Source organism: Bidens hawaiensis, unplaced genomic scaffold (assembly GCF_021521415.1).
Source record: "Bidens hawaiensis isolate Kalapana, Puna unplaced genomic scaffold, B.hawaiensis_p1.1 tig00009659_1, whole genome shotgun sequence".
Lineage (NCBI taxonomy): Eukaryota > Viridiplantae > Streptophyta > Magnoliopsida > Asterales > Asteraceae > Bidens > Bidens hawaiensis.
In genome coordinates, this window is record NW_027491724.1 from 314242 (window position 1) to 602599 (window position 288358).

A 288358-nucleotide genomic window follows, 5' to 3' on the forward strand; every position below is an offset into this window, starting at 1 on the left:
TTGATAAGTGAAGCTCGGGCTCGTATATTAAACGGGCTTATATTTAGGCCAGGGCTTGTATACAAACCCTAGTTTCATAAACCTAAGGATTTTAGTAAAAATATTGTGACTTTCAACTAGTTAGAATGAAAGATTAAAGTAACAATAATATTAATATTAACATTAATAATATTCTAACCTTGAAAGAAAGCCGGCGGAATGGAATTGAGTTCCCGGTGGTATCTCTTCCGGCTGACAAAAAGATTGTTGGGATTGATGCATTATTTCTCAATATCAATTTCATCCACATCTACTGAAACTTGTATTTATCTATCTTTATTATATGGTCTTTTTGCGGTCAATTATTCATATTTATTTTTGGTGTAAAATATGTCGTTTCGTTAAGTTGATTGGGTATAACAAAACGTCTATTTATTAAAAGTCTAGAGATGGTGATATAAATGGGCTGGGTTGGATTTGAATGATGGGTTAGAATGGGTTTGGGTCAGAATAGATTTTTAAAATATAAGGTTAGGATGGATATTGGTCAACATGGATAAAGTTAATCCATCTTGACCCAAGTAAAGGTTAAAATACGAAGGGATTCAAATACCCATCAAAAAATATTAAAAAAATTAATAACTCAAAATATAAATCAAAAACACAAAAGTAAAATAACTAATACGTTTCCCCCGTCGTCCTCGTTCATAAAAAAACCTCGGTTTTGTCTCGGTTTAGATTCAGTTTTCTTTTTTTTTCGTTTCGGTATCTATTCGGTTTTTGTTCGTTTACGATTTCTCGGTTTTGGATGAGTATGAGTCAAGATGGGTAAAGTTAACACATTTTGAACCAAGTAAAGGTTAAAATACAAATGGTTTCAAAAATCCCTAAAAAAAATATTTAAAACATTAATAACTCAATATATAAATCAAAAACACAAAAAGTAAAATAGCAAAAATGTTTCTCCCGCCGTCCTCGTTCATTAAAAAACAAAAAAAAATCGGTTTTGCCTCGGTTCAGGTTTGATTTTTTTCGGTTCATTTTTGTTTTTTTCTTTTCGGTTTCGATGTTTTTGGTTTCGATTTCTCAGTTTCAATTTGGTTTCCTAGGTTTTGTTTGAAATAAAATTGGACGGAGGTTGTTTAATTTAGTCCATTCTAACCCATAAACAAACCCATAACCAAAAGTCACTAGCATTTCCCAGCCCATCTTGACCTTTTTAAAAAATTCTTTTAATCTATCATAGCCCATTTCAATTTTAAAAGTTATCCAAATTGACCCAAAACAACTCATTTGCGTTTGTTTTGCCCCTCCTAATTAAAACCAATGTTTATTTTTCTTCTCCAAACTAGGGGTGCAAACCCAGGTTTTTCAAGCTCGAGCTAACCCCGTTTACTATTTATTATTATAACTTTATATAATATGTATTTTTTTTCATAACTATATATATTAATCGGAGAAAGTTATCATACAAAGTAAAAAAGTGTACTAAACGTGTGAACTAAACAAAAATTGAAATTTGAGCGGTGGCATAGTCATAAATAATAAGAAATTGATTCTTCACCCTTCACAGATAAAATCGCTCGGCATCTTCATCAAATTTAATAATAACTTCCATCAAATTGTTTCCCAAATTCCATCAAAATCGCTCGGCATCTTCATCAAATTAATTTGATTTTAGAACCGGAATCATCAAATTAATTTGATTTTAGAACCTGAATCATGAGCCGTACACTTCAGTTTGAGTTTTGCGATCGTTCAATTGAACCCACGTAATGCACTAACCAGTCGATTAAAGATGGGTGTTGCAAGGGATCTCCAAGTTTTCAAATTATAATATAAGTAGTATATAACATTATATATAAATTATGATGTACACATCTTATAAAATTGGAGTGTGCCCTCTAACAAACTAGAAAATGATGGAGTGACTAAGACATTGGATTTTAACGTGGGTGCCTCGTTTTCGATCCTTGTTCTTATAGGTATTGATTATAAACGATTTTTTAGAATAATTTTAGAGAGTAAATATTAAATTAACAACTTTTAAAGCATATGTTATAGGAATGGTAAAAAGGGAGAGGTTTAATGTTCGAGTGACAGGTGAATAAAGTAAAACTAGGGTATGCATTGTTCGATTCGGTTCGGTTACTAGCCTCATACGAATTAACCAGTCAGATACCGTTTCGGTTCACATAATAATCAAAATCAAACTTGGGCTAAATTGTTGCTTGGAAATAATTATGAATGCATAAATAAATGAAATGAAGATATAAATACATGAAATTGAGGTATAAATACATGAAATTAAAATATAATGAAATCGTGGTAACACAACCTGCTAGGGTGATGAGAAGTTTAAACATTTATAGCACACACATTTTAATAAGGCAACGGTTATCACACATTTGTTGACTTATTCTAGGGATGGTAATGAGTCGGGTTTAGCCATTCCCAAACCCATACCCATTTATGAAAACTTGTCCCAAACCCGTCTCAAACCCCGTTGGGTTTTAATCGGGTAATTACCCGTCGGGTTTCGTGTTTTCCCACCGGGTTTTGGGTTTCCAATCGGGTTTTGTCAAAATACCCATTTGGTATATCCGGCCCAAAACCCATCGGGTTTCTATCGAATTTTGACAAAATATAACTAATTGATTACAAATAGGGATGGCAAAATAACCCGAACCCGACGGGTATACCCGAAACCCGATTCGGGACGGGTATACCCGAAGCCCGTCGGGTATTGGGCCGGGTATGGGATTAGTTTTGAAATTTTTTTGCGGGTACGGGCCGGGCATGGGATTTGGTGATACCCGGCCTGATTACCCGAAAAAACATACCCGTTTACCCGAACTGTATACCCGAAATAAAAACCCGAAACTTTTTTATTATTAATTCCATTTTTTCTTAACATTTTGTATTTAAGATATGCAATTAAAAATATTATTTATATTTTATATGTTATCAAGTTTATATATAAAGTTATACGAAAGTTATAGTATTATTATTTATTTATGATAACGTTTATATAGATGTAATGTGTCATATTTTAGCTTGTAACACCTATATGAGCCGTAAACATGTATAGGAACAGTATGGGTTTAAAATGGCTGGAATTTTATTATATAAGTAGAATATGGTTTGTCAGATTGGATTTTTTATTTTTAGCCTTTTCCTTTTTTAACAAAAAGTTTGGTCACTTATACGAGTAGAATATGTTTAATACGATTAAGCTAGTGATATTTTAGTTTTAAAAAAGTGGTCGGTCATACTCGCGGTGTCTCAATGTCGGCTATCCGCGTTATGATGCTGGTTATGCACGTGTTGATACTGGTTACGCATGTACCGATACTGGTTACGCATGTACCGCTCCGTTAAGAAATTTTAAAATACTAAAAAGGATATGGTAAAACTCATTTAAAAATACGGACACCAACCAACCAACCAACCAACCAACAACTTATTCTTTACTCTCGTCTGCTTTTGTTGTCCGCTGGAGTTCAAATTTCGACTTTGAAGGTTAGAATTTATATTTATATCATCGTTTGCTTCTGTTCATTAACGTTTGATACTGTTTGCTAGTAGTAGGTGAGGGTTGGTATATAAAACTAGGGTTTGTTTTTATGTTGAATTATTAGGGGAAATTATATTATGCTAATCAACTCTTCTACGGCGGTTCGGCTCGGCTCGGTTTGATTTGGCTCAGTTTAAAATAATATTAATAAGTTTTAAGCAAATACAAAATAAGTTCATAACGAGTTCGACGGATATAAACTAGTTTAACTGAATACCAAATAAGTGAAAAAATAATGTATAATTGGCTGAAAACCTATAACAAGTTCAAACAGGATCTGATAGTGTAACGTTCTGACCCTTCATACCTTTACAAAGTACTGTTAAGGACTGAAACCATTAAGGTATGGGATTTGTCCCACATCGGTTGTATGGGCAATTGATGTGGGGTTTATAAGCCAAATGGGTTCCCTCATTCATTAAACTAGTCTTTTGGGTTGAGTTCTTCTGTTTGGCTTGTGAGTTGTGACATTGGCATAAAAGTCAACCTTGGAGTGGTGGCCCACGGAGTGGTGGCCTGGAGGAAGCCAGCCGTGACCAACGAGGACTCAGAGTGGTGGCCTGGAGTGAGCCAGCTGTGACCAACGTGGCCGTGACCAACGAGGACGTTGATCCTTAAGAAGGGGGGGGGGTCTATTTTTATGGATTGAAACCATTGCAAGGTATGGGACTTGTCCCATATCGGATGTGGGCTTTATACCCCAAATGGGTTCCCTCACTCATCAGACTAGTCTCTTGGGTTGAGTTATTCTGTTTGGCTTGTAACAAGTACAAACAAGATCTGCGAGGCAATAAACCCGTTGCATTTTAACTAACAAGACGTAACTGCTCACTCGATTTGGCCCTAATATTTTATCGTACATATGTAAAAATAAAATAGTTTAAAAGCAAAATAAATGGAACCATTACGAACCGAACCAAGCTTAGCTTGCTTTCTAACCTAGTCAAGCCGGCTCGACTCAGTTTCAATCCGAGCCATATCAAGCGAGCATTTTGAACAACCCTGACTAGAGTTTGTAATTAGATCATCTCAACTTGTATGCTTATGACTTTGTAAATTGAAGTTTAAATCTCTTTGTTTTGTGTTTTATGATCCAACAATATCTGTAATTTTTTCTTGTCAAAATAATAATGGAAGTGATTCACGGGACACGCAAAGCACCACAAGATTTCATTAGCCGTATGCCCGATAATGTGGTAACTAATATTCTTGATCGGTTGCCATTACAAGATGCAGTCAGGACTGCAAACCTTGAAAAGAAATGGAGGTTTAAGTGGACTTTGCTTAGCCAACTCGTGTTTGATGAGAGGTTCTATTTTTGTTTAATGGAAAGAAATGGCGACAGTAGTAAGTTTGGGAGAGTTATAAACAAGCTTCTTCTTCATATTAAAGGCGCAATAACAAAGTTTTCCCTATGCATATTCCACCAACTGGATGATGCAGATATTGCACATTGGATTCTGTTCTTGTCGGAAAAAGGAGTTAAAGATCTCACCATTTGTAACGAGGGTCCTCACCAACTTAAGATGCCTAGCCATCTTTTCTCTTGTTTAGAGTTGAAACATTTGAAACTTTATAATTGTTGCCTCAATCATCCACCTACTTTTCAAGGTTTTCCAAACCTATTGAGCTTAGAGCTGCGTCTGGTTCGATTTAAAAGTGACATTGGGGAGTTTATTACTTGCTGTCCCTCACTTGAGATATTGATTTCAACAAGCATATTAAAAGCAGTTTGGATAGCAAAACTTGAAAATATCAGAATATTATCTATATCTTTACCGTTGTGTGATCGTGACACTATGATGAGTTTTCAAAGTTGCAGTACGGTCTTTGAGCTTCTAGATTCTCTTCCAAAACTTCAAGAGCTAGAGTTGGATTTTCAAAACTGCAAGGTAATTCTAAGTTGTGTCTTTCAAGTAGGGTGTAAACGAGACGAGCCTTGTTTTGACTTATGAGGGCTTGAGCTAGAGCTCGAGCTCGGCTGTTTCGAGCTCTTTTTCTAAAACTCGAGCTCAGCTCATGAGTTGTTTGTTCAAGCTCGGGCTCAGCTTGCTTATTATATACATTTTTTAATTATTTTTATACATTTTGAGAAAAAAAACTTAAACTAGCCTAAGTTCAGCTCGAGCTCGTTTAGTACCTTAAACAAGCCAAAGCTTGGCTCGAACTCGGCTGTGAAGTGTTAACTTAACACACAAGTGCCCTAAAAGGGTAAACTTAAAAATAAACCAGGTTCATTAAGGCTCGACGAGCCTAAACGAGCTTCCCATACAAGGCTCGAGCTTGGTAATTAAACGAGCTTAGGCCGAGCTCGAAAAAGCTCGGCTCGTTTCGAGATTTTTATCGATCACGAGCAGTTCGGCTTGTTTGCATCCCTACTTCAAGTTTAATTATGTTTCTCATATTTTTTTTATCATAATATGATAAATAATAATACTTTCATAATCTAAATTGCTTTTCTTGTAGTTGATAGAAGATGGCGTTAACAAGAGGTTTTCTCCCGCCTTTCCCAGCCTCAAGGCTCTTAAATTATCAAGAGTATGTTTAGAAGATGGTATGAAGTTATCATGTGCCTTTGAATTGATTAGGAGTTTCCCGAATCTGCAGACTCTTGAAATCACAACATCTACACGGGTATGCATAATAATGCTTGCTTTATAATATAATATAATATTATATATAGTTTTGCATTTGAATACTAGTTGGTTATTCTTGCAGCATAACGGTGGGCCTCCACGGGCTGACTACAATAAAACGGGGCTGCTGCAGCTTCGAAGTGTGATATTTGAATATTCGAAAGGCTCAGAGAATGAATTATGTTTCTTAAAGTATTTACTTGTGCGTTCCCCTTTCCTAAAAAAGATTGTTATACGTCCCCACTGTTTCAGTACAATTACTTTGGATGGAAAGTTGGAGTTTGCTAGTAAGTTGCTGAAGGTGCATCGAGCTTCCCCTGTAGTTGATATCGATCTATCCTAAGTCTAGCTGTTTTAAACTTGCCCTTTTAAGATATTTGTATGAATTTATGGCCCCGTTGTGCTTAAATTAAGGGGACATTTTGTTGAACATGAGATTAGTTATGGTTTTAACATTCCACCTAGAAATTGTTTGCCCTCCGCCAACGGTCACAAAACTTGATGGATGAAGTCTGGCCTTTATAGATGCATTTAGGTTATGGTATTGATTTAGGCGAACTTTGTCATGTGCATATTTATGATATATGCTACAGTTGTATCTTTATTTTACTATGACTACTCGTGTTTGAAGTATGTTAAATTTTAGCCTACATGTTTTTAATCATTCTCACTTTAATAAGAAAGTCAGACACGCCGGACTAGCTAGCATTGCCTTAGGCGGCTCTCTGTGACTAAAAATAATGAATGGTCACACGCATTTGGACCAACCGGGAGTTGATATGTGTCATAAGTGGGCTAAATTTAGCCTACAAAACACTTAGTTAGCGGGTCTTCTTATAGGCTAAAAGAAGAGAAGTCGGCTTAGCCGACGTATATACGACCTGGTAATGACTGGAAACTTGCTAGTACTATAACTTTGATAAAAACCACTTTGCTTCACCTGTTCTTGCTTTAGGACTTCAAAACATTCGCTTAGACTCAATTAAAAGTGTTTGGTATGGTAATAGGATGATTTGTGATGAAAATGGTCGAGCTAGAGCTTCTATTTAGACACGATAAGACCTGTTTAGCAAAAAAAGTGCATTATGCAATTTTATACATTTTAAAAAATAATTGAAATTAAGACGCTCGAGTACATTATTTCTTTTCTTGATACATAAAACCATAACTGTCATGTTGTTAAAAGAGTCATTTTCATGTTTGATACTTGTGTTAATCGCGTCGTCTCTAACATGTTAAACACTTTAAGACACGAACTGACAGCAAAAACCGAACTACCTTTTCCACCTTGGACCATTAATCTCTGACTAACCACATCAACCGGCGTCCACACCAACTGCGAAGCTACGGCTGCACTTAATCCAGCCGCAGCATTCGCGATGGCAGCGGTGGTACAACCAAGATTGCTCTTGGTCATTTCTAGAGCTCCCATGTAAAGAGCTCTAGCCGGAATGGTGCCCATCAAAGAAGTCCCATATCCTCTATATAAACCTTTGAAGCCTTCATGTCTAAGAACCGAAACCGCCATCTTAAAGCACGGTGTATGTGTTACACAGACTTGTTGTCTTGTTTTCAACACGGCCATTGGATATAACATGCTTGAAACACCAGAAAACATAGCAGCACCAAGGAAGAAAAACTTGGATTTATCAAGCATTTCCCAGTGAATGTCATCTGGAAGATGCATGTATTTGGATCTTTGAGTCATCCTCCGCCAGCCCCACACTCATCTGCGGTAGTGATGATTTGGAGTACTGAGAATTATGCAACTTATAAGTGAGGGAGGGGGGGGGGGGGGGGTGCAGAATAGAAATAGATTTCGCGGCTAAGCGTTAAGTTTTGGCCGTTTGGTCTGGAAGGGGTCAAGTTAACATTTGGAGGGCGTAGGGGTCAATTTGATTCTACTAATTTTCTTTTGATTATTTATGCTTTTTTATGATGGTAATCACATCATATTTATTATTATTTGTGGAGTTTTCTATGAAGATTTTTATAAATGCTTATTTTGTACTCACATAGGTCTTAAATCTTGTGTGTTTGGTATTAGGTAATGGAATGAACGAAGGAATGAAATTGGCAAAGAAATGAAATGGACAAAGAAATGAAATGAATTATTATCATTTCATTGTCTTGTTTGGTTATCACACAGGAATGAAATGAATCATAACTCTATATATTATTTTATTAAATAGTAAACTATACACACATAATATTTTTGTCAATAAATGAAACGGTAATAAGATAATACGATATAATAATAAAAATATAATAATTGTTATAATTTAATAATAGTTATACTATAATAAAATAATAATGATGATATAATAATAATAATAATAATAATAATTGTTGATCATTTTTCATTCCATTTCATGAAGGAATGAAATAAAAACCACCTTTTACTAAGGAATCAAAAATATTATATATATAGAAGGAATTGCATTCCTTGGAATGATTCATTCCCTAGATGAATGGCAACCAAACTTGTTTTATTTCATTCATTTGGAATGTTACATTCCATTCTGTCTATCGTTACTTCATACCAAACACTGTCTTAAAGATTAACCAGTATTTTTTAAACAAAAAGTCATTCTTATTACTTTTTTTTACTTAACTTGCATTCAAATAAACAAAAATACTCTTTTCTCTTCTAGCAAAACTCCATCTATGTTAAGGTCTAAGTCAAGAAAATGTATTTTAGGTTCTGGTCCAATACCAAAAACACCCATGGCTTTTCTTGTCACACTCCAACTTAGGGCTCAGGAGTGTGACCAATAGTTGGTACCTGTTTTGTAAATGTATAAGAGTTTATGGGTTAATTTTAGCGGAAGACTTAAAGGTTTAATAAAATATTAATTTACATTGGAAAAATTACTTGGGAATTAAATACCCAAGTTAGTGTTTTACAAAATATTGTTTTCATATTACAACGATTATAATATTCAAAAATTGAGCCATTTTGATCTGCGAGCCTCTATCTCCTGATGACTCTAATCCTTGCATCTATTTATCAGGACTTAGTTACCTGCAAAGGGGAATAAAATACGTCAGTTGTGTGCTGGTGAATCGTTATGACTCTAAAAGCGTTTAAATAACAATCAAAATACAAATATAGTTTTCTTGACAAGCTCAGCAGATATATTGTTATCCCTGGTATTTGTAACATTGCCCTACACACACACAAGTCTCTGAGCCACGTAGCCCATACCGGAGAAACTATATATGAACATTAGCCTGCGGCCACGTAGCCTTTGACTGTATAGGCTTAACGGTTATGTTTGGATCCAGACACATGTGTATTTGGTCTGAGTTGTTTTTATTCTCTACTTTGTATTACAATGTTTTAGAGATCACGTAATCTCATGCAAATGTTTGACCGACTCTATAAGACAAACAACCAGTTTATCTTACAGAGTATAATATGTTTGACTGTTTATAAAGGTTTAACGTATTCACATGTATCGTCGGTGTGATTGATGAAAAACTTGTTTGATTGTGAATGATTTTTAACCTATAAACAAATAGGTTTGAATGATCACCTTGATGGTGTTTTCTTGTTTAGACTACAGACTTAAAGTCTGGTTTTTAACCTTGATTAGGTTTGTGAATGTTTGAAATCATGATTGTTTTTGTGTGACGTTTGATATAGCATGCTTTGGTCTAATAGAGTCTATCATGTTGGTAAACTTCTCCAGGTAAGTAAACGGGTCCCGCGGTTGATTGGGATTTGTACAAATTACTTACCTTAGGCAAGAAAAGTTTACTAATGATATCCCCCTTCCAGTTACTGCATGCCCGTCAAAATATAATTTTGTATAACATTACTCTTATAGAAGTAATGTTTATCAAAAACTATTTGTGAATGCATTTGAAAATACTTTCAAGGTTAAAGGCCATAGCCTTGACTGAGTCTAAGCTATCTATAATATGATTGAAATTGCTTAACTTAGATCCTACCTTAGTGAATGCTCGGGATACTAGTACTAAGGCAGAGTGATTGTTAGATTGGCGGAACTTGGCTTCTAACTCGCTTATCCTGATCAACGGTGTGACATCCCTCGATTTCGGGTCAAATTGTATTTATTTTGTATTTGTTTTTATGTTGTAAACCGACCCGATTTATATCCCGAACATTTCAAATATATAAAATATTGGATTTTATGTTACTAAAACATTCTCGCTTTTCTAATTTGAAAAACCCCTTTTACGGATTCGAAAACGGACTTAAAACGCTCAAGATACATCAAAAACGAACTTCCGGACGCGAACCGACGTGCAGACCAGCAGCCCCATCTTTTTTTTGTTGTTTTGTGACTTGTCTTGACCCCTCTTGCATGCAAACCTTGATATCACACCCCATGCTTGACCCTTCCAACCCACCCTATATATACACCCCTATCCCTTTCATTAATCCCTGCTCATTCATCTCTTTCTCTTCAAATTCTCAAGCATTCAAAGGTGTTCTTCATATTTTTTTGGCAGTTTGACTTTCCAAAGTCAAATTGACCATAGTCTTACATTATAATCAACTTGTTAACATTTATTTATACTTGAAGATTGTTATACAACATATATATAATAGCACCCTTTGTACCTTCGGTGGGCATTTCTTCGATCTCGGTCGGTTAAGTGTCCGGCCCATAAGACAAAGCTACATGGAGGACTCGTAGTAGTCCTTGATTACATATATTTTCTGTATCTAACCGTCAAACTTGTTATACTTGTTTAACTTCTGCTCATCTTAGTTCTATTTTACATTTTGAGTTCCATGGTTATGGGTTTGTAGAGATTAGCCTCGGTTATTCCGTAAATAGCTCCAACCCGGAAGCCGAACTCTTGTTTACTAGTTTGTTTAAATAGTTGTATAAACATGTTTTATGTAAGATTTGAGTTTCTAAAATCATTTTAATTAGTTCCATGGTTATGGGTTTGTAAAATCTAACCTCGGTCTTATCCCGAAACAAGATCCGAACCGGAAACCGAACTTTCGTTTAAAGACTTTGTTGTTGACTTTTTGTATGTAAAACTTTGGTATTATTATTTATAAATTATTTTATAAGTTCTATGATGTTTGGACATGTGGTAACCATTCTTGGCCTTATTCCAAGATAAAAACTGAACAAAACCGAACTAAACCAAGTTTACTCGCTTAACACACACAAGTGTGTTTTTAACCATTAAAGCTTATATATTTCTTTAAAAATACTTTATAAACTGATTTTAATTATTTTCACAAAGTACTCGGAATGTTGAATCCAACTTGATCTTATAACAAAGTTTGGACCGATTAAACCAAACACTCGCTTGACGGGCGTTGTTAGTTCTAAAACAATAGAACTACATACTTGGTTAAGTCTCTTTAAGATTTATTGAGTTATCTCATACATTTATTATTTTGGGAAAGTTGACTTTGGGTTTGGTCAAGTCACCAAGACCCGAACCGACCACCCGAACACTCGTTAAAACCCGTTTTAGTATCTATATTATAAAGGGACTTGCTTTCTTGCATTTTTACCCACCTTATTACTTAACATAGGTTGAGTAAAATTAAGGGCTAGATATTTTAACCCGGTTTCGAGCAAACTTACATTTTTAAAGGACTATTATTATAATTTCTTAAATATTTACATTTTAAACCTTAAACTTTAAATTGTTTACATTTCTTATCATTTATTTTCGTGTAAAAACTTCCAAGACAACTTTTCTAATACAAGACTTCTTCTCCTTTAGGCTTCGTTCGTTAAACTCATCGTTCCGGTTAATCTCCAAATCATCAAATCTTTCAAGTTTATTACTTGAACGTGAGTACTTTCATCCCCCGTTTTCAGTCTTTTATGTTTTTGGGGTGACATTGCAAACTTATTCAAATCCAAATGATTTATACTTGAGTCTTAAACCACAAACTTTATTTTATACTTTACTTAAATAAATGCTCGATTTGGTATTATATGCTTATATGCTTAAGTGCTAATGTGTTTACCGCTTTTGAATGGTTGATTCACAAAATCCGAGTATATTTGGCATCCCCTTATAGAAAGGTGTCGTTAATGTATTCTTATTAATGATTTCATACAAAATCCGAGTATATTTGGAATCCCCTTATAGAAAGGTGTCGTTAATGTATTCTTATTAACGATTTCATTTATCTAAATTGTTGCTATTATTTATTGTTTGGTATACAAGTTGTGGAAATTTCATATTATATATCTATTGTTCAAAAACTATGAAATTGCTCACCAACCTTTGTGTTGACAAATTCTATTTATGCAATGTTACAGGTTTGACTTTAGGTTGACTCGAGGACTTGAAGAAAAAACGTTATCAAGACTATTAGGATATTAGCAAAACGAACAATATATTATTATGATTTGAATTCGGTTATTGTATGAACAAGTTATGTGACTCTTTGTGTTTTTATGAATTTAAATGAGTTGATTAAATATTGTCACTTAATAGTGTCGTGTGCGATGAACAATCGGTTGCGCCCCGACGTTTCCGTCTTGGTCGGGGTGTGACAAACGGAATGTTAGAGCTTCGTTTCTTGCACGTTTCACGAGAAAACTGGACCTTGGAACTTCACAGCAACCTGGCACGTTCCCCAAGGCTAAGTATGTGTTTGTGATGGTGAATGTGGGATGAATGGGCTTCAAACCCGTTGCCCCCTTTTATAGGCAAAGTTTTGGGGACCGTCACGTAGCGCGATGGGCCTTTCATTAGGCGATCGCATAGCGCGACGCTGCAATTGATGAGGTGATGCCACGTGTGAACACGTGGTTGGCCACATGGCCCTGATTACTTAACCCGATCATCGCGTAGCGCGATGCCCCCTTACTCTTGGACCATCGCGTAGCGCGGCGCCCCTTTTTCTGATTTCTTGGGAAGCTGCATCGCGTAGCGCGATGATTCTGTTTATATGCCCATCGCGTAGCGCGATGGGTCTGGAAAACCAAAATTTTCATTTTCAACCCTCTTAGTTTCAGATTTGTCACTTTTTGCCCAAAATTGAACAGAGTATTTCCGAGATGTTACATTTCTCTTTATATATTCCCAACGTATGGATATAATAAAAACCCTCTTTACTTGTGAAAATCTGAAAACTTAATCACAACCATTGATCACTCCTCATCAAGGGGCCGATATACAAAGACGCTTTAAAGGTTAACAATACAATTAAATAATAATAACTTTTAAGTACATTAGAAGGGTAGTTTAGGAATCAATTTTCACACCATCTCTCTCTCTCTCTCAAATCATATTGATAAACATTTTTTCATCTACATTTCTTCCACTCTCTCTTCTAACTCTCTCTCTCTCTCTCTCTCTTCTCAATCATATTGATCTGAAAAGGAGAAGCCCGGGCGAAATGAGAAGGGCATAACCAAATCTAGAGGTAAAAATCAAAGATCGTCAGACAAAATAATGTGCTCACCACTCTCCAACCCATCTGTTCACCGTCTCGCCACGCCACTGTAATCAATCGATTGCCGATCGCCGAAAGTGATGGCGGTAGTTCCATGGCGGAATGTTTATAGGGAAATAAAAGTGTATTGTTTGTCGAATGAACAGGCATGGATATGAAGATAAAGAGGATGGAACATGTATAAAAAGTCAAATCCTATTGTTCTAAGTTCAAATTATTAATATTTATATTCTGTACCAAAAATTGAATTAATACAACGTTTTTTCGGTATGCTTACATATTTAGACTACATAATTTCAAATTAAGTGTACACATTTTTCAATAAGTTTACATATTTAGTGGTATTTTTTAAATTAAGAGTACATAATTCTTTTTACATGTTTACATATTTAGAAATAATTTAATAATTTTTTTTTCATTATGGAAGTATATTTAAATATATAATTTAACAGTTTTTTAGTACGTAAAAATGTTTAATTAAAATATTTACAAATTTTTAAATTAAGAGTACATACATTTGTAACATGTTTACATATTTAGAAGTAATTTACATTTTTTTCAATTTAAGGTTCATCTTTACATATTTTAATAATTAAGTTTATATGTCTTTAATATGTTTTCATATTTGGATATAGTTTAACATATCTGTTTTAATTATATTATACGGTCTGGTCCGGTTTTGTACGGTTGGTTTTTGATATAAACCGTAAACCAAACCGTTCACACCGGTTTGAAATTATTGAAACCGACCTACCGAAACTTGAAGAAAAAACCAACCGTTAAACCAAACTGATGACCGGTTTGGACGGTTTCACGGTTTCAAACCAAACTGTGAACACCCCTACTTCAAATGGCAAGTTGGCAACACTAAAATGGTGGTAGTAACAAAAGTAAATTAATTATATGAATAAAAATAAAAATCAATACTCATGTGGCTATAATTCTTTGAAGTCATCAACGTAAAGTACGGGTGATAAACTTAATTGGTTAAATCAAAGTTAGCTCTTGCCTCAAAGTTTTCTTTTCTTTTTTTTTCCTTTCTTTCTTTCCATCGGTTTAGATTACTGACGGGACATTGACTCACCCGATCATCTTCATTCAACACTCAGAAGGAAATCCATCTAGAAGGGAGTCAATGTAAACATGAATGTACAACGACAAACAACCTCAACCCAAAATATATATGGGTGAGGTATGAGATTTGTTTTATAGGTTTTATGGGTGTCGGGCATGTATGACATTTGATATAACTAATATCCGGCCCTATTATCCAAAACATACATACCCGCATAATAAATCACACAATAAACATGTATGACATTAGATATACTGGTCTCGACAATTGAGTAATCCACTAATTCATTAAAGAGGGGTTGCAGTTACTTTCGATGGTATTACATATTTGCATGTGGCATAAATTGCACGTTAAACAACATATAACTAAATCTTAACAATCTCACCCTTTATGTTGATTTACAGTTACGTGTGCCTAGATTTATAAAATTTTAGAAAAATAGTGATTTAATTTTCTTTTTGTAACTTTTAATTTTTAATCTTTATGTATCGAGAAATGCGGTTTTCGTCCATGTGGTTTGTCTAAATCTGCAGTTTTAGTCCAATAGTTTCAAATTTGCGATTTTCGTCTTGTGGTATCATTTCACTTGCAATAAACCCGACCCCACTAACTCCGTTAAGTCTGATCGTTAAACCTATCAGCGTGCCTCTCACGTGAGGGCCAATTTTGTCCATTTTTGTTCCCAAATACACCTCAGCCCCTCACGTGAGGGGCTTACGAATTAAGGTTGGGTTTATTTGAAGAGAAAAAGGACAAAACTGCCCCTCATGTGAGGGGCACGCAGATGGGTTTAACAATCATACTTAACGGGGTTAGTGGGGTCGGGTTTAATTGCAATTGAAATGAAGCCACAAAGACGAAAATCGCTGATTTAAAACTATTAAATTAAAACCGCAGAATTAGACAAACCACGTAAAGAAGAACCACATTTAACTTTTATATATTTACTTCCCATCCAATGTTAGTCGGTCAAAAGCTCATTGGCGGCAGAAAATCAAATTAATAAAAATATAATTATAAACAACAAAAGAAATAAAGATAAATATGTAGCAATAGAGAAAATAATTAAACAGGCGAGTCATTCCGCCGGTTCTTTATTTCAATGTTAGAACATGATGCTGAATCGTTATGTTTATGTTTGTGAATCTATTCTAGGGCTTGCAATATTCTTACTGCAATTTTTTTTTTACATTCTAATGCGTGCCGCTGTAAATGTCAATTTCTATCACTACTTTTATTTATGCTCACTATGTATATGTTAATTTCGGTTCTGTTTCGTCTAGGTTATTGCTCACCGCTATATGTGTGGGGCTAGGGCTGTAAACGAACATGAACACGAACATGGTCACAAGCACTTACCTAACACGATTTTATGTTTTTGTTCATTTATTAAGGAACTAAATAACAAAAATAAAATCGGTAGAACCTAGAGATTGAGGCTGGTGAATTCATCAATGTGAATAATGAAATTCTGTAAACGAATTGAACAAACACAAACAAGGGCATGCTCATGTTCGTTCATTTAACTTTAAATGAACACGAACGTTTAATCGAACAAATATTTACGTTCATGCTCGTTTATTTAAAAAATGAGCATTTGTGTTCGTTTGTTTAAAATCTAAACGAACATAGCTGAACAAAGATAAACGAACATATATGAACAAATGTAAATGAACACAAGCAAACATAAACGAACATAAATGAAAACACTTAAATGAACATAAAATAACAAATATAAAGCCTTTAAGTAGATGACTCATCTAGATAATATTTAATTATTTTCTATTAATACATAAACGAACATAATGAACGAACGGAGCATTCGTTCATGTTCGCTCGTTTAATTAAACGAACCAAATTTTTTGTTCATGTTCGTTTGTCTATTAAATAAACGAACATAAACGAATTTCCCGCCGCGCGGTTCACTAACAGTTAACTGAACGTTTGGTTCGTTTAGAGGCCTATATGTGGCATTGCGTCCACAACTTGTGGTCTCACATCAAACATATTCTTTATAAATTGACTTTTAAATCTCCTGCGTAGCTATTGTTTTGTCTATTATAATAGGTTTTATTCAATCAATTTATGTTTATGACTAATATATTATTGTCGTCTTGACGTCTTCTTGGTAGAATAATGGACGGGACACATAAAACTCCCAAGCTTGCACCAAAAGATTTCATTAGCAACATGCCAGATAACATGGTAACTAATATTCTCGATCGGTTGCCGTTACAAGATGCGGTGAGGACTGGTATCTTGTCGAGAAACTGGAGGTTTAAGTGGACTATGCTTACCCAACTCGTATTTGATGAGCAGTTCTTTTATTATTTATCAAATACACAAGACAGTATAAAAAGTTATGAGAGAATTGTTACCAGGCTTCTTTTTCATACTGAAGGTGCCATTACAAAGTTTCACCTCTCCATAGACGAGGAGTTTTACCCTATAGACGAGGAGTTTTACTCTCAGTTATATGTCGACGATATTAATCACTGGATTATGTTCTTGTCAAGAAACGGAATTAAGGATCTCACAATTTCGAAGAGCTCTGGAGCACCGCTTATGTTGCCTACCCATTTATTCTCTTGTTTAGATTTGAAACATTTGAAGCTTGCTTTGTGATGTTTCGATCCTCCAGCTAGTTTTCATGGTTTCCCAAATCTTTTGAGCTTAGAATTGCGACATGCAAAATTTGAAAGCGGGAAATTGGAGGAGTTTTTCACTCAGTGTCCCGTGCTTGAGATTTTGAACATGAATTATTCCCACCTTGACAGCCAAATGAAACTTGTTGACTTTTCGAAACTTGCAAATCTCAAAATATTATCCTTGTTTATGTGTAATCTTGACAATAGGTTGTTCATAACTTCCGGTTGTATCTTTGAGCTTGTGGGCTTTCTTCCAAACCTTCAATAGTTGCATTTGGATTTTGTTTTTTGCAAGGTAAGTCTTTCAAGTTTAAAATGTTCTCATCTTTTCATGTTCTCATAAAAATATTTTATATAATCTAAAGCGTTCATTTGACGTATCACTTTTCTTATAGATAACCGATGGTGGTGCTAAAAGGAGGTTCCCAATCGCATTTCCCTCTCTCGAGACTCTTAAATTAACAAGTATAGATTTAGACTTCGGTCTGAGTTTATCATGTGCTTTTGAAACGATATGGAGTTTCCCGAATCTGCAGACCCTTGAAATCTCTGCAGATGGTTGGGTATGCATTGACAGTATCGTGCTCCTGTATTGTAATCTCATATACATAGTTTCGCCTTTGAATACTAGTTGGTTATTCTTGCAGGATGCTGACTCGGCACCTACATTTTGTTCTCTAGAGATAGACTACAATACAAAGGCGATGTTGCAGCTTCAAAGTGTTGTGTTTACATATTCTTAAACTTCAGAGAACGAAGTGTGTTTGATTAAGTATTTACTTGCGTGCTCTCCTTACCTGAAAAAGATTGTTATTCGTCCACGGATGTTACCATCGTTCGATAATCAGTTTAAGTTTGCTAGGAAGTTGGTGAAGCTGCATCGAGCTTCCCCTGTAGTTGATATCGATCTATCCTAATTTTAGTTGTTTTAAACTTGTCTTTTATTTCCTGCATATTTGTGCTTGAATACGATGACATTTTTCTTCTGACTCTGGAACTTGTATGAATTTATTGTTTGGACCTATTTTATATCACCAGAAATTGTTTGCCCTCCACACTCGGTTACAAAACATGACCGATCAAGTCTGGCCTTTACTGATGCATTTTAGTGAGATGGTAAAAACAGTGATTCTCATGTTTATTATGAGCTGTGGACTCCAGTTGTAAAAAAGAATGTTTATGATTTAAGTCTCAGATGTATAGAGATTACAAGGAGAAAATGTGTTTTCAGAAACAGGTCAGAAAAGTCAACGTTGACTTTTAGGGACCAAAATGTCAAAAGAAGTCAAAGGTGGAGGGTTAATATTCAAACCTAAAGTCTGGAGATAGATTGCTAAATTTTTGTTATCGAGATGTTTATAAAGATTTGGGTATGTTACGTGGGTGTGGTTTTGGATGATTTAAATTGCTTGTTATGCAGAAACAACACGGAAACGTCACAACATCTTATGGTCCATCGTATTGTCTTAAAGTGGATATGAACGGTTATACATGAATGGGCCAAATTACCAAGATGAGCCAACTTTAGTACGGTGGAGGAGATATTTGATTACCCAAGAAAAAATATCAAGAATAAGGAGGAATGTCTCGCGGTTCAATCTATATCACATGTTGAATGATTTGGAAATCTACAAATAACCTCATTTTTAATAGCGAGCCTTTTCAAATGTCCAAAGTGGTGAACGACATCCAAAATCCGCGCCCTTCATGTGGGTGAAACATCTTAGTAAGAGGTCGAGCCTTGAATGAGAGAAATGGTGTAATATTTGGTCGGGTTTGACCGAATATTTCCAGTTCCGGGTACGGCTCCGGGGAGAAATCTAATATCTGGTCGTACCCGCAGGTAGGATACTAATAGGAACCGGTTCCGAGTCAATTACACCGAACTCTATATCTAAGTCTAAGAATTCCTCATGTGTTTCTTGAGCCAAGAGTCTTCCCCACAAACATGTATAATTAGTAGCAGCTTCTTCACCGATGAGACTCCTAATCGCAACCTTTGCCACCAGACCCATTCAATCAAAAAATTACAAAACCCACTACATGAGTAGGGTGTATGACATTCAAACCACATGATAAAACCGTCGTCACCCAATGTGAGTTGGGTGCATGACTTCATTTTATGACAAATGTTTGTCACATAAAATTGATTCTATGGCAAAGGTTGGAAAATTAAAATGAATTAATAATTAACTTATCACACATGGGGTAGGTGCTGTTAGTGTTTTTCTAGTTTATGGGCATCTAAGGGTAAAAATTATGCGGGGGTGTAGGATTTGTTGATGCATGAGTAGTTCCCATGGGTGCTCATTCCCCCCTAATTGATTTTGAACAATTGATCATCATTCAATGTAAAACTAACAAACATTGACTCGCTAAGGATTAGGCTAAACTTACCCCCCCCCTACCCCACCCCCCCTACTTGTCATATCCTCTACTTTAAACTTTCAATTCCTTTAATAATTTTATTTAACATATTGTTACCCACTAACATTTTTTTTTTCATTTTATGGTCTCTTTAAAAAATTTAGTCATAAACAATAAATTTTTTTATTTTTATTGAACTCTCTTTTTTTTTATGTGTTTATTACCCATGAATATAATATACATATTTATTATTATACTAATAATGATACCATTCAAATTAAAAGAAATGCTAATAATATTTACACTATTTATACTAATAAAAATAAATTAATATTAACTTAATAGTTTAGTTTGATAGATATTTAATGAAGACTATTAATATTAAGTGAAAAAGCTATTAGATGAACTAATATATATGTAAATAATGTTAAGGGAAATGGTAATTGATTTCACAAGATTATTGAACCATTGCTTTCAACTTGTTGCTCATTCCAAGAATTAAAAGGAACCGCTATCTCACAAAAAAGAATGAACTTGTAGAACCCGTACATACGGGTTGTAATTTTTAGTTAATTATAATGACTTAAATTTGGTTATTATTAATAGAAATCTCATGGTTGTTGGTTTTGATAAGATAGAATCTTTTCAAAATTTGGTCATGAATCAGAATTTTGATTACATCCTTTTGTTATATCATATAACTCTTATATGATATTATGACAATTAGAGATTTTACTGCCATATTTGTAAATTTTATCTTAAATTTACATAATCGAAACCTTTAAAAGCTCTCTGGTTGTTTCCTACATTCTTTCTAACCACCGGATTGTTTTATTTGTAAATGGAGACTTCTCATGCATTTAACACGGATTCACGGTATGAGTCTCACCAAACTCAGATAGCCCTTAAACGGGTTATAATATTTCATTAAATTAAAAATTAATCTCACCAAATATTTGATATGAAAAACCTATAAAATAGGGGTATATTAAAATTAATATGTGATTTTTTAAAAAAAAGATATTATTTATAATTAAGAAACAATTTTAATTATAGTAAAAAAAAATAATCGGGTCACGAGCCTCACCAAACCAGATAGCTTTTAAATCAGGTTATAACATTTTTTTTTATGAAACCCTTTCATTATCAAATCCCAAGTATATTATTTACACGATTTTATCCCCCGTATTACGAGGGTTGTTTTACATTATTCGTTTTTAATTTTTATATATGTATATTTGGATTTTAATTTTATTTATTATAAGAAAGCTAATAATTAATATACTTGAGGTTTGATGATAAAATGGTTTCACAAAAAAATGATATGTTATAATCCGGTTTAAAAGCTATCTGGGTTTGGTGATACCCATTACCCGTTTATTTTCTTTATTATAAAATTGTTTCTTAATTATAAATAATATATATATTTTTAAATAAAATAGGATATTATTTTTTAGTATATTCCTATTTTGTAGGATTTTCATATCAAATATTTGATAAGATTATTTTTTAATATAATGAGATTTTATAACCCGTTTAAGAGCTATCTGGGTTTGGTGAGACCATTACCCGTGAATCCAGGTCAATGTGTGAGAAGCCTTCATTTACCAATAAAGTAATCTGATGGCTTGAGAGAATGGTTATTTTACATTTTTCGTTTTTTATTTATTTTTTAAATTTTAATTTTCTTTATTGTAAGAAAGTTAATAATATACTTAGGCTTTGATGATAAAAGGGTTTCATAAATAAATGATATGTTATAACTTGTTTAAAAGCTATCTGGATTTGGTGATCCATGACCCGCTTATGTTTTTTACTATAAAATTGTTTATTAATTATAAATAATATCTTTTTCTTTTTAAATTGAATATTAAATTTTAGTATATCCGTATTTTATAGGATTTTCATATCAAATAATTGGTAAGATTAATTTTTAATTTAATGAGATGTTATAACCCGTTTAAGAGGTATCCGTTTTTGGTAAGACCCATACCCATGAATTTGGGTTAAATCAATAAGAGGCCTCCATTTAAAAATCAAGAAATCTGGTGGCTTCCATAAAAGAGGGGAGCGACCACATCGCGACACATAGGATTTTAGGGGTTTCGTTTATATATATTATATAGATTTGCTTACAATAAATAAAATTTAAATTCAAAAAAAATATATTTATATAAATATTATTAACGAATAATATAAAACAACCCTGTAATACAAGGATAGAATGTAGTTGTTAATATTTTTTAATAATATGGGCCAGCTGCTAAATAAGCCCAAAACTGAAGCAATGGCCGATGGTCTCATTCAACCTAATCATTTTAATTAACCTAATCGTAGCCATCACTGTTCACTCGTCGGTTTCAACTTTCCAGGTAATTATTCGAATATGTTTCAATGCTTAGAAATTGATTCTAGAATCTATGTTTAAATATTGAACTTTAAATATGTGTTTTGGTTCATTAAATTTTTAAATATGCATGGATATGCGTTTATGATTGATATGTGTTTTCTTATAATTAGAACAATGGATCTCATTCATGGAACACATAAGTGTAGGTCCCGAAATCGAATCCGATAATGAACGGTTTTGTTCTTGATAACCTCTCGAGACGGGTTCGGTAAATCAAACGACCAAACATAAATAATATAAAGATAAAATAAATGAACGATCTCGTTGTCGGTTAAAGATTTGATATATTAAACACGAACCGACCCACCCAAGGTGAGCTCCCCTTGGGTGGATGACTTACACCATACAAACACACACATAATAAAAACATTGAAGTCCTATTTATAGCTAAACAAACATTCTAACATTCTAGAAGCTTTCTCGTTAAACTTGAACGTGTGTCGAAGTTCTCGTCTTGTGTCCGGATTTCTCGTCCACTTTAATTATTATCTTGACCGTAAATATATAACGGGTTTTATACTTTGATATCGCAAGTCATATTTTTTTGGCCTTACAATAAGGCATCCAAGTTTGAACCAGAGGATTTTATCAGCGGCATGCCCGATAATGTGATAACTAATATTCTGCATCGGTTGCCGTTACAAGATGCAGTGAAGACTGATATATTGTCAAGAACGTGGAGGTTTAAGTGGACTATGCTTAGCCAACTTGTGTTGGATGACAACTTCTTTCGATATTTAATAGCACGAGAAGGCGCAAGCAATATTCATTGGATTATAAATGGGCTTCTTCTTTTTCTTAAGAGGAGATGTTACAAAGTGCGTCCTCTCCATAGACAGCCATGTTTACTCCGTATTGGATATCGAAGATATTAATCATTTGATTTTGTTCTTGTCAAGAAACGGAATCAAGGATCTCACTATTAGGAATGTATCACCTCCAATTCCTAAGGTGCCTATCCATCTTTTCTTATGTCTAGGGTTGACACATTTGAAGCTTTTTAGTTGTTCTATTCATCCTCCAACTAGTTTTTCCGGTTTTCCAAACCTATTGAGCTTAGAGTTGTTAGCGGTACAATGTGAAAGCAGACAATTTGAGCAGATTATTACACAATGTCCGTTGCTTGAGATTTTGAAGTTGAATGTTTCCTGCAAAGTGAATCTAAATGAGATTGCCCAACTCGCAAATCTCAAAACTCTATCTTTGTTTTTGTGTAATCTTGAGAATAGCGCCAACGTAAGTTCTAGCACTATCTTTGAGCTTTTCAGGTTTCTTCCAAAACTTCAAGAGCTTCATTTGGATTTTCTATGTTGCGTGGTAAGCGTAAGTTGGTTAGTTGTGTTATTCATTATATTGTTACAAGGCCTTATGAATTTTTCATATAGGTGAGAGAAGGTGGTGCTAAAGAGAGATTGCCTACTGGCTTTCCATGCCTCAAGGCTCTTAAATTAACAAATATGGATTTTCACAATGCTGATATGCAATCTTGTGTTTTTGAAATGATTAAACACTTACCGAGTCTGCAGACCCTTGAAATCACAGCATGTTATTGTCAGGTATGTATCGTATTTGCTCATTTTACATTCTCTTATATAGGTTTTCATTTGTACACTCGCGAATCAGCTATGTAATTCTGCACTTTAAATGCTAGATATTCTTGAGGGACAACACGATGCATGCAAATTGTTCTCCAGAGGTAGACTACAATACAACCGAGCCATTGCAGCTTCGGAGTGCAAGGTTTATAGATTTGGAAGGTTCAGAGTAGATTTGGAAGGTTCAGAGGATGAAGTATGTTCAATGAAGTATTTACTTGCGTGTTCCCCTTTTCTGAAAAAGATTGCAATTCACCCCCACCAATCTATGGCATCCAATAAGCAGTTGATGCTTGCTACGAAGTTGTTGAAGCTCCAGCGAGCCTACCCCTTAGTTGACATCGGTCTGTACTGATTTAGTTGGCTTGAACTTATCTTTTATTTACTGCGTATTTTTATGAATTTATGGTCCTTAATTTTGTGTAATGTGCTTTAAGTGACCTCAGAACTTATCCTTTACATGTTGCATATTTTCTTCTTTTCATCAGTGTTATCCCTTTATAATTATGTTGATTTGTAGGTGTTCTTTGTTTTAAGTTTTGGTTTTGATGTAGTTTCTAGCTTCTTATAATTTTCATTTTTTTTAAATAGAAATCACTATAATAGCCTATTTGACTAATCATGTAAACCAAAAGAGATTATTAACTTTGTTATCTAATAGAAAATAAGTTCTCGATGTCCGCAATTTTTTTATAGAGCTTGTAATGCGCCTCTGCCAGAGAGGACCACACGTAAAATGTAAACCGTGAACTTAACTGGAGTCTTTGGTAAAAATGGTATACGCTCGGTTGGGCACACGGATTTGAATGAAACCTAAAGTTATTTGGCTGCTGTCTGAGCTATGTTGATAGTTAACAAAAGAAATGATTGGCTGCTAGATAATAAGACTTTCTTGAGCTGTAAATTTTCAACACTCTGGTTGGATGCAAAAGTAATGCTTTGGTAGGCTGCAAAATCATACTTTGGGAGTTTGATAGGTTACAATCTAGTGGGATGTGAATTAGTTCACAAAAGTGGTAGAGCATTCTGGTAGCATCTCTCTATCTTCATGTTATAATTACACTAAACATTATATTTTCTCTCTTTATTTTAATTAAATAATAATTTTATATACATTTATCAGTACTATTCCCTCTCATCCATTCACAACCATTTTAAAAAAACATTAAAAAATTATAGATGATGAATAGTGTTTCTTTAATTTTACTCATCAACCAAAGTTTCTATATCTCCTTAGCTCACAACTACTCTATATAATATAGTGAACCCACTCACAAAAATATAGAAGACCTTGTAATTGCTAGATAGTATAAAAAATGAAGGGCTACAAATTTTCATTATATAATTTTCACCCTAACCATTCACATAATAGTGAAATTTTATATAACTACTTAAAACTTAAAAGGTTATTCAAACTTAATAAGGCAAACGAGTTTTGGATTTAAATGGGTATTCTGTTTTTTTTTTTTTTTTCGAAAATAATTATCTCATTAAACTCAAAACTATTACAATAAAGTGACAGACATTATGATTGGTTTTTCGATATTAGTTGCATGATCTACCGCCTGTATATGCCTTGTTATTCACCGTCAACCATTCAAATCTGAAACAACTTAAAGTAGGATTTTAGCTAGAACCCCACCAGGGAAGTTGCCAATGGACCTTGGTAGTTGGTACCGGGTTGGCTTAGGCCTTTATCGAGCTTGTGACTGTGGATTGGCATCCATGCGCCAATATAAAGGGCGTGCGAGGTTGGGAGGGGGGCTTATCTCTCTCCTATTAAATGTACGTAACACCAATCAGGGCTCAAAATGGCAATATCCATCCTATTTCAATCATCACGTTCTTTTTTTAACTAGTTAATTAAACCACGACGCTCTTATTAAAGGGTGGTTAGTTAAAGCCTACTCACGTGACAGTGACATGGCATTGATGTGGCGTTTTAACCAGCCTTGCTAGTTAAACCATAACACATAGCCTCACTGTTTGTCGAGTGAACCATGATATATTTGCAATCAAGAACTATAGTGTTATCCGTGAGCCTTGCCTTAAACAAATTGAACCACTACAAGCCTAACTTACCAAACCATAATTTGGATTACATTCATTATGTTATATGATATTTTGATTAGTTGAGATATTTTAGGTTTTCTTTTTTTAAATTACTTCTAAATCTACTTCTAAATTTTGATTAGTTAAGATTCATTAATTATCAGACTCGAACTCATACCTGATCACTAGCCTTTTGGTAAGCCGTAGGTAAAAGATTTTATTTTGTGCTGTAGATTGTTAATACAAGTTTATGTGTTGTCGTTATATTCGTCCTCTCAATTTATCCAATAATATTGTGTCATGCAGTGCTGATTGTACACTCGCTGAAGCCACCTAAGACAGTTGTGGTTGACTTCGATGAATTTATGATTTTCTTTTATTTTTTTTAGTATAACACAATAATGTAAACTAGAAAATAATGTTAAAAAAAAAACAAAACATTAAACATCATAAAAACATAAAAAAAAGTTACAAATTTAATTAAAAAATCATTAAACCTAAAAACATTAAAAAAGACATTTATTTCCTATAGTCGTCGCCTCTTGTTGTTCGCCTTCGTTCTTGATCTGCTTTGATTTCCTCTAGAACAAGCGCATGTTCTTGTTCAAATACCTCTCAACACATAAGATCGAGGTTGCTAAAGTGCTTGGTAAGAAAGTCTAACTTCCTAAACCTTCTTTTGAAACTTTCACCTTTGGCCGGTACCTTGATACTGCTCGATATTTTGTGGACGTCTTCGACAAATTTCTGATCGACATTGGTACTTGTGGTGGTTGATCTTCTTCCCTGTTCCTTCCCATTTTCTCGGTTCCTTCCAATTGGACGACATAGGACTTGTGGTTAATCTTTTTGCTCAACCACGTTTAGGTCGGTCCCTACATGAGCATCGGAGCTACTAGATGAGACTTATGCACCAAACAAAGTAGTTTTTGTATTCTTTGGCATTGAGCCACCCTCGTTCGGTGCAACTAACTCGACCCATTTCGCGAACGACTTGAGTATTTGCCACAAGGAGTCCCCGCCCCAAGTTTTACCGTCCGGTACTTGTTGAACACTTCGGCTTTCCATTCGTCACATGTGAATTTGTAGACTTGAAGATCATTACTCCCGCTCGCTCACATTCGACGGCTGTTTTTGTTTTGTAAATTTGTAAAATGTCTGACAAATTTGCAAGTTTTGGACCATCTTCCCAATATCATATTGTTAGTATGGTCTGTACTGCTCACCATCGTGTAGAACTCTCGCACTTTGCCCCAAAAATATATGGTGCCTTTGATAGTCCCCTGCAATTGAATAAAGATTAACAAATGTTAAAAATATATTTTTAAAATTTATACGAAACAAAAAAAAAGGTTAAACGGCATGTTGACCTTGGGACATTTCAACTCAAGCACAACACAAAGCCGTTTTCTCCTCTTTTGTCAAAGGAGTTGTTTTTCTTTTTGGAACGATCTCCTCGGCCGCTCGGCTCGGCTTCCTGCTACTCCTTGGTTCTTTTTTTTGGGCTCGTTTGCCCTTGGCAGCCTCCTTACGAGCCTTTATTGCGTCTCTGAAATAACAAAGTCGGGAGACGGTGGTGGCATTTGACTCATGTTATGCTCTATCTCGGAGGTGCCAAGCACGTCGTCATCGTCTTGACTGAAAGGCATATGCGATCGGTAACACTCATCCCATTTATCCATATTTTTGAAATAACTTAGATTAGTAATATGGTAAATTTTTTTTGAAGTAGTGTAGAGAGAATTGAGAGTATTGATATAATATTTTAAAGTTAATGGGGTTTACATAGGTAAAAACTAAAAAAAAAAAATTATTCTCCCCAAGCTCAACGGTCCAAAACACCCCCCCGAGGTCCAACGTCTTTTTACCCCACCCGGCCGGCTTGCGGCACCATGTTGTGTTGTGCGTGGTCTACGTGGCTCGCGCCACTTGCTTAAGCCACTCACTCGCGAACCCGAAACCGGTTTTTTTTATACCTGGGTTTTTAATACCCGAACCAGTACCCGGACCCAATTTGTACCCGATATTACCTGAAAATAGGAACCGGTTCCATACCCGGGTTTTTCCAATACCTGAAATCGGGTTTTTCAAATACCCGATCTATACACGAAAAATACCTGAAAAATATCCGATAAATACCCCTAAAAAGTGCAACTCTCTTAAAAAATCCAATCTATACCCGGAAAAAACCTGAAAAAACCCGAAAATGAGGTTTTTTCAATGCCTGGAAATAGGGTATTCAAATACCCGGTTTTAGAATACCCGGTTCTACACTCGACCTGAACCCAACACACAGGGTATGGATTTTAGAGATAATACCTGAACCCGACCCATGTATTGCCAATACCCGATTCCATACCCGAACCTGGGTATTTGAAAAACCCGATTTGTGCACCTCTACTCGCGAGCCACAAACGGGCAGCCTAATACTGGTCTTATAAATAACACTGACCCAGTTAAAGCCCAAAAATAAACCGAAAGTCTCACTAAACCAAACCATTTTAATTTTTATTATAGTACCCTTAAAAACAAAATTAACCTAATTATCGAAACAACCATTTTTATACGGCGGGACTTCATTTTTCCAAACAATTCTTCCTGCATGTGCAAGCAGCAATCACTATTCACACGTAAGAATTCATGTTTCAGGTTTGAAATATGTTTCAATGTATTTATAAGTTTTTTATTCTTATAAATTGTTGCTTAGATTGATTTATGTGACTAAGTCTTGTTTTGTAATAAGATTACTGCATCTTTTTCATTCATTTTTAGCTATTTGTTCCATGGATTTATGTTGATAATGTTAACTAGTATTCTGGATCGGTTGCCATTACAAGATGCGGTGAGGACCGATATCTTGTCGAGAAACTGGAGGTTTAAGTGGACTATGGTTAGCCAACTCGTATTAGATGGCAACTTCTTTGCATATTTATCAAGACAAGAATATGAAGAAAAGCATATGAGAATAATTATAAGTAGACTTCTTCATCTTAAAGGAGCCATAAGAAAGTGTGTCCTCTACATAGACGACATCGTCATCGACATCGATGATTACTCCCAATCCAAATTGGATGTTGCAGATATTAATGGAGAAGTGGGTGTGTCTTCGTCGGGATCGTCTCCGGGTTGATCGTTCAAGTTCATGTTCGGCATGTTGCTTGACAAGACGTCGGTAGACGTTGGGTAGTTCCCGGAATCGGAAGTTTTTGATCTTTTTGAAGAAGATCCTTTTTTCCTTGGAGCCGTCGGTCCGTCCATGTCGACCACGGGAACCGGTTCCCACTTCGGGTGGTGTCTCGCAATCTCCCACGCATCCAAGTGGGGAAAAGATTTATATCGGAAAATCTTGGTATAATTGCTCAAGGCGTTCTTTATGATAGTCGCCTCGCTCGCTCCGCTTTGTGGATCTCGGCTCTACAAAACATTTCGAAAAATATATATATATCAAAATTGTAAAAATAAAGTAATAAATTATAAAAAAAATTTAACTAATAAATTTAAAAAATAATTACCAATTGGATGTAGCAAGCATTAAATTTTGACATTTTTCTATTCAAATCTCCCCACTTGGAAGTCATTTTATCCATGTTTCGATCGGTTGCACCGGGAAGTTTTTCGAAATGTGTAATCACACGTCTCCATAACATATCTCGTTTTTGTTAGTTTCCGTGTTTTTTTGTTTCGGAGGCGTGTAAATAAGCCTTGGTTAAGGCAACCTCCTCCGCGGACGACCAAGGTCTACAGACGATGGCATCCTCCTCCGCGGGTTCATCTTCATCGTCGTCTTCATCCACATCGTCGTCTTCATCACGAAAAGCACGTGCAAATTGATGTATAACATTGTTATCCTCTAAAGGATCGACGGACGTTTGTGAAGGTTGAGATTGAAACGTTTCAAAAGGATTATTTTGAAATATTTGGCTAGAAAAAGGTGGAATAAACGGTTGGTTTTGATACGGTGTTGATGAAAACGGTGAATTAAATGTTTGAGATTGAAATGGTTGGTTTTGGAACGGTTGTGGTTGAAAAGGTTGTGGTTGAAAAGGTTGCTGTTGGAATGATTGGGTTGTGTCTGGTTCATCTTGTATTCGGAATCTCGCCGGCTCGCCAAGATTTTGTCGAACCTTTGGTCGGGATTGGGTTTTCTTTGAACCCGAGCCACGTTTTTTTGAACCCTCAATTTGTGTGATGTTAGAATGTTGTTTGTAGTAGAGGATTTGAGTTAGATTTGAGTTGGATTTGAGTTGGATTTGAAGATGGATTTGATTATATTTATATAGGTTAATTAAGGTTTTTTTTTATATTGCAACAGTAACAAGCTTCCAACAGTTGAATTGATTTGCGTGATGGCCATCACGGCCGGCCCCCCATCACGCGTGATGGGAGGACCGGCGGCGGTGTTCCACAAGCCATCACGAGTGATGGGAGGTCCATAACGGACCACCCCGTCTCCCCTTATAAACTATATTGGTTGTTTTATTTGTTACTTTGCATTCATTGTCTAATATAAATCATATTAACACCTTCTTTACTCTTCATTCTTGGTAAAGCTATATAAAGTTGATCATGTGTAAATACCGGGTATCTCAGGCATATGTCAACTCTTGCTAGAGACTAACCTTGACTTTTGTTAATGGTCATTGTAAAATAAACTGTAACTAAAAACTGCTTTCTTTTCAGTTTAAACGGAAGTTTCTTTTCAATTTAAGACTGACCTTGACTTTTACTTCAATAAAACGCTTACCCAAATTAATTGCTTGCAATCTAGTTGGAATGCTAGTATTAATCATCCTAAAATAAGTAGCTACAAAACAAAAGTATTAGTTGAGGAAAAAATTAGAAGTAATATACTAACTTTTTAACTATATGACTCATTAATGCAATTATTAAGTATAGCTATACATAATTGTTTATCGAAAATGTGATTTTGGCAATTGTGGAATCCAAATACGATATTTTAATATCACATACATCCGTATGCCCAAAAATGTATTAAAAAATGTATAAGACTGTTATAATTCGAAATGCATTGTAACATGTTTGTTTCCTCAAAAAACAGTTTTATGTATATAATAAAGCATAAAGATTACTGTTTGAGTAAATATTGGTGTTTTTCTAACTTTTTTTATTTCGCCTTTGATCTAATACCATCCTTCTTTGTCTTTGATTATCAACTGTGATCGCTTGTTTGGTATTTATGGTCACAACTAATGAATTAAAAAAAAATTGATTTCAAAAGTAACCAGGTATATTAAAGGAAATCAATTGTGATTACATGTATTACGTCTAAAAAGTAAATGTAATCAGACAACTCACCTATGTTACTTGAAGTTGTTGAGACGGAACCTTGTATATTATTTTGCCCTTTATTTTCTTTTCCACCATGTAATCGATTAGCATTGGATAATTAACAGCATATTTATCTGTAATAAAATAAAACAATGAAAACATATCATACCATGAACTGATCTACAGATGTAACATGTACCGAACATCCGTAGCAAGTTGTTACGTAACTATTTGTAGTTAGTAATTATTTGAATATTTAGTTCATAACCAATGATATATGAATTAAACAAACATAACATGTTATTGGCAAAAGTTTTTATTATTTGAAAATTTTGTTAATACAATCCAACTACATTTTGTGCCTTACTTTTTGGTAGACAATGCTGCAAGTAACGAAACCACAATTTGCAAAACCTAACTATTTGAATATTTAGTTCAATAACAATAATATATATATATATATGAATTAAACAAACATCAAATCAATTAAAAATCAAACAATAGAATGAAATATCGGATATAAAAATACAACGAATTAGAACTTACAAACATGATTTTCTGAAACAGGAATTGAAAATGGAGAAGTGGCGACGGTAGGGTTTTTGGATTGGGAAGAAAATTACGGCTCTCTGATAATAGAAAATAGGGTTTTGTTAAATGAAAGTAATGCTTTAGTATTTTGTATAATAAAAAGGGTAATTTTGTATAATAAAACGGGTAATCGGGTTAAAACAAAAACAAAATGGGTGACTCCATGGATATAAAATTAATTTTTTTATTGAATTGTTATATTAGTAAGAAAATTTGAGAATGGTTAGTATTTTTGAAAGTTTAGCAATTGATCAATAGAATATGTGCAAAACTTATTACTTTAATAGTATAAGAAGATGAATACTTTTAAAACAAAAAAAGAAAAAGTTGAATATTGAGAATATCAAAAGGTCATTTATGGCAATTGTATTTTCTCCTTTTTAAAGGATATTTACAGCAATAAATGTTTATTAAATAATCTAACATGATATATAATTAGTTTTTTGGTTTTTCAAAGGGTAAGAGATGATTTTCTGTGATTATTTCTTTCAAAAATAAGGTTATTATTTATCAACAATAATTTTGTGAACTTTCATAAAAAAAGTGTATTGACTGTTAGTAAATTATTAATCACTAAACCAAAACAATTTTACCATAGAAATTAAATTAAGTGAAATAAGTTATGCTAGTATAATTTATATAAATATCCAATAATTTGTAAAAAAAAAAAGAAAGAAAAAAAAGAAAATATACTAAAACAAAATAATTTTAATTATATAATAATATGTGTAACATTAACTATCTTATACAAGTACAAATTAAAAAAACATGCATTTGTTATAAAACACTAGTAAAAGAGCCCGAATGTTGCGGCAGGGACGCAGCATGAATTCGGTTGGTAGTGTTTTGGTTATCACTATCCTTAACTAATTAGTTATTTTTGTAACATAACCTAAGTTTATTTCACTTATATAATTTCATGAAGAACCATCAGCACAGAGGCGGACCTACGGCATAGCTAGGGGGGTCAGCCGACCCCTGTGAAAACAAAAGATCTAGTGTTATATATACGATAAATTCCTGGCCGACCCCTGTGAAATTTCAACACAGACCCCTAGAGATTATTGGAAAATAGAAAAAGAAAAAAAGGAAAATATATTGATATGAAAAAGATCATCGGAGTTTTATTTTCCGGCAACAATGGAAGTTGCAGGTTGCAGAAACAATAAAAGGGGAGATGATGAGGAGGGGCCTACTATTTTGGCTTTTAGTTACCTAAGTTAAAATAAATAAATATAATATAAAAGTATTGTGCCATATAATTTTTCGTTATCTTATTAATTCAAAGTAAAGTATTGAAAATTGTGAAAACAGTAATATTTTTTATATTTAATAATAATAAAAAAAGAAAGTAAATGTTTCGTTTTTTTAATTTTTACTTTGCTAAAGAAAGTATTTATTCTTTTTTACTTTGTTATTGCATGGAATAATTTTAAAATTAGTAATAAGTTGATATACATTATAAAACACACACACATATATGGGATGGATAATGCGAGAAATGAATCTAGACCATTAATTGTGTTTAATCAATGGTCAACAAAAGAAATAGCATTATCGTAAATAAAGACACATATTTATGACATATTTTTAATTAAAAGGGGCATACATGTCTTTTGCGATGTTGGCCTAATTAAACCAGGCATTAATATATTCAGCGGTTATTTTTTCTAGCATAATCAATGCTCATAAAATGATTAATACTAGTTTAATACATATATATGATACATAAAAACATACACCAACTTGTCTCAAGTGACTACACGACATTAGTTTACCTACACTACATTAGAGATTTCTACACTACATTTGTTATGACAACACAGCATTTGAAAGTGTCATTACACTACATTAAATATGTCCAAAATACATTAGTTATAACTAGATAATATTTGAAAGTGTGCATACACTACACTACATTAGTTTCCCTACACAACACTAGATATATCTACATCACATTAGTTATAACTATACGACACTTGAAAGTGTGCCTACACTACATTAGTTTTGCCTACACTAGATTTGAAAGTGAGCCTACGTTACATCAGTTTTGCCTACACTACATATAATATGTCTACACCACATTAGTTATGACTATATAACACTTGAAAGTGTGCCTACCCTATATTTGTTTTGCCTACAATACATTTTATATATCTACGCAACATTAGTTATGACTACACAACATTTAAAAGTAAGCCTACATTACATTAGTTTTTTCAAGACTATATATGATATGTCTACACTACATTAGTTATGACTATACAAAATTTGAAAGTGTGCATACACTAGATTACGTAACTTTATCTACATTACATAAGATAAGGCTACACTACATTAGTTGATTAAAATTAAAAAAAAACACTTCACATTATATATCAAATAAAAAAATTAATTAGCCATGTGTTAGAATAAAACGCTTTTATATCAAATGGATTTTAATTGTTCAAATTTTAGATGAAATAAATAATAATAATAATAATAATAATAATAATAAAATAATAATAACTTATCATTTGTTAGTAACTTAACATTAATTAAACCATTAATGGGTATGAGTTACAAAACAAAACATTTATATTTTACTAACATACCCTTTTATTTAAATAATAAGAAATAAATAAAGAAATCATGTGATTAGTTATAATCTCTTCTCGCACTTCTCGCACTAAGAAACACTTCTGAAATGAACCAAATCATATATATATATATATATATATATATATATATTATTTTGCACATAACTTGTGTATATTTATTAAGTCATACACAAAGTTTATTTATATTTATCAAATATGTAAATCAGTGTATTTTTGCTACTCGGCTTTGGCCTTGTCTTCAGGAATGTCAAACTAGATGAGAAAGACTTCTTATAAATATCAAACTAGATGTTATGGTTAGATTTCATAAAAATGAAATCTCGTTACGAACAACTTTAGATATAATGTATTTTAACTATGCATTTTTAATTATGTTTCACATACATTTTTGGTCATATGATATTTTGTTTGATTGTATTTTTTTATATGACCCGACCCGATTTTACTTGAACAGAACGATCGAACTGGACTGGAAAAACTTTATATACCGATTGTCAACTACGTATCGACCAAAATTTTCCAACCCCTGTGAAATATTTTTCTAGATCCGCCACTGCATCAGCATATTCATTCGATAAACCCACATGAAAACTGAATTGAAGTCCTGCTCTACTTTAAAAATAACGTTTTAGATGCCCCATGTTCAACATGATAAAATGTTCAATGATGAGAAACTAACCATGTATACGAATACTGACTTTAAATATGCATAAAAAGTGAATACATAAAATGACCTGAAATATAATAGTCTACTTGCAGATAGAGCATAAGGGGCTAATCATGGAATGCATTTGATGTCTTTGCTGTGAGGGCTCACAATGTCATTATCAAAAGATGCCCGTTTATAATTAACAATTCAGACAAGTAATAATAATAATAATAACGAACCACTAAGGGCCATTTTACTACTTCCTGCAAAACTTCCTCTTGTTCTCATTGTAACATAGCCATTTTTCAGTTAGGGCCATCAGCGTCTTCAGACAACCATGGATGCATGATTTGTTTAACATAACTTAAATAAGAAATCAAAGTAGAAGGTCAATGACAGTCTTCTCAGAATTCTGCATACCAAAATCCAAATGTCAGCAGTCAATGATAATTACTTCATCAATGTTGACCTGGAAAAGTCAACAACATGGAAAAAGTCAAAGTTGACCAAAATCACTTTTAATCCTAAAAAGAAAGCGCAAATTTGAAAAAAAAAATCAAACTCGACAAAGAAGTCCAGAATGACCAGGCACTGAATCACCATCGTACGTTCCAACATACCCAAACTACCCTTGCCATTATTCAACTCTCCTTTAAGTAAATTGCAATTTTGGCCCTACATTCCACTAATATTAGATTACATCTTTTAAGCCTTATAACTTTGCTCAGCTCTTGTATGGTTACAATACTTTTTTTGTAAAACCACTATTCTCAGCCTGACTTATATTTGGCTAAAACCCATTTTGAGCACTATGCTTAACCAAACTAAAGTTTCAAACTTAAAAGGGTCAAATTGCAAATCTAGCAATTATTTAAGCATAATTAAGGGTTGCTCTATTACAACACCACCAACAAACTGAGCAAATGCGGGGTATAAAAAGTACTTACTTTCAGGAGAGGCGGAAGCATCCATGGCAAGGTAAAAACTTGTGTCAGCAGTTTTGGCTAATCAATGTGCAAATATGTAATCTTGTATAGGACCCTGCCAGACGTCATTTGAACCATCAAACATAGCTGTAACATTTCGGATTTTCTAAACTGTATTCGTTCACTCATAACCCGAACCGGGAATATTTTAGATCATTATAATTAATCAAGAAACAAATATTTAAGTTTCTAAAGTTCACTTTAGACCCTTCAAGTTTTATATATCCTTTATTTCTTACTTATATTATAAAAAGTTCAATAAGTAATCAAATATCAAAGTTCAGGGACCAAATCTATCATTTAGTGAAACTCCACCATAGGTGGCCGGAGCGCCGTGTGAGCAGACTCCCCAGTCCTCTCGTGTGCCGCCATGGCCTAGCTGGTCAGATCGTTTAACTTGATTTCGTGTCCTAGTTCGTTTAAGGTATAAAATCGTTTATTTTAAGTATGTTTGAGTGAATTAAGGACCAAGTAAACATAATATAACTAAAATACAAGTTCTAATTCGTTTCTTACTGCCCAAGGTCAGATCTTTATGAATCTTTTGTTGATTCTTTCCCTTAAACTATATTTACTTGCTTAAACGGGCCAAAAAAGCCATAATTAGTTCGGTTTATGTTTTCCTATATAAATCCATCATAATTCCCTGCTGTAAACTTTAATCAAACCCTAAAGAACATCCCTCACCCGTCTCTAGCCTCTGCCATCACGTATTCCCTTCGGTTTTTGGTGTTTTGTTGAAGAACCGTTCATATCCGTTTGACTTTGCAAGTTCAAGAACCTTTGACTTCCGTTTCTCATCAATCCTTTCACTTTCCGGTTTCAGGTTCTGATCAGTTATTTCGTTTGACGCGTATTGGACGACTCGCTTATCCGTTGACTCGTTTATTCTTAATTATATTCACCTGCCTTTAATCTAAGGTGGGTTTTATCATTCCCCTATTTTACTCAATTTTCACAAACGTTTTGGGGACATGTGCGTATATCACACTATACATACATATCTATATATACATACATATCAAAAATAGCAAACGTGTAATTGTGTGTGATTAATCAAATCTACTTATTATGTGCTTACTTGTTTATGTGCGCATTCGTGCTCGGAGAGGTCCCGCATATCCCCATGTATTGGGTTCTAATTCTATTGACCACCGCCCGATTCGCTTGGCAACGGTCTTATTCTTATTTGCTTATGGTTGATTTACCGGCGCCCGATTCACTTGGCAATGGTTTAGTCTCTAACTTACTTGCTTATGGTTTGATTTCTTTACCGCATTTATTACGTTTTGCTTATTTATTATATTAACATTATTTTTTGTGTCAAAACTTGGTTGTAAGCTTACTCAACATGTTTGTTGACAAAACTTCATTTGCTACGCATATGCAGGTTGCCTGAGTTGAAGGATGGACACTTAGAAAGACCTTAGGGTTATATTGAAGACAAAATTGAATTTAAATGATTGTATTTATTAATTAGATATTGTCATTTATCAATAAAAAATGAAAAAGAAAACCCAAAAAATGAAGTCGTAATACCCCAAATGGATATTGACACATTCATTTTTATCAATAAAACACCAAAAAAAATACCGATACCAATTATGATAATACCGAGTTACCGACACTAGTATCGATCTATGGTCGGAACCAGTTTCGGGCTCATCACGATACAACACTCCACTTAAAAGAAAAGAGATACTCTATTTTGAAAACAATTCAATTTTCAACAAAATTTATACTGAAATGTCGAGAAAAAGAAAATCAAAAGACATCTTTGAAAACCATAAAACATATACCATTACTGACTTTAAAAATTTTATACGCCATCATGCATTCATTGTTGTTAAAAAGTTAAACGAATGCAAGTTAGGGTGTTAGGGATGGATGAACATTTATGGAGAATGATCAACCAATAAGAGAGTGTCATATCAAAAGTATAAAATTATTAAATACTAGGTTACATCTCGTGTTACACACGGACGAAAAAAATATAAAACTTTATATATATATGTGTGTGTGTGTGTGTGTGTTTGCGCGCGCGCGTGCGCGTGTGTGTTATATACATTATAAGGAATTGTAAACGTCAGATAATCTAGCATTATTATTATTATTATAAAGCATCACATTGTTATTTTAATTAAAAGAACCCAACATACAAAGACAAATAGAGAAAAATAACAATTTAAAACACAATTCTAAGTTATGCCACATATTTCTAACTTATACCATGAAACAAAAAAGACATATTAGTTAAAACTTTATCATCTACTGAAGTTATATGTTGTAAACTACGAAGCGTAAACATGTAGATGTTGTAACATAAGTTGTGTGTTATAAAAACTATTTTTATTGAAATTACAAAACATTTAAGTACACAACATAAAAAATACTAAAAATATGAATATAACAATGAGATATAATTACAATTTTTGTTAAACTGCGCGTTTAATAAAGCAATGATATAATCCAAATATCGTGACTTAAACCACCATTTCAATCCAAACGTTCATATATAATTTCCCAAAATCCAAAAAAAATAATAATAACAAAGTCTCAAAATTTATAAAAATAAAAATGAAAACAATTAATTGTCTTTATTATTCAATAAATGATCATTATAACAATTTATTTTGAAATTTTCTTCAACTTAGAAGTTAATGTTTAAAATTACTGTTTAAATTAACATGTGGAAATTATATAAATGGAAAATTGATTAGTTGGAAGTCTATGTGGACATGCTAGTTGAATACCATGTGGAAACCTTGTATTGCTTTAATAGTATAGTAAGATGTGTCTTCCTGTTAGAATAATGAAACTCATTCATAAAGCCATCCGATGCAGCGGAAGATTTTATTTAGAGGCTTGTTTAGGCTTGTGAGCCTATTCAAGCTCAGACTCAATTATTAAACGAGTTTCAATTTAGGGTCGAGCGTGGGTTGTTTCAAGCTTTTAGTTAATCAATCCCGAACAATTCAAACAGATACCAGGAGTTTAATATCTAGTTTTTTCTGCTTACGAATCGCTTACGTGAATTGACGTTTTAAAAAGTGATGGAAGTTGAAAAAGTTATGGACGAAAAAAATGCTCAATTTTATGGTGTAATTTTTTTAATAATAATGTAGTATGAAAAAGTTATGGACATGTAAAAAAAAGTGTGAGAATTTGAGAAAAGTAAAAGAAAAAAAGTGGTTATTCCTAAAATACCTTTCATTTCTTTTTTTTATATACTCTAATATCTACCATTGATTACAAAAATGAAAGGTTAACCACCGCGATTCAACATGGCTTCTTATGGTGTTTATACTTTGTACTCTCCTAAAATCCAAGTAAATTATTGCTTTAAAGTTAACAAGTTGATACTAGGGAATCAATGTAAGCATGCATGTACGACAACCTCAATCAAATGGGGAAGTGCTGAACCCAAACTATCTGAATGGATATTCGGATAGGGTGAGGTATGAGATTTGTTTTAAAGGTTTTGTGGGTATGAGACGTGTATGATATTAGATTGATATTTGACCCTATTATCTGAAACACACATACACATTTATGTAGGAAATCGTTCATAAAACAAACTAAAACTAAAAATTTTATTAACAATAATCCATATTATAATACATGAACAGGAAATGAAAATTACAATACAGAAACTAGATTACAAAAAGATTATAAAGAAATAACAATACGAGAAACAAAGTAACTGAGGCACATGTAAAACACGCTTCCCTTAAAACAGATTTTCGGGCCACCCAAGTGAACCTGTCTGTTTCTCAGGGTACAACATCCTAAGCAGATTATACTGCATGCCAGAATTAATCTAGCACCTGACATTATACCTGAAACAAGAGTGCATAAACAAAGAAGTCTGGAAATTCCTTTGAAGTTGTGTGGGGTGTATTGTACATAAGAATTTTCCTTATATTTATCAAAAACACAAACCTCTATTTATAAGGTTTTCAAAGCTACATAAAAAGTCTAGACTAATTCAATACATAATTGAATTTATCATTCAATGTTATTGAATTGCAAACATTTAGATGATTTTGTCATGTGGAAATCTCAAGAGTCTCTTCTTGATTATTCCTACCATTGTGGCAAACACAACCATTTAAGTTTTATTACACAAACTTATTTGATCTCTCATTCATCTAAACTTTATTATTAAATAGCAACTATATTAATGACAAATATAATTATTATTTCATAATTTCCAACAGTTTATCCAAGAGTGCACCATAAACACATAAGATATTAATTAGAGTTCTCTTGGGGAAATAGAGTAAACTGTAAATAACTAATTGACTAAGACCATGTGTAGTAGGACGCTTCCCACCCCTAAGGCGCCCCCAAAGCGTCGGGAACACCTCCCCCAGGGCGCTTTGGAGAGAGATAGAGAGAGAGAGAGAGAGAGAGGAGGAGGGGGGTGCTACCCACAAAGCGTCGAAAAGGGGGAAGAGGTGGAGGGTGATCGGTGGTTTGTTTATATGTTTTTTTTGATAAAAAATTAAAAATAAAAATAATGAGAGAATGATAACGTGACGTCACATGATGTATAATTACACTAAAAAACACTACAGTTCTCTCTCATGTTCAATTAAATAATATTTAGAGAAAATTACCGTTTGAGTCCCTGTGGTCTTTAAGTAGAGTCACTTTGAGTCCCTCGAAAAAAATTTGACCTGTTTGAATCCTTGACGTTTAAAAACTGAACATATTGGGTCCCTCTGTTAAACTGCCGTTAGATATTCCATCCAAAAGCCTCCTAAATTACTACTATACCCTTGCTTCCTTAATTAGTTATAAGTTGTGAATAAAAATATTGAAACCCTAATTCAGATTTCATCTTCTTCACTTTGTTCGACTGTTCGCTATTCAATTGGAAACATGTTCCTTCTTCCTTGCTTCAATTGAGACTCAAACGGTAATTTTCTCTAATATTTTTTATACCTTTATCATTACAGTTTTCTCTCTCCATCCTATAATTTACAAAAAATCACTACATTTTCCCTAAATTTATAAAAAATCACTACATTTTATCTCTCCACCCTATAATTTACGCTCACAACCCCACCATATAATTTACAAACTATCCTCACATAATTTTAGAAGATAGGTCGGGAATGCTCTAATGCCCCTATAGAACTTCATCTACTACACATAATTTAAAGAGGGTCCACTTAGGATATTGCTTGTGGCATCCAGAACAGTGGCGGAACCAGAACTTTTACACTGGGGGGTCGTAATAGAAATTTTGTATATTCGTAAGTTGTTTTTGTAGATCAATTACATTTTTACCAGCAATTGGTACAATTACTTTCGAGTTCCCATATCTTATCATAAAATTGCTTCATTTCAAATATTTGCGAAAACATGTTTCTCGACTATCAACTGAAAAATCGTTAAAATGGTTTAAGCGAGGCTAGGTGACCAACATTATCATCTTTTTATAAGTTCAACTTCTTCTCGGATTCTTTATTATCGTTTTTATGTATTTTGTTTAGCACTTTTTTACCAACATATCTATCCACAATAAAACACTTTTACATATGAATTTTTTTAACAAACTAAAACAATATATTCTAAACTAAGAAATATATATTAACTAAGAAATTATCTAACAATGTAAAACAAACAAATAAATAATTAAATAAAAGAAGTAAACTTCACATACTATAGATATTTTTTGAAAGACCACTATTGATTTTTTAAACAAATAATTATCAATAGCAAAACAAAAGAAAAACCAATTAGTTTTGACTTCGTTGTTTAAGTTGAGATAGATAACAGAGGCATATGTTAAAAACAAATGGAAAAGTAAAGCAGTAATATTAATTGGGCTTCTAATTAATTAACTACATTAGTGGTTTTCTTTACAAAAGCATGGCCCACAATAGAGTTTAGGTTAATTTCTTCTTTCTTGCTCCTCGCTTCTTGTCTCATGTCCTCGAAAACCTGCCAAGACAGCCATGGAGCCGTCACCGGCCGTCGCCGGAAAGCCTTATAAACTTCTACTTTTCTTTTTTAGCTTTAAATGCTATGTCAGAAAAGATAATCAAGAGGGTCAAACGGTAAAATAAAGGTTTCCATAGAGTAATCCGGCATACACTGGGTTTGGCCGGCCGGAGGGTCAAGTGACCCTCCTGACCCCCCTGTAAATCCGCCGATGATCCAGAATACAATTATATGTAAAAAAAAAAAAAATAACATATAATAGAATTCAAGAAATCTCACCAAACACTCTTTTTTTTATTTTGCAATTATGTGTGTGCTAGATTTACAAAAAGAACACAAAACCACTTTTTTTTCTCTCATTTTCAATTAAATAATACATTTTATATCTGTATCTTTATATTTTCTCTATTCTCCACTCAAAATCACTTTCAACAAAATATTAAAAAGTTAGAGCATTCCCAACAGATCCTCCATATTATTATAAGCAGGTTCTCTATATTATATAGAGTAATTGTTAGTGGTTATGCGTGGAGAAGATATGAAAACTTTTTTTTATGAGTAGGAGCATTCACATCTCTTCCCCTATCTCAAAATCCATAATTACACTAAAAATCACTGATTTTTCTTTCTCATGTTCAATTAAATAATATTTTTTTAAACATTTACCATTACGTTTTCTCTATCTTTTACTTACAACCAATTTTAAAAAATATAAAAAAAAATTAGGATGCCACAGAAACTTTTCAAATATATATAGTAATCAGAACATTTTATCTATCATTCACTCACAACATCCTAAACCACTACCTATTATAAAAACTTAACTCACATAATTTAATGGATGGATTGAGAATACTCTAAATCTGGAGACACATTGTTTACCCTTTATAATATTTAGTATTTTTTGGAATTGGTTGTGAGTGAATGAGAGAGAAAATATAGTGATAAAAGTATAAAAAATATTATTTAATTAAAAAGAATAAAGAAAATATAGTGTTATTTTAATATAATTATAGAGAAGAAAATAGAGATGCTATTTTTAAATTTACTCATAAACAGTAGCATTTTGTCCTTTTTCCAACCACACTCTTGAAAATAGAGTAAACATTTATCGGACTTTGGAAAATGAATTTAATAAAAACAACAAAATAAAGATATAGATAAATATAATAAATATAGGAAAATATATAGAAAAAAATAAAGAGGTTGAGTGAGGGTAACATTTTGGTCCGCCGAAACAAACTCATCCTGTCGCCGGAAATAAAGAGGGGATTTCATCGGCCACTGTTCATTTCAAGGTTAGAACATGATTTGTAATTAATAATTAATGTGACTGCAATTATTTTTCATTTACTCATTCTAATGTGTGCTATGCTATCTTGGAGCTGAATGCCAATTTCTGTCAACAACTTTTATTTATTTATTTATTTATTTATTTATGTTTGCTTGTTTACATGGAACCATTATCTGAATGAACTAAACAGCACCTTAAGCTCACTATGTATAGTATGTAGTGTGTGATAATTAGGGTGGCAATCTTGACCCAAACCATTTTAAATGAGTCAATTTGGGTTGTTTTAAAAAGTATATGGGTTGGTTTGGGTCATTGATTTTAACTAAATGGGTCACTTGAAATTCCACCTTATTTTCGGGTCAAAGTGGGTTGACAAATTTAAAGAAATGGATCGATGTGGGTTAGTGTCTTAAGGGAAAGTGGTAGGTTCGGGTTGAATGGGTTTTGGATTGAAACGAGTTTGGTTTAGGTTGACACGAGGTTTCGCACCGGATGGGTTGGGCTTCGGTTTCTTTAGTTTCTTTTTGTTCGATTTTGGATTCGTTGAATCGTTTTGGTCAGTTTTTTCATTTTAATTTTTGTTCGGTTTTAGTTTTTTAGTTTCGTTTTGATCGATTTTTTCGGTTTCGTTTAGTTCGGTTCAGTTTTGATTTTCGGTTTCGTTTAGTTCGGTTCAGTTTTGATTTTCCGTTTCGGTTTCGGCTCATTTCTCGGGTCAACAGGTTCGGGTTGGAACGGGTCAGAACGGGCCAAACCGGGTTTCGAATCGTTTTTTTTTGTGAACGAGGGCAACGTAAGAAACATTTTTGTTTTTTTACAATTTTTTGTTTTCGATTTATATTTTGAGTTATGATTTTTTTTTTATTTTTTTTTGAGGGGTTTTGGATCTTAATAAAAACCCCTAAAAAAATTCATAAAAAAATTATAACTCAAAATATAAATCGAAAATAAAAAATCTAAAAAAACAAAAATGTTTCCTCCGTTGTTCTTGTTCAAAAAAAAAAAAAAACCCCGACCCGAAACCCGTTTTGACCCATTCCGACTTGGACCTGTTCCAAACCTGACCCGTTCCAACCCGAACCTGTTGACCCTAACCCGTTCCGACCCGAACCAAAACAACCTTTTTTTTAATTGACCCATTCTGACCCTAACCCGTTCCAACCCATGACCCGTTTCGACCCAACTTAACCCATTTGCCAGTGCCACCCCTAGTGACAGTGTATCTACAACTTATGGCCTCACACCAAATATATTCTTGGATGCTAAATCTCAATCTGTGCTTGTCCATTATAATAGGTTTTATATTTCTATCGATTTGTGTTTATTGTTAATCATGCATGCATCTCTTCTTTTCTTGGTAGAATAATGGAACTTGTTCACGGGAAACGTAAAGCATCCAAGTTTGCACCACAAGATTTCATTAGCAACATGCCAGATAATGTGGTAACTAATATCCTGGATCGGTTGCCAATACAAGATGCGGTGATGACTGGTATCTTGGCAAGAAGCTGGAGGTTTAAGTGACCTTTGCTTAGCCAACTCGTATTTGATGAAGACTTTTTATCAAGAACTGAAAATAATCAAGTGAGAATTATAATTAGTAGGCTTCTTCTTCATATAAAAGGAGCCATTACAAAGTTTTCCTTCTCAGTACAAGACGGTTCGGATGTTGAAGATGAAGATATCAGTCACTGGATTTTGTTCTTGTCTAGTAAAGGAATTAAGGACCTTACAATTCGGGATTTGGATGGAATATTATTGAAATTGCCTACCCATCTTTTCTCTTGTTTAGAGTTGAAACATTTGGAACTCGCTAATTGTTGTTTCAATCCGCCACCTACGTTTCATGGTTTTCCGAACCTAATGAGCTTTGAGTTGTCGTTGGGTGGAAAATACAGTGAACTTGAGGCGGTGATTACTCAGTGTCCCTTACTTGAGATTTTGAAACTGAACGAGGTGTTTTTCAAATGCAAGTTAAAACTAGCAGTGATTGCGAAACTTAAAAATCTCAGAATATTATCTTTATCGTTGTGTGATCTTGACACTGGAGAAACCACAAGTTCCAGTACAATCTTTGAGATTCTGTTTTCTCTTCCGAATCTTCAAGTGCTTGAGTTGTATTTTAATTTTTGCAAGGTAAGCGTAAGTTGTGTCTTTGAAGTTTACGCAGAAATTTTCATAATCTGATAGCATTCGTTTCTTGTAGCTGATAGAAGACGGTGCTAACCAGAGGTTTCCTACCACCTTTTTCGGCCTCAAGGTCTTAAATTGTCAAAAATATGTTTAGACGATAGTATGAAGTTATCGTGTGCTTTTGAATTGATTAGGAGCTGCCCGAATCTGCAGACTCTTGAAATCACAGCATCTGACTTGGTATTTATCATGTTGCTTGTCTTATAATCTAATATATATATATATATATATAGGATCAGGATCATGAGAGAACTTTTTGGGAATTGAGAACCATTTTGGAACACAAAAAACCCAAAAATAAAAAAAAATCATAAAACAAAAAAAAACACGAAAATAAAAAAAAAAGTAAAAAAACCAAAATTTTTATTTTATCATCCCGGTTTCATAAAAACAAATAAAAAAAAAATTCTTGGTTTAGCTAAATTATGCATATATGTATAATATGTACATATATGTACACACGTGTTTTTTTATACATATATCTATAATTTAAGGTAAATGATAATGTACATATGTGTACATTACATAACTAGAGATTAAATGAAATATACACATGTGTATAGGTATAATACGAATTAATTAATTTTTTTTTATGAAACCAGAATGAAATATAAGAATTTTGGTTTTTTTACTTTTTAAAAATTTTTGTTTTATAATTTTTTAAATATTTTTTTAGATGTTTTTTTTGTGGCCCAAAATGGTTCTCAAAGTTCCCAATTTACAAAGGGTTCTCTTAGGATCCTTACCCTATATTATATATTAATATATAATATGTATATCGCTTTGAATATAAATACTGGTGATTCTTGCAGCTTGCTATCCCGTCTTTACTTGCAGACTACAGTACAGCGGGGCTCTTGCAGCTTCAAAATGTGAAGTTTGAATATAGAAAAGCTACAGAGAACGAATTATGCATGCTAAAGTTTTTACTTGCATCTTCCCCTTACCTAAAAATGATTGTTATCAGTCCCCACTTGATTTCCATTACGTTGGATGAAAAGTTGTGGTTTGCTCTGGCGTTGTTGAAGCTCCATTGAGCCTCCCCAGATGTTGATATCGAGTGCTTTTGGTTTCAAACTTATCTTTTATTTTCTGGATCTTTGTATGAAACTGTTGTGTAATATGCTCTAAATGGCGTTAACAAGCAATGAAAGACGTTTTTGTTAGGTTATTATGACATTTGGTTTCTTACCTTGGAATGAATCGCAATGAATATGTTAGGATGTGCTTTTCAAATGATTAGATGCTTCCCAAATCTGCAGACCCTTGAAATCGCAGAATATGGATGCGTATGTATCAGACTGCTCGTTTTATAATTCCATATATAAGAAAATTTGCATTTGAATGCTGGTTATTCTTGCAAAATAGTGGCCTGACACCTGCAGTTTGTGTTCCGGAGGTGGACTACAACACAATGGGCCCGTTGCAGCTTCAAAGTGCGGTGTTTAAAGATTTCGAAGGTTCAGAGAATGAAGTATGTTTGATGAAGTATATGCTTGCATTTGATATTCATCACCACGTGTTTGTATCGTCTGAAGAAAAGTTGATGTTTTCTAGGAAGTTGTTGAAGCTCCATCGAGCCTCCCCCACGGCTGAAATCGATCTTTACTGATTGTACCTTCTCTTTTATGGCCCGTTTTACAATCTGGTGTTGAAAAAAGTATTGCAGCCCCTTCAATTTAACTCATATTGTTCAGGTGTCTGTTTTGTTAAGATCCACGGGTAGTGTGAAGTGGGTAAAACCTAGACTCGTTAGCCTTGTTGATTTTCGTGTTCTTTCATTGTAGAAATGGCAAAAGAACCACTTTAGCTTAAGATAGTCTAGTTCTACATGCAGTGAACGATTTGAGCCAAGCTCGACCTTTACTTGTTTAACTTAGTATTTGAGTTCTATATCTAAACCTTGAACCTCCCTTGTTAATATACAAACTTGATATTGAATTCACTTGGTTATTATTTAGTGTTATATGGTTATTATTTGCCCTAAATAAAAATCAGTTTAAGAAGAAAATTATTGTAAATAACACAATAAAGATAGTTGTATGAATATAAGGGGTTCAAATTCATCCGAAGTAAACAACTTTTAGATAAAACATTGAATTCTTTTTGGGGGAAAAAGGTGAATCAATTTGTCATAACACGAAATTAACAAACTTAATTAAATCGTAATTCGAAGGCGTAATAACTGGCCTGCTCGTACTACTACAAAACACAAGATGTGTCCTTAGTTCTCATATATAACCGTGTTTAAAAAGAAAATGGGTAAAAAGGTAGGATTTGAGTGCTTTCAAGAAACATAACACTTATCAGTATGATTTATACACACTTATTGCAAATTATTTATTTGTTAAATGAACGAATATAATTGCAAAAGGTTCTACATGTATTTATTTTCATTGTTTTGTAGGTTATTGAAAAACCAAGCATGATTTGTGCAGTTAAACCAAATAGGAGATGGAGGAAACATGGTCAACGAGTCAAAAGTTTAAGCCACTCTTATGATCAACTAGATTCAAGTTATATTAAAATGGTGATAGTAACAAAAAGTAAGTAGTGTGATCAACATCCATGAAGCATGAATGTTGGCTGGAATGTTAAAAGTGGGTGAAAAACTTAATTGGGCTTCAAATATGTTAGGTAGGCCAAAACTAAACAAGGTGACGGCCTAAATAACATTGGGCATCCAAATTGATTTTTCAAGTTAATGCTAAAATTGGGACAAAATTTCAAAAATTATGTATGCGATTAGGATTACTAATAACCGTCTCATTGTCATCCCTTCTGGATGTAAAACGCACCGTGTAAACTAACGTTGGAAATTTGACTTAAAGGGTTTTCTTATAGTAGTAGGTTTCCTTCTTGATGGTGTGTTCCTAGGTGAGTCAGGTTTTAAGCATCAAAATGAGTATGGACGGTTGGCATTCCATCTCAACAAGACTTACTCAGGCATCGCGGGTTGTTTAAAGTTAAAACGCTATTATAAAAAAATTGGAATTTAATTGGCCATGAGAATCAATTTAGAATTTAATTAGCCCAATGTGTAAAATTTTTTTGAACGACAAACAAAATTTCATTAAAACACTCTAGCAAGAAGCTAGACACACCATAACAACCACCAATAAACACACGGTTAACAACCACCAAGATACAACCAAGACGGTAATCACTAAAACAAGCCGCCCACCCAGTTATACCCGAAAAACTAAACCGAACCACTCGATGTCCAAATAAATGTGGCAAGTGGTGGACAAATGATATGGCAGACTAAACCATTATAGAGACAATTGAGAAAAAGAAAGTCTGCTACTGCAAACATGCAACAAACCAAAATATTAGGCCCCTCCAGCAACAACAAATTAAAGAAAATAATATAAAAACTTAATTAAAGCTTACACAAATAACACATACATGATTACTTACTTTATTAATAATAATAATAATAATAATAATAATAATAATAATAATAATAATAATAATAATAAATCAAAATTCTCCATTCGTCACATTGTAATAATAATAATAATAATAATAATAATAATAATAATAATAATAATAAATCAAAAGCACCCCAACGGGTACATTAAACAAAATTAATGTATAATTAAAAAGCCCTATAAATACATTTTAACTAGACTTAACTACACAATTGGTGCTTAATGTTTCATGAATATAACAACATTAGGTATTAACATTTAAAAGTCACTTGTTTAGGTATTTAACTTTTAGTTTTGTAACAAAGTTGGGTACTAAGTCTAACATCCGTTAAAAACTTATCGGAATGGGAGTCATGTGAAAAAAAACTAAGGGAAATCTTGTCATTACACTTCTAACCCATACTAACGTATCAACTGCTTCTTCTTCACTCCATGTTTATAATACAAAGAAGACACAAAGTTATGATTATGACACACAAAGAACAACGGGCGCGTGGGCAATCCGGACATAGTTTTAAAACTTTGAATTCAACATGGCTTACGGTACGTAATTTTTGTAATGATATGCTATTTGGACCCTTTGTTCTTGATAATGAGATGAAACTGAAAACTGTATTTTTTTTTGGTTCAGGCCTTCATCTAGAGTTTTTATTTATTTATTTATTTATTTTTATTTTTTTTATCAAAATCCATCATGATAGAGAATTTTCCATTAGCAACTACCACAAAGTTTATGAAAGGTGCAAGATAAATTATGTGGATTGAAGTCAGGCCTTCATCTAGAGCTTTTTAATATATCATTGAAGTAAAAAATATACAGAACCTTTCTACGTCCAACAAATCCACATAATTGGCATTGTCCCTTTCATAAACTTTGTGGTAGCTGCTGATGGAAAATTCTCTACCATGGTGAATTTCGATATAAAAACTTTGAATGAAGGCCTGAACAAAAAAAAAAAAAAAATACGGTTTTCAATTTCATCTCATTATCGAGAACTGATGGTCTAAATAGCATATCATTATCGGTACCGTAAGCCATGTCGAATTTAAAGTTTTGAAACTCTGTCTTGTTTGCCCACGTTCCCATTGTTCTTCGTTTTCCCTAATCGTGTCTTTGTGTCTTCTATGTATTACAAACATGGAGTGAAGAAGAAGCAGTTAATACGTTAGTATGAGTTAAATGTGTAATGTCAAGATTACCTTTAGTTTTTTTTTTCACATGACTCCCATTCTGTTAAGTTTTTAACAAATGTTACTTAGTACCCAACTTTGTTACAAAACTAAAAGTTGAATACCTAAACAAGTGACTTTTAAATATTAATACCCAATGTTGTTACTTTCATGAAACGTTAGGCACCAATTATGTAGTTAAGTCTTTTAACTATTTAGTGTTTAAATAATATTTATTAAAAATATACTAGATCTAACTTCTAACTTTTACTAATAAAAGAAAGTAATAAGGATTATATGTCAATCCCACATTCATTCTTGGTCTAATCTCTTCTCTCATTCCTTCTATCTATCCATGAGTTATGGGTAAAACCATTTTGGCAAATGGGTTATAATTTCCTTTCTAATATTTCATCTCATTCATCCTATCTATCAATGGGTCATTGGTCAAAATAATTTTAGAAAATGGGTTATAATTTTCTTTATAATTCTCTAATTCCTCATCTTGTTTATCCCGCATATTCATGGGTCAAAACAATTTTGACAAATGGGTTATAATTTTCCTTCTAATTTTCTAATCCCTTATCTTATTCATTATAGTTATCCATAGGTAATGGTCAAAACTGTTGGTACATGTATGTCAGTAGTTCATAGTCTAGCATTTGTAATCGAGTCTGTAATATAATTATGTTTTGTTTATGTTTGTTTTGTAATGCGCGAAGCTGTCAACAAGTTCGCTATGGCGAACTTGTTGAATCAGCGAAGTTATTGACAACTTCGCCTGTGGCGAAGTTGTCGTGTTTATATACTGTTTCAGACGAAACAGTTTAAGGTTGTTCGTTTAGGGTTTTCGTTTCAGTTTTCAGTAACCGAGTTACGTGTCATAGTCTGTAACGGTGACCTCGGGTCACGTGTTTGTTATCAATATAACGTGGTTGGTTTATTGCTTGTGTGTTCGATCTCTATATACTCTACACTCGTATCTACCTACGCAGGGATTCCGCACCTGCGTTGTTAGAGACATCCCGTGTACGATCCGTCCAGGAACCTACAATTGGTATCAGAGCCAATCGGCTCGATTGTGAGGTTCGGGATTTCACGCGGGTGTAGAAAGCGTCTCGTTTGACCTATTCGCGGGACGTGTTTTTGTTGGGATTGAGTTTTGCTAGTGCTTGACAGTCATTTTCAAGCCTTTGCATTGATCGGGAGCTGCTGGATTGACGAAAACAGATCTGAACAAACTTCCCTGTTCATCGGGCGAAGTTACCGTTCATCGGGCGAAGTTACCATTCTTCAGGCGAAGTTGCCGTCGCTGGAATTAGGGTTTTTGGCGAAGATATAAGGATTAGCGAAGTTAACTACAACTTCGCTCACTTCATAAGTTCGCCTTAGCGAAGTTATCCGCAACTTCGCTTCAAACCCAAGTTCGCTCAACTCATAAGTTCGCCAGATCTAAGCGAAGTTATTCTTAACTTCGCCCAAATCAAGCGAATTTAAGATCTCAGCGAAGTTCTCTTTCAGCGAAGTTAACCTTCAAGCGAAGTTATTCTTAACTTCGCCAACTGAGCTGTTTTAATATTTTTTTTTGTTTTTCCAGGTTTTTCAGGTTTTTGCAAGGATGTCGTCGATCAATATCTCCGACTTGGTCAAGATGGAAGTAGAAGCGGGGTCTGCCACTAAGGCCCCGAGGCTGATGAAGGGAACTGACTTCGTGGCATGGAAGGACAGATTCATCCAATACATCAAATACCAGGATGCCAAAATGTGGGTGTGCATCCAGGATGGATATATCCCTCCAACTGCGCAATACGAAGGTCGCGATGTGGTTAAGAAGTACAGCAAAATGGAGGACGAAGAGAAGAAAATGTACGAGGCCGAAAGCAAGGCCCATGCTGCGATAACAATGGCACTTCCTCAAGAGGTTCTCCATACGTTCCGAAAGTACACTTCTGCGAGAGAGCTTTGGGATGCTCTTGAAAATAGATTCGAGGGGAATGTGGGTATACGTGCATCAAAGATCAAACTCTTAAAAACCCAGTTCTCCGTCTTCAAATTTTTGAAGAACGAATCACTGGATGATATTATCACCAGATACTATCATCTAATGACAGAGCTCAGCAATTATTCAATTGCTTACCGAGAAGAAGAGATCGTTGAAAAGCTTCTCGATGCTCTCCCACCGAAGTGGGAAATGTACACCGTCCTTATGAGGGAAGACAGAGACTTTCCAAATTGTGATCTTGAAACGGCAGTAAACAAGCTCAGAACTTATGAGCTTAATATGGTTCGAAAGGAAACACCAACAGATCAGATACAAGACCCTGGTATGTATGGTGCTAAGGTTAACTCAGGCTCAAGTTCAAGGCCTGAATCTGCTGCTTTTTACTCGAAAGGGGAGTCAGGCTCTGACTCGTCTCATGAAGGAAAAGTTTCTGTAAACACGAATGGTGATGTATGTTTCGTTGCTGGAGGATCTAGTACTTCAAAGCCTCAAGCATCCACAAGTAATTTTTCTGCAAATGCATCTAGCAATAGTTATTCCAAGATGCCTATGAGTGTAAAATCTGCTGAAGAGCAGTTTGCAGTCTATGCATCATTTATTGCTTCCTATGAAAACTACATCCAGGGGAAGATTGTGGACCCTGCTGTTCTGGATGAGGATTATGACCAGATCGATGCTGATGATCTGGAGGAGATGGATTTGCAATGGCAAATGACCATGATAGTGAGGAGAGTCAAGCGTTTCATGAATAAGACGGGGAGAAAGTTTGTTGGTGGTCGGACCGGGTTCGACAAGTCCAAAGTAAGGTGCTATAATTGTCAACAGTACGGGCACTTTGCCAAGGAATGCAGAAATGAGAGGGTTGAACGAGGACAAGGTCGACCTACACAACATTCTGGAGTTAACAGAGAGATTAACGCCATGTTGACCAGAGAAGCAGGTGAGTACAACTGGAACTCGCATTCAAGTGGTTCTGGTGAGCAAGCGAACATGGCTGAGGCTGATATGAAAGAATGTGAGAAGGTTGAAGAAATTGAGAAAGCTACTGAAGAAGAAACCGCTTTCATGGCAAATGACAAAGATAATCGCTCCGAGGTAAGTCCTAAAACTATTTGTACTAGTTGTGAGAATTTGTCTGAGCAACTTAAAACAATAACTGATCAGTATGTCCATTTAGATGCTGACTTTAAAACTATTAAAGAAGATCACCATTTTACGAAAGCAAGAGAAACGAGTTATAAAATTAAAATAAAAGCATGTGAAAAAGACGTTCAAAGCTTAAAAATTAAACTTGCTGAGAAAATTGAAATAATTGATCTTAGTTATGAAGTTTTGGAGGAAAAAACTAAAGTGATTGCTGATCGAGATAAACAGATTGCTGACCACCAGGTAAAGGTGGTGGAACTGAACCGCAAACTTGAGCAGTTCAGGAATTCCTCAGCCATCCTTGATCACCTCGTGAGTGATCCAGGTACCTCTGCAAAGAGGGGAGGAATCGGATATAATGAAGTTCCACCACCCTTTAACCACAACTATACTTATAATCCGAGTGTTCAGAAATCTGTCGATTTCGAAGTTCCTCAGACAACTCCAATCAAGATTACAAAACCAAGTGTTAGCTGTGGAGAAACAAGCTCGAAAGTTTCTAATGTGAATAATTCTGTTTTGAGTCCAGTCTCATCGGATTCGGATAAGTTGTCCGAATCTGATCAGACAAAAGAGAAGGTAGGGTTACCCACCGATGGAGATAAAAATAAAGTTTCTAAAAAGAGTTCTCCACTCAATCCGTACGTCCCACCTTATGTGAGACGAACGGATGGTAACACTACCTCTACATCCAAACCAACATTTGACAAGAAATTGGAGAGTCGGTGTTGCTTTAGATGTAACAAATTAGGGCATTTAGTTGCTGATTGCCCTCTGGAGCCAAGATTAAGAGGTGTGAAGCCAAATAAAATTGAGTATAAGCGTCATTTTATTACTGCTAAAAATGAAAACTTTAAAAAATGCCAAAATGTAACGAATTCAAGTTTTCATAAAAACCAACCTCAGTTTTACAACCAAACCTCAAGATATAACACCTTCAATTCTCAAAGGTTTGGAAGGCATTACACACAATCTGCAGGGAGATTCCCTAACAGGACTTACAGAAATTATCCTGATGCTAACTTAAGAAAGCCAGGGTACGGGACGTATCGATCCAAGACCAATTGGTCTTGGGTCCCAAGATTCTAACTCTTTGTTTTATTGTGCAGGAACAGTTGAACAGGGCTGCAAACAATCTTTGGATTGTAGATAGCGGATGTTCCAGGCACATGACAGGCAACAAACACTTGTTGCAAGACTTAAAACCTGTTCAGGGAGCTAGAGTTAGTTTTGCTGGTGAAAGCGGAGGAAGGATTACCGGTAGAGGAACTGTGTCGAATGGGAGAATGACACTTGAAAACGTAAACTTTGTGGAGGAATTAAAGCACAATCTGCTGAGTGTGTCGCAGATCTGTGATAAAGAATACACTGTCCATTTCACTAAGAATGAAGCGATAGTATTGAAGCCTGGTTTTCATATACCAGAAGAATGGATAGTAATGAAAGCTCCACGTGAAACGAATACATACGTGATGGATATGAGGTCTACTGAAATGGCCACCGGAGAATCCTGTTTAATGACAAAGGCAAGCGAATCAGAATCAGAATTATGGCACAGGAGAATGGGACATATTCATCTTCGTAAGATGAACTTCATTGTCAAAAATGGGCTTGTGATGGGCGTTCCCTTAAAAAGTTTTAACTTTGAAGACAAATGTATAGCATGCAAGAAGGGAAAGCAACACAAGAAATCCCATCTCACCAAGAAGATTAACTCAATTGCCGGTACTCTAGAACTACTTCATATGGATCTCTTCGGTCCCGTGAATGTACAAAGTCTAGGAGGTACTTCTTACTGCTTGGTGATAACTGATGACTACTCGCGATACTCGTGGGTATATTTTCTGAAAACGAAAGACGAGACGACTCAGATGGTGAAGAATCTAATTACAAAAGTCGAGAACGTCATGAGTAAATCAGTTAAATTCATCAGAAGCGACAATGGGACAGAGTTCAAGAACTTTGAGATGGAAATTTTCTGTCTTCAGAAGGGAATTGAACATCAATACAGCGCTCCGTATACTCCGCAACAGAATGGAGTGGCTGAAAGGAAGAACCGAACGTTAATTGAAGGAGCCAGAACTATGCTGGCAGACTCAAAGCTTCCTGTGATGTTCTGGGCTGAAGCAGTTGCTACAGCCTGCTATGTTCTGAATCGGGTGTTAACCGTTAAGAGACTTGGAAAAACTTGTTACGAGCTTATGCACGGAAGGAAGCCCAACTTGTGTGGTCTTGAACCTTTTGGGTCTCCTTGTTCGATTTTGAAGACTAACTCGAAATTTGGTGAAGTAGCCGATGAGGGAATCCTAGTCGGTTATGTTGTTGGGACTCCCAACAGACGGGTCTTCAATACGACAACTTGCAAGGTGGAGGTGGTTTGTAACACCGACATTACTAGTTACCAACCGCCAAAACCAAGCAATGGACCTGCTGAGCTGTTTGACTATGTTAAACTTTTTAAGTCGTTTAACGTACCTAATTTGGAAATTTCTGAAGAAGACGAAAGAGCTGTGACGAAGATGATACTTGATGAGGAAGAGAATATATTGCAACATCAGATTATTGAGAAATCTCAACCTTCCACATCAAACACGATCGATACCCCTGCGGCCTCAACTGAAGATGAATTTATTAATCCTTTTCACTCTCAGCCAGAAACAACCATAGACGAGATCTCTTCGAACTTGGAAGACAATTTACATGTCAGTGCTGTTCCGACCACGAGAATTCACAAAGATCACCCATTGGAGAACGTTATAGGTGATGTGTCCTCGAGTGTACAAACCAGAAGTAGCTTGAATGAGCACACCTGTGTTTATACAAGCATAAAAGAAACGGGTATAATGAATGAATGTTTGTACTCCTGCTTTATAAGCCAAATTGAACCAAAGAATTATCAAATGGCTTTAAAGGACAGCTCGTGGGTCGAAGCCATGCAAGAAGAGTTGGCTCAGTTCGAGAAAATGGAAGTTTGGACCTTGGTTGAAAAACCAAGAAATGTGCATGCTATAGGCACGAAATGGGTGTTCAAGTGCAAGAGGGATGAAAAGGGGATTATCGTGAGAAATAAGGCGAGGCTGGTTGTTAAAGGTTTTAATCAACAAGAGGGTATTGACTACAATGAGGTTTTCGCTCCTGTTGCCCGGTTAGAAGCGATTCGATTGTTTTTGGCGTTTGCTGCATCTAAAAAGATGAAGGTGTTTCAGTTAGATGTGAAGAGCGCGTTTCTTAATGGGAAAGTTGATGAGGTTGTGTTTGTTGAGCAACCTCCGGGTTTTCCTGACCCAGACTTTCCGGATCACGTATACAGGTTGAGCAAGGCGTTATATGGGTTACATCAGGCACCTCGTGCCTGGTATTCAACGTTATCGGACTACTTGCTGGAAAATGGTTTTGAGAGGGGATTGATTGACAGTACGTTGTTTGTGAAGAGAGAAGGATGTGACTTCCTACTGGTTCAAGTCTACGTGGATGATATCATTTTTGCTGCATCGAGAGTATCCATGTGTTAGGATTTTGAGGCTGTCATGAAGAAACGATTCGAGATGAGTGCTATGGGTGAACTAACCTTCTTTCTAGGATTGCAGGTTGATCAGAAGAAGGATGGGATGTTCATTCATCAAACAAAGTATGTTCATGATGTGCTGAAGAGATTCAAGATGGAGGACAGTTCTCCATATGACACCCCAATCTGCGTCAATCACAAATTGGGCGCTGAATCAGATGGTGACGCAGATGTGGACCCTACTCTGTATCGGGCGATAATAGGTTCATTAATGTATTTAACTGCTTCTAGGCCCGATATAATGTTTTCTGTTTGTCTTTGTGCTCGTTTTCAGGCAAACCCAAAGGAATCTCACATGAAAGGTGTGAAGAGGATTTTGCGGTATCTTAAGGGCAAGCCGAAACTAGGGTTGTGGTACCCAAAAGGGGGAGACGTTGAACTGGTGGCGTATACAGATTCTGATTATGGTGGCTGTAATCAGAGTCGGAAGTCAACAACAGGAGGCTGTCAGTTTCTTGGAGGAAGATTAGTTTCCTGGCAGTGCAAGAAACAGACATCAGTTGCAATTTCAACATGCGAAGCTGAATACATGGCAGCATCCAACTGCTGCTCTCAGGTTTTGTGGATTCAGCAACAATTGCGCGACTATGGTCTGAATTTCTTACTTACTCCTATTTTAATTGATAACACTGCCGCCATCTCAGTAATTAACAATCCCGTGAAGCACAGTAAAACTAAGCATATTGACATTCGTCATCACTTCATACGGGATTGTGCTGAGAAGAAACTGATCAAGATCGAAAAAGTTGATACACTTGAAAATTTTGCTGACTTGTTTACAAAAGCGTTTGATAAATCCAGATTTCAAAACCTAATTGAGCTAAACGGGATGATCAATCCCGAGTAACCATGTCTTTGATTTAAAAAAAAAAATAAATAAATAAAAAAAAAATAAAAAAAAAAAAAAAAAAAACATGGGTCATTTTTGCTTAAAATTAGTCGGTTACCTCAGTTTGATGGACATATCCTAGGATATGTTTTGGTCCTCGTTTCAACTTAGAGAATGAGGATAGCCATTAACCGGAAGACTGAAAGTGACCGGGGCAACTATGACGTGTGTTCTTTCAGTTGCTGAAAATTAGTCGGTCATACTTAGTAAGAAGGACACATACTTGTATGTGGTCGGTCCAGTTGATCCATTGGATCTTCAGGATAGCCGTTTACCTGACGACTTTGACGTGATTGGGGCGATTGAATTTAAAGTTTTTTTTAAAGGGAAATGAAATTAATTTTCAAGTCTGTTACTTCGTATGAAGTTCTATGCTGTGTTTAACAGAAAATTGATCCAACCTTGGAAAATGATATATATACTGATCGTGTGTGCTTAACTAGTGAAGTTATTAGGCTTAAAAGGCTTTAGAACAGTCATTGTATGTCGTGGTAATTTTTATGGTGCGTAAAAGTGTATGTGATACTAACTTAAACTACTCGAATTTACGTGGAAACTCCTTAAGAGTTTTGAATGTCTTCACACATATCTTTCCGAATGATAGGCAGAAAAGCGACTACCCAGTCATACACGAGCCCCTGAGTAATCTGATTCCCGTGAAGAAAGCATTTCAAGACACTGCAGTGATCCAGATTCGGGACTTGCAGTAGTTTAATACTCCGAAGTCAATAAGAATGTTTGGTTAAAAAAAAAAAAAAAAAAAAAAAAAAAAAAAAAAAAAAAAACATGTATATTTTTAGTACTTATGAGACAATAGTAACAATCAAGACTTCTCATGTCTGGAGTAAAAAGAGAACGGGAAGCAGTCAACGAGTATATACAAGTTAATCAGACATTATGGGTCGAAGTCAATTCGGGGTGACTTGGGTATAGCCAAATACGCTTTGAGAATAGATAGAAGACATCATTATCTCTGAGATGTTGCCAACTTAAATTTTTGAGCTTAACTGAACCTTAATCCGTATCACAGAAACGATGAAAACCATTTACGTTATTTACATGCTTACAACCTGTTTCTCTATGTCATAATACAGCCAAACACGGATCTAAGTGACAGTCACATCGTTAGTATGATTCCTGTTAGGATCTTTTCTAAAACGTAGTGGTCCCTGACTAGACTGAAATTTGATCCCTTCTTTCGTTAAAATTTTTCTAAGATTTTTTTTGTTTTTGTAGTTATATTATTTTAGTGTTGGTTACTGGGTCTTGATCATATTTGTTTAACTCTTTTTGGTAATTTCTAAGGTTAAATTCAGGATTATTCAAACTTAAAGGGCTGATTTTGAAAATTACGGGCGAAGTTGTTGAATTCAGCGAAGTTGTGCTTAACTTCGCCTTGGCGAAGTTAAGCGTAACTTCGCCTGAACCAACTCTGCCCTATATAAGGGATTGTAAACAGTAAACTGTATATTTTTCTCGATTTACCGGCGAACTTGTTCTCAAAACCAATACATCCGGATCTTGTTATTCACTTTCGATTTCGATCTTGTGTTCCTTGTTTCTACTATACTAGTGGTATGTGTAGTCAATAACATCCTATCTTTCTCGTTATAGTTTTAACCGGTTCGAGACCTCGGGTCGTCGAACCTTAGAAACCAAGTTTTCCGACCTCACGTTACGTGTACATGGACGACCTTTTCGTCCTAACACCATTGAAATATGTTGGACTTCATTGTTGGATCGTTAAATCGGTCCGAAACATCGGATAAACCTTGTTTGAATCTGAACAGTCGCCGTTTCAGATTCAGGCGAAGTTAAGGTTTACGCGAAGTTATTCTCAACTTCGCCAGTGGCTTAAGTTCGCCTTCAGCGAAGTTATCCACAACTTCGCTTGAAGCTTAATTTCGCCTATGGCGAAGTTATCCATAACTTCGCCTTGAACATAACTTCGCCTATTTCAAATTTTTTATAAGTTTATAGACGAACTTACAGATGAAGCGAAGTTGTTCCCAACTTCGCCTCAACTATAAATTCGCCTGTACATCACAACTTCGCATACGGTACACAGCGAACTTGTGAGATGATTATATGGTCTCTAACTTGATTTGTTTTGTGCAGATATGGCTGCTGTTGGAGGTACTGGAGGTGATGATGGTGATGAGCAACGACAATTCTTCCCAGCCCATAACCAATACATCACTTTGGATCCAGACGCACGAGGCGTTGAAGACTATAGGGAGATTATCACATTTCTCCAACGATCACGAGTTTTTCACGCGATCACTAATACACTACCCATATCTCTGCCCAACATTCAAGATTTCTGGCAGACGGTGTATTATGATTGCAGACCTGAGCCTCCAGTGATGCGAGCAACTGTCAATGGTCAAGACATACAGTTTTCCTCGGAAGACATACGGTTGGCTCTGCAGTTCGGTAATGAAACGAGAGACGACCCAACGGAATTCGTAGCTCCTTTCCGTGACGGAGCTTACTTAAGGATGGGTTATTCGGGTCCGCTGGGGGACTCGCAGAGGAGGAAAGGCTTTCTGCTGGATCAATGGCGCTTTTTGATGCATGTGTTGATAGTATGCATGTCCGGCAGAAAGGCAGGAACAGATGGGATGGGTGCGACGATGCAATCGGCTATGATTGCGCTGACTTACAACCGCAGATATTCGTTTAGTCAGCTAATCTTTTACGAGATTGATCGTCAGAGACGGGCGACGGCGCGCGAGCGTTTTATTATGTATCCTCGCTTCCTACAAATGATTATCAATCATGTCGCTCCGTCTGTACCGCAAAGACGCCCTATCAGATACGTTGAGTGCGTAACAAAACGTATCTTTGCTCAGTGCAGAACGTCGAGCACTCGAAGCAACCCTGAGCGGCGTCCCAGGCATACTCCACTTTTCGGGTATCTCATTAACCCGGAGTATGTTCCTGCAGGAGGGGACGAGTTCAGGGATCCGCAACCACATCAGGCGGCAGCACCTCATGCTGTATCAGCTGCGCCTGTTGTATCTTCTGCTGCTGTGCCAGCTACTATATCTCAGGCTGTGTCCACTGCTGAAAACGTTGATCTAGATGCTGCTTTTAGTGGACATGGTTTGTTTGATATGGATGTCTCGGGTCCTCAGTTTATGAATGTTACCAGAGCAGCTACTTCGGTAGCTGACTCTGATCTAGACGAGACGTTTGCTGAGGCAAGAAGACTTATGGTGTCTCGTGAACGGACTACGGGAAAGAGGCCGAGAACTGTGGGGGAGGATGAGGATGAAGTGGATGAAGAGGAGGCAGTACAGATTGTGCTAAGACGCTCAAGAAGAGAACAGAGAGGGATAGGTTCGGGAGCTGGAGAATCTTCAAGACTAGTACGTTTTGCTCCACCTGCCTTATCTGGTATGTCTCTTATTCCTACTACTGCACAGGTTTCAGCGATCGAGACGTCGGCACCAACAATTGTGTCCCTACCACCTCAACCGCTTAATCCACCGGTGGTAGTTGCACGGTTTGTGGAGTCGACAATCACCTCTACTGCAGGGTTACCAAGTGTACCACCTGCGGTCACTTCTGCTGATGTTCCACCAACTCCATTGCCTACTTCAGATACCGAGAGGATTCTTTCGCTAGAGCGGATTGTTGCTGAACAGTCAAAGACTATTGACCGCCTAGTGGAATCCAATCGACTACAAGCTGCCCTCCTGGTAGAACATGGACGAATAATAGATGCCTTCAAGGATTACTTGGCATCTCAGGGGGAGAAGACGTGTAGGGGCGATGAGTTGAGAACGAAAAGACGAGAAGATCATGACGATGATCCCAATGCACCTTCAGGTGCAGGTGATGAGCTGCCAAGAACCTCTCAGGCTCTTGGAGCTTCCACAACTGAGGGGGAGTCTACAAATGCAGATGGTGATGATGTTGTAGTTGTGGATGACGACGCTGATGTTGAAGACGTTATTGATGCGTTGAAGGAGTTGGATGAGGAGGAGGACGATGAGTTGATGGATGATGATGACGTGTTGCCTATGGATGAGATTGAGAGGATTGGAGAACAGATTAATGTGGAAGATGTGTTAGAAGAAGGTGAGATGGTAGATGAGTCAGTGGAACATGAGATTCCAGCTGTTGAGAGATCAGAATTGGGGGATGAGAGTGTGATAGAAGATACAGTATGGGAGGAGCAGCCGAACTGGAAAGAAGGCTGTGCTCAGTGGTTTGTTAAAACCAAGAAGCCTGCAGTGCCAACGATGTTCAGAAAGACTTATAATATAAAGGGCTATGCAGAGTCAAAGAAAGGAATCATATGCTGGTTGTACGACAAAGAGCTGAAACTATTTGTGATCAAACGGTACGACGGCATTCAGTACTTTAAGAGATTGTTGAGATCTCTGAATTCCTTACCAGAATGTGAGGTGAGAGATTTAGCGAGATTGGGGCTGATCAATAGAAGTAATGATGATATGGCAAGAATCATTGGGAAGATCGTCTGGAAAGAAGCCATTAAAGACAAAAAGTTTGAACTCCTAAAGCCTCAAAAAGGAAAGTTGATAGAAGACAAAGATCGTGGATTGAGGGCTGACGGCAAACCTTGGATGGTAATGAAGTATAAACCAGTCCGTCATTTGAAAGAAGTACCGATGAAAGTTATGCCCAAGAACGTCCTAAAAGATTTAAAATGGTGGTACGTGGATTGTGAGACAGCTGAGGCGGTAATGGAAGATGAGGATGAACAAGAAGTACTTCGGGTGTACGACCCGATGCATCTTGTTAATCTATCGAAGGATGATTTGAAAGTGCTCAACGAGAAGAAGATCTTCTACATTCCTGCTTGGAAGGATCAAGCTAGGAAATATCAAAGGGTAGTGTCGGTATGTGTGAGAGAAGGGGCGCACGCGTAGAGGTAAAGATTACAAGACTCAAGATTTGAAGATCAAGATATGAAGCTACTGCCAAGGGGGAGTCTGTTGGTACATGTATGTCAGTAGTTCATAGTCTAGCATTTGTAATCGAGTCTGTAATGTAATTATGTTTTGTTTATGTTTGTTTTGTAATGCACGAAGTTGTCAACAAGTTCGCTATGGCGAACTTGTTGAATCAGCGAAGTTATTGACAACTTCGCCTGTGGCGAAGTTGTCGTGTTTATATACTGTTTCAGACGAAACAGTTTAAAAGTTCGTTTAGGGTTTTCGTTTCAGTTTTCAGTAACCGAGTTACGTGTCATAGTCTGTAACGGTGACCTCGGGTCACGTGTTTGTTATCAATATAACGTGGTTGGTTTATTGCTTGTGTGTTCGATTTCTATATACTCTACACTCGTATCTACCTACGCAGGGATTCCGCACCTGCGTTGTTAGAGATATCCCGTGTACGATCCGTCCAGGAACCTACAATTGGTATCAGAGCCAATCGGCTCGATTGTGAGGTTCGGGATTTCACGCGGCTCGATGAGGATGAAGTGGATGAAGAGGAGGCAGTACAGATTGTGCTAAGACGCTCAAGAAGAGAACAGAGAGGGATAGGTTCGGGAGCTGGAGAATCTTCAAGACTAGTTCGTTTTGCTCCACCTGCCTTATCTGGTATGTCTCTTATTCCTACTACTGCACAGGTTTCAGCGATCGAGACGTCGGCACCAACAATTGTGTCCCTACCACCTCAACCGCTTAATCCACCGGTGGTAGTTGCACGGTTTGTGGAGTCGACAATCACCTCTACTGCAGGGTTACCAAGTGTACCACCTGCGGTCACTTCTGCTGATGTTCCACCAACTCCATTGCCTACTTCAGATACCGAGAGGATTCTTTCGCTAGAGCGGATTGTTGCTGAACAGTCAAAGACTATTGGCCGCCTAGTGGAATCCAATCGACTACAAGCTGCCCTCCTGGTAGAACATGGACGAATAATAGATGCCTTCAAGGATTACTTGGCATCTCAGGGGGAGAAGACGTGTAGGGGCGATGAGTTGAGAACGAAAAGACGAGAAGATCATGACGATGATCCCAATGCACCTTCAGGTGCAGGTGATGAGCTGCCAAGAACCTCTCAGGCTCTTGGAGCTTCCACAACTGAGGGGGAGTCTACAAATGCAGATGGTGATGATGTTGTAGTTGTGGATGACGACGCTGATGTTGAAGACGTTATTGATGCGTTGAAGGAGTTGGATGAGGAGGAGGACGATGAGTTGATGGATGATGATGACGTGTTGCCTATGGATGAGATTGAGAGGATTGGAGAACAGATTAATGTGGAAGATGTATTAGAAGAAGGTGAGATTGTAGATGAGTCAGTGGAACATGAGATTCCAGCTGTTGAGAGATCAGAATTGGGGGATGAGAGTGTGATAGAAGATACAGTATGGGAGGAGCAGCCGAACTGGAAAGAAGGCTGTGCTCAGTGGTTTGTTAAAACCAAGAAGCCTGCAGTGCCAACGATGTTCAGAAAGACTTATAATATAAAGGGCTATGCAGAGTCAAAGAAAGGAATCATATGCTGGTTGTACGACAAAGAGCTGAAACTATTTGTGATCAAACGGTACGACGGCATTCAGTACTTTAAGAGATTGTTGAGATCTCTGAATTCCTTACCAGAATGTGAGGTGAGAGATTTAGCGAGATTGGGGCTGATCAATAGAAGTAATGATGATATGGCAAGAATCATTGGGAAGATCGTCTGGAAAGAAGCCATTAAAGACAAAAAGTTTGAACTCCTAAAGCCTCAAAAAGGAAAGTTGATAGAAGACAAAGATCGTGGAATGAGGGCTGACGGCAAACCTTGGATGGTAATGAAGTATAAACCAGTCCGTCATTTGAAAGAAGTACCGATGAAAGTTATGCCCAAGAACGTCCTAAAAGATTTAAAATGGTGGTACGTGGATTGTGAGACAGCTGAGGCGGTAATGGAAGATGAGGATGAACAAGAAGTACTTCGGGTGTACGACCCGATGCATCTTGTTAATCTATCGAAGGATGATTTGAAAGTGCTCAACGAGAAGAAGATCTTCTACATTCCTGCTTGGAAGGATCAAGCTAGGAAATATCAAAGGGTAGTGTCGGTATGTGTGAGAGAAGGGGCGCACGCGTAGAGGTAAAGATTACAAGACTCAAGATTTGAAGATCAAGATATGAAGCTACTGCCAAGGGGGAGTCTGTTGGTACATGTATGTCAGTAGTTCATAGTCTAGCATTTGTAATCGAGTCTGTAATATAATTATGTTTTGTTTATGTTTGTTTTGTAATGCGCGAAGTTGTCAACAAGTTCGCTATGGCGAACTTGTTGAATCAGCGAAGTTATTGACAACTTCGCCTGTGGCGAAGTTGTCGTGTTTATATACTGTTTCAGACGAAACAGTTTAAAAGTTCGTTTAGGGTTTTCGTTTCAGTTTTCAGTAACCGAGTTACGTGTCATAGTCTGTAACGGTGACCTCGGGTCACGTGTTTGTTATCAATATAACGTGGTTGGTTTATTGCTTGTGTGTTCGATCTCTATATACTCTACACTCGTATCTACCTACGCAGGGATTCCGCACCTGCGTTGTTAGAGATATCCCGTGTACGATCCGTCCAGGAACCTACAAAAACAATTTTGACAAATGTTGTATATTGTTGTAATGGGTCATCTTATTCTAATTTGTAAATTTGAGATTATAGACCTCTTACTATTTGTAGTATTTATTTTATTTTCTTAACTTTAATTTTGTTCATTTCTTTCAAAAAAATGTACCTTATTTATTTTTAATATTTAACAAATACCGTGTAATACACGGGTTCAAAAGTTAGTTTAAACATATATGAAATAAAAAATAAACATGTTATGAAAAGTAGTTAAATGTAAATTAATTGTAGTAGTAGATGATGATGTGGTAATTTGTGGAGGTTTGTTGTTGTGGGAGAAAGTGAAATATTTTAAATAAAAGTTTGTAATCTAATGCGGTGCTAATGAGGCGTTTTGTAAAAGTTTGTTGTTGTAGATGTTCTTATTAGGGAACTAAGAGCATTCTCAGCATATTCCCTATATTTTTGTGAGAGAGTTTTGTAAATTATATGGTATGGTTATGAGTAAAGGAGAGAGAAAATGATTTATGGAAAAGTTAAATTTGAGGTTTCGCTATTCACACCGTATAATTTTTTAATATTTTCCGAAAGTGTCTGTGAGTGAATGAGAGAGGAAAGATAATGATAAAGGATAAAAGATATTATTTAATTAAACAGGAGAGAGAAAATACAGTGACTTTTAATGTAATTATATGATATATATGAATATATGGTAGGGAATATGCTGGGAATGCAGCCTATTTCCTATATTTGTGTGAGGGAGTTTCGTAAATTATATGGTATGGTTATAAGTGGTTGTGAGTAGAGGAGAGAAAAAATGTTATATGCGAAAGTTAAATTTGGAGTGATTCTACTCATACCGTATAATTTTTTAATATTTTCTAAAAATGGTTGTAAGTGGAGGAAAGAGAAAATATAATGATAAAAATATAAATATTATTATTTAATTAAACATAAGAGAGAGAAAATAGTGATTTTTAGTGTAATTATATGATATATATGAATATATGACAGAGAATAACTAGGTTAGGAATGCTCTAACATATCATTTGTCCAGTCTTGCCAGTTTATGATTTTCCAAGTTGACCATTAGGACTGCCCCAACTCAGATGTTCTTCAGCATTTTCCCATCTAATAACGAACCCGACCAATCAGGATTCACATTGCCCACACCTGAACGACCATCACCGAAAGTTGGAACCCTTGATATCACCGGAGCCAATCCTCAGAATCTAAAAGGGACACGTTACGTAAGTGATCGACAGACTCAGATACCAAAGTATTCAAATATGGACCAATATGGAAAAAGAATAAATTAGAAAAATGTGAGAGGATTAGTTGAGCCATTAATTAATAAATTAATAACTGTATAAAAAGGATTAAAACAAACGAACAAAATAATAAATATATATTAATTAATTGATATATGAAAATAGAGATATTAATTAATTAATATATGAAAAGAGAATATAAATAGGGGGGGAGTGAAGTCCATGAAACAAACAATATTTTAGTACGCCGGAGGAAGTTGCAGTCACTCATCGGCGGCGGCTAATTTCCAAGGTTAGAACATGAGTTGCTTTCTTGCTTATTTATGTTTATTTCTGAAGCAAAAAACGAATAGCGATGATTATGCGTAGATTTTATATTGAATGGTTTTAATCATATATTCATATGTTGCTCGATACATGCATGTCCTAAATTATTAGGTTTGTGAATCTAGGTTTGATAAAAAAAAAAGAAAGAAAAAATTGGGGAAATGAAGGCTGAGTAATTTGTAATAATGTTAGTTATAATGTAACAAATTTGCATGTTCAAATTTCACACGCATGCACTTTATCACCTTTGGATGCAATTTTCACTTGATATATAGAGAGTTGTTCGTTTTGCTTAGGGCCGGAACAAGTTTTTACCCGAATCCGGCCATTATTATATATCTCAAAGAGAGTTTTGATGTAACAAATCTTTTCAAAAGTGTAGCTGGTTTATGTACACTGATCGTATTTCAAATCCGGTCGTGCATGTAGACTTGTTATATTATTATGTTATAAGCAACGTGGTGTGCTTTGGGTTGTTAAGTGGTACTTCCAGTTTATCCCTTTTAAGGTTAAACGGATGTAGTATTTAACCGTCATCCGGTTACACTTTAATACATGATTGTACAATATAATTTAAGATTTGTTTACTAAAGTACCACTTCTAATTGTATCAACATATGAACTAGATATGCTGAAACGCATCAAAATAGGGCTAGCTGCAGACTTGGTTGTTTAAATCGGTTTATTGGCTGTTTAGTAACCGGCGACGGTTTCTATTCTTTTAAGGTTAGAACAAGAGTTGCTTCTGTAGATTTTTCTTTTCACTTGGGGAATTCAGGCTTTCTAGGGTTTGTAATATTGTTACTGCAGTTTTTTATTTACCGATTACAATGTGTTTTCTTGAGTTGCTTGCTTATATGTTGATTCATATATAGTAGCATATTATATCAAGCCCTGTTAACTTAAGTATTTTCTTTGTATACTGAATTTTATACTCTCTTGTATACTTATGTAACATGTTTATACTTTATACCCTTTGATTAAAGCAAATCATGGCTATTTATTCCATCTATTTGTGTTTATGCTTAATGTATTTTATATTTTTAGAATAATGGAACCGAGTCATGGGAGACATAAGTTTGCACCAGAAGATTTTATTAGCCAAATGCCAGATAACGTTATAACAAATATTCTGAATCGATTGCCATTACGAGACGCGGTGAGGACTGATGTCTTATCAAAAACATGGCAGTTTAAGTGGAATATGCTTACTCAACTTGTACTCGATGAGGACTTCGTTAAGTATTTATTAAAAACAAAAGTAAAAAGTAATGAAGTGCGAGCTATAATTGGTACGATTCTTCTTCATCTTAGAGGACCCATTACAAAGTGTGTCCTCCCAATAGCCGACAAATTGAAAGTTGAAGATATGGATATCCGTCACTGGATTTTGTTCTTGTCCAGAAAAGGAATTACGGACCTCACTCTTGAGATTTATAATGTAACACCGTATAAGTTGCCTACCCATCTTTTCTCTTGTTTAGAGTTGAAGCATTTGACACTTAAAAATTGTTGCTTCGATCCTCCTCCTAATTTTCATGGTTTTCCAAATCTATTGAGCTTATATTTATATTCCCATTTTGAAGAAAGCAATGTCTTTTGGGAGTTTATTTCCGGGTGTCCGTTACTTGAGATTTTGAAAGTGCATTGTAATCCTTCTTTAAGCAAAATAAAACTATCTGAGATTGCAAAACTTGAAAATCTCAAAATACTCTCTTTATTTTTGTGTGATCTTGACACTATGAATAATCTTCATAGTTCGAGTACAACCTTCGAGCTTCTGGCTTCTCTTCCAAAACTTCAAGAGGGCTGTGTTTTATGGGCTGCAAGGTAATTAATGCTAAATGTGTCTTTGAAGTTTACTTTACAGAAACACAAGTCTCATATTTTTCTAAATCTGATAGCTAATAAGTAATAATATTTGGTATAATCTAATAGCATCTTTTCTTGTAGTTGACGGAAGGTGGTTCTAAACGGAGGTTCTCTACCCCCTTTCCTAGACTCAAGTCTCTTAATTTATCAAGAATATGTTTAGAGGATGGTATGAAGTTATCATCTGCTTTTGAAATGATTAGGAGCTCCTTGAATCTCCAGACTCTTGAAATCACATCAAGTAGCGGGGTACGTATCATACTGCTCGCCTTATAAATTCATATATAGTTTTGTGTTTGAATACTGGTGATTCTTTCAGTATGCTAGCCCGCCTCCACCGGTTGACTACAATACAACGGAGCAGCTGCAGCTAAGAAGTGTGATGTTTGAATATATGAAAGGTTCAGAGAATGAAGTATGTTTATTGAAGTATTTACTTGCATGTTCCCCTTTCATGAAAAAGATTGTTATTCGTCCCCACTATCTTTGTAAGATTACGTCGGATGAAAAGTTGAAATTTGCTAGTAAGTTGATGAAGGTGCGCCAAGCTTCCCCTGCGCTTGATATCGATCTATCATAATTTTCGTTGTTTTGAACTTTCCTTTTATTTCCAGCATATCTGTATGAATATATGGCCTCGTTGTGCCTGAATTAAGGTGACATTTTGTTTCTTGCTTTAGAATAATTTCAAACTCATGTTGGGGTATGATATTATAATCTTGGAACGCAGAACTTGTATGTGTTTTTTAAGTGGTGAAGCCTTGAGTTATCTAAGTGAACCTTGTTTTTTGATTACGGTTTTGAACTTATCGGTCATTAGTTAAGGTTTTAACATATTCTAAGTAGCTTAATGCAACTATACACACACTCACAAAACATGATTAATATAGTCTTTGCTTTACAGTTACACTAATTAGTTTATGGGCATTGATTTTGCATATAATCATAGGTAGGTTAACATTATTATGTGCATATTTAAGTTTCACACACACTTCAGCAGCTTTGGATGTTTTCGCTTGATGGTCCTTATACTCATGTATAAAGTTAGGATTATGGGCTCGATCAATACGGAACTTTAGGCTTGGTTGCGTATGCGCAAGGACAAGTTTTAACCCAAATCAGGCTATTATAAGTATACATCTTGTTGTAAATATCTGAGTTTTGATGTAACAAAAAATCTATGAGTTATTGGAAGTAACCGGAGCTCTTCGGTTAAACAGATGCACTCTTCTTCAACGTTATCCGGTGACACTTTATAATGCAAGATTGTTCAAAAACATTTAAAATTAATTTACTAAAGTACTAAACTAGTACTGCCAATTATATCAACATATAAACTAGATATGGTAAAATGGGGTAATGTTGTAACGGGTCAAAATATGGATACACTGGATTATTTAAATCGGTTTAGGGGGTTTTGTATAAAATGGGCCACTTTCAACCCATTTTACACATTATCTCATTTTTCGTTATTATAACTTTGATTTGTCCCAATATATACTTATATTAAAAACTAAAATTTCTTTCTCTTACTAATTTTACTATTTATCAACTTTTAATAATAGCTACATCTTCCTTTCATTATTCATCCAACTTTCAATAATTATGACACAATATATAATATTATTATGAACTACATATGTGTTACTCCGTTATCTGCTATTATTGAAATTGCTTTTGAGTAATGACTAAGTGTTGACAGACGCTCCCCGCGTCTCAATGCGTGGGTTAAAAGATTTGTTGCACTTTATTATTCATTTGGTTATTTTCAACACGTATAATTATTGTTTGTACGTTCATAATTTTATGCAAAATAATATTTAAATATATATATATTTTTTATAAATGCTATAGTACTCAATGAAATAGTTTGAGTATATAATAGAGATATTATTATAGACTCCTTGCAATATATGAAACTAGCTAGAATCGAATTTCATAAACAATTTTAATTCAAACGACCGATAAGTTCATCTCTGATTTCTAATTGCTGGCCCCTGATTCTTGATTAGCAGGCTTCATTTGATGTTGAACAATGAACAGTTCATATCTAACGAATTGAATCTGGCTAGATGAAAAGGACGGGTTCAATTCGATGATTAACGAATCATGAAGGTATGTTGTTATTATTATTATTGTCATTCATCCCTTGATTTCTAAAGTCGGCCTCTGATTCAGTTGATGTTCAAGAATCTAGATATACAACTGGGTTTAATCTGGCTACCCATCATCATCTAAGGATTTACTAATCATGAAGGTATGCTATGTTTTGTAATTTTATGTTTTCCAGTTCACCAAATTTAGAACGAACCCTAATTCACATTAATATTTTAGTAGTAATGAATGATAACTAGGGAATTGTTCACAATATGGTAAAAGTGACAGACTTCTTTATCAATTTAGAAGTCTTTTCACAAAAAAAACTTGATGATATTTACAGTTGTTAAAGGTTTCTATTTAGTTTTTATTGGTTTAATTTATGTAAGTATATTGACTCATACTCTAATATGAAATGTACTTCTAAGTTCCTTAGTATTGGAATACTATGCTGGTGTTATGTTGGTTATATTAATTAGACAATTACATGATAATTTGTTGAAGATTAAATAAAAAAAAAGGAGATATTTTCAACCAAGTCACAAGTCACCAATAATTTGCTTGATAAGATTATTGACTAATTAAACGATAATCTGTTTTCAGACTTGACAAATTCAACTTGTTTTTCCAGATTCATTTTAGAAATTACTTTTATTTGAATCTTATAATTATGATCTAAAAAGGGTTATCGACACTGAACTGTTATGCACTCTCACTAGGTAATACAAATGTTGGGTTCATGAATTTGTATGTGTTTGTTGTTTATTTTGACTATGCCTATTTAACGAAATTGAATGTGTGGTTACTTTATATGTTCAAGTTTTGTAAATAAATAGGCTTTCAGTATTTACTATTTAGTTTTGTTTTTTTGTCATTCTAGCATAAGAGCTAATCAACTTATGATCATTCTCTACTATGTATTGCTTGCTTTTGTCTCTTTATGTTTGTCATTGTTAGTCGTTTGTATAAAACCTATTGTAAGTTTTTCATAATCTGTTTCCACTAATAAATTATAATAAGACCGGTTACAAATTTGTAACTAATATCATAACAAATTAAGTGTAGCATCACAAGGTCTAATATAGAGCTCTGTTTTTTTACTTTCAATGAATATAGGATTTGCTAAATTAGATTCTTAGTTAGCCTGAATCTGTTAAATTATATATCAACTGTATATGAAATGTACTTCTAAGATCCTTAGTATTGGGTCTCTTGATTTTAAACTTACAAACAAGAAAATTATTTGCATCAGTGTCCATGTATTTGAGAGTTTATTGAATGTTTGTAGATCCTGATGATGGAGATGAACTTTATGGAAGATTTGAAACATGCATATTAGAAACTTGCCAATTGTAATCCTTCAATTTAAGTCTCAGATTCACTACCTAGGTTTTCAATCTGCATATTTATCGGCATAAATTCGTTTAGTATTTCGGTAAGTATGGAGAGTTTACGGACTCGGTTATTATGAAGGATAGACAAGCTGGTAGGCCAGATGAATGTTTAATGTGTAGGCGTGTAGCATACATGGTAGTTTGTTTATTCATTTAATCGATATACTGTCACACATCCACAATAAGTTAAATCGTTTGATGAAATGTTTGACAACATATAACTTTTTTTTTCTTTGGTTTAAAAATTTTATGGCATTAAGAAGTGTTAACATTCTAAGAACAATTTTGTTATAGGCAAAGCCATTGTTGAATTATATATGTTGTTTTACAGTTTCAATTTTGATGTCAAGCTTTTTGTGTTAACCTTCGAAGTCAGACAATAGGATTTCGAGATTTCTTTCTATACCAAACATAGAAAAGTTATATCTTTCCTTCACATATGTTTTTATGATGTGACTTGGAGAGCATGGTATCTAATGCTTTAATTGACATAATTTATTTTAACTGCTGGATGACTGATACTATTGGCATATCAACTTATTTGTTAGTAGCTTGAAATTGTTGGTCTAAAATACGGGAATGGATGGAAATGAGGTCTTTAGATTTTGGGTTAATTTTCTAACGTTCAAAGGTTTATAGCCTTTGGTCTGGGTTGTTAAACAAACATTATATGTTATTTATTAGTATATGTACTTTTGTATAAGTACAATATAGGTTCTTTTGTCAAAATAGTATTAGTAATTGTACTCTTATATTTTATTAATTTATATATTGTCTTGGGTAGCGGTAGCATTATGAGTTTAAATTTAAATGGCTAATAGTTATGCTGATTTTATTATTAATTAAGTGTATCACGGTAAACATAAAATAGAGATGAGACAATTGTGGGGGGATGGGGTCGATTTCCGACACAAAATTCACAGGTATGGGTTTAATTTAAACGGGCTCATACATTTTAAGTTACCTATAAGATTACATACATATTTAGGATTTTTATGTATCAATTTTGTTCTTATTTTATGTAATACATGATTTTTTTTTAAAAAAACACTTATGGCATATATAATTAAAATGATTCAACCAGCGTAGTACCACCTTTGGGGCATATGTTAATTTTGTTTCCATGTTTGCAGTCCCTAAACATCAACGATTTTGAAAACTGCAGCTGGTGAAAGGAGGTTGGTTCCCTTCATGTGCCCGTGAGCATGGGTGTTTTGGTCCAAGAGGTGGTGACACAGCCTTTTTTTTATTAAATTTGATTAAGAATTTATATTTTGATCAGGTGTTGCTCTTGATCAGTTTGCTTATATTCCTTTTGTGGAAAGGTCTTAGAAAACTTATGTCGAGAATGTGATATTTTAATCAACACGTAATGAGATTATAAATTTATATTGTTCATGTGATATTTTAATCATTTTACCTAAATTTTTTATTATTCGACTTCATTTTCTTCGGGCCCGTGTATTACACAGGTCACTAACCTAGTATATATTAAAGCAAACATTGCTGCTACAGTGAAGTAAAGCCTTTGACAATTTCAGTCCCTCAAGTTTTATATTGTTTTAAGTTAACCTTCTAAAGTTTTAAACTATATTAGCTTGATCCCTTATATTTTCTTTCTTTAAACTTTGTTTACTTGGCAATTTACTCCCTCAAAGTTTTCAAGGCTTTAAATTATCTCAACATTTGTATTCCTTTTTGTTGTTACTTATAGATTTTACTTATTGATTCATTTTTAATGGTTAACATACTAAGTTTTTAATTTTTTTAGTATATAGTTATGACATGTTTATTTTAATCTATATCACGATGTTAAAACGAAGGTGTAATCGCAATAAAGTTTGGTTCAAACTAGAGTTGTGTTCATGATACTATAATAGAGTGTTTTTTATATCGTAAGCTATATACCAAGTGTCAGTTTTACATTGATGCCGTAATGAACCGAACCAATACTGACCAAGTTCTTTTAAAATTTAGATAAACTATTTTTTTTTGTTGTGTCAAAGTGATAGTCGTTAACATTATGACGCATTTGTATATCCGTGTTTAAAATATATGGGTTCCTGCCCAACGCGTGCTGAAAAACCACTAGTTAGTTTTGAATTCTTAAAAACTCAAGGGTGACATGAATTTAACTACTAGCTTTTTATTTTCATTCGTCCACCAACCCATCAACCCATCATTAAAAAAATTATCATTTGTCCACCAACCCATCAACCCATCATTAAAAAAATTAATAGAAGAAAAAAAAGGCACATCCAAAGGAAAAGGAAAGTACGATAATTATAGTACTGTTTATAGTCAAAATCGAAGTCGAATGTGTGAAATTGGATATTTGGCAATCCCATAAATCACTTATATACAAAATAGAACAAAAAAATATGTATAATTCAACAATTTCAACCAGTCAAACCGTTTATAACATTAATAAATGGGAAATAACAAAAATGTCTATTTTTACTATGACAATACCCAAAATGTTCATACAAATTCCATCATTTTCATTATGCCCGTCTTTTTTTTTTCTAACCTAATAATCGAGCAACACATGTCAAGAGTGTTTCCTGTCGGCGCCTCATTTTCTGACCCGCCCGACAAACATTTTTCATGCGACACATGGTTTTTTTAAATCTAGGCGTCGGGTGGATTTTTCTACACGACGGGTGGATTTTTCTATTTGCCAGGTGGATTTTTTTATATCCAGATGGCTACTAGATTAATCTAGGCACCACCTAGTTTTTTAAATTTTGATTTTTTTATTGATATTTTTAAATTTTGTTCTTTAAATATTAAATGTATAGAGTTGTCCAGAGGCGGCTAGGCATAAGAGAGCACTGAATTTATCAAAGAATTTGAAGTTACCGTATGTATCTTTAGGTGATCACACGTAAAACAACTCGGTTTCTCAAATGTTTTTATTAAAGAGTTACCTCAATAAAAAAAATTCAATTTAAGAAAAACAAAAAACAAAACCATGCGGCGCGCCTATATTAATCTAGCAGGCACCTATAAAATCAACTCGCTGCCTATAAAATGGGAAATAACAAAAAATGTCTATTTTGACTATGACAATACTCAAAGTGTTCATACAAATTCCACCATTTTCATTATGCGTAGCACAAAACTAACCGGGCCGTCTTTTTTTTTTTTCTAACCCAATAATCAAGCAACACATGTCAAGAGTGTTTCCTGTCGGCGCCTCCTTTTCTGACCCGCCCGACAAACATCTTTCAGGCGACACATGGTTTTTTTAAATCTAGGCGTCGGGTGGATTTTTCTACACGACGGGTGGATTTTTCTATTCGCCGGGTGGATTTTTTTATATCCAAACGGCTACTAGATTAATCTAGGCATCACCTAGTTTTTTAAATTTTGATTTTTTTATTGATATTTTTAAATTTTGTTCTTTAAATATTAAATGTATAGAGTTGTCCAGAGGCGGCTAGGCATAAGAGAGCACATAATTTATCAAGGAATTTGAAGTTACCGTATGTATCTTTAGGTGATCACACGTAAAACAACTCAGTTTCTCAAATGTTCTTATTAAAGAGTTACCTCAATAAAAAAATTCAATTTAAAAAAAAAACAAAAAACAAAACCATGCGGTGCGCCTATATTAATCTAGTAGGCACCTATAAAATCAACTCACTGCCTAGAAAAATCCACCTGACACCTAGATTTGAGAAAACCAGGCGTCGACAGGAACATTTTTTTTTTGGGCAGGTCAGAAATGAGGCGTCGACGGGAAACATTCTTGACAAGTGTTGCTCAATCAATAGGTTATAATTAAAGGGCGATCCAGTTGGTTTTGAGCTGGACATTAGGGGTGTTTATCGAATCGAATAACGAATTTTCAAGTAAAATCGAATCGAATAATCCGAATAACTGTTTTTTCGCCACTATTCGTATTCGATTAAAAGTTGAACAATTCAATTCGTATTCGTATTATATGTCCAATTCGAAATTCGATTCGAATTCGTATTTGAAACTCGAATTCGAATGAGTTCGATTTTAATTCGAATAAATACGATCTAATTCAAGTTAACCTATGCCAAAAATTCGAAAACCATAATCATAATTGCAAAACAAACATATAAATTTAAAGTAGCTACAATACTAGATGATAATAAATTCAAAACTAAAGTACAAATAGTCTAAAATTTATAATATTCAAAGTAGAAGTACATAACACCCATATTAGTATCAAGTATGGGCTAAAAAACAATAATGTTGCCTATTAAGTTTAATTAATTTGTAATGGATATTTATTATTTATGCATTTGACACAAATAAAAATAAATAAATATATGTAATATATGTATATATAATTTGAATTCGAATTTCGAATTGAATCGAATAATAAATCATAAATTCGTATTCGATTAATATATTCGAATACGAATCGAATTCGAATTTTTTGAAACCAAATTCGAATCTTAATAATCGAATTTGAATCGAATCGAATTTCGAATGTTTTCAATGCGAATCAAATTCTGAACACCCCTACATAACGAAACCAGTGGAATATATATGGACATTTTGGAAATTACGATGATCAAAATAGGCATTTGCCATTTTCCCTTATTAAAATATGTTGTCAACCCCTTTATGACACATTTAAACGGTTAACAACTTGATCAATACCCATTAGAAATCTTAAATCCGTTCCGACACATTTAAATTCATGTATAGCTAGTTCCACTGTTTCAGATTGTATGATTTAGATTCGAATTATGACTTTTTTTTTTAAACAAAATTAATGTATAGATCCACGCCACCATGCAAAAGATGCTCTAAACCGGCCACTCTATTTTTTTACATTATCATAAGTAACAAAAATATTAATACAAACGTGTAACGAAATTGATAAGAACCGAAATGGCATAATATCCAGCCGGCCATTAACCAAATTTGCCTGAAACAAACACCTCTTTGTTTATTTATTTATCCTATTTATCTATAATACTATAAATGAAACCTCTTTGCATGATTCATTTATCAACAATGGACGCAAGGATCATAATCATCATTTGCCTCTTCATGGCCACCCTTATCACATACACACTGTTCCGCCGGAGCAACCGCAAGAAGCTACCGCCTGGACCATCGTTCATCACCTCAAACTACTTATTATTCACTAATCCTCTCTTACAATTCGAACCGGTTCTCATAAACCTCAAGACCAAATACGGTCCATTCTTCACTCTTTCCACATGTTTCGGACCAGCCATTTTCGTGGCGGACCATTCCCTGGCCCACCAACTGCTTATTCAAAAAGGGGCGGTCGTCTCTGACCGCCCCAAATCCTTCCCAACGTGCAACATTTCCTCGGCTTCTTACGGAGCTACATGGCAGCTCTTCCGTAGGAACCTTGTGTCCGAGTTCATGCATCCGGCTCGCATGAGATCGTATGCATGGGCTCGGACTAGGGTCCTGGGAGTGTTCTTTCGTCGGCTCCAGGAGCCGTATGATGAGGTTAGTGGGATCAAGGTGGTTGATCATATCCGGTATGCGATGTTTTGTTTGTTGGTGTTGATGTGCTTTGGAGAGGAGTTTGAGGAACATCGGATCAATGAGATTGCTAAGGTGCAAAAAGATATGTTGGTTAAAGTCAGCTATGGCCGGTTTGGGGTGTTAACCGTGTTCCCGAGGTTAGGGAAGATATTGTTTAGAAACAGGTACAAGGAGTACGAGAAACTTTGTAGTGATAAAGAAGATGTGTTGATTCCGCTTATTAAGTCGCGTATTGAATCGGGTAATTCAAAGGTTCAACACGCGGCGTATGTTGATACGTTGGTGAATCTTGAGATTCGTAAAGAAGAAGATGGTAATGGAAATGATGGAAAGTTGAGTTATAAAGAGATGGTGAGTATGTGTAGTGAGTTTTTTAATAGTGGCACGGATACCACTTCCACTGCTCTACAATGGATCATGGCTAATCTAGTGAAGTATCCTCACATTCAAAAGAAACTTTATGATGAAATAGTGGGAGTCGTCGGGCCACCACCTCCACCGCCTCAAAAAGGGGAGGATTTGGGGGCCGGATTGGTTATAAACGAAGAGGATTTACAGAAAATGTTGTACCTGAAAGCGGTGGTTTTGGAAGGTCTGAGAAGACACCCGCCAGTCCATTTTGTGCTGCCTCATAAGGTGATGAAGGAGGTGGAGGTAGGAGGGTACATTATTCCAAAGGGTGCCAATATTAATTTCATGGTGGGTGAGATGGGGTTGGACCCGAAGGTCTGGGATGAGCCCATGGAGTTCAAGCCAGAGCGATTTTTGATGAATGATGTTGTGTTTGATGTAAGTGGGCGCAAAGGGATAACGATGATGCCTTTTGGTGCTGGAAGAAGGATGTGTCCTGGATATGATTTGGCTTTGTTTCACTTGGGATTTTTTGTTGCTAACTCGATTTGGTATTTTGATTGGAGTGTTCCGGATAGCTGTCATGTTGATTTGTGTGAGGAGGTGGAGCTCACTGTGGTCATGAAACATCCTCTAAGAGCACACATTACTTCTCGGGCTGAAAAACGAACAGCTTGAGGCGATATATGCATTTTTTTTATTGTTCAAATGAATAAATTACAATTACACTATTTGTAGTCTCTTGTTCATTGTTTTTATTCATAAGTTGTTTCTAGTGATCACTTATGATTGATGGTTGTGATTTTGTGAACTTCTGACTACATAAGTTTTAATAAACATTTGATAAACTCCCAAATTGAAAATCACACATATAACACACTATTTGAGAGAATATATGAAATTGTGGATTGACTTGTTTGAAGTGACAATATGTTTAGATTTTATTGATGATTCTAATCATTTGCCATCAAATTCACAACTAAGAAATTAAACGCAACAATTAGAAAATTACATGTAACAACTAATAAACATCATGAATTTGACTATATGATAAACATTAGTAATGACTTCTCAGCATCTTCAGAAACAAACACTTTGAATTTTAAACTAATGATTATGTATTTACTTATTTTCCGTGTTCAACTTGAGTAATTAAAAGACATTCGAAGGATGAACGTAGAAATCAAACTCTTTATTTAAACCCAACTCTATGTAATAAATCATACAGCAGAAAGTGTAAATAGAGTGTATTCCTTCTCTACATTTTAATTTTTGTTAATATAAAACATAGATCTTATTATTCATATTCGAAATTACTTTTCATTAATTTAAAGGTAAATGAGTCAACATGACTGAAAATACAAATTCCCATAGAAATATAGATTTGGATTTATCAATGAAAATATGATTTACAAGTTCAAGATTCTTGAACTCATTCACCTTCCATCAAAGGTGTTTTGGCTTGGCTTGCTTAGTTGCAAAACATGACTTCAAATCAAAGACACAAACATAATCGGACGATTGGTAGCCACTTTGGAAACTTCAATGGTGTCATGCGGCACTTGGAGTTCCCCCAAACACTTCAGTAGGAAATTCTAAACGAACATCCCATTGGAGTGTTCAGAGGATCTCTGAGTGACACTTAACGTTTCCGTTAATCTGTATCCCTTAACGGTCACTTACTTGGAGTGTTCAATGAATATATATATAAACATGCATGTCATAGTTATAGGTACATATATAAAAGAGACTTTGAGGGAGGATGAACATAAATGCATCAGAATCTTGAACATTGCTTCTCTTTCAGTCTTCATTAGGAGTTGAAGCACAAATATCTTGTCATTTCCATATAAAAAGGAAAGATAATCATCTGAAAAGGAGATGTCAAAGGACCAGATGAATGGAGGCAATTAATGTATATATTCTAATTTCTTCATCTACCCCTTATGCATGACTAGGTTCACTTCACACATCATATTTGGGGTAGACATCCCAGGTTTATCTCAATTTTAAAGTAGTTTTTTCCTAAAAAAAAAAGAAAAAAAGTTTTGACTTTTTATGCATATTTTGGGGATTTTTTTTTTTCTAATTTATTGAATGTGTTATCATGCTATTATTACATTTTTTTTTCTTTTATTTTCTCTTTTTGTTGATGCTTAAAAAAACTTATTACAGAAACAGCCGTTGGTGCCACCATCACCGCCTCCATCGCCTTCACCACCATCGGCGTTATGGCGTAGCCTCTGTCTCCACCACCAGGTCCACCATCGCTTTATCATCACCTAGTCGATACTTCACCACTCATCTTCTTTGTCGCAGCAACCCGGGACACCACCCCAGTACTTGTTGTCACCAGTGCCCGTAAAAAAGTATAGCGAGTGAATATTTTTTGACATATATTGTTTTCCAAAATGACTCATTTAAAACAAGGTCTATTTAGACAAAACCTGGCGCGACCTGATCCAAATTGTCACTTTTCTAAATTGGTATGTCTACTTAGCTCAAGCTCATTTAGCCCAGAGCTCGTATTGATCCAAACCTTTCTTATCTGAACCCATTTGCCCGTTAACCAGCCTGCCGATCTGCGGGTTTGCAAAGGTTACGCCCGCGCATTGTATCTGCTATACAACTTTAACAACATGGACATATAGAGGCTTAGATGATTTGTGCATTATCATGGGAAATCCGTTTTAAACGAAACTTACATCAAATATAGATAAAAATAAGTGTGTGGTAACGTTGTATTTGAAATTGTATTGAACATCATATTCTAAAAAGTTATAAATAAAAAATAAACTTATGAGTGAGACTCATGGATGCATGCCAACTTGCAACAGATAAAAAACAAGTTAGAAAAACATTTGAAAAAGTCCATGGCTTACTCAACTTAACTAAATTGAAGGAGCCATATTGTAAGTTTTGAAATATTATAATGAAACATTCAAAATCACTATATTAAATATTTGTAAATCAACTTCCTCGCTAAGGAACAACAGACACAATTTAGTTTTCATTCTTAATAAGACATGCATATATATATATATATATATATATAATCCAAATAAGATTTAAAAACACTTGGATTAACCTTAATTACATATGATAGCCGACAATGACTTTTGAGAGCATTCTCATCCAACCCCTCATATTATGTGAGGGGTGTTTTTATAATTTAGAGAGTGATTTAAGGTATTGTGAGTGAAGAGTTTTTATATTTTAGAAAAAATAGTGATTTTTCTGTATATTTGAAAAGTTACTGTTCATCCCCTATAATTTTTTAATATATTTTGAAAATGGTTGTGAGTGAAGGAAAAAGAAAAGGTAATAATAAAAGCTATAAAAATATTATTTAATTGAAATAAAAAAAAAATAAAATGAGTTTTAGTGTAATTTTTGGTTTAAAAACATGGATTAGGATGAGAATACTCTTAGTCTTGAGTTTACTTTGACAAAACACATATGATGACTGATGACTAATGACTTACGTATGCCACCAATCACCAGATCCCTTGCATTGTCGCCCTCATTAGATCCATAATATCAGGTGAAAATCCGTTTTTAACGAAACTTACATCGAACATAGATTTTTCATCTCACAACGTTATATTTAAAATTGTATCGAATATCCTATTTCAAAAATTGTAAACAAAAAATAAACTAATGAGACACATGTCAACTTGCAACAAAACATTTGAAAAGGTCCATGGCTTACTCAAGCTAACTAAATTGAAGGAAGCATATTGCAAGTTTTGAAATATTATAATGAAACATTCAAAATCACTATATTAAATATTTGTAAATCAACTTCCTCGCTAAGGAACAACAGACACAATTTAGTTTTCATTCTTAATAAGACATGCATATATATATATATATATATATATATATATATATATATATATATATTCTAAAAAGTTATAAATAAAAAATAAACTTATGAGTGAGACTCATGGATGCATGCCAACTTGCAACAGATAAAAAACAAGTTAGAAAAACATTTGAAAAAGTCCATGGCTTACTCAACTTAACTAAATTGAAGGAGCCATATTGTAAGTTTTGAAATATTATAATGAAACATTCAAAATCACTATATTAAATATTTGTAAATCAACTTCCTCGCTAAGGAACAACAGACACAATTTAGTTTTCATTCTTAATAAGACATGCATATATATATATATATAATCCAAATAAGATTTAAAAACACTTGGATTAACCTTAATTACATATGATAGCCGACAATGACTTTTGAGAGCATTCTCATCCAACCCCTCATATTATGTGAGGGGTGTTTTTATAATTTAGAGAGTGATTTAGGGTGTTGTGAGTGAAGGGTTTTTATATTTTAGAAAAAGTAGTGATTTTTCTGTATATTTGAAAAGTTACTGTTCATCCCCTATAATTTTTTAATATATTTTGAAAATGGTTGTGAGTGAAGGAAAAAGAAAAAGGTAATAATAAAAGCTATAAAAATATTATTTAATTGAAATAAAAAAAAAATAAAATGAGTTTTAGTGTAATTTTTGGTTTAAAAACATAGATTGGGATGAGAATACTCTTAGTCTTGAGTTTACTTTGACAAAACACATATGATGACTAATGACTTACGTATGCCACCAATCACCAGATCCCTTGCATTGTCGCCCTCATTAGATCCATAATATCAGGTGAAAATCCGTTTTTAACGAAACTTACATCGAACATAGATTTTTCATCTCACAACGTTATATTTAAAATTGTATCGAATATCCTATTTCAAAAATTGTAAAAAAAAAATAAACTTATGAGACACATGTCAACTTGCAACAAAACATTTGAAAAGGTCCATGGCTTACTCAAGCTAACTAAATTGAAGGAAGCATATTGCAAGTTTTGAAATATTATAATGAAACATTCAAAATCACTATATTAAATATTTGTAAATCAACTTCCTCGCTAAGGAACAACAGACACAATTTAGTTTTCATTCTTAATAAGACATGCATATATATATATATATATATTCTAAAAAGTTATAAATAAAAAATAAACTTATGAGTGAGACTCATGGATGCATGCCAACTTGCAACAGATAAAAAACAAGTTAGAAAAACATTTGAAAAAGTCCATGGCTTACTCAACTTAACTAAATTGAAGGAGCCATATTGTAAGTTTTGAAATATTATAATGAAACATTCAAAATCACTATATTAAATATTTGTAAATCAACTTCCTCGCTAAGGAACAACAGACACAATTTAGTTTTCATTCTTAATAAGACATGCATATATATATATATATTCCAAATAAGATTTAAAAACACTTGGATTAACCTTAATTACATATGATAGCCGACAATGACTTTTGAAAGCATTCTCATCCAACCCCTCATATTATGTGAGGGGTGTTTTTATAATTTAGAGAGTGATTTAGGGTGTTGTGAGTGAAGGGTTTTTATATTTTAGAAAAAGTAGTGATTTTTCTGTATATTTGAAAAGTTACTGTTCATCCCCTATAATTTTTTAATATATTTTGAAAATGGTTGTGAGTGAAGGAAAAAGAAAAAGGTAATAATAAAAGCTATAAAAATATTATTTAATTGAAATAAAAAAAAAATAAAATGAGTTTTAGTGTAATTTTTGGTTTAAAAACATGGATTGGGATGAGAATACTCTTAGTCTTGAGTTTACTTTGACAAAACACATATGATGACTAATGACTTACGTATGCCACCAATCACCAGATCCCTTGCATTGTCGCCCTCATTAGATCCATAATATCAGGTGAAAATCCGTTTTTAACAAAACTTACATCGAACATAGATTTTTCATCTCACAACGTTATATTTAAAATTGTATTGAATATCCTATTTCAAAAATTGTAAACAAAAAATAAACTTATGAGACACATGTCAACTTGCAACAAAACATTTGAAAAGGTCCATGGCTTACTCAAGCTAACTAAATTGAAGGAAGCATATTGCAAGTTTTGAAATATTATAATGAAACATTCAAAATCACTATATTAAATATTTGTAAATTAACTTCCTCACTAAGGAACAACACACACTTTAGTTTTCATTCTTAATAAGACATGTATATATACACGCATCCAAATAAGATTTAAAAGCATTTGGATTAACCTTAAATACATATGAAAGCCAACAAAGACTTTTAAGTCTTGAGTTTACTTTGACTAAAACACATAATGACATACACACCACCAATCATCCATTAGCTCCATTTGTCAACAATGGAGACCTGGTTCATAACCATCGTTTCCCTCTGCATCGCCGCCCTCATCAACTCCATAATATCCCGCCGGCGATCACACATTAACCTACCACCCGGACCGTCACTCGTTCGCTCCAACTTATTAATACTACTAAACCCTGCCAAAAAGTTTGAATCCGTTCTTATTAACCTCAAGGCAAAGTATGGACCAATCTTCACACTTTCCACTGGTTTAGGACCTTCCATATTCATTTCCAAACATTCTCTTGCCCATGAAGTTCTTATTAAAAAAGGTGCGGTCTTCTCAGACCGCCCTAAGTTTCTTATTAATTTCAACATCTCCTCGGCCTCCTACGGCCCTACTTGGAGGCTCCTACGCCGAAATATTGCATCTGAAGTCATGCATGCGGCGCGCATGAAGTCGTACTCATCGGCTCGAAAGTGGGCTCTTGATATCTTGATTGGTCGTTTGTTGGAAGACAAGGATTATGAAGCTGGAGTAATTAAAGTGGTGGATCATTTTCATGATGTCATATTTTGGTTAATGGTGTTGATGTGCTTTGGAGACAAGTTTGATGATGATAAGATTAAAGAGATTGCTAAGGTACAACGTGAGATGTTGGTGTTGGTTGGGTCGGGTCGTTTTACTATGCTTAGTATGTTTCCAAGGGTTGGGAAGTTAATGTTTAGAAACATATGGAAAAGGTTTGAGAAGTTGAGGGACAATAAAGAGAAAGTGATGGTTCCGATCATTAAGTTGCGAGTCGAATCAGCTTGTTTTGGATCAGATATCGTGGCTTATGTTGACACTTTGGTGAATCTATGGCTTCCGGAAGATGAAGATAATAATGGGAATGGTAGAAAGCTGACGGACAGGGAGATGGTGGGGTTGTGTAGTGAGTTTCTTACTGGTGGCACGGACTCGACTGTGAGTGCTCTACAATGGATCATGGCTAATCTCGTGAAGCACCCTTGCATTCAGAGCAAGCTTTATGATGAAATCCTTGCGGTTATGGGACCACCCCCTCAAAAAGGGGTGGATGTGGGGGCCAGACCGGTGATAAACGAAGAGGATTTACAGAAAATGCGATACTTGAAAGCGGTGGTTTTGGAAGGGCTGAGAAGACACCCACCGGCTCACTTTGTGCTTCCCCATAAGGTCATGAAGGAGGTGGAGGTGGAAGGGTACAAGTTCCCAAAGGGTGCCATTGTCAATTTCATGGTGGGTGAGATGGGTCTGGACCCAAAGGTCTGGGATGAACCTATGGAGTTCAAGCCAGAGCGGTTTCTAGTGAATGACAGTGTGTTTGATGTACATGGAAGCAAAGGGATTAAGATGATGCCTTTTGGTGCTGGAAGGAGGATATGTCCTGGTTCTGATTTGGCTCTGCTTCATTTGGAATATTTTGTTGCTAATTTGGTTTGGTATTTCGATTGGAGTGTTCCTGATGGTTGTCATATTGATCTTTCCGAGAAGTCTCAGTTTGGCATTGTCATGAAGAATCCTCTGAGAGCACGGATCTCTTCTAGGGCTGAAATTTAACGGCTTGAGTTGATATATAATGCATACATACTAATATGTTCACAATGTGTGATAATAAGAACTCCCCTGATTTTGCATGTATGATTTACCACCTCAAGGAAGATACACATAATATTTGTGTGATTTATGAACAAATATTCACCTGCTTCTACAGTCATATTTTGCTTCTTGATCTTATTCATTAAAGGTGCTTTAATGGTATGGAAGGTTATGACTTTTGATCAAAATTGATTGACCTTGATGTTTCCCTTCACTGTGTTCCTTTATAGTCAAGATCATGGATGCACTAGAAGCTCGAACATTGTTTGCTTTTTGACACGGAGTTGGTCTAAGACCTTCAAAGAGCTAACAGATTTATACTCAATAAAACCTGCTTTTCTTTGTAGTTTGAGATTTTATCTTATCCTGGTTCTATGGGTAATGATATTTAGAATTAAGTTTAATCGAACCTGGATCAGTAGTTAACTATACATTGCTGATGGTAGAATAAAGGTCCATTTAAAAAAACGGCAAAACAAGTCACAAGTTGCTACATGCTGATGTGAAGAAGGGTCATCCCCAAGAATCGCGAAAAAATGAGAGCGGTAAAAATTTGGGCTTCTAGTCCATATAAACTCGATAACTGGGTGCACTTGAGTGATCGGGCCAGGAACTGTCGCCTCCCCATCCCCACTCAGAGCCGTCCTTTGATGTGAAACATGCAATTTTTGTCAATTCATTATTGGGTTGTTTATGTAGGGCTGCTCACAAGCCGAGCCAAACCAATCGAAGACTTGCTTATTGCTTGGCTCTTTTACAACCGAACCGAACTTAACGGCTGAAATTCAAACCGAGTGAAAATCGAAACGAGCCAAAATCGAATCGAACATTTTTCGATCGAACATCGAGCGCTTTTTGAGCATTATCTATTTCTTTTTAAATGTAAAACTTTTAATAAAAAACAAGTTTAAAGCCTGTAAATAATATATTTTGTACTCAAATTAGTAGTTTATAGGTCGTAAATTTTTAAGAGAAAAAGTTTGAAATGAGATATAATAATGGACATGTAAACAAACTTATTGTATTCTGAAAACTTAAATCGAACTAATGAAACTATAAAATTAACAGAATAGAAAAAATTTCAAAGGGTTTAAAATATTGTATACTTATATTTTATGTATGTTGTCTATATAATTATATATTTATTCATATATAATTATATATAAAATAAATTAAAAATATTCGAGCCGAATCGAACTGATCAAACCTTTGCTCGTTGCTTGGCTAGCTTGTTTATAAACCGAACTGTCCAGAGCGTCTCGTTTACAATCGAGCGAAAAAATGAACAAACAATTTCTAGCAAGCGACGAGTGGCTTGAACGGTCCTACGATTATGAACGAAATATGAAGCCCAGTTTACTTTCTATACCATACCTAAAGGAATGGGCCATTTATTAATCTGAAAAACTGTTTCTTTACTTTATGGGCCTACATAAATGGTCCTATATAATTTCCGAACTATATCATGTTAATTTAATTTGGTTTATTCTTATGTCTATCTAATTTGTTTTCGAACTTCTTAATTTAGTTTCACTATTGTAAATAGTTTTCACACACATGTAGATAACTATGTGTCCGACCCTTAGGAATGATACGAAACGAGGTTTATTTCAGCGTTGTAGTTTGTTTTGACTCATATGTATGCTACAATGTGTCCATCTAATGACAATAACACATCAAACTCATTTAATGATAGTTTTGAAGCACTTATATAACCCATTAAGACAACATGTCTTAACTCATTCAAAAGTGCAAATAACGTCTATTTTTTTAAGGGAAAATTCCCAAAATAAGTATTTGTAAAAACAAATTTCTAGTTTTAAGTATTATTTGCAAAAAATTCAAAAAAAATAGGTATTATAAACTAGTCGTGACGAGTAGTTTATAAGAACCAATCCGAACTTGCCACGTGTCCTTAAAAGAACCGTAACGAGCACGCTCACTAATCAATTACTCGTCACGACTAAATAAGTTTCATGCCTCGTAATCAATACCCACGAGTAATTCATAAGTCCTTTAGTCGTGACGAGTAGATTATAAGGTTAAACTAGTCGTGACGAGTTGACTACTAATAAACTACTCATGTAGGGAATGTAAACCGAGTAAACTAGTTATCACGGCTAAAGGACTTATAAATAACTCGTGGGCGTTGATTACGAGGCATGAAACTTATTTAGTCGTTAGGAGTAATTATTAGTGAACGTGCTCGTTACGGTTAGTTTAAGGACACGTGACAATTTTTAATTGATTCTACAAACCACTCGTCACGACTAGTTTATAATACCTATTTCTGGAATTTTTTGAAAAAGATACCTAAAACTAGAAATATATTTTCAAATATGCTTATTTTGGGAATTTTCCCTTTTTTTTAATCCAATGTTATATTTAGCATTAACTCACGTTTATGTAATCATGCGTCTAATCCATTACAGCGAGGCGTCCAATTTGGCATGGTTGATTTGTTGTTGTGGTAAATTTAGATGGACATGCATACAATTGTGCATCTAATGCATTACAACTGTGCGCTTATCCACGAAGATTCGTTGCATATATAATTATATAGATTCACAATCTGTTTTTATTAGTTCTTATTGATTGATTTGTATCATACAGTTTGAACTTTGAACAATATCACAATAAAATGATGTAACTATTGTTACTTCCGGTACGGGCAAAATCATAAACACGTACACCATATGTGCAAGCATCAACAATATAATAGCTGTTATTTTTCATCGATTGTTAAAAATGTATAACGTTAATTATGTAATTCAAAATCAAAAATCAAACACATGTATTTCTTATAAATGTTTCTAATGATAATTATTTTTTATATTTTTCATGCTGTTATGGGCTTGGATTAAATGTTGGAGTTGGACATGAAATAGTGTTGGAGCTACTTATTATCCGGATTGTGAACAATTTTAAAATCTCACAACTTGGCAAGAATGCTTCCCTTGTCAAAAAGAGTACAATAACAACCATTTAATATGCATTAATTCTTATAATAATTGAAGATCCACTCGCCAAAAACCAATAAAAAGGAGAATTTGATTCCTGCCAAGAAGATGTACACAAATATTAATATTAACTAACTGATAAGTTTTGATGATCTCATTATTTGATATTATATTTTAATCCTGAAGACCTGTTGCCAGAAAACTTACAAAATTGGTGTATGTGTATAAATGAACTTAAACCTATATACATCCAACAGCTCCAAAAAAGCACTCACCCAAATCAATTCATCTAAGAAAAACAAAAATGGATTTTGTGAACAAGTTTCTAGCATGCCTAGTTACTTTTCTGTTTCTATATCTTATACTGATGCTCCTTAAATTTATGTACAAAGTGTGTTGGATGCCAATCGTCACACAACACGCCATGAGATCTCAAGGAATCAAAGGACCTTCTTACAAATTCCTCCATGGAAACACTATAGAGATCTTTGACATGCGAAAACAATCCATGGGTCGACCCATGGATCGTTTTTCGCATGAAATATTCCCAAGGATCATGCCTCATGTTCATTCATGGGTGAACTTATTTGGTAACAAGTCAATGTCCATTCATCATTCATCTTTATCGAATATTCAAATGTATGATCATATTTATAGTGAGGATAATATTAGTTAAAGTGTAATTGTGTTTGTGGATTTTAGGAAGGAATTACTTGAATTGGTATGGTTCTCAAGCTCAATTGGTGGTTACAGAAGCTGAGTTGATTAAAGAAATAATGAATAATAAAGATGGTGTTTACCCAAAGATCGAACTTAAAGGCCACGCAAAGAAGCTATTAGGAGACGGGCTTTCATCGACTAAAGGTGATAAGTGGACAAAGCTTCGAAAGCTAGCTAATGGCGTCTTCCATGGCGAAAGCTTAAAAGTAAGTGTTCTTGAGTAGATTTTATTCCTTTAACATATATTTCTAGAACTCTAGAAGACTAGATGCACTACCACTCTCAAAACAACCTACAAATCCACAAGATTCTAAAGCACCTCTAATTAATGAAACATGATCAAGATAACCTTTCTAGACAAAAACATAAGATTTTGAGACAAGTTTTGCATGTCTAGGGCATGACACCGGCGATGATTACTAGCACGGAAATGATGCTAAAAAGATGGAAAGAGTTTGACGGGAAAGAACTCGAAGTATTTCAAGAATTCAGACTTTTAACATCGGATGTCATTCCAACATGTTAGCTAGCTTATGCAGTGATTTATTCAGGAGTGATGATGACATAGAGTCGGAGAAACTCGAACAAGGAATCAAAGATTGCATTCTTGAGATCATAAGGAAAATAGATAAAAATAGGCACGACACAAGCGTAAATGATTATCTTGGAGAATTGCTGGCTGCGTCTCGTGACAAAGATAGCCTGAAAAGAATCTCTATAGACGATATGGTTGACGAGTGCAAAACCTTTTATTTTGCTGGACATGAAACTACTGCATCTTTACTTGGATGGACTATTTTTCTTCTAGCAGCTCACCAAGAATGGCAAGAAAAGGCTAGAAAAGAGGTGCTGGAGCTATTGGGAAATTATACAAATCCTAATCAAGATTCAGTCACAAGATTCAATACGGTAATAACTATAACTTGTTATTAACCATCGCGTCGCTCAAAAAACTAATTTCAAGTATTGAAGAAACGTGGATCGACTCACTGGTAGACGATCTACTTTCCTCGGGTGTGATTATGCTATTTCACCGATGGATCTCTGGGATCTGGATTCTTCCACCTACAAAATGAACAGCACCGTGAACTTACCCCTCAGAAAGGGACAGAGGGGTCCTCTTTGGGGTAACCCTCCGGTGTGAGAATAAGTGTTTGTAGGAGAAGATAATGATATGAGAGTAAGGAAATGGAATGTATTGCTTAATAGCTGAATACTCTGTAATTGTGTGTAATTGGATCTCCTCTCCTTGTGGAGTTGATGTGGTATTTATAGTGCTAGGGTTTCCAATGATTGAGCTCAGACCCAATTAGGGCTTTGTTGGCCTCTTCCAGTTGCTTTGCGCCACGTGTCCTTTGGGACACCTGGTGCTTTTTCATTGGTTATAATCACGTGGTAGCACATGGGTTTTGCTGAGTTGTCCACCTTTCATTGGCAGCTGTCAACATCAGCATATTCTTATTCCTTAAAAAGATACCTTCTGGAAGGTTGTCTGACGTGCACAATCAAGGTTGCCCTAATCCTGATTTGGATAAGGACGAGGTTGATTATGTGCATGTGTGATATGCGCCTATCCTGAGGATGCGCGAGGTCTTCTCTTTATTCTCACGCGCAGATGTTTCGTGCGCAGATGTGATATGCATAAGCATGTGATATGCGCCACGCGCGGATGCGCCACGCGCAGATGTGATATGCGTGAGCATGTGATATGCGTGAGCATATGTGATGCGTGCGCATATGTGATGCATGAGCATATGTGATGCCTGAGCATGTGATGCCTGAGCATGTGATGCATGAGCATATGTGATATGCGTGAGCATATGTGATATGCGCCATGTTCATAGGTTTTGGCTTTGTGCCTTCATAATGTCTTGATTTCAAGCCTCTTGTCTATATCTTGTGGGTTGACCCGCCTCGCTCGGTGTTGAGGCGGGTACATACCTCTTCAAGCCCCCCCCCAGTCTAATGTGTGTCTTGTCTCGCGCGAGCGAGGTAAGATAGATATTAGACTTAATAGTTTGCTCTTTTAGTAGGGGTTTGTCTTTTTCTTCTTATTTCTCATCGTTGCGCGAAATTCTATCCTTTTTGTTGCAAACGAATCGTCCCTGTACGTGGTTGGTTGTTGCTGACGTGCGTCAGTGATGGAGACGTGTCAGACCTTTCGTGTGCTCGAGGTGCTACAGTTGCCTTTCATGTCCCCTCACATAGTGTCAGGAACACGTGTCGCGCTCGCGTTGGTCCGTACCTGCGAGTGGTGGCGCGTGAACTCTGGTAGCAGCTGTATAGTTTCTTTTCGTGTCCCCTCACACAGTGTCAGGGACAGGTGTCGCGGTCGCGTTGGCTTACACCTGCGAGTGGAGGCGCGTGAAGTCCGTTCAATACCATATTTTCTCTCTCCTGGGCCTATAAAAGCAAGCCCTTAGAGTTTTTATTCTTCATCTTCTTTGCTGTTTTATTCAAAGCTCTTTTCTTTCTTTCATTCTATTCCGATTACTTGTCTTCCGCTTCCAGATCTCTGTTCTTTAGAATCATCATTTGTCCGTTTTTACAGTTGTATATCTGATAGTTCAGACAACACAATCTCCCCCATCAATCGTCGTGTTAAATCGTTAGTGATGTCTACGTTGAAGAAGACCGGCAAGGGGAAGAGGGCTGCTGAGGCCTCATCGGAGGAGGTCGGGAGGACCAAGGCCGTGAAGAAGTGGGATGAGATCCCCTGCAAACTTAGGCAGTCCGATTTTGACAGCCTTATCGCCTCTCAGGGTTTCTCCCTGAGTTTGGCTGCATGTTGCTTGGGGCCGGGCAGACGGCGGCGGACCCGCCTACCGGCTATATATCCCTTTACTGTCATTTTTTCACCCACTGCAACCTTCGTCTCCCGATGACAAGGTTTGTGGGTGCGGTGCTTAGGTTTTATGGGATTCATATATCCCAAGTCCATCCGTTTGGACTTGTGCGCATGACTCATTTTGAGTTCATGTGCAAATCTCAGCGCGAGGAGCCCACCCCTCGGCGCTTTCAGTTTTTTTATAAGCCCAAGATCCAAGATTCTTGGTTCTCATTTATTCCTCGCAGTCAGAAGGTCAAGTGCTGCACTGTTTCATTCAAAAGCCTTCATGACTGGTCCGAGAGATTTTTCTATATCAGGGCTGGTGTGATCCCCATCCGCATGACCATGCGCGAGATCTCTTCTGCGCCTGCGGATGTGGATGTCTTCAAGAACCCCACTGGCGCCTGGGTGAAAAAGTTGACTGCCGAACCATCCCCCGCCAAGAAAATTTGCGAGGAGGCGCTGGTGGGGGTTGGTATGAGCAGGAGGTGGGCTGACAGCGCGACTGAGCCCGTTATCCAAGTTGACGGCTTGTGTAAGTTAATCTCATTGCATTACTTCTGCGCGAATACTTATCTTTTTGCTGATATCATTTGACTTGTTTTGTGCAGTCAGCAAGGAGTATGTCCACGCCGCCTATGATGAGCATATGGAGGGTGGCTCCGTCGCGCTGGGCGCTGGGGAGGTTGGCTTCCCCGATCGCTTCGATGACATGTTCATCCCTGTTGATCTGGGATTTCTCTTTGACAGCGATGCGCCTGGTAAGCCTTTGTACTTATGCATTTTGCCTTTATAATACCAAATTTGGCTAACACTTCTATTGCACGTATTGTAGACGAGCTTGAGAACTACGAGCTGGAGCTCGCGGAAGAGGAGGAGGAGGAGGAGGCGCCCCAACTAAAGCGTAAAGCTAAGGGGAAAACTGGCGCAGGGGCCAGTAAGAAACAGAAGAAAGATGTTGCCCCTGTTGCTCAGAATCCTCCTACTCAGGCGAGGGGATTTGAGAAAACCCAGGAATTTCCCCCCAAGTTTTCCTTGTCTTCCCTGCCTCAAAAAGTGGGCAGACCTCCTGTCCACACGAGGTATGGTGCTACTACCTCCTCCCTTCGCGCGGTGGAAAAGGGAAGCGGCGCTGCGCCTTCGACAGGTATACTTTGCTTATCCTTTGCTTATCTTTCCTGGTTCTATGAGCGCGATTCTGATAGAATTACTAATGAATCTTTGCTCACTCAAATGTTTGTAGATCCGGCGACCTTGGTGGATCAACCTCAAGCGCAACAAGATGCCGAGGCTGCGCCGGAGGTCGTTTCGAAGTCCCCTGTTTTACCCTCGAAAAAGGGTAGAATGGACTTCATGGCGATGTTTGCCTCGCGAACGGAGTTGCGCCAAGGTACGTATTGTGCTTGTATTTTCTGACTTTTTTCTTTTAGACCAAGTCATGAACCATTTCTTTTTGTTGATTTTTTCATAGGAGTCATTGCTGGCGTACAAGCTGCTGGCGGCACTCCTGGCGCCGGTGCCAGCGCCGTTGGCTCTGCTCCTGCTCCTGCAAGCGATGAATCTCCCCTCATCGGGATTACTAAGGAGCAGGAGGCCGTTTTACGCGCCGATCTGGCGGCGTCGAGACCTCCCTCACCTCCTCCTGCGCACAGCCCTCCTCGCGAGACTGATGTTGATTCTAGGTCGCAGGAGAAAAGGCCTGTTTCAGAGGAGGATGAGGAGGTTCAAGCTGAAGGCTCCGACAGCGGCCGCGCCAGCCCTGCAGCGCCACGAGGTTTCGCGGCGCCGTCTTCTCGTGGGCCTGCCGCTGACTTTTCTGCTTCGTCCCCGCAGGTATAAGTTCGTTTTTGCTCCGCTGCGCAGACTTTCATATTAGTTTTTTAATGACTTAGATCATTACTTTGTGTTTGCAGGAAGCCGATCACATCTACCGCCCGAGATGGAACATTACTGAGGACAGCTCATTTCAGTCCATGGGTGTGTGTGAGGACTTCTGGGCTCATTCTGTGCCTCCAGCTGAAAGGAGGTTTCAGGAGGCCCGCGCTCGCGATGACTTGCTCAAAGATCATCTGTTTGCTGGGTCGGCTTTCTTTGCTGCCTCCCAAGAGCTTCGCTATGATTACGTAAAGGTACGTGATGCTCTTGCGGAAGCCAAGCAAGAGGCTAAAGTATCTGCTTGGCATCTTTCTGATGCTCGAGAGAGAGCTGAGAAGCTCCAAGCAGAGCTCAGTGAGAACAGAGCAAGTGCCAACACCGCGTTCGTTAAGCGTGGGCATGAGCTACAGGCTGCACGGGAGAAGCTGCAGGCGGCCGAGGCGGACGCTGCCAAGTACGCGCGTAGAGTGCACGACTTGGAGCTGGACGCGGAGGCGCGTGACCAAGCTCTTGTCCAGTCTATAACTGACAAATCATCGCTGGAGAGTGAGGTTGCGCGCCTGAAGAAGGAGCTGGCGGCCGCGCAGGCCGAGAAAGACGAAGCCTTGGCGACGGCAGCGTCTAGCCAGGAAGCACTCGATCTTGCGCGAGCGGAAAAAGAAGAAGTCCTGGCGGCAGCAGCGTCCGACAAAGAGGAGCTGAAACAGACTAAGGAAACTGTTGAGTTGTTAAACTCTCAGATTCCTGCTCTTGAGACGTCTGTTGCTTCCCTCGCGCAGGATCGCCAATGGCTAATCTCACAGGGTATGACTCGTTGCGCTTACGCGATGAAATACTCAGACGAGTTTCAGGCCCTTGTGATGGATTGCAACGCTGCCGCGCGCTTGGTGGGTCGAGCTGAAGGGTTTACGGATGGCTATGAATATGGCATGTTGAAGAAGAACCCATCCGAGTACCCTTATCAGAGCGACGTTGCCTGCGCGGACATGGCCGCGATGGGGGAGAAGTATTTGAATACTCCCATTCCCATCCTTGCGCAGGTATTTTAACCTTAATGAGATAACCTTGACTTATTTTCCAAGTCTTTTTGTACTCATATTTTTCCTTATGATTTGCAGATATCCGCGCTTGCTGACCAGCCCGATCTCGGCGCGCTAAAGAAATTACTTGACGAGTGCGAAGGGGCTGGTGGCGGCGATGATGGCGCGGAGAATGCTGCTCCTGCTAGCGGCTCTGGCGTGGCCAAAGGATCCGCTCCTGACACTATTGTGATAGAAGACTCCATTCAGGATGAACAACTTGACTATGGTCAGTTTGGAGATGACGAGGAGCGGGCTGCGCCAGATGCTGAGGGCGGTGATGAGGACTATGAAGAGGCTGACGTCGACGTGGAGACTTGAGAAGCCCTTCATGTTTTCTATTTTTATTTGTAGTTTGTATCTTATCATCTTGTAAACTTGTAAATTTCAATGCTTTGGAATGAAATTTTGTTTTTCCCTTCTTCGCATCTTGCGCATTCCCCATTCATCTCTTTATATTGCATGTTTGCTTGTTGAATATAAGATATGCTTGCACGTTGAAATAAGAACAAGGTTGTAAGGAAATTATTATACTTAATCCTTGTCATATTGTAAGTGATTTTGCCATATCTTGATTATGTTGACACGTGCCTAGGCGTTTTCATTATTCCTCTTTTGCGCGACGTTATCGCGCATTTATTATATGGAATTATGAGTTTTGTAGCCTTTACGTATCAATATGTGTTGCTCAGATATCCATTACAATTGCATGCGCGACCTCGACCTGAGACCTTAACAACTATGTTTTGGCATTTGTTTTGCCTTAGTTGTGTTTAGGTATTTTTATGGTCAGGCTGCGCAGTATGTAGGATGGATGTTGTGAGTGATTTGAGCTAAGGCTCACATTATTGGGCTAAGGCCCTGAGCTAAGACTCACATTATTGGGCTAAGGCCCTGACGTTTTAGAGTTAAGACTCGTTAACGCGTTTGAGCTTGAAGCTCGCGCATGTATGTTTTACTTCGTTTTATTTCGTTTTGATGTCAATACAATGTTGTCATATTGCTCAAAATTAATAAAGGGAAGTGTGAAACATGTATGCAAAAGGTAATAGAATTGGGCTAAGGCCCTGACGTTTTAGAGTTAAGACTCGTTAACGCGTTTGAGCTTGAAGCTCGCGCATGTATGTTTTACTTCGTTTTTATTTCGTTTTGATGTCAATACAATGTTGTCATATTGCTCAAAATTAATAAAGGGAAGTGTGAAACATGTATGCAAAAGGTAATAGAATCCACATTAAGAGAAGATAGCGCGTATCATTATTCATAATGGCTTAAAAAGCCTTGATTACAAACTTGACATTTTTTACATGAAACATTTTCTAAGCTGTGCCGCGTTCCATGCGCGCGGGATCTTCTTTCCATTCAAATCTTTCAAAGCGTATGCGCCTTTTCCCAATTCTTCCGAGACTTGATAAGGTCCCTCCCAATTGGGGGACATCTTTCCCGGTGGTATCGCGCGGCTAGCTTCATTGTTTCGAAGGACAAAATCATTCTTCTTGAAGTGGCATTCTTTCACACGCTGGTTGTAATATTTTTCCAGTTTTTTCTTGTATTTGGCTTCACTGATGATAGCCGCCTCTCTGCGCCCTTCAAGTAAGTTGAGATCCAACCTTCTTTCGCGCTCGTTATCAATCTTGCTCATCATGAGCACTCTATGGGATGGGCATCCAATTTCTGCTGGAATCATTGCCTCCGTTCCATAGGTTAGGCTGAACGGGGATTCGCCATTGCTGGTTTTGCTTAATGTCCTGTGCGCCCACAGGACATTAGGTAGCTCTTCGACCCAAGAATGGGATTCTCCCTCCAACTTTTTCTTCAGCCCATTTAACAAACTTTGATTCGCGCGCTCCACTTGGCCATTCCCCTGAGGGTGGTATACCGAAGTGAAGATTTGGTTGATGCGCAATTCCTTGAGCCAGTTGGATATCTTCTTGTCAGTGAATTGTTTGCCATTATCGCTCACAATTTCCATGGGCAAGCCAAAACGGCATATGATGTGGCTCCAGATAAACTGCTTCATCGCTTCGGCTGTGATTTTTGCTAGTGGCTTGGCTTCAACCCATTTTGTAAAATAGTCTACTGCCACTACCAAAAATTTTACTCGCCCTTGCGCTTGCGGTAGGGGACCCACAATATCGATTGCCCATTTGTGGAAAGGCCATGCGGAGGTCACCGGAATCAAGTTGTTCTTTGGCCGCATGGTGTTTGGCGCGTAGCTCTGACATGCTTTGCATTTTTGGATCTCTTTTAAAGCGTCCAAGTACATGCCTGGCCAATAGTAACCTGCGCTCATTGCCTTGGCAACCACCATGCGCGGGCCAGCATGTATTCCACAGATTCCTTCGTGTATCTCTCTGATCACATAGCTTGCTTCCTCAGCATCTAGGCATTTCATGAGCGGTCCAAGATAAGAGCGTCGATATAATGTACCATCAAGCAGTTCATAGTTCTGCGACTTGTGTCTTATCTTCCTCGCCTGTGCGCGATCGTCCGGTACTTTTCCCTCCTTCAAGAATTCCATTACTGGAGTTATCCATGATGAAGGGGTTGTATGAGTTACAAGGACAGACTTTGCTCCCACCGACGGGTTGCTCATTACTTCTACCCTGACATCTTTGCCAAAGTGATCGAAGCTGGTTGATGCCATCTTGCTCAGCGCGTCAGCAGATTTGTTATCACTGCGCGGAATATGAATGATTCTGAAGCAGTCAAATTGCTCGATGAGCTTTTTCGCCTGCTCTAGATACAGAGGCATGGTGTTCTCCTTGGCATCATAAAGGCCATTGACCTGTGCTGCTACCAAGTATGAATCAACATGGGCCTCTAGCTTTTTAACTCCGAATTTGTGCGCGATGCGCAGGCCAGCCAGCAGGGCTTCATACTCAGCTTCATTGTTGGTGCTCTTGAAGTCCAACCTGATGGCGTAAGTATATTCCTGATTCTCTGGATCCACCAGCTTGAGGCCTGCGCCAGATCCTTCGTTGTTTGAAGCTCCGTCGGTGAATAATCTCCACACATTTTCTTCATCATTGGCTCGCGGAGGGTCTACCTCGCGCTGAGCCTCTTCAATTTTTCCTTCGGGGACTTCTGCAATGAAATCAGCCAAGACTTGTCCCTTTATTGCTGGACGGGGCTTATAGGCGATCGTGTGTTCTCCCAATTCCAGCGCCCACTTTGTCAGCCTTCCTGATAGCGCGGGACGCCCCAAGACTTGCTGGATGTTGTAACCAGTCAGAACTTCAATAGGATGACCATTGAAATATCTATGAAGCTTGCGCGACGCGTGTGTTAGTGACAAAACTAACTTTTCCATGATGGAGTAGCGCGTCTCAGGATATGTCAGCACCCGACTCACATAGTATATTGGCGTTTGGATTCCCTTGCGATCCACCAACAATACTGCGCCAATGGCGCGCTCTCCTGCTGATAAGTACAATGTCAAAGTTTCACCAGGAAGTGGAGCTGTGAGGGCGGGCAGATTTATCAAACATTCTTTTATCTCACTGAAAGCTTGCTCGGCCTCAGGAGTCCATTTGAATTGGCTTTTCTTTAAGCAATTCCTCAATGTGTTGACAAATGGGGTAGATTTGCTTGCATGGTTCGCTAGGAACCTGTTGATTGAAACCAATCTACCATTCAGCTTCTGGACTTCTTTCATGGTGGATGGTGAGGGCATGTCAAGGATGGCCTCCACCTTCTCAGGGTTCACCTTGAAACCATCCTTGGTGACCATTACACCTAGAAATTTTCCCTCTTGTACGCCGAAAGTGCATTTGCTCGGATTGAGCTTCATGTTAACTTCCTTTAGGCGCCCAAGGGTTTCTTCGATGTCTTTGAGCATTTGTTTTTCCTCCCTGCTTTTGATCACCAAATCATCCACATAGACTTCTAGGTTTCTTCCAATCTGCTCGCTGAAAACGGCATCCATAAGTCTTTGGTAGGTGGCTCCCGCATTCTTCAAACCAAAGGGCATTTTTGTGTAACAAAAAACACCCTTGTCGGTTCTGAAGGCGGTCTTGTCCTCGTCTTGTGGTGCCATTTGAATCTGGTGATAGCCCTTGTAGGCATCCAGGAAACATTTGAGCTTGAATGGCGCCACGGAGTCCACCTTTGCGTCGATGTTTGGGAGGGGGTAACAATCTTTTGGGCACGCTTTGTTGAGGTCCTTGAAGTCAATGCACATCCTCCACAACCCGTTACTTTTCTTTACCATCACAGGATTGGCTACCCATGTCTGGTATCGTATCGGGCGGATGATGTTTGCGCGCAATAGATCCTCAACCTGCTCATTCATGGCCCTCGCCTTCTCATCCCCCATGACTCTCTTCTTTTGAGCAATTGGCTCTACAGACTTGAACGTGTTGAGAGAATGTTGCGCCAGGTCTAGCGGAACCCCAGTCATATCAGAGTGTTGCCACGCGAAGACCGACATATATGCTGTGAGCAATCTTTTCATTCTCAACCTCGTGTCATCTGATATCGTAGGGCCAATTGTGACTGTTTAATCCGGGAATTTTGGGTTGAGAATCCATTCCTCTGGCGCGTTGTTTGCCATTGGAAGTTTCATTCTCCCTTCCCGCGGAGTACTTGTCACTGCACACAGATGATCTCGGTATACAAAAGTTACACCTGTTGGTGTTGGGAACCCTAACGCGCCGTGCGCTGGCGACGGTATGGCGTTGAATTGGGCAATGGTTCCCCTACCCAAGATCATGTTGTGGCAAGAAGTGGTGGGCAAGACCAAGAAATTGACAACTTCGGCTCGCTTGTGTTTTTCATCTCCCATGGTTAATTCAAATTGTATTTGACCTAGGGGATGAATGATTTCATTCGAAACACCAGAGATTGGTGCATTCACAATTTCAAGCCTTGCTTGGTCTGCCGGATCCAGTTTCCTGAAACATTGCTCATACATGATGTCTGACTCGCTGCCAGTGTCCACCAGGACTTTTGACACTTCATAATGAGCAATGTGTGTAGTGATGACAAGAGGACTGCTGATGGAAGGGCCTCCCCTGATTCTTGGGAAGATTACTTGTTGCTCGCGCCAATCTCCTTGGATTTGCGCGCTTCTCTTTCTTGATATTTGCCCTTGCCTTCCTCCCTCAGCTACACAGATTCTTTTGTACTTTTTGCTGGCTGAGGCTCCTGATTGTTCATTTTCTGGTCTTGAGTTTTTCACCAGGTGAGCCAGCTTGCCTGATTTCACATCTTTTTCAATTGCATCCTTCAAGTGGTGGCATGCATCAGTGTTGTTTCCTGTGGACTTGTGAAACTCACAGTACTTGCCACTGTCTGATGGTCCCTTGTAGTGTAGTGGCTTGGGGCTTTTGAACTGGACATTCTCAGTGCTTAACACTTGTGAAGGCGTTTTAGTGAGGGGAGTCCATATTCTTGGCAGAGGTCTGTTAGGATCTCTGCCGCCTTCCCTCTTGTCACCCTCGCCGCGATTACGAACGTCTTTTTGGGGCTGGGGTGAGCTTGGTTGCGCCTGCTTTTCTGCGGAAGAAAAACTGGTTGGTTGCAACCTGGACCATACAGAGTTCTGTTTGCCCCTTCTTTCGTTGCTGCGCGTTGTCTCAGCTTGATGCGCTCTTTCTCTTGCCCTGTCTTGGGCAATTTGTTTTTCATTTCTCGCGAAGACTCGCGATGCTTCCATTAGTTTGGCCCAAGTGGTTGGCATGCCATCTCTGCTTACGAGAGCTCGGCGGAGTTGATCACTGCGCGCGCCTTGTATAAAGGCCACGCGCAAGAGTTGCTCAGTGATACCTCCGATTGCCAGAGACTCCTGATTGAAACGAGTTATGTAGTCTTCAATCGTTTCATCATTCTTGCGCACGCAGTGCATGATGTCATCAGGATCGCGCGTGTGTCTGCGCTGCTGTACGAAGTGGGCTTGGAATTTTTCCAATAGTTCCTCGAACCCATCGATCTGCCCAGTCGGCAAGCTCTCGAACCAGACACGCGCCGCGCCCGTGAGGCAGCGAGCAAACATGTGACACCATGTTGGCATCGTCCAGCTTTCTAGGTTTCCAGTGTTGTAAAACCCTTGTAAGAAATCGTCTGGATCTGTTGTGCCGTCATATTTGCCCAAACCACTTGGCATCTTGGTTTTGTGCTGAATGGGGGCCTTCGCGATGCGCTCAGTGAACTTTGAATGTTTCACTAAGATGGCTGGCCTGTATGGTGTGGTTACGTCCACTTGCCCTCTTACTGGTGGGCTGTATGGCGCGTGCAGATCCAGATCGGCTCTGGCTCCAGGCGCCATGTTCACGTGCGCGCGGAGCTGTGAGCCTCCTGCATGAGTATCTCGCGTCTTCCTCATGCTGTGCACTTCTTCATCACTAAACTCAGTGTGTGCAGTGTGAACGGAATGACCATCTTCCGGCGCGCGCGCCCTTTTTGTTCCATGAACGTTTTGCTTGTCAAACGCTAGCCGTTGTGTTAAGTCGGCTGACTTTTTGTGTTTGACCATCTCATTGTACTTGTCCATTAGACGTCGTTGCTCGTTTATGAGCCATTCTTTGGGGTCGTTGGTTTCATCTTCTGGACCCATTGGTCCTTTTTGTTTCGCGCCGGCAAGATTTTGTAACGTGAGATCGTCTGGAGGAGTTTCAGTCTGGCCATGAGGAGTTGTGATGAAGGGACGGTTACTGGTGGCGCGCGTAGAATCACGCGGCACCCTCAGAAACTGTTGTCCCTCATTAACATCCTCACGTTCAATATCCTCCAGAACTTGATCAACGTTACGAACGCCAGAAACCATGGTGAAAATTTTTTTTTTAGAGATCTGATGAGATCTTGTTGCCGTTGTAACAGTGGATGGCGCCAATGAAGAAACGTGGATCGACTCACTGGTAGACGATCTACTTTCCTCGGGTGTGATTATGCTATTTCACCGATGGATCTCTGGGATCTGGATTCTTCCACCTACAAAATGAACAGCACCGTGAACTTACCCCTCAGAAAGGGACAGAGGGGTCCTCTTTGGGGTAACCCTCCGGTGTGAGAATAAGTGTTTGTAGGAGAAGATAATGATATGAGAGTAAGGAAATGGAATGTATTGCTTAATAGCTGAATACTCTGTAATTGTGTGTAATTGGATCTCCTCTCCTTGTGGAGTTGATGTGGTATTTATAGTGCTAGGGTTTCCAATGATTGGGCTCAGACCCAATTAGGGCTTTGTTGGCCTCTTCCAGTTGCTTTGCGCCACGTGTCCTTTGGGACACCTGGTGCTTTTTCATTGGTTATAATCACGTGGTAGCACATGGGTTTTGCTGAGTTGTCCACCTTTCATTGGCAGCTGTCAACATCAGCATATTCTTATTCCTTAAAAAGATACCTTCTGGAAGGTTGTCTGACGTGCACAATCAAGGTTGCCCTAATCCTGATTTGGATAAGGACGAGGTTGATTATGTGCATGTGTGATATGCGCCTATCCTGAGGATGCGCGAGGTCTTCTCTTTATTCTCACGCGCAGATGTTTCGTGCGCAGATGTGATATGCACAAGCATGTGATATGCGCCACGCGCAGATGTGATATGCGTGAGCATGTGATATGCGTGAGCATATGTGATGCGTGCGCATATGTGATGCATGAGCATATGTGATGCCTGAGCATGTGATGCCTGAGCATGTGATGCATGAGCATATGTGATATGCGTGAGCATATGTGATATGCGCCATGCGCATAGGTTTTGGCTTTGTGCCTTCATAATGTCTTGATTTCAAGCCTCTTGTCTATATCTTGTGGGTTGACCCGCCTCGCTCGGTGTTGAGGCGGGTACATACCTCTTCAAGTATATAAGTACAAGAAGCTCGTACACACTGATACATATTATATAATGGATCTTTTCCTAAGTGGATATCCACCTAAAACATACATCACAAGGTATTTTCTTGCAATTGTTTCACAAGGGGGATGTCGTCCCTACCAGAGGTGGCTTCTTGGTCTTAAAACACGTGCACTAGCTAAGTAAAATTAGAAGTACAAGTAGACACATAAATCATCCTTAACATGGCCGACATCGGTCATGTTGAGGATAAATGTCCTACCACAAGTGACCTCTCGCTGTAGTTAGTCAAATAAAGACATGAAGAAATTGTACTGACCACGAGCAGTCACTCGACATAATCAAATCAAGAAAATGAGAAATTTCCCTTGCCAAGGACTAAGAGGTTGTCAAATCATCTGGCTAGATCATAACACGCACGTTTTAAGAAAAAAAAATTGTCATTGGTAGGATCGACAATCCCTCTTCTGAAATTATTAAAAGAAAATTCCTTTTCATGTACATTGAGTAGATACCCGTTCATAAAAAAATTCTTGTATAACTATATAGGTCACACCCCACTTTGAATCTCCTTTATAGATCTAGCAAACACTACTTACATATGTTTATGCTGTTTTTATATATATCGACTTGGAATTAGTACGCCAACATTGATTGCATGCATGTCTTCTTTGCTTTTGATGTTCTTTTAGATACACATGATCGTTAACGAATCTTTAAGATTATACCCGCCTGTTCCTGCGCTAAAAAGGAAAGTTGGGACAGAAGTTCGGCTAGGAGATATGACCCTTCCACCGAATACTGAGTTATACATATGTCCCTTAGCGGTTCACCATGACCCTAAAGTATGGGGAATGGATGTGCATCTCTTCAAGCCAGATAGGTTTGAAGGGGGCATTGCAAAAGCCACAAACAACACACCAGCAGCATTCTTGCCATTTGGATTTGGTCCACGGATCTGTGTGGGTTTAAATTTCGCACTCGTGGAAGCTAAAATTGCACTTGTCATGATTCTACAAAGATTTAGGTTTAAACTCTCACCAAATTATGTTCACTCTCCGGTTCAAGTTTTCATGGTTAGACCCCAACATGGAGTTCAAGTCATTCTTGATGCCCTCTAAAGTGAAAAGTTCGATCATCAGACAAAACCAATAACATAAAACATGTTCTTAGCAAATAATTTTATGTTGGTATTAATTGTTGCTTGTTTTATGGTTGAATTCAATGTTTATAAATTGTTCCTCAGTGTTTTGTAACCCTTTTCTTTTCAAAAATTATGAAAACAAGTATATTTACCCGCGCGTTGTGGCGGAGCGGGTTAAACGCTGCTACATGTTCGAAATATAGTGCGTGTTGCGGTGGGTTCGTGGTGGGATATCGGTATTGTTTCAATTCGTTACGATAAGTTTTTATGACAAAAATTCCATTACCAAAGTTGAGGGATCAAAAAGTAAATATGTGAAACTTAAGTCTAGGGGTCAAAAAGTATATAAACAAAGTTTGTAATGAAAGTTGAGGGACCAAAAACTAATTAGTTGAAAGTCATATGAAACTTTTGATGAATATTTAAAAATTTGAATAAGCCAAATGTTTATTTTTACTATATATATAGGGGATGGATCATGCGAGAAGTGCGAGAAATGAATCTAGACCATTGATTGTGTTTAATCAATGGTCAACGATAGAAATGACATTATCATAAATAAAGACACATATTTATGACATTTTTTTAATTAAAAAGGGCATACATGTTTTTTGTGATGTTGGCCTAATTAAACCAGACATTAATGTATTCGGCGGTTATTTTTTCTAGCATAATCAATGCTCATAAGATGATTAATACTAGTTTAATACACATAAATGATACATAAAAACATACACCAACTTGTCTCAAATGATTACACAACATTAGTTTTACCTACACTACATTAGATATTTCTATACTACATTAGTTATGACAACACAGCATTTGAAAGTGTCATTACACTATATTAAATATGTCCAAAATACATTAGTTATGACTACATAACATTTGAAAGTGTGCCTACACTACACTACATTAGTTTTGCCTACACAACACTAGATATATCTACACTACATTAGTTATAATTATACGACACTTGAAAGTGTGCCTACACTACATTTGAAAGTGAGCCCATATTACATCAGTTTTGCCTACACTACATGTGATATGTCTACACCATATTAGTTATGACTATATAACACTCGAAAGTGTGCCTACCCTATATTAGTTTTGCCTACAGTACATTTGATATATTTACACAATATTAGTTATGACTACACAACATTTGAAAGTAAGTCTACATTAAATTAGTTTTTCCAAGACTATATATGATATGTCTATACTACATTAGTTATGACTATACATAATTTGAAAGTGTGCATACACTAGATTACGTAACTATATCTACATTACATAAGATAAGCCTACACTATATTAGTTGATTAAAATAAAAAAAAACACTTCACATTAGAGATCAAATAAAAAAATTAATTAGCTATGTGTTAGAAAAAATGATTTTAAATCAAATAGATTTTAATTGTTCAAATTTTAGATGAAATAAATAAATAATAATAATAATAATAACAACAACTTATCATTTGTTAGTAAATTAACATTAATTAAACCATTAATGAGTATGAGTTACAAAAAAATATTTTATATTTTACTAACATACCCTTTTATTTAAATAATAAGAAATTAAAAAAGAAATCATGTGACTAGTTATAATCTCTTCTCGCACTAAGAAACACTTCTAAAATGAACCAAATTCTATATATATATATATATATTACTATTATTATTATTATTATTATTATTATTATTTATTTCATCTAAAATTTGAACAATTAAAATCCATTTGATCTAAAATCATTTTATTCTAACATATGGCTAATTAATTTTTTTATTTGATCTCTAATGTGAAGTTTTTTTTTTAATCAACTAATGTAGTGTAGGTTTATCTTATGTAATATAGATAAAGTTACGTAATCTAGTATATGCACACTTTTAAATTTTTTATAGTCATAACTAATATGTAGTGTAGACATATCATATATAGTATTGGAAACACTAATGTAATATAGGCTTACTTTCAAATGTTGTGTAGTCATAACTAATGTTGTGTAGATATATCAAATGTACTGTAGGCAAAACTAATATAAGGTAGACACACTTTCAAGTGGTTGAGCATTCTCATCTCGTTCCCTATCCCTATATCCATATATATCATATAATTATACTAAAAAACACTACATTTCTCTCTCATGTTCAATTAAATAATATTTTTTTATATCTTTTCATTACAGTTTTCTCTCTCCACCCTATAATTTACAAAAAAATCACTACATTTTCCCCAAATTTATAAAAAATCACTACCTTTTCTCTCTCCACCCTATAATTTACACTCACAACCCCACCCTATAATTTACAAACCTTCCTCACATAATTTTAGGGGATGGGTTGGGCATGCTCTTAGCGCATTCCCAGCCTGTTCCTCATCTCTATCTCTATAATTACACTAAAAAAAACTATATTTCTCTCTTCGATTCAATTAATAATACTTTTTTATACCTTTATCATTACAGTTTTCCTTCTCCACCCTATAATTTACAAAAAATCACTACATTTTCCCAAAATTTACAGAAAATCACTACCTTTTCTCTCTCCACCCTATAATTTACACTCACAACCCACCCTATAATTTACAAACTCTCCTCACATAATTTTAGGGGATGGGTTGAGAATGCTCTTACCTAAACCAAAAATTACACTAAAACTCACTATATTTTCTTTCTTCGTTTCAATTAAATAATATTTTTTATACATTTATCATTAACTTTTCTCTTTCTCTCACTCACAACCACTTTCAAAAAATATTAAAAAATTATAGAGGGTGAACAGTAACTTTTCAAATATACAGAAAAATCACTGTTTTTTCTAAAATATAAAAACTCTTAACTCACAACACCCAAAATCTCTCTCTAAATTATAAAAACACCCGTCACATAAAATGAGGGGATGGATGAGAATGCTCTTATATAACCATAACTAATGTGGTGTAGACATATCATATGTAGTGTAGGCACAACTGATGTAATGTAGGCTCACTTTCAAATGTAGTGTAGGCAAAACTGATGTAATGTAGGCTCACTTTCAAATTTAGTGTAGGTAAAACTAATGTAGTGTAGGCACACTTTCAAGTGTCGTATAGTCATAACTAATGTAGTGTCGATATATCTAGTGTTGTGTAGGCAAAACTAATGTAGTGTAGTGTAGACTTTCAAATGTTATGTAATCATAACTAATGTATTTTGGACATATTTAATGTAGTGTAGGGACACTTTCAAATGATGTGTTGTCATAACTAATGTCGTGTAGAAATATCTAATATTGTGTAGGTAAAACTAATGTCGTGTAGTCATTTAAGACAAGTTGGTGCATCTTTTTATGTATCATGTATATGTATTAAACTAGTATTAATCAGCATTGATTATGCTGGAAAAAAATAACCGCCGAATACATTAATGTTTGGTTTAATTAGGCCAACACCACAAAAGACCTGAGTGCCTTTTTTAATTAAAAATTTGTCATAAATATGTATCTTTATTTACGATAACGCCATTTCTATTGTTGACCATTAATTAAACACAATCAATGGTTTAGATTCATTTCTCGCACTTCTCGTTATAATGTCACTTCTCGCATGTTCCATCCTCTCTCTCTCTCTCTCTCTATATATATATATATATGGGGAAGTTATCATACAAAGTAAAAAATGGTACTAAATGTGCGAACTGAACAAAAATTGAAATTTTGGCGATGGCATAACCGTAAATAACAGGACATTGATTCTTCACGCTCCACAAATAAACATCCCTCGACTTCTTCATCAAATTTAATTGCTTCATCAAATTGTTTCCCAAATTCCATCAAAATCGCTCGTTATCTTCATCAAATTATTTTGATTTTAGAATTAGAATAATTTATTGTACACTTCAATTTGAGTTTTGGGATCGTTTAATTGAGCCCACGTAATGCAATAACCAGTCAATTAAAGATTTTGAAGTTTTTAGGGTTTTTAAGGAATGCTCAGATGTAGAAGACGATATGATAATTACTCTATTTATATAACTAGAGTAATTATGAAATCAAACAAATTATGAACCCCCTTGTTTCACAAATTACTCTAATTATAGATGTTATTACTCTATCTGTAATATATAATTACGCTACTTGAAAATGAAAATTACTCTATTTGTAATAAAATTACACTACTTGTAATTGAAAATTACTCTACTTATAATATAAATTACACTACTTGAAATTAAAAATTACTTTAATTTTATGTTTACTCACAATACTAGTTACATAATTACTCTACTTATGACACACATTACTCTATTTACATGTTTAGGTCATAACATCCAATAATATAATTACTCTACTTAGGAAAATAATTACTCTAATTATCATATGAAAACCTTTGAAGTGTAATACCCAGCAACATATCATACTCTATTTTTTTGAATTTTTGGTTGTTTTAAAATATCTCCGTTGAAAGCTTTAAATCATCAATCAATTCCATTTACAAAAAGCTTTATTTGTTCAATTAGTTCAATTCACAAGCTTCAAATTGATGGATTAATACAATTTGCAAGTATCAATTGGTCTCTATTGTGAACTTTTGTTCATGAAATTGACTTCTTTAATTGATTGATTGATTACGTATTTACAATTGATCGATTGATTTGGTATTTCAAATGATCATTTAAGTGTTTTATAATTGATTGATTGCTTTGAAAGCTTTAATTGTTTGATATGTTTGAAGGAGGAGGATGAAAGATATGAAACCATTTAATTACAAAAATACCATCGCCGTAAATTTGTGAAACCTTCAATTCGCACGTTTTGTACAATATTTTAGTTTGTATTTGATCCAAATCCTATATATATATATATATATATATATATATATATATATATATATATATATATATATATAGGGGAGATTTCAAATGAGAACCCCTTTAAATTTTAAGAACTCAAAAGAACTCAGTGTAATGATTTTTTTTTAGAATTTTTTTTACACATGCGTAATATATGTAAGTTACATACACGTAAAAAAATTACAGAATTTTTTACGCACCGAGCCGACTTTTTATACATGTGTAACGGACGTAAAAGTTAGTGTAACCACTTACATATTTATTCTCTCTCAATACTTTGACTTTTTTGCCAGATTTAATCTCAACCACATATTCCAATCCACATAATTAAATGTGCGGCATAGAATGGAGTTCTTAAGTTCTTACAACTCAACATGGTTCTCAAAAGATCCTTCCCCTATATATATATATATAATATAATTTTTATATTGAAAAAATATTAATTTATCAAGTATTAATTTACAGAGGTTTTATAGTATAATGCTATGAAAAGAATATGAGTCTCCTTTTATTTTATGTTAATTTTTATACTAAAAAAGCTCATATTATATATATATATATACATATATATATATATATATTCCCCACCCACCCTAATTGATAAAATAATAAGTTTTTTGAAACCCAGTATATATATATATTTTTTGTCTCAACGAAACTATAAATTAATAATTAAAAAAATATTTTAAATTCTAAGATTGTCTAGTAAAAAATGAATCTATAGTCACTTGTTTTTTCTTTTCTGTGACATTTGTCAATTTCGGGTTATTTAATACTTGTATTCTTAATGTAAACCCGACCCGTTTTGTATCCCGAACCTTTCGATATTATCAAAATGATGAATTGTATGTTAAATATTTGTTTTATAGTTGTTGGATAAAAAAAAACACCATTTTCGGTTCTTAAAATTCTCCGAAAACGCTCAAAACGAACTCCAGGGACTAAAACTAACAAAATGGAGACTTGAAGGACCCATTTGTTGTTTGTGCTTTCTTGGGTCTATAACCAACCCATTTTCATGAAACACCCTTTATGAAAGACCCATTCAACTTACCCTATATATACACACCCATCTTCTTCATTTGTGCTTGCTCATTTCTTCATTTCTCTCTCAAATTCTTGAATTCTAAGGTTGTTCTTCATAAGCTAATCTTTCATTTTAACTAACTTCTCAATACTTAAAGCTTGATGTTACAACATATATATAATAACACTCCTTGTTTACCTTCGGTCTTTCATTTCTCCGGTCTCGGCCGGTTGAAATGTCGGGCTAGTAAGGCAAGGTTACATGGAGGACTTTGTAGTCCTTGTTTATATATTTAAGAAATCTAACCATATAACTTGTTATACTTGCTTAACTTCTACATATTTTAGTTTATTGTTCATATTTGTCAAGTTCCGTGGTATTGGGTATGTGGTGACTAGCCTCGGTTTAATCCCGAGTTGAGAACCGAACCAAAAACCGAACTTTTGTTTAAAAGCATTATTGTTAACTTTTTGAATGTAAAACTTGAGTATTATTATTTATAAGTTATTTTACAAGTTCCATGGTAATTGGGTATGTGGTAACCATCCTCGGTCTTATTTCAAGTCAAAGGACCGAACCAAAAACCGAACTTTTGTTTAAAAGCTTTATTGTTAACTTTTTGAATGTAAAACTTGAGTATTATTATTTATAAGTAATTTTACAAGTTCCATGGTAATTGGGTATGTGGTAACCATCCTCGGTCTTATTCCGAGTCAAGAACCGAACCAAAAACCGAACTAAACCGAGTTCACTCGCGTAAGACACACAAGTGTGTTTTTAGCCACCAAAACTCATATTTTTTTTCAAGATTATATTTTAAATCAATTTTAGTTAATTTCTAAACATACTTGGCATGTCGGTAACCAACTTGATCTTATAACAAGTTCGAACCGATAAGGTCGTATACTCGCTTAACGAACGTTAAGGTTCTTCACAATAGAACTACATACTTGGTTAAGTCTATTTTGATTTTATTGAGTTATCTCATAACATTTATTATTTTGGGAAGTTAACTGTGAGCTTGGTCAATTATCAAGTCTCGAACCGACAAACCCGAACACTCATTTAAACCTCGTTTTGGTATTCTTATAACCAAGGGTTTTGCAATATCGCATTTTAACCCACATTATTACTTAACATGGGTTGAGTAAAAAAAAAGAAAAAAACTAATGAATAGAATACCGAGACCCGGTTTCGAGTAAACTTATTTTACAAAACTCGTTTATTTAATTTCTCAAATATTTACATTTTAAATCCTAAACGTTATTTATTTACTTTATTTGTCATGTATTTTATTTTAGACCCTTCCAAGACTACCTACTAACACAAGACCCGTTTAATATCGGTCTTGCTCGTTAAATCGATCTCTTCGATTATTCACGACACTATCTTTCAAGTTACTTGTTAATGTGAGTGCTTTTTCATCCCCCGTTTTCCATCTTTCGTTTTGGGGGTGACATTGCATACTTATTCAAATTCAAATGATTTATACTTGAGTCTTAAACCACAACACGTATTGTATATGTTTACTTAAATAAATGCTCGATTTGGTGTTATATGCTTTACATGATTATGTGCAAATTCTTGAATGTTAAGGCGGGTAGCCTCTTGAATGCTAAGGCGGGTAGCCTCATCAAAGTATGATCATATGTTAATTCCGAGTATATATGGTATCCTCATATAGAAAGGTGTCGTCAATGTATTCTTATTGACGATTTCATTATTGTCGTTAATATATTCTTATTAACGGTTCTTCAATGTATTCTTATTGACAGTTTTATTATCTAAATTGTTGCTATTATTTATTGTTTTCATATACTAGTTGTGGATTTCATACTATATACTTATTGTCCAAAACTATGAAAATTGCTCACTAACCTTCGTGTTGACAAACTCTATTTTATGCAATGTTACAGGTTTGATGTTAGCTTGATTGGATTACTTGAAGAAACTTATTATCTTGGCTTTAGGATATTAGAAAATAAAAGAACAAGTTATTTGTTTATCTATCTATTTGGCATTTTGTATGAACAAATGAGTTGTTTAAATATTGTAACTTTATAGTGTCATTGTGCAATGAGCAATCATGTCGCGCCTCGACGTTTCCGCCTTCATTGATCGGGGTGTGACATTTTCCATGTTGAACTTCAAATCAATATTAAGTTCATCTTTATATCTTCCTATTGCACTTAAGAGTTAGGACATTGTCTTCTCTTAGAGCATTCTCAATCCATTATTTATCTCCATCTCTAAAATTATACTAAAAATCAATATATTTTCTCTTTCTTTTTCAATTAAACTAGTATTTAGGACCCGTGCTTCGCGACGGGACCATTAAACCAAACGAAGAAACATACATAAAAGCGTTAAACCACGAACGTGTTGTTAGTCGACGCGAAATTAACTTGTGTCGGGTTATGACATCGGAAGTAAACAAAACAAATAAACCCATTAATGCCAAAATACAAAAATTATCACATGTAGAACAAAAAAAAAACAGCACATTACAGCTGCGAACCGACGCAAATTCGGTATTGACGGTACCAACACATATTTGTAAACATGATTAGAAAGCCAAAAAAACATATTTTAAAGCCACAGTATCAAACGTCGAAACATGGATATAAAACATGTGACGATGGGATAGTTTTACATATAAAAAAGTTTTGGTCATGGTAAAGACCAACTATAACAAATACTAAAGCAAAGTTTAAGAAATCGTTTAACCGACAAATAATACATGTAAAGTCGGCAATTGATATAGTTTGTTAAATATTATAATTAGTTAACACATTAAGTAAAATGAAGGGAATAATGACCATATGTAAAAAGAGAGTTAATGTTAATTTTTTATTAATAGCACAGTAATTGTGGCCTTAACAATAAAATAATAGATAATTGAATAGTAAATTGAATAGTGATATTGTGACGGGGAGAAAATCTTCTTTTTAATACATATAATAATAATAATAAGGAAAATTGGATTTTATTGGTCCAAACTATTTTATTTTTGTCGGCGCAGGTCCCAACTTTCGTTTTGGCTGGCAACGATCCCAACGTTAACATTCATTTCTTCCACCAGTCCGCGACTAACGGAGTACTAACTCAGTTATGTTTTTGCTGATGTGTCCATCTGAGTTGTCAACAAAATGTTACGTGGCAGCCACCTCCCCACACCACCGTCCCACCGCCACTCCCGCCACCCCCACCACCAACGCCCAACGCCGCATCGGCATCGCCGTCGACCTCTCCGACGAGTCCGCCTTCACCGTCAAATGGGTCGTCAACCAGTACCTCCGTCCCGGCGACGCCATCATCTTAACCCATGTCAGGCCCACCTCCGTCCTCTCCGGCGCTGACTGGGGCTCCGTTAACTTATCAATTGCAGACATTGACACCGACAACGAAGAGTCAATGTTAAATTGGACAGTTCTAATGTCAAATTGCCTAACGGAAGCTACAAATAATGCAATTAATTGCTAATTCGAGTAAACACCCAACAGAACAAATTGATTTACGAACACGTCTAACTTGTCTGAAGAACTTTGGGGCCTTGGAAATGTGTGGATTTGCGAAGTGTGGATGAATTAGGCAATGATTTGCCTCTGTTTGATCGTAAGTCGGTGTTGCATAGCTCTGATTTGATTGAGGGAATGGTGGTTGAACTCCGGAGAGTTTGGTTTTAATTTGGTGGATGTGTTGGGATGATATAAGAATGTAATAAGTTAAGTATAAACACATTCTCATGTTCGAACTCGTCGGCGGACTCGTCGGAGAGGTCGACGACCCATTTGACGGCGAAGGCGGACTCGTCGGAGAGGTCGATGGCAATGCCGATGCGGTGTTGAGCGGTGGTGGTGGGGATGGCGGTGGGACGGTGGTATGGGGAGGTGGCTTCCACGTAACATTTTTTTGACATCTCAGATGACACATCAGCAAAAACATAACGGAGTTAGTATTCCGTTAGTCGCGGACTGATGGAAGAAACGAATGTTAAAGTTGGGACCGTTGCGAGCCAAAATGAAAGTTGGGACCAGCGCCGACAAAAATGAAATAGTTGGAACCAATAAAAATGAAAGGTTGGTTTGGTTTACTACAAAGATCTTGTAGAGAAAATGCATAAGTTACTAGTAAATGTTTCGGTTCATCATCTGCACTAGAAAGTCATTGGTGCAAGTTAAATTTTTAGTATATATATTTTTTAAACTTCAGTTGATTCCTAGGTGCATTAGGTAAGTAATTTGCAGTGTGACATTTTTTTTAAACTTTTTTACTTTATGTTGATTCGTAGGTGTTGTGAAATCCAATCGATCAATATGGCGTCTCAGACCAATCATTGATTTCTTTTGGGCAATCATTAATTTCATTTCCTTGTTCTTCGCCACTATGTTTTCGGTAATATTAATTCCCAAAATTCGTCTCCATATATGCAATAATGCCTATTATTAAACATTATGTTATGTATGTATGCCTTGCATTTGTAGATGGAGAAATCTAATGGCTACAAGAAGTCATCTGGTTCCAGCACGAAATGGGGCGGTGGCGGCGGCCCTGGCGGTCCTTATGGTGGCGGTCCTCGTGGGCCGCCACGTGGATTAGACAATGTTAGAGGCATAGACCACAGTATGTTATTCCAAATATTTTCATTTGATTTATTTATTATAACATGTAGCGCCTCTGTAGCAGTATTGATGAGACTGTTGTTTTGTCTTTGTGCAGACTCGCTACCTGCATGTGGATCCTGCTGTGGAGGTTAATAGGTTGCAGATTCGATGTTGTTAAGTGATGACAATAAATTTGGGTAAAATTGTGTTATTTTAGTACGTTACTGCTTGTTTGACGCCGCATTTTAATATAGTTATGTGATATGGAATAACTGGAATCTGATTATCAGCTGTAAGAAAACAAATTGTGTTAAAGAAGAGAGTTTTTGAATGTCTGAAGTGATAAGTGATCATAGTTAAGTGATCATATGTTCTAAATTTAGAGGTGTAACGAGCCGAGCTCGATTCATGAGTGGCTTTATAAGCTCGAGCTCAGCTCGTGAGTGGTTTTTCAAGCTCTATATTGGCTCATGCTTGACTCGGTTATTATTTATTTAATTATTGTTTCTATATCGTTATATATTTTTATGTACGTTTATAATTTTAATTTTTGTATATAATGCAATATATATATTATTTTTAGCATATTATATATATAATAGTGTTACTATGTAAATACATAAGAAGTATATTTTAAAACATTTATATAGATAAAATGCATGTTTAGGCTCGTAAACCTAGCCAACCTTGATATGTGAAGCCCAGACGCTAACCTGTTTACCAAATGTGCTTAAATATAAGCTCAAGCTGAGCTCGTTGAAGCTAAATTCAATTTAAGTTTTGACGAGTTGATCTCAAGTGGCTCATGAACAGCTCGGCTTCTTTACACCATAGTTTAAATACGTAACGCTTACATTCATTAGACCTTAAATAGTCATAATTAGGAGGCATCCCGCTTTATTAGCTTTGGACATACGATCTTAAGGGTGATCATGGCACGCAACCCAGACCGCAGTGATATCAGACCGAATTAAAATTGAAGACGGCGTCTAAAATTGAAGACGGCGTCTGGTTCTAGGCCGAGACCGAAACGAGAAACCCAATAAATGTAATATTAGACCAATGACCAACTGCCTGCTTTCAGTTTGGCGGTCAATCACCGGGTCTGAACTCAAAATTGCTCACCCAGTCACCTCCAGTGTGGTCCATCCAGGCATCCATAGTCACACTCATTGCGTGGAACCACCCAAATAAAAAACGCGTTCGGTTATTGGTCATGTGTATGGTCTCCACCAAGATCTAAAATATTTGAGTAAAACTATTATTATGATTGCATAGTATTAATAAAACATTTACGATCATAGTTTGGAAGCATTGTATAAGTTGTGTGGTCCATCCATTGTCACACTCATTGCTTGAAAACACCCTTTAATCATTCATGTACATGGTCAAGCTTTTGTCATGTTCCATTTGTTCAAATGAGAATTATGCATTTGAGATATTATTCAAAGATACCAATTTATGCTTTCTATGTGTATAAGTTTGTTTATTGTAGCTCTTCTTTTGCCCAAAGGATATGGACATTGACATCATCTTGATGGTGATATTTGATAGTTAAGTTTAAACTTAAAAGGACTATATAGTATTTGTTTGGATCCCATCAATGATTTTGATGATTTATTAAATTATAGTGAGAGCCATTTGATAGTTATATAAGTTAAAACATAAAAAGGACTATATTATATTCAGTGTTGCAAAAATCCCGACTAGGCATCGATTAATCCTCGATTAATCGCTAGTCCCCGATTAATCGCTAGTCCCCACTTTACTGATTAATTTTGGGCTAGTCGGCTAATTAATCTGTCAACGATCAAATCTGGTCAAAATCGACGGTTTCCGGCAAAATTCCGGCAAAAACCAGCGGTTTCCAGCGATATTTCAGTCAATTACTGGCCAAAATATGTTTGTGTATGTATAAAACTGAAAATTACATAAAAAAATGTGTGCGTGTATATATAAATTTGAAAAATATGCATTAAAGTCCAATCCGATTAATCCCGATTAAACTCGATTAATCCCGATTAATCTCTAGTCTCCACCGCACCGCCCGACTAGCAACTAGCGATTTTTACAAATTATATTTGTTTGGATCCAATCATATATTTTGATTAGCTAATAGATTATAGTGATAGCCATAGCTGTACCTAGTGTTCTTGAGCCATTTTTAAGTTGAAATCCGAGTTCTAACGTATAAAGAATTCGATAGGAATTATCAAGGCCGCAGCTTCAATCGAGAACAACCTCTACCGCTGAAGTTAGACATTCATTTCAGTATCAATATGCATATCTAGTGTAAGAACATGTAAATAAGTACAAGTATCACTATCATTGACACTAGTTCTTATTACTGAATATCAACACTTCAACATAGTGATTCTAACACGCGAGAACAAATAACCGTCTTTCAAACAGGATGAAGGATCACTTTAACGCCGTTCTTAGGAGTAAGGATGTACACATCAGCCGGATAATGAACATGATTATCCGAAAGGGTGAACCTATAACGCTGCAAGATCATTGAAAGCGCAATCTTCGCTTCATTTGTGGTGAAATTTAAGCCAACACAAGTTCGAGGTCCCATCCCAAAAGGAAGAAAAGCCGCAGCATTGTTGTTGGTAGCTTTAGCCACGCCATTCACGAATCTTTCGGGTCGAAAACAATGAACATCCTTTCCCCAAATCTCTGAGTTGTGATGAAGTGCAAGAATTGAGATGAAAATATTCAATCCGGTTGAAAGTTTAAGGTTTCCCAATTTGATTTCCCTCTCGGCTTTTCTTGTGACCGTTAGCACCGGGGGATATAGCCTTAGTGACTCATGTATCACCATGTTCATCTGCATTGATCAACAAGTTAACAAATTTATATACATTCAAACAAACGTATCTCAGGAGGTAGAGAGGCTGCTCCTATTAAATCCCGACTAAAAAAACCTCTTTTTTTATTTTTTATTTTTTTTACGTTTACAGTGCAGTAATCCAGATAACATAATAATGAGAAGGAAAATAAACAGTTTCTTACTGTTTTAAGTCTTGCAATGCCATCCGAAGTTGGGATATTCTGACCAAATAGCCCGATCACTTCTTCCCTTAACTTGTCTTGCCATTCTTGATTAATCGCTAGAAGGAAAACCGTCCACGAAAGTAAGCTTGTGGTCGTGAGATGACCCGCCCCGTATATGGTTTTGATCTCATCAATCATGTGCTCTATTGTGATCCTGTTACTTTCATTAGGATCATTAGCCATTTTCACAAGCTGTCCAAGGTAATCACTTCCATACTCATCAACCTCTTCATCTGTATTCTCCTTTCGTTTCTTCACAATGTCTAGAATCGATTTCTTTATTGCCTTTTCAAGCTTCTCCGCTTCTCTTTCATCTTTTGTTTTCGATATCAAACTGAAATGCAACCAGTGAATATCAGTGACCAATATTGTTAGACAAGTTTATTATCCATTACAGTTATTATTGTTGGATTTATCATTTATCTTTAAGCTTATATTTTCTATAACGCGAATTAAATATTAGGATAGTTTATTCGCATATTATTATTATTATTATTATTATTATTATTATTATTATTATTATTTTCATTGTAATTTCTTTATGTGAAGAGATTTGTTTTCAGTATTATTCACTAATACAGATCTTACCTGATTCCTGGAAACCGTAACCTGTACACATTTCTAACCGTTATTGCTGTTAATCTCGCCACCATCTCAAATATATGCTTCCCTTCAACATAACTACTACCAAACGCCGTTCTTGATATCACCTCGGTTGTGACCAACCCGAATTCTTTATGCACATCGATTTCTTGGCCTTCAAAGTCCCTCCACTTATCCAGCATCGTCTCGACGCTTCTGCTCATCTCAGGAATCATTTTCTGTGACATTGGTTTTAAGATATTAAAGTTTTAATCAAATTACACAAAACTAAGTAACATTTTGAATTGAAATAAATGATTCCTACCTTCAAGCTTTCAGCATGGAAAGTATGGTTGGCTAGCTTTCTAACCTTTGCCCATTTTTCGCCTTCGTTTGTGATAAGTGATTCGCCTAAAAGCTTCTTTGCATGCCCTACCATATCCATCTTCGGGTAACCTCCTTCTCGATTGCTTAGTACTTCTTTTACAAGCTCCGGATCAGTAACAAAAAGTTGTGCCTCCGACCCATGCCAGTTTATAAAATTCAACCCTATAAAACATTTCAAACACCGACGTATAAGCGATTGAATTAATGGACACAGTTTATGCCTGGTGAATATATATTTTACCGAAGGTTTTAATCCAAGAGTGTACGTGCGGCTGAATTCGTGGAAAGATGTCGTGCGACATGTCCATTGGGTGGTTCATGGACTGGTTTCTCATGGTAGCGATGACTTGGGTGTTTCCATGAGGAAATTTATAAGGGAGACCTAAAATTCCTTGGGATTTCATCATTTTTTGAATACTGATGGGAGTCCACCATGCTTTATGAACAAACTTAAGGAAAACCCGAAGGAGAAGAAGACTCGATGTGATGATTACGAGAACTAGAAGTAGAGACATGACTTGGATGAACTCTTTGTTTCAAGTTTTCTGCTTAGAATAAATACTTATAGCTAGTGTTGTATTGTATCTCATCTTTCCTTAATTTGAAGATACCTCTCCCTTTAATTTGTTATATCACTAATAGTTCGTCATTTTCACATTAAAAGACAAACAAACCCTCTTGATTTCAAGTAGGAATTATGAAAAAATATTAGGATGATATACATACATAATACATATAAGAACTCATTTGAGTTCTGAAAACCTTGTGTAACAACATAGGGTTTTTTGTATATTATATGTGTGTTTGTTTTTAGCCAATCACATATATATATATATATATATATATATATATATATATATATATCTGTATAGTTGGTAGCTAGTCATTGTGCTAATTATAATGATTGATTTGTCAATATCTTGTTTTGGACTAGTGAATTTAATACTATGACCAATATTTGGCATGAACAAATATATAATTTAATTAAAAATCACTAGTACAGAAAAAACGATTTTTATCACGGTTATACTGCGTTTTTTTAACGGTCTCAAAACTAGTTTAAATATTGCGTTGCATAAAATGGAATCTATTACTTAACAAGGTTTACTGACCGGTGTAATAACTGTAAATATCCACTATTTAAAGCGGGTCCTAACTAGGTTTTACTAAATATTTACAACGGGCATTTAATCGGTGTTTCCTAAATATTTACCATGGGCTACTAACTGGTGTTATATTGACACACCGTTCTTTTATACACCATGATTCGAAACGTTAGTGAAACTATATACAACGGGCTTTAAAATCGTTACTTATTGGAACCATAATCGGACTTCAATAGAAAAAATAAAAATAATATTCGCCACTATTTAATTTTTTCACCAAAATTCAAATAAAATAAATGTATAATAATATGGCCCACTCCATATAACATATTTTTTTCTAAAATTGAGATTGATCATTACAACAACTAGTTCTTAAAATTTATATTGGTCCTATTTTTAATAAATACAAGATGCTATTAAAAAACTTCACAATGCCCTTACAACTCAATAAATAAAATCTGGTCTTTTTTCGACAATTATTCACAAGTGTTAACCCTAAATGATCTGAATCCTCAACCTATTGAGCTATAAGCTCAATTGCAGTTCCCGGAAATGTGCAATATCTCGAATCAATCCGTGCTATAGATCCCCATAATTGATCTATAACACTTGAATCTCGAACCATGAAGAAGAACGAATTGAACGAGTAGAGAAACAACATCGTTAACTATGTGAAAAATATGATTTTTATTAAGAGTTCTTAGGGGCCTAGTGCATACCTAGACTATTTATAGTCTAGACCCCTTGGTTACATAAAAGGCCTAATAAGCCCAAAAGTAACCGCAACCAGCAACGGTAATATTGTTACATAAGCCTAACTAGTTTTAGCCCTACAAATCGTACATCACAAAAACTAATAATGATATATTTACAAGCTTAAAACCGTCACATCGGAAAATCATTCCATGATCTTCATGGGTTGATAAAATTCTGTTATCGATCATTGACCGGGATGTTGTATCATGTATGGGCTCATATACATCAGTTTACAATCTCATATCAACCATTTCTAAACCTCTATGTACCTTGTTGTGAATCTGTAGCAATATGAATGCCATGCAGCTCGGCATCAGGACCACTGTCACTTGGACCGCCACCACCACCATCACCATCACTAGAACCCGAACCATCTTGACGTTTGGTGGTGGTGCTGGTTAGAGCATTCTTTTTCTTGGCTTTTTGGGCCCAACTAATAAGACCTGCTTGCACATGCTCATCAAACATTGACTTCTTGAAATTGCTTCCCATCTACATAATAACCATTTAGTGTGTTAACTTTTTGGTGTTTTTAGTATGATCCAAGAAATAAAGTTTTGATCTTATAGTAGAGGTGTCAATCGTATCCTGTTAGCGGGTTGGTGGGTTGAATAGTTTTAACCGAACATGACTCTATTTTTATTAATGTTAAAACATCAACCCTAACACTTAAAATCATGTAACCTGAACGTAGCCTATTTATCCAAACGTGTCAAGCTGGTTGGTGGATGATAACCAAGTTGTAAATGTGTTAATTGAGTTGGTGAGTTGTCAAAAAATAATGGGTTACACGCGTTATAAACGGTTAGTGATTGACTTGTTTAAACAGGTTGGGAGGTCGAATTTTTAGTGATGGACTTGTTTAAACGGGTAGTGATTGATTTTGTTTCTTGTTTTTGTTTTTGTTTGTTTGTGGGCTGCTTTTGTCTTGTAAGTGATCCCTCTTTTAGTTTAATAAATTTGGCCTTTAAGAAAAAAAGAAAGAAAAGAAAAAAGCTAAGCAATTTGGCAGGGCAACCTGCTTACCTAAGCAGTTTGATGGGTCAACATATTTAACTAAACAAGTTGACGGGTTGACCTTTTTAACTAAACAAGTTACATAACTAGGCCAACCCGAACATGACTCATTAAATTAAGGAAGAACCCATTTATCTAAACGTGTTTGCGGGTGATAACAAAGTTAAAGCATACTAATCAAGTTGGTGGGTTGTCAAAAAATGGGTTAAGCAGGTTAGTGGATTATTTAACTAAACATGCTAATAGGCCAGCTCGAACATGAGTACATGACAAGTTTAATTAAACCAGTCAACCCAAAAACGACCCATTTAATTAAACAAGTCAACTCAAACAAACCCAAAATCTAATTAATTTCATGTTGGGTTGAGGTTATGCCCAGAATTGTTACCCCTACCTTAAACCCAAAGTTCATACAATTTGAGAATGAAACTAGTTACCTGTGTGACAAGCGCATAAAGTGGTAGAGTACTGTAACTACACGTAACTTGAACAAACGCCCTAAAACAAATAAAGAAACATCTTACAGGCAAACTAAAAAAGGCCTAAAACAGGAATAATAATCATGCATTACCCAATAATGAGTCTTGGGATGATGTAAATCAATTTCCCCATTATGCATGAATGGGGGCCAAATTGAACCTGTTGACATGACAAATTTGATCAATTTCTATCCATTTATAGATATTAATTTTTTTTTCTAAAGGTGACAATTTTGAAAAACTTGTATTAAAACGGGTCAATTCGAGTTGTATTATTTCATTGTAATAATACAACTTGTGTAACTATATAAAACATATAATCATTGTGATAATGCAAGTTTAAACCACTTGTTCTTGCATGAACTCGTTTGTGACACATTACTCGATCCACCCGTTTTGTCACCCCTGATTATATGGGCTTTACAAGATAAAACTTACTAGTATCCAGAAGAAGAATGAGATCTCAAACGCGTTTTGGAAAAGGATAAAATGTATAAAGTGACGAACGATCTTTGGTCGATGAAACCAAAAGTGCTCATCTGAAGGTTTTACCACCAATTCACCTTCTATGGCTATATGTCTCTCAGCAACCTCATGTGCCAACTGAATGATTACGTGTTCTAGTTTGGTACCCACAGCAAGTAGAAGCTGAGAACATCATTATATTATGTTATTAAAAGCAGAAAAGAAAATTATAAAAACCAAAATATTTACTTAAATATACCAAAATTTGGTATTTTCATGCAAAATAAGTTTTTTTTAAATGATATTTACCCTATTTTATATTTCATACTATAAATGATGTCATGAACTCATGGCTACTACACTGGTTCTTTATTTGGTGATGCATATTTTTAAGTTGGGCGACTTTACCATGAAGGGAATAAAAGCTATCCAAAAATATGTATGCCAACCTGCAAGAAAACCAAGGAACAAATATACCTTGTGACAAAAAGCCTTTAAATAATCTAATAATACTTGAATAATATACTTAACTTAGAAAAGTGTCGCGTACCGTCAATATTCAGCAACAAGAATATGATCACAAATATCCATAAATACCAACTACAATCAATAAAAGCACATATTAGCATTGTTGTAGTAACTGCTAGTCCCTAGTCGGACGGTGGGGAGGGGACTAGCAATTAATTTGAATTAACTGGGATTAACCGATGATGAATCGGCGCTTAGTCGGGATTTGTACAACATGCATATATATCATCATAGCCCACTTTTGACTTTCATAAGTCAATAAGGTTACTCTTTAAAGCATTCCCGGCAGCTCCTCTATAATTATGTGAGGGAGTTCTCTAAATTTTTTTTAGAGGATTATAAGTAATTGTGAGTAAAGGGGAGAGAAAATTTTAAAGAGATAAATAAATTTTGAGTAAATTTAAAGCAACACTGTTTGTCCTCTATTTATTTCTTAATATATTTGAAAGTGGTTGTAAATGGAAGAGAGAGAAAATATAATGATAAAAATTTTAAAAAAATATTATTTAATTGTATATGAGAGAGAAAATGTAGTGATTTTAAGTGTAGTTACAAAAATATAGATTAAGATACCAGAAATGCTCTAACATCATTGCTTCAAAATTTTGATGATGAAAGAAAGCATTCATAAATAAAATCACTTATGCAATTGTTGTAGTTCTCAAAATAGTAGGTTTGTAGAAACCACTTGCCTGATGCCAACAACTTTCCTAAAATCGTCTTCGAGGGCACGCATCATGTACTTGTGAAAATTAAATTTTCGGTTACCCCTGCAATGCGTCTACAATATCATGAAATCATTTGTGTACTTTCTAAAATGATAATACAAAGACAGTGACGCTTAAAACAAGTTACCATAATAAATCCTAGTCGTAGAGCACAATAATCTGGTTCGGTGACTGATCCATAGAATTGCTTGGCGAATGATCTCTTCAAAATTGTTGATAACGTTAGAGTTTAGTACAAATTGGGTACATATATAAGATAAGATTGCACGCATAAACCATTCAAGACGTGAAATGCAAGTAATAGCGCTTCTTTTTTGTAATCATGAGAACCCATTAAGGAAAACTCACGAGGCCCATTACTTGGACCTTGAAGAGGATAATCCAATAATCAAACGCTCACCACTCTTTCACTGTTTGAAAGTTGCAATAATACTTGTTTGAGTTAATTACTCGGATAGTCCATGTGCTTTTACATGGACTGCAGGTTAATTTGATTCTTAACTTTGAGAAATAACATTTGTGGTCCCAATTGTTTGCCAATTTTTCAAAGTTAAGGATCAAACCTACGATCCATGTAAGCTATATGAACCATCCGAGTAATTAATTCTACGTGTTTAGTTTGACCGAAAATAAAATAGTTTTGTTTTTGGGATGTGATGAAAAATGTACACGTTTCTTTTTGGCAAGTTACTTGTGTAATACTTTGTGATTTAGTACATGTTATTTCAAACATCTAACAAACATATATTGTTTATAGTTCGATAATAAGATGATGTGCAACAAAAACCAAATGGCGTCCAAACGTCAGTAATAATTTACCAGCCAACCTAAAGCCTCCGAACGTTTGCCAAGACCCATAAAGCGTTTTGTGATGAAGTCATGATCTCTAACATTTGTGAATTCCGGCTCGGCAGCTGTAAATCATCATAAATGAGACCGATGAAAATCTGAAATGTTAATACTAAATGACCAATATAAAGAAGGAGTTTACGAGCCCACAAGTATGTGAATACATCTTCTGCTATTTTGGTGAGCTTTCAACACTGCTTGACCCGAAAGTTTTTAAACTTACACTTTAGAAACAAAATATAAACAAAATCGAGTAAAGTAAATTACCTTTCGAAGAGTCGGACTCGTCTTCTTTGATAGATATTTCCCATTTCTTCCACTGCCTTATCTAATTTGTAAAAAAAAAAAATTAATTACATAATGTTATTAAAAAAAAAAAAACCACCCACGAGGGGATTTACTAACCTTAGCCCCGCCAAATATAACAGTTAGAACAGAAAATGTCACGTGCACAATAGCAAGTACAAGAATAAAGATGTGTAGATGATGCAATGCCTCGGTGGATAACAATGGGACCTTATTCTGTTTAAGAAATGACAATGGTAAACAAACAATAGTTATATATGTAATTCAATAAAAAAAAGTTACAAAAACGAAAAAAAAAACTTAGTTTGTGGGACAGCTTGATCCGACCTAAGTAAATATCGCCCGTTTTGCCTGAAGTTTAAATGGTTGGTTTGGTTTACTACAAAGATCTTGTAGAGAAAATGCATAAGTTACTAGTAAATGTTTCGGTTCATCATCTGCACTAGAAAGTCATTGGTGCAAGTTAAATTTTTAGTATATATATTTTTTAAACTTCAGTTGATTCCTAGGTGCATTAGGTAAGTAATTTGCAGTGTGACATTTTTTTTAAACTTTTTTACTTTATGTTGATTCGTAGGTGTTGTGAAATCCAATCGATCAATATGGCGTCTCAGACCAATCATTGATTTCTTTTGGGCAATCATTAATTTCATTTCCGTGTTCTTCGCCACTATGTTTTCGGTAATATTAATTCCCAAAATTCGTCTCCATATATGCAATAATGCCTATTATTAAACATTATGTTATGTATGTATGCCTTGCATTTGTAGATGGAGAAATCTAATGGCTACAAGAAGTCATCTGGTTCCAGCACGAAATGGGGCGGTGGCGGCGGCCCTGGCGGTCCTTATGGTGGCGGTCCTCGTGGGCCGCCACGTGGATTAGACAATGTTAGAGGCATAGACCACAGTATGTTATTCCAAATATTTTCATTTGATTTATTTATTATAACATGTAGCGCCTCTGTAGCAGTATTGATGAGACTGTTGTTTTGTCTTTGTGCAGACTCGCTACCTGCATGTGGATCCTGCTGTGGAGGTTAATAGGTTGCAGATTCGATGTTGTTAAGTGATGACAATAAATTTGGGTAAAATTGTGTTATTTTAGTACGTTACTGCTTGTTTGACGCCGCATTTTAATATAGTTATGTGATATGGAATAACTGGAATCTGATTATCAGCTGTAAGAAAACAAATTGTGTTAAAGAAGAGAGTTTTTGAATGTCGGAAGTGATAAGTGATCATAGTTAAGTGATCATATGTTCTAAATTTAGAGGTGTAACGAGCCGAGCTCGATTCATGAGTGGCTTTATAAGCTCGAGCTCAGCTCGTGAGTGGTTTTTCAAGCTCTATATTGGCTCATGCTTGACTCGGTTATTATTTATTTAATTATTGTTTCTATATCGTTATATATTTTTATGTACGTTTATAATTTTAATTTTTGTATATAATGCAATATATATATTATTTTTAGCATATTATATATATAATAGTGTTACTATGTAAATACATAAGAAGTATATTTTAAAACATTTATATAGATAAAATGCATGTTTAGGCTCGTAAACCTAGCCAACCTTGTTATGTGAAGCCCAGACGCTAACCTGTTTACCAAATGTGCTTAAATATAAACTCAAGCTGAGCTCGTTGAAGCTAAATTCAATTTAAGTCTTGACGAGTTCAAATGAGAATTATGCATTTGAGATATTATTCAAAGATACCAATTTATTCTTTCTATGTGTATAAGTTTGTTTATTGTAGCTCTTCTTTTGCCCAAAGGATATGGACATTGACATCATCTTGATGGTGATATTTGATAGTTAAGTTTAAACTTAAAAGGACTGTATAGTATTTGTTTGGATCCCATCAATGATTTTGATGATTTATTAAATTATAGTGAGAGCCATTTGATAGTTATATAAGTTAAAACATAAAAAGGACTATATTATATTCAGTGTTGCAAAAATCCCGACTAGGCATCGATTAATCCCCGATTAATCGCTAGTCCCCACTTTACTGATTAATTTTGAGCTAGTCGGCTAATTAATCTGTCAACGATCAAATCTGGTCAAAATCGACGGTTTCCGGCAAAATTCCAGCAAAAACCAGCGGTTTCCAGCGATATTTCAGTCAATTGCTGGCCAAAATATGTTTGTGTATGTATAAAACTGAAAATTATATAAAAAAATGTGTGCGTGTATATATAAATTTGAAAAATATGCATTAAAGTCCAATCCGATTAATCCCGATTAAACTCGATTAATCCCGATTAATCTCTAGTCTCCACCGCACCGCCCGACTAGCAACTAGCGATTTTTACAAATTATATTTGTTTGGATCCAATCATATATTTTGATTAGCTAATAGATTATAGTGATAGCCATAGCTGTACCTAGTGTTCTTGAGCCATTTTTAAGTTGAAATCCGAGTTCTAACGTATAAAGAATTCGATAGGAATTATCAAGGCCGCAGCTTCAATCGAGAACAACCTCTACCGCTGAAGTTAGACATTCATATCAGTATCAATATGCATATCTAGTGTAAGAACATGTAAAAAAGTACAAGTATCACTATCATTGACACTAGTTCTTATTACTGAATATCAACACTTCAACATAGTGATTCTAACACGCGAGAACAAATAACCGTCTTTCAAACAGGATGAAGGATCACTTTAACGCCGTTCTTAGGAGTAAGGATGTACACATCAGCCGGATAATGAACATGATTATCCGAAAGGGTGAACCTATAACGCTGCAAGATCATTGAAAGCGCAATCTTCTCTTCATTTGTGGTGAAATTTAAGCCAACACAAGTTCGAGGTCCCATCCCAAAAGGAAGAAAAGCCGCAGCATTGTTGTTGGTAGCTTTAGCCACGCCATTCACGAATCTTTAGAGTCGAAAACAATGAACATCCTTTCCCCAAATCTCTGAGTTGTGATGAAGTGCAAGAATTGAGATGAAAATATTCAATCCGGTTGAAAGTTTAAGGTTTCCCAATTTGATTTCCCTCTCGGCTTTTCTTGTGACCGTTAGCACCGGGGGATATAGCCTTAGTGACTCATGTATCCCCATGTTCATCTGCATTGATCAACAAGTTAACAAATTTATATACATTCAAACAAACGTATCTCAGGAGATAGAGAGGCTGCTCCTATTAAATCCCGACTAAAAAAACCTCTTTTTTTATTTTTTATTTTTTTTACGTTTACAGTGCAGTAATCCAGATAACATAATCATGAGAAGGAAAATAAACAGTTTCTTACTGTTTTAAGTCTTGCAATGCCATCCGAAGTTGGGATATTCTGACCAAATAGCCCGATCACTTCTTCCCTTAACTTGTCTTGCCATTCTTGATTAATCGCTAGAAGGAAAACCGTCCACGAAAGTAAGCTTGTGGTCGTGAGATGTGACACCCGGTAAATTCCCAATCCCTTAAATCAACCTAAATATTAGGTAATTATGTTATATGTGCCTTGCGCGAGCGCGCCATATTAGAATCAGCGCGTGCATTTGTTATATGCGCCCTGCGCGAGCGCGCTATGTTAATCAGCGCTTGCATTTGTTATGTGCGCCCTGCGCGAGCGCGCCATGTTAGTCAGCGCGGGCATTTGTTATATGCGCCATGCGCGAGGGTATTGGTTTTATGTATCCATAATGTTGTCTATTGAGTCGACCGTCTCGCATGTTGCTAAGGCGGGTGTATCCCAAATCGTTTATGCGCGTGCGGAAGGGGAACTAACCTCCCCGCATGGCGGGAACATTGAGAGCTAGTTTGCCTGAAGCTCCAAGATGGAATTGACTTCAACATGACTGATCACTATGTTGAAATACCAAGACCACCTGGAGAATCCACAAATGAAACTCAATGTCCCTGACTGCGAGAAGGTTACGCACCTACCCGCAGCAAAGAAATGTCCTTCACGCAGAAAGCTATGCGCACAAAGTGATACGCGCAGAACACTTAGCCTATTCTCCAGTTGTAAGGAGATTACTCCCGCCCAAAAGGAAACAGTAGCGTGTTTCAGAGATTTTCCACTTTTTACTGTACACTGACAAAAGTACCTGAAAAAGCACACTGTAACATGAAAAGTCAGCTGTCAGCCACCCTACTCCCACCAACCACAGACCTGCCTGTCCTGTCCAAATCAAATCAAAATCTTTTATCCACTACTCCACTCTTAAATAAATAATAATAATTTCCATACTTTATCATCATTACACCTAGATATGAAGAGATTACAATCCCCTAAAGCAAGGAATTGTGTTCCCTTGAGTTTGCCTATAAATATGTAACCTAAACTATCACCCAAAACACACTTTAAACTTCTCTCTTAAGAACTGCAACTTGCACTAATCATCTCCCAAGCATCCGTTGCTTTCGTTTCCGATCCTGTTACTAGGTAAGCCGAGAATATAACCTTGAGATCTGCTTTCCAACCCTTATATTCTCCTAATTCTTGATCTTAATATATATACTTCTTGTTATTTAATCGTATTCTAGACCTTCAATTCCGAGGCCAACACCAAGAAAACCCGAATCTCGATTAATCCCTTAACAAGAACCACAGGTGAGTCTCACAGCCCCTATTCTCGCTGTTTTCACTGTTTTTAAACTGTTTTCGGGGCGAGGGACACGTACTTAAATAATGTTTTATCATGGTATACTTACAAGCTATGCAAGCGATTATGTGTTTAAATTATACTTCATGATGAGCAATGCGAACGGTTATCTAAGGTTTTCGATGTATGTGCGCTAGAACTCGAGTAAGTGATCACTTTACCATTGGAACTCTAAGGGTAGGGACTGCTGGTTTGATCCACCCACTCGTAGGGGTCGCACCTCTTTGCATGGACGAGTGCCTAGTATGGTCATGGGGCAGTACTATGGGTTTGAGCCCGCTCGTAGGGGTCGCGCCTCTTTGCATGGACGAGCGCCTTGTTTTTCCGGCACAACGTCCGCGCGTAACCCGCGGGACGGAATTATTGATTAGCTCGTAGGGGCAGCGCCTCTTTGCATAGACGAGCACGGTTTTTCAGAAATGTCCACGCGTAAACCGCGGGACGGCATTATATTATTTAGCTCGTAGTGGCAGCGCCACTTTGCATGGACGAGCACACTTCCAGTAATGATCGCGCGTAGCCCGCGGAACGACTTTTATCAGAAATATGTGTCAGATCTATGTCTTCATACGGATTATCAAGTATATGTTCAGACATGGAATCAGAAATGTGTTTCAATATGATTTTTATTAAGACTATGATGCAATGCGATTTATCAAGTTACTAAAACTTGTGAACTCACTCAGTTTATACTGATTCAAATATTTTTACGTGTCTTTCAGGAGATAGCTAGGTAGCGCATGGAGTCACACTTAGAGCACCTCACGCTGAACATCTAAAACTAGCTTTTTGGAAGATTTTAGTTCTATCCCTTCGATGCGCGTGGTTGTTCCCGCCGCGCAAGGGGATATGGCGTGGAAATCTTCAACAGTTTTATACTTGGATGTTTTTTATGTAATTTTTAAACAATGTAATGTATTTGTATTAAACATATCATGCGCAATGAAAATCTTACTTTGAACGTTTGCAGTGGCCCGTGCTTAATTATCAATCCCCACTCGCGCGCGCCCGGCTGTTTCCGCCGCTCAGGGCCGGGTGTGATAGATTGGTAGCAGAGCACTGGTTATAGCGAACTAGGAAAAGAAGTTTTAACCTAGACTATAACCGTTGGGGGAAATCGCATGAAATATTTTTCAAAGAAAATATTTTCAAAAGAAACTATACACACACTTAGGAACACGGGTCACACAGTGTCTAGTAAATAATGATAACATTATGTGCTCAGAATACATGCGCTAAGATTGATATATTTTCTCTTTTAAAGCGAGAATGCCTCCAACTAGAGCCAAGGGAATTACCATGACACCCGAGGAACTCGCGGAAATAATCGCGCAAGCGATCGCAACACATGAGGCCAGCAAGGCCGAATCTAGTCAGGGTCGTCAGAACGAGACTCCAGAACCCGAATCAGGAGCCTTGGACAAAGGATGCTCCTACAAGACATTCATGGCCTGTAAGCCTTGGCCATTCAAGGGTACCGAAGGGGCCATTGGGCTCTACAACTGGATTGACAAGATGGAGACAGTTCTCTCCATTAGCGGATGTAGTGAGAACCAGAAGGTCCTTTACGCGACCTGCATGTTCCAAGAAGCAGCTTCGTCTTGGTGGAAGCTTCAAGTGAAAACCTTGGGGCGAGAAGTTGCTCTTCACAAGACCTGGGAGGAACTGAAGGAAATGTTGATGAGAAAGTTCTGCTCTCGCGCAGAAATTCAGAACCTACAACAGGAATTCTGGAACCACACCATGGTAGGAACGGATATCGACGCCTACAACAACCGGTTCAACGAGCTTTGCCAGTTGGTGCCAGACATGGCAAACACGGAGGAAAAGAAGATCGAGAGGTATATCTTTGGGTTACCTCCTGTTGTTAGGGTTCCGCTCAACGCCGCAGCGCCTCCAACCTTTGATGAGGCGGTAGCGCGGGCCATCACCCTTACAAGGGATACGGTCCGTGCGGGTATGTTAACTACGCGCGGAATCGAGCAGCGAACCTCTGATCCCAAGAGGAAATGGAACTCTCACCACCGAGGGTCCGACTCCAAGCAGCCACCGTTCAAGAAGCAGGAGAGCGCAAGGACTTACGCGATTCAGGCCGCGGAGCCACCACGAAAAGGATACAGCGGGCCTCGCCCATGGTGCAGAAAATGCAAGTATCACCACGAGGGTGAATGCGCAAGAATCGAATGTGCCAAATGTGGCAGACCAGGGCACAAGACGATGAATTGCCGTGTCAGAGAAGCTGGAGCGAGCGACAACTGCTACGCATGCGGGAAGCCAGGGCATTTTAGTCGGGATTGCCCGCAGAAGGGAAACCAAGCTCGCGGGAGAGCTTTTGTGATCGGCGCAGGCGAAGCTAAAGAAGAGCCGAATGTGGTAACCGGTACGTTTTTGCTTAACGGCCATTTTGCATCTGTCTTATTTGATACTGGCGCTAACCTAAGTTTTATATCCGCTGAGTTTAAAGACTCCCTAGGCCTAGCAACCAGTAGGCTAGATACACCTTATACTATAGAACTAGCCAATGGTAGGCAGTTATGCGCGAACGAAAGAACTGAACAATGTGTAGTAGTCATGGGAGGTCACGGGTTCAATATTAACTTGTTGCCAATAGACTTGGGAAGTTTTGACATTATGATAGGTATGGATTGGTTAGTCGAGAACCACGCGGAAGTTATTTGCCATGAGAAGCAGGTTCGGGTCCCACTGTTGAACGGAGAAACATTGGTAATTCAAGGGGAAAGAAGGGGAGTTGCGACAAAACTGATTTCGTGCCTAAAGGCGCGCAAGTGCCTAAGGAAAGGGTGCTATGCCTTCCTGGCGCATGTAGTAGAGAAGAAAGGAGATGAGCGAAGAATTGAAGACTTACCAGTAGTGCGCGAATTTCCAGAAGTTTTTCCTGAAGATTTGCCCGGATTACCGCCGCCGCGACAAGTCGAGTTTCGTATTGATTTAGTCCCAGGAGCTGCGCCAGTAGCTCGAGCGCCTTATCGACTAGCTCCATCTGAGATGCAAGAGCTATCCAATCAGTTACAGGAACTATTGGATAAGGGTTTCATACGCCCAAGCTTTTCACCTTGGGGAGCTCCAGTACTGTTTGTTAAGAAGAAGGATGGTTCGTTCAGAATGTGTATTGACTACAGGGAGCCGAATAAGCTGACAGTCAAAAATCGGTACCCCTTACCGAGGATTGACGACTTATTTGACCAGTTGCAAGGATCCAATTATTATTCAAAGATAGATCTACGGTCCGGATACCACCAACTTAGGGTCCACGAGGAAGATGTGCCGAAAACAGCCTTCCGAACTAGATACGGCCATTATGAGTTCTTAGTGATGCCTTTCGGGCTAACTAATGCGCCGGCTGTATTCATGGATCTGATGAACCGCGTGTGCAAACCATACTTGGACAACTTTGTGATTGTATTTATAGATGATATTCTGATTTATTCTCGGACCAAGGCCGAGCATCAGCAACACCTGAGATTGATTTTGGAATTGTTGAGGAAAGAAAAGTTGTATGCGAAGTTTTCCAAGTGCGAGTTTTGGCTTAGAGAAGTTCACTTTCTCGGTCACGTTGTAAACGAGAAAGGAATACACGTTGATCCTTCCAAAATCAAGGCCATCGAAAACTGGGAAGCGCCAAAAACCCCAACTGAGGTGAGGCAATTCCTAGGACTAGCTGGCTACTATCGACGCTTCATTGAGAACTTCTCCAAGATAGCTCTACCTCTGACCGCGCTAACTCAGAAAGACAAGAAGTTTGTTTGGGGCGAAAATCAGGAAGCAGCGTTTCAAATGTTGAAACAGAAGTTATGTAGTGCGCCAATTTTGTCTCTGCCCGAGGGGACGGACGACATCGTCGTTTACTGCGACGCTTCCCATCAGGGACTCGGATGTGTCCTTATGCAGCGAGACAAAGTCATAGCGTATGCCTCGCGCCAACTCAAGACCAATGAAAAGAACTACACAACGCATGATCTGGAACTTGGAGCGGTTGTCTTCGCGCTAAAGATTTGGCGCCATTATCTCTATGGTACAAAGTGTATAATCTTTACGGATCACAAGAGCCTTCAACATATATTTGATCAAAAGGATTTAAACATGAGGCAACGAAGATGGGTTGAATTGTTGAATGATTATGATTGTGAAATAAAGTATCACCCTGGAAAGGCTAATGTGGTAGCAGACGCGCTAAGCAGGAAGGAGCGAATAAAAACGCTACGAGTCAAGGCTCTAAGGCTGACCATTCGCGCAGATCTCTTTACCAGCATCCGAGACGCTCAGCAAGAAGCTTTGAAACCAGAGTTTGCTAAAAACGAATCCCTTGGGGGTATGATTAAGAGTTTGGAACTTAAGAACGGCAAGCTATATTTCGCTAACCGCATATGGGTCCCTCTCAAGGGAGGATTGCGCGAGCGAGTATTAAACGAGGCTCACAAGACGCGGTATTCCGTACATCCTGGCGCAGACAAGATGTACCAAGATGTTAAAGCGCTGTATTGGTGGCCCAATCTTAAAGGCGCCATCGCGACGTATGTCAGTAAGTGCCTGACGTGTTCAAAAGTAAAGGCTGAATACCAGAAGCCGTCGGGGTTACTTCAGCAGCCAGAAATTCCCATGTGGAAGTGGGAACAAATCTCTATGGACTTCATCACCAAACTGCCAAGGACACCTGGGGGTTATGACACGATCTGGGTTATTGTAGATCGGCTAATTAAGTCAGCGCATTTCCTGCCGATCAAGGAAACCGATAAGATGGAAAAGTTAGCCAGATTGTATATTCGAGAAGTAGTTTCAAAACATGGAGTTCCAGTGTCCATCATTTCTGATAGAGATAGTCGGTTCACATCAAGGTTTTGGAGATCGTTACAAGGGGCTTTAGGTACTCGTCTTGGCATGAGTACGGCATATCATCCCCAAACGGATGGGCAAAGCGAGCAAACAATCCAGACATTGGAAGATATGCTGCGCGCGTGCGCAATCGATTTCGGTGGTAGCTGGGATACTCATCTCCCATTGGTTGAATTTTCTTACAACAACAGTTATCACACAAGCATCAAGGCTGCGCCGTTCGAAGCTTTGTATGGGCGCAAGTGTAGATCCCCACTGTGCTGGGCTGAAGTGGGTGACAAGCAAATGACTGGTCCAGAATTGATCCAAGAAACAACAGACAAGATTTTTCAGATAAGGGATCGCCTTAAGACAGCGCGCGATAGACAGAAGAGCTACGCAGATGTGCGAAGGAAACCGTTGGAGTTTCAAGTAGGGGATAAAGTACTTTTGAAAGTCTCTCCATGGAAAGGAGTTCCCCGTTTCGGCAAGCGAGGAAAGTTGAATCCGCGCTACATTGGACCATTTGAGATCCTTGAAAGGATCGGTCCGGTTGCTTATAAACTCCGTTTACCCGCCGAACTCAGTGGAGTTCATGATACGTTTCATGTGTCCAACCTCAAAAAGTGTTTCTCTGATGAAACGTTGATTTTACCGTTGGAAGAGATTCACGTCGACAAACAACTGCACTTCGTAGAAGAGCCTATAGCCGTAACCGATTGGAAAGAACAAAAGTTGCGCAGAAGTCGAATCAGGATAGTAAAGGTTCAATGGAACTCAAGGCGTGGGCCTGAATTCACTTGGGAAAGAGAAGATCAAATGCGCCAGAAATACCCACACCTCTTTCAGAACATGGCTTCTGCCAGCAACGTCTCCTAAATTTCGGGACGAAATTCGCTTAACAGGGGGAGAATGTGACACCCGGTAAATTCCCAATCCCTTAAATCAACCTAAATATTAGGTAATTATGTTATATGCGCCTTGCGCGAGCGCGCCATATTAGAATCAGCGCGTGCATTTGTTATATGCGCCCTGCGCGAGCGCGCTATGTTAATCAGCGCGTGCATTTGTTATGTGCGCCCTGCGCGAGCGCGCCATGTTAGTCAGCGCGGGCATTTGTTATATGCGCCATGCGCGAGGGTATTGGTTTTATGTATCCATAATGTTGTCTATTGAGTCGACTGTCTCGCATGTTGCTAAGGCGGGTGTATCCCAAATCGTTTATGCGCGTGCGGAAGGGGAACTAACCTCCCCGCATGGCGGGAACATTGAGAGCTAGTTTGCCTGAAGCTCCAAGATGGAATTGACTTCAACATGACTGATCACTATGTTGAAATACCAAGACCACCTGGAGAATCCACAAATGAAACTCAATGTCCCTGACTGCGAGAAGGTTACGCACCTACCCGCAGCAAAGAAATGTCCTTCACGCAGAAAGCTATGCGCACAAAGTGATACGCGCAGAACACTTAGCCTATTCTCCAGTTGTAAGGAGATTACTCCCGCCCAAAAGGAAACAGTAGCGTGTTTCAGAGATTTTCCACTTTTTACTGTACACTGACAAAAGTACCTGAAAAAGCACACTGTAACATGAAAAGTCAGCTGTCAGCCACCCTACTCCCACCAACCACAGACCTGCCTGTCCTGTCCAAATCAAATCAAAATCTTTTATCCACTACTCCACTCTTAAATAAATAATAATAATTTCCATACTTTATCATCATTACACCTAGATATGAAGAGATTACAATCCCCTAAAGCAAGGAATTGTGTTCCCTTGAGTTTGCCTATAAATATGTAACCTAAACTATCACCCAAAACACACTTTAAACTTCTCTCTTAAGAACTGCAACTTGCACTAATCATCTCCCAAGCATCCGTTGCTTTCGTTTCCGATCCTGTTACTAGGTAAGCCGAGAATATAACCTTGAGATCTGCTTTCCAACCCTTATATTCTCCTAATTCTTGATCTTAATATATATACTTCTTGTTATTTAATCGTATTCTAGACCTTCAATTCCGAGGCCAACACCAAGAAAACCCGAATCTCGATTAATCCCTTAACAAGAACCACAGGTGAGTCTCACAGCCCCTATTCTCGCTGTTTTCACTGTTTTTAAACTGTTTTCGGGGCGAGGGACACGTACTTAAATAATGTTTTATCATGGTATACTTACAAGCTATGCAAGCGATTATGTGTTTAAATTATACTTCATGATGAGCAATGCGAACGGTTATCTAAGGTTTTCGATGTATGTGCGCTAGAACTCGAGTAAGTGATCACTTTACCATTGGAACTCTAAGGGTAGGGACTGCTGGTTTGATCCACCCACTCGTAGGGGTCGCACCTCTTTGCATGGACGAGTGCCTAGTATGGTCATGGGGCAGTACTATGGGTTTGAGCCCGCTCGTAGGGGTCGCGCCTCTTTGCATGGACGAGCGCCTTGTTTTTCCGGCACAACGTCCGCGCGTAACCCGCGGGACGGAATTATTGATTAGCTCGTAGGGGCAGCGCCTCTTTGCATAGACGAGCACGGTTTTTCAGAAATGTCCACGCGTAAACCGCGGGACGGCATTATATTATTTAGCTCGTAGTGGCAGCGCCACTTTGCATGGACGAGCACACTTCCAGTAATGATCGCGCGTAGCCCGCGGAACGACTTTTATCAGAAATATGTGTCAGATCTATGTCTTCATACGGATTATCAAGTATATGTTCAGACATGGAATCAGAAATGTGTTTCAATATGATTTTTATTAAGACTATGATGCAATGCGATTTATCAAGTTACTAAAACTTGTGAACTCACTCAGTTTATACTGATTCAAATATTTTTACGTGTCTTTCAGGAGATAGCTAGGTAGCGCATGGAGTCACACTTAGAGCACCTCACGCTGAACATCTAAAACTAGCTTTTTGGAAGATTTTAGTTCTATCCCTTCGATGCGCGTGGTTGTTCCCGCCGCGCAAGGGGATATGGCGTGGAAATCTTCAACAGTTTTATACTTGGATGTTTTTTATGTAATTTTTAAACAATGTAATGTATTTGTATTAAACATATCATGCGCAATGAAAATCTTACTTTGAACGTTTGCAGTGGCCCGTGCTTAATTATCAATCCCCACTCGCGCGCGCCCGGCTGTTTCCGCCGCTCAGGGCCGGGTGTGATAGATTGGTAGCAGAGCACTGGTTATAGCGAACTAGGAAAAGAAGTTTTAACCTAGACTATAACCGTTGGGGGAAATCGCATGAAATATTTTTCAAAGAAAATATTTTCAAAAGAAACTATACACACACTTAGGAACACGGGTCACACAGTGTCTAGTAAATAATGATAACATTATGTGCTCAGAATACATGCGCTAAGATTGATATATTTTCTCTTTTAAAGCGAGAATGCCTCCAACTAGAGCCAAGGGAATTACCATGACACCCGAGGAACTCGCGGAAATAATCGCGCAAGCGATCGCAACACATGAGGCCAGCAAGGCCGAATCTAGTCAGGGTCGTCAGAACGAGACTCCAGAACCCGAATCAGGAGCCTTGGACAAAGGATGCTCCTACAAGACATTCATGGCCTGTAAGCCTTGGCCATTCAAGGGTACCGAAGGGGCCATTGGGCTCTACAACTGGATTGACAAGATGGAGACAGTTCTCTCCATTAGCGGATGTAGTGAGAACCAGAAGGTCCTTTACGCGACCTGCATGTTCCAAGAAGCAGCTTCGTCTTGGTGGAAGCTTCAAGTGAAAACCTTGGGGCGAGAAGTTGCTCTTCACAAGACCTGGGAGGAACTGAAGGAAATGTTGATGAGAAAGTTCTGCTCTCGCGCAGAAATTCAGAACCTACAACAGGAATTCTGGAACCACACCATGGTAGGAACGGATATCGACGCCTACAACAACCGGTTCAACGAGCTTTGCCAGTTGGTGCCAGACATGGCAAACACGGAGGAAAAGAAGATCGAGAGGTATATCTTTGGGTTACCTCCTGTTGTTAGGGTTCCGCTCAACGCCGCAGCGCCTCCAACCTTTGATGAGGCGGTAGCGCGGGCCATCACCCTTACAAGGGATACGGTCCGTGCGGGTATGTTAACTACGCGCGGAATCGAGCAGCGAACCTCTGATCCCAAGAGGAAATGGAACTCTCACCACCGAGGGTCCGACTCCAAGCAGCCACCGTTCAAGAAGCAGGAGAGCGCAAGGACTTACGCGATTCAGGCCGCGGAGCCACCACGAAAAGGATACAGCGGGCCTCGCCCATGGTGCAGAAAATGCAAGTATCACCACGAGGGTGAATGCGCAAGAATCGAATGTGCCAAATGTGGCAGACCAGGGCACAAGACGATGAATTGCCGTGTCAGAGAAGCTGGAGCGAGCGACAACTGCTACGCATGCGGGAAGCCAGGGCATTTTAGTCGGGATTGCCCGCAGAAGGGAAACCAAGCTCGCGGGAGAGCTTTTGTGATCGGCGCAGGCGAAGCTAAAGAAGAGCCGAATGTGGTAACCGGTACGTTTTTGCTTAACGGCCATTTTGCATCTGTCTTATTTGATACTGGCGCTAACCTAAGTTTTATATCCGCTGAGTTTAAAGACTCCCTAGGCCTAGCAACCAGTAGGCTAGATACACCTTATACTATAGAACTAGCCAATGGTAGGCAGTTATGCGCGAACGAAAGAACTGAACAATGTGTAGTAGTCATGGGAGGTCACGGGTTCAATATTAACTTGTTGCCAATAGACTTGGGAAGTTTTGACATTATGATAGGTATGGATTGGTTAGTCGAGAACCACGCGGAAGTTATTTGCCATGAGAAGCAGGTTCGGGTCCCACTGTTGAACGGAGAAACATTGGTAATTCAAGGGGAAAGAAGGGGAGTTGCGACAAAACTGATTTCGTGCCTAAAGGCGCGCAAGTGCCTAAGGAAAGGGTGCTATGCCTTCCTGGCGCATGTAGTAGAGAAGAAAGGAGATGAGCGAAGAATTGAAGACTTACCAGTAGTGCGCGAATTTCCAGAAGTTTTTCCTGAAGATTTGCCCGGATTACCGCCGCCGCGACAAGTCGAGTTTCGTATTGATTTAGTCCCAGGAGCTGCGCCAGTAGCTCGAGCGCCTTATCGACTAGCTCCATCTGAGATGCAAGAGCTATCCAATCAGTTACAGGAACTATTGGATAAGGGTTTCATACGCCCAAGCTTTTCACCTTGGGGAGCTCCAGTACTGTTTGTTAAGAAGAAGGATGGTTCGTTCAGAATGTGTATTGACTACAGGGAGCCGAATAAGCTGACAGTCAAAAATCGGTACCCCTTACCGAGGATTGACGACTTATTTGACCAGTTGCAAGGATCCAATTATTATTCAAAGATAGATCTACGGTCCGGATACCACCAACTTAGGGTCCACGAGGAAGATGTGCCGAAAACAGCCTTCCGAACTAGATACGGCCATTATGAGTTCTTAGTGATGCCTTTCGGGCTAACTAATGCGCCGGCTGTATTCATGGATCTGATGAACCGCGTGTGCAAACCATACTTGGACAACTTTGTGATTGTATTTATAGATGATATTCTGATTTATTCTCGGACCAAGGCCGAGCATCAGCAACACCTGAGATTGATTTTGGAATTGTTGAGGAAAGAAAAGTTGTATGCGAAGTTTTCCAAGTGCGAGTTTTGGCTTAGAGAAGTTCACTTTCTCGGTCACGTTGTAAACGAGAAAGGAATACACGTTGATCCTTCCAAAATCAAGGCCATCGAAAACTGGGAAGCGCCAAAAACCCCAACTGAGGTGAGGCAATTCCTAGGACTAGCTGGCTACTATCGACGCTTCATTGAGAACTTCTCCAAGATAGCTCTACCTCTGACCGCGCTAACTCAGAAAGACAAGAAGTTTGTTTGGGGCGAAAATCAGGAAGCAGCGTTTCAAATGTTGAAACAGAAGTTATGTAGTGCGCCAATTTTGTCTCTGCCCGAGGGGACGGACGACATCGTCGTTTACTGCGACGCTTCCCATCAGGGACTCGGATGTGTCCTTATGCAGCGAGACAAAGTCATAGCGTATGCCTCGCGCCAACTCAAGACCAATGAAAAGAACTACACAACGCATGATCTGGAACTTGGAGCGGTTGTCTTCGCGCTAAAGATTTGGCGCCATTATCTCTATGGTACAAAGTGTATAATCTTTACGGATCACAAGAGCCTTCAACATATATTTGATCAAAAGGATTTAAACATGAGGCAACGAAGATGGGTTGAATTGTTGAATGATTATGATTGTGAAATAAAGTATCACCCTGGAAAGGCTAATGTGGTAGCAGACGCGCTAAGCAGGAAGGAGCGAATAAAAACGCTACGAGTCAAGGCTCTAAGGCTGACCATTCGCGCAGATCTCTTTACCAGCATCCGAGACGCTCAGCAAGAAGCTTTGAAACCAGAGTTTGCTAAAAACGAATCCCTTGGGGGTATGATTAAGAGTTTGGAACTTAAGAACGGCAAGCTATATTTCGCTAACCGCATATGGGTCCCTCTCAAGGGAGGATTGCGCGAGCGAGTATTAAACGAGGCTCACAAGACGCGGTATTCCGTACATCCTGGCGCAGACAAGATGTACCAAGATGTTAAAGCGCTGTATTGGTGGCCCAATCTTAAAGGCGCCATCGCGACGTATGTCAGTAAGTGCCTGACGTGTTCAAAAGTAAAGGCTGAATACCAGAAGCCGTCGGGGTTACTTCAGCAGCCAGAAATTCCCATGTGGAAGTGGGAACAAATCTCTATGGACTTCATCACCAAACTGCCAAGGACACCTGGGGGTTATGACACGATCTGGGTTATTGTAGATCGGCTAACTAAGTCAGCGCATTTCCTGCCGATCAAGGAAACCGATAAGATGGAAAAGTTAGCCAGATTGTATATTCGAGAAGTAGTTTCAAAACATGGAGTTCCAGTGTCCATCATTTCTGATAGAGATAGTCGGTTCACATCAAGGTTTTGGAGATCGTTACAAGGGGCTTTAGGTACTCGTCTTGGCATGAGTACGGCATATCATCCCCAAACGGATGGGCAAAGCGAGCAAACAATCCAGACATTGGAAGATATGCTGCGCGCGTGCGCAATCGATTTCGGTGGTAGCTGGGATACTCATCTCCCATTGGTTGAATTTTCTTACAACAACAGTTATCACACAAGCATCAAGGCTGCGCCGTTCGAAGCTTTGTATGGGCGCAAGTGTAGATCCCCACTGTGCTGGGCTGAAGTGGGTGACAAGCAAATGACTGGTCCAGAATTGATCCAAGAAACAACAGACAAGATTTTTCAGATAAGGGATCGCCTTAAGACAGCGCGCGATAGACAGAAGAGCTACGCAGATGTGCGAAGGAAACCGTTGGAGTTTCAAGTAGGGGATAAAGTACTTTTGAAAGTCTCTCCATGGAAAGGAGTTCCCCGTTTCGGCAAGCGAGGAAAGTTGAATCCGCGCTACATTGGACCATTTGAGATCCTTGAAAGGATCGGTCCGGTTGCTTATAAACTCCGTTTACCCGCCGAACTCAGTGGAGTTCATGATACGTTTCATGTGTCCAACCTCAAAAAGTGTTTCTCTGATGAAACGTTGATTTTACCGTTGGAAGAGATTCACGTCGACAAACAACTGCACTTCGTAGAAGAGCCTATAGCCGTAACCGATTGGAAAGAACAAAAGTTGCGCAGAAGTCGAATCAGGATAGTAAAGGTTCAATGGAACTCAAGGCGTGGGCCTGAATTCACTTGGGAAAGAGAAGATCAAATGCGCCAGAAATACCCACACCTCTTTCAGAACATGGCTTCTGCCAGCAACGTCTCCTAAATTTCGGGACGAAATTCGCTTAACAGGGGGAGAATGTGACACCCGGTAAATTCCCAATCCCTTAAATCAACCTAAATATTAGGTAATTATGTTATATGCGCCTTGCGCGAGCGCGCCATATTAGAATCAGCGCGTGCATTTGTTATATGCGCCCTGCGCGAGCGCGCTATGTTAATCAGCGCGTGCATTTGTTATGTGCGCCCTGCGCGAGCGCGCCATGTTAGTCAGCGCGGGCATTTGTTATATGCGCCATGCGCGAGGGTATTGGTTTTATGTATCCATAATGTTGTCTATTGAGTCGACTGTCTCGCATGTTGCTAAGGCGGGTGTATCCCAAATCGTTTATGCGCGTGCGGAAGGGGAACTAACCTCCCCGCATGGCGGGAACATTGAGAGCTAGTTTGCCTGAAGCTCCAAGATGGAATTGACTTCAACATGACTGATCACTATGTTGAAATACCAAGACCACCTGGAGAATCCACAAATGAAACTCAATGTCCCTGACTGCGAGAAGGTTACGCACCTACCCGCAGCAAAGAAATGTCCTTCACGCAGAAAGCTATGCGCACAAAGTGATACGCGCAGAACACTTAGCCTATTCTCCAGTTGTAAGGAGATTACTCCCGCCCAAAAGGAAACAGTAGCGTGTTTCAGAGATTTTCCACTTTTTACTGTACACTGACAAAAGTACCTGAAAAAGCACACTGTAACATGAAAAGTCAGCTGTCAGCCACCCTACTCCCACCAACCACAGACCTGCCTGTCCTGTCCAAATCAAATCAAAATCTTTTATCCACTACTCCACTCTTAAATAAATAATAATAATTTCCATACTTTATCATCATTACACCTAGATATGAAGAGATTACAATCCCCTAAAGCAAGGAATTGTGTTCCCTTGAGTTTGCCTATAAATATGTAACCTAAACTATCACCCAAAACACACTTTAAACTTCTCTCTTAAGAACTGCAACTTGCACTAATCATCTCCCAAGCATCCGTTGCTTTCGTTTCCGATCCTGTTACTAGGTAAGCCGAGAATATAACCTTGAGATCTGCTTTCCAACCCTTATATTCTCCTAATTCTTGATCTTAATATATATACTTCTTGTTATTTAATCGTATTCTAGACCTTCAATTCCGAGGCCAACACCAAGAAAACCCGAATCTCGATTAATCCCTTAACAAGAACCACAGGTGAGTCTCACAGCCCCTATTCTCGCTGTTTTCACTGTTTTTAAACTGTTTTCGGGGCGAGGGACACGTACTTAAATAATGTTTTATCATGGTATACTTACAAGCTATGCAAGCGATTATGTGTTTAAATTATACTTCATGATGAGCAATGCGAACGGTTATCTAAGGTTTTCGATGTATGTGCGCTAGAACTCGAGTAAGTGATCACTTTACCATTGGAACTCTAAGGGTAGGGACTGCTGGTTTGATCCACCCACTCGTAGGGGTCGCACCTCTTTGCATGGACGAGTGCCTAGTATGGTCATGGGGCAGTACTATGGGTTTGAGCCCGCTCGTAGGGGTCGCGCCTCTTTGCATGGACGAGCGCCTTGTTTTTCCGGCACAACGTCCGCGCGTAACCCGCGGGACGGAATTATTGATTAGCTCGTAGGGGCAGCGCCTCTTTGCATAGACGAGCACGGTTTTTCAGAAATGTCCACGCGTAAACCGCGGGACGGCATTATATTATTTAGCTCGTAGTGGCAGCGCCACTTTGCATGGACGAGCACACTTCCAGTAATGATCGCGCGTAGCCCGCGGAACGACTTTTATCAGAAATATGTGTCAGATCTATGTCTTCATACGGATTATCAAGTATATGTTCAGACATGGAATCAGAAATGTGTTTCAATATGATTTTTATTAAGACTATGATGCAATGCGATTTATCAAGTTACTAAAACTTGTGAACTCACTCAGTTTATACTGATTCAAATGTTTTTACGTGTCTTTCAGGAGATAGCTAGGTAGCGCATGGAGTCACACTTAGAGCATCACGCTGAACATCTAAAACTAGCTTTTTGGAAGATTTTAGTTCTATCCCTTCGATGCGCGTGGTTGTTCCCGCCGCGCAAGGGGATATGGCGTGGAAATCTTCAACAGTTTTATACTTGGATGTTTTTTTATGTAATTTTTAAACAATGTAATGTATTTGTATTAAACATATCATGCGCAATGAAAATCTTACTTTGAACGTTTGCAGTGGCCCGTGCTTAATTATCAATCCCCACTCGCGCGCGCCCGGCTGTTTCCGCCGCTCAGGGCCGGGTGTGACATGAGATGACCCGCCCCGTATATGGTTTTGATCTCATCAATCATGTGCTCTATTGTGATCCTGTTACTTTCATTAGGATCATTAGCCATTTTCACAAGCTGTCCAAGGTAATCACTTCCATACTCATCAACCTCTTCATCCGTATTCTCCTTTCGTTTCTTCACAATGTCTAGAATCGATTTCTTTATTGCCTTTTCAAGCTTCTCCGCTTCTCTTTCATCTTTTGTTTTCGATATCAAACTGAAATGCAACCAGTGAATATCAGTGACCAATATTGTTAGACAAGTTTATTATCCATTACAGTTATTATTGTTGGATTTATCATTTATCTTTAAGCTTATATTTTCTATAACGCGAATTAAATATTAGGATAGTTTATTCGCATATTATTATTATTATTATTATTATTTTCATTGTAATTTCTTTATGTGAAGAGATTTGTTTTCAGTATTATTCACTAATACAGATCTTACCTGATTCCTGGAAACCGTAACCTGTACACATTTCTAACCGTTATTGCTGTTAATCTCGCCACCATCTCAAATATATGCTTCCCTTCAACATAACTACTACCAAACGCCGTTCTTGATATCACCTCGGTTGTGACCAACCCGAATTCTTTATGCACATCGATTTCTTGGCCTTCAAAGTCCCTCCACTTATCCAGCATCGTCTCGACGCTTCTGCTCATCTCAGGAATCATTTTCTGTGACATTGGTTTTAAGATATTAAAGTTTTAATCAAATTACACAAAACTAAGTAACATTTTGAATTGAAATAAATGATTCCTACCTTCAAGCTTTCAGCATGGAAAGTATGGTTGGCTAGCTTTCTAACCTTTGCCCATTTTTCGCCTTCGTTTGTGATAAGTGATTCGCCTAAAAGCTTCTTTGCATGCCCTACCATATCCATCTTCGGGTAACCTCCTTCTCGATTGCTTAGTACTTCTTTTACAAGCTCCGGATCAGTAACAAAAAGTTGTGCCTCCGACCCATGCCAGTTTATAAAATTCAACCCTATAAAACATTTCAAACACCGACGTATAAGCGATTGAATTAATGGACACAGTTTATGCCTGGTGAATATATATTTTACCGAAGGTTTTAATCCAAGAGTGTACGTGCGGCTGAATTCGTGGAAAGATGTCGTGCGACATGTCCATTGGGTGGTTCATGGACTGGTTTCTCATGGTAGCGATGACTTGGGTGTTTCCATGAGGAAATTTATAAGAGAGACCTAAAATTCCTTGGGATTTCATCATTTTTTGAATACTGATGGGAGTCCACCATGCTTTAAGAACAAACTTAAGGAAAACCCGAAGGAGAAGAAGACTCGATGTGATGATTACGAGAACTAGAAGTAGAGACATGACTTGGATGAACTCTTTGTTTCAAGTTTTCTGCTTAGAATAAATACTTATAGCTAGTGTTGTATTGTATCTCATCTTTCCTTAATTTGAAGATACCTCTCCCTTTAATTTGTTATATCATTAATAGTTCGTCATTTTCACATTAAAAGACAAACAAACCCTCTAGATTTCAAGTCGGAATTATGAAAAAATATTAGGATGATATACATACATAATACATATAAGAACTCATTTGAGTTCTGAAAACCTTATGTAACAACATAGGGTTTTTTGTGTGTATATATGTGTGTTTGTTTTTAGCCAATCATATATATATATATATATATATATATATATATATATATATATATATATATATATATATATAATCTGTATAGTTGGTAGCTAGTCATTGTGCTAATTATAATGATTGATTTGTCAATATCTTGTTTTGGACTAGTGAATTTAATACTATGACCAATATTTGGCATGAACAGATATATAATTTAATTAAAAATCACTAGTACAGAAAAAACGATTTTTATCACGGTTATACTGCGTTTTTTTAACGGTTTCAAAACTAGTTTAAATATTGCGTTGCATAAAATGGAATCTATTACTTAACAAGGTTTACTGACCGGTGTAATAACTGTAAATATCCACTATTTAAAGCGGGTCCTAACTAGGTTTTACTAAATATTTACAACGGGCATTTAATCGGTGTTTCCTAAATATTTACCACGGGCTACTAACTGGTGTTATATTGACACACCGTTCTTTTATACACCATGATTCGAAACGTTAGTGAAACTATATACAACGGGCTTTAAAATCGTTACTTATTGGAACCATAATCGGACTTCAATAGAAAAAATAAAAATAATATTCGCCACTATTTAATTTTTTCACCAAAATTCAAATAAAATAAATGTATAATAATATCGCCCACTCCATATAACATATTTTTTTCTAAAATTGAGATTGATCATTACAACAACTAGTTCTTAAAATTTATATTGGTCCCATTTTTAATAAATACAAGATGCTATAAAAAAACTTCACAATGCCCTTACAACTCATTAAATAAAATCTGGTCTTTTTTCGACAATTATTCACAAGTGTTAACCCTAAATGATCTGAATCCTCAACCTATTGAGCTATAAGCTCAATTGCAGTTCCTGGAAATGTGCAATATCTCGAATCAATCCGTGCTATAGATCCCCATAATTGATCTATAACACTTGAATCTCGAACCATGAAGAAGAACGAATTGAACGAGTAGAGAAACAACATCGTTAACTATGTGAAAAATATGATTTTTATTAAGAGTTCTTAGGGGCCTAGTGCATACTCTAGACTATTTATAGTCTAGACCCCTTGGTTACATAAAAGGCCTAATAAGCCCAAAAGTAACCGCAACCAGCAACGGTAATATTGTTACATAAGCCTAACTAGTTTTAGCCCTACAAATCGTACATCACAAAAACTAATAATGATATATTTACAAGCTTAAAACCGTCACATCGGAAAATCATTCCATGATCTTCATGGGTTGATAAAATTCTGTTATCGATCATTGACCGGGATGTTGTATCATGTATGGGCTCATATACATCAGTTTACAATCTCATATCAACCATTTCTAAACCTCTATGTACCTTGTTGTGAATCTGTAGCAATATGAATGCCATGTAGCTCGGCATCAGGACCACTGTCACGTGGACCGCCACCACCACCATCACCATCACTAGAACCCGAACCATCTTGACGTTTGGTGGTGGTGCTGGTTAGAGCATTCTTTTTCTTGGCTTTTTGGGCCCAACTAATAAGACCTGCTTGCACATGCTCATCAAACATTGACTTCTTGAAATTGCTTCCCATCTACATAATAACCATTTAGTGTGTTAACTTTTTGGTGTTTTTAGTATGATCCAAGAAATAAAGTTTTGATCTTATAGTAGAGGTGTCAATCGTATCCTGTTAGCGGGTTGGTGGGTTGAATAGTTTTAACCGAACATGACTCTATTTTTATTAATGTTAAAACATCAACCCTAACACTTAAAATCATGTAACCTGAACGTAGCCTATTTATCCAAACGTGTCAAGCTGGTTGGTGGATGATAACCAAGTTGTAAATGTGTTAATTGAGTTGGTGAGTTGTCAAAAAATAATGGGTTACACGCGTTATAAACGGTTAGTGATTGACTTGTTTAAACAGGTTGCGAGGTCGAATTTTTAGTGATGGACTTGTTTAAACGGGTAGTGATTGATTTTGTTTCTTGTTTTTGTTTTTGTTTGTTTGTGGGCTGCTTTTGTCTTGTAAGTGATCCCTCTTTTAGTTTAATAAATTTGGCCTTTAAGAAAAAAAGAAAGAAAAGAAAAAAGCTAAGCAATTTGGCAGGGCAACCTGCTTACCTAAGCAGTTTGATGGGTCAACATATTTAACTAAACAAGTTGACGGGTTGACCTTTTTAACTAAACAAGTTATAACTAGGCCAACCCGAACATGACTCGTTAAATTAAGGAAGAACCCATTTATCTAAACGTGTTTGCGGGTGATAACAAAGTTAAAGCATACTAATCAAGTTGGTGGGTTGTCAAAAAATGGGTTAAGCAGGTTAGTGGATTATTTAACTAAACATGCTAATAGGCCAGCTCGAACATGACAAGTTTAATTAAACCAGTCAACCCAAAAACGACCCATTTAATTAAACAAGTCAACTCAAACAAACCCAAAATCTAATTAATTTCATGTTGGGTTGAGGTTATGCCCAGAATTGTTACCCCTACCTTAAACCCAAAGTTCATACAATTTGAGAATGAAACTAGTTACCTGTGTGACAAGCGCATAAAGTGGTAGAGTACTGTAACTACACATAACTTGAACAAACGCCCTAAAACAAATAAAGAAACATCTTACAGGCAAACTAAAAAAGGCCTAAAACAGGAATAATAATCATGCATTACCCAATAATGAGTCTTGGGATGATGTAAATCAATTTCCCCATTATGCATGAATGGGGGCCAAATTGAACCTGTTGACATGACAAATTTGATCAATTTCTATCCATTTATAGATATTAATTTTTTTTTTCTAAAGGTGACAATTTTGAAAAACTTGTATTAAAACGGGTCAATTCGAGTTGTATTATTTCATAAGTGATTAAGTATGAAAATAATTTATAAGTAGTTAAGTGTGATGCTTAAATCGTCATAAATAATTTTGATTAAAAAATATATTATCATTGTCATTATAGCCGTTTCAAAAAAAAAAAATCATTGTAATAATACAACTTGTGTAACTATATAAAACATATAATCATTGTGATAATGCAAGTTTAAACCACTTGTTCTTGCATGAACTCGTTTGTGACACATTACTCGATCCACCCGTTTTGTCACCCCTGATTATATGGGCTTTACGAGATAAAACTTACTAGTATCCAGAAGAAGAATGAGATCTCAAACGCGTTTTGGAAAAGGATAAAATGTATAAAGTGACGAACGATCTTTGGTCGATGAAACCAAAAGCGCTCATCTGAAGGTTTTACCACCAATTCACCTTCTATGGCTATATGTCTCTCAGCAACCTCATGTGCCAACTGAATGATTACGTGAAGCTGAGAACATCATTATATTATGTTATTAAAAGCAGAAAAGAAAATTATAAAAACCAAAATATTTACTTAAATATACCAAAATTTGGTATTTTCATGCAAAATAAGTTTTTTTTTAAATGATATTTACCCTATTTTATATTTCATACTATAAATGATGTCATGAACTCATGGCTACTACACTGGTTCTTTATTTGGTGATGCATATTTTTAAGTTGGGCGACTTTACCATGAAGGGAATAAAAGCTATCCAAAAATATGTATGCCAACCTGCAAGAAAACCAAGGAACAAATATACCTTGTGACAAAAAGCCTTTAAATAATCTAATAATACTTGAATAATATACTTAACTTAGAAAAGTGTCGCGTACCGTCAATATTCAGCAACAAGAATATGATCACAAATATCCATAAATACCAACTACAATCAATAAAAGCACATATTAGCATTGTTGTAGTAACTGCTAGTCCCTAGTCGGACGGTGGGGAGGGGACTAGCAATTAATTTGAATTAACTGGGATTAACCGATGATGAATCGGCGCTTAGTCGGGATTTGTACAACATGCATATATATCATCATAGCCCACTTTTGACTTTCATAAGTCAATAAGGTTACTCTTTAAAGCATTCCCGGCAGCTCCTCTATAATTATGTGAGGGAGTTCTCTAAATTTTTTTTAGAGGATTATAAGTAATTGTGAGTAAAGGGGAGAGAAAATTTTAAAGAGATAAATAAATTTTGAGTAAATTTGAAGCAACACTGTTTGTCCTCTATTTATTTCTTAATATATTTGAAAGTGGTTGTAAATGGAAGAAGGAGAAAATATAATGATAAAAATTTTAAAAAATATTATTTAATTGTATATGAGAGAGAAAATGTAGTGATTTTTAGTGTAGTTACAAAAATAGAGATAAAGATACCAGAAATGCTCTAACATCATTGCTTCAAAATTTTGATGATGAAAGAAAGCATTCATAAATAAAATCACTTATGCAATTGTTGTAGTTCTCAAAATAGTAGGTTTGTAGAAACCACTTGCCTGATGCCAACAACTTTCCTAAAATCGTCTTCGAGGGCACGCATCATGTACTTGTGAAAATTAAATTTTCGGTTACCCCTGCAATGCGTCTACAATATCATGAAATCATTTGTGTACTTTCTAAAATGATAATACAAAGACAGTGACGCTTAAAACAAGTTACCATAATAAATCCTAGTCGTAGAGCACAATAATCTGGTTCGGTGACTGATCCATAGAATTGCTTGGCGAATGATCTCTTCAAAATTGTTGATAACGTTAGAGTTTAGTACAAATTGGGTACATATATAAGATAAGATTGCACGCATAAACCATTCAAGACGTGAAATGCAAGTAATAGCGCTTCTTTTTTGTAATCATGAGAACCCATTAAGGAAAACTCACGAGGCCCATTACTTGGACCTTGAAGAGGATAATCCAATAATCAAACGCTCACCACTCTTTCACTGTTTGAAAGTTGCAATAATACTTGTTTGAGTTAATTACTCGGATAGTCCATGTGCTTTTACATGGACTGCAGGTTAATTTGATTCTTAACTTTGAGAAATAACATTTGTGGTCCCAATTGTTTGCCAATTTTTCAAAGTTAAGGATCAAACCTACGATCCATGTAAGCTATATGAACCATCCGAGTAATTAATTCTACGTGTTTAGTTTGACCGAAAATAAAATAGTTTTGTTTTTGGGATGTGATGAAAAATGTACACGTTTCTTTTTGGCAAGTTACTTGTGTAATACTTTGTGATTTAGTACATGTTATTTCAAACATCTAACAAACATATATTGTTTATAGTTCGATAATAAGATGATGTGCAACAAAAACCAAATGGCGTCCAAACGTCAGTAATAATTTACCAGCCAACCTAAAGCCTCCGAACGTTTGCCAAGACCCATAAAGCGTTTTGTGATGAAGTCATGATCTCTAACATTTGTGAATTACGGCTCGGCAGCTGTAAATCATCATAAATGAGACCGATGAAAATCTGAAATGTTAATACTAAATGACCAATATAAAGAAGGAGTTTACGAGCCCACAAGTATGTGAATACATCTTCTGCTATTTTGGTGAGCTTTCAACACTGCTTGACCCGAAAGTTTTTAAACTTACACTTTAGAAACAAAATATAAACAAAATCGAGTAAAGTAAATTACCTTTCGAAGAGTCGGACTCGTCTTCTTTTATAGATATTTCCCATTTCTTCCACTGCCTTATCTAATTTGTAAAAAAAAAAAATTAATTACATAATGTTATTAAAAAAAAAAACCACCCACGAGGGGATTTACTAACCTTAGCCCCGCCAAATATAACAGTTAGAACAGAAAATGTCACGTGCACAATAGCAAGTACAAAAATAAAGATGTGTAGATGATGCAATGCCTCGGTGGATAACAATGGGACCTTATTCTGTTTAAGAAATGACAATGGTAAACAAACAATAGTTATATATGTAATTCAATAAAAAAAAGTTACAAAAACGAAAAAAAAAACTTAGTTTGTGGGACAGCTTGATCCGACCTAAGTAAATATCGCCCGTTTTGCCTGAAGTTTAAATGGTTGGTTTGGTTTACTACAAATTTCCAAACCGTCAACCGAACCATTAAACCCACAAAGCATGTTGAGTGGGTTGATTTGATACGGTTTGGATGGGTTTGTTGGTTTTAATGTTTTATGACCGTAACAAAAAAGTATACTTGATTACCTGTTGAGCACAAATACCCACAGGTGATTCTGTGTTTTCTAGCAAATGACGAAGAATATTCGGGTGGTCTTTGTCGTCAGGCAATGCACAAGGAAGAAAGTGTTTCATAATATCTTCGTCCACACAAATCGTGACAATTCTAGATTGACAAACTGATAATAATAGTGAAATGAATCCCAACAACATCAACTCTGCACCAAAAGTTTATGAACCAATTAGTTACTCATTTTTCGTAAAAATATCCTCCATGGAAAATCAACTTATGTTGAAACTAACTAGCAATTGGAGTAGTGTCATGTGCTATGGTGAGCCTAATCGGCAAAAATGTAGTAACCCTGTGCGCAACGTTACAAAAATGGCTTAGCTTTGTACCAACTATGATACGAGCTTAATAGTTATTGGTTGACAGTGCAAAGAGCAGTGAATGTGCCTTGTCTAATTTGCGTAAAACTGGCTAAGTTTCACGTCAATTATGATGCGTGTCTTTGTCTTGTTGGTTCGGAAAGCTAGAGCACGACTTAGTACAACGTTTATCTGTTATTATGACGTGTGTTTATGTGTTATTTGTTGCTAGTACAAAAGCAGGTGACATGTGCATCGTGTCTTAATTATGCATAATTTAGAGCATTCAGAATCCGTCCATCAAATTTAGTAAGTTGGGTTTTTATAATACAGGGAGGTGTTTAAGGTGTTGTGAGTGAAAGAAAAAGAAAACGCAGTGATTTTTTTCTTTATATTGTATAAGTCTTTTAATATATTTTAAAAGTGCTTGTGAGTGAATGAGAGAGAAAATGTAATTATAAAGGTATAAAAAGTATTATTTAATTGAAAATAAGAGAGAAAATATAGTGTGTTTTAGTATAATTTTATATTAGATTTGAAGATAGAGGAATGGATGAAAATGCTATAAGTTTCACATCAACACAGCAACGGCATCTTAGGCTAGAATTATTATTATATATAACAATTAAGAAGTTTGGTGACGTAAACGTTGTCTCATGTGGTTATTCGACCTTTTTATTTGTTTTTTATTTGTTTTTTGATTTTAAATTCACGTCGGTTTGCTGTCGTAAAATACAGGTTTTTTTACCATTGATACCGTCAAGTGATTTCGGCCACATTCGCATCAGCTCGCGGTCGATACCTAAGGTTGTTTTTCCCGCGAGTTTTTTTTGTCCATCAATTCTGTACGAATTTGTGTGAGGTCACTACCACAACGCGCATACATTTTTGGTCATTGCTTTAATTTCGGTGTCGTAACCTGATAACAACCGAACTCGTGTCAGTTCACCACAACACATGATTTTCTGTGTACGATTTAGTGCCGACAACGTCGATTCCGACTAAATCAGCGTTATTTGCAAACACAACGTGCAGGTTTTTTTATTACTTTTTTCGTCCCTCGATTCCAGAATCTACGAATTCGTATCAATTCGCAACTAAGCGCGCTTGTTTTTTTGTTCGCCACATTTTTTATATTTTAAATATGTTAAACTGTTGTATTTGGGTGCGAACGAATTTATGGTTTGCTTTATTTTTGGAGCCGTAACTAGATACCAACCACAGTGTCATCGGTTTGTAGCCGCAACGCATATTTTGTTATGTTAATTTGTTGTATTTTTGCGTTAACAAATTTATTATTATATATTTGGGGTGAAGGTGGGGGCGGGGTTATTACTGGTTTCTTAACCCGACACCAATCAAATTCACCTCGACTCACATGCGCATTGCACGATTTGATAAGTTGTATGAGTACAACTGCCAATAACATCAACCCGGCGCAACGCGCCGGGAATCTTCCTAGTTAATATCTAAATCCAGAATTCCCAAAGTAGGATACCTTCTTTAACTTTTTGTAGGGCTTGAAATAGTGGCTTCCTACCATCCTTCATCAATTTCTGCACATAAACAATGCAAATTTGATAATAAACTCTACAATTATTTCAATAACAAAAGAGTGTTAATTATTATCATAGATGTTGTTGTCTTCGTTATTCATAAACCATGTGTGAATTCCTAGCCGGATTTTATCGCAGTCGGCCTTCAGGCGATGGGTAATCCTCAAAACAGGAGATAGTGGGCTTGGTCTGCGATTGTGTGTATATGAGGTAGCCTTTTGTCAGGGTCGTCTCTGAAAATCTCTAGAAAAATATTGGGCCGAAGACGATTATAAATTCTTAAGAAAATAGCAATCAAACAATTAGCCCTAAATTATATAAAACTAAACATATAAATAGCACTAAATTTTATATAAAACTAAACATATAAATAACAACTAAACATAAATAACAATCAAACAACTAACCCTAAATTTTATAAAACTAAGCATATAAATAACTAACTATTAGTTTAACAGCATTAAGAATCAGTATTTCAGTGAAAAACTCAAAAACCTAACTGTGGAGTGGTAACTGGCGTAGTAGCAAAGGTCAGAGGAGGGACGCCGAATCCGGCACCGTCAGAGGACCGGAGGGTGTTATGTTCGGCGTTCGCTTGATCCCGCCTCAGTATTTTTTGTAAAGGTTTTAATTGGGCAATTGGATTGGTTAAAGGTTATAAATTTACGGACAGGGTAGATATTAATTCATATTAACTCAATTTGAATTGGGTTAAGCTGGTTATGAACTCAAGACTTATTAATTATGAATTGGGGCGGGCTGATGTTATAACTTAATACTTTTATACTTTTTTTTGAAAAAAATACATACATACATACATATATCAGGGAAGTATAAAATGAAAACCCACTTGAGTTGTGAAAACCCGTGAAAACCCTATGTAACATCGTTTTTTTTTGTTTTTTTTTGTTACACACGTAATATGTGTTGTTACATTTAATACAAAAATCGAAAAATCAAAAAAACATTTTTTTGCTATTTTTTAACATTTTTTACTAATTTTTATATATGTTTTCAGGAAAGATAAAATGTTATATATATGTTTACATTTTTTATTAAATTTAATTGTGGACCACAAGATTTAAACTTTAATTAAAAATATGTGATTGAGAATGGGTTTCTAGAGTTTTCACAACTCAAGTGGGTTTTTATTTTAACCTAACCCTATATATATATAGGATCAGGATCATGTGAGAATTTTTTGGGAATTAAGAACTGTGAGAACCATTTTGGACCACAAAAAAACCCAAAAATAAAAAAAAAATCATACAACAAAAAAAAACTAAAAAAACCAAAGTTCTTATTTATCATCCCGGTTTCTAAAAAAAACCGTAAAAAAAATTCTCGGTTTAGCTAAATTATACATATATGTATAATATGTACATACATGTACACACATGTTTTTTTCCTATACACATATGTATAATTTAAGGTAAATGATAATATAAATATGTGTACATTACGTAACTAGAGATTAAATGAAAGTATACATATGTGTATAGGTATAATACGAATTAAAAAGAAAAAAAAATGTTTTTTTTATATGTACACACATGTTTTTTCCTATACACATATGTATAATTTAAGGTAAATGATAATGTACATATGTGTACATTACGTAACTAGAGATTAAATGAAAGTATACATATGTGTATAGGTGTAATACGAATTAAAAAGAAAAAAAATTCGGTTTTTTTTATGAAACCGGAATGAAATATAAGAATTTTGGTTTTTTACATTTTTAAAATTTTCGTTTTTTATTTATTTTATAATTTTTTAAATATTTTTTTAGAGGTTTTTTTAGTGATCCAAATGGTTCTCAAAGTTCTCAATTTGCCAATGGTTCTCTTAGGATCCTTACCCTCTTGAGTATAGTTTGAAAACCCTCTTGAGTTGAGAAATCCCGTGAAAACCCTATGTAACATCATTTTTTTTATTTGGTTACATGTAATATATGTTACATTTAATACAAAACATCGAAAACATAAAAAAAATGTTTTGCTATTTTTTTTACATTTTTTTAGTAATTTTTATATATGTTTTCAGGAGGGAGTAATGTAAATAAACTTTTATATTTTTTATTAACTTTAATTGTGGACCACAAGATTTAATCTTTAATTAAAAACATGTGATTGAGAATGAGTTTCTAGAGTTTTTACAACTTAAGTGGGTTTTTATTCTAACCTAACCCTATATATATATATATATATATATATTAAAAAATTCTCGAGCATAGCGGAGTGTCTGGCCGGTGCCGGTCGACCACCATGCCATGGTTGAGAGCCAGCCTTGCCTTTTGTCTTTGGATTTACCCCATGTACCTAGGTCGTTCAAAAGAAAATTACACAAATTACAAATAACCCTCATATTTAACACGAACCTTGCCAGCATAATGCAGAAAGCGTTCAATGGCGAGAGAAGCGCAGACCATGACGGTGCAGACGGCGGCAACAACCCATGTAGGTGTATACTCAAACGACGTCCCTTCGCCTTCTTGCTCTCCCATGACTTTGAATGGAAACTAACTCGAATATTCAATAGCAAGTACAAGAATAAAGATGTGTAGATGATGCAATGCCTCGGTGGATAACAATGGGACCTTATTCTGTTTAAGAAATGACAATGGTAAACAAACAATAGTTATATATGTAATTCAATAAAAAAAAGTTACAAAAACGAAACAAAAAACTTAGTTTGTGGGACAGCTTGATCCGACCTAAGTAAATATCGCCCGTTTTGCCTGAAGTTTAAATGGTTGGTTTGGTTTACTACAAAGATCTTGTAGAGAAAATGCATAAGTTACTAGTAAATGTTTCGGTTCATCATCTGCACTAGAAAGTCATTGGTGCAAGTTAAATTTTTAGTATATATATTTTTTAAACTTCAGTTGATTCCTAGGTGCATTAGGTATGTAATTTGCAGTGTGACATTTTTTTTAAACTTTTTTACTTTATGTTGATTCGTAGGTGTTGTGAAATCCAATCGATCAATATGGCGTCTCAGACCAATCATTGATTTCTTTTGGGCAATCATTAATTTCATTTCCGTGTTCTTCGCCACTATGTTTTCGGTAATATTAATTCCCAAAATTCGTCTCCATATATGCAATAATGCCTATTATTAAACATTATGTTATGTATGTATGCCTTGCATTTGTAGATGGAGAAATCTAATGGCTACAAGAAGTCATCTGGTTCCAGCACGAAATGGGGCGGTGGCGGCGGCCCTGGCGGTCCTTATGGTGGCGGTCCTCGTGGGCCGCCACGTGGATTAGACAATGTTAGAGGCATAGACCACAGTATGTTATTCCAAATATTTTCATTTGATTTATTTATTATAACATGTAGCGCCTCTGTAGCAGTATTGATGAGACTGTTGTTTTGTCTTTGTGCAGACTCGCTACCTGCATGTGGATCCTGCTGTGGAGGTTAATAGGTTGCAGATTCAGATACGTATAATCTTGTTTTCGATGTTGTTAAGTGATGACAATAAATTTGGGTAAAATTGTGTTATTTTAGTACGTTACTGCTTGTTTGACGCCGCATTTTAATATAGTTATGTGATATGGAATAATTGGAATCTGATTATCAGCTGTAAGAAAACAAATTGTGTTAAAGAAGAGAGTTTTTGAATGTCTGAAGTGATAAGTGATCATAGTTAAGTGATCATATGTTCTAAATTTAGAGGTGTAACGAGCCGAGCTCGATTCATGAGTGGCTTTATAAGCTCGAGCTCAGCTCGTGAGTGGTTTTTCAAGCTCTATATTGGCTCATGCTTGACTCGGTTATTATTTATTTAATTATTGTTTCTATATCGTTATATATTTTTATGTACGTTTATAATTTTAATTTTTGTATATAATGCAATATATATATTATTTTTAGCATATTATATATATAATAGTGTTACTATGTAAATACATAAGAAGTATATTTTAAAACATTTATATAGATAAAATGCATGTTTAGGCTCGTAAACCTAGCCAACCTTGATATGTGAAGCCCAGACGCTAACCTGTTTACCAAATGTGCTTAAATATAAACTCAAGCTGAGCTCGTTGAAGCTAAATTCAATTTAAGTCTTGACGAGTTGATCTCAAGTGGCTCATGAACAGCTCGGCTTCTTTACACCATAGTTCAAATACGTAACGCTTACATTCATTAGACCTTAAATAGTCATAATTAGGAGGCATCCCGCTTTATTAGCTTTGGACATACGATCTTAAGGGTGATCATGGCACGCAACCCAGACCGCAGTGATATCAGACCGAATTAAAATTGAAGACGGCGTCTAAAATTGAAGACGGCGTCTGGTTCTAGGCCGAGACCGAAACGAGAAACCCAATAAATGTAATATTAGACCAATGACCAACTGCCTGCTTTCAGTTTGGCGGTCAATCACCGGGGCTGAACTCAAAATTGCTCACCCAGTCACCTCCAGTGTGGTCCATCCAGGCATCCATAGTCACACTCATTGTGTGGAACCACCCAAATAAAAAACGCGTTCGGTTATTGGTCATGTGTATGGTCTCCACCAAGATCTAAAATATTTGAGTAAAACTATTATTATGATTGCATAGTATTAATAAAACATTTACGATCATAGTTTGGAAGCATTGTATAAGTTGTGTGGTCCATCCATTGTCACACTCATTGCTTGAAAACACCCTTTAATCATTCATGTACATGGTCAAGCTTTTGTCATGTTCCATTTGTTCAAATGAGAATTATGCATTTGAGATAGTATTCAAAGATACCAATTTATGCTTTCTATGTGTATAAGTTTGTTTATTGTAGCTCTTCTTTTGCCCAAAGGATATGGACATTGACATCATCTTGATGGTGATATTTGATAGTTAAGTTTAAACTTAAAAGGACTGTATAGTATTTGTTTGGATCCCATCAATGATTTTGATGATTTATTAAATTATAGTGAGAGCCATTTGATAGTTATATAAGTTAAAACATAAAAAGGACTATATTATATTCAGTGTTGCAAAAATCCCGACTAGGCATCGATTAATCCCCGATTAATCGCTAGTCCCCACTTTACTGATTAATTTTGGGCTAGTCGGCTAATTAATCTGTCAACGATCAAATCTGGTCAAAATCGACGGTTTCCGGCAAAATTCCAGCAAAAACCAGCGGTTTCCAGCGATATTTCAGTCAATTGCTGGCCAAAATATGTTTGTGTATGTATAAAACTGAAAATTACATAAAAAATGTGTGCGTGTATATATAAATTTGAAAAATATGCATTAAAGTCCAATCCGATTAATCCCGATTAAACTCGATTAATCCCGATTAATCTCTAGTCTCCACCGCACCGCCCGACTAGCAACTAGCGATTTTTACAAATTATATTTGTTTGGATCCAATCATATATTTTGATTAGCTAATAGATTATAGTGATAGCCATAGCTGTACCTAGTGTTCTTGAGCCATTTTTAAGTTGAAATCCGAGTTCTAACGTATAAAGAATTCGATAGGAATTATCAAGGCCGCAGCTTCAATCGAGAACAATCTCTACCGCTGAAGTTAGACATTCATATCAGTATCAATATGCATATCTAGTGTAAGAACATGTAAATAAGTACAAGTATCACTATCATTGACACTAGTTCTTATTACTGAATATCAACACTTCAACATAGTGATTCTAACACGCGAGAACAAATAACCGTCTTTCAAACAGGATGAAGGATCACTTTAACGCCGTTCTTAGGAGTAAGGATGTACACATCAGCCGGATAATGAACATGATTATCCGAAAGGGTGACCCTATAACGCTGCAAGATCATTGAAAGCGCAATCTTCGCTTCATTTGTGGTGAAATTTAAGCCAACACAAGTTCGAGGTCCCATCCCAAAAGGAAGAAAAGCCGCAGCATTGTTGTTGGTAGCTTTAGCCACGCCATTCACGAATCTTTCGGGTCGAAAACAATGAACATCCTTTCCCCAAATCTCTGAGTTGTGATGAAGTGCAAGAATTGAGATGAAAATATTCAATCCGGTTGAAAGTTTAAGGTTTCCCAATTTGATTTCCCTCTCGGCTTTTCTTGTGACCGTTAGCACCGGGGGATATAGCCTTAGTGACTCATGTATCCCCATGTTCATCTGCATTGATCAACAAGTTAACAAATTTATATACATTCAAACAAACGTATCTCAGGAGATAGAGAGGCTGCTCCTATTAAATCCCGACTAAAAAAACCTCTTTTTTTATTTTTTATTTTTTGTACGTTTACAGTGCAGTAATCCAGATAACATAATAATGAGAAGGAAAATAAACAGTTTCTTACTGTTTTAAGTCTTGCAATGCCATCCGAAGTTGGGATATTCTGACCAAATAGCCCGATCACTTCTTCCCTTAACTTGTCTTGCCATTCTTGATTAATCGCTAGAAGGAAAACCGTCCACGAAAGTAAGCTTGTGGTCGTGAGATGACCCGCCCCGTATATGGTTTTGATCTCATCAATCATGTGCTCTATTGTGATCCTGTTACTTTCATTAGGATCATTAGCCATTTTCACAAGCTGTCCAAGGTAATCACTTCCATACTCATCAACCTCTTCATCCGTATTCTCCTTTCGTTTCTTCACAATGTCTAGAATCGATTTCTTTATTGCCTTTTCAAGCTTCTCCGCTTCTCTTTCATCTTTTGTTTTCGATATCAAACTGAAATGCAACCAGTGAATATCAGTGACCAATATTGTTAGACAAGTTTATTATCCATTACAGTTATTATTGTTGGATTTATCATTTATCTTTAAGCTTATATTTTCTATAACGCGAATTAAATATTAGGATAGTTTATTCGCATATTATTATTATTATTATTATTATTATTATTATTATTATTATTTTCATTGTAATTTCTTTATGTGAAGAGATTTGTTTTCAGTATTATTCACTAATACAGATCTTACCTGATTCCTGGAAACCGTAACCTGTACACATTTCTAACCGTTATTGCTGTTAATCTCGCCACCATCTCAAATATATGCTTCCCTTCAACATAACTACTACCAAACGCCGTTCTTGATATCACCTCGGTTGTGACCAACCCGAATTCTTTATGCACATCGATTTCTTGGCCTTCAAAGTCCCTCCACTTATCCAGCATCGTCTCGACGCTTCTGCTCATCTCAGGAATCATTTTCTGTTACATTGGTTTTAAGATATTAAAGTTTTAATCAAATTACACAAAACTAAGTAACATTTTGAATTGAAATAAATGATTCCTACCTTCAAGCTTTCAGCATGGAAAGTATGGTTGGCTAGCTTTCTAACCTTTGCCCATTTTTCGCCTTCGTTTGTGATAAGTGATTCGCCTAAAAGCTTCTTTGCATGCCCTACCATATCCATCTTCGGGTAACCTCCTTCTCGATTGCTTAGTACTTCTTTTACAAGCTCCGGATCAGTAACAAAAAGTTGTGCCTCCGACCCATGCCAGTTTATAAAATTCAACCCTATAAAACATTTCAAACACCGACGTATAAGCGATTGAATTAATGGACACAGTTTATGCCTGGTGAATATATATTTTACCGAAGGTTTTAATCCAAGAGTGTACGTGCGGCTGAATTCGTGGAAAGATGTCGTGCGACATGTCCATTGGGTGGTTCATGGACTGGTTTCTCATGGTAGCGATGACTTGGGTGTTTCCATGAGGAAATTTATAAGGGAGACCTAAAATTCCTTGGGATTTCATCATTTTTTGAATACTGATGGGAGTCCACCATGCTTTATGAACAAACTTAAGGAAAACCCGAAGGAGAAGAAGACTCGATGTGATGATTACGAGAACTAGAAGTAGAGACATGACTTGGATGAACTCTTTGTTTCAAGTTTTCTGCTTAGAATAAATACTTATAGCTAGTGTTGTATTGTATCTCATCTTTCCTTAATTTGAAGATACCTCTCCCTTTAATTTGTTATATCACTAATAGTTCGTCATTTTCACATTAAAAGACAAACAAACCCTCTTGATTTCAAGTAGGAATTATGAAAAAATATTAGGATGATATACATACATAATACATATAAGAACTCAAAATGAGTTCTGAAAACCTTATGTAACAACATAGGGTTTTTTGTGTGTATATATGTGTGTTTGTTTTTAGCCAATCACATATATATATAATCTGTATAGTTGGTAGCTAGTCATTGTGCTAATTATAATGATTGATTTGTCAATATCTTGTTTTGGACTAGTGAATTTAATACTATGACCAATATTTGGCATGAATAGATATATAATTTAATTAAAAATCACTAGTACAGAAAAAACGATTTTTATCACGGTTATACTGCGTTTTTTTAACGGTCTCAAAACTAGTTTAAATATTGCGTTGCATAAAATGGAATCTATTACTTAACAAGGTTTACTGACCGGTGTAATAACTGTAAATATCCACTATTTAAAGCGGGTCCTAACTAGGTTTTACTAAATATTTACAACGGGCATTTAATCGGTGTTTCCTAAATATTTACCACGGGCTACTAACTGGTGTTATATTGACACACCGTTCTTTTATACACCATGATTCGAAACGTTAGTGAAACTATATACAACGGGCTTTAAAATCGTTACTTATTGGAACCATAATCGGACTTCAATAGAAAAAATAAAAATAATATTCGCCACTATTTAATTTTTTCACCAAAATTCAAATAAAATAAATGTCTAATAATATCGCCCACTCCATATAACATATTTTTTTCTAAAATTGAGATTGATCATTACAACAACTAGTTCTTAAAATTTATATTGGTCCCATTTTTAATAAATACAAGATGCTATTAAAAAACTTCACAATGCCCTTACAACTCAATAAATAAAATCTGGTCTTTTTTCGACAATTATTCACAAGTGTTAACCCTAAATGATCTGAATCCTCAACCTATTGAGCTATAAGCTCAATTGCAGTTCCCGGAAATGTGCAATATCTCGAATCAATCCGTGCTATTGATCCCCATAATTGATCTATAACACTTGAATCTCGAACCATGAAGAAGAACGAATTGAACGAGTAGAGAAACAACATCGTTAACTATGTGAAAAATATGATTTTTATTAAGAGTTCTTAGGGGCCTAGTGCATACTCTAGACTATTTATAGTCTAGACCCCTTGGTTACATAAAAGGCCTAATAAGCCCAAAAGTAACCGCAACCAGCAACGGTAATATTGTTACATAAGCCTAACTAGTTTTAGCCCTACAAATCGTACATCACAAAAACTAATAATGATATATTTACAAGCTTAAAACCGTCACATCGGAAAATCATTCCATGATCTTCATGGGTTGATAAAATTCTGTTATCGATCATTGACCGGGATGTTGTATCATGTATGGGCTCATATACATCAGTTTACAATCTCATATCAACCATTTCTAAACCTCTATGTACCTTGTATTGAATCTGTAGCAATATGAATGCCATGCAGCTCGGCATCAGGACCACTGTCACGTGGACCGCCACCACCACCATCACCATCACTAGAACCCGAACCATCTTGACGTTTGGTGGTGGTGCTGGTTAGAGCATTCTTTTTCTTGGCTTTTTGGGCCCAACTAATAAGACCTGCTTGCACATGCTCATCAAACATTGACTTCTTGAAATTGCTTCCCATCTACATAATAACCATTTAGTGTGTTAACTTTTTGGTGTTTTTAGTATGATCCAAGAAATAAAGTTTTGATCTTATAGTAGAGGTGTCAATCGTATCCTGTTAGCGGGTTGGTGGGTTGAAAAGTTTTAACCGAACATGACTCTATTTTTATTAATGTTAAAACATCAACCCTAACACTTAAAATCATGTAACCTGAACGTAGCCTATTTATCCAAACGTGTCAAGCTGGTTGGTGGATGATAACCAAGTTGTAAATGTGTTAATTGAGTTGGTGAGTTGTCAAAAAATAATGGGTTACACGCGTTATAAACGGTTAGTGATTGACTTGTTTAAACAGGTTGCGAGGTCGAATTTTTAGTGATGGACTTGTTTAAACGGGTAGTGATTGATTTTGTTTCTTGTTTTTGTTTTTGTTTGTTTGTGGGCTGCTTTTGTCTTGTAAGTGATCCCTCTTTTAGTTTAATAAATTTGGCCTTTAAGAAAAAAAGAAAGAAAAGAAAAAAGCTAAGCAATTTGGCAGGGCAACCTGCTTACCTAAGCAGTTTGATGGGTCAACATATTTAACTAAACAAGTTGACGGGTTGACCTTTTTAACTAAACAAGTTATAACTAGGCCAACCCGAACATGACTCGTTAAATTAAGGAAGAACCCATTTATCTAAACGTGTTTGCGGGTGATAACAAAGTTAAAGCATACTAATCAAGTTGGTGGGTTGTCAAAAAATGGGTTAAGCAGGTTAGTGGATTATTTAACTAAACATGCTAATAGGCCAGCTCGAACATGACAAGTTTAATTAAACCAGTCAACCCAAAAACGACCCATTTAATTAAACAAGTCAACTCAAACAAACCCAAAATCTAATTAATTTCATGTTGGGTTGAGGTTATGCCCAGAATTGTTACCCCTACCTTAAACCCAAAGTTCATACAATTTGAGAATGAAACTAGTTACCTGTGTGACAAGCGCATAAAGTGGTAGAGTACTGTAACTACACATAACTTGAACAAACGCCCTAAAACAAATAAAGAAACATCTTACAGGCAAACTAAAAAAGGCCTAAAACAGGAATAATAATCATGCATTACCCAATAATGAGTCTTGGGATGATGTAAATCAATTTCCCCATTATGCATGAATGGGGGCCAAATTGAACCTGTTGACATGACAAATTTGATCAATTTCTATCCATTTATAGATATTAATTTTTTTTTTCTAAAGGTGACAATTTTGAAAAACTTGTATTAAAACGGGTCAATTCGAGTTGTATTATTTCATAAGTGATTAAGTATGAAAATAATTTATAAGTAGTTAAGTGTGATGCTTAAATCGTCATAAATAATTTTGATTAAAAAATATATTATCATTGTCATTATAGCCGTTTCAAAAAAAAAATCATTGTAATAATACAACTTGTGTAACTATATAAAACATATAATCATTGTGATAATGCAAGTTTAAACCACTTGTTCTTGCATGAACTCGTTTGTGACACATTACTCGATCCACCCGTTTTGTCACCCCTGATTATATGGGCTTTACGAGATAAAACTTACTAGTATCCAGAAGAAGAATGAGATCTCAAACGCGTTTTGGAAAAGGATATAATGTATAAAGTGACGAACGATCTTTGGTCGATGAAACCAAAAGTGCTCATCTGAAGGTTTTACCACCAATTCACCTTCTATGGCTATATGTCTCTCAGCAACCTCATGTGCCAACTGAATGATTACGTGTTCTAGTTTGGTACCCACAGCAAGTAGAAGCTGAGAACATCATTATATTATGTTATTAAAAGCAGAAAAGAAAATTATAAAAACCAAAATATTTACTTAAATATACCAAAATTTGGTATTTTCATGCAAAATAAGTTTTTTTTTAAATGATATTTACCCTATTTTATATTTCATACTATAAATGATGTCATGAACTCATGGCTACTACACTGGTTCTTTATTTGGTGATGCATATTTTTAAGTTGGGCGACTTTACCATGAAGGGAATAAAGGCTATCCAAAAATATGTATGCCAACCTGCAAGAAAACCAAGGAACAAATATACCTTGTGACAAAAAGCCTTTAAATAATCTAATAATACTTGAATAATATACTTAACTTAGAAAAGTGTCGTGTACCGTCAATATTCAGCAACAAGAATATGATCACAAATATCCATAAATACCAACTACAATCAATAAAAGCACATATTAGCATTGTTGTAGTAACTGCTAGTTCCTAGTCGGACGGTGGGGAGGGGACTAGCAATTAATTTGAATTAACTGGGATTAACCGATGATGAATCGGCGCTTAGTCGGGATTTGTACAACATGCATATATATCATCATAGCCCACTTTTGACTTTCATAAGTCAATAAGGTTACTCTTTAAAGCATTCCCGGCAGCTCCTCTATAATTATGTGAGGGAGTTCTCTAAATTTTTTTTAGAGGATTATAAGTAATTGTGAGTAAAGGGGAGAGAAAATTTTAAAGAGATAAGTAAATTTTGAGTAAATTTAAAGCAACACTGTTTGTCCTCTATTTATTTCTTAATATATTTGAAAGTGGTTGTAAATGGAAGAGAGAAAATATAATGATAAAAATTTTAAAAAAATATTATTTAATTGTATATGAGAGAGAAAATGTAGTGATTTTAAGTGTAGTTACAAAAATATAGATTAAGATACCAGAAATGCTCTAACATCATTGCTTCAAAATTTTGATGATGAAAGAAAGCATTCATAAATAAAATCACTTATGCAATTGTTGTAGTTCTCAAAATAGTAGGTTTGTAGAAACCACTTGCCTGATGCCAACAACTTTCCTAAAATCGTCTTCGAGGGCACGCATCATGTACTTGTGAAAATTAAATTTTCGGTTACCCCTGCAATGCGTCTACAATATCATGAAATCATTTGTGTACTTTCTAAAATGATAATACAAAGACAGTGACGCTTAAAACAAGTTACCATAATAAATCCTAGTCGTAGAGCACAATAATCTGGTTCGGTGACTGATCCATAGAATTGCTTGGCGAATGATCTCTTCAAAATTGTTGATAACGTTAGAGTTTAGTACAAATTGGGTACATATATAAGATAAGATTGCACGCATAAACCATTCAAGACGTAAAATGCAAGTAATAGCGCTTCTTTTTTGTAATCATGAGAACCCATTAAGGAAAACTCACGAGGCCCATTACTTGGACCTTGAAGAGGATAATCCAATAATCAAACGCTCACCACTCTTTCACTGTTTGAAAGTTGCAATAATACTTGTTTGAGTTAATTACTCGGATAGTCCATGTGCTTTTACATGGACTGCAGGTTAATTTGATTCTTAACTTTGAGAAATAACATTTGTGGTCCCAATTGTTTGCCAATTTTTCAAAGTTAAGGATCAAACCTACGATCCATGTAAGCTATATGAACCATCCGAGTAATTAATTCTACGTGTTTAGTTTGACCGAAAATAAAATAGTTTTGTTTTTGGGATGTGATGAAAAATGTACACGTTTCTTTTTGGCAAGTTACTTGTGTAATACTTTGTGATTTAGTACATGTTATTTCAAACATCTAACAAACATATATTGTTTATAGTTCGATAATAAGATGATGTGCAACAAAAACCAAATGGCGTCCAAACGTCAGTAATAATTTACCAGCCAACCTAAAGCCTCCGAACGTTTGCCAAGACCCATAAAGCGTTTTGTGATGAAGTCATGATCTCTAACATTTGTGAATTCCGGCTCGGAAGCTGTAAATCATCATAAATGAGACCGATGAAAATCTGAAATGTTAATACTAAATGACCAATATAAAGAAGGAGTTTACGAGCCCACAAGTATGTGAATACATCTTCTGCTATTTTGGTGAGCTTTCAACACTGCCTGACCCGAAAGTTTTTAAACTTACACTTTAGAAACAAAATATAAACAAAATCGAGTAAAGTAAATTACCTTTCGAAGAGTCGGACTCGTCTTCTTTGATAGATATTTCCCATTTCTTCCACTGCCTTATCTAATTTGTAAAAAAAAAAAATTAATTACATAATGTTATTAAAAAAAAAAGCCACCCACGAGGGGATTTACTAACCTTAGCCCCGCCAAATATAACAGTTAGAACAGAAAATGTCACGTGCACAATAGCAAGTACAAAAATAAAGATGTGTAGATGATGCAATGCCTCGGTGGATAACAATGGGACCTTATTCTGTTTAAGAAATGACAATGGTAAACAAACAGTAGTTATATATGTAATTCAATAAAAAAAAGTTACAAAAACGAAAAAAAAAACTTAGTTTGTGGGACAGCTTGATCCGACCTAAGTAAATATCGCCCGTTTTGCCTGAAGTTTAAATGGTTGGTTTGGTTTACTACAAAGATCTTGTAGAGAAAATGCATAAGTTACTAGTAAATGTTTCGGTTCATCATCTGCACTAGAAAGTCATTGGTGCAAGTTAAATTTTTAGTATATATATTTTTTAAACTTCAGTTGATTCCTAGGTGCATTAGGTAAGTAATTTGCAGTGTGACATTTTTTTTAAACTTTTTTACTTTATGTTGATTCGTAGGTGTTGTGAAATCCAATCGATCAATATGGCGTCTCAGACCAATCATTGATTTCTTTTGGGCAATCATTAATTTCATTTCCGTGTTCTTCGCCACTATGTTTTCGGTAATATTAATTCCCAAAATTCGTCTCCATATATGCAATAATGCCTATTATTAAACATTATGTTATGTATGTATGCCTTGCATTTGTAGATGGAGAAATCTAATGGCTACAAGAAGTCATCTGGTTCCAGCACGAAATGGGGCGGTGGCGGCGGCCCTGGCGGTCCTTATGGTGGCGGTCCTCGTGGGCCGCCACGTGGATTAGACAATGTTAGAGGCATAGACCACAGTATGTTATTCCAAATATTTTCATTTGATTTATTTATTATAACATGTAGCGCCTCTGTAGCAGTATTGATGAGACTGTTGTTTTGTCTTTGTGCAGACTCGCTACCTGCATGTGGATCCTGCTGTGGAGGTTAATAGGTTGCAGATTCGATGTTGTTAAGTGATGACAATAAATTTGGGTAAAATTGTGTTATTTTAGTACGTTACTGCTTGTTTGACGCCGCATTTTAATATAGTTATGTGATATGGAATAACTGGAATCTGATTATCAGCTGTAAGAAAACAAATTGTGTTAAAGAAGAGAGTTTTTGAATGTCTGAAGTGATAAGTGATCATAGTTAAGTGATCATATGTTCTAAATTTAGAGGTGTAACGAGCCGAGCTCGATTCATGAGTGGCTTTATAAGCTCGAGCTCAGCTCGTGAGTGGTTTTTCAAGCTCTATATTGGCTCATGCTTGACTCGGTTATTATTTATTTAATTATTGTTTCTATATCGTTATATATTTTTATGTACGTTTATAATTTAAATTTTTGTATATAATGCAATATATATATTATTTTTAGCATATTATATATAATAGTGTTACTATGTAAATACATAAGAAGTATATTTTAAAACATTTATATAGATAAAATGCATGTTTAGGCTCGTAAACCTAGCCAACCTTGATATGTGAAGCCCAGACGCTAACCTGTTTACCAAATGTGCTTAAATATAAGCTCAAGCTGAGCTCGTTGAAGCTAAATTCAATTTAAGTCTTGACGAGTTGATCTCAAGTGGCTCATGAACAGCTCGGCTTCTTTACACCATAGTTCAAATACGTTACGCTTACATTCATTAGACCTTAAATAGTCATAATTAGGAGGCGTCCCGCTTTATTAGCTTTGGACATACGATCTTAAGGGTGATCATGGCACGCAACCCAGACCGCAGTGATATCAGACCGAATTAAAATTGAAGACGGCGTCTAAAATTGAAGACGGCGTCTGGTTCTAGGCCGAGACCGAAACGAGAAACCCAATAAATGTAATATTAGACCAATGACCAACTGCCTGCTTTCAGTTTGGCGGTCAATCACCGGGGCTGAACTCAAAATTGCTCACCCAGTCACCTCCAGTGTGGTCCATCCAGGCATCCATAGTCACACTCATTGCGTGGAACCACCCAAATAAAAAACGCGTTCGGTTATTGGTCATGTGTATGGTCTCCACCAAGATCTAAAATATTTGAGTAAAACTATTATTATGATTGCATAGTATTAATAAAACATTTACGATCATAGTTTGGAAGCATTGTATAAGTTGTGTGGTCCATCCATTGTCACACTCATTGCTTGAAAACACCCTTTAATCATTCATGTACATGGTCAAGCTTTTGTCATGTTCCATTTGTTCAAATGAGAATTATGCATTTGAGATATTATTCAAAGATACCAATTTATGCTTTCTATGTGTATAAGTTTGTTTATTGTAGCTCTTCTTTTGCCCAAAGGATATGGACATTGACATCATCTTGATGGTGATATTTGATAGTTAGGTTTAAACTTAAAAGGACTGTATAGTATTTGTTTGGATCCCATCAATGATTTTGATGATTTATTAAATTATAGTGAGAGCCCTTTGATAGTTATATAAGTTAAAACATAAAAAGGACTATATTATATTCAGTGTTGCAAAAATCCCGACTAGTCATCGATTAATCCCCGATTAATCGCTAGTCCCCACTTTACTGATTAATTTTGGGCTAGTCGGCTAATTAATCTGTCAACGATCAAATCTGGTCAAAATCGACGGTTTCCGGCAAAATTCCAGCAAAAACCAGCGGTTTCCAGCGATATTTCAGTCAATTGCTGGCCAAAATATGTTTGTGTATGTATAAAACTGAAAATTACATAAAAAAATGTGTGCGTGTATATATAAATTTGAAAAATATGCATTAAAGTCCAATCCGATTAATCCCGATTAAACTCGATTAATCCCGATTAATCTCTAGTCTCCACCGCACCGCCCGACTAGCAACTAGCGATTTTTACAAATTATATTTGTTTGGATCCAATCATATATTTTGATTAGCTAATAGATTATAGTGATAGCCATAGCTGTACCTAGTGTTCTTGAGCCATTTTTAAGTTGAAATCCGAGTTCTAACGTATAAAGAATTCGATAGGAATTATCAAGGCCGCAGCTTCAATCGAGAACAACCTCTACCGCTGAAGTTAGACATTCATATCAGTATCAATATGCATATCTAGTGTAAGAACATGTAAATAAGTACAAGTATCACTATCATTGACACTAGTTCTTATTACTGAATATCAACACTTCAACATAGTGATTCTAACACGCGAGAACAAATAACCGTCTTTCAAACAGGTTGAAGGATCACTTTAACACCGTTCTTAGGAGTAAGGATGTACACATCAGCCGGATAATGAACATGATTATCCGAAAGGGTGAACCTATAACGCTGCAAGATCATTGAAAGCGCAATCTTCGCTTCATTTGTGGTGAAATTTAAGCCAACACAAGTTCGAGGTCCCATCCCAAAAGGAAGAAAAGCCGCAGCATTGTTGTTGGTGGCTTTAGCCACGCCATTCACGAATCTTTCGGGTCGAAAACAATGAACATCCTTTCCCCAAATCTCTGAGTTGTGATGAAGTGCAAGAATTGAGATGAAAATATTCAATCCGGTTGAAAGTTTAAGGTTTCCCAATTTGATTTCCCTCTCGGCTTTTCTTGTGACCGTTAGCACCGGGGGATATAGCCTTAGTGACTCATGTATCCCCATGTTCATCTGCATTGATCAACAAGTTAACAAATTTATATACATTCAAACAAACGTATCTCAGGAGATAGAGAGGCTGCTCCTATTAAATCCCGACTAAAAAAACCTCTTTTTTTATTTTTTATTTTTTTTACGTTTACAGTGCAGTAATCCAGATAACATGATAATGAGAAGGAAAATAAACAGTTTCTTACTGTTTTAAGTCTTGCAATGCCATCCGAAGTTGGGATATTCTGACCAAATAGCCCGATCACTTCTTCCCTTAACTTGTCTTGCCATTCTTGATTAATCGCTAGAAGGAAAACCGTCCACGAAAGTAAGCTTGTGGTCGTGAGATGACCCGCCCCGTATATGGTTTTGATCTCATCAATCATGTGCTCTATTGTGATCCTGTTACTTTCATTAGGATCATTAGCCATTTTCACAAGCTGTCCAAGGTAATCACTTCCATACTCATCAACCTCTTCATCCGTATTCTCCTTTCGTTTCTTCACAATGTCTAGAATAGATTTCTTTATTGCCTTTTCAAGCTTCTCCGCTTCTCTTTCATCTTTTGTTTTCGATATCAAACTGAAATGCAACCAGTGAATATCAGTGACCAATATTGTTAGACAAGTTTATTATCCATTACAGTTATTATTGTTGGATTTATCATTTATCTTTAAGCTTATATTTTCTATAACGCGAATTAAATATTAGGATAGTTTATTCGCATATTATTATTATTATTATTTTCATTGTAATTTCTTTATGTGAAGAGATTTGTTTTCAGTATTATTCACTAATACAGATCTTACCTGATTCCTGGAAACCGTAACCTGTACACATTTCTAACCGTTATTGCTGTTAATCTCGCCACCATCTCAAATATATGCTTCCCTTCAACATAACTACTACCAAACGCCGTTCTTGATATCACCTCGGTTGTGACCAACCCGAATTCTTTATGCACATCGATTTCTTGGCCTTCAAAGTCCCTCCACTTACCCAGCATCGTCTCGACGCTTCTGCTCATCTCAGGAATCATTTTCTGTGACATTGGTTTTAAGATATTAAAGTTTTAATCAAATTACACAAAACTAAGTAACATTTTGAATTGAAATAAATGATTCCTACCTTCAAGCTTTCAGCATGGAAAGTATGGTTGGCTAGCTTTCTAACCTTTGCCCATTTTTCGCCTTCGTTTGTGATAAGTGATTCGCCTAAAAGCTTCTTTGCATGCCCTACCATATCCATCTTCGGGTAACCTCCTTCTCGATTGCTTAGTACTTCTTTTACAAGCTCCGGATCAGTAACAAAAAGTTGTGCCTCCGACCCATGCCAGTTTATAAAATTCAACCCTATAAAACATTTCAAACACCGACGTATAAGCGATTGAATTAATGGACACAGTTTATGCCTGGTGAATATATATTTTACCGAAGGTTTTAATCCAAGAGTGTACGTGCGGCTGAATTCGTGGAAAGATGTCGTGCGACATGTCCATTGGGTGGTTCATGGACTGGTTTCTCATGGTAGCGATGACTTGGGTGTTTCCATGAGGAAATTTATAAGGGAGACCTAAAATTCCTTGGGATTTCATCATTTTTTGAATACTGATGGGAGTCCACCATGCTTTATGAACAAACTTAAGGAAAACCCGAAGGAGAAGAAGACTCGATGTGATGATTACGAGAACTAGAAGTAGAGACATGACTTGGATGAACTCTTTGTTTCAAGTTTTCTGCTTAGAATAAATACTTATAGCTAGTGTTGTATTGTATCTCATCTTTCCTTAATTTGAAGATACCTCTCCCTTTAATTTGTTATATCACTAATAGTTCGTCATTTTCACATTAAAAGACAAACAAACCCTCTTGATTTCAAGTAGGAATTATGAAAAAATATTAGGATGATATACATACATAATACATATAAGAACTCATTTGAGTTCTGAAAACCTTATGTAACAACATAGGGTTTTTTGTGTGTATATATGTGTGTTGTTTTTAGCCAATCACATATATATATAATCTGTATAGTTGGTAGCTAGTCATTGTGCTAATTATAATGATTGATTTGTCAATATCTTGTTTTGGACTAGTGAATTTAATACCATGACCAATATTTGGCATGAACAGATATATAATTTAATTAAAAATCACTAGTACAGAAAAAACGATTTTTATCACGGTTATACTGCGTTTTTTTAACGGTCTCAAAACTAGTTTAAATATTGCGTTGCATAAAATGGAATCTATTACCAGTGGCGGATCCAGGAATTTTTTTTAGGTGGTTCCCTCTTAATTTATAAGGTGGTTCCTACGCGTCTTCTATATATCCGTACACTATTATTTCGAAACTCGGGTGGTTCCGGGGAACCACCCGTTTGTATGCTGGATCCGCCAATGTCTATTACTTAACAAGGTTTACTGACCGGTGTAATAACTGTAAATATCCACTATTTAAAGCGGGTCCTAACTAGGTTTTACTAAATATTTACAACGGGCATTTAATCGGTGTTTCCTAAATATTTACCACGGGCAACTAACTGGTGTTATATTGACACACCGTTCTTTTATACACCATGATTCGAAACGTTAGTGAAACTATATACAACGGGCTTTAAAATCGTTACTTATTGGAACCATAATCGGACTTCAATAGAAAAAATAAAAATAATATTCGCCACTATTTAATTTTTTCACCAAAATTCAAATAAAATAAATGTCTAATAATATCGCCCACTCCATATAACATATTTTTTTCTAAAATTGAGATTGATCATTACAACTAGTTCTTAAAATTTATATTGGTCCCATTTTTAATAAATACAAGATGCTATTAAAAAACTTCACAATGCCCTTACAACTCAATAAATAAAATCTGGTCTTTTTTCGACAATTATTCACAAGTGTTAACCCTAAATGATCTGAATCCTCAACCTATTGAGCTATAAGCTCAATTGCAGTTCCCGGAAATGTGCAATATCTCGAATCAATCCGTGCTATAGATCCCCATAATTGATCTATAACACTTGAATCTCGAACCATGAAGAAGAACGAATTGAACGAGTAGAGAAACAACATCGTTAACTATGTGAAAAATATGATTTTTATTAAGAGTTCTTAGGGGCCTAGTGCATACTCTAGACTATTTATAGTCTAGACCCCTTGGTTACATAAAAGGCCTAATAAGCCCAAAAGTAACCGCAACCAGCAACGGTAATATTGTTACATAAGCCTAACTAGTTTTAGCCCTACAAATCGTACATCACAAAAACTAATAATGATATATTTACAAGCTTAAAACCGTCACATCGGAAAATCATTCCATGATCTTCATGGGTTGATAAAATTCTGTTATCGATCATTGACCGGGATGTTGTATCATGTATGGGCTCATATACATCAGTTTACAATCTCATATCAACCATTTCTAAACCTCTATGTACCTTGTTGTGAATCTGTAGCAATATGAATGCCATGCAGCTCGGCATCAGGACCACTGTCACGTGGACCGCCACCACCACCATCACCATCACTAGAACCCGAACCATCTTGACGTTTGGTGGTGGTGCTGGTTAGAGCATTCTTTTTCTTGGCTTTTTGGGCCCAACTAATAAGACCTGCTTGCACATGCTCATCAAACATTGACTTCTTGAAATTGCTTCCCATCTACATAATAACCATTTAGTGTGTTAACTTTTTGGTGTTTTTAGTATGATCCAAGAAATAAAGTTTTGATCTTATAGTAGAGGTGTCAATCGTATCCTGTTAGCGGGTTGGTGGGTTGAATAGTTTTAACCGAACATGACTCTATTTTTATTAATGTTAAAACATCAACCCTAACACTTAAAATCATGTAACCTGAACGTAGCCTATTTATCCAAACGTGTCAAGCTGGTTGGTGGATGATAACCAAGTTGTAAATGTGTTAATTGAGTTGGTGAGTTGTCAAAAAATAATGGGTTACACGCGTTATAAACGGTTAGTGATTGACTTGTTTAAACAGGTTGGGAGGTCGAATTTTTAGTGATGGACTTGTTTAAACGGGTAGTGATTGATTTTGTTTCTTGTTTTTGTTTTTGTTTTTGTTTGTTTGTGGGCTGCTTTTGTCTTGTAAGTGATCCCTCTTTTAGTTTAATAAATTTGGCCTTTAAGAAAAAAAGAAAGAAAAGAAAAAAGCTAAGCAATTTGGCAGGGCAACCTGCTTACCTAAGCAGTTTGATGGGTCAACATATTTAACTAAACAAGTTGACGGGTTGACCTTTTTAACTAAACAAGTTATAACTAGGCCAACCCGAACATGACTCGTTAAATTAAGGAAGAACCCATTTATCTAAACGTGTTTGCGGGTGATAACAAAGTTAAAGCATACTAATCAAGTTGGTGGGTTGTCAAAAAATGGGTTAAGCAGGTTAGTGGATTATTTAACTAAACATGCTAATAGGCCAGCTCGAACATGACAAGTTTAATTAAACCAGTCAACCCAAAAACGACCCATTTAATTAAACAAGTCAACTCAAACAAACCCAAAATCTAATTAATTTCATGTTGGGTTGAGGTTATGCCCAGAATTGTTACCCCTACCTTAAACCCAAAGTTCATACAATTTGAGAATGAAACTAGTTACCTGTGTGACAAGCGCATAAAGTGGTAGAGTACTGTAACTACACATAACTTGAACAAACGCCCTAAAACAAATAAAGAAACATCTTACAGGCAAACTAAAAAAGGCCTAAAACAGGAATAATAATCATGCATTACCCAATAATGAGTCTTGGGATGATGTAAATCAATTTCCCCATTATGCATGAATGGGGGCCAAATTGAACCTGTTGACATGACAAATTTGATCAATTTCTATCCATTTATAGATATTATTTTTTTTTTTCTAAAGGTGACAATTTTGAAAAACTTGTATTAAAACGGGTCAATTCGAGTTGTATTATTTCATAAGTGATTAAGTATGAAAATAATTTATAAGTAGTTAAGTGTGATGCTTAAATCGTCATAAATAATTTTGATTAAAAAATATATTATCATTGTCATTATAGCCGTTTCAAAAAAAAAAAATCATTGTAATAATACAACTTGTGTAACTATATAAAACATATAATCATTGTGATAATGCAAGTTTAAGCCACTTGTTCTTGCATGAACTCGTTTGTGACACATTACTCGATCCACCCGTTTTGTCACCCCTGATTATATGGGCTTTACGAGATAAAACTTACTAGTATCCAGAAGAAGAATGAGATCTCAAACGCGTTTTGGAAAAGGATAAAATGTATAAAGTGACGAACGATCTTTGGTCGATGAAACCAAAAGTGCTCATCTGAAGGTTTTACCACCAATTCACCTTCTATGGCTATATGTCTCTCAGCAACCTCATGTGCCAACTGAATGATTACGTGTTCTAGTTTGGTACCCACAGCAAGTAGAAGCTGAGAACATCATTATATTATGTTATTAAAAGCAGAAAAGAAAATTATAAAAACCAAAATATTTACTTAAATATACCAAAATTTGGTATTTTCATGCAAAATAAGTTTTTTTTTAAATGATATTTACCCTATTTTATATTTCATACTATAAATGATGTCATGAACTCATGGCTACTACACTGGTTCTTTATTTGGTGATGCATATTTTTAAGTTGGGCGACTTTACCATGAAGGGAATAAAAGCTATCCAAAAATATGTATGCCAACCTGCAAGAAAACCAAGGAACAAAAATACCTTGTGACAAAAAGCCTTTAAATAATCTAATAATACTTGAATAATATACTTAACTTAGAAAAGTGTCGCGTACCGTCAATATTCAGCAACAAGAATATGATCACAAATATCCATAAATACCAACTACAATCAATAAAAGCACATATTAGCATTGTTGTAGTAACTGCTAGTCCCTAGTCGGACGGTGGGGAGGGGACTAGCAATTAATTTGAATTAACTGGGATTAACCGATGATGAATCGGCGCTTAGTCGGATTTGTTCAACATGCATATATATCATCATAGCCCACTTTTGACTTTCATAAGTCAATAAGGTTACTCTTTAAAGCATTCCCGGCAGCTCCTCTATAATTATGTGAGGGAGTTCTCTAAATTTTTTTTAGAGGATTATAAGTAATTGTGAGTAAAGAGGAGAGAAAATTTTAAAGAGATAAGTAAATTTTGAGTAAATTTAAAGCAACACTGTTTGTCCTCTATTTATTTCTTAATATATTTGAAAGTGGTTGTAAATGAAAGAGAGAGAAAATATAATGATAAAAATTTTAAAAAATATTATTTAATTGTATATGAGAGAGAAAATGTAGTGATTTTTAGTGTAGTTACAAAAATAGAGATAAAGATACCAGAAATGCTCTAACATCATTGCTTCAAAATTTTGATGATGAAAGAAAGCATTCATAAATAAAATCACTTATGCAATTGTTGTAGTTCTCAAAATAGTAGGTTTGTAGAAACCACTTGCCTGATGCCAACAACTTTCCTAAAATCGTCTTCGAGGGCACGCATCATGTACTTGTGAAAATTAAATTTTCGGTTACCCCTGCAATGCGTCTACAATATCATGAAATCATTTGTGTACTTTCTAAAATGATAATACAAAGACAGTGACGCTTAAAACAAGTTACCATAATAAATCCTAGTCGTAGAGCACAATAATCTGGTTCGGTGACTGATCCATAGAATTGCTTGGCGAATGATCTCTTCAAAATTGTTGATAACGTTAGAGTTTAGTACAAATTGGGTACATAGATAAGATAAGATTGCACGCATAAACCATTCAAGACGTGAAATGCAAGTAATAGCACTTCTTTTTTGTAATCATGAGAACCCATTAAGGAAAACTCACGAGGCCCATTACTTGGACCTTGAAGAGGATAATCCAATAATCAAACGCTCACCACTCTTTCACTGTTTGAAAGTTGCAATAATACTTGTTTGAGTTAATTACTCGGATAGTCCATGTGCTTTTACATGGACTGCAGGTTAATTTGATTCTTAACTTTGAGAAATAACATTTGTGGTCCCAATTGTTTGCCAATTTTTCAAAGTTAAGGATCAAACCTACGATCCATGTAAGCTATATGAATCATCCGAGTAATTAATTCTACGTGTTTAGTTTGACCGAAAATAAAATAGTTTTGTTTTTGGGATGTGATGAAAAATGTACACGTTTCTTTTTGGCAAGTTACTTGTGTAATACTTTGTGATTTAGTACATGTTATTTCAAACATCTAACAAACATATATTGTTTATAGTTCGATAATAAGATGATGTGCAACAAAAACCAAATGGCGTCCAAACGTCAGTAATAATTTACCAGCCAACCTAAAGCCTCCGAACGTTTGCCAAGACCCATAAAGCGTTTTGTGATGAAGTCATGATCTCTAACATTTGTGAATTCCGGCTCGGCAGCTGTAAATCATCATAAATGAGACCGATGAAAATCTGAAATGTTAATACTAAATGACCAATATAAAGAAGGAGTTTACGAGCCCACAAGTATGTGAATACATCTTCTGCTATTTTGGTGAGCTTTCAACACTGCTTGACCCGAAAGTTTTTAAACTTACACTTTAGAAACAAAATATAAACAAAATCGAGTAAAGTAAATTACCTTTCGAAGAGTCGGACTCGTCTTCTTTGATAGATATTTCCCATTTCTTCCACTGCCTTATCTAATTTGTAAAAAAAAAATTAATTACATAATGTTATTAAAAAAAAAAAACCACCCACGAGGGGATTTACTAACCTTAGCCCCGCCAAATATAACAGTTAGAACAGAAAATGTCACGTGCACAATAGCAAGTACAAAAATAAAGATGTGTAGATGATGCAATGCCTCGGTGGATAACAATGGGACCTTATTCTGTTTAAGAAATGACAATGGTAAACAAACAATAGTTATATATGTAATTCAATAAAAAAAAGTTACAAAAACGAAACAAAAAACTTAGTTTGTGGGACAGCTTGATCCGACCTAAGTAAATATCGCCCGTTTTGCCTGAAGTTTAAATGGTTGGTTTGGTTTACTACAAAGATCTTGTAGAGAAAATGCATAAGTTACTAGTAAATGTTTCGGTTCATCATCTGCACTAGAAAGTCATTGGTGCAAGTTAAATTTTTAGTATATATATTTTTTAAACTTCAGTTGATTCCTAGGTGCATTAGGTAAGTAATTTGCAGTGTGACATTTTTTTTAAACTTTTTTACTTTATGTTGATTCGTAGGTGTTGTGAAATCCAATCGATCAATATGGCGTCTCAGACCAATCATTGATTTCTTTTGGGCAATCATTAATTTCATTTCCGTGTTCTTCGCCACTATGTTTTCGGTAATATTAATTCCCAAAATTCGTCTCCATATATGCAATAATGCCTATTATTAAACATTATGTTATGTATGTATGCCTTGCATTTGTAGATGGAGAAATCTAATGGCTACAAGAAGTCATCTGGTTCCAGCACGAAATGGGGCGGTGGCGGCGGCCCTGGCGGTCCTTATGGTGGCGGTCCTCGTGGGCCGCCACGTGGATTAGACAATGTTAGAGGCATAGACCACAGTATGTTATTCCAAATATTTTCATTTGATTTATTTATTATAACATGTAGCGCCTCTGTAGCAGTATTGATGAGACTGTTGTTTTGTCTTTGTGCAGACTCGCTACCTGCATGTGGATCCTGCTGTGGAGGTTAATAGGTTGCAGATTCAGATACGTATAATCTTGTTTTCGATGTTGTTAAGTGATGACAATAAATTTGGGTAAAATTGTGTTATTTTAGTACGTTACTGCTTGTTTGACGCCGCATTTTAATATAGTTATGTGATATGGAATAACTGGAATCTGATTATCAGCTGTAAGAAAACAAATTGTGTTAAAGAAGAGAGTTTTTGAATGTCTGAAGTGATAAGTGATCATAGTTAAGTGATCATATGTTCTAAATTTAGAGGTGTAACGAGCCGAGCTCGATTCATGAGTGGCTTTATAAGCTCGAGCTCAGCTCGTGAGTGGTTTTTCAAGCTCTATATTGGCTCATGCTTGACTCGGTTATTATTTATTTAATTATTGTTTCTATATCGTTATATATTTTTATGTACGTTTATAATTTTAATTTTTGTATATAATGCAATATATATATTATTTTTAGCATATTATATATATAATAGTGTTACTATGTAAATACATAAGAAATATATTTTAAAACATTTATATAGATAAAATGCATGTTTAGGCTCGTAAACCTAGCCAACCTTGATATGTGAAGCCCAGACGCTAACCTGTTTACCAAATGTGCTTAAATATAAGCTCAAGCTGAGCTCGTTGAAGCTAAATTCAATTTAAGTCTTGACGAGTTGATCTCAAGTGGCTCATGAACAGCTCGGCTTCTTTACACCATAGTTCAAATACGTAACGCTTACATTCATAGACCTTAAATAGTCATAATTAGGAGGCGTCCCGCTTTATTAGCTTTGGACATACGATCTTAAGGGTGATCATGGCACGCAACCCAGACCGCAGTGATATCAGACCGAATTAAAATTGAAGACGGCGTCTAAAATTGAAGACGGCGTCTGGTTCTAGGCCGAGACCGAAACGAGAAACCCAATAAATGTAATATTAGACCAATGACCAACTGCCTGCTTTCAGTTTGGCGGTCAATCACCGGGGCTGAACTCAAAATTGCTCACCCAGTCACCTCCAGTGTGGTCCATCCAGGCATCCATAGTCACACTCATTGCGTGGAACCACCCAAATAAAAAACGCGTTCGGTTATTGGTCATGTGTATGGTCTCCACCAAGATCTAAAATATTTGAGTAAAACTATTATTATGATTGCATAGTATTAATAAAACATTTACGATCATAGTTTGGAAGCATTGTATAAGTTGTGTGGTCCATCCATTGTCACACTCATTGCTTGAAAACACCCTTTAATCATTCATGTACATGGTCAAGCTTTTGTCATGTTCCATTTGTTCAAATGAGAATTATGCATTTGAGATATTATTCAAAGATACCAATTTATGCTTTCTATGTGTATAAGTTTGTTTATTGTAGCTCTTCTTTTGCCCAAAGGATATGGACATTGACATCATCTTGATGGTGATATTTGATAGTTAGGTTTAAACTTAAAAGGACTGTATAGTATTTGTTTGGATCCCATCAATGATTTTGATGATTTATTAAATTATAGTGAGAGCCATTTGATAGTTATATAAGTTAAAACATAAAAAGGACTAAATTATATTCAGTGTTGCAAAAATCCCGACTAGGCATCGATTAATCCCCGATTAATCGCTAGTCCCCACTTTACTGATTAATTTTGGGCTAGTCGGCTAATTAATCTGTCAACGATCAAATCTGGTCAAAATCGACGGTTTCCGGCAAAATTCCAGCAAAAACCAGCGGTTTCCAGCGATATTTCAGTCAATTGCTGGCCAAAATATGTTTGTGTATGTATAAAACTGAAAATTACATAAAAAAATGTGTGCGTGTATATATAAATTTGAAAAATATGCATTAAAGTCCAATCCGATTAATCCCGATTAAACTCGATTAATCCCGATTAATCTCTAGTCTCCACCGCACCGCCCGACTAGCAACTAGCGATTTTTACAAATTATATTTGTTTGGATCCAATCATATATTTTGATTAGCTAATAGATTATAGTGATAGCCATAGCTGTACCTAGTGTTCTTGAGCCATTTTTAAGTTGAAATCCGAGTTCTAACGTATAAAGAATTCGATAGGAATTATCAAGGCCGCAGCTTCAATCGAGAACAACCTCTACCGCTGAAGTTAGACATTCATATCAGTATCAATATGCATATCTAGTGTAAGAACATGTAAATATGTACAAGTATCACTATCATTGACACTAGTTCTTATTACTGAATATCAACACTTCAACATAGTGATTCTAACACGCGAGAACAAATAACCGTCTTTCAAACAGGATGAAGGATCACTTTAACGCCGTTCTTAGGAGTAAGGATGTACACATCAGCCGGATAATGAACATGATTATCCGAAAGGGTGAGCCTATAACGCTGCAAGATCATTGAAAGCGCAATCTTCGCTTCATTTGTGGTGAAATTTAAGCCAACACAAGTTCGAGGTCCCATCCCAAAAGGAAGAAAAGCCGCAGCATTGTTGTTGGTAGCTTTAGCCACGCCATTCACGAATCTTTCGGGTCGAAAACAATGAACATCCTTTCCCCAAATCTCTGAGTTGTGATGAAGTGCAAGAATTGAGATGAAAATATTCAATCCGGTTGAAAGTTTAAGGTTTCCCAATTTGATTTCCCTCTCGGCTTTTCTTGTGACCGTTAGCACCGGGGGGATATAGCCTTAGTGACTCATGTATCCCCATGTTCATCTGCATTGATCAACAAGTTAACAAATTTATATACATTCAAACAAACGTATCTCAGGAGATAGAGAGGCTGCTCCTATTAAATCCCGACTAAAAAAACCTCTTTTTTTATTTTTTATTTTTTTTACGTTTACAGTGCAGTAATCCAGATAACATAATAATGAGAAGGAAAATAAACAGTTTCTTACTGTTTTAAGTCTTGCAATGCCATCCGAAGTTGGGATATTCTGACCAAATAGCCCGATCACTTCTTCCCTTAACTTGTCTTGCCATTCTTGATTAATCGCTAGAAGGAAAACCGTCCACGAAAGTAAGCTTGTGGTCGTGAGATGACCCGCCCCGTATATGGTTTTGATCTCATCAATCATGTGCTCTATTGTGATCCTGTTACTTTCATTAGGATCATTAGCCATTTTCACAAGCTGTCCAAGGTAATCACTTCCATACTCATCAACCTCTTCATCCGTATTCTCCTTTCGTTTCTTCACAATGTCTAGAATCGATTTCTTTATTGCCTTTTCAAGCTTCTCCGCTTCTCTTTCATCTTTTGTTTTCGATATCAAACTGAAATGCAACCAGTGAATATCAGTGACCAATATTGTTAGACAAGTTTATTATCCATTACAGTTATTATTGTTGGATTTATCATTTATCTTTAAGCTTATATTTTCTATAATGCGAATTAAATATTAGGATAGTTTATTCGCATATTATTATTATTATTATCATTGTAATTTCTTTATGTGAAGAGATTTGTTTTCAGTATTATTCACTAATACAGATCTTACCTGATTCCTGGAAACCGTAACCTGTACACATTTCTAACCGTTATTGCTGTTAATCTCGCCTCCATCTCAAATATATGCTTCCCTTCAACATAACTACTACCAAACGCCGTTCTTGATATCACCTCGGTTGTGACCAACCCGGATTCGGCAGCTCCTCTATAATTATGTGAGGGAGTTCTCTAAATTTTTTTTAGAGGATTATAAGTAATTGTGAGTAAAGGGGAGAAAAAATTTTAAAGAGATAAGTAAATTTAAAGCAACACTGTTTGTCCTCTATTTATTTCTTAATATATTTGAAAGTGGTTGTAAATGGAAGAGAGAGAAAATATAATGATAAAAATTTTAAAAAATATTATTTAATTGTATATGAGAGAGAAAATGTAGTGATTTTTAGTGTAGTTACAAAAATAGAGATAAAGATACCAGAAATGCTCTAACATCATTGCTTCAAAATTTTGATGATGAAAGAAAGCATTCATAAATAAAATCACTTATGCAATTGTTGTAGTTCTCAAAATAGTAGGTTTGTAGAAACCACTTGCCTGATGCCAACAACTTTCCTAAAATCGTCTTCGAGGGCACGCATCATGTACTTGTGAAAATTAAATTTTCGGTTACCCCTGCAATGCGTCTACAATATCATGAAATCATTTGTGTACTTTCTAAAATGATAATACAAAGACAGTGACGCTTAAAACAAGTTACCATAATAAATCCTAGTCGTAGAGCACAATAATCTGGTTCGGTGACTGATCCATAGAATTGCTTGGCGAATGATCTCTTCAAAATTGTTGATAACGTTAGAGTTTAGTACAAATTGGGTACATAGATAAGATAAGATTGCACGCATAAACCATTCAAGACGTGAAATGCAAGTAATAGCACTTCTTTTTTGTAATCATGAGAACCCATTAAGGAAAACTCACGAGGCCCATTACTTGGACCTTGAAGAGGATAATCCAATAATCAAACGCTCACCACTCTTTCACTGTTTGAAAGTTGCAATAATACTTGTTTGAGTTAATTACTCGGATAGTCCATGTGCTTTTACATGGACTGCAGGTTAATTTGATTCTTAACTTTGAGAAATAACATTTGTGGTCCCAATTGTTTGCCAATTTTTCAAAGTTAAGGATCAAACCTACGATCCATGTAAGCTATATGAATCATCCGAGTAATTAATTCTACGTGTTTAGTTTGACCGAAAATAAAATAGTTTTGTTTTTGGGATGTGATGAAAAATGTACACGTTTCTTTTTGGCAAGTTACTTGTGTAATACTTTGTGATTTAGTACATGTTATTTCAAACATCTAACAAACATATATTGTTTATAGTTCGATAATAAGATGATGTGCAACAAAAACCAAATGGCGTCCAAACGTCAGTAATAATTTACCAGCCAACCTAAAGCCTCCGAACGTTTGCCAAGACCCATAAAGCGTTTTGTGATGAAGTCATGATCTCTAACATTTGTGAATTCCGGCTCGGCAGCTGTAAATCATCATAAATGAGACCGATGAAAATCTGAAATGTTAATACTAAATGACCAATATAAAGAAGGAGTTTACGAGCCCACAAGTATGTGAATACATCTTCTGCTATTTTGGTGAGCTTTCAACACTGCTTGACCCGAAAGTTTTTAAACTTACACTTTAGAAACAAAATATAAACAAAATCGAGTAAAGTAAATTACCTTTCGAAGAGTCGGACTCGTCTTCTTTGATAGATATTTCCCATTTCTTCCACTGCCTTATCTAATTTGTAAAAAAAAAATTAATTACATAATGTTATTAAAAAAAAAAAACCACCCACGAGGGGATTTACTAACCTTAGCCCCGCCAAATATAACAGTTAGAACAGAAAATGTCACGTGCACAATAGCAAGTACAAAAATAAAGATGTGTAGATGATGCAATGCCTCGGTGGATAACAATGGGACCTTATTCTGTTTAAGAAATGACAATGGTAAACAAACAATAGTTATATATGTAATTCAATAAAAAAAAGTTACAAAAACGAAACAAAAAACTTAGTTTGTGGGACAGCTTGATCCGACCTAAGTAAATATCGCCCGTTTTGCCTGAAGTTTAAATGGTTGGTTTGGTTTACTACAAAGATCTTGTAGAGAAAATGCATAAGTTACTAGTAAATGTTTCGGTTCATCATCTGCACTAGAAAGTCATTGGCGCAAGTTAAATTTTTAGTATATATATTTTTTAAACTTCAGTTGATTCCTAGGTGCATTAGGTAAGTAATTTGCAGTGTGACATTTTTTTTAAACTTTTTTACTTTATGTTGATTCGTAGGTGTTGTGAAATCCAATCGATCAATATGGCGTCTCAGACCAATCATTGATTTCTTTTGGGCAATCATTAATTTCATTTCCGTGTTCTTCGCCACTATGTTTTCGGTAATATTAATTCCCAAAATTCGTCTCCATATATGCAATAATGCCTATTATTAAACATTATGTTATGTATGTATGCCTTGCATTTGTAGATGGAGAAATCTAATGGCTACAAGAAGTCATCTGGTTCCAGCACGAAATGGGGCGGTGGCGGCGGCCCTGGCGGTCCTTATGGTGGCGGTCCTCGTGGGCCGCCACGTGGATTAGACAATGTTAGAGGCATAGACCACAGTATGTTATTCCAAATATTTTCATTTGATTTATTTATTATAACATGTAGCGCCTCTGTAGCAGTATTGATGAGACTGTTGTTTTGTCTTTGTGCAGACTCGCTACCTGCATGTGGATCCTGCTGTGGAGGTTAATAGGTTGCAGATTCAGATACGTATAATCTTGTTTTCGATGTTGTTAAGTGATGACAATAAATTTGGGTAAAATTGTGTTATTTTAGTACGTTACTGCTTGTTTGACGCCGCATTTTAATATAGTTATGTGATATGGAATAACTGGAATCTGATTATCAGCTGTAAGAAAACAAATTGTGTTAAAGAAGAGAGTTTTTGAATGTCTGAAGTGATAAGTGATCATAGTTAAGTGATCATATGTTCTAAATTTAGAGGTGTAACGAGCCGAGCTCGATTCATGAGTGGCTTTATAAGCTCGAGCTCAGCTCGTGAGTGGTTTTTCAAGCTCTATATTGGCTCATGCTTGACTCGGTTATTATTTATTTAATTATTGTTTCTATATCGTTATATATTTTTATGTACGTTTATAATTTTAATTTTTGTATATAATGCAATATATATATTATTTTTAGCATATTATATATATAATAGTGTTACTATGTAAATACATAAGAAGTATATTTTAAAACATTTATATAGATAAAATGCATGTTTAGGCTCGTAAACCTAGCCAACCTTGATATGTGAAGCCCAGACGCTAACCTGTTTACCAAATGTGCTTAAATATAAGCTCAAGCTGAGCTCGTTGAAGCTAAATTCAATTTAAGTCTTGACGAGTTGATCTCAAGTGGCTCATGAACAGCTCGGCTTCTTTACACCATAGTTCAAATACGTAACGCTTACATTCATAGACCTTAAATAGTCATAATTAGGAGGCGTCCCGCTTTATTAGCTTTGGACATACGATCTTAAGGGTGATCATGGCACGCAACCCAGACCGCAGTGATATCAGACCGAATTAAAATTGAAGACGGCGTCTAAAATTGAAGACGGCGTCTGGTTCTAGGCCGAGACCGAAACGAGAAACCCAATAAATGTAATATTAGACCAATGACCAACTGCCTGCTTTCAGTTTGGCGGTCAATCACCGGGGCTGAACTCAAAATTGCTCACCCAGTCACCTCCAGTGTGGTCCATCCAGGCATCCATAGTCACACTCATTGCGTGGAACCACCCAAATAAAAAACGCGTTCGGTTATTGGTCATGTGTATGGTCTCCACCAAGATCTAAAATATTTGAGTAAAACTATTATTATGATTGCATAGTATTAATAAAACATTTACGATCATAGTTTGGAAGCATTGTATAAGTTGTGTGGTCCATCCATTGTCACACTCATTGCTTGAAAACACCCTTTAATCATTCATGTACATGGTCAAGCTTTTGTCATGTTCCATTTGTTCAAATGAGAATTATGCATTTGAGATATTATTCAAAGATACCAATTTATGCTTTCTATGTGTATAAGTTTGTTTATTGTAGCTCTTCTTTTGCCCAAAGGATATGGACATTGACATCATCTTGATGGTGATATTTGATAGTTAGGTTTAAACTTAAAAGGACTGTATAGTATTTGTTTGGATCCCATCAATGATTTTGATGATTTATTAAATTATAGTGAGAGCCATTTGATAGTTATATAAGTTAAAACATAAAAAGGACTAAATTATATTCAGTGTTGCAAAAATCCCGACTAGGCATCGATTAATCCCCGATTAATCGCTAGTCCCCACTTTACTGATTAATTTTGGGCTAGTCGGCTAATTAATCTGTCAACGATCAAATCTGGTCAAAATCGACGGTTTCCGGCAAAATTCCAGCAAAAACCAGCGGTTTCCAGCGATATTTCAGTCAATTGCTGGCCAAAATATGTTTGTGTATGTATAAAACTGAAAATTACATAAAAAAATGTGTGCGTGTATATATAAATTTGAAAAATATGCATTAAAGTCCAATCCGATTAATCCCGATTAAACTCGATTAATCCCGATTAATCTCTAGTCTCCACCGCACCGCCCGACTAGCAACTAGCGATTTTTACAAATTATATTTGTTTGGATCCAATCATATATTTTGATTAGCTAATAGATTATAGTGATAGCCATAGCTGTACCTAGTGTTCTTGAGCCATTTTTAAGTTGAAATCCGAGTTCTAACGTATAAAGAATTCGATAGGAATTATCAAGGCCGCAGCTTCAATCGAGAACAACCTCTACCGCTGAAGTTAGACATTCATATCAGTATCAATATGCATATCTAGTGTAAGAACATGTAAATATGTACAAGTATCACTATCATTGACACTAGTTCTTATTACTGAATATCAACACTTCAACATAGTGATTCTAACACGCGAGAACAAATAACCGTCTTTCAAACAGGATGAAGGATCACTTTAACGCCGTTCTTAGGAGTAAGGATGTACACATCAGCCGGATAATGAACATGATTATCCGAAAGGGTGAGCCTATAACGCTGCAAGATCATTGAAAGCGCAATCTTCGCTTCATTTGTGGTGAAATTTAAGCCAACACAAGTTCGAGGTCCCATCCCAAAAGGAAGAAAAGCCGCAGCATTGTTGTTGGTAGCTTTAGCCACGCCATTCACGAATCTTTCGGGTCGAAAACAATGAACATCCTTTCCCCAAATCTCTGAGTTGTGATGAAGTGCAAGAATTGAGATGAAAATATTCAATCCGGTTGAAAGTTTAAGGTTTCCCAATTTGATTTCCCTCTCGGCTTTTCTTGTGACCGTTAGCACCGGGGGGATATAGCCTTAGTGACTCATGTATCCCCATGTTCATCTGCATTGATCAACAAGTTAACAAATTTATATACATTCAAACAAACGTATCTCAGGAGATAGAGAGGCTGCTCCTATTAAATCCCGACTAAAAAAACCTCTTTTTTTATTTTTTATTTTTTTTACGTTTACAGTGCAGTAATCCAGATAACATAATAATGAGAAGGAAAATAAACAGTTTCTTACTGTTTTAAGTCTTGCAATGCCATCCGAAGTTGGGATATTCTGACCAAATAGCCCGATCACTTCTTCCCTTAACTTGTCTTGCCATTCTTGATTAATCGCTAGAAGGAAAACCGTCCACGAAAGTAAGCTTGTGGTCGTGAGATGACCCGCCCCGTATATGGTTTTGATCTCATCAATCATGTGCTCTATTGTGATCCTGTTACTTTCATTAGGATCATTAGCCATTTTCACAAGCTGTCCAAGGTAATCACTTCCATACTCATCAACCTCTTCATCCGTATTCTCCTTTCGTTTCTTCACAATGTCTAGAATCGATTTCTTTATTGCCTTTTCAAGCTTCTCCGCTTCTCTTTCATCTTTTGTTTTCGATATCAAACTGAAATGCAACCAGTGAATATCAGTGACCAATATTGTTATACAAGTTTATTATCCATTACAGTTATTATTGTTGGATTTATCATTTATCTTTAAGCTTATATTTTCTATAACGCGAATTAAATATTAGGATAGTTTATTCGCATATTATTATTATTATTATTTTCATTGTAATTTCTTTATGTGAAGAGATTTGTTTTCAGTATTATTCACTAATACAGATCTTACCTGATTCCTGGAAACCGTAACCTGTACACATTTCTAACCGTTATTGCTGTTAATCTCGCCTCCATCTCAAATATATGCTTCCCTTCAACATAACTACTACCAAACGCCGTTCTTGATATCACCTCGGTTGTGACCAACCCGGATTCGGCAGCTCCTCTATAATTATGTGAGGGAGTTCTCTAAATTTTTTTTAGAGGATTATAAGTAATTGTGAGTAAAGGGGAGAAAAAATTTTAAAGAGATAAGTAAATTTAAAGCAACACTGTTTGTCCTCTATTTATTTCTTAATATATTTGAAAGTGGTTGTAAATGGAAGAGAGAGAAAATATAATGATAAAAATTTTAAAAAATATTATTTAATTGTATATGAGAGAGAAAATGTAGTGATTTTTAGTGTAGTTACAAAAATAGAGATAAAGATACCAGAAATGCTCTAACATCATTGCTTCAAAATTTTGATGATGAAAGAAAGCATTCATAAATAAAATCACTTATGCAATTGTTGTAGTTCTCAAAATAGTAGGTTTGTAGAAACCACTTGCCTGATGCCAACAACTTTCCTAAAATCCTCTTCGAGGGCACGCATCATGTACTTGTGAAAATTAAATTTTCGGTTACCCCTGCAATGCGTCTACAATATCATGAAATCATTTGTGTACTTTCTAAAATGATAATACAAAGACAGTGACGCTTAAAACAAGTTACCATAATAAATCCTAGTCGTAGAGCACAATAATCTGGTTCGGTGACTGATCCATAGAATTGCTTGGCGAATGATCTCTTCAAAATTGTTGATAACGTTAGAGTTTAGTACAAATTGGGTACATAGATAAGATAAGATTGCACGCATAAACCATTCAAGACGTGAAATGCAAGTAATAGCACTTCTTTTTTGTAATCATGAGAACCCATTAAGGAAAACTCACGAGGCCCATTACTTGGACCTTGAAGAGGATAATCCAATAATCAAACGCTCACCACTCTTTCACTGTTTGAAAGTTGCAATAATACTTGTTTGAGTTAATTACTCGGATAGTCCATGTGCTTTTACATGGACTGCAGGTTAATTTGATTCTTAACTTTGAGAAATAACATTTGTGGTCCCAATTGTTTGCCAATTTTTCAAAGTTAAGGATCAAACCTACGATCCATGTAAGCTATATGAACCATCCGAGTAATTAATTCTACGTGTTTAGTTTGACCGAAAATAAAATAGTTTTGTTTTTGGGATGTGATGAAAAATGTACACGTTTCTTTTTGGCAAGTTACTTGTGTAATACTTTGTGATTTAGTACATGTTATTTCAAACATCTAACAAACATATATTGTTTATAGTTCGATAATAAGATGATGTGCAACAAAAACCAAATGGCGTCCAAACGTCAGTAATAATTTACCAGCCAACCTAAAGCCTCCGAACGTTTGCCAAGACCCATAAAGCGTTTTTGTGATGAAGTCATGATCTCTAACATTTGTGAATTCTGGCTCGGCAGCTGTAAATCATCATAAATGAGACCGATGAAAATCTGAAATGTTAATACTAAATGACCAATATAAAGAAGGAGTTTACGAGCCCACAAGTATGTGAGCTTTCAACACTGCTTGACCCGAAAGTTTTTAAACTTACACTTTAGAAACAAAATATAAACAAAATCGAGTAAAGTAAATTACCTTTCGAAGAGTCGGACTCGTCTTCTTTGATAGATATTTCCCATTTCTTCCACTGCCTTATCTAATTTGTAAAAAAAAAAAATTAATTACATAATGTTATTAAAAAAAAAAACCACCCACGAGGGGATTTACTAACCTTAGCCCCGCCAAATATAACAGTTAGAACAGAAAATGTCACGTGCACAATAGCAAGTACAAAAATAAAGATGTGTAGATGATGCAATGCCTCGGTGGATAACAATGGGACCTTATTCTGTTTAAGAAATGACAATGGTAAACAAACAATAGTTATATATGTAATTCAATAAAAAAAAGTTACAAAAACGAAAAAAAAAAACTTAGTTTGTGGGACAGCTTGATCCGACCTAAGTAAATATCGCCCGTTTTGCCTGAAGTTTAAATGGTTGGTTTGGTTTACTACAAATTTCCAAACCGTCAACCGAACCATTAAACCCACAAAGCATGTTGAGTGGGTTGATTTGATACGGTTTGGATGGGTTTGTTGGTTTTAATGTTTTATGACCGTAACAAAAAAGTATACTTGATTACCTTTTGAGCACAAATACCCACAGGTGATTCTGTGTTTTCTAGCAAATGACGAAGAATATTCGGGTGGTCTTTGTCGTCAGGCAATGCACAAGGAAGAAAGTGTTTCATAATATCTTCGTCCACACAAATCGTGACAATTCTAGATTGACAAACTGATAATAATAGTGAAATGAATCCCAACAACATCAACTCTGCACCAAAAGTTTATGAACCAATTAGTTACTCATTTTTCGTAAAAATATCCTCCATGGAAAATCAACTTATGTTGAAACTAACTAGCAATTGGAGTAGTGTCATGTGCTATGGTGAGCCTAATCGGCAAAAATGTAGTAACCCTGTGCGCAACGGCACAAAAATGGCTTAGCTTTGTACCAACTATGATACGAGCTTAATAGTTATTGGTTGACAGTGCAAAGAGCAGTGAATGTGCCTTGTCTAATTTGCGTAAAACTGGCTAAGTTTCACGTCAATTATGATGCGTGTCTTTGTCTTGTTGGTTCGGAAAGCTAGAGCACGACTTAGTACAACGTTTATGTGTTATTATGACGTGTGTTTATGTGTTATTTGTTGCTAGTACAAAAGCAGGTGACATGTGCATCGTGTCTTAATTATGCATAATTTAGAGCATTCAGAATCCGTCCATCAAATTTAGTAAGTTGGGTTTTTATAATATAGGGAGGTGTTTAAGGTGTTGTGAGTGAAAGAAAAAGAAAACGCAGTGATTTTTTTCTTTATATTGTATGTCTTTTAATATATTTTGAAAGTGCTTGTGAGTGAATGAGAGAGAAAATGTAATTATAAAGGTATAAAAAGTATTATTTAATTGAAAATAAGAGAGAAAATATATTGTGTTTTAGTATAATTTTATATTAGATTTGAAGATAGAGGAATGGATGAAAATGCTATAAGTTTCACATCAACACAGCAACGGCATCTTAGGCTAGAATTATTATTATATATAACAATTAAGAAGTTTGGTGACGTAAACGTTGTCTCATGTGGTTATTCGACCTTTTTATTTGTTTTTTATTTGTTTTTTGATTTTAAATTCACGTCGGTTTGCTGTCGTAAAATACAGGTTTTTTTACCATTGATACCGTCAAGTGATTTCGGCCACATTCGCATCAGCTCGCGGTCGATACCTAAGGTTGTTTTTCCCGCGAGTTTTTTTTGTCCATCAATTCTGTACGAATTTGTGTGAGGTCACGACCACAACGCGCATATATTTTTGGTCATTGCTTTAACTTCGGTGTCGTAACCTGATACCAACCGAACTCGTGTCAGTTCACCACAACACATGATTTTCTGTGTACGATTTAGTGCCGACAACGTCGATTCCGACTAAATCAGCGTTATTTGCAAACACAACGTGCAAGTTTTTTTATTACTTTTTTCGTCCCTCGATTCCAGAATCTACGAATTCATATCAATTCGCAACTAAGCGCGCATGTTTTTTTGTTCGCCACATTTTTTATATTTTAAATATGTTAAACTGTTGTATTTGGGTGCGAACGAATTTATGGTTTGCTTTATTTTTGGAGCCGTAACTAGATACCAACCACAGCGTCATCGGTTTGTAGCCGCAACGCATATTTTGTTATGTTAATTTGTTGTATTTTTGCGTTAACAAATTTATTATTATATATTTGGGGGTGAAGGTGGGGGCGGGGTTATTACTGGTTTCGTAACCCGACACCAATCAAATTCACCTCGACTCACATGCGCATTGCACGATTTGATAAGTTGTATGAGTACAACTGCCAATAACATCAACCCGGCGCAACGCGCCGAGAATCTTCCTAGTTAATATCTAAATCCAGAATTCCCAAAGTAGAATACCTTCTTTAACTTTTTGTAGGGCTTGAAATAGTGGCTTCCTACCATCCTTCGTCAATTTCTGCACATAAACAATGCAAATTTGATAATAAACTCTACAATTATTTCAATAACAAAAGAGTGTTAATTATTATCATAGTTGTTGTTGTCTTCGTTATTCATAAACCATGTGTGAATTCCTAGCCGGATTTTATCGCAGTCGGCCTTCAGGCGATGGGTAATCCTCAAAACAGGAGATAGTGGGCTTGGTCTGCGATTGTGGGTATATGAGGTAGCCTTTTGTCAGGGTCGTCTCTGAAAATCTCTAGAAAAATATTGGGCCGAAGACGATTATAAATTCTTAAGAAAATAGCAATCAAACAATTAGCCCTAAATTATATAAAACTAAACATATAAATAGCACTAAATTTTATATAAAACTAAACATATAAATAACAACTAAACATAAATAACAATCAAACAACTAACCCTAAATTTTATAAAACTAAGCATATAAATAACTAACTATTAGTTTAACAGCATTAAGAATCAGTATTTCAGTGAAAAACTCAAAAATCTAACTGTGGAGTGGTAACTGGCGTAGTAGCAAAGGTCAGAGGAGGGACGCCGAATCCGGCACCGTCAGAGGACTGGAGGGTGTTATGTTCGGCGTTCGCTTGATCCCGCCTCAGTATTTTTTGTAAAGGTTTTAATTGGGCAATTGGATTGGTTAAAGGTTATAAATTTACGAACAGGGTAGATATTAATTCATATTAACTCAATTTGAATTGGGTTAAGTGGTTATGAACTTAAGACTTATTAATTATGAATTGGGGCGGGCTGATGTTATAACTTAATACTTTTATACTTTTTTTTGAAAAAAATACATACATACATACATATATCGGGGAAGTATAAAATGAAAACCCACTTGAGTTGTGAAAACCCGTGAAAACCCTATGTAACATCGCTTTTTTTTGTTTTGTTTTTTTTTGTTACACACGTAATATGTGTTGTTACATTTAATACAAAAATCGAAAAATCAAAAAAACATTTTTTTGCTATTTTTTAACATTTTTTACTAATTTTTATATATGTTTTCAGGAAAGAGAAAATGTTATATATATGTTTACATTTTTTATTAACTTTAATTGTGGACCACAAGATTTAAACTTTAATTAAAAATATGTGATTGAGAATGGGTTTCTAGAGTTTTCATAACTCAAGTGGGTTTTTATTTTAACCTAACCCTATATATATATATAGGATCAGGATCATGTGAGAATTTTTTGGGAATTAAGAACTGTGAGAACCATTTTGGACCACAAAAAAACCCAAAAATAAAAAAAAAAATCATAAAACAAAAAAAAACTAAAAAACTAAAAAAACCAAAGTTCTTATTTATCATCCCGGTTTCTAAAAAAAACCGTAAAAAAAATTCTCAGTTTAGCTAAATTATACATATATGTATAATATGTACATACATGTACACACATGTTTTTTTCCTATACACATATGTATAATTTAAGGTAAATGATAATATACATATGTGTACATTACGTAACAAGAGATTAAATGAAAGTATACATATGTGTATAAGTATAATACGAATTAAAAAGAAAAAAAAATGTTTTTTTTATATGTACACACATGTTTTTTCCTATACACATATGTATAATTTAAGGTAAATGATAATGTACATATGTGTACATTACGTAACTAGAGATTAAATGAAAGTATACATATGTGTATATGTGTAATACGAATTAAAAAGAAAAAAAATTCGGTTTTTTTTTATGAAACCGGAATGAAATATAAGAATTTTGGTTTTTTACTTTTTTAAAATTTTCGTTTTTTTTATTTTATAATTTTTTAAATATTTTTTTAGTGATCCAAATGGTTCTCAAAGTTCTCAATTTGCCAATGGTTCTCTTAGGATCCTTACCCTCTTGAGTATAGTTTGAAAACCCTCTTGAGTTGAGAAATCCCGTGAAAACCCTATGTAACATCATTTTTTTTTTGGTTACATGTAATATATGTTACATTTAATACAAAACATCGAAAACATAAAAAAAATGTTTTGCTATTTTTTTTACATTTTTTTAGTAATTTTTATATATGTTTTCAGGAGGGAGAAAATGTAAATAAACTTTTACATTTTTTATTAACTTTAATTGTGGACCACAAGATTTAATCTTTAATTAAAAACATGTGGTTGAGAATGAGTTTCTAGAGTTTTCACAACTCAAGTGGGTTTTTATTTTAACCTAACCCTATATATATATATATATATATATATATATTAAAAAATTCTCGAGCATAGTGGAGTGTCTGGCCGGTGCCGGTCGACCACCATGCCATGGTTGAGAGCCAGCCTTGCCTTTTGTCTTTGGATTTACCCCATGTACCTAGGTCGTTCAAAAGAAAATTACACAAATTACAAATAACCCTAATATTTAACACGAACCTTGCCAGCATAATGCAGAAAGCGTTCAATGGCGAGAGAAGCGCAGACCATGACGGTGCAGACGGCGGCAACAACCCGTGTAGGTGTATACTCAAACGACGTCCCTTCGCCTTCTTGCTCTCCCATGATTTTGAATGGAAACTAACTCGAATATTCAATGCGGGTTGGTGTGTAAGATGAACATGAATATGAATATGAATAGCGGATGACAGAATTGAAATGTTAGCCGACGGTAAGATGCTTCTCGCCGCCAATAATCCCGTCCAATTTTGTTGTTTGTTTCGTGATTACTTCTTCTTTCGTTACAAAACATCTTTGTTTCTCCAACCAAATGCCTTCATTCTAATCCTTACAATTAGAATTGGTGTCAAAATTTTTTGTTACATTTTATCTTTTTACCACGTACCACGTGTATGTTTCTTTCTTTTTTTACTTTTTTTAAACGATGTGTTGCTTGTTAAACACATATGTATTGTTTCTTTAACACACCATTTTTTCATGCATTAAAACATATTGTAAACATTTGTTTTTGTTTTAGATTCTTCTCTCTTCACTTCTACTAGATTATAACAACTACGTTAAGAGGTTCTATAATCAGAAACCTGTCAGACGGACCCCCTCATAGGAAGGGAAACTATACAATATATACTTTGATACCACTAGACTAGAATCTCAATTTCTCAAATAGAAAACAAAACAAAAAAGTTAAATTGAATAGAAGAATGAGACAACATTAATATTTGAAGAAACATCAATCTAAACAAAAGTTAAGATCGAAGTTTCCACAGGTTGAGGTGGTTTTGAAAGCCTTGAATCCGAGCAAGTGACCTGAATCTGCAATACTAGCAACGTCATTAGCCACGTTGCAGGAAGAAGGGCTTTCTGTAGCCACCATCTAGTGTGAGAAGTAGTATGATAAGTGATGTGTATGAGTGAGAGTCAAGAGAGTGGAATCCCTTACTTGATAGGTCTATCGAGGGTTCACACCTGCGGACTTATCCTTTGGCGTTTTTTGTCCAACGGTCTGGGTGTTTTCTACCCCAAATGGTATATCCAACCCCAATCCGAGTCCATATCTTTTCAATATTATTTATAAACAAACACACATGTATATAAACCAACTCATACGAACCATGTTTTTATTATTAAAACAAGGAGTGAAACTATATTTATGGGACCATGCATAACAATCAAGTAATTATTTAGAACGAAGGCAGCGGAAATACCCTTTCAGGTTTCCTTCAAACGCAGCCCTTGAAATCATCTTCAAAGGTTGTCTGGGTGCTTTCATCATCTTTTACCCCTGCTTTCGGAATGCATAGAACCGTGATGCATTTTTACGTAATTCGAATTTTCTAAAACCAAACGATCAAAGCTATGTTATTTGTATTTCTTTTGGCTTCTACTATTAGTTTGTATACCAGGGTTCACTACTTAGACATTTTGTGACACATACGACTTGAACAAACTTAAGCTGTATGAGCAATATACGATTATAAGGCTCTTACTATCTCTCATATGGAATATGTATGGTTTGGCTATTCATCCCCGCACGTGGGCAGCAAAGGCTCGGATCATTGTCACCGGTGGGCACTGAGAGTGCAGGTGTGAGATTTCTCACAGGCGTGGGGCGGCATGGTTTGTAATTTTCCTTTTTAAATATTAATTAATATATAACCAGTCATTTAGCTTCATCATCTACGTAACACTTGTTTTTCTATATTTCATATTCACTACAACAGATGATCTACGAGTTAAGACACAAGAGTCCGTCCTTACTCCTTAGTGAAGTTTTAAGATAACCACAAACATTATTATTACCTGATAATGGTCCCTAAAGACCAAGCACGAGATCCATATATATTATATTCTTTTTAAGACGAATTATTGGTACGGTACTTGCTTTAAAAAAAGTATTGAAGAAGACTAAACATTTCACAAAGCAAAAGTAAAAGCCAAGCCAAAGTTGGTGTGCTCTTTACCGTTGTCGTCATTCGTCCATGTCATAACCTGTCATTATTTTTATATACGTACTCTAATCAAAATATATGAGTTAGGTTTTTTTATATCAATACAATTGCATTAATAACTTCATAACCTTCCTTAAAAATGATTTAGACCATCTCACGTGCTAGACCAATAAATATATCACATTTATAGCATATCCCGACCCACTCTCACCCTTCCATTTTTATCTCATTCTCTCCGACTAATCATCCATGTCACAAATACATTCAACGCATCGCGTTGTGTTTGATTTTAAAAGACTTGCCAGTCTACAAGAAAACTGGACTTTTTCCGACAGTTTCTTTTTTAAGAAATTATTCATCGGAAATTACCAACAGAATTCGTCAGAAAACAACTTTTGCTATTTTCTCTATACAAAAATATAACTTCCGTCTTATCCGTCACATAATTTCTAACGGCTAAAATTTACCTGTAATCCGTCAACGATTAGAGGCCAATAACTATCCCCGACGCCATATTTCCATTTTTCTGGAATATTACCGACGGAATCTCGTCGGTAACCACTTTTAATTTCCCAAAAAATTTCCGTCACTAAAGGTTCAAATTTCTTGTAGCGTCGATTTCATGAGTGAACTGATTTTATATGTTTCGGGCGGGAAAGCTTGGTTAAACAAGCTAATAAGATAGTGAAACAAGTTGCTTATGGTTGAGACGACCATATTGATCATATTCTTAAGCAAGTCGTCGGGCACTCGGGCATGAATATTGATCATGTTATGTAGAACTCCTTTATAGGTGAACTTTGGAATTTACGAAGATGGTCCCTTGACTATTATTAAAGTGCATTAGTTGTTTATTTGAGCATTCACAATTCATTCCTATCATCAATATTTCTGTAGTTTAACAAAAAAAAAAAAAACAAAAGGAAAAAAAAGATTATTTTCTAAATTTATTTATGTTTTTTTAAAACCTCTTACGTTCCATTTTCCATATCACTCCATATTTAATTAAATAATACTATATCTTTTCAATTAGGCCAGCCAATATTCAGACGTAGAGGCAAGATAGATCTGAGACCACATCGCAAGACACGCATCGCAATAACATCGTATTTTCTGTGTTTTCTAATGAGTAATAATCATATTTATTTTTATTAACATTGTTTTTTATTATTTTCCTCGACTCAAGCCGTTTCGAACAATAACCGACTCAAAAAATCTGAAACACTGAAAGGATGGGACCCCACTAGAAAAAATATTCTTGATCTACCACTACAGTGAAGGGAGCGATGTTCCACGCTCATTGATCTGGCGTGGCACTTGGCTCACGCTACTTTAAAACTGTAACAAGTGATCAAATCTTCTAAGAGAAGCAAGCCTTCATTATTTGATACAAATTATTGGTACGGTTTTTATCACTTTATGCGAAAATCCATGAAATTGACGAAGACTTAACTTTTTACAAAGCAAAAGCCAAAGCAAAGTTGTTGCTCCTTTGTCAAGATCTAAATATATCCCAAACCCATCAATATGTTTATATACTTAAATAATAAAATATATTAATTATCTTTTTATAGAGATTTTTTTCCAAACTAATATTGTTGGAAAAACTATTTACCATTTTAGTGCTTAATGAAAACTATTTATCAAATTAGTGTTTTTCATATATTTTTCACTTTTTAGTTTTAAATCAACATATTAATGTATTTTTATGTCTTCTATTAGTTAATCTATTATCTATGTTTTTTTCTTATATATTTTCATGATCTGATCAATACAATACCTTTTTTATATATACTTTATTTCTGAATTAACTTGTTTTTATTTTTCTTTAGTTACTCGTTCTAAATATTTCTTTTTTTTATTACTTCTCTCATTTGCTTTTTCATAAATATATTATTTTTTTGTCCTTTTGCTTTAGAATAAATTGATTTATGAATTTTATTTTCCGGTTTAATTTTTGTATCGTAACGAACATAACCAATTCCGATCAAATTTGTGTTGAATAGTGGCCACGGTGTATGGGTTTTACCAACGCCCGAGTTTTACCAATTTATGTTGTTATTTTTGTATTAAATATATGTGTTCATTTTACGAATTTAGTTTTCATGTTTAGTTCCGGTACCGTATAACCTAATTGATACTGGCCGAATTCGCGTCGAATAGTCGCTGCCCGTGGTGTATTTTTCTTTAAATATGATATTTTACGAATTTTTTTTTGATTTAGTTCCGGTACTATAGGGAACCTAACCGTTAATGATGTAGTTCACGTTAGTATCGGTTAGGTTCCACGGTACCGGAACTAAACCCGAAAAATAATTCATAAAATTAACATATTTAAAAAAATAACACTAAAAATTGGTAAAACCAGATGTTGCGGCCACTATTCAACACGAATTTAAGCTTTAATAATTAGATTCGTTACCGTATCTGAACTAAACCCAAAAACAAATTCCTGAATGAACCAACTCAAAATTTTGTCATTAAAGTACACCAAATATAATCACATATACCGACCATATAAAGTCTTAGAAACCAACTCATACGAACAAGGTTTTTATTATTAAAGCAATAAGGAGTAAAACTACATTTAGGAACCAAGCATAACAATCAACAAGTTGTGCCAACATGAGACGACTTATTTAGCCCGAAGGCTGCGGAAATAGACTTTCGGATTTTTTTCAAACGCAGCCCTTGAGATCATCTTCAAAGGTTGTCCGGGTGCTTTCATCATCTGTACCCCAGCTTTCGGAATAAACAGAACCGTGATGCCGCAGCCGATCAAGACGACGGCAGGTAGGACATAGGGTTTGACACCATCAACCAAGCGGTCACTTTTTTCTTTCAGATCCTGGAAGAAGTTGCTTATGGTGGAGCTGAGCATGGTGAAGACTTATGGAATATATGAATTATGATCACTTACCGTAGAGTGTTCAAATCCTTTATAGATGAAGTTTGGAATAATTACGAAAACGGTCCCTTGATTATTAGTAAGTTTTAAACCCTTATCAAGGGCTATTCAAATAGCTTGAGACTCGTGACTCGCTCGATAAAAACTCGAAAAAAACTAGCTATAAAAAGTTGATTTGAAACATCGTGAGCTAATTTTGATCATTTTTGTAACCGAGCCAAAATCAATCCAGGCTCGGCTCGAGTCATGGCTTAGCTCGAGTCATGGCTTGGCTCGTTGGCTCGATTTTAAACTCGTTTAACTTCAAATTCGAGCTAGAGTCTAGCTAAATTGCCTCGTTTAATTTCGAACCCGAGCTCGAAACCACCTTGGCTTAACCCGGGCTTGGCTCGTGAATAGTCTCTACCCCACTTCATTATGCATTTGTAGTCCTTTGCAATAAAAATCTACCCACATTGGTAGTTACTTTATAGATGCATTTTTACGTAATTCCAGATTACTAAAACCGAACGATCGGAGCAATATTATTTTTATTTCTTTTGGCTTCTACTATTAATTCCGAGTATATATGGTATCCCCATATAGAAAGGTGTCGTCAATGTATTCTTTTTGACGATTTCATTATTGTCGTCAATATATTCTTATTGACGGTCCGTCAATGTATTCTTATTGACGGTTTTATTATCTAAATTGTTGCTATTATTTATTGTTTTCATATACTAGTTGTGGATTTCATACTATATACTTATTGTCCAAAACTATGAAAATTGCTCACTAACCTTCGTGTTGACAAACTCTATTTTATGCAATATTACAGGTTTGATGTTAGCTTGATTGGATTACTTGAAGAAACTTATTATCTTGGCTTTAGGATATTAGAAAATCAAAGAACAAGTTATTTGTTTATCTATCTATTTGGCATTTTGTATGAACAAATGAGTTGTTTAAATATTGTAACTTTATAGTGTCATTGTGCAATGAGCAATCATGTCGCGCCTCGACGTTTCCGCCTTCATTGATCGGGGTGTGACATTTTCCATGTTGAACTTCAAATCAATATTAAGTTCATCTTTATATCTTCCTATTGCACTTAAGAGTTAGGACATTGTCTTCTCTTAGAGCATTCTCAATCCATTATTTATCTCCATCTCTAAAATTATACTAAAAATCAATATATTTTCTCTTTCTTTTTCAATTAAACTAGTATTTAGGACCCGCGCTTCGCGACGGGACCATTAAACCAAACGAAGAAACATACATAAAAGCGTTAAACCACGAACGTGTTGTTAGTCGACGCGAAATTAACATGTGTCGGGTTATGACACGGAAGTAAACAAAACAAATAAACCCATTAATGCCAAAATACAAAAGTTATCACATGTAGAACAAAAAAAAACAGCACATTACAGCTGCGAACCGACGCAAATTCGGTATTGACGGTACCAAGACATATTTGTAAACATGATTAGAAAGCCAAAAAAACATATTTTAAAGCCACAGCATCAAACGTCGAAACATGGATATAAAACATGTGACGATGGGATAGTTTTACATATAAAAAAGTTTTGGTCATGGTAAAGACCAACTATAACAAATACTAAAGCAAAATTTAAGAAATCGTTTAACCGACAAATAATACATGTAAAGTCGGCAATTGATATAATTTGTTAAATATTATAATTAGTTAACACATTAAGTAAAATGAAGGGAATAATGACCATATGTAAAAAGAGAGTTAATGTTAATTTTTTATTAATAGCACAGTAATTGTGGCCTTAACAATAAAATAATAGATAATTGAATAGTAAATTGAATAGTTATATTGTGACGGGGAGAAAATCTTCTTTTTAATACATATAATAATAATAATAATAAGGAAAACTGGATTTTATTGGTCTCAACTATTTTATTTTTGTCGGCGCTGGTCCCAACTTTCGTTTTGGCTGGCAACGATCCCAACGTTAACATTCATTTCTTCCACCAGTCCGCGACTAACGGAGTACTAACTCAGTTATGTTTTTGCTGATGTGTCCATCTGAATTGTCAACAAAATGTTACGTGGCAGCCACCTCCCCACACCACCGTCCCACCGCCACTCCCGCCACCCCCCACCACCAACGCCCAACGCCGCATCGGCATCGCCGTCGACCTCTCCGACGAGTCCGCCTTCACCGTCAAATGGGTCGTCAACCAGTACCTCCGTCCCGGCGACGCCATCATCTTAACCCACGTCAGGCCCACCTCCGTCCTCTACGGCGCTGACTGGGGCTCCGTTAACTTATCAATTGCAGACATTGACACCGACAACGAAGAGTCAATGTTAAATTGGACAGTTCTAATGTCAAATTGCCTAACGGAAGCTACAAATAATGCAATTAATTGCTAATTCGAGTAAACACCCAACAGAACAAATTGATTTACGAACACGTCTAACTTGTCTGAAGAACTTTGGGGCCTTGGAAATGTGTGGATTTGCGAAGTGTGGATGAATTAGGCAATGATTTGCCTCTGTTTGATCGTAAGTCGGTGTTGCATAGCTCTGATTTGATTGAGGGAATGGTGGTTGAACTCCGGAGAGTTTGGTTTTAATTTGGTGGATGTGTTGGGATGATATAAGAATGTAATAAGTTAAGTATAAACACATTCTCATGTTCGAACTCGTCGGCGGACTCGGAGAGGTCGACGACCCATTTGACGGCGAAGGCGGACTCGTCGGAGAGGTCGATGGCAATGCCGATGCGGTGTTGAGCGGTGGTGGTGGGGGTGGCGGTGGGACGGTGGTATGGGGAGGTGGCTTCCACGTAATATTTTTTTGACATCTCAGATGACACATCAGCAAAAACATAACGGAGTTAGTATTCCGTTAGTCGCGGACTGATGGAAGAAACGAATGTTAAAGTTGGAACCGTTGCGAGCCAAAATGAAAGTTGGGACCAGCGCCGACAAAAATAAAATAGTTGGAACCAATAAAAATCAATTTTCCTAATAATAATAATAATAATACTTTTTTTATACCTCTATCATTACCTTTTCTTTTTCCTCCACTTACAACCAATTTATAAAAATATTAAAAATTTTCATATTTGAACATTGTTTCTTTAAATTTAACCATGAACAGTAAATTTTTTTCTTTTTTACTCACAACCACTCAAACCATACTCTAATAAATGAAGAATACACTCACGTAAATTTAGAGAACTCGTTAGGATTGCTCTTATTGCAACAAAAAGTTGTCAAGAGTTGTTGATGCTTGCAATGATTCTTTTCGAGTGACCGGTTCCAAAGCTATTGAATCATCCTCAACTTCATCAATCGGCTGGATTTCGAATTGTATCTGTCACAATTTCTTTAGTGCTTTGAATCTCGTAACATTCGTTATTTTCACTAGGATAATCTAGCAAGTGATTCACATTCATACGTAAAACCTTTTTAAATTATTAATTTATCGATATAATAATTTCTCACTAAACTAATAAAATATCTCATACCCAACATTATTAGCTTATAGTGATTTTACTGCGTAGTGTTTATGGAATCGATTTTGGGCTATCTGAATGCGGACTTTTCAAATAATTTAGATTAAAAAATCGATTTTTTGAAGTTCTGACGATGTAATTAATCGAATGTGAGAAAAATGTAAATATAAATAAAAACATAATAATAGTATTTAATTCAAGTTTCGTTCAAATTTTGGTAAACAATAACCGAACCATCAGCCGAACCCGAACCGAAGTTAACCGAAAACATAATTAATCGGAAATCGGTAATCGGCTACTTTTTTGTACCATTAGTTAACTGAATTAACCCAAATCATCATATACTCATATATTCTAGCTTTTATACGTCTATTTAATGTATTTCTATATTTATACCTCAATTTTGTGTATTATATCTCAATTTCAAATCTCTAAATTTCATGTATTTTTAAGCAAAATTTAGCTCATGTTTGGCTTTGGTCATTAAACGAAAACTGGCAAACTAATTAAATAAACCGAACCAATTTACCAAAAACCGATTTAGTAATAAAATAGATCAGCCATAAACTTTTGTTATGATTCCAGTATAGGCTAATATCAAACCATAAAGTCCAATATTTACCACGTAAGATTGAAGTTTCTCAATGCCCAAATTAGTGGTGCACTCGGTTCCAGATCCAACTCGCGGGTACACCTTGATACCGGAACCGACCCAAACTCGACCCGACGCTATCTGAAAAAAAAACCCAAAATACCTAATCAAATACCTAACTATACCCGGAACGACGGAACCGATTTCTAGCAGACCCAGTTTTGACTTTTGTTAACCATACCCGAAACCGCTCCTACCAACCTAAATGTTTAAAATATTGACGTAATCGAGCGAATTAAAATTTGCCACGTAAGATTCCAAGTTTCTCAATTTTTCTGATACCTTTCCCCCCAAATTTCCCAGCCATTTGTGCGTGAGAAGACCCACGAAGAAGCTCATAAAATTAATGGCGTACGTGGAAAGAAGTGCGTTTGATACCCGCAATTTCATCATCAATTTCAACATCTGAGATCGTTAATAATGAGATTAGATACTTCTGTGTTTTGATTGAATTAACAATTAAGGCTTATAATATTCACCTTTTGATTTCATCGATCGTTAAATTGCTAATTGAAAGGTAGATTGAAATTAGATCCGTTCTAGATTGATTTATCTTGTTTGTCAAATGATATAGATTTGTGTTTGAATGTGGATTAAAATTGGATTACTGGTTACTTGTTTATTAAAGTCAAACACTAGGCGCTAGTCGGGCGGTGGGGTAGGGGCAGTGTTGTAAAAGTCGCTAGTCTCGAGCGGTGGGGTGGGGACTAGCGATTAATCGGGGGGGTGGGGACTAGCGATTAATCGGATCTGACTTTAATGTATAATTTTCAGTTTTATATACACACACATTTTTATATGTAATTTTCATTTTTATACATACACAAACATATTTTGGCCGAAAATTCGATGGAATCTCGCTGGAAATCGCTGATTTTGGTTGGAATCTCGCCGGAAACCCCCGATTTTTGCTGGATTTGACCGTTGACCGATTAATTAGCCGACTAGCACAAAATTAATCAGTGAAGTGGGGACTAGCGATTAATCAGGGGTTAATCGGTGCCTAGTCGGGATTTTTGCAATACTGGGTAGGGGCTTGCGTTTTTAGTTTTGACCAATAGCGATTACTCGGCGAATAGTCAATGGCAGTGTTGTCGAAATTGCTAGTCGGGCAGTTGGGTGGGGACTAGCGAATAATCGGGATTAGTCAGGATTAATCGGATTGGAATTCTTTTATATATTTTTCAAGTACATATGGACACACACACACACATTTTTTATGTAATTTATACATATATACATTTTTATATGTAATTTTAATATACACACTTCTTTATAAGGTAATTTACACACACACACACACACATTTTTATGTATATGTACATGGAATAGCTGGAAATTGACCAGGAACTACTAGTGTCTCGACAGAAATTGACCAGAAACTGTCGTAAAATGCTGGAAATCGATTGGATTTAACTATTTAAGGGTAGAGTTAAGGTCAGATTAGGACCAACTAGGTCCGACTACCGATTTTCTGGCCGATTACCTAAAAATTAATCAGTCACCAGCAATTGATCGCAGACTAGTTCCGATTTTCACAACACTGGTCGGCGGTGTACCGACTAGTGATTAAGCAGCGCCTAGGTGGGATTTTTACAACCACATGTCTCTGCTAGAAATGAGGAAATGAGAAAATCGTATGTTATCTAATTCCTAAAGTACTTAAAACTGTAATTAGGTCTTGATGCATGTTGATCTGAATTATATTTTATATCAAACAAGTCAAATCAAAGAGTTTAGCCAAACAAACTCCTAACTCGTTTGTTTAGCTTTGTAACTTATATGGGATGATGTACGCGGAGCTACTCAAGTATTAAAATTATTTTCATTAAGGTCACCTGCATATTTATGCCAATTTATAAGCCACCCTAATATGCATCTGGTATTGTTTGTAGTTTGTACCCGATCTAGCCAAAAACATGCCGGAATATTATAAAATGGCAAAAGCACCCTAGTTTTCTTTATCGAAATGTTGGTTTTTTAAAAATATCAATATAAAGGTATTTTTTTTAAAGAAAATTAGAAATTAAGCGAATTTCGGTTATTGTCATTTTTTTACTGGATTTGAGATGAACAAAACCTGATGCATACTTGGTTAGCTAGAGTGTTTCAAGTTTCAATATATTGGTGGTCTCTTGAGTCCATATATATTATCCCTTGGTATAATAATGCTGCTTTTGTAATGGTAATCCGCGCGTTAATTATTAATAAAATAGTTTGTAAATAAACAAAAAATGTTTGCACTTCAACCCCATAGTAAAATGAAAAAAACGACAAGCTTTGACCCGTTACGCAACCTACCGACCTGCCCATTTTGTCATTTTGTTACCAGGGCTGCAAAGATCTTGTAGAGAAAATGCATAAGTTACTAGTAAATGTTTCGGTTCATCATCTGCACTAGAAAGTCATTGGTGCAAGTTAAATTTTTAGTATATATATTTTTTAAACTTCAGTTGATTCCTAGGTGCATTAGGTAAGTAATTTGCAGTGTGACATTTTTTTAAACTTTTTTACTTTATGTTGATTCGTAGGTGTTGTGAAATCCAATCGATCAATATGGCGTCTCAGACCAATCATTGATTTCTTTTGGGCAATCATTAATTTCATTTCCGTGTTCTTCGCCACTATGTTTTCGGTAATATTAATTCCCAAAATTCGTCTCCATATATGCAATAATGCCTATTATTGAACATTATGTTATGTATGTATGCCTTGCATTTGTAGATGGAGAAATCTAATGGCTACAAGAAGTCATCTGGTTCCAGCAAGAAATGGGGCGGTGGCGGCGGCCCTGGCGGTCCTTATGGTGGCGGTCCTCGTGGGCCGCCACGTGGATTAGACAATGTTAGAGGCATAGACCACAGTATGTTATTCCAAATATTTTCATTTGATTTATTTATTATAACATGTAGCGCCTCTGTAGCAGTATTGATGAGACTGTTGTTTTGTCTTTGTGCAGACTCGCTACCTGCATGTGGATCCTGCTGTGGAGGTTAATAGGTTGCAGATTCAGATACGTATAATCTTGTTTTCGATGTTGTTAAGTGATGACAATAAATTTGGGTAAAATTGTGTTATTTTAGTACGTTACTGCTTGTTTGACGCCGCATTTTAATATAGTTATGTGATATGGAATAACTGGAATCTGATTATCAGCTGTAAGAAAACAAATTGTGTTAAAGAAGAGAGTTTTTGAATGTCTGAAGTGATAAGTGATCATAGTTAAGTGATCATATGTTCTAAATTTAGAGGTGTAACGAGCCGAGCTCGATTCATGAGTGGCTTTATAAGCTCGAGCTCAGCTCGTGAGTGGTTTTTCAAGCTCTATATTGGCTCATGCTTGACTCGGTTATTATTTATTTAATTATTGTTTCTATATCGTTATATATTTTTATGTACGTTTATAATTTTAATTTTTGTATATAATGCAATATATATATTATTTTTAGCATATTATATATATAATAGTGTTACTATGTAAATACATAAGAAGTATATTTTAAAACATTTATATAGATAAATGCATGTTTAGGCTCGTAAACCTAGCCAACCTTGATATGTGAAGCCCAGACGCTAACCTGTTTACCAAATGTGCTTAAATATAAGCTCAAGCTGAGCTCGTTGAAGCTAAATTCAATTTAAGTCTTGACGAGTTGATCTCAAGTGGCTCATGAACAGCTCGGCTTCTTTACACCATAGTTCAAATACGTAACGCTTACATTCATTAGACCTTAAATAGTCATAATTAGGAGGCATCCCGCTTTATTAGCTTTGGACATACGATCTTAAGGGTGATCATGGCACGCAACCCAGACCGCAGTGATATCAGACCGAATTAAAATTGAAGACGGCGTCTAAAATTGAAGACGGCGTCTGGTTCTAGGCCGAGACCGAAACGAGAAACCCAATAAATGTAATATTATACCAATGACCAACTGCCTGCTTTCAGTTTGGCGGTCAATCACCGGGTCTGAACTCAAAATTGCTCACCCAGTCACCTCCAGTGTGGTCCATCCAGGCATCCATAGTCACACTCATTGCGTGGAACCACCCAAATAAAAAACGCGTTCGGTTATTGGTCATGTGTATGGTCTCCACCAAGATCTAAAATATTTGAGTAAAACTATTATTATGATTGCATAGTATTAATAAAACATTTACGATCATAGTTTGGAAGCATTGTATAAGTTGTGTGGACCATCCATTGTCACACTCATTGCTTGAAAACACCCTTTAATCATTCATGTACATGGTCAAGCTTTTGTCATGTTCCATTTGTTCAAATGAGAATTATGCATTTGAGATATTATTCAAAGATACCAATTTATGCTTTCTATGTGTATAAGTTTGTTTATTGTAGCTCTTCTTTTGCCCAAAGGATATGGACATTGACATCATCTTGATGGTGATATTTGATAGTTAAGTTTAAACTTAAAAGGACTATATAGTATTTGTTTGGATCCCATCAATGATTTTGATGATTTATTAAATTATAGTGAGAGCCATTTGATAGTTATATAAGTTAAAACATAAAAAGGACTATATTATATTCAGTGTTGCAAAAATCCCGACTAGGCATCGATTAATCCCCGATTAATCGCTAGTCCCCACTTTACTGATTAATTTTGGGCTAGTCGGCTAATTAATCTGTCAACGATCAAATCTGGTCAAAATCGACGGTTTCCGGCAAAAACCAGCGGTTTCCAGCGATATTTCAGTCAATTGCTGGCCAAAATATGTTTGTGTATGTATAAAACTGAAAATTACATAAAAAAATGTGTGCGTGTATATATAAATTTGAAAAATATGCATTAAAGTCCAATCCGATTAATCCCGATTAAACTCGATTAATCCCGATTAATCTCTAGTCTCCACCGCACCGCCCGACTAGCAACTAGCGATTTTTACAAATTATATTTGTTTGGATCCAATCATATATTTTGATTAGCTAATAGATTATAGTGATAGCCATAGCTGTACCTAGTGTTCCTGAGCCATTTTTAAGTTGAAATCCGAGTTCTAACGTATAAAGAATTCGATAGGAATTATCAAGGCCGCAGCTTCAATCGAGAACAACCTCTACCGCTGAAGTTAGACATTCATATCAGTATCAATATGCATATCTAGTGTAAGAACATGTAAATAAGTACAAGTATCACTATCATTGACACTAGTTCTTATTACTGAATATCAACACTTCAACATAGTGATTCTAACACGCGAGAACAAATAACCGTCTTTCAAACAGGATGAAGGATCACTTTAACGCCGTTCTTAGGAGTAAGGATGTACACATCAGCCGGATAATGAACATGATTATCCGAAAGGGTGAACCTATAACGCTGCAAGATCATTGAAAGCGCAATCTTCGCTTCATTTGTGGTGAAATTTAAGCCAACACAAGTTCGAGGTCCCATCCCAAAAGGAAGAAAAGCCGCAGCATTGTTGTTGGTAGCTTTAGCCACGCCATTCACGAATCTTTCGGGTCGAAAACAATGAACATCCTTTCCCCAAATCTCTGAGTTGTGATGAAGTGCAAGAATTGAGATGAAAATATTCAATCTGGTTGAAAGTTTAAGGTTTCCCAATTTGATTTCCCTCTCGGCTTTTCTTGTGACCGTTAGCACCGGGGGATATAGCCTTAGTGACTCATGTATCACCATGTTCATCTGCATTGATCAACAAGTTAACAAATTTATATACATTCAAACAAACGTATCTCAGGAGATAGAGAGGCTGCTCCTATTAAATCCCGACTAAAAAAACCTCTTTTTTTATTTTTTATTTTTTTTACGTTTACAGTGCAGTAATCCAGATAACATAATAATGAGAAGGAAAATAAACAGTTTCTTACTGTTTTAAGTCTTGCAATGCCATCCGAAGTTGGGATATTCTGACCAAATAGCCCGATCACTTCTTCCCTTAACTTGTCTTGCCATTCTTGATTAATCGCTAGAAGGAAAACCGTCCACGAAAGTAAGCTTGTGGTCGTGAGATGACGCGCCCCGTATATGGTTTTGATCTCATCAATCATGTGCTCTATTGTGATCCTGTTACTTTCATTAGGATCATTAGCCATTTTCACAAGCTGTCCAAGGTAATCACTTCCATACTCATCAACCTCTTCATCCGTATTCTCCTTTCGTTTCTTCACAATGTCTAGAATCGATTTCTTTATTGCCTTTTCAAGCTTCTCCGCTTCTCTTTCATCTTTTGTTTTCGATATCAAACTGAAATGCAACCGGTGAATATCAGTGACCAATATTGTTAGACAAGTTTATTATCCATTACAGTTATTATTGTTGGATTTATCATTTATCTTTAAGCTTATATTTTCTATAACGCGAATTAAATATTAGGATATTTTATTCGCATATTATTATTATTATTATTATTTTCATTGTAATTTCTTTATGTGAAAAGATTTGTTTTCAGTATTATTCACTAATACAGATCTTACCTGATTCCTGGAAACCGTAACCTGTACACATTTCTAACCGTTATTGCTGTTAATCTCGCCACCATCTCAAATATATGCTTCCCTTCAACATAACTACTACCAAACGCCGTTCTTGATATCACCTCGGTTGTGACCAACCCGAATTCTTTATGCACATCGATTTCTTGGCCTTCAAAGTCCCTCCACTTATCCAGCATCGTCTCGACGCTTCTGCTCATCTCAGGAATCATTTTCTGTGACATTGGTTTTAAGATATTAAAGTTTTAATCAAATTACACAAAACTAAGTAACATTTTGAATTGAAATAAATGATTCCTACCTTCAAGCTTTCAGCATGGAAAGTATGGTTGGCTAGCTTTCTAACCTTTGCCCATTTTTCGCCTTCGTTTGTGATAAGTGATTCGCCTAAAAGCTTCTTTGCATGCCCTACCATATCCATCTTCGGGTAACCTCCTTCTCGATTGCTTAGTACTTCTTTTACAAGCTCCGGATCAGTAACAAAAAGTTGTGCCTCCGACCCATGCCAGTTTATAAAATTCAACCCTATAAAACATTTCAAACACCGACGTATAAGCGATTGAATTAATGGACACAGTTTATGCCTGGTGAATATATATTTTACCGAAGGTTTTAATCCAAGAGTGTACGTGCGGCTGAATTCGTGGAAAGATGTCGTGCGACATGTCCATTGGGTGGTTCATGGACTGGTTTCTCATGGTAGCGATGACTTGGGTGTTTCCATGAGGAAATTTATAAGGGAGACCTAAAATTCCTTGGGATTTCATCATTTTTTGAATACTGATGGGAGTCCACCATGCTTTATGAACAAACTTAAGGAAAACCCGAAGGAGAAGAAGACTCGATGTGATGATTACGAGAACTAGAAGTAGAGACATGACTTGGATGAACTCTTTGTTTCAAGTTTTCTGCTTAGAATAAATACTTATAGCTAGTGTTGTATTGTATCTCATCTTTCCTTAATTTGAAGATACCTCTCCCTTTAATTTGTTATATCACTAATAGTTCGTCATTTTCACATTAAAAGACAAACAAACCCTCTTGATTTCAAGTAGGAATTATGAAAAAATATTAGGATGATATACATACATAATACATATAAGAACTCATTTGAGTTCTGAAAACCTTATGTAACAACATAGGGTTTTTTGTATATTATATGTGTGTTTGTTTTTGTGTGTTTGTTTTTAGCCAATCACACACACACACATATATATATATATATATATATATATATAATCTGTATAGTTGGTAGCTAGTCATTGTGCTAATTATAATGATTGATTTGTGAGGGTAAACCAATTTCGACCGTCTTTCCGCATCATTGTCTTCTGGCTGAATCAAGACCCTTGGTGAGGGTAAACCAATTTCGACCGGGACCATGGCTTCAGTTCCATAAGTGAGGCTGAACGGGGTTTCTCCCGTACTGGCCTTCTTCAGCGTTCTGTTTGCCCAAAGGACGTGCGGAAGCTCGTCCACCCAGCCGGATCTGTGTTCCAAGAGTCTTTTCTTTATGCCTTCGACGATGCTCTTATTTGCTCTTTCCACCTCACCATTACCTTGCGGGTGTGACACTGAGGTAAAGGTGTGGGTGATTTGAAGTTCTTTCAGCCACTGTTGTAGCTTCTTGTCAGCAAAGTTGGTGCCGTTATCGCTCACCAAATTCTGTGGAAGTCCAAAACGACAAATAATAAATTCCCAAATAAATTTTTTGATATGTTTTGCGGTTGTTTGGGCTAAAGGTTTTGCTTCTATCCACTTGGTGAAGTAGTCGATGGCTACCACTAGGAACTGAACATTTCCTGCTGCTGTAGGAAATGGGCCTGTCACATCGATGGCCCACTTCTGAAATGGCTATGAAGAAGTGACTGGAACAAGTTCATTCTTCGGGCGGTGCGTGTTGGGTGCGTAAAGCTGGCAAGACCTGCATTTTCTGATGTATGCCAGTGCATCCGTATGCATCCCCGGTCAAAAGTATCCCGCGTTGTTTAGCTTAGCTACAACAGCGCGGGGACCTGCGTGTACTCCACAGATGCCTTCGTGTACTTCCCTTAGGAGGTAGTCAGCATCTTGGTTGTCCACGCATCTTAAGAGTGGGCCAAGAAAGTTACGTCTGTAAAGGATGTCATCGATCAGTTGATAATTCAGTGCTTTACAGCGTAGTTTTCTTGCCTGTGTTTTGGACTCCGGTAGTGTACCTGCCGCAAGGTATTTTATTATTGGTGTCATCCACGTTTCCGTGCCGGTTTGGATGACACAAATTTCCTTGTGCGGGACCGAAGGTGTCTCGAGGAGTTCAATGCGGATATCCTTTCCTAAGTGGGTGAAGGCTAATGATGCAAGCTTGCTTAACGCATCCGCAGATTTGTTTTCACTTCGCTTGACGTGTATGACTTTGCAGTCATTGAAATCGCGCATAAGGGATTTTGCTTGTGCGAGGTACAGGGCCATTGTGTCGTTCACGGCCGTGTACGCCCCGTTGATTTGATTGGCTACTAACATGGAATCCACGTGGGCTTCCAAGTTTTTCACTCCCATCTTACGCGCAATTCTCAGCCCAGCCAAGAATGCCTCATACTCGGCTTCGTTATTCGTACTTGGAAAATTCAGTCGAATAGCGTAAGTGTATTCTTGGCCCGCTGGGTTGGTTAGCTTTAGCCCTACGCCTGAACCCTCGTTATTGGCTGCCCCATCAGTGTAGAGTCGCCAGACATCATTGATTTCTTGTGCTGGAGAGGGTTGAGCCTCTTCCTAGCACTCTTTTTCCCGCGATGCAGGCACTTCTGCAATAAAGTCGGCCAGAACCTGGCCTTTTATGGCTGGTCTTGGCTTATACTTTATCGCGTATTCTCCCAACTCAATTGCCCATTTGGCTAGGCGTCCCGATAACTCGAGTTTGCCTAGAACGTTTACAAGTTTGAAGTTGGAGAGAATGGTGATTGGGTGACCCTGGAAATATCGTCTTAACCTGCGTGAAGCATGTATAAGTGCTAAGACTAATTTTTCGAGGGTAGAGTACCGGGTTTCTACGTCTGTTAGGATACAGCTGACATAATAGATTGGCATCTGGATGCCTTTTCGCTCTACTAGCAGGACTGCCCCGGTTGCTCTATCAGTTGCGGAAAGGTATAGGATTAACTCCTCTCCCGCTTCTGGTGCTGTGAGTGTTGGGAGTTCGATCAAGTGTGACCGAATCTCCTGAAAAGCTGCTTCCGCTTCTGGTGTCCAGCGGAAGTGCGTTTTCTTCAAACAGTTTCTCAACGTTGACACGAAGGGAAACGACTTATCCGCGTGGTTTGCCAAAAAGCGATTAAGTGCCACTAGTCGTCCATTCAGTGTCTGAGCCTGTTTGATGGTAGTAGGTGATTCCATTTTGATAATGGCTTCGACCTTTTCAGGGTTCGCTCTGAAGCCATCTTTAGTGACGATGACCCCCAAGAACTTCCCTTCTTCCATTCCAAAGGCACACTTGCTCGGGTTGAGCTTCATGTTTATCTTCCTGAGCGTGTTGAAAGTTTCTTCGATGTCTTTCAACATCGCTTCTGGGTCAGGGCTTTTGATGACCAAGTCATCCATGTAGACTTCTAAGTTCCTCCCAATTTGGGTATGAAACTGGTTATCCATCAGGCGTTGGTATGTGGACCCGGCATTCTTAAGTCCGAATGGCATCATTTGGTAACAAAATGTGCCATCGGGCGTCCGAAAGGCGGTTTTGTCCTGATCATCAACGGCCATGTGGATCTGATGGTACCCCTTATACGCGTCCAGGAAGCATTTAAGGCGGAATGGTGCCAACGAGTCCACCTTAAGATCAATTTCAGGTAACGGATAACAATCTTTGGGGCATGCTTTGTTCAAGTCTTTGAAATCTATGCACATGCGCCATTGTTTGTTATTCTTCGGTACCATAACGGGATTTGCAACCCAAGTTTGATATCTACTAACGCGTACGATGCCTGCGTCAAGGAGTTCCTTGACTTGGGTTCTACACGCGTTAGTTTGTTCTGGCCCCATTACTCTGCGCTTTTGTACGATCGGCGTAACAGCCGGATCGCATTTGAGCTTATGCTCTGCCTTACTCCGTGGTACACCAGTCATGTCAGCTGGTTTCCACGCGAAGATGTCGGCATTCCTTTGTAATAAGCGCTTAAGTAAGGTGCGTGTGGGATCAACAATTGTTGGGCCAATGGAGACGGCCTGGTCCGGGTACTTGCCGTTGAAGGCCCATCTTTCTGGTTCGGTAATGGTTGGTTTAGCCATCTTTGGTTTGGGTTTAGATGAGACAGATGCGATGCATACCTGGGGAATGCCGGTGATCATCGCTACACCCTCAGCTGTTGGCCATCCCATCATGCCGTGGACTGAGGATACCACGGCGTTGAATCTTGCCATCCCGTCTCTCCCGAAGAGAATGTCGTATGTGTGGTGTGGCTTCCTCATCACGACAAAGTCCACATCTTCTGTGCGGGAGTGTTTCCCATCTGTAAGAGTGACGGGGAAAGATAGGATACCCAGGGGGGTGTTTGTGCTGCCATCAAACCCTTCCATCGAGGCGCAGATCGTTTCCAGGCGTTCCTTGTCTTCGTCATCTAGCTTGTCGAAGAACTGCCTGTACATCACCGTTGACGAGGCGCCGTTGTCAGCAAGAGTGCGAGAAGTGATGTAGTGCCCCAGCTGGCTTTTGATGACGATAGGGCCTTCTTTGCTGGGTCCTCCTGGCACTCGCGGGAAGCGCACCTCAGCTTCCTTCCACGCACATGGTTATGGCATTCGCCTTTTTCTTCCTCTGATGTTACCATGAACCATGTTGATGCTGATGTCAACGGGCTTTCGTCCGTTGCCTCGGTACCGGTTGTCGTTCCGTCCTCCCTTCTTAATTGATGCCACCAGGTGTGCCAGTCTTCCATCCTTGACGAATGCTTCAACAATATCCTTCAAGGATGTACACTCTTCCGTACCATGACCTTTTGTCCCGTGGAAGTCACAGGATTTGCTCTGATCCGCATTAGGTCGGTGCCGGATCACTGGAGCTTTTGGCCACGGTAGCTTTTCAGTGGCAAATATCTCCGTGACGCTTTTGGTGAGTGGCGTCCACCGGTGCTTTTGGCTTGAAGGGTGTGTGTGATTTCTTCCGCCAACAAGAGGGTGAGAGCTGGATGAGGTGTCAAAGTTTACCCTTGACTGCCAGATACCTAGCTTCCTCTTTTTGTTCTGCCGGGCTATCCGGACATTGTTCTCTCTTGTCCTCTGCGTGTAGAGGTGTGTACTCTGGGGAAGATCCCTTCCCAGTTGCTTCTCCGTCTCGGCAAAGCGCTTGGCTGCCGTCATGATGGCATCCCATGTTGATGGCATGCCATCCTTACCCGTCAATGTGCGGATAAGCTCCGGGTATTCGGCGCCTTGGATGAAAGCGGCGCGAACAAGATCTTCACTTACGTTGCCGAGACTTAGCTTTTTGGAGTTGAAGCGGGTGATGAAGTCAAATAAAGATTCATCCTCCTCTCTAACGCAGTTGAGGATCGTCCACTGTTCTTCAGTATATTTCCTCTGTTGGCTGAAGTGCTGGCTGAACTTGTTCTGAAAGTCCGCCCAGTCATATATGTGGTGGACCGGTAAACGATCGAACCATGCCCTGGCCGCTCCAACCAGAGTCATCTGGAACATATAACACCACGTGGGTTCCGTCCAGTTACTGACGGTTGCCCCCGCAATGAATCTGTTCAAGTGGTCGTCTGGGTCGGATAGACCATCATAAGTGCCAATGTTGGACATTTGCTTGGCACTTCTCGGGGCGATTGCTTCCGCAATGTCCCTTGCGAACTTTGACTTTCCTGCATTTGTAGCAGTTGGCCTAAAGGTTTTTGAGAAGTCACGCGGGTTTCTCTCCGCATTTGTTGGTTTAAAAGCTTCCCCAAAATTCCTTTTTGCCTGGAAGTCCGTTTCCTTACGCTTCCCTTTCGCCTTATGGCGAGGGTTTGCGTCGGTATCGGATTCTTCTCTCTCCTCGTCTGAGTACTCGCACTCGCTGTTCATATTGAGCTGTTGGCGAGTACTGCCGAATTCGTCAGCCTGTTGAACTGAACGCAAGCGTTCATCCAATTCAGCTTGGAACTCTCTTTGACGTGCTTCGGCCCACGCCTTTACTTGATCTAGTGTTTGGCGAGGGGCCCTCGTTCGTTTTTCCAACTGGGCATCAGTGAACCCCAGTGGAATATTTACTGCACTTGCCCCGGCTTGGGTAGTCGGGGTAGTGTTCGTAAGATTTGTATAACCGCCGGTGTTCCCCCCAGTTGCTGGGGTTGTGGTTACCGGGGTTTCTTGGTCGGTTACTGGCCTTGGGACCGGAGTAACGTTAACCATTTCTTCAGAAATTTTGAAAAAACTAAATTAGTTCTAGCCTTGTCCCACGGATGGCGCCAATGAAGAAACACTAGGTGAACCCTCGGGCAGATTATAGATAATCTGGGGGTTAAGTAATGTTTCCCACGAGGATGAGGTCCAGCAGAGAAGGTTGTTCTTCAGGGGACCTGCAAAACAGACACCGTAAGCTCGTCACTGAGAAGGGGGGGTTCCTCCTTGTGACCACCCTCCGGCGTGAGAATCAGACTAGATTGCTCTGAATATAAGTGTATATTAAGAGATTGCTAGATAAGATTGAGATATCAGATGATGATGTCCTTACCATTCCAAGGTGTTGGAGTATTTATAGCCGAAGGTAGGTTTCCAAGCAGGTACAGCCGGCTGAATAGTATTCCTGTTCTACCAACAGTGGACTACGCACAGGCCATGCTGGTTGGTGGATAGGTTACGGCCAACAGTAATAAGGTCGGCTGTATACTGTTCCTTTACTGCCGGCTACGCACTGTTCCACCAACTGTAGGCTGCGCACGTCCCATCATAAGGGTTGGTGAGTAGGCAGCGGCTAATAGTGACAAACAGTACTAGAGGGTGCTCCTCCTCGTATTGTTGTCGGTGAGCTGTCACCCTGTGATTAGTTCATGGGCTGCTCTGGTCAAATTGTCTGTTCCGCCCATACCTTAGTAGGTATAGTACGAAAGACCTTCCAGAAGCATACGGACTGGCTCATTTAGGCGGGAGTATTCCCGCCTTGCTCATTCCTTCATGTGACTACTGAACGAATGCCTTGTGCGTGTAGCCTTGCTGTTAGTGCGGGTAGCCTTCCCTGATGGCTTGTATCCGCAGCTGCGGGAACAGGCGGGGTACTTCACCATTGGGAGGCTTTCCCTGCGGGTACAGCTGGCGTACTGCGCGTAAGGTTCTTTGAGCATGGTGGGTCCTGCTGGAGCAGTTGGTCATTGCGCAGACGTCCCTGTTCAAGGTGAGTCTTGCGGGTCCAACTGGGCTCTGCTGGGACCTACCTCTTCAATGATGCAATGCCTCGGTGGATAACAATGGGACCTTATTCTGTTTAAGAATGACAATGGTAAACAAACAATAGTTATATATGTAATTCAATAAAAAAAAGTTACAAAAACGAAACAAAAAACTTAGTTTGTGGGACAGCTTGATCCGACCTAAGTATATATCGCCCGTTTTGCCTGAAGTTTAAATGGTTGGTTTGGTTTACTACAAATTTCCAAACCGTCAACCGAACCATTAAACCCACAAAGCATGTTGAGTGGGTTGATTTGATACGGTTTGGATGGGTTTGTTGGTTTTAATGTTTTATGACCGTAACAAAAAAGTATACTTGATTACCTGTTGAGCACAAATACCGACAGGTGATTCTGTGTTTTCTAGCAAATGACGAAGAATATTCGGGTGGTCTTTGTCGTCAGGCAATGCACAAGGAAGAAAGTGTTTCATAATATCTTCGTCCGCACAAATCATGACAATTCTAGATTGACAAACTGATAATAATAGTGAAATGAATCCCAACAACATCAACTCTGCACCAAAAGTTTATGAACCAATTAGTTACTCATTTTTCGTAAAAATATCCTCCATGGAAAATCAACTTATGTTGAAACTAACTAGCAATTGGAGTAGTGTCATGTGCTATGGTGAGCCTAATCGGCAAAAATGTAGTAACCCTGTGCGCAACGGCACAAAAATGGCTTAGCTTTGTACCAACTATGATACGAGCTTAATAGTTATTGGCTGACAGTGCAAAGAGCAGTGAATGTGCCATGTCTAATTTGCGTAAAACTGGCTAAGTTTCACGTCAATTATGATGTGTGTCTTTGTCTTGTTGGTTCGGAAAGCTAGAGCACGACTTAGTACAACGTTTATGTGTTATTATGACGTGTGTTTATGTGTTATTTGTTGCTAGTACAAAAGCAGGTGACATGTGCATCGTGTCTTAATTATGCATAATTTAGAGCATTCAGAATCCGTCCATCAAATTTAGTAAGTTGGGTTTTTCTAATATAGGGAGGTGTTTAAGGTGTTGTGAGTGAAAGAAAAAGAAAACGCAGTGATTTTTTTCTTTATATTGTATAAGTCTTTTAATATATTTTGAAATTGCTTATGAGTGAATGAGAGAGAAAATGTAATTATAAAGGTATAAAAAGTATTATTTAATTGAAAATAAGAGAGAAAATATAGTGTGTTTTAGTATAATTTTATATTAGATTTGAAGATAGAGGAATGGATGAAAATTAGGGATGGCAAAAATCCCCGAATCCGACGGGGAAACCCGAAAACCGGCTTATTTCGGGTCGGGTCGGGTTTTGTTTTTTCGGTTTCGGGTCGGGTTTCGGAGATTGTTTCGGGGATTGTTTCGGGTTCGGGTTCGGGTTCGGGTTCGGGTACCCCCGCCCCGACCCGCCCCGATATAATATATAAATATAAATATAAATAATATATATATATATATATATATATATATTAAAAACCTACATCCAGACATCTTAATTCTTACATGTTAATTTTGACTAAAATAGCTTGAGGTCAACCAAATCCAACACCAATGGTGAAGTGATAACTTGCACCGCCGCAATCCAAGCACCGCCACACCACCTTGCGTCACTGCCTCCACACCACCTTGTGTCGCCGCCTCCACCCGCCATCGCACCAGCTAGCACCGATACCGCACATCCACCACTGGTTGTTGCCGCTGCTACATAATCAATATGTAAGTTTTGTGATGGATTCTTGAACAGTTGACCATAGACTTCATAAGCATATTACTAAGGTTTTGGTCAAAATTACCCAGAATAGTCAATTTCGGGTCGGGTCGGATCGGTTTCGGGTTTTCGGGTTCGGGGACGGGGCGGGTCGGGGGGGTACAAAAAACCAAACGGGGAATCCCCGAATTAAACCCGACGGGTAATGGGGCGGGTACGGGGATGGTTTTTGGTTTCGGGTTCGGGTTCGGGTTAAGCAAAACCCGCCCCAAACCCGCCCCGTTGCCATTCCTAATGAAAATGCTATAAGTTTCACATCAACACAGCAACGGCATCTTAGGCTAGAATTATTATTATATATAACAATTAAGAAGTTTGGTGACGTAAACGTTGTCTCATGTGGTTATTCGACCTTTTTATTTGTTTTTTATTTGTTTTTTGATTTTAAATTCACGTCGGTTTGCTGTCGTAAAATACAGGTTTTTTTAGCATTGATACCGTCAAGTGATTTCGGCCACATTCGCATCAGCTCGCGGTCGATACCTAAGGTTGTTTTTCCCGCGAGTTTTTTTTGTCCATCAAGTCTGTACGAATTTGTGTGAGGTCACGACCACAACGCGCATACATTTTTGGTCATTGCTTTAATTTCGGTGTCGTAACCTGATACCAACCAAACTCGTGTCAGTTCACCACAACACATGATTTTCTGTGTACGATTTAGTGCCGACAACGTCGATTCCGACTAAATCAGCGTTATTTGCAAACACAACGTGCAGGTTTTTTTATTACTTTTTTCGTCCCTCGATTCCAGAATCTACGAATTCGTATCAATTCGCAACTAAGCGCGCATGTTTTTTTGTTCGCCACATTTTTTATATTTTAAATATGTTAAACTGTTGTATTTGGGTGCGAACGAATTTATGGTTTGCTTTATTTTTGGAGCCGTAACTAGATACCAACCATAGTGTCATCGGTTTGTAGCCGCAACGCATATTTTGTTATGTTAATTTGTTGTATTTTTGCGTTAACAAATTTATTATTATATATTTGGGGGTGAAGGTGGGGGCGGGGTTATTACTGGTTTCGTAACCCGACACCAATCAAATTCACCTCGACTCGCATGCGCATTGCACGATTTGATAAGTTGTATGAGTACAACTGCCAATAACATCGTTGCGCCGGGAATCTTCCTAGTTAATATCTAAATCCAGAATTCCCAAAGTAGAATACCTTCTTTAACTTTTTGTAGGGCTTGAAATAGTGGCTTCCTACCATCCTTCATCAATTTCTGCACATAAACAATGCAAATTTGATAATAAACTCTACAATTATTTCAATAACAAAAGAGTGTTAATTATTATCATAGTTGTTGTTGTCTTCGTTATTCATAAACCATGTGTGAATTCCTAGCCGGATTTTATCGCAGTCGGCCTTCAGGCGATGGGTTATCCTCAAAACAGGAGATAGTGGGCTTGGTCTGCGATTGTGGGTATATGAGGTAGCCTTTTGTCAGGGTCGTCTCTGAAAATCTCTAGAAAAATATTGGGCCGAAGACGATTATAAATTCTTAAGAAAATAGCAATCAAACAATTAGCCCTAGATCATATAAAACTAAACATATAAATAGCACTAAATTTTATATAAAACTAAACATATAAATAACAACTAAACATAAATAACAATCAAACAACTAACCCTAAATTTTATAAAACTAAGCATATAAATAACTAACTATTAGTTTAACAGCATTAAGAATCAGTATTTCAGTGAAAAACTCAAAAACCTAACTGTGGAGTGGTAACTGGCGTAGTAGCAAAGGTCAGAGGAGGGACGCCGAATCCGGCACCGTCAGAGGACCGGAGGGTGTTATGTTCGGCGTTCGCTTGATCCCGCCTCAGTATTTTTTGTAAAGGTTTTAATTGGGCAATTAGATTGGTTAAAGGTTATAAATTTACGGACAGGGTAGATATTAATTCATATTAACTCAATTTGAATTGGGTTAAGCTGGTTATGAACTCAAGACTTATTAATTATGAATTGGGGCGGGCTGATGTTATAACTTAATACTTTTATACTTTTTTTTGAAAAAAATACATACATACATACATACATATATCGGGGAAGTATAAAATGAAAACCCACTTGAGTTGTGAAAACCCGTGAAAACCCTATGTAACATCGTTTTTTTTTTGTTTTCTTTTTTTTGTTACACACGTAATATGTGTTGTTACATTTAATACAAAAATCGAAAAATCAAAAAAACTTTTTTTTGCTATTTTTTAACATTTTTTACTAATTTTTATATATGTTTTCAGGAAAGAGAAAATGTTATATATATATGTTTACATTTTTTATTAACTTTAATTGTGGACCACAAGATTTAAACTTTAATTAAAAATATGTGATTGAGAATGGGTTTCTAGAGTTTTCATAACTCAAGTGGGTTTTTATTTTAACCTAACCCTATATATATATAGGATCAGGATCATGTGAGAATTTTTTGGGAATTAAGAACTGTGAGAACCATTTTGGACCACAAAAAAACCCAAAAATAAAAAAAAATCATAAAACAAAAAAAAACTAAAAAAACCAAAGTTCTTATATATCATCCCGGTTTCTAAAAAAAACCGTAAAAAAATTCTCGGTTTAGCTAAATTATACATATATGTATAATATGTACATACATGTACACACATGTTTTTTTCCTTTACACATATGTATAATTTAAGGTAAATGATAATATACATATGTGTACATTACGTAACTAGAGATTAAATGAAAGCATACATATGTGTATAGGTATAATACGAATTAAAAAGAAAAAAATGTTTTTTTTATATGTACACACATGTTTTTTCCTATACACATATGTATAATTTAAGGTAAATGATAATGTACATATGTGTACATTACGTAACTAGAGATTAAATGAAAGTATACATATGTGTATAGGTGTAATACGAATTAAAAAGAAAAAAAATTCGGTTTTTTTTATGAAACCGGAATGAAATATAAGAATTTTGGTTTTTTACTTTTTTAAAATTTTCGTTTTTTTTATTTTATAACTTTTTAAATATTTTTTTAGAGGTTTTTTAGTGATCCAAATGGTTCTCAAAGTTCTCAATTTGCCAATGGTTCTCTTATGATCCTTACCCTCTTGAGTATAGTTTGAAAACCCTCTTGAGTTGAGAAATCCCGTGAAAACCCTATGTAACATCATTTTTTTTTTTTGGTTACATGTAATATATGTTACATTTAATACAAAACATCGAAAACATAAAAAAACTGTTTTGCTATTTTTTTTACATTTTTTTAGTAATTTTTATATATGTTTTCAGGAGGGAGAAAATGTAAATAAACTTTTACATTTTTTATTAACTTTAATTGTGGACCACAAGATTTAATCTTTAATTAAAAACATGTGATTGAGAATGAGTTTCTAAAGTTTTCACAACTTAAGTGGGTTTTTATTCTAACCTAACCCTATATATATATATATATATATATTTATATATATATATATTAAAAACTTCTCGAGCATAGCGGAGTGTCTGGCCGGTGCCGGTCGACCACCATGCCATGGTTGAGAGCCAGCCTTGCCTTTTGTCTTTGGATTTACCCCATGTACCTAGGTCGTTCAAAAGAAAATTACACAAATTACAAATAACCCTAATATTTAACACGAACCTTGCCAGCATAATGCAGAAAGCGTTCAATGGCGAGAGAAGCGCAGACCATGACGGTGCAGACGGCGGCAACAACCCATGTAGGTGTATACTCAAACGACGTCCCTTCGCCTTCTTGCTCTCCCATGATTTTGAATGGAAACTAACTCGAATATTCAATGCGGGTTGGTGTGTAAGATGAACATGAATATGAATATGAATAGCGGATGACAGAATTGAAATGTTAGCCGACGGTAAGATGCTTCTCGCCGCCAATAATCCCGTCCAATTTTGTTGTTTGTTTCGTGATTACTTCTTCTTTCGTTACAAAACATCTTTGTTTCTCCAACCAAATGCCTTCATTCTAATCCTTACAATTAGAATTGGTGTCAAAAATTTTTGTTACATTTTATCTTTTTACCACGTACCACGTGTATGTTTCTTTCTTTTTTTACTTTTTTTAAACGATGTGTTGCTTGTTAAACACATATGTATTGTTTCTTTAACACACCATTTTTTCATGCATTAAAACATATTGTAAACATTTGTTTTTGTTTTAGATTCTTCTCTCTTCACTTCTACTAGATTATAACAACTACGTTAAGAGGTTCTATAATCAGAAACCTGTCAGACGGACCCCCTCATAGGAAGGGCAACTATACAATATATACTTTGATACCACTAGACTAGAATCTCAATTTCTCAAATAGAAAACAAAACAAAAAAGTTAAATTGAATAGAAGAATGAGACAACATTAATATTTGAAGAAACACCAATCTAAACAAAAGTTAAGATCGAAGTTTCCACAGGTTGAGGTGGTTTTGAAAGCCTTGAATCCGAGCAAGTGACCTGAATCTGCAATACTAGCAACGTCATTAGCCACGTTGCAGGAAGAAGGGCTTTCTGTAGCCACCATCTAGTGTGAGAAGTAGTATGATAAGTGATGTGTATGAGTGAGAGTCAAGAGAGTGGAATCCCTTACTTGATAGGTCTATCGAGGGTTCACACCTGCGGACTTATCCTTTGGCGTTTTTTGTCCAACGGTCTGGGTGTTTTCTACCCCAAATGGTATATCCAACCCCAATCCGAGTCCATATCTTTTCAATATTATTTATAAACAAACACACATGTATATAAACCAACTCATACGAACCATGTTTTTATTATTAAAACAAGGAGTAAAACTATATTTATGGGACCATGCATAACAATCAAGTAATTATTTAGAACGAAGGCAGCGGAAATACCCTTTCAGGTTTCCTTCAAACGCAGCCCTTGAAATCATCTTCAAAGGTTGTCTGGGTGCTTTCATCATCTTTTACCCCTGCTTTCGGAATGCATAGAACCGTGATGCATTTTTACGTAATTCGAATTTTCTAAAACCAAACGATCAAAGCTATGTTATTTGTATTTCTTTTGGCTTCTACTATTAGTTTGTTTCACTACTTAGACATTTTGTGACACATACGACTTGAACAAACTTAAGCTGTATGAGCAATATACGATTATAAGGCTCTTACTATCTCTCATATGGAATATGTATGGTTTGGCTATTCATCCCCGCACGTGGGCAGCAAAGGCTCGGATCATTGTCACCGGTGGGCACTGAGAGTGCAGGTGTGAGATTTCCACAGGCGTGGGGCGGCATGGTTTGTAATTTTCCTTTTTAAATATTAATTAATATATAACCAGTCATTTAGCTTCATCATCTACGTAACACTTGTTTTTCTATATTTCATATTCACTACAACAGATGATCTACGAGTTAAGACACAAGAGTCCGTCCTTACTCCTTAGTGAAGTTTTAAGATAACCACAAACATTATTATTACCTGATAATGGTCCCTAAAGACCAAGCACGAGATCCATATATATTATATTCTTTTTAAGACGAATTATTGGTACGGTACTTGCTTTAAAAAAAGTATTGAAGAAGACTAAACATTTCACAAAGCAAAAGTAAAAGCCAAGCCAAAGTTGGTGTGCTCTTTACCGTTGTCGTCATTCGTCCATGTCATAACCTGTCATTATTTTTATATACGTACTCTAATCAAAATATATGAGTTAGGTTTTTTTTATATCAATACAATTGCATTAATAACTTCATAACCTTCCTTAAAAATGATTTACACCATCTCACGTGCTAGACCAATAAATATATCACATTTATAGCATATCCCGACCCACTCTCACCCTTCCATTTTTATCTCATTCTCTCCGACTAATCATCCATGTCACAAATACATTCAACGCATCGCGTTGTGTTTGATTTTAAAAGACTTGCCAGTCTACAAGAAAACTGGACTTTTTCCGACAGTTTCTTTTTTAAGAAATTATTCATCGGAAATTACCAACAGAATTCGTCAGAAAACAACTTTTGCTATTTTCTCTATACAAAAATATAACTTCCGTCTTATCCGTCACATAATTTCTAACGGCTAAAATTTACCTGTAATCCGTCAACGATTAGAGGCCAATAACTATCCCCGACGCCATATTTCCATTTTTCTGGAATATTACCGACGGAATCTCGTCGGTAACCACTTTTAATTTCCCAAAAAATTTCCGTCACTAAAGGTTCAAATTTCTTGTAGCGTCGATTTCATGAGTGAACTGATTTTATATGTTTCGGGCGGGAAAGCTTGGTTAAACAAGCTAATAAGATAGTGAAACAAGTTGCTTATGGTTGAGACGACCATATTGATCATATTCTTAAGCAAGTCGTCGGGCACTCGGGCATGAATATTGATCATGTTATGTAGAACTCCTTTATAGGTGAACTTTGGAATTTACGAAGATGGTCCCTTGACTATTATTAAAGTGCATTAGTTGTTTATTTGAGCATTCACAATTCATTCCTATCATCAATATTTCTGTAGTTTAACAAAAAAAAAAAACAAAAGGAAAAAAAAGATTATTTTCTAAATTTATTTATGTTTTTTTAAAACCTCTTACGTTCCATTTTCCATATCACTCCATATTTAATTAAATAATACTATATCTTTTCAATTAGGCCAGCCAATATTCAGACGTAGAGGCAAGATAGATCTGAGACCACATCGCAAGACACGCATCGCAATAACATCGTATTTTCTGTGTTTTCTAATGAGTAATAATCATATTTATTTTTATTAACATTGTTTTTTATTATTTTCCTCGACTCAAGCCGTTTCGAACAATAACCGACTCAAAAAATCTGAAACACTGAAAGGATGGGACCCCACTAGAAAAAATATTCTTGATCTACCACTACAGTGAAGGGAGCGATGTTCCACGCTCATTGATCTGGCGTGGCACTTGGCTCACGCTACTTTAAAACTGTAACAAGTGATCAAATCTTCTAAGAGAAGCAAGCCTTCATTATTTGATACAAATTATTGGTACGGTTTTTATCACTTTATGCGAAAATCCATGAAATTGACGAAGACTTAACTTTTTACAAAGCAAAAGCCAAAGCAAAGTTGGTGCTCCTTTGTCAAGATCTAAATATATCCCAAACCCATCAATATGTTTATATACTTAAATAATAAAATATATTAATTATCTTTTTATAGAGATTTTTTTCCAAACTAATATTGTTGGAAAAACTATTTACCATTTTAGTGCTTAATGAAAACTATTTATCAAATTAGTGTTTTTCATATATTTTTCACTTTTTAGTTTTAAATCAACATATTAATGTATTTTTATGTCTTCTATTAGTTAATCTATTATCTATGTTTTTTTCTTATATATTTTCATGATCTGATCAATACAATACCTTTTTTATATATACTTTATTTCTGAATTAACTTGTTTTTATTTTTCTTTAGTTACTCGTTCTAAATATTTCTTTTTTTTATTACTTCTCTCATTTGCTTTTTCATAAATATATTATTTTTTTGTCCTTTTGCTTTAGAATAAATTGATTTATGAATTTTATTTTCCGGTTTAATTTTTGTATCGTAACGAACATAACCAATTCCGATCAAATTTGTGTTGAATAGTGGCCACGGTGTATGGGTTTTACCAACGCCCGAGTTTTACCAATTTATGTTGTTATTTTTGTATTAAATATATGTGTTCATTTTACGAATTTAGTTTTCATGTTTAGTTCCGGTACCGTATAACCTAATTGATACTGGCCGAATTCGCGTCGAATAGTCGCTGCCCGTGGTGTATTTTTCTTTAAATATGATATTTTACGAATTTTTTTTTTGATTTAGTTCCGGTACTATAGGGAACCTAACCGTTAATGATGTAGTTCACGTTAGTATCGGTTAGGTTCCACGGTACCGGAACTAAACCCGAAAAATAATTCATAAAATTAACATATTTAAAAAAATAACACTAAAAATTGGTAAAACCAGGTGTTGCGGCCACTATTCAACACGAATTTAAGCTTTAATAATTAGATTCGTTACCGTATCTGAACTAAACCCAAAAACAAATTCCTGAATGAACCAACTCAAAATTTTGTCATTAAAGTACACCAAATATAATCACATATACCGACCATATAAAGTCTTAGAAACCAACTCATACGAACACGGTTTTTATTATTAAAGCAATAAGGAGTAAAACTACATTTAGGAACCAAGCATAACAATCAACAAGTTGTGCCAACATGAGACGACTTATTTAGCCCGAAGGCTGCGGAAATAGCCTTTCGGATTTTTTTCAAACGCAGCCCTTGAGATCATCTTCAAAGGTTGTCCGGGTGCTTTCATCATCTGTACCCCAGCTTTCGGAATAAACAGAACCGTGATGCCGCAGCCGATCAAGACGACGGCAGGTAGGACATAGGGTTTGACACCATCAACCAAGCGGTCACTTTTTTCTTTCAGATCCTGGAAGAAGTTGCTTATGGTGGAGCTGAGCATGGTGAAGACTTATGGAATATATGAATTATGATCACTTACCGTAGAGTGTTCAAATCCTTTATAGATGAAGTTTGGAATAATTACGAAAACGGTCCCTTGATTATTAGTAAGTTTTAAACCCTTATCAAGGGCTATTCAAATAGCTTGAGACTCGTGACTCGCTCGATAAAAGCTCGAAAAAAACTAGCTATAAAAAGTTGATTTGAAACATCGTGAGCTAATTTTGATCATTTTTGTAACCGAGCCAAAATCAATCCAGGCTCGGCTCGAGTCATGGCTTAGCTCGAGTCATGGCTTGGCTCGTTGGCTCGATTTTAAACTCGTTTAACTTCAAATTCGAGCTAGAGTCTAGCTAAATTGCCTCGTTTAATTTCAAACCCGAGCTCGAAACCATCTTGGCTTAACCCGGGCTTGGCTCGTGAATAGTCTTCTACCCCACTTCATTATGCATTTGTAGTCCTTTGCAATAAAAATCTACCCACATTGGTAGTTACTTTATAGATGCATTTTTACGTAATTTCAGTTTACTAAAACCGAACGATCGGAGCAATATTATTTTTATTTCTTTTGGCTTCTACTATTAGTTTGTATACCATGAATAGGCCGAAGCTATATGAGTAATATACGATTATAAGGCTCTTACTCTTACTTTCATATGGAATATATGGTTTAGCTGTACGTTAATCCCCGCATGTGGGCAGCAAAGGCTCGTAACATTGCCACCGGTGGGCGCTAAGAGCACAGGTGTGAGATCTCTCGCATGCGTGGGGCGGCATGTTTTGTACCCTTTTTACTAAATGCAGTATAATAAATATGTAAAATTAGTAAAATATTAATTGATATACAACTAATCATTTAGCTCCATCTCACCCGTACGTCACCATATTTAACATTTGATTTCGCACTACCATAAGTCCATAACACATATTCTTCAACGTGAAATGAGAAACTAATCATCATCTACGTGACACTTGTTTTTCTTCATATTTCATATTCACCACAATAGATTATCTACGAGTTAAGGCACAACAGTCCGTCCTTAGTGAAGTTTTAAGATAACCACAAACATTATTTTTACAAGATAAGACTAAGCACAGGATCCATATATATTATATTCTTCAGGACAAATGTACTTGCTTTAGTAAAGAATATTGATGAAGACTATAAACATTTCACAAAGCAAAAGTAAAAGCCAAGCCAAAGTTGGTGTGCACTTTTCCATTGTCGTCATTCGTCTTATGTCATAACACGTCATTATTTTTATATACTCTAATAATCATAATATATATTAGTTAGGATTTTTTATATTAATAAAATTGCATTAATAACTTCACAGCCTTCCTTCCTTAAAAATGATTTAGACCATCTCACGTGCTAGACCAATAAATATCTAACTATACTATTAAAAGTAAGATAATTTTTTCACATATATCATCCAAGAACCTCTATATAGGATGACACGTATATGTTATATAAGCGGTTTTCTATTTTATCAAGCCAATTAATTATGTTGTATTTGGAAATCCCAACAAATAAGTTATAGAAATATTCTAGATGGATTAATAAATTTCATTAAATATCCTATTTGTTATAAGTTAACATTTGATTACGTTTAAATATAATGATTTTAACATTTCTCTTAATCACACGGATCACTAGCCAATGTTGTATTTAAAGAAGTTTTTAGAGATTTATGAATTGTAAAATTTTGTTTATCATTATGTATATCTTATTAATTCATAAGGTATGTCATTATAAATGTTATTAAATTTAACTTTTTAGTTGTATTTTTAAACCACCCGTATATCACACAAGCTCTATCATAGTATCACATATATAGCATATACATCCAACTCTCAAGTCACAAATACATTTATCTTATTTTCTCCGACTAATTATCCATGTCACAAATACATTCAAAGCACAATGGTTGTGTTTGATCTTAAAAGACTTGTTAGTTTACAAGAAAACTGGACATTTTCCAACATTTTCTTTTTTATGGAATTATCCATCGGAAATTACCAACGGAAATCGTCAGAATACAACTTTTGCTATTATCTTTATACAAAAATATACCTTCCGTTAGTAATCCGCCAAAAAATTTCTAACGGCTAAAATTTACCGGTAATCCGTCGATGATTAGAGGCCAATAACTATCCCCGACACCATATTTCCATTTTGATGGAATATTACCGACTGAATCTCGTCAGTAACCGCTCTTAATTTCCCGAAAAATTTCCGTCACTAAAGGTCCAGATTTCTTGTAGCGTCGATTTCATGAGTGAATTGATTTTATATGTTTTCTCTAACGAAAAATTTTCCGTCACTGATTTCATATGTTTTCCCGAAACCTTGGTTAAACAAGCTAATAAGATGTTGGTACAAGTTGCTTATGGCGGAGTCGACCATAGTAAAGTTGTAGTGTTGTTATTTTAGTCGTTGGGTGTGGGAATCCCTTATAAGTGAACTTTGGAATAGTTACAAAGATGGTCCCTTGCTTATAACTAAAGTCAAACTCTCCCCCACTGTATTTTAATTATGCATTTGTAGTCCTTCACATAAAAATCTACAAACATTGATTTGTGGTTCATTTGCGTTACTTCCTATTAAAAAAAACATTGTTGAAAAGTTATTTGTTTGTTCATAATATATTTGTATAGTATGAAAAAAAATAGGTGGACTTTATAATTTTTTTTCATAGGAGTGATAGAAGGTTTAACACTAATTTTAAAAGGGTAACTGGGATTTTTACATACAATAACAGTAATAAAAGTAAAAATAAGGTGGGTGACTGCCCCTTCTTCTCTAGACAGTGCATAGGTCTGTCCATGAATGCAAGCTTATATGATATTTAGATGTAAGAAGTTGATGTTAATTAAAAAAAAAATCTTTGGCCTAAAAGAATATATAAAAGGTCTGATCATTCTTGAATTAAAATACGATCGTTTAATGAATACCAAAACTTCCAAAAGCTATATATTTCTCAAGAATGTTATACCTTATGGAAGGGACGAGATCGGTACCGTACCAGTACCAAAATCCCGATTCCGAAAATCACAAATTTTTTTGTACAGGTACCAGTATCAAAATATTCGATTCGTCATCGGTTCGGTACCGGTACAATACCGGGATGGTACCGGTATTTAAGGTAAAATTCGAGAATACTGGTACCGTACCGAAAAAAGGTTAGCTTTCTTAATCTAAAACAAATTGGTACGGGCTTATGCTAAAAAAATAATGAAATTGACGAAGACTTTACTTTTGGCAAAGCCAAAGCAAAGTTGGTGCTCCTTTGTCAAGATCTAATGTATCCCAAACCCATCAATATGTACGTTTATACACTTAAATAATAACATATATCAATTATATATTTATATCATCGTTCAAAAATATACTAGTTTCAACTTTCAATATAGGTAATAACGTACAATTATTTTTGTAAAAATTTAAATTAATATATTATAAGCTTGAGGTTAAGTGACTGTAATAAAATGACCGGCAAATGAGTAACAAGCTGAGCCGCAACACTCTTTTTCATGGTAAAATTGACTCTACTAAACACAAAGTTTATTGAAATACACAAAAGTCATGTAAAATATAGTTTTAAAATTTTAATATATACATCAAAAGATAATATAAAGGGATTTAATACATTAAATTTAAGTTTTTAAAAGTTACTGTTCCATCTTGTAAATTTTTTTTAAGTGGTTGTCAGTGGAGAATTAAGAAAAAAGTAATGACAAATATATATAAAATATTATTTAATTAAAAATAAAAGAAAAATTGTAATGATTTTTAGTATAATTATAAGTTTTGAGATAGGAAAAGGGATGTGAATGCTCTAATTATAGATGTCACTGTCAAAGTATGTTAGACCGTTACCACCATGAGTGGACCAAAGACGTAGTCGATGACATCAGCCATATTCTATACTCCTATAATTACCACAAGTTAGGAAGAATTGAGGTATGTTTTTTCTTCAATGATGCGTTCTTTTTTGTTTTTGGTTTTTATTATTCTTGATAGGGTGCAACATTCTTAATGAGTGCCTTCATGAAGACGTATTTTGTTATGTGATTGAAATAAATTTGACATGCTTTTGGATGATTTTGAAAGTATTAATTGTTGCGTTCTTTAATGTACGAGAACAATAATCATCGAGTGTAAGATGTATTTTGTTATGAGTGCCTTCATGAAGATGTATTTTGTTATGTGATTGAAATAGACGTATTTTTTTCACGACAGTTGCCTCTCTCATGCAACCACCCCCCCCCCCCCCCCCCAAATGAAGGGGAGCAGTGTTCCACATTCATGAATCTGATGTGGCGCTTGGCTCACGCTCCTTTAAAACCGTAACAAGTGGTCAAATCTATAAGAAGCAAGCTTTCATAATTTAATACAAGTTAGTACGGATTTTATCACTTTATGCGAAAATTAATGAAATTGACAAAGACTTAACTTTTGACAAAGCAAAAGCCGAAGCAAAGTTGGTGCTGTCAAGATCTAAATATATCCCAAACCCATCAATATGTTTATATACTTAAATAATTAATTAGGTTTTTATATCATCCAAGAAATATACCACCTTCAACTTTCATTTCTCTAGTCTAGCCTTTTGTGATTTCAAAACTTGTACATAACTGCTGACTAGTAGATGTTAGAATAAATATATTTATATATTTATTTATGGCCCTTATGATTATTTATATTATTATAATTGATCAAATAATATCATAAGCCTTATTAGATAATAGGTAAAAGCTTGATGGACGCTTTTACCCTTAAGACTAATTAAAAGGTTTCCCCTTGAGTGTATATATATAGAGAGATAATTAGAGAGTCTAAGGTTGGTTAATTGGCTAATCATAACACCTCAGAGTCACCCCACAACTCTCTCTCTCAAATCGTGTTCATCAAGAACACATAACTCCATCCTAACCGATACACCCTAAAGGGGAACCGAATCAGATTAAGAAGATGTCGATCTCCAACATCACTGGATTATCAGGTATTACATCCTTACTCGTTTCCATTATATCATCAAATAGAAGAAACTGATCAACATGTGGTATCAGATCATGATGTTGATTAATCAGTTTCTTCGATGTCCATAAAACTGGAATTAAAATCGGAAACGAATTTTTGTTTTAAAACCCTTATGTTTACGGTTTTGATCATCATCATAAAATTGATTGGATTTGATGTTCGTATTACTTCCAACGAATTGTCAGGTCTGATTAAAACCTGTTTATTATCAAAACCTGATTATTTTCGAAATCTGTTTTACAAAACGTTAAGATTTCGATTCCAGTGTTATTAATCTGATAAAATAATCGAATTATCAGTTTCATTATTTTTTGAAACTGTTCTTATTTTCGAAGATGTTCTTGATGAACATCAAAATTTTCGAAAAACTAACACTAATTTGGATTAACTTGGGAAACTGAAATCTGTTAAAGAGATAATGTTATCTCTAAATTTAATTTCAAAATCTTTTAAATAAAATAAAAAATATTATTTTGAAATCTTATTAAATTTTGAGATAATCTAAAATTTTAACAGAATCTCCCAAATCCCTTAAAATTAGGAAATAGGTTATCAGGTTGATTAAAATTAATTTTTCGAATTCTGCTAATGTTGCGAATCAAGGCATCCATTCGCAACAAATGGACTCCAATCGCAACAAACAAGATGTTGCGAAATCGCATGATGTTGCGAGTACTCTTAATCGCAACAACTATGTTGCGAGTGCTTTAAATCTTGCGAGTAACATGTTGCGATTATCCACTAATTATGTTGCGAATCAGAACCTGGCATCACAAAATGTTGCGAAAGGGACACATGTTGTGAAAGGTCACTAATGTTGCGAGTGCTTAAGATGTTGCGAGTATTACCTATGGATGTTGCGATCAGCCTTGAGATGTTGCGAGTATTACCTTATGTTGCGAGTACTCTTAATCGCAACAATTATGTTGCGAGTACTTCAAATCGCAACAATGCTGATTACATCACAACAACATCATTCGCAACATCTCTTATAAAGCATCAATCGCAACATTACTCATGACCTCACTATCCGCAACATCTAAAATCCCCTAACCAAATTCGCAACATTATTTCGAAGTAATCGCAACTTCTCTTATATCTTAGATGTTGCGAGATGATCAGAAACCCTTATGATAACCTAACTGATTAAGGGGCCCTGTTTGTTTTTTTTTTTTAGGGGTAGCAAAACCCAAGCAGGGGGCGCTGCCCCCCGCACCCCCCGTTAAATTACTTAACTTAAATAACACTTCTAGTTCACTTCTGCCCAACGGTGATGTGTAACCTAATATTGTTATTTAAGTCTAATTAAGTATGTCACTTAAAAGTGTATGTCCTAACATTATCAGACATTCGCGTGATTTTAGTTTTGCCTTAAATACACAAAAGTTTTCACTTCTGCCCAACGGTGATGTGTTATACTTAGTGCATTGCGAACCTACTTAGTGCCTAAAATCTTAATTGTCTCACTTCTGCCCAACGGTGATGTGTTACAATTAATTTTGCACAAAACTTAATTTTCATAATTGCTTGAATATATTCACTTCTGCCCAACGGTGATGTGTTTTTATTTAAGTAGAACTTAATTTAAGTCTGTTATTTTGGTGTTTTATAATAGACTATATCACAGCTTCCTTATATAATGGTCCTTACTTGTTTGCCTGCTTTAGATTAAGTGCCCTTAGATCACTCTAAATTCTTCCTTAAGTTTCCAACTAGATGCCTTATTTAGATTAGTATCTTATTTTCTCATCTTGTTTCCACCAGCTCCCAACTGTGGGATTGAAACCTTGACTGGCGCTAACTTTACTGCTTGGAAAGACTCCCTTACGCTGACACTTGGTATGCTGGACTATGATCACGCGCTCAGACATGAAGCTCCTCCTGCTCTTACTGATAAGAGCACAGCTGAACAAAAACTTGCTCATGAAAGGTGGGAGAAGTGTAACAGGATGTCACTTATGCTGATCAAGAACTCTATTACTGCTACCATCAGAGGAGCCATTCCTGATTCAACTATCGCCAAGACTTATCTGGCTTCTGTGGAGGAACAATTCAAGGGAACGTCTAAGGCACATGCTTGCACTCTTATGCTTAAGTTGGTGACTACAAAGTATGATGGAAGGAGCGGTATTCGTGAGCATATCATGATGATGCAAGACACGTCGAACAAGCTTAAAGACTTGGACATGTCAATCAGTGAGGGTTTCTTAGTCCAATTCATTATGACTTCTCTTCCTGCTTCTTATGAGACTTTTAAAGTCAATTACAACACACAGAAAGAAAAATGGTCAATGAGTGAGTTGATCGTTATGTGTGTCCAAGAAGAGGAACGTCAGAAAGTGGACAAACCTGAGATGGCTTACCTTATGACTACCGATCTTTCGGGTCGAAAACAATGAACATCCTTTCCCCAAATCTCTGAGTTGTGATGAAGTGCAAGAATTGAGATGAAAATATTCAATCCGGTTGAAAGTTTAAGGTTTCCCAATTTGATTTCCCTCTCGGCTTTTCTTGTGACCGTTAGCACCGGGGGATATAGCCTTAGTGACTCATGTATCCCCATGTTCATCTGCATTGATCAACAAGTTAACAAATTTATATACATTCAAACAAACGTATCTCAGGAGATAGAGAGGCTGCTCCTATTAAATCCCGACTAAAAAAATCTCTTTTTTTATTTTTTATTTTTTTTACGTTTACAGTGCAGTAATCCAGATAACATGATAATGAGAAGGAAAATAAACAGTTTCTTACTGTTTTAAGTCTTGCAATGCCATCCGAAGTTGGGATATTCTGACCAAATAGCCCGATCACTTCTTCCCTTAACTTGTCTTGCCATTCTTGATTAATCGCTAGAAGGAAAACCGTCCACGAAAGTAAGCTTGTGGTCGTGAGATGACCCGCCCCGTATATGGTTTTGATCTCATCAATCATGTGCTCTATTGTGATCCTGTTACTTTCATTAGGATCATTAGCCATTTTCACAAGCTGTCCAAGGTAATCACTTCCATACTCATCAACCTCTTCATCCGTATTCTCCTTTCGTTTCTTCACAATGTCTAGAATAGATTTCTTTATTGCCTTTTCAAGCTTCTCCGCTTCTCTTTCATCTTTTGTTTTCGATATCAAACTGAAATGCAACCAGTGAATATCAGTGACCAATATTGTTAGACAAGTTTATTATCCATTACAGTTATTATTGTTGGATTTATCATTTATCTTTAAGCTTATATTTTCTATAACGCGAATTAAATATTAGGATAGTTTATTCGCATATTATTATTATTATTATTTTCATTGTAATTTCTTTATGTGAAGAGATTTGTTTTCAGTATTATTCACTAATACAGATCTTACCTGATTCCTGGAAACCGTAACCTGTACACATTTCTAACCGTTATTGCTGTTAATCTCGCCACCATCTCAAATATATGCTTCCCTTCAACATAACTACTACCAAACGCCGTTCTTGATATCACCTCGGTTGTGACCAACCCGAATTCTTTATGCACATCGATTTCTTGGCCTTCAAAGTCCCTCCACTTACCCAGCATCGTCTCGACGCTTCTGCTCATCTCAGGAATCATTTTCTGTGACATTGGTTTTAAGATATTAAAGTTTTAATCAAATTACACAAAACTAAGTAACATTTTGAATTGAAATAAATGATTCCTACCTTCAAGCTTTCAGCATGGAAAGTATGGTTGGCTAGCTTTCTAACCTTTGCCCATTTTTCGCCTTCGTTTGTGATAAGTGATTCGCCTAAAAGCTTCTTTGCATGCCCTACCATATCCATCTTCGGGTAACCTCCTTCTCGATTGCTTAGTACTTCTTTTACAAGCTCCGGATCAGTAACAAAAAGTTGTGCCTCCGACCCATGCCAGTTTATAAAATTCAACCCTATAAAACATTTCAAACACCGACGTATAAGCGATTGAATTAATGGACACAGTTTATGCCTGGTGAATATATATTTTACCGAAGGTTTTAATCCAAGAGTGTACGTGCGGCTGAATTCGTGGAAAGATGTCGTGCGACATGTCCATTGGGTGGTTCATGGACTGGTTTCTCATGGTAGCGATGACTTGGGTGTTTCCATGAGGAAATTTATAAGGGAGACCTAAAATTCCTTGGGATTTCATCATTTTTTGAATACTGATGGGAGTCCACCATGCTTTATGAACAAACTTAAGGAAAACCCGAAGGAGAAGAAGACTCGATGTGATGATTACGAGAACTAGAAGTAGAGACATGACTTGGATGAACTCTTTGTTTCAAGTTTTCTGCTTAGAATAAATACTTATAGCTAGTGTTGTATTGTATCTCATCTTTCCTTAATTTGAAGATACCTCTCCCTTTAATTTGTTATATCACTAATAGTTCGTCATTTTCACATTAAAAGACAAACAAACCCTCTTGATTTCAAGTAGGAATTATGAAAAAATATTAGGATGATATACATACATAATACATATAAGAACTCATTTGAGTTCTGAAAACCTTATGTAACAACATAGGGTTTTTTGTGTGTATATATGTGTGTTTGTTTTTAGCCAATCACATATATATATAATCTGTATAGTTGGTAGCTAGTCATTGTGCTAATTATAATGATTGATTTGTCAATATCTTGTTTTGGACTAGTGAATTTAATACTATGACCAATATTTGGCATGAACAGATATATAATTTAATTAAAAATCACTAGTACAGAAAAAACGATTTTTATCACGGTTATACTGCATTTTTTTAACGGTCTCAAAACTAGTTTAAATATTGCGTTGCATAAAATGGAATCTATTACCAGTGGCGGATCCAGGAATTTTTTTTAGGTGGTTCCCTCTTAATTTATAAGGTGGTTCCTACGCGTCTTCTATATATCCGTACACTATTATTTCGAAACTCGGGTGGTTCCGGGGAACCACCCGTTTGTATGCTGGATCCGCCAATGTCTATTACTTAACAAGGTTTACTGACCGGTGTAATAACTGTAAATATCCACTATTTAAAGCGGGTCCTAACTAGGTTTTACTAAATATTTACAACGGGCATTTAATCGGTGTTTCCTAAATATTTACCACGGGCAACTAACTGGTGTTATATTGACACACCGTTCTTTTATACACCATGATTCGAAACGTTAGTGAAACTATATACAACGGGCTTTAAAATCGTTACTTATTGGAACCATAATCGGACTTCAATAGAAAAAATAAAAATAATATTCGCCACTATTTAATTTTTTCACCAAAATTCAAATAAAATAAATGTCTAATAATATCGCCCACTCCATATAACATATTTTTTTCTAAAATTGAGATCGATCATTACAACAACTAGTTCTTAAAATTTATATTGGTCCCATTTTTAATAAATACAAGATGCTATTAAAAAACTTCACAATGCCCTTACAACTCAATAAATAAAATCTGGTCTTTTTTCGACAATTATTCACAAGTGTTAACCCTAAATGATCTGAATCCTCAACCTATTGAGCTATAAGCTCAATTGCAGTTCCCGGAAATGTGCAATATCTCGAATCAATCCGTGCTATAGATCCCCATAATTGATCTATAACACTTGAATCTCGAACCATGAAGAAGAACGAATTGAACGAGTAGAGAAACAACATCGTTAACTATGTGAAAAATATGATTTTTATTAAGAGTTCTTAGGGGCCTAGTGCATACTCTAGACTATTTATAGTCTAGACCCCTTGGTTACATAAAAGGCCTAATAAGCCCAAAAGTTACCGCAACCAGCAACGGTAATATTGTTACATAAGCCTAACTAGTTTTAGCCCTACAAATCGTACATCACAAAAACTAATAATGATATATTTACAAGCTTAAAACCGTCACATCGGAAAATCATTCCATGATCTTCATGGGTTGATAAAATTCTGTTATCGATCATTGACCGGGATGTTGTATCATGTATGGGCTCATATACATCAGTTTACAATCTCATATCAACCATTTCTAAACCTCTATGTACCTTGTTGTGAATCTGTAGCAATATGAATGCCATGCAGCTCGGCATCAGGACCACTGTCACGTGGACCGCCACCACCACCATCACCATCACTAGAACCCGAACCATCTTGACGTTTGGTGGTGGTGCTGGTTAGAGCATTCTTTTTCTTGGCTTTTTGGGCCCAACTAATAAGACCTGCTTGCACATGCTCATCAAACATTGACTTCTTGAAATTGCTTCCCATCTACATAATAACCATTTAGTGTGTTAACTTTTTGGTGTTTTTAGTATGATCCAAGAAATAAAGTTTTGATCTTATAGTAGAGGTGTCAATCGTATCCTGTTAGCGGGTTGGTGGGTTGAATAGTTTTAACCGAACATGACTCTATTTTTATTAATGTTAAAACATCAACCCTAACACTTAAAATCATGTAACCTGAACGTAGCCTATTTATCCAAACGTGTCAAGCTGGTTGGTGGATGATAACCAAGTTGTAAATGTGTTAATTGAGTTGGTGAGTTGTCAAAAAATAATGGGTTACACGCGTTATAAACGGTTAGTGATTGACTTGTTTAAACAGGTTGGGAGGTCGAATTTTTAGTGATGGACTTGTTTAAACGGGTAGTGATTGATTTTGTTTCTTGTTTTTGTTTTTGTTTGTTTGTGGGCTGCTTTTGTCTTGTAAGTGATCCCTCTTTTAGTTTAATAAATTTGGCCTTTAAGAAAAAAAGAAAGAAAAGAAAAAAGCTAAGCAATTTGGCAGGGCAACCTGCTTACCTAAGCAGTTTGATGGGTCAACATATTTAACTAAACAAGTTGACGGGTTGACCTTTTTAACTAAACAAGTTATAACTAGGCCAACCCGAACATGACTCGTTAAATTAAGGAAGAACCCATTTATCTAAACGTGTTTGCGGGTGATAACAAAGTTAAAGCATACTAATCAAGTTGGTGGGTTGTCAAAAAATGGGTTAAGCAGGTTAGTGGATTATTTAACTAAACATGCTAAGGCCAGCTCGAACATGACAAGTTTAATTAAACCAGTCAACCCAAAAACGACCCATTTAATTAAACAAGTCAACTCAAACAAACCCAAAATCTAATTAATTTCATGTTGGGTTGAGGTTATGCCCAGAATTGTTACCCCTACCTTAAACCCAAAGTTCATACAATTTGAGAATGAAACTAGTTACCTGTGTGACAAGCGCATAAAGTGGTAGAGTACTGTAACTACACATAACTTGAACAAACGCCCTAAAACAAATAAAGAAACATCTTACAGGCAAACTAAAAAAGGCCTAAAACAGGAATAATAATCATGCATTACCCAATAATGAGTCTTGGGATGATGTAAATCAATTTCCCCATTATGCATGAATGGGGGCCAAATTGAACCTGTTGACATGACAAATTTGATCAATTTCTATCCATTTATAGATATTAATTTTTTTTTCTAAAGGTGACAATTTTGAAAAACTTGTATTAAAACGGGTCAATTCGAGTTGTATTATTTCATAAGTGATTAAGTATGAAAATAATTTATAAGTAGTTAAGTGTGATGCTTAAATCGTCATAAATAATTTTGATTAAAAAATATATTATCATTGTCATTATAGCCGTTTCAAAAAAAAAATCATTGTAATAATACAACTTGTGTAACTATATAAAACATATAATCATTGTGATAATGCAAGTTTAAACCACTTGTTCTTGCATGAACTCGTTTGTGACACATTACTCGATCCACCCGTTTTGTCACCCCTGATTATATGGGCTTTACGAGATAAAACTTACTAGTATCCAGAAGAAGAATGAGATCTCAAACGCGTTTTGGAAAAGGATATAATGTATAAAGTGACGAACGATCTTTGGTCGATGAAACCAAAAGTGCTCATCTGAAGGTTTTACCACCAATTCACCTTCTATGGCTATATGTCTCTCAGCAACCTCATGTGCCAACTGAATGATTACGTGTTCTAGTTTGGTACCCACAGCAAGTAGAAGCTGAGAACATCATTATATTATGTTATTAAAAGCAGAAAAGAATATACCTTGTGACAAAAAGCCTTTAAATAATCTAATAATACTTGAATAATATACTTAACTTAGAAAAGTGTCGCGTACCGTCAATATTCAGCAACAAGAATATGATCACAAATATCCATAAATACCAACTACAATCAATAAAAGCACATATTAGCATTGTTGTAGTAACTGCTAGTCCCTAGTCGGACGGTGGGGAGGGGACTAGCAATTAATTTGAATTAACTGGGATTAACCGATGATGAATCGGCGCTTAGTCGGGATTTGTACAACATGCATATATATCATCATAGCCCACTTTTGACTTTCATAAGTCAATAAGGTTACTCTTTAAAGCATTCCCGGCAGCTCCTCTATAATTATGTGAGGGAGTTCTCTAAATTTTTTTTAGAGGATTATAAGTAATTGTGAGTAAAGGGGAGAGAAAATTTTAAAGAGATAAGTAAATTTTGAGTAAATTTAAAGCAACACTGTTTGTCCTCTATTTATTTCTTAATATATCTGAAAGTGGTTGTAAATGGAAGAGAGAGAAAATATAATGATAAAAATTTTAAAAAATATTATTTAATTGTATATGAGAGAGAAAATGTAGTGATTTTTAGTGTAGTTACAAAAATAGAGAGAAAGATACCAGAAATGCTCTAACATCATTGCTTCAAAATTTTGATGATGAAAGAAAGCATTTATAAATAAAATCACTTATGCAATTGTTGTAGTTCTCAAAATAGTAGGTTTGTAGAAACCACTTGCCTGATGCCAACAACTTTCCTAAAATCGTCTTCGAGGGCACGCATCATGTACTTGTGAAAATTAAATTTTCGGTTACCCCTGCAATGCGTCTACAATATCATGAAATCATTTGTGTACTTTCTAAAATGATAATACAAAGACAGTGACGCTTAAAACAAGTTACCATAATAAATCCTAGTCGTAGAGCACAATAATCTGGTTCGGTGACTGATCCATAGAATTGCTTGGCGAATGATCTCTTCAAAATTGTTGATAACGTTAGAGTTTAGTACAAATTGGGTACATAAATAAGATAAGATTGCACGCATAAACCATTCAAGACGTGAAATGCAAGTAATAGCACTTCTTTTTTGTAATCATGAGAACCCATTAAGGAAAACTCACGAGGCCCATTACTTGGACCTTGAAGAGGATAATCCAATAATCAAACGCTCACCACTCTTTCACTGTTTGAAAGTTGCAATAATACTTGTTTGAGTTAATTACTCGGATAGTCCATGTGCTTTTACATGGACTGCAGGTTAATTTGATTCTTAACTTTGAGAAATAACATTTGTGGTCCCAATTGTTTGCCAATTTTTCAAAGTTAAGGATCAAACCTACGATCCATGTAAGCTATATGAACCATCCGAGTAATTAATTCTACGTGTTTAGTTTGACCGAAAATAAAATAGTTTTGTTTTTGGGATGTGATGAAAAATGTACACGTTTCTTTTTGGCAAGTTACTTGTGTAATACTTTGTGATTTAGTACATGTTATTTCAAACATCTAACAAACATATATTGTTTATAGTTCGATAATAAGATGATGTGCAACAAAAACCAAATGGCGTCCAAACGTCAGTAATAATTTACCAGCCAACCTAAAGCCTCCGAACGTTTGCCAAGACCCATAAAGCGTTTTGTGATGAAGTCATGATCTCTAACATTTGTGAATTCCGGCTCGGCAGCTGTAAATCATCATAAATGAGACCGATGAAAATCTGAAATGTTAATACTAAATGACCAATATAAAGAAGTAGTTTACGAGCCCACAAGTATGTGAATACATCTTCTGCTATTTTGGTGAGCTTTCAACACTGCTTGACCCGAAAGTTTTTAAACTTACACTTTAGAAACAAAATATAAACAAAATCGAGTAAAGTAAATTACCTTTCGAAGAGTCGGACTCGTCTTCTTTGATAGATATTTCCCATTTCTTCCACTGCCTTATCTAATTTGTAAAAAAAAAAATTAATTACATAATGTTATTAAAAAAAAAAACCACCCACGAGGGGATTTACTAACCTTAGCCCCGCCAAATATAACAGTTAGAACAGAAAATGTCACGTGCACAATAGCAAGTACAAAAATAAAGATGTGTAGATGATGCAATGCCTCGGTGGATAACAATGGGACCTTATTCTGTTTAAGAAATGACAATGGTAAACAAACAATAGTTATATATGTAATTCAATAAAAAAAAGTTACAAAAACGAAAAAAAAAAACTTAGTTTGTGGGACAGCTTGATCCGACCTAAGTAAATATCGCCCGTTTTGCCTGAAGTTTAAATGGTTGGTTTGGTTTACTACAAATTTCCAAACCGTCAACCGAACCATTAAACCCACAAAGCATGTTGAGTGGGTTGATTTGATACGGTTTGGATGGGTTTGTTGGTTTTAATGTTTTATGACCGTAACAAAAAAGTATACTTGATTACCTGTTGAGCACAAATACCCACAGGTGATTCTGTGTTTTCTAGCAAATGACGAAGAATATTCGGGTGGTCTTTGTCGTCAGGCAATGCACAAGGAAGAAAGTGTTTCATAATATCTTCGTCCACACAAATCGTGACAATTCTAGATTGACAAACTGATAATAATAGTGAAATGAATCCCAACAACATCAACTCTGCACCAAAAGTTTATGAACCAATTAGTTACTCATTTTTCGTAAAAATATCCTCCATGGAAAATCAACTTATGTTGAAACTAACTAGCAATTGGAGTAGTGTCATGTGCTATGGTGAGCCTAATCGGCAAAAATGTAGTAACCCTGTGCGCAACGTTACAAAAATGGCTTAGCTTTGTACCAACTATGATACGAGCTTAATAGTTATTGGTTGACAGTGCAAAGAGCAGTGAATGTGCCTTGTCTAATTTGCGTAAAACTGGCTAAGTTTCACGTCAATTATGATGCGTGTCTTTGTCTTGTTGGTTCGGAAAGCTAGAGCACGACTTAGTACAACGTTTATCTGTTATTATGACGTGTGTTTATGTGTTATTTGTTGCTAGTACAAAAGCAGGTGACATGTGCATCGTGTCTTAATTATGCATAATTTAGAGCATTCAGAATCCGTCCATCAAATTTAGTAAGTTGGGTTTTTATAATACAGGGAGGTGTTTAAGGTGTTGTGAGTGAAAGAAAAAGAAAACGCAGTGATTTTTTTCTTTATATTGTATAAGTCTTTTAATATATTTTAAAAGTGCTTGTGAGTGAATGAGAGAGAAAATGTAATTATAAAGGTATAAAAAGTATTATTTAATTGAAAATAAGAGAGAAAATATAGTGTGTTTTAGTATAATTTTATATTAGATTTGAAGATAGAGGAATGGATGAAAATGCTATAAGTTTCACATCAACACAGCAACGGCATCTTAGGCTAGAATTATTATTATATATAACAATTAAGAAGTTTGGTGACGTAAACGTTGTCTCATGTGGTTATTCGACCTTTTTATTTGTTTTTTATTTGTTTTTTGATTTTAAATTCACGTCGGTTTGCTGTCGTAAAATACAGGTTTTTTTACCATTGATACCGTCAAGTGATTTCGGCCACATTCGCATCAGCTCGCGGTCGATACCTAAGGTTGTTTTTCCCGCGAGTTTTTTTTGTCCATCAATTCTGTACGAATTTGTGTGAGGTCACTACCACAACGCGCATACATTTTTGGTCATTGCTTTAATTTCGGTGTCGTAACCTGATACCAACCGAACTCGTGTCAGTTCACCACAACACATGATTTTCTGTGTACGATTTAGTGCCGACAACGTCGATTCCGACTAAATCAGCGTTATTTGCAAACACAACGTGCAGGTTTTTTTATTACTTTTTTCGTCCCTCGATTCCAGAATCTACGAATTCGTATCAATTCGCAACTAAGCGCGCTTGTTTTTTTGTTCGCCACATTTTTTATATTTTAAATATGTTAAACTGTTGTATTTGGGTGCGAACGAATTTATGGTTTGCTTTATTTTTGGAGCCGTAACTAGATACCAACCACAGTGTCATCGGTTTGTAGCCACAACGCATATTTTGTTATGTTAATTTGTTGTATTTTTGCGTTAACAAATTTATTATTATATATTTGGGGGTGAAGGTGGGGGCGGGGTTATTACTGGTTTCGTAACCCGACACCAATCAAATTCACCTCGACTCACATGCGCATTGCACGATTTGATAAGTTGTATGAGTACAACTGCCAATAACATCAACCCGGCGCAACGCGCCGGGAATCTTCCTAGTTAATATCTAAATCCAGAATTCCCAAAGTAGAATACCTTCTTTAACTTTTTGTAGGGCTTGAAATAGTGGCTTCTTACCATCCTTCATCAATTTCTGCACATAAACAATGCAAATTTGATAATAAACTCTACAATTATTTCAATAACAAAAGAGTGTTAATTATTATCATAGATGTTGTTGTCTTCGTTATTCATAAACCATGTGTGAATTCCTAGCCGGATTTTATCCCAGTCGGCCTTCAGGCGATGGGTAATCCTCAAAACAGGAGATAGTGGGCTTGGTCTGCGATTGTGTGTATATGAGGTAGCCTTTTGTCAGGGTCGTCTCTGAAAATCTCTAGAAAAATATTGGGCCGAAGACGATTATAAATTCTTAAGAAAATAGCAATCAAACAATTAGCCCTAAATTATATAAAACTAAACATATAAATAGCACTAAATTTTATATAAAACTAAACATATAAATAACAACTAAACATAAATAACAATCAAACAACTAACCCTAAATTTTATAAAACTAAGCATATAAATAACTAACTATTAGTTTAATAGCATTAAGAATCAGTATTTCAGTGAAAAACTCAAAAACCTAACTGTGGAGTGGTAACTGGCGTAGTAGCAAAGGTCAGAGGAGGGACGCCGAATCCGGCACCGTCAGAGGACTGGAGGGTGTTATGTTCGGCGTTCGCTTGATCCCGCCTCAGTATTTTTTGTAAAGGTTTTAATTGGGCAATTGGATTGGTTAAAGGTTATAAATTTACGGACAGGGTAGATATTAATTCATATTAACTCAATTTGAATTGGGTTAAGCTGGTTATGAACTCAAGACTTATTAATTATGAATTGGGGCGGGCTGATGTTATAACTTAATACTTTTATACTTTTTTTTGAAAAAAATACATACATACATATATCAGGGAAGTATAAAATGAAAACCCACTTGAGTTGTGAAAACCCGTGAAAACCCTATGTAACATCGTTTTTTTTTGTTTTGTTTTTTTTTTGTTACACACGTAATATGTGTTGTTACATTTAATACAAAAATCGAAAAATCAAAAAAACATTTTTTTGCTATTTTTTAACATTTTTTACTAATTTTTATATATGTTTCCAGGAAAGATAAAATGTTATATATATGTTTACATTTTTTATTAACTTTAATTGTGGACCACAAGATTTAAACTTTAATTAAAAATATGTGATTGATAATGGGTTTCTAGAGTTTTCATAACTCAAGTGGGTTTTTATTTTAACCTAACCCTATATATATATAGGATCAGGATCATGTGAGAATTTTTTGGGAATTAAGAACTGTGAGAACCATTTTGGACCACAAAAAAACCCAAAAATAAAAAAAAAATCATAAAACAAAAAAAAACTAAAAAAACCAAAGTTCTTATTTATCATCCCGGTTTCTAAAAAAAACCGTAAAAAAAATTCTCGGTTTAGCTAAATTATACATATATGTATAATATGTACATACATGTACACACATGTTTTTTTCCTATACACATATGTATAATTTAAGGTAAATGATAATATAAATATGTGTACATTACTTAACTAGAGATTAAATGAAAGTATACATATGTGTATAGGTATAATACGAATTAAAAAGAAAAAAAAATGTTTTTTTTATATGTACACACATGTTTTTTCCTATACACATATGTATAATTTAAGGTAAATGATAATGTACATATGTGTACATTACGTAACTAGAGATTAAATGAAAGTATACATATGTGTATAGGTGTAATACGAATTAAAAAGAAAAAAAATTCGGTTTTTTTTATGAAACCGGAATGAAATATAAGAATTTTGGTTTTTTACTTTTTTAAAATTTTCGTTTTTTTTTATTTTATAATTTTTTAAATATTTTTTAGAGGTTTTTTTAGTGATCCAAATGGTTCTCAAAGTTCTCAATTTGCCAATGGTTCTCTTAGGATCCTTACCCTCTTGAGTATAGTTTGAAAACCCTCTTGAGTTGAGAAATCCCGTGAAAACCCTATGTAACATCATTTTTTTTATTTGGTTACATGTAATATATGTTACATTTAATACAAAACATCGAAAACATAAAAAAAATGTTTTGCTATTTTTTTTACATTTTTTTAGTAATTTTTATATATGTTTTCAGGAGGGAGAAAATGTAAATAAACTTTTACATTTTTTATTAACTTTAATTGTGGACCACAAGATTTAATCTTTAATTAAAAACATGTGGTTGAGAATGAGTTTCTAGAGTTTTCACAACTCAAGTGGGTTTTTATTTTAACCTAACCCTATATATATATATATATATATATATATATTAAAAAATTCTCGAGCATAGTGGAGTGTCTGGCCGGTGCCGGTCGACCACCATGCCATGGTTGAGAGCCAGCCTTGCCTTTTGTCTTTGGATTTACCCCATGTACCTAGGTCGTTCAAAAGAAAATTACACAAATTACAAATAACCCTAATATTTAACACGAACCTTGCCAGCATAATGCAGAAAGCGTTCAATGGCGAGAGAAGCGCAGACCATGACGGTGCAGACGGCGGCAACAACCCATGTAGGTGTATACTCAAACGACGTCCCTTCGCCTTCTTGCTCTCCCATGACTTTGAATGGAAACTAACTCGAATATTCAATGCGGGTTGGTGTGTAAGATGAACATGAATATGAATATGAATAGCGGATGACAGAATTGAAATGTTAGCCGACGGTAAGATGCTTCTCGCCGCCAATAATCCCGTCCAATTTTGTTGTTTGTTTCGTGATTACTTCTTCTTTCGTTACAAAACATCTTTGTTTCTCCAACCAAATGCCTTCATTCTAATCCTTACAATTAGAATTGGTGTCAAAATTTTTTGTTACATTTTATCTTTTTACCACGTACCACGTGTATGTTTCTTTCTTTTTTTACTTTTTTTAAACGATGTGTTGCTTGTTAAACACATATGTATTGTTTCTTTAACACACCATTTTTTCATGCATTAAAACATATTGTAAACATTTGTTTTTGTTTTAGATTCTTCTCTCTTCACTTCTACTAGATTATAACAACTACGTTAAGAGGTTCTATAATCAGAAACCTGTCAGACGGACCCCCTCATAGGAAGGGAAACTATACAATATATACTTTGATACCACTAGACTAGAATCTCAATTTCTCAAATAGAAAACAAAACAAAAAAGTTAAATTGAATAGAAGAATGAGACAACATTAATATTTGAAGAAACATCAATCTAAACAAAAGTTAAGATCGAAGTTTCCACAGGTTGAGGTGGTTTTGAAAGCCTTGAATCCGAGCAAGTGACCTGAATCTGCAATACTAGCAACGTCATTAGCCACGTTGCAGGAAGAAGGGCTTTCTGTAGCCACCATCTAGTGTGAGAAGTAGTATGATAAGTGATGTGTATGAGTGAGAGTCAAGAGAGTGGAATCCCTTACTTGATAGGTCTATCGAGGGTTCACACCTGCGGACTTATCCTTTGGCGTTTTTTGTCCAACGGTCTGGGTGTTTTCTACCCCAAATGGTATATCCAACCCCAATCCGAGTCCATATCTTTTCAATATTATTTATAAACAAACACACATGTATATAAACCAACTCATACGAACCATGTTTTTATTATTAAAACAAGGAGTGAAACTATATTTATGGGACCATGCATAACAATCAAGTAATTATTTAGAACGAAGGCAGCGGAAATACCCTTTCAGGTTTCCTTCAAACGCAGCCCTTGAAATCATCTTCAAAGGTTGTCTGGGTGCTTTCATCATCTTTTACCCCTGCTTTCGGAATGCATAGAACCGTGATGCATTTTTACGTAATTCGAATTTTCTAAAACCAAACGATCAAAGCTATGTTATTTGTATTTCTTTTGGCTTCTACTATTAGTTTGTTTCACTACTTAGACATTTTGTGACACATACGACTTGAACAAACTTAAGCTGTATGAGCAATATACGATTATAAGGCTCTTACTATCTCTCATATGGAATATGTATGGTTTGGCTATTCATCCCCGCACGTGGGCAGCAAAGGCTCGGATCATTGTCACCGGTGGGCACTGAGAGTGCAGGTGTGAGATTTCCACAGGCGTGGGGCGGCATGGTTTGTAATTTTCCTTTTTAAATATTAATTAATATATAACCAGTCATTTAGCTTCATCATCTACGTAACACTTGTTTTTCTATATTTCATATTCACTACAACAGATGATCTACGAGTTAAGACACAAGAGTCCGTCCTTACTCCTTAGTGAAGTTTTAAGATAACCACAAACATTATTATTACCTGATAATGGTCCCTAAAGACCAAGCACGAGATCCATATATATTATATTCTTTTTAAGACGAATTATTGGTACGGTACTTGCTTTAAAAAAAGTATTGAAGAAGACTAAACATTTCACAAAGCAAAAGTAAAAGCCAAGCCAAAGTTGGTGTGCTCTTTACCGTTGTCGTCATTCGTCCATGTCATAACCTGTCATTATTTTTATATACGTACTCTAATCAAAATATATATGAGTTAGGTTTTTTTTATATCAATACAATTGCATTAATAACTTCATAACCTTCCTTAAAAATGATTTAGACCATCTCACGTGCTAGACCAATAAATATATCACATTTATAGCATATCCCGACCCACTCTCACCCTTCCATTTTTATCTCATTCTCTCCGACTAATCATCCATGTCACAAATACATTCAACGCATCGCGTTGTGTTTGATTTTAAAAGACTTGCCAGTCTACAAGAAAACTGGACTTTTTCCGACAGTTTCTTTTTTAAGAAATTATTCATTGGAAATTACCAACAGAATTTGTCAGAAAACAACTTTTGCTATTTTCTCTATACAAAAATATAACTTCCGTCTTATCCGTCACATAATTTCTAACGGCTAAAATTTACCTGTAATCCGTCAATGATTAGAGGCCAATAGCTATCCCCGACGCCATATTTCCATTTTTCTGGAATATTACCGACGGAATCTCGTCGGTAACCACTTTTAATTTCCCAAAAAATTTCCGTCACTAAAGGTTCAAATTTCTTGTAGCGTCGATTTCATGAGTGAACTGATTTTATGTGTTTTCTTTAACGAACCAATTTGGTCGTCAACTACATAATGATTTTGGTCTGATCAACTGGACCACCAAATCAAAAGCAAATAGAATGTTTAACACTTACTACAAAGAAGCAAGAACTATAATACTTATATAAAAACAATTCATACCAAGCATTTAAGTTGTCATTAAAGAACACCAAATATAATCACATATATGAAACAACATTAAAGAAATTATTTCTTTTTGTCAGCACGATGCCCGCGGAAATAGCCTCCAGGGTTTGCTTGAAAGTCAGCCCTTGATATCTTCCTCGAAGGCCTACCGGGTGCTTTCATCAACTTCGTCTTCTTCCCAGTCTTCGTTAAACATATAACAATGATCAAGACGATCACGGCAGGTAGGATATAGGGTTTGGCGCCATCGATCAAGCGGTCGATCAGTTCGTCACGTGTTTCGGGCGGGAAAGCTTGGTTAAACAAGCTAATAAGATAGTGAAACAAGTTGCTTATGGTTGAGACGACCATATTGATCATATTCTTAAGCAAGTCGTCGGGCACTCGGGCATGAATATTGATCATGTTATGTAGAACTCCTTTATAGGTGAACTTTGGAATTTACGAAGATGGTCCCTTGACTATTATTAAAGTGCATTAGTTGTTTATTTGAGCATTCACAATTCATTCCTATCATCAATATTTCTATGGTTTAACAAAAAAAAAAACAAAAGGAAAAAAAAGATTATTTTCTAAATTTATTTATGTTTTTTTAAAACCTCTTACGTTCCATTTTCCATATCACTCCATATTTAATTAAATAATACTATATCTTTTCAATTAGGCCAGCCAATATTCAGACGTAGAGGCAAGATAGATCTGAGACCACATCGCAAGACACGCATCGCAATAACATCGTATTTTCTGTGTTTTCTAATGAGTAATAATCATATTTATTTTTATTAACATTGTTTTTTATTATTTTCCTCGACTCAAGCCGTTTCGAACAATAACCGACTCAAAAAATCTGAAACACTGAAAGGATGGGACCCCACTAGAAAAAATATTCTTGATCTCAAACTACAGTGAAGGGAGCGATGTTCCACGCTCATTGATCTGGCGTGGCACTTGGCTCACGCTACTTTAAAACTGTAACAAGTGATCAAATCTTCTAAGAGAAGCAAGCCTTCATTATTTGATACAAATTATTGGTACGGTTTTTATCACTTTATGCGAAAATCCATGAAATTGACGAAGACTTAACTTTTTACAAAGCAAAAGCCAAAGCAAAGTTGGTGCTCCTTTGTCAAGATCTAAATATATCCCAAACCCATCAATATGTTTATATACTTAAATAATAAAATATATTAATTATCTTTTTATAGAGATTTTTTTCCAAACTAATATTGTTGGAAAAACTATTTACCATTTTAGTGCTTAATGAAAACTATTTATCAAATTAGTGTTTTTCATATATTTTTCACTTTTTAGTTTTAAATCAACATATTAATGTATTTTTATGTCTTCTATTAGTTAATCTATTATCTATGTTTTTTTCTTATATATTTTCATGATCTGATCAATACAATACCTTTTTTATATATACTTTATTTCTGAATTAACCTGTTTTTATTTTTCTTTAGTTACTCGTTCTAAATATTTCTATTTTTTATTACTTCTCTCATTTGCTTTTTCATAAATATATTATTTTTTTGTCCTTTTGCTTTAGAATACATTGATTTATGAATTTTATTTTCCGGTTTAATTTTTGTATCGTAACGAACATAACCAATTCCGATCAAATTTGTGTTGAATAGTGGCCACGGTGTATGGGTTTTACCAACGCCCGAGTTTTACCAATTTATGTTGTTATTTTTGTATTAAATATATGTGTTCATTTTACGAATTTAGTTTTCATGTTTAGTTCCGGTATCGTATAACCTAATTGATACTGGCCGAATTCGCGTCGAATAGTCGCTGCCCGTGGTGTATTTTTCTTTAAATATGATATTTTACGAATTTATTTTTTGATTTAGTTCCGGTACTATAGGGAACCTAACCGTTAATGATGTAGTTCACGTTAGTATCGGTTAGGTTCCACGGTACCGGAACTAAACCCGAAAAATAATTCATAAAATTAACATATTTAAAAAATAACACTAAAAATTGGTAAAACCAGGTGTTGCGGCCACTATTCAACACGAATTTAAGCTTTAATAATTAGATTCGTTACCGTATCTGAACTAAACCCACAAAAACAAATTCCTCTATGAACCAGCTCAAAATTTTGTCATTAAAGTACACCAAATATAATCACATATACCGACCATATAAAGTCTTAGAAACCAACTCATACGAACAAGGTTTTTATTATTAAAGCAATAAGGAGTAAAACTACATTTAGGAACCAAGCATAACAATCAACAAGTTGTGCCAACATGAGACGACTTATTTAGCCCGAAGGCTGCGGAAATAGCCTTTCGGATTTTTTTCAAACGCAGCCCTTGAGATCATCTTCAAAGGTTGTCCGGGTGCTTTCATCATCTGTACCCCAGCTTTCGGAATAAACAGAACCGTGATGCCGCAGCCGATCAAGACGACGGCAGGTAGGACATAGGGTTTGACACCATCAACCAAGCGGTCACTTTTTTCTTTCAGATCCTGGAAGAAGTTGCTTATGGTGGAGCTGAGCATGGTGAAGACTTATGGAATATATGAATTATGATCACTTACCGTAGTGTTCAAATCCTTTATAGATGAAGTTTGGAATAATTACGAAAACGGTCCCTTGATTATTAGTAAGTTTTAAACCCTTATCAAGGGCTATTCAAATAGCTTGAGACTCGTGACTCGCTCGATAAAAGCTCGAAAAAAACTAGCTATAAAAAGTTGATTTGAAACATCGTGAGCTAATTTTGATCATTTTTGTAACCGAGCCAAAATCAATCCAGGCTTGGCTCGAGTCATGGCTTAGCTCGAGTCATGGCTTGGCTCGTTGGCTCGATTTTAAACTCGTTTAACTTCAAATTCGAGCTAGAGTCTAGCTAAATTGCCTCGTTTAATTTCAAACCCGAGCTCGAAACCATCTTGGCTTAACCCGGGCTTGGCTCGTGAATAGTCTCTACCCCACTTCATTATGCATTTGTAGTCCTTTGCAATAAAAATCTACCCACATTGGTAGTTACTTTATAGATGCATTTTTACGTAATTCCAGTTTACTAAAACCGAACGATCGGAGCAATATTATTTTTATTTCTTTTGGCTTCTACTATTAGTTTGTATACCATGAATAGGCCGAAGCTATATGAGTAATATACGATTATAAGGCTCTTACTCTTACTTTCATATGGAATATATGGTTTAGCTGTACGTTAATCCCCGCATGTGGGCAGCAAAGGCTCGTAACATTGCCACCGGTGGGCGCTAAGAGCACAGGTGTGAGATCTCTCGCATGCGTGGGGCGGCATGTTTTGTACCCTTTTTACTAAATGCAGTATAATAAATATGTAAAATTAGTAAAATATTAATTGATATACAACTAATCATTTAGCTCCATCTCACCCGTACGTCATATTTAACATTTGATTTCGCACTACCATAAGTCCATAACACATATTCTTCAACGTGAAATGAGAAACTAATCATCATCTACGTGACACTTGTTTTTCTTCATATTTCATATTCACCACAATAGATTATCTACGAGTTAAGGCACAACAGTCCGTCCTTAGTGAAGTTTTAAGATAACCACAAACATTATTTTTACAAGATAAGACTAAGCACAGGATCCATATATATTATATTCTTCAGGACAAATGTACTTGCTTTAGTAAAGAATATTGATGAAGACTATAAACATTTCACAAAGCAAAAGTAAAAGCCAAGCCAAAGTTGGTGTGCACTTTTCCATTGTCGTCATTCGTCTTATGTCATAACACGTCATTATTTTTATATACTCTAATAATCATAATATATATTAGTTAGGATTTTTTATATTAATAAAATTGCATTAATAACTTCACCGCCTTCCTTCCTTAAAAATGATTTAGACCATCTCACGTGCTAGACCAATAAATATCTAACTATACTATTAAAAGTAAGATAATTTTTTCACATATATCATCCAAGAACCTCTATATAGGATGACACGTATATGTTATATAAGCGGTTTTCTATTTTATCAAGCCAATTAATTATATTGTATTTGGAAATCCCAACAAATAAGTTATAGAAATATTCTAGATGCATTAATAAATTTCATTAAATATCCTATTTGTTATAAGTTAACATTTGATTACGTTTAAATATAATGATTTTAACATTTCTCTTAATCACACGGATCACTAGCCAATGTTGTATTTAAAGAAGTTTTTAGAGATTTATGAATTGTAAAATTTTGTTTATCATTATGTATATCTTATTAATTCATAAGGTATGTCATTATGAATGTTATTAAATTTAACTTTTTAGTTGTATTTTTAAACCACCCGTATATCACACAAGCTCTATCATAGTATCACATATATAGCATATACATCCAACTCTCAAGTCACAAATACATTTATCTTATTTTCTCCGACTAATTATCCATGTCACAAATACATTCAAAGCACAATGGTTGTGTTTGATCTTAAAAGACTTGTCAGTTTACAAGAAAACTGGACATTTTCCAACATTTTCTTTTTTAAGGAATTATCCATCGGAAATTACCAACGGAAATAGTCAGAATACAACTTTTGCTATTATCTTTATACAAAAATATACCTTCCGTTAGTAATCCGCCAAAAAATTTCTAACGGCTAAAATTTACCGGTAATCCGTCGATGATTAGAGGCCAATAACTATCCCCGGCACCATATTTCCATTTTGATGGAATATTACCGACTGAATCTCGTCAGTAACCGCTCTTAATTTCCCGAAAAATTTCCGTCACTAAAGGTCCAGATTTCTTGTAGCGTCGATTTCATGAGTGAATTGATTTTATATGTTTTCTCTAACGAAAAATTTTCCGTCACTGATTTCATATGTTTTCCCGAAACCTTGGTTAAACAAGCTAATAAGATGTTGGTACAAGTTGCTTATGGCGGAGTCGACCATAGTAAAGTTGTAGTGTTGTTATTTTAGTCGTTGGGTGTGGGAATCCCTTATAAGTGAACTTTGGAATAGTTACAAAGATGGTCCCTTGCTTATAACTAAAGTCAAACTCTCCCCCACTGTATTTTAATTATGCATTTGTAGTCCTTCACATAAAAATCTACAAACATTGATTTGTGGTTCATTTGCGTTACTTCCTATTAAAAAAAACATTGTTGAAAAGTTATTTGTTTGTTCATAATATATTTGTATAGTATGAAAAAAAATAGGTGGACTTTATAATTTTTTTTCATAGGAGTGATGGAAGGTTTAACACTAATTTTAAAAGGGTAACTGGGATTTTTACATACAATAACAGTAATAAAAGTAAAAATAAGGTGGGTGCCTGCCCCTTCTTCTCTAGACAGTGCATAGGTCTGTCCATGAATGCAAGCTTATATGATATTTAGATGTAAGAAGTTGATGTTAATTAAAAAAAAAATCTTTGGCCTAAAAGAATATATAAAAGGTCTGATCATTCTTGAATTAAAATACGATCGTTTAATGAATACCAAAACTTCCAAAAGCTATATATTTCTCAAGAATGTTATACCTTATGGAAGGGACGAGATCGGTACCGTACCAGTACCAAAATCCCGATTCCGAAAATCACAAATTTTTTTGTACAGGTACCAGTATCAAAATATTCGATTCGTCATCGGTTCGGTACAGGTACAATACCGGGATGGTACCGGTATTTAAGGTAAAATTCGAGAATACTGGTACCGTACCGAAAAAAGGTTAGCTTTCTTAATCTAAAACAAATTGGTACGGGCTTATGCTAAAAAAATAATGAAATTGACGAAGACTTTACTTTTGGCAAAGCCAAAGCAAAGTTGGTGCTCCTTTGTCAAGATCTAATGTATCCCAAACCCATCAATATGTACGTTTATACACTTAAATAATAACATATATCAATTATATATTTATATCATCGTTCAAAAATATACTAGTTTCAACTTTCAATATAGGTAATAACGTACAATTATTTTTGTAAAAATTTAAATTAATATATTATAAGCTTGAGGTTAAGTGACTGTAATAAAATGACCGGCAAATGAGTAACAAGCTGAGCCGCGACACTCTTTTTCATGGTAAAATTGACTCTACTAAACACAAAGTTTATTGAAATACACAAAAGTCATGTAAAATATAGTTTTAAAATTTTAATATATACATCAAAAGATAATATAAAGGGATTTAATACATTAAATTTAAGTTTTTAAAAGTTACTGTTCCATCTTTTAAATTTTTTTTAAGTGGTTGTCAGTGGAGAATTAAGAAAAAAGTAATGACAAATATATATAAAATATTATTTAATTAAAAATAAAAGAAAAATTGTAATGATTTTTAGTATAATTATAAGTTTTGAGATAGGAAAAGGGATGTGAATGCTCTAATTATAGATGTCACTGTCAAAGTATGTTAGACCGTTACCACCATGAGTGGACCAAAGACGTAGTCGATGACATCAGCCATATTCTATACTCCTATAATTACCACAAGTTAAGAAGAATTGAGGTATGTTTTTTCTTCAATGATGCGTTCTTTTTTGTTTTTGGTTTTTATTATTCTTGATAGGGTGCAACATTCTTAATGAGTGCCTTCATGAAGACGTATTTTGTTATGTGATTGAAATAAATTTGACATGCTTTTGGATGATTTTGAAAGTATTAATTGTTGCGTTCTTTAACGTACGAGAACAATAATCATCGAGTGTAAGATGTATTTTGTTATGAGTGCCTTCATGAAGATGTATTTTGTTATGTGATTGAAATAGACGTATTTTTTTCACGACAGTTGCCTCTCTCATGCAACCACCCCCCCCCCCCCCCAAATGAAGGGGAGCAGTGTTCCACATTCATGAATCTGATGTGGCGCTTGGCTCACGCTCCTTTAAAACCGTAACAAGTGGTCAAATCTATAAGAAGCAAGCTTTCATAATTTAATACAAGTTAGTACGGATTTTATCACTTTATGCGAAAATTAATGAAATTGACAAAGACTTAACTTTTGACAAAGCAAAAGCCGAAGCAAAGTTGGTGCTGTCAAGATCTAAATATATCCCAAACCCATCAATATGTTTATATACTTAAATAATTAATTAGGTTTTTATATCATCCAAGAAATATACCACCTTCAACTTTCATTTCTCTAGTCCAGCCTTTTGTGATTTCAAAACTTGTACATAACTGCTGACTAGTAGATGTTAGAATAAATATATTTATATATTTATTTATGGCCCTTATGATTATTTATATTATTATAATTGATCAAATAATATCATAAGCCTTATTAGATAATAGGTAAAAGCTTGATGGACGCTTTTACCCTTAAGACTAATTAAAAGGTTTCCCCTTGAGTGTATATATATAGAGAGATAATTAGAGAGTCTAAGGTTGGTTAATTGGCTAATCATAACACCTCAGAGTCACCCTACAACTCTCTCTCTCAAATCGTGTTCATCAAGAACACATAACTCCATCCTAACCGATACACCCTAAAGGGGAACCGAATCAGATTAAGAAGATGTCGATCTCCAACATCACTGGATTATCAGGTATTACATCCTTACTCGTTTCCATTATATCATCAAATAGAAGAAACTGATCAACATGTGGTATCAGATCATGATGTTGATTAATCAGTTTCTTCGATGTCCATAAAACTGGAATTAAAATCTGAAACGAATTTTTGTTTTAAAACCCTTATGTTTACGGTTTTGATCATCATCATAAAATTGATTGGATTTGATGTTCGTATTACTTCCAACGAATTGTCAGGTCTGATTAAAACCTGTTTATTATCAAAACCTGATTATTTTCGAAATCTGTTTTACAAAACGTTAAGATTTCGATTCCAGTGTTATTAATCTGATAAAATAATCGAATTATCAGTTTCATTATTTTTTGAAACTGTTCTTATTTTCGAAGATGTTCTTGATGAACATCATAATTTTCGAAAAACTAACAATAATTTGGATTAACTTGGGAAACTGAAATCTGTTAAAGAGATAATGTTATCTCTAAATTTAATTTCAAAATCTTTTAAATAAAATAAAAAATATTATTTTGAAATCTTATTAAATTTTGAGATAATCTAAAATTTTAACAGAATCTCCCAAATCCCTTAAAATTAGGAAATAGGTTATCAGGTTGATTAAAATTAATTTTTCGAATTCTGCTAATGTTGCGAATCAAGGCATCCATTCGCAACAAATGGACTCCAATCGCAACAAACAAGATGTTGCGAAATCGCATGATGTTGCGAGTACTCTTAATCGCAACAACTATGTTGCGAGTGCTTTAAATCTTGCGAGTAACATGTTGCGATTATCCACTAATTATGTTGCGAATCAGAACCTGGCATCACAAAATGTTGCGAAAGGGACACATGTTGTGAAAGGTCACTAATGTTGCGAGTGCTTAAGATGTTGCGAGTATTACCTATGGATGTTGCGATCAGCCTTGAGATGTTGCGAGTATTACCTTATGTTGCGAGTACTCTTAATCGCAACAATTATGTTGCGAGTACTTCAAATCGCAACAATGCTGATTACATCGCAACAACATCATTCGCAACATCTCTTATAAAGCATCAATCGCAACATTACTTATGACCTCACTATCCGCAACATCTAAAATCCCCTAACCAAATTCGCAACATTATTTCGAAGTAATCGCAACTTCTCTTATATCTTAGATGTTGCGAGATGATCAGAAACCCTTATGATAACCTAACTGATTAAGGGGCCCTGTTTGTTTTTTTTTTTTAGGGGTAGCAAAACCCAAGCAGGGGGCGCTGCCCCCCGCACCCCCCGTTAAATTACTTAACTTAAATAACACTTCTAGTTCACTTCTGCCCAACGGTGATGTGTAACCTAATATTGTTATTTAAGTCTAATTAAGTATGTCACTTAAAAGTGTATGTCCTAACATTATCAGACATTCGCGTGATTTTAGTTTTGCCTTAAATACACAAAAGTTTTCACTTCTGCCCAACGGTGATGTGTTATACTTAGTGCATTGCGAACCTACTTAGTGCCTAAAATCTTAATTGTCTCACTTCTGCCCAACGGTGATGTGTTACAATTAATTTTGCACAAAACTTAATTTTCATAATTGCTTGAATATATTCACTTCTGCCCAACGGTGATGTGTTTTTATTTAAGTAGAACTTAATTTAAGTCTGTTATTTTGGTGTTTTATAATAGACTATATCACAGCTTCCTTATATAATGGTCCTTACTTGTTTGCCTGCTTTAGATTAAGTGCCCTTAGATCACTCTAAATTCTTCCTTAAGTTTCCAACTAGATGCCTTATTTAGATTAGTATCTTATTTTCTCATCTTATTTCCACCAGCTCCCAACTGTGGGATTGAAACCTTGACTGGCGCTAACTTTACTGCTTGGAAAGACTCCCTTACGCTGACACTTGGTATGCTGGACTATGATCACGCGCTCAGACATGAAGCTCCTCCTGCTCTTACTGATAAGAGCACAGCTGAACAAAAACTTGCTCATGAAAGGTGGGAGAAGTGTAACAGGATGTCACTTATGCTGATCAAGAACTCTATTACTGCTACCATCAGAGGAGCCATTCCTGATTCAACTATCGCCAAGACTTATCTGGCTTCTGTGGAGGAACAATTCAAGGGAACGTCTAAGGCACATGCTTGCACTCTTATGCTTAAGTTGGTGACTACAAAGTATGATGGAAGGAGCGGTATTCGTGAGCACATCATGATGATGCAAGACACGTCGAACAAGCTTAAAGACTTGGACATGTCAATCAGTGAGGGTTTCTTAGTCCAATTCATTATGACTTCTCTTCCTGCTTCTTATGAGACTTTTAAAGTCAATTACAACACACAGAAAGAAAAATGGTCAATGAGTGAGTTGATCGTTATGTGTGTCCAAGAAGAGGAACGTCAGAAAGTGGACAAACCTGAGATGGCTTACCTTATGACTACCGATAATTCCAAGAAGCGGAAAGGAAGTTTCAAAAAGAAAGCTGCTTCTAAGTTCCAGAAAAACAATCCAAGTACAAGCACTGCCTCCAGCTCTAAGAATCCTTCAGGGAAGTTTTTCTGCAAGTTCTGTCGTCTGACAGATCATAAGCAGAAGGACTGATCAAAATTTAAGGAATGGCTGGCTAAGAAAGGTAATGATCTCTTTATGATACTTGAGTCCTTTAATTTAGAAGTTCCATCTAATACTTGGTGGGTTGATAACGGTTCAACTGTTCATGTATCCAATTCTTTACAGGGATTCCTTACAATCCAGAAGCTGGAGGGAAACCGAAGAACACTAAAGATGCCTAATGGAAAGCCTCTAGTAGTCAAGGCTGTGGGAACTTTTGAATTACGCATGAGAACTGGGTTTTGTATTAAACTTTATGATACCTTATATATTCCTGAAATTACCAGGAATCTTGTATCAGGAATAAAGTTAGACAATGACGGTTATGTAATTTCTCATGGTCATGGCAAACTTACTATTAGCTTTGAATCTAAAGTTGTTGGTTTTGGCTATCTGGATGGTCTCTATAAATTAGAATTGGATGATGATTTTACCAAGTCTTTGTTATCATATAATCTTAATGAATCACTAACAAAGAATAAACGAAAACGAGACTTAGAAACCTCATCTAAGTTGTGGCATGAACGTTTAGGCCACATTTCACGAGAACGATTATCTCGACTCGTGAAGGATGAAGTCTTACCATCTCTCGATTTCACTGATTTTGGAACTTGTGTCAAATGCCTTAAAGGTAAAATGACATCAGCGAATAAGAAAGGTGCTACAAGGAGTTCTAATTTATTAGAAATTATTCACACTGATATCAGTGGTCCTTACACTATCGCTGGAATAACTGGACATAATTCATTTATCACTTTCATTGATGATTATTCACGCTACATGTACTTGTATCTCATTAAGGAAAAATCTGAATCATTAACAACTTTTAAAGACTATAAAACTGAAGTTGAAAAACAATTAGGTCTTCAAATTAAAGTTGTTCGATCAGATAGAGGAGGTGAGTATTATGGTAGACATACTGACACTGGACAAGCTCCTGGCCCATTTTATGAATTTTGTAAAAGCCAGGGGATTGTGAACCAATATACCATGCCCGGTACTCCTCAGCAGAACGGTGTTGCTGAGAGAAGAAATAGAACCCTAATGAACATGGTTCGCAGTATGTTGGCCAACTCCAATTTACCTCAATTTCTCTGGACTGAGGCCTTAAAGACAGCTGTTCATATACTAAATAGGGTTCCTTCCAAATCTGTCCCTAAAACTCCTTATGAACTTTGGACAGGGAGGAAACCGAATCTAAGATATATGAAAGTATGGGGCTGTCTTGCTGAAGCAAAGCTTTATAATCCTTTTCTAAAGAAACTTGACCCGAAAACGATCAGCTGTTTCTTTATCGGCTATCCTGATCACTCAAAGGGTTATCGCTTCTATTGTCCTTCTCACATTACTAGAATTGTAGAAACCAGGCGTGCCGCATTCCTTGAGGATTTTAAGGTCAGTGGGAGCAGTGAAAATCCTAATGCTGATTTGCAAGAAGCACAAGACGCGGGGGAGAGGGATTCCTCGCTCACATTAACTCCGATTACTCCTCTTGTACTCAATGCTGCACCGCATGTCACTGCACCAAATTCTACAGAACTTATCATACCAGAAAATGAAGTCACATTAAACGATCAATATCAACACAATGCTGAACCCGATAATCAACCCAGAAGGTCATCTAGGCCCAAAAAGCCTACTAATTTTGGTGATTATGTAACCTTTCTGGCTGAAGCTGAAGAAATGGATGATGGAAAGCTTAATGATCCTACCTCTTATCATGAAGCCATTAACAGTGATCAATCTTCTAATTGGAATAAAGCTATGACTGACGAGCTTGAATCCATGAAGCAAAATGACGTTTGGGATTTGGTTGAATTACCCAGCGGTGTCAAACCCGTAGGATGTAAATGGGTCTTCAAAAAAAAAAACTGGATCCGAATGGAAACGTTGAACGCTATAAGGCGAGATTGGTTGCAAAAGGCTATACTCAGAAAGAGGGAATCGATTATCATGAGACCTTTTCTCCAGTTTCTCGAAAAGATTCTTTAAGGATTGTCATGGCTCTAGTAGCTCATTATGATTTGGAGCTACATCAGATGGATGTCAAAACTGCTTTCCTTAATGGTGACTTGGATGAGGACGTGTTCATGACACAGCCTGAAGGTTTCAAACCCAAAGGGCAAGAACACTTAGTCTGCAAGTTAAAGAAATCTATATACGGGCTAAAGCAAGCATCGCGTCAATGGTATCTAAAGTTTGATGAAGTCATGAAGAAACAGGGTTTCGAAAAAAATCAAGTGGATCAATGCACCTACCTCAAGATGAGTGGGAGCAATTTTACTATTCTTGTCCTTTACGTAGATGACATTCTACTGGCAAGTAATAGCTTAGACATGTTGTGTGAGTCGAAGCGCTTACTTTCGCGAAATTTTGACATGAAGGATCTCGGAGAGGCTTCTTACGTTATTGGCATCGAAATACACCGAGATAGACACAATGGGATCTTAGGTCTATCCCAAAGGGCCTACATTGAGCGTGTCCTAACCCGTTACAACATGAAAGATTGCAACCCCTCTGCAGCTCCAGTAGTTAAAGGAGATGTTTTTGGCTCATTCCAAAGTCCGAAAACAGAGGCTGAAAAGGCGCAAATGAGAATGATACCTTATGCATCAGTAGTTGGAAGCTTTATGTATGCTCAGGTCTGTACTCGTCCAGATATCGCCTACATCACTGGAATGCTTGGGCGTTATCAGACTAATCCTGGTCTGGCTCATTGGAAAGCAGCTAAGAAGGTCTTAAGATATCTGCAAGGGACGAAAGACTATAATTTGACTTATAGAAGAAGTGATCATTTGGAAGTGGTGGGTTATTCTGACTCTGACTTTGCTAAATGCAAAGATGATAAGAAATCCACTTCAGGGTATATCTTTATGTTAGCAGGCGGAACTATTTCATGGAAGAGTCATAAACAACAGTTGACTGCAACTTCTACCATGATGGCAGAATACATAGCTGTTTACAACGCTACCTGTCAGGGAATGTTGCTTAGGAATCTTGTCACTGGACTCAAAATTGTCAATTCCATTTCTAGACCATTGAAGCTTTACTGTGATAACTCAGCTGCCGTTAGTTTCTCGAACAGTAACAGTTCGACTGGCGCTGGACTATTTCTTGATACAAAGTTTTTGTTCGTACGTGAACGAATTGAGGAAAATAATCTTTGTATTGAGTATATAAGTACTAAAGATATGCTTGCGGATCCGATGACAAAAGGTCTCCCATCTAAAGTATTCGAAGAATTTGTTTCGAGAATGGGCTTATTTAAAGATCTTATTTAATGGCATATTGTACTTACTTACGTTTATTAATAAAAGTTTCCTCACTTACTTGATTTACTTGTCTCTTAATATGTTCACGCTAGCCTAATGACATATAGACACAAATATGTAAGTCAAAATTAAGGGAATGATTTGATCCTAATGTTAAGTTTTAAATTTGGATTGTAGTATGATTAATGGGGGTCTTGTTTCGATTACTGATTCAATGACTGTATTTCTCTGCTACATTTGGGTTTAGAACTAAAATGAGTATTAATTCCTGCGCAGGCTTACCTAATGCTCATAATAAATAATCACTCGGCCAAGTGGGAGAATGTTAGAATAAATATATTTATGTATTTATTTATGGCCCTTATGATTATTTATATTATTATAATTGATCAAATAATATCATAAGCCTTATTAGATAATAGGTAAAAGCTTGATGGACGCTTTTACCCTTAAGACTAATTAAAAGGTTTCCCCTTGGGTGTATATATATAGAGAGATAATTAGAGAGTCTAAGGTTGGTTAATTGGCTAATCATAACACCTCAGAGTCACCCCACAACTCTCTCTCTCAAATCGTGTTCATCAAGAACACATAACTCCATCCTAACCGATACACCCTAAAGGGGAACCGAATCAGATTAAGAAGATGTCGATCTCCAACATCACTGGATTATCAGGTATTACATCCTTACTCGTTTCCATTATATCATCAAATAGAAGAAACTGATCAACAAATTGTTCTTTTATGATCACCACTGCTTTTCTAAATGGGCATATATTATGTTAAATGTATTAAAACACAAAAGAATTAAAGATGGATGAATTTATTCTAGTGGCGTCTATGCCCATCTCGTATTAATCTATATGAAAGCAAAGCATCGGATTCGACTTTTATTTACTTCAAATCATTAAGAATATTGAGAAAGAAGAATAAAATTTGTCTTTTTAAAATAGCAACGTTTTTATAAGAATTATTTAATCGTGAATTTTTTTTATTATACAAATAAATTATATTAGTATAAATACACAAGATTCTTTAATCGTGAAAGAAAGGAGAAAAATGGAGTGTGTGAAGTATAAAGTCAAAGGAGTAAAGTGGACAAAGTTCAAAGACGAGTCAAAGGGACTAAAGAGCTACTAGTGTGTTGGATAGACTAGTAATCTATCAATAATATTTATAAACGAAAACCCAAAAATTCTATTTGTCGCGATGTGGTCGCTCTTCCATTTTATGGAAGCCATTAGATTTCTTGATTTTTAAATGGAGACATCTCATTGATTTAACCCAAATTCATGGGTATGGGTCTTACCAAAACCAGATAGCTCTTAAATGAGTTATAACATCTCATTAAATTAAAAATTAATCTTACCAATTATTTGATATGAAAATCCTACAAAATAGGAATATACTAAAATTTAATATCCAATTTAAAAAGAAAAAGATATTATTTATAATTAATAAATAATTTTATAGTAAAAAACATAAGCGGATCATGAGTCACCAAATCCAGATAGCTTTTAAAGGGGTTATAACATATCATTTATTTATGAAACCCTTTCATCATCAAACCCTAAGTATATTATTAACTTTCTTATAATAAAGAAAATTAAAATCCAAAAAATAAATATTAAAAAACGAAAAATGTAAAACAACCATTCTCTCAAGCCATCAGATTACTTTATTTGTAAATGAAGGCTTCTCACGCATTTGACCTGAATTCACGGATAAAAGTCTCACCAAACCCAGATAGCTCTTAAACGGGTTATAACATCTCATTATATTAAAAAATAATCTCATCAAATATTTGATATGAAAATCCTATAAAATAGGAATATACTAAAAATTAATATCCTATTTTATTTTAAAAAAGATATTATTTATAATTAAGAAACAATTTTATAATAAAGAAATTAAACGGGTAATGGGTATCACCAAACCCAGATAGCTTTTAAACCGGATTATAACATATCATTTATTTGTGAAACCATTTCATCATCAAATCTCAAGTATATTAATTATTAACTTTCTTACAATAAATAAAATTAAAATCCAAATATACATATATAAATATTAAAAACGAATAATGTAAAACAACCCCCGTACTACGGGGGATTAAATCTAGTTATTATTATATATATTAAATATGAAAGTTCGTAGTCACAGTATTTACTGTTCCTTTTAAGATGCTTTAAAAATTGTATCACAAGCCTCTTTTGTTGTACATTTTGCTATACGTTCTATGGTCTCCACGTGTTGTTGAAGGCTTACACCTGTCTTCTTCTATAGCATGATTAACCCATCTTTCACTCATGTCTGCCACCACTTTTCACCCACAATTACTTCAAGAGGGAGGGAGGGAGGTGCCTTTTTTCCTTGACCACCATCGCAAAACTTAAGACAACTCCTAAACAAAATTACTCCGCCAATAACCACCACCATCAAGCTCTCTTTCGCCGCCGGCCTTACCGGTCTACGCTTGCCGATGGGAGATAGGTGTGGTTGTAATTGGTGAAGGTACTCGATTTTCCGGTACTTCGTAATACTACAATACTATTTTAATTGTTATTTGTTAAGTCAGGTGTTAAACGAGTCATGTTTATAGGTTTACGAGTTAAGCCTAGAAGTTCCATAAGAACTCGAGAACCGTGTAAGAAACATGATCATCGGATATAAAACAAATGCTTGTGTTGAAATTAGGACGACTCTTTTAGCCTAAAAAGAATATTTTAGTTTGATGATGATAATAATAATAATAAATATTATAAATTGCAACAATGTGTATAGCCTCGGGGTATTACCTTAAACGAAGTGATGGCGTTGATTCTTTTAACATGTGAGCTATGCAGTCAATTTTGGTGGTATATCGGTGGTATCTCGGTTATCGGTTCTCATGTGAAATATCGGTCAGAATATCGGTACCGATAATATCGGTGATTTTGACCGATATATCAACGATATCAGTGCTTTAAGTCTTAATTTTCAATTTTTAGTGTTTAACGTTGATGTTTCGAGTCTTAATCAGTTCCTATTTGCTACAATTGTTAGTGTTGCGAAGGGTTAATATGATAATTGTAGGAGAATATATTGAATTGTTAGCGTTAAAGTGCTATATATATAAATTCTACATGATATTAAAAATTACTGATATCCCACCGATATCTCACCATGATAACCGATATCTCAAATATCGGTCCTCGATCGATATCCGATATTTTTCCTCATTAACTGCTTAGCATGTGAGGTAAAATATGTGATGTGGTGCTTACGTAGAGTTAAGGTGCGTGAATATATACCGCAAACGAAGACGCATGACATTGATTTTTTTAATGCTATTAATTGTTCTTGCCTTCTTGGTACAATTGCTGAAGCCAGCCATTAGAAAATTAGATGGCAAGTCTTTTCCAATGTGGTGTAGTGGTAGGGAATTTAGGTTTCTCAATGAAGACCCAAGTTTAATTCTCACTTACAACACTTTTGGGAGACATGGTTGGCTCAATGAAGGAATACTGGGATCCTTGTTATCTCCAGTTCGATCCTAAGGGCATCTGGAGTTACCACCAGTGGGCCTTCGGGCGGGTTGTGTTTTCCCTCGAACTGGAGATAACATGGAGGCGCTTAAGGGCTCCGTACGACTGGGTTGGTCCAGCTGAAGGTGGCCTTTAGCCATTAGGTCACCCCGTACGGAATACCTAGGCACTCTATGTTTGTTGGCCGTTCAAAAACGAAAATTCAATGGCAATATTAATGGGCCGTTAGAAGACATCAGAAAGATAAAAGCTCAGTTTGCACATCATTAAAAGAATATACATCTCTGGTACTAGAAGTGAAAACAGGTTCGGAAAGGAACCGGCCGGTTTGAATTCGAATAGATCTATAGGGTTAAAATTGATTTGTAACCATATCCCTTGTTCACCGGTTTGAAATGATCAAACCCGATGTAACATCTCGGATTTTTCGTATTTATATTCGTTTAAGTTTAAATCGATTCAGGAACGTAATTTGGATCTTCCGAACTATTTAAAACTTGTATTTATTGGTATTTAACTTATTTTATAATTTCATAACTTTCAATTATGCCAAATAGCCCTTAGAAACCTTTAAAATCGTTCAAACGGCCAAGAATCGCATTTTCGGAAACTACAGGGACTAGTTTCGCCAATTCTTTCCTATTTTCGATTAAATTAACGAAACTTAAACTCCAAGAAATGTTATAGCTGGTCAAATTTCGTTTTCTTGGTGTCTAAGCCAAATTTTGTTAGTTATTGTACTAGATTTTCTCATTAAATAGCTTATTTTGTTTCCTAATTTGTTTTTAGTATCCAAATCGCTTATTTTTGGCATAAATCGGGTAAATTAAGGTCCAAGAAAAGGATTATAACTAAAATACAAGCACATATTCTTAAATTACTGATAAATCACGAAATCTTTGATTTATTAAATCGATATTCTTATTAAAATCGTATTTTGTTACTTAAATGAGTAAATCTTCCAAATGTAGTTCGTTTTTGTAATCTCTATATCAACACATCATAATTCTCTGTCACAAACCTGTATCCTAACCCTAGAGATACCTCCTAGCCATCTCCTACCTCTAAACATCACCAAACCTTTCGGTTTTTGCTTATTCGTTGAAGATACAATGTTTGTTCGTTTGACTTTGCATGCGTATGGACCTTTGACTCATCATATCTCTTGATTCTTTCACTTTCCGGGTAAGTTGTAAACATAGGAATCATTCATATACATTCCCTAGTCAATAACCTTCAATAAATTTCGGTGGTTGAAGGGTGTTGACTGGTCAAATCGTTTAAAACTCGTTAAAAGGCAAAATAGTCAACAACTTTGACTATCCGTTTTCTCATACTTCTGCTCGGATTCAATGTTCGGTCCAGAAGACTTTTATTCTCGTAACATGATTTTAAGGCTACTGACCAAAACCCGACTTCCGACTCTCTGTTCGGATTCTGGTCAGTGCCAGCTCGCTTAAATCTTAAAACAAACATAACTTGAGTTCTAGACGTCCGTTTAGATTGATTCCAACGGCCACGAGTTTGTTTTTATTTATATTATCATATTCTAAAATCTAAGATTCTGAATTATATATATCATTTGACATGTAGTGGACGACTCGCTTATTCGTTAGCTCGTTTAATCGCATTTAGTAATCGTTTAAGGTGAGTTTATCATTCCTCTATTTTACAACTTTTCTAAACGTTTTGGGGACATATGCGTACGTATCCTTATTTCATACTATATATATATATATATATATATATATATATATATATATATATATATATATATGTATGTATGTATGTATGTATATATCCAAAAAAATGCATACGTGTTATCGTGAATGACTTAATCAAACATACGTGCTACTTGCTTACTTGTGTACCATTCAATCATTCGTATATTGGGATTACTATTCAATCAATCATATAGCGGGTGTCCTGCTAGTGACCAACGCCCGATTCGCTTGGCAACGGTCTACATACTTGTTTATGGTTTGATTATACTTACCGCACTTGTCACGTTATGCTTATTTATATTGTTGTGTCAAAACTGGTGATATTCTCACTCAACTTTGTATTGAAAAAACTACATTTTCTACGCATATGCAGGTTGCTTGTATTGAATATTAAAGTTTGGACACATAGACAAGACCTTAGGATAAAATGAAGTTAACCTTTATTTGAGCTTATATTTATATATTTAAAGTGTTTATTGTATTTGAATATTGTGTGTATAATTGAAATAAAATAATTAATTAGATATTGTCAAAATTATATTATGATAGTATCTTCGAGCTGTGAGAAATCGGATCACGCCTCGACATTTCTGCCTTAGGTTGGGGTGTGACACCTGAACCAAACCCGTTTAAAACCAGTCAACCTCTCTCTATCCTTTCTTGGTAAAAAACTACTTTGAAGTTTTAACCCAAACTGGTTTAAACACAAAACTCCGTTTCTGCACCTATGTTTGCCGTCTCCGACCAACATAAATTTTAGTTCATGATGGACTTGATTTATTTAATTTGTCTAAAACAAACCACTGGCTAAATGATATGAAATTACACATATAATAATATTAAAACAGTTTTTGGATTAAATACTTTGTTATTATTAGGCTTGTTTTTACAATTGTTTGCTGCTATTTTTTGTTCGTATTTGCTGATTTCCGATTATGAGATGTTATAAATATTTGTTGATTTACATTTTGTTATTATTAATTTTTTTTTCTTATGTTATAAGTATTTGTTGTTATCATTTTGTTGCTAATGTTGATTCTTTTGCTGTTATTATTAGGTTTTTTCTTTGTTATTATAAAACATTACTTATGTAGATTGGTATTGTAGTTGATATTGTTTTCTACGTTCTCATTTTTGATAGATTGACATTGTTTCCTACGTTTGCATGTTAAGATTATTTTGTACATGAATCTTCTCCTATTAAAATAACCCTGATGATAATAATATTAATAGTTATAGTTATAGTAGTAATTGCGATTCAAATAGTAATAATGATATAAATAAGAATAATCGTTATAATATAAAAAGGTTAACAAAAATAAGAAAGATAATTTATTGCCATGTGTCAAGTGTGGATCAAAGGAAAAAATGGCATAAAAGGAAAACACATATTTTCTCTAGTCACATGCAAGACACATGTGAATTCCCCTCATCATTTTAAAACGTCTATAACTTTTTCATTTGACATTTAAAAAAAATTTTCACCATAATGATAAGAGTTTTTTATATTTAATATGAGTATGACTTTGTTTTATAAAAATAAAAAAATTTATGTCATTGTGTCTTACGTTCATCATTGTCTCTCTCTATTTAACGTTGTGTCTTTATGATTATCATTGTGTGTGTGTTTTCTTTCAAAAGTGATTAAATCTGAAAATTGTAATAATAAAATAACAACGTTGTGTAATTATAATATGTAAATATAATAATAAAATAACAACTATATCTAATACATAAAAGTATAAAACACAATGATTAATGCATATTACACAATAACATAAAACACAATGGTGTATACATATTACAAAATGATCTGATACGTAAAACACAATGGTAATTATATAATACACAATGACCTGAACATAACACACAATGAACGTAATACACAATGATTAAAACAAAATGATGAGTAGAAAGACACAATAACAAACAAGAGACAAAATAATGAGCATAAAGACACAATGACGTACGTTTTGTTTTAAATTTTATCTTTAATATGTGTAACGATTGAAAAATACAATGACCATAACCTATAACACAATGTAGAAAACTCAATTAAAAAAACACAATAACAAACCAACAACATAATGTATAAAAACCACTAATTTTTTTTATGTATACATTAATATGGTACTAATATTAAAGATAAAAAACTGTTTGTTATTATGGTGATTTAAAAAAAATCATCGTATGAAAACGTTATGAATGTTTTAAAATGATGGGGGAATTAACGTGTGCATTGCATGTGGAGAGAAAGTCAATAAAATAGACTATTCTATATATGTCATTTCCATCATTTTTTATTCTCAAATTAATCACAACTATTCAACTCAATGATTAATAGACTAGATTACTTCTCACACTTCTCTTTTTTATGTACTTTGTATTTTAACCTAACCCTATAATATTAATAGTTATAGTTATAGTAGTAATTGCGATTTAAATAGTAATAATGATATAAATAAGAATAATCATTATAATAAAAATTGTAGTAACACCAATAGAGTAAGCCTCACGAAGTGGATATGTTGGATTAGATAATGAGATAAAATAAATTTTGACCAAAAATGAGTTCACCTTGAAATATGTTGTTCTAGAAAAAGTGGAGTGGCTAAACTGGGTCACCCACTATATTCCCTTTTACAACGACTAGTGGGATGATTGACAGTGATGGCAACAACGATTGTGTCAAGAGGTGGTAGCATAGTAGATGGAGACAACAAAGGGAGAGGGGTGGTTGCGGAGGTTGTTGTGCTGGTCACAACGAAAAGATGCTCATTACAATGTAGAGGGCGATAGCAATTGGAGAGGGGCGGCGGTGATGATGGGGGGGGGGGGGGGCTAGAGTGGCTTGTCCATTTGGACCTAGTTAAGTTAGCAAGTTGTATAATAGTGGGGCGTAGTTAACTAGTAGGTGATAGCGACGCATAAGGGTAGTGGTGGGCGTTTGTCCATTTGGACCTAGTTAAGTTAGCAAGTTGTATAATAGTGGCATTTACTGACCAATTGTATTGAGAAGACTTAGACTGACTAGTTTAATATATATGTAACACATAAATGAATCCATATATACACAATTTTTGTTCATTTTTTTTCAAAACAACTTATAACTTGATAGTTGTTTCTTAATTGTCAAGCATATGTAATATTGTTAGTTGGCATGGTTGTGATGACCATTACGTTATTAGTAATTGTGTAGTAGTAGTAGTAATCGTTTCAGTAGTCATAGTTGTCGTTGTTGTAAGGTCATTGCCATAGACGTGAGTACCTGACATGGTAATATAAAAAGCACATGGGTATAGTGTGTGTATAGCCATATTTGGCCGGTGTGATAGTGCACCCATGATACTAATGCGTTCTTTAAAGTTTATCATACTCAGTTATTCACATATGAAGTGTGCAGGTAAGTAAGGTGATAGATTAATAATTAGAATAATTTACGACGTGTATAGCATAAAGGACTAAAGAAGAGTGAATTACATGAACTGCATATGGAAATTATGTTGTTCTAATGACATGGTAAAACATTTAATGTCAACAATACTTGTTTACAATGAATTGAAAGAATGGAGTATCATAAATTAATAGTGAGGCTGAGGCTAGGTGAAATTATAAGGGTATGCTTGGTTGCAGGTAATGGAATGAAGGGGGAATAGAATGGGAGAATGAGGTAGCGTTTGGTATGCAGGAATAACAGTAGGAATGGAATGATTCATTACATGGGAATGAAAAAAGTGATGTTTGGTTGCTCAATGGAATAGAATCATCCATTACACATGGAATCCCATTCCATCAAAATCATTCCTTCCCACCCCCCCTATTTTTTTTTCATTTCATTCCTCCTTCACCCTACTTTCTCAACAACACCACCACCTAACAACCACTACCACCATTACCATCGGCACCACCACCAACTCCGTCGACACCACCACCGCCGCAGCCACCACCATTGCCACTGCCACCACCATTTTCGTCGCCGGAGCTACCACCGTCGCCATTTTATTTTTATTTTTATTTTTTGGTTTCGGGTTAAACAATATTTTGAGATAGGAGTGTTTTTATTATTTCTATTCCATTTCTACAATTTTTTTGGATACCAAACAATAAAAATTAATAATCAATTACATTCCCATAGGTTAATCAAACAAGGAAAAGGAATGGTAATGATCCATTTCTTTCCGTTGTCCATTCCATTCATTCTCCCATTCCATTCCCCCTTCATTCCATTACCTCCAACAAAACATACCCTAAATGTAATGGACAAGAGAATGAAATGAATCATTACCATTCTTTTTTCTTGTTTGGTTAACCTATAGGAATGAAATCAATTATTAATATTTATTGTTTGGTATCTAAAAAAAATTGTAGAAATGAAATATAAATAATAAAAACACTTCTATCTCAAAATACTATTTAACCAAAAAAAAGAAAAAAAAAGAAACCCTACAATGGCGACGATGGTAGCTCCGGTGACGAAAATGGTGGTGGCGGTGGCGATGGTGGTGGCGGCGGTCATGGTGTTGGCGGAGTTGGTGGTGGTGCCGATGGTGGTGGTGGTGGTTGTTAGGTGGCGGTGTTATTGAGAAAGTAGGATGAAGAAGGAATGAAATGAAAAAAAGAAGGGGGGAGAGAAGAAATGGTTTTGATGGAATGAGATTACATGTGTAATTGATGATTCCATTCCATTGAGCAACCAAACACCACTTTTTTCATTCCCATGTAATGAATCATTCTATTCCTACTGTCATTCCTGCATATCAAACGCTACTTAAAAGTTAACAATACTTGGTTACAGTACTCATTTTATGCGCCGTGTATGTCTTATGTATATATATAGGTTTCTTGTTTCTTGTATTGTAACTTTTCATTCTACTTGAAATGAAAATTTTTCTTTCTCTGTCTCTGTTTTTCTTTTCTTTCCAGGTCATCATTTTTCAAAGAATACATGGTATCAAAGCAGTATTCTTAATCATGCTTTTCGTTTCAACTGGTTTCTCTCGTTTCATCGGTTTTCTCTCTTTGTCCGCTGTTTGTTCTTGATCTTTTGATCATTTTCTTTCATTGTTCATGTGTTTCTTCGGAGATTGATTTGTCATCTTCTTGAAAATCTTCAAATTCATCTCCTTTCTATCTACTTTTCTTCTTTCCATAAGATTTATCCGTTCAAATCTTTCCAAATTTAATTTCAAAATCTTTTAAATAAAATAAAAAATATTATTTTGAAATCTTATTAAATTTTGAGATAATCTAAAATTTTAACAGAATCTCCCAAATCCCTTAAAATTAGGAAATAGGTTATCAGGTTGATTAAAATTAATTTTTCGAATTCTGCTAATGTTGCGAATCAAGGCATCCATTCGCAACAAATGGACTCCAATCGCAACAAACAAGATGTTGCGAAATCGCATGATGTTGCGAGTACTCTTAATCGCAACAACTATGTTGCGAGTGCTTTAAATCTTGCGAGTAACATGTTGCGATTATCCACTAATTATGTTGCGAATCAGAACCTGGCATCACAAAATGTTGCGAAAGGGACACATGTTGTGAAAGGTCACTAATGTTGCGAGTGCTTAAGATGTTGCGAGTATTACCTATGGATGTTGCGATCAGCCTTGAGATGTTGCGAGTATTACCTTATGTTGCGAGTACTCTTAATCGCAACAATTATGTTGCGAGTACTTCAAATCGCAACAATGCTGATTACATCGCAACAACATCATTCGCAACATCTCTTATAAAGCATCAATCGCAACATTACTTATGACCTCACTATCCGCAACATCTAAAATCCCCTAACCAAATTCGCAACATTATTTCGAAGTAATCGCAACTTCTCTTATATCTTAGATGTTGCGAGATGATCAGAAACCCTTATGATAACCTAACTGATTAAGGGGCCCTGTTTGTTTTTTTTTTTTTAGGGGTAGCAAAACCCAAGCAGGGGGCGCTGCCCCCCGCACCCCCCGTTAAATTACTTAACTTAAATAACACTTCTAGTTCACTTCTGCCCAACGGTGATGTGTAACCTAATATTGTTATTTAAGTCTAATTAAGTATGTCACTTAAAAGTGTATGTCCTAACATTATCAGACATTCGCGTGATTTTAGTTTTGCCTTAAATACACAAAAGTTTTCACTTCTGCCCAACGGTGATGTGTTATACTTAGTGCATTGCGAACCTACTTAGTGCCTAAAATCTTAATTGTCTCACTTCTGCCCAACGGTGATGTGTTACAATTAATTTTGCACAAAACTTAATTTTCATAATTGCTTGAATATATTCACTTCTGCCCAACGGTGATGTGTTTTTATTTAAGTAGAACTTAATTTAAGTCTGTTATTTTGGTGTTTTATAATAGACTATATCACAGCTTCCTTATATAATGGTCCTTACTTGTTTGCCTGCTTTAGATTAAGTGCCCTTAGATCACTCTAAATTCTTCCTTAAGTTTCCAACTAGATGCCTTATTTAGATTAGTATCTTATTTTCTCATCTTATTTCCACCAGCTCCCAACTGTGGGATTGAAACCTTGACTGGCGCTAACTTTACTGCTTGGAAAGACTCCCTTACGCTGACACTTGGTATGCTGGACTATGATCACGCGCTCAGACATGAAGCTCCTCCTGCTCTTACTGATAAGAGCACAGCTGAACAAAAACTTGCTCATGAAAGGTGGGAGAAGTGTAACAGGATGTCACTTATGCTGATCAAGAACTCTATTACTGCTACCATCAGAGGAGCCATTCCTGATTCAACTATCGCCAAGACTTATCTGGCTTCTGTGGAGGAACAATTCAAGGGAACGTCTAAGGCACATGCTTGCACTCTTATGCTTAAGTTGGTGACTACAAAGTATGATGGAAGGAGCGGTATTCGTGAGCACATCATGATGATGCAAGACACGTCGAACAAGCTTAAAGACTTGGACATGTCAATCAGTGAGGGTTTCTTAGTCCAATTCATTATGACTTCTCTTCCTGCTTCTTATGAGACTTTTAAAGTCAATTACAACACACAGAAAGAAAAATGGTCAATGAGTGAGTTGATCGTTATGTGTGTCCAAGAAGAGGAACGTCAGAAAGTGGACAAACCTGAGATGGCTTACCTTATGACTACCGATAATTCCAAGAAGCGGAAAGGAAGTTTCAAAAAGAAAGCTGCTTCTAAGTTCCAGAAAAACAATCCAAGTACAAGCACTGCCTCCAGCTCTAAGAATCCTTCAGGGAAGTTTTTCTGCAAGTTCTGTCGTCTGACAGATCATAAGCAGAAGGACTGATCAAAATTTAAGGAATGGCTGGCTAAGAAAGGTAATGATCTCTTTATGATACTTGAGTCCTTTAATTTAGAAGTTCCATCTAATACTTGGTGGGTTGATAACGGTTCAACTGTTCATGTATCCAATTCTTTACAGGGATTCCTTACAATCCAGAAGCTGGAGGGAAACCGAAGAACACTAAAGATGCCTAATGGAAAGCCTCTAGTAGTCAAGGCTGTGGGAACTTTTGAATTACGCATGAGAACTGGGTTTTGTATTAAACTTTATGATACCTTATATATTCCTGAAATTACCAGGAATCTTGTATCAGGAATAAAGTTAGACAATGACGGTTATGTAATTTCTCATGGTCATGGCAAACTTACTATTAGCTTTGAATCTAAAGTTGTTGGTTTTGGCTATCTGGATGGTCTCTATAAATTAGAATTGGATGATGATTTTACCAAGTCTTTGTTATCATATAATCTTAATGAATCACTAACAAAGAATAAACGAAAACGAGACTTAGAAACCTCATCTAAGTTGTGGCATGAACGTTTAGGCCACATTTCACGAGAACGATTATCTCGACTCGTGAAGGATGAAGTCTTACCATCTCTCGATTTCACTGATTTTGGAACTTGTGTCAAATGCCTTAAAGGTAAAATGACATCAGCGAATAAGAAAGGTGCTACAAGGAGTTCTAATTTATTAGAAATTATTCACACTGATATCAGTGGTCCTTACACTATCGCTGGAATAACTGGACATAATTCATTTATCACTTTCATTGATGATTATTCACGCTACATGTACTTGTATCTCATTAAGGAAAAATCTGAATCATTAACAACTTTTAAAGACTATAAAACTGAAGTTGAAAAACAATTAGGTCTTCAAATTAAAGTTGTTCGATCAGATAGAGGAGGTGAGTATTATGGTAGACATACTGACACTGGACAAGCTCCTGGCCCATTTTATGAATTTTGTAAAAGCCAGGGGATTGTGAACCAATATACCATGCCCGGTACTCCTCAGCAGAACGGTGTTGCTGAGAGAAGAAATAGAACCCTAATGAACATGGTTCGCAGTATGTTGGCCAACTCCAATTTACCTCAATTTCTCTGGACTGAGGCCTTAAAGACAGCTGTTCATATACTAAATAGGGTTCCTTCCAAATCTGTCCCTAAAACTCCTTATGAACTTTGGACAGGGAGGAAACCGAATCTAAGATATATGAAAGTATGGGGCTGTCTTGCTGAAGCAAAGCTTTATAATCCTTTTCTAAAGAAACTTGACCCGAAAACGATCAGCTGTTTCTTTATCGGCTATCCTGATCACTCAAAGGGTTATCGCTTCTATTGTCCTTCTCACATTACTAGAATTGTAGAAACCAGGCGTGCCGCATTCCTTGAGGATTTTAAGGTCAGTGGGAGCAGTGAAAATCCTAATGCTGATTTGCAAGAAGCACAAGACGCGGGGGAGAGGGATTCCTCGCTCACATTAACTCCGATTACTCCTCTTGTACTCAATGCTGCACCGCATGTCACTGCACCAAATTCTACAGAACTTATCATACCAGAAAATGAAGTCACATTAAACGATCAATATCAACACAATGCTGAACCCGATAATCAACCCAGAAGGTCATCTAGGCCCAAAAAGCCTACTAATTTTGGTGATTATGTAACCTTTCTGGCTGAAGCTGAAGAAATGGATGATGGAAAGCTTAATGATCCTACCTCTTATCATGAAGCCATTAACAGTGATCAATCTTCTAATTGGAATAAAGCTATGACTGACGAGCTTGAATCCATGAAGCAAAATGACGTTTGGGATTTGGTTGAATTACCCAGCGGTGTCAAACCCGTAGGATGTAAATGGGTCTTCAAAACAAAACTGGATCCGAATGGAAACGTTGAACGCTATAAGGCGAGATTGGTTGCAAAAGGCTATACTCAGAAAGAGGGAATCGATTATCAAGAGACCTTTTCTCCAGTTTCTCGAAAAGATTCTTTAAGGATTGTCATGGCTCTAGTAGCTCATTATGATTTGGAGCTACATCAGATGGATGTCAAAACTGCTTTCCTTAATGGTGACTTGGATGAGGACGTGTTCATGACACAGCCTGAAGGTTTCAAACCCAAAGGGCAAGAACACTTAGTCTGCAAGTTAAAGAAATCTATATACGGGCTAAAGCAAGCATCGCGTCAATGGTATCTAAAGTTTGATGAAGTCATGAAGAAACAGGGTTTCGAAAAAAATCAAGTGGATCAATGCACCTACCTCAAGATGAGTGGGAGCAATTTTACTATTCTTGTCCTTTACGTAGATGACATTCTACTGGCAAGTAATAGCTTAGACATGTTGTGTGAGTCGAAGCGCTTACTTTCGCGAAATTTTGACATGAAGGATCTCGGAGAGGCTTCTTACGTTATTGGCATCGAAATACACCGAGATAGACACAATGGGATCTTAGGTCTATCCCAAAGGGCCTACATTGAGCGTGTCCTAACCCGTTACAACATGAAAGATTGCAACCCCTCTGCAGCTCCAGTAGTTAAAGGAGATGTTTTTGGCTCATTCCAAAGTCCGAAAACAGAGGCTGAAAAGGCGCAAATGAGAATGATACCTTATGCATCAGTAGTTGGAAGCCTTATGTATGCTCAGGTCTGTACTCGTCCAGATATCGCCTACATCACTGGAATGCTTGGGCGTTATCAGACTAATCCTGGTCTGGCTCATTGGAAAGCGGCTAAGAAGGTCTTAAGATATCTGCAAGGGACGAAAGACTATAATTTGACTTATAGAAGAAGTGATCATTTGGAAGTGGTGGGTTATTCTGACTCTGACTTTGCTAAATGCAAAGATGATAAGAAATCCACTTCAGGGTATATCTTTATGTTAGCAGGCGGACCTATTTCATGGAAGAGTCATAAACAACAGTTGACTGCAACTTCTACCATGATGGCAGAATACATAGCTGTTTACAACGCTACCTGTCAGGGAATGTTGCTTAGGAATCTTGTCACTGGACTCAAAATTGTCAATTCCATTTCTAGACCATTGAAGCTTTACTGTGATAACTCAGCTGCCGTTAGTTTCTCGAACAGTAACAGTTCGACTGGCGCTGGACTATTTCTTGATACAAAGTTTTTGTTCGTACGTGAACGAATTGAGGAAAATAATCTTTGTATTGAGTATATAAGTACTAAAGATATGCTTGCGGATCCGATGACAAAAGGTCTCCCATCTAAAGTATTCGAAGAATTTGTTTCGAGAATGGGCTTATTTAAAGATCTTATTTAATGGCATATTGTACTTACTTACGTTTATTAATAAAAGTTTCCTCACTTACTTGATTTACTTGTCTCTTAATATGTTCACGCTAGCCTAATGACATATAGACACTAATATGTAAGTCAAAATTAAGGGAATGATTTGATCCTAATGTTAAGTTTTAAATTTGGATTGTAGTATGATTAATGGGGGTCTTGTTTCGATTACTGATTCAATGACTGTATTTCTCTGCTACATTTGGGTTTAGAACTAAAATGAGTATTAATTCCTGCGCAGGCTTACCTAATGCTCATAATAAATAATCACTCGGCCAAGTGGGAGAATGTTAGAATAAATATATTTATGTATTTATTTATGGCCCTTATGATTATTTATATTATTATAATTGATCAAATAATATCATAAGCCTTATTAGATAATAGGTAAAAGCTTGATGGACGCTTTTACCCTTAAGACTAATTAAAAGGTTTCCCCTTGAGTGTATATATATAGAGAAATAATTAGAGAGTCTAAGATTGGTTAATTGGCTAATCATAACACCTTAGAGTCACCCCACAACTCTCTCTCTCAAATCGTGTTCATCAAGAACACATAACTCCATCCTAACCGATACACCCTAAAGGGGAACCGAATCAGATTAAGAAGATGTCGATCTCCAACATCACTGGATTATCAGGTATTACATCCTTACTCGTTTCCATTATATCATCAAATAGAAGAAACTGATCAACAGTAGAATCAAGGAATTCAAACATTATGGTGATGTTAGCGACGGCAATTCCTTATGCATCGTCACCAATTCCAAAGCCACGCCACTATGTAGGCGTCAAACATGCCTTCCTTCTCTTGCCAAACGGGTAACGTCCAAGACGACTTATAAATGTGGGATCCATCTCATTTCAGCCAATCATATTTCTTTAGATATCTAGTTAAACCACAAGTCCCCAACACCTTTGTTAAGGGTTATTTAGTTAAAGTCTACAATCTACGTCACAGTAATGTGACGCTGTAACTAACCAAACCACAACACATAATTAATAGTTTATTAACGTACGATTTGTTTGGAAGGTGAATTCTTATTTTCCGTGCCTCCTGGTTCATTGAAATACAGAAGAGTTGTATAAATATAACTTTAAAAACATAATGAAAAGATGATATAAAAGAAGTCAATACATCGAATTTTTAAATTAAAAAAAAAATAATAATACAAGGGATTGATTACGTGAGTCCGCCCGCTAGTACCACTAATAGCTAGTGATTAAAATAACAAACCCAGGATCTAATTTGATAAATCCATATATAATAATCTGCTTTCTTATCTTAATACAACTTGTTACAGGAATTATGAAAAAAGTTATGTGCTAGCTAGTGAGTCTACATATTGTGATCATTCTAGTATATCAACGGTGTAACTTTTTATTGAACGGCAAAGTTATAACACTCTTAATATACACTACTTCCATAACTCTCATATATATATACATAACACTTGTTTAGGTTAGAACTCAGAACCTCCCACTAAAATGATGATTAAACTTCAACCAAAACTTAGAGGAGTCTTCTTAGCCGACGACATGCCGGAGAATTTTTCCAACCCCGTCGGTGACTTCTTCGCTACGGTCCTCTCCGCCATATGCAACTTCTTATATTCTCCGATTGGATGGTTGGTCAACACCGTCAGCAACTTCTTTTCTACCGTTGTCTCTGCCATAACCAACTTCTTCAGTTATTTGACTGACTTGTTGACCAAACCCTTTGTCAACTTCTTCTCCACTGTCGTCTCTGTCGTAACCAACTTCTTTCGTGCTCTCATTGGCTTGACCAACTCTGTTGTTGACTTCTTCTCTATGGTTGTGTCTTCCCTAACCGACTTCTTCCATAATCTAGCCAACTCTGTTGGCAACTTCTTCTCTATGGTCGTGTCTTCCCTAACTGACTTCTTCCATAATCTAGCCAATTCCGTAGGCGATTTCTTTACTACGGTCGTGTCTTCCCTAACTGACTTCTTCCATAATCTAGCCAACTCCGTAGGCGATTTCTTCACTATGGCCGTGTCCCTAACTGACTTCTTCCATAATCTAGCCAACTCCGTGGGCGATCTCTTCACTATGGTCGTATCTTCCCTAACCGACTTCTTCTAGTATCTTATCGACTTGTTTAACCAAGAATTCCCACCAGAAACACGAGACGAACAGATCAACAGTTTAATATTTTACGCCACACACTATCTCCTACCTGTTGTTATCTTGAGCACATTTATATATTTCTCAAGATATATACTCCCACACGTTCAAAACATTCTTCAAGGATGCTTCACTGCCGTTAAACAGCTATTCTCGTGCATTCGTTCCATTGTCGGCCAATGCTTTAGCGGTGTGCGCTCGTTTTGGGCGTATATTTTTCCATGTTTACGCACCGGAACGGAATTAGGGGTAAAGATGATGAAAGCACCCGGGCAACCTTTGTTGAGGATAGCGAGGGCTGCATTTGAAGCAAACCCTGCAGGCTATTTCCGCGGCCTTCACGGTTTGCTTAATAATTTTGTTAGCTAATAAACATTTCTCAATTTTGTATAATCTGATCGTATAATGTGATCAATCTTACTTCCTTTTTTACTATAAGCAGCGCGCCGGGCAGGTCGGATAACGCGTTGGGTAGGTCGGATCTGTTTCCCTCGCGTTACGTTGATGTACTAATGTGGGTTCAATTGATTAACATATAAAAAATCTATCTAACTATATATTAAAGCAACATGATTTTTCAACATGGCATCATTTTAAGGCTTCCATATGGGATGCCACATAGATGCCATATGAACATTTTCCTATTTTATCATCTTTTCTTTCCACTACAAGAAAATTATCATATAGGGACCAAATCTATAGGAACAACAAAAGTCGTCTCTATAGTTTAACCTATAGGGACGACATGTGGTGTCTGTAGGGTTTTCTAGTTTTTTAAGCTTGGCAACCTATAGGGACGACTTCTCGTCTCTATAGGATGAAAATAATATTATTTTTATTTTTTTAAATTCAAATTTAATGAAAACAAAACCCTAAAAAATGTTTCGGTTTGTAGGGACGACATGTTGTGTCTAAAAGTTTTAGTATATACATATATATTCATATTCTTTTATTAATTATAAATATATATATAAAATACCTATAATATTAAAAATATATGAACTTATAGAAACGACATGTCGTCTCTACAAAATTTGAGCGATAAACTTTTTTTTCCGCTGGCGGCAATGTTTCCCACCATTCGAACAAAGAAGATTTTTAAAAAGTAATGTAACCTGTATGGACAACATGTCGTCCCTACAGGCTAAAGTCAGATTTTTTTATTTTATCTTATAATTCATGATTATTAAGTAATAAATGATTATTAACTAATAAAAAATAATATAACTAAAAATTTGGGTGCCCAAATTTCCCACCAATCCAACAAAATACTAATAAAAAGTCATTTAATCTAAAAACTATAAGGACGATTTATGATCTCTATATGGTTTTATAATAATTTTTTTGTTGTTAGTTAATTAGTAAATAACAATTTTTTATAGTTTTTAAATTCCGAGACCACGTCTCTAAAGTTCAAAATTTTTTTTTGTTCATTCATTTCTTGGTTGATTAATATAATTTTTATAACTAATAAAATAAACATTATTATTATGATTTAGACATAATTAAGAAAAATATTTTCATTATATATATATATATATATATAAGTGTGTATATTATATATGTATTGATCAGGCTTGGGTAATTTGCAAACATGTTAGATAAATGGTTTGAAGCAGACTCTTGTTGGAGGACAATTCGAGAAGCGGTGCTTGTGTCGAATAAATTGATTGAAATCTTAGAATCATCTATTTGATTTGGAATCTAGATGACGAGGAAATTCCTGTTGAAGAAGAAAGTATGGATGATAAAGACTTGACTACGATAGTAATGAAAGATGATGAGGGCGAAATCGTGTTTAATGAAGAGCACGAGTGTAAATTTGAAATTTCAGGTATGAAATGTTAACCCGGATATAGGATTATTGATGGCCATTTAGGATGAATTATAGTCGGTTAGGGTTGTTAATGGTCAATTAGGGCAATTAATATCCGGTTAAGGCACTATTGGTTAATTAGAGCGCTATTGGTTGATTAGGGTTAGTAAGAATCACTGATGTTCAGTCATGTTATATGATGACTGATTTTAGTCAATGATATTAGTTCGAGTCTATAATGATTACTTAATGCCAATTTTAGCCAATTATGGTCAATACTGGTCATTTATGGTCCGTATTCGTCAATGATGGTTTGTTATTGCCAACATTGGTCAACTAGGGTCAGGATTGGTTAGTGATAGTCAACTAGCATCAATATTTCTCAAGTAGGGCCAATATTAGTTTTGATGATGCTTAGTTAGGGTCAACATTGCTCAATTAGGATCGGTATTGGTTGATGATGGATAATTAAATTAAAAATTGATCAATGATGGTTAATGTTGATCATTAGGTTAAATATTGTCAACAATGTCCAAGTAAATTAAACATTGGTAAATGGTGATCAATTAAGGTCTCCATTGTTCTATTAGATCCAACATTGATGTTGGAGTCAACGATGGCTCACTACAGCCGCCACTACAGCCGAGTCTAACCCTTATCCATGATGAATAAAAAAAAATTCTCAAAGAAAAAACAAAGCCGTGTATGTGATCCAGAAACTTAACACAAACCAACTTGAGCCAACTAACCACCTAACAATCTTAATTATTTACACCAAAAATGAATTCTAAATAATAAACCCCAAAAATCTAAAATCAGTTTTGCGGCGCCAGCATATGATTTTTATCTAATGTTATAAATTCCCACCCCCCCACCCCCTTTTTTAATAAGTAAGGTAAAATTTTTGAAAAAAGGAAAATAAAAAGGATTTATATGCAGAGACGACTTGTTATCTCTATAGATTATTACAATTCCTTAAAAGCTTTTTTCTTACAATTGAGAATAAAAAACATTTTTTTTTCATTTCACACTATGGAGGGAAAGATATGCGCCAAATTAAAATTTTATTTTAGGTGAAATCTATAGGAACAACATGTCGTCTCTATGGTATTTTGTTTAACCTTAAAACAAAATCAATAATTTCCTGCAAGTGATTTTTCCACACTTCTTTCAGCTTACCTTGCAAAGCAAAACCCTAAAGCTACAACTCACACAATTGCAATGCCGTCCACTTCCGTCAAAGCTCTACAGCTCACCCACACATCTCAGTGACACAATTTGCTTTCCCCAGTTATTTCTTCTACCCTCGTTTCTGCAGTTGTTGTCTAATCTGCCCCACCCACACACCTCGGCGACCCAAATTGAGGCTGTTCAGGTCCACCACATCCTTCTTTGAAGCTTGAGAGTAAGAAACATATATTATTCATAGTTAAAATTATACCAATTGTTAAGCTAAAAACATCTATATTATATATTATTCTTTGAGTTGGCCAACACTTTAGGGATAATTGTTTGACATGATTATCTATTTTTCATTGCCCATTATTTTTTTTTTTCAATTAATTGCCAACATAATTTTTGATCTGTGTATGTTGTGTTTAAATTTCCAATTAATTGCCAGCTGACAAGAGTTGGATTAAATTGGGAAACCGGAATTCTCCGGATTTCTTAAACGGTCTTCGCAACTTTTTGGAGATTGCCAAGAACCATGTTACCAGTCAAGGCAAAACGTTTTGCCCGTGCAGACGATGTTGCAATGGGATACGACATGATTTGAAAACAATAAGAAACCACATACGCGAGAGTGGGTTTCTACCAGCATACCAGATATGGCATTATCATGGTGAAAAACATCCTCAAGCTGAGGAGATAGCAGCCCTTTTTCCTAAAAAAACATGCACTTCGACAATAAATAACGAGATGTTTGATCTAGTTGATGATATTATGGAGGAGCAGCCTACACATACTCCAGCAACAAATGACGGAGCTGGTTTGGACCCAGAATTTGATGAATTGTTCAAGGAGCTCAATACCGAGTTATTCCCCGGTTGTAGTTGGATGTCTTCCCTAAACTTCTTAGCAAAATTAATGCACATTAAAGTCATCAACAAATGGACAGATGGTTCGCTTGATCAACTTTTAGAGTTATTAAGAGCTGCATTCCAGAAAGGAAATCAGATTCCGGCTTCACACTATGAAGCTAAGTAAGATTGGGTTAGGATATGAAAAAATCCATGCTTGCACTAATGATTGCGCTCTGTTTTGGAAGGAAAATGCCAAGATGGAAAACTGTCCGGTTTGTAACGAGAGCAGATGGGTTGACAAAAACACAAAGGGGAAGAAAATAGCACAAAAATCGTTGCGCTACTTTCCTATAACTTCTAGGCTTCTAGATTCACAGCAAAAGATATGATATGGCATAATACTGGACGTTCAACTGATGGTATGATGCGTCATCCAGTTGATGGGAAGGCATGGAAAGAGTTTGATAAGAAATATCCTGAATTTGCCCAAGAACCTAGGAATGTTCATTTGGGTTTGGCTGCCGATGGATTTAATCCGTTCGGTAACATGAGTCAGACTTACAGTACGTGGCCAGTAGTGTTGACAACTTATAATACACCACCTTGGTTAGGTATGAAAGAGTCTTCTTTCATGTTAACTTTGCTAATTCCCGGCCCTAAATCACCTGGAAAAGACATTGATGTTTTTCTAAGGCCTTTGGTGGATGAGTTGAAAATGTTGTGGGACGAAGGAGTCCAAATGAGAGACGCATCAACAAAAACTATATTTAGGATGCATGCTGCATTATTATGGACTATCAACGATTACCCCGCTCGTAGCAGCTTTTCTGGATGGAGTGGTCAAGGGTACAAAGCATGCGCTACTTGTAACGAAGACACACCCTCGTGCCCTGTAAAGAGCAAGATTGCTTTTGTTGGTCACCGACGATTCTTGAGCAGAAAACATAAATGGAGGCAATACCTGTTATTTGATGGCAAAAAAGAGACAAGAAATCCTCCGAAATCATTGACTAATGCAAAAATATTAGAACAACTTGACCGTCTCCCAGATCGTGTTTCGGGAAAACATCCTGACCACGGAGGGGTGAAAAGAAAACGTGATGCGTCAGAGTTGAATTGGACTAAACGACGTATCTTCTTTAAGCTAGAATATTGGTCTTCTCTCCTTCTAAAACACAATCTTGATGTTATGCACGTGGAGAAAAATGTGGCAGAAAGCTTGTTGGGTACTTTGTTGATGAATGAAAAATCGAAAGACACACACAAAGCAA

The 288358-nt window shown here is 36.0% G+C and overlaps 19 protein-coding genes and 9 pseudogenes across 21 annotated transcripts; 14 read left to right on the top strand and 14 right to left on the bottom strand.

Moving 5' to 3' along the window:
* The first annotated feature begins 4686 nt into the window (after positions 1 to 4686).
* On the top strand, positions 4687 to 6535 carry LOC143533254 (F-box/FBD/LRR-repeat protein At1g13570-like). Its single transcript, XM_077028094.1, has 3 exons — positions 4687 to 5448; positions 6023 to 6195; positions 6274 to 6535. The coding sequence occupies exons 1-3, from the start codon at positions 4687 to 4689 to the stop codon at positions 6533 to 6535; spliced, it is 1197 nt and encodes a 398-aa protein (XP_076884209.1).
* An 828-nt stretch (positions 6536 to 7363) lies between these two features.
* Positions 7364 to 7900, bottom strand: LOC143533255 (uncharacterized). Its single transcript, XM_077028095.1, has one exon. It carries the CDS (start codon positions 7898 to 7900, stop codon positions 7364 to 7366), a length of 537 nt encoding a protein of 178 aa, XP_076884210.1.
* Positions 7901 to 16823: 8923 nt separating this feature from the next.
* Positions 16824 to 18289, top strand: LOC143533301 (F-box/FBD/LRR-repeat protein At1g13570-like; annotated as a pseudogene). The gene is made up of 3 exons (XR_013135328.1): positions 16824 to 17630; positions 17731 to 17898; positions 17983 to 18289. The product of XR_013135328.1 is annotated as an F-box/FBD/LRR-repeat protein At1g13570-like (transcript).
* Positions 18290 to 22226: 3937 nt separating this feature from the next.
* LOC143533281 (F-box/FBD/LRR-repeat protein At1g13570-like) lies at positions 22227 to 24062 on the top strand (annotated as a pseudogene).
* A 43519-nt stretch (positions 24063 to 67581) lies between these two features.
* On the top strand, positions 67582 to 69131 carry LOC143533282 (F-box/FBD/LRR-repeat protein At1g13570-like; annotated as a pseudogene).
* A 7780-nt stretch (positions 69132 to 76911) lies between these two features.
* LOC143533283 (cytochrome P450 89A2 pseudogene) lies at positions 76912 to 78592 on the top strand (annotated as a pseudogene).
* Positions 78593 to 84121: 5529 nt separating this feature from the next.
* On the top strand, positions 84122 to 85676 carry LOC143533284 (cytochrome P450 89A2 pseudogene; annotated as a pseudogene).
* Positions 85677 to 88961: 3285 nt separating this feature from the next.
* LOC143533285 (cytochrome P450 CYP749A22-like) lies at positions 88962 to 104091 on the top strand (annotated as a pseudogene). The gene is made up of 4 exons (XR_013135324.1): positions 88962 to 89245; positions 89358 to 89581; positions 89773 to 90284; positions 103645 to 104091. The product of XR_013135324.1 is annotated as a cytochrome P450 CYP749A22-like (transcript).
* Positions 104092 to 113694: 9603 nt separating this feature from the next.
* On the top strand, positions 113695 to 114720 carry LOC143533256 (uncharacterized). Its single transcript, XM_077028096.1, has 4 exons — positions 113695 to 113839; positions 114241 to 114344; positions 114434 to 114572; positions 114669 to 114720. Exons 1-4 carry the CDS (start codon positions 113695 to 113697, stop codon positions 114704 to 114706), a joined length of 426 nt encoding a protein of 141 aa, XP_076884211.1. The 3' UTR covers positions 114707 to 114720.
* Positions 114721 to 116949: 2229 nt separating this feature from the next.
* LOC143533302 (cytochrome P450 CYP749A22-like) lies at positions 116950 to 119120 on the bottom strand. The gene is made up of 5 exons (XM_077028129.1): positions 118824 to 119120; positions 118521 to 118744; positions 118202 to 118434; positions 117572 to 117947; positions 116950 to 117386 (listed from the first exon to the last, which is right to left on the bottom strand). Exons 1-5 carry the CDS (start codon positions 119095 to 119097, stop codon positions 116958 to 116960), a joined length of 1536 nt encoding a protein of 511 aa, XP_076884244.1. The 5' UTR covers positions 119098 to 119120; the 3' UTR covers positions 116950 to 116957.
* Positions 119121 to 120705: 1585 nt separating this feature from the next.
* On the bottom strand, positions 120706 to 125056 carry LOC143533258 (MLO-like protein 1; the record flags this gene model as incomplete). Its single annotated transcript, XM_077028097.1, has 11 exons — positions 120706 to 120936; positions 121899 to 121959; positions 122033 to 122100; positions 122379 to 122588; positions 122814 to 122854; positions 122956 to 123005; positions 123626 to 123714; positions 123789 to 123863; positions 124481 to 124575; positions 124778 to 124838; positions 124916 to 125056. Coding segments are annotated over 11 exons (1122 nt in total), but the record flags the coding sequence as incomplete, so codon positions are not given.
* A 122-nt stretch (positions 125057 to 125178) lies between these two features.
* LOC143533259 (uncharacterized) lies at positions 125179 to 125873 on the top strand. Its single transcript, XM_077028098.1, has 4 exons — positions 125179 to 125185; positions 125394 to 125497; positions 125587 to 125725; positions 125822 to 125873. Exons 1-4 carry the CDS (start codon positions 125179 to 125181, stop codon positions 125857 to 125859), a joined length of 288 nt encoding a protein of 95 aa, XP_076884213.1. The 3' UTR covers positions 125860 to 125873.
* An 18467-nt stretch (positions 125874 to 144340) lies between these two features.
* LOC143533260 (cytochrome P450 CYP749A22-like) lies at positions 144341 to 145682 on the bottom strand. Its single transcript, XM_077028099.1, has 4 exons — positions 145491 to 145682; positions 145188 to 145411; positions 144869 to 145101; positions 144341 to 144635 (listed from the first exon to the last, which is right to left on the bottom strand). Exons 1-4 carry the CDS (start codon positions 145654 to 145656, stop codon positions 144341 to 144343), a joined length of 918 nt encoding a protein of 305 aa, XP_076884214.1. The 5' UTR covers positions 145657 to 145682.
* A 1711-nt stretch (positions 145683 to 147393) lies between these two features.
* LOC143533261 (MLO-like protein 1) lies at positions 147394 to 156504 on the bottom strand (annotated as a pseudogene).
* A 52-nt stretch (positions 156505 to 156556) lies between these two features.
* LOC143533262 (uncharacterized) lies at positions 156557 to 157561 on the top strand. Its single transcript, XM_077028101.1, has 4 exons — positions 156557 to 156560; positions 156965 to 157068; positions 157158 to 157296; positions 157393 to 157561. Exons 1-4 carry the CDS (start codon positions 156557 to 156559, stop codon positions 157428 to 157430), a joined length of 285 nt encoding a protein of 94 aa, XP_076884216.1. The 3' UTR covers positions 157431 to 157561.
* Positions 157562 to 159684: 2123 nt separating this feature from the next.
* On the bottom strand, positions 159685 to 161844 carry LOC143533286 (cytochrome P450 CYP749A22-like). Its single transcript, XM_077028117.1, has 5 exons — positions 161548 to 161844; positions 161245 to 161468; positions 160926 to 161158; positions 160299 to 160674; positions 159685 to 160113 (listed from the first exon to the last, which is right to left on the bottom strand). Exons 1-5 carry the CDS (start codon positions 161819 to 161821, stop codon positions 159685 to 159687), a joined length of 1536 nt encoding a protein of 511 aa, XP_076884232.1. The 5' UTR covers positions 161822 to 161844.
* Positions 161845 to 163403: 1559 nt separating this feature from the next.
* Positions 163404 to 167863, bottom strand: LOC143533263 (MLO-like protein 1; the record flags this gene model as incomplete). Its single annotated transcript, XM_077028102.1, has 11 exons — positions 163404 to 163634; positions 164587 to 164647; positions 164721 to 164788; positions 165189 to 165398; positions 165625 to 165665; positions 165767 to 165816; positions 166435 to 166523; positions 166598 to 166672; positions 167290 to 167384; positions 167587 to 167647; positions 167723 to 167863. Coding segments are annotated over 11 exons (1122 nt in total), but the record flags the coding sequence as incomplete, so codon positions are not given.
* A 122-nt stretch (positions 167864 to 167985) lies between these two features.
* LOC143533264 (uncharacterized) lies at positions 167986 to 168680 on the top strand. Its single transcript, XM_077028103.1, has 4 exons — positions 167986 to 167992; positions 168201 to 168304; positions 168394 to 168532; positions 168629 to 168680. Exons 1-4 carry the CDS (start codon positions 167986 to 167988, stop codon positions 168664 to 168666), a joined length of 288 nt encoding a protein of 95 aa, XP_076884218.1. The 3' UTR covers positions 168667 to 168680.
* Positions 168681 to 170889: 2209 nt separating this feature from the next.
* Positions 170890 to 173033, bottom strand: LOC143533287 (cytochrome P450 CYP749A22-like). The gene is made up of 5 exons (XM_077028119.1): positions 172737 to 173033; positions 172434 to 172657; positions 172115 to 172347; positions 171512 to 171887; positions 170890 to 171326 (listed from the first exon to the last, which is right to left on the bottom strand). Exons 1-5 carry the CDS (start codon positions 173008 to 173010, stop codon positions 170898 to 170900), a joined length of 1536 nt encoding a protein of 511 aa, XP_076884234.1. The 5' UTR covers positions 173011 to 173033; the 3' UTR covers positions 170890 to 170897.
* Positions 173034 to 174524: 1491 nt separating this feature from the next.
* On the bottom strand, positions 174525 to 196354 carry LOC143533304 (MLO-like protein 1). Its single transcript, XM_077028132.1, has 15 exons — positions 196229 to 196354; positions 193786 to 193843; positions 191947 to 192137; positions 187486 to 187488; positions 185311 to 185427; positions 185176 to 185236; positions 184879 to 184973; positions 184187 to 184261; positions 184024 to 184112; positions 177114 to 177163; positions 176972 to 177012; positions 176536 to 176745; positions 176066 to 176133; positions 175932 to 175992; positions 174525 to 174973 (listed from the first exon to the last, which is right to left on the bottom strand). Exons 1-15 carry the CDS (start codon positions 196352 to 196354, stop codon positions 174743 to 174745), a joined length of 1476 nt encoding a protein of 491 aa, XP_076884247.1. The 3' UTR covers positions 174525 to 174742.
* LOC143533238 (uncharacterized) lies at positions 178783 to 180216 on the top strand. The gene is made up of 4 exons (XM_077028082.1): positions 178783 to 178846; positions 179547 to 179650; positions 179740 to 179878; positions 179975 to 180216. The coding sequence occupies exons 1-4, from the start codon at positions 178783 to 178785 to the stop codon at positions 180010 to 180012; spliced, it is 345 nt and encodes a 114-aa protein (XP_076884197.1). The 3' UTR covers positions 180013 to 180216.
* On the bottom strand, positions 182267 to 183924 carry LOC143533239 (cytochrome P450 CYP749A22-like; annotated as a pseudogene).
* LOC143533240 (uncharacterized) lies at positions 185574 to 186458 on the top strand. The gene is made up of 4 exons (XM_077028084.1): positions 185574 to 185580; positions 185789 to 185892; positions 185982 to 186120; positions 186217 to 186458. The coding sequence occupies exons 1-4, from the start codon at positions 185574 to 185576 to the stop codon at positions 186252 to 186254; spliced, it is 288 nt and encodes a 95-aa protein (XP_076884199.1). The 3' UTR covers positions 186255 to 186458.
* Positions 188509 to 191861, bottom strand: LOC143533241 (cytochrome P450 CYP749A22-like). Its single transcript, XM_077028085.1, has 8 exons — positions 191787 to 191861; positions 191534 to 191650; positions 191398 to 191458; positions 191124 to 191266; positions 189727 to 189905; positions 189124 to 189499; positions 188887 to 188938; positions 188509 to 188786 (listed from the first exon to the last, which is right to left on the bottom strand). The coding sequence occupies exons 1-8, from the start codon at positions 191859 to 191861 to the stop codon at positions 188509 to 188511; spliced, it is 1281 nt and encodes a 426-aa protein (XP_076884200.1).
* Positions 196355 to 207761: 11407 nt separating the features above from the next.
* Positions 207762 to 208435, top strand: LOC143533265 (uncharacterized; the record flags this gene model as incomplete). The annotated part of the gene is made up of 3 exons (XM_077028104.1): positions 207762 to 207869; positions 207959 to 208097; positions 208194 to 208435. Coding segments are annotated over 3 exons (285 nt in total), but the record flags the coding sequence as incomplete, so codon positions are not given.
* Positions 208436 to 210466: 2031 nt separating this feature from the next.
* LOC143533303 (cytochrome P450 CYP749A22-like) lies at positions 210467 to 212613 on the bottom strand. Its single transcript, XM_077028131.1, has 5 exons — positions 212317 to 212613; positions 212014 to 212237; positions 211695 to 211927; positions 211089 to 211464; positions 210467 to 210903 (listed from the first exon to the last, which is right to left on the bottom strand). The coding sequence occupies exons 1-5, from the start codon at positions 212588 to 212590 to the stop codon at positions 210475 to 210477; spliced, it is 1536 nt and encodes a 511-aa protein (XP_076884246.1). The 5' UTR covers positions 212591 to 212613; the 3' UTR covers positions 210467 to 210474.
* Positions 212614 to 236924: 24311 nt separating this feature from the next.
* On the bottom strand, positions 236925 to 238651 carry LOC143533266 (cytochrome P450 CYP749A22-like). The gene is made up of 5 exons (XM_077028105.1): positions 238355 to 238651; positions 238052 to 238275; positions 237733 to 237965; positions 237120 to 237505; positions 236925 to 236944 (listed from the first exon to the last, which is right to left on the bottom strand). Exons 1-5 carry the CDS (start codon positions 238626 to 238628, stop codon positions 236925 to 236927), a joined length of 1137 nt encoding a protein of 378 aa, XP_076884220.1. The 5' UTR covers positions 238629 to 238651.
* A 1495-nt stretch (positions 238652 to 240146) lies between these two features.
* On the bottom strand, positions 240147 to 249255 carry LOC143533288 (MLO-like protein 1; annotated as a pseudogene).
* Positions 249256 to 288358: the final 39103 nt, after the last annotated feature.

Excerpts from the sequence above, each read along its gene's own strand:
- LOC143533254 (XM_077028094.1), top strand. The coding sequence starts at position 4,687 with ATGGAAGTGATTCACGGGACACGCAAAGCACCACAAGATTTCATTAGC. Across the intron at positions 5,449-6,022 it reads TGGATTTTCAAAACTGCAAG|TTGATAGAAGATGGCGTTAA; the intron begins GTAATTCTAAGT and ends CTTTTCTTGTAG. Across the intron at positions 6,196-6,273 it reads ACAACATCTACACGGGTATG|GCATAACGGTGGGCCTCCAC; the intron begins CATAATAATGCT and ends GTTATTCTTGCA.
- LOC143533255 (XM_077028095.1), bottom strand. The coding sequence starts at position 7,900 with ATGACTCAAAGATCCAAATACATGCATCTTCCAGATGACATTCACTGG.
- LOC143533256 (XM_077028096.1), top strand. The coding sequence starts at position 113,695 with ATGTTCGAACTCGTCGGCGGACTCGTCGGAGAGGTCGACGACCCATTT. Across the intron at positions 114,345-114,433 it reads TCTTCGCCACTATGTTTTCG|ATGGAGAAATCTAATGGCTA; the intron begins GTAATATTAATT and ends TTGCATTTGTAG. Across the intron at positions 114,573-114,668 it reads TGTTAGAGGCATAGACCACA|ACTCGCTACCTGCATGTGGA; the intron begins GTATGTTATTCC and ends GTCTTTGTGCAG.
- LOC143533302 (XM_077028129.1), bottom strand. The coding sequence starts at position 119,097 with ATGTCTCTACTTCTAGTTCTCGTAATCATCACATCGAGTCTTCTTCTC. Across the intron at positions 118,745-118,823 it reads CTCTTGGATTAAAACCTTCG|GGTTGAATTTTATAAACTGG; the intron begins GTAAAATATATA and ends AATGTTTTATAG. Across the intron at positions 118,435-118,520 it reads TCCATGCTGAAAGCTTGAAG|AAAATGATTCCTGAGATGAG; the intron begins GTAGGAATCATT and ends CCAATGTCACAG.
- LOC143533259 (XM_077028098.1), top strand. Across the intron at positions 125,498-125,586 it reads TCTTCGCCACTATGTTTTCG|ATGGAGAAATCTAATGGCTA; the intron begins GTAATATTAATT and ends TTGCATTTGTAG. Across the intron at positions 125,726-125,821 it reads TGTTAGAGGCATAGACCACA|ACTCGCTACCTGCATGTGGA; the intron begins GTATGTTATTCC and ends GTCTTTGTGCAG.
- LOC143533260 (XM_077028099.1), bottom strand. The coding sequence starts at position 145,656 with ATGATGAAATCCCAAGGAATTTTAGGTCTCTCTTATAAATTTCCTCAT. Across the intron at positions 145,412-145,490 it reads CTCTTGGATTAAAACCTTCG|GGTTGAATTTTATAAACTGG; the intron begins GTAAAATATATA and ends AATGTTTTATAG. Across the intron at positions 145,102-145,187 it reads TCCATGCTGAAAGCTTGAAG|AAAATGATTCCTGAGATGAG; the intron begins GTAGGAATCATT and ends CCAATGTCACAG.
- LOC143533262 (XM_077028101.1), top strand. Across the intron at positions 157,069-157,157 it reads TCTTCGCCACTATGTTTTCG|ATGGAGAAATCTAATGGCTA; the intron begins GTAATATTAATT and ends TTGCATTTGTAG. Across the intron at positions 157,297-157,392 it reads TGTTAGAGGCATAGACCACA|ACTCGCTACCTGCATGTGGA; the intron begins GTATGTTATTCC and ends GTCTTTGTGCAG.
- LOC143533286 (XM_077028117.1), bottom strand. The coding sequence starts at position 161,821 with ATGTCTCTACTTCTAGTTCTCGTAATCATCACATCGAGTCTTCTTCTC. Across the intron at positions 161,469-161,547 it reads CTCTTGGATTAAAACCTTCG|GGTTGAATTTTATAAACTGG; the intron begins GTAAAATATATA and ends AATGTTTTATAG. Across the intron at positions 161,159-161,244 it reads TCCATGCTGAAAGCTTGAAG|AAAATGATTCCTGAGATGAG; the intron begins GTAGGAATCATT and ends CCAATGTAACAG.
- LOC143533264 (XM_077028103.1), top strand. Across the intron at positions 168,305-168,393 it reads TCTTCGCCACTATGTTTTCG|ATGGAGAAATCTAATGGCTA; the intron begins GTAATATTAATT and ends TTGCATTTGTAG. Across the intron at positions 168,533-168,628 it reads TGTTAGAGGCATAGACCACA|ACTCGCTACCTGCATGTGGA; the intron begins GTATGTTATTCC and ends GTCTTTGTGCAG.
- LOC143533287 (XM_077028119.1), bottom strand. The coding sequence starts at position 173,010 with ATGTCTCTACTTCTAGTTCTCGTAATCATCACATCGAGTCTTCTTCTC. Across the intron at positions 172,658-172,736 it reads CTCTTGGATTAAAACCTTCG|GGTTGAATTTTATAAACTGG; the intron begins GTAAAATATATA and ends AATGTTTTATAG. Across the intron at positions 171,888-172,114 it reads TTACGGTTTCCAGGAATCAG|TTTGATATCGAAAACAAAAG; the intron begins GTAAGATCTGTA and ends GTTGCATTTCAG.
- LOC143533238 (XM_077028082.1), top strand. The coding sequence starts at position 178,783 with ATGACCAATATAAAGAAGGAGTTTACGAGCCCACAAGTATGTGAATAC. Across the intron at positions 178,847-179,546 it reads ATACATCTTCTGCTATTTTG|GTGTTGTGAAATCCAATCGA; the intron begins GTGAGCTTTCAA and ends GTTGATTCGTAG. Across the intron at positions 179,879-179,974 it reads TGTTAGAGGCATAGACCACA|ACTCGCTACCTGCATGTGGA; the intron begins GTATGTTATTCC and ends GTCTTTGTGCAG.
- LOC143533240 (XM_077028084.1), top strand. Across the intron at positions 185,893-185,981 it reads TCTTCGCCACTATGTTTTCG|ATGGAGAAATCTAATGGCTA; the intron begins GTAATATTAATT and ends TTGCATTTGTAG. Across the intron at positions 186,121-186,216 it reads TGTTAGAGGCATAGACCACA|ACTCGCTACCTGCATGTGGA; the intron begins GTATGTTATTCC and ends GTCTTTGTGCAG.
- LOC143533241 (XM_077028085.1), bottom strand. The coding sequence starts at position 191,861 with ATGCTTTGTGGGTTTAATGGTTCGGTTGACGGTTTGGAAATTTGTAGT. Across the intron at positions 191,651-191,786 it reads ACCAACCATTTAAACTTCAG|AATAAGGTCCCATTGTTATC; the intron begins GCAAAACGGGCG and ends TTTCTTAAACAG. Across the intron at positions 191,459-191,533 it reads TTATATTTGGCGGGGCTAAG|ATAAGGCAGTGGAAGAAATG; the intron begins GTTAGTAAATCC and ends TTTACAAATTAG.
- LOC143533304 (XM_077028132.1), bottom strand. The coding sequence starts at position 196,354 with ATGGGAGAGCAAGAAGGCGAAGGGACGTCGTTTGAGTATACACCTACA. Across the intron at positions 184,974-185,175 it reads CGAGTCCGACTCTTCGAAAG|CTGCCGAGCCGGAATTCACA; the intron begins GTAATTTACTTT and ends GATGATTTACAG. Across the intron at positions 175,993-176,065 it reads ATCCCAAGACTCATTATTGG|GGCGTTTGTTCAAGTTATGT; the intron begins GTAATGCATGAT and ends TATTTGTTTTAG.
- LOC143533303 (XM_077028131.1), bottom strand. The coding sequence starts at position 212,590 with ATGTCTCTACTTCTAGTTCTCGTAATCATCACATCGAGTCTTCTTCTC. Across the intron at positions 212,238-212,316 it reads CTCTTGGATTAAAACCTTCG|GGTTGAATTTTATAAACTGG; the intron begins GTAAAATATATA and ends AATGTTTTATAG. Across the intron at positions 211,465-211,694 it reads TTACGGTTTCCAGGAATCAG|TTTGATATCGAAAACAAAAG; the intron begins GTAAGATCTGTA and ends GTTGCATTTCAG.
- LOC143533266 (XM_077028105.1), bottom strand. The coding sequence starts at position 238,628 with ATGTCTCTACTTCTAGTTCTCGTAATCATCACATCGAGTCTTCTTCTC. Across the intron at positions 237,966-238,051 it reads TCCATGCTGAAAGCTTGAAG|AAAATGATTCCTGAGATGAG; the intron begins GTAGGAATCATT and ends CCAATGTCACAG. Across the intron at positions 237,506-237,732 it reads TTACGGTTTCCAGGAATCAG|TTTGATATCGAAAACAAAAG; the intron begins GTAAGATCTGTA and ends GTTGCATTTCAG.